The sequence below is a fragment of the Pelecanus crispus genome, chromosome 1 (assembly GCF_030463565.1).
Source record: "Pelecanus crispus isolate bPelCri1 chromosome 1, bPelCri1.pri, whole genome shotgun sequence".
Classification (NCBI taxonomy): domain Eukaryota; kingdom Metazoa; phylum Chordata; class Aves; order Pelecaniformes; family Pelecanidae; genus Pelecanus; species Pelecanus crispus.
Window position 1 is genome coordinate 95,564,171 of NC_134643.1, and position 288,358 is coordinate 95,852,528.

The 288,358-nt window shown below is 44.8% G+C and overlaps 1 protein-coding gene across 4 annotated transcripts; it reads left to right on the plus strand.

Annotated features, from left to right (window-relative positions):
* The first annotated feature begins 57,565 nt into the window (after positions 1–57,565).
* IGSF11 (immunoglobulin superfamily member 11) lies at positions 57,566–62,765 on the plus strand. 4 transcript variants are annotated; one of them, XM_009481296.2, is made up of 6 exons: positions 57,566–57,729; positions 58,967–59,174; positions 59,966–60,121; positions 61,109–61,231; positions 61,461–61,611; positions 62,315–62,765. In XM_009481296.2, the coding sequence occupies exons 1-6, from the start codon at positions 57,691–57,693 to the stop codon at positions 62,763–62,765; spliced, it is 1,128 nt and encodes a 375-aa protein (XP_009479571.2). In that variant the 5' UTR covers positions 57,566–57,690. The 4 variants fall into 4 exon arrangements, with proteins under 4 accessions (XP_009479571.2, XP_075580987.1, XP_075580996.1 ...); XM_075724872.1 differs by having other exon boundaries at positions 57,586–57,729; positions 61,109–61,237; positions 61,551–61,611; XM_075724881.1 differs by having other exon boundaries at positions 57,586–57,729; positions 61,109–61,160; positions 61,546–61,611.
* The last annotated feature ends 225,593 nt before the right edge of the window (positions 62,766–288,358 follow it).

Below are 288,358 nucleotides of genomic sequence, written 5' to 3' on the forward strand. Positions count from 1 at the left end.
GAGTGGGCTGTCCCCATGTCCTGTAAGACCAACCAGCGGGGAAGACAACTGGCCTGGCTGAACAGGGAGCTTTTGCTGGGACTCAGGGAAAAAAGGAGAGTCTACTACCTTTGGAAGAAGGGGCAGGCAACTCAGGAAGAGTAAGGGATCTTGTTAGGTCATGCAGGGAGGAAATTAGAAAAGCAAAAGCCCAGCTAGAATTCAATCTGGCCACTGTTGTAAAAGACAATAAAAAATGTTTTTATAAGTACATCAACAATAAAAGGAGAGCCAAGGAGAATCTCCATCCTTTGTTGGATGTTTGGGGGGAACATTGTCACTAAGGATGAGGAAAAGGCTGAGGTACTTAATGCCTTCTTTGCCTCTGTCTTTAATAGCCATACCAGTCATCCGCAGGGTACTCAGGCCCCTGAGCTGGAAGACAGGGATGGGGAGCAGAATGGAGCCCTTATAGTCCAGGAAGAAACAGTTAACGACCTGCTACGCCACCTGGATGCTCACAAGTCTATGGGGCCAGATGGGATCCACCCGAGAGTACCGAGGGAGCTGGCAGAGGAGCTCGCCAAGCCACTTTCCATCACCTATCAGCAGTCCTGGTTAAAAGGGGAGGTCCCTGATGACTGGAGGCTTGCCAATATGATGCCCATCTACAAGAAGGGCTGGAAGGAGGACCCGGGGAACTACAGGCCTGTCAGCCTGACCTCAGTGCCAGGAAAGATTATGGAGCAGTTCATAGTGAGTGCGCTCCACAGGCACATGCAGATCAACCAGGGGATCGGGCCCAGCCAGCATGGGTTCATGAAAGGCAGGTCCTGCTTGACCAACCTGATCTCCTTCTATGACCTGGTGACCCGCCTGGTGGATGAAGGAAAGGCTGTGGATGTCATCTACCTGGACTTCAGCAAAGCCTTTGACACAGTCTCCCACAGCATTCTCCTTGGGAAGCTGGCAGCTCATAGCTTGGATAGGCATACTCTTCACTGGGTGAAAAACTGGTTGGGTAGCCGAGCCCAGAGAGTAGTGTTGAATAGAGTTAAGTCCAGCTGGCGACTGGTCACAAGCAGTGTTCCCCAGGGCTCCATTTTGGGGCCAGTCTTGTTTAATATCTTTATCAATGATCTAGATGAGGGGATTGAGTGCACCCTCAGTAAGTTTGCAGACAACACCAAACTGGGTGGGAGTGTCGATCTGCTGGAGGGTAGGATGGCCCTACAGAGGGATGTGGACAGGCTGGACCGATGGGCCAAGGCCAACTGTATGAGGTTGAACAAGGCCAAATGCCAGGTCCTGCACTTCGGTCACAACAACCCCATGCAACACTACAGGCTTGGGGAAGAGTGGCTGGAAAGCTGCCTGGCAGAAAAGGACCTGGGGGTGTTGGTTGACAGCCAGCTGAACATGAGCCAGCAGTGTGCCCAGGTGGCCAAGAAGGCCAACAGCATCCTGGCTTGCACCAGGAATAGTGTGGCCAGCAGGAGCAGGGAGGTGATTGTCCCCCTGTACTTGGCACTGGTGAGGTTGCACCTGGAATACTGTGTCCAGTTTTGAGCCCCTCAGTACAAGAAGGACATTGAGGTGCTGGAGTGTGTTCAGAGAAGGACAACAAAGCTGGTGAAGGGTCTGGAGCACAGGTCTTATGAGGAGCAGCTGAGGGAACTGGGGTTGTTTAGCCTAGAGAAGAGGAGGCTTATCGCTCTCTACAACTACCTGAAAGGAGGTTGTAGCAAGGTGGGTGTTGGTCTCTTCTCCCAAGTAGTTAGTGATAGGACAAGAGCAAATGGGCTCAAGCTGCGTCACGAGATGTTTATATTGGGTATTAGGAAAAAAATCTTCACGGAAAGAGTAGTCAAGCATTGGAAGAGGCTGCCCAGAGAGGTGGTGGAGTCACCATCCCTGGAAGTGTTTAAAAACCCTGTAGATGTGGCACTTTGTGACATGGTTTAGTGGGCATGGTGGTGTTGGGTTGATGGTTGGACTGATAATCTTAGAGATCCTTTCCAACCTTCATGATTCCTAGTTTTTACTTTCATTAAAAAATAATCCAGCCACCAAGCCAGGGAACATGAAATTGCTACTGTACCCTTAATTGGTTTAGTGGTGGACTTGGTAATGTTAGGTTAATGGTTGGACTGGATCATCTTAATGGTCTTTTCCAACCTAAATGATTCTATGATTCTATGATTATTTTTTTTTTCCCCTGCTTTCCTCTCAGGGAGGAGATGCTAGAGATCTTGACTGGTATTGCTAGGTATGTAAAATGTCATGTTGCACAGTTGAAAGACGTGCTGGCCAAGGGAAATATGAGGCCGGTGTAGAAGAGCTAGCTTGAATGTGCATTTTCAGGATAGCAGAGCCTTGGTTTTCTGGATTCAGCCTGTTTTAGACTTCTCTTAGTTTTTCAAGAAAAGCCCAAGTCCTTTGGCGCTTCTGCTGTTCATCCACAAAGTCCAGGAAGGAGTTTTGCCTACCTTCTCCTCCCATATATATATTTACATTCGATATTGGGGGCAGAGTGTGTGTGTGTGTGTGTATGTGTGTGTGTTGTATTTTCACCAGGATCAGATTTACTTTGGTGTATCCAGGCGGGATGTTGCCCTCTCTTTTAATACAGCCTGGATGCCATGGAGATGTGGTAGACCATGTGGCAACCATCTCTCTCTTCCTCTTTTACCACACTGCCAGAAAAACAGCGTCTGGTCTTGAGTTTTACTTTCCCCTGGAAGAGAAGAGTTGTGAGAAAATAGCACACTGGATGTGTGTGGTGGTGCCACAACTCATTAGAAAACCTCTGAGGCCAGTGGGCATCCCTGCCTGGTGGGTCATGTCATGATTGGGGACTGACATTTTTCTGCAGTGGGACTGTGATGACCAAGTTTATTTCAGCCTTTTTTTTCTCTGCATTGTGATCTAAATAAATCTCAGCAAAAGGCGGTTATGATCGTTTATCATTTGATGAGCTTCAGCTTTGTCTCTGGCAGGTACTAATAGAGAAAACATTGTCATCCAAACCCAAGCAGCCTTCAGCTGGAGTTAAATTACAGCACTGCTGAAGAGTGACAGATTTGGGAGAGAAAATAATAACAGGTGGGCAACTTATTAAAATACAATGCAGTCAATACCTGGAGGGTAAATATAATCAGCTTTGAGATGGCAATGAAATCTGAGGAGCATTTTGAAAGCAGAGAATGCTGGTATACATGTGCCTTCACAGCATGGACCCCTGGTTACACAGCTGGAGAGCTGATATCTTTATTTTAGCAACTTGTTTTCCATCATACAGGAGTGCTTCTTGTACCTGATAACTCACAGGCAGCCTGGATGCATCTTATTTCTCTGTGTTTCACAGTAGGCTTCCCATGGCATCCCAGAAACCAGAAATCTCTTGCTGCAAAAGCAAGTGCTTTGAGAGGCATTGGGGAGGCTAGCTGAAAGCCTGCCCTGGGTTGCATGCCTTACCCTGGGTCCTGAGAACCACTGCATGGCTATGAGTACAAGCAATCCTGGTGTTGCCCACCACTGATCCCAGAGGAGCAGTCCCACATCTTCTTTGGGTACAGGTGATATCTCTTCTGCTCATGCGTGCTTTCTTCTCCACCTTGTGCACAGCCTCCATCTTGCTCTCCCAGCCTCCTGCCCCATGTATCATGCAAGCTTTTTGTTCTGTCTGTCCTGCACGCTTTCAGCTGTTTGTTTTACCATACGTTTACTTCAGAAGGCCGTCTGGGGAAGACATACTCACACCAATAAAATTGATAAACTGCCAGAGAGAGTGAGATACAGTTTTAGTAACTGGCATAACAGTGAATTTGCTGACCTGGCACCAGGAGGGGAAAGGGAAAGGCTGGTGAAATAATTACAGTGCTGAAGCAGTGCTGAGGAGAGCCTGGCTTATCTTGGAAGTAGTTCAGTTACTTGGCTTGAGATAGGTGTCCAACTGTTGTACACCTGAGGAGGTAACAAATGCACGATGTTGAGAGTCAGTGCTGCTCAAGTCATGGGTCTGATTGGTGTAAGCTGTTTTGAAACCATGCTGCAACCCTCTGCCTGCCCATCCATGACTTCCCACCACCTACCCTGCCCTGGCATTTGTAATTGCACCCCAGAACTGACTCTTTAGATAGTTGCACAGTCTCTGAGGCTGACATGAAGGAAGTGGTGGCAAGGTGTGGGAAAAGTTGGAATGTCAGCAAAGCATGATTTCAGTCTGTTTTGATTCCTGTTCCTAGCTCAAATCCTGGTTCTAGCTCTGCATCTGACCTGGGTGAAGGCAAGACACCTCTCCATGCCACAGCATGGTCTCCTTAGCCCAGAAGCGCTGCCTTGCTTGTGTGTGTGGAGGCACCCAGGGCTGCTTGTGACCATCCTGGGGGGGGAGAAAGGGCAAACTGCTGTTGTGATCAATATTGCCCATTGTGGTCGCTATCCCCAGATGCTTTCCTGCACAAACCTGGTACCTGCCTCGTTTTGCAAAGCTGAAGCTGTCTCAGAGCACCTCAGCCACACTGTAGTCCCCTGTCCCACTCGCACGGCTGGAGGAGGAGGAGTGCTCATCACTCAGCACTGTCTCTTTCTCTCCTGCACTTCATCCCGGGCACCAGCTTGGGGAAAACATATGGGAGGTTAGTATCTATAGTGGAGCGTTGAATGAGGTGGCTCCAGCGCTTCGTGGTTTTCTGAAAAATTTCAGAGAAATGCACAGAGGGTGAGCGAGCTTGCTACCCGTAGGAGGCTTGGAGGCTCAGGGGCTCAGCAGTGGGTGCCAGTTCAAAGAGAACGGCATCATGTTGAACAAAATCTTCAGAGATTTCAAGTGTACCATGAGTCTAGAAGGAATAGTGTCCCTTGCAAAAGGTATATTCTCTCTAAAAGTAAAAAATAATTATTACTGTAGTGGTGTAATACTGTTAGCCCTCATGTTTATGAATCCTCATCGCCAAAGGAAAAAGATTTGAACACATTTTGAATACAAGTGGTCTCCTTAGGGATCATCTTATCTGTGGTGTATGACTGATAACTTGGCCAGACAAAAGTTATTGCAAGAAATAGACTTGACCTTTTAAGCGTACAACAGAGATCTGCAGCAATAGTGAGCACTGCACATTCTAAATAAACATGTTAGCAGGCAATGAAAGCAGAGGAGTGCATCTAATTAAAAATGTATGTCAAAGAAAATAGATGGAATAAAAAAGGGTAAACAAATATTAGAGAAGATAAACATATTGTCACAACAGAAGTTAGTGCCAGCCAGCACGGAGAGGGAAGGGTCCTACATGGAACAAAAGCAGCCATTTTGAGAGCTGTGCTTAGCACCAAATTGCAAAGAAATACAAAAATAAAATGCAATTATGACTATACAGCTGGAGGACAAAGCTATTATGATGATGGTGCAGAGCCATCGGTAACTGTATGATGAGAAAATGCAAAAATCTTTCTGCCATCTGGTCAAGTCTAGTACTTACATAGTTCTCATTGTTAATGGTCCTCACATCAAGTATGTATTGTAAGGCTGCATTCTTAGCAATATTTTAAGGCTGGATCTATAGCAATAGGATGTATGATCAGACATGCAATCAAATGCACACAAATCTCTAAATTTCTCATCAGCTTTTTAAGAGAGCTTTCTGCCTGGTAGGCAGTTAGAATACTTCTTTGCTTATCTGCACTTGTCAAAGTCTCTTTGGCTTCAAATACCTCTGAACAGATTCTTCCCTGGGCTTGGTTTGCTGGTTTTGCTGTGCCTCCCCTGTAAAATGAATGTAAGTTATTGAGCAAGTATTGGCTTGCTATTACTCCATCCAGTCAGACCTGTGGAGGGGCAGGAGGGGATTAAGATAGGGAGCACGTAATCACCTGAGCTGGAATTTAGCCATGACACTGGGCTTATCACTTTTAATCTTACAAAAAAAAGGACCACAGGATCTCTAATGGCTGGAAGCAGTCTGGTCCTCAGCTTTACCTCTGGCCTGAAAGCCTGAGTCTCCAACAGCACGGTTCTCCTGTGGGAGAGGCTGCTCTCCTCGCCTGGGCTTGGCAGAGAGAACAACCTGCTGCAAACTCAGCTTGGGCAGCATTTTATTTTTACCCATGAAGGTCTCCTTGCTTTCTATAGGCTTTTGCCTGTTCAGGATCAGGGAGTATGGGAGCAGAGCCAGTGGGAGGTCTGGCTGTATCAGGGCTGTTAAGGAAAGGTGGCTACAGGTTTCTTGTGTTTACAGGGATGATTGCTTTTGACATCTCTTTCGGTGCCTCTCTGGGGATGGCTGAAGGGAGATGCAATGTCAGAGAAGAGGGGACTGAGTATGGGTTAGAGTGAAGAAGTTCTGTGAACTCGGAGGTGGGATCACCCTTGCTGCTGCCATTAAAAGCTTTGGGGCAGAGCACAGCAGGATTTCAGTCACAGCATCTTAGTGTCACAGAGATGCGATTCCCCAGCATGCTCTGACCTCCATGGGCCCTGCTGAAGAGGGCTGAGGTTGTGCAGCAGAGGGATGCTCTAGGCTGTGTAAGCACCTTTGATTCAAAGTGATGGTTGCCCAGTGGTAGCCAGCACAAAGGACTACCTGGCATCAGACTACCCATGGAAAAAGTTCTCCAGCCACCATTGGCTCGGCTGTCCCTGGGGGTGCTGTGGAGGAAGGAGGGTGACTGAAGTCATGCATTTGGTACATGGGGACCTGTCCTCGGTCTCAGTGGGTGCCCCAGACCCCCGGTACAGCAGAGGCACAGACACTCCAAAAGTCGCTGCCTTCCACTGCTATGCCGGCAGCTTTGCTGGCTGTGCACTGGGGCTGCAGGAGGAAGACGAGCTAACAGTTTTAGTTGACAAGGCTGTCTTAATACCTGTGTAGATCTATAGGCAGAGTTGCCTGAGGAAAGATGAAAAATTAATGGGGACATTTTCACCCTGGCTGGCTCACATGCCATTTTAATCCTGCTGCCAACATGATGGGCATTTCTGCCTGAGAAGAAGTGTTGAGTGAAATCCAAATCGTTTGACAAGGAGTAAAAACAGCCGCTGATGGGGCCTGGGGCAATAAATCAGTTTGTAAACACTCTGCACTTTGAGGAAGGTCTACACACAGATTTTGTTTCTATGATGGCTTGGGCCAAGGTCTAAGCACCTCTAAAGTGTGGACTATCTTCAGCAGAAGGCAGTCTCTGCTGCAAATGTGGAGAAATGGGGTGGCAGTGGGGAACAGGCATAGCATAGTGAGGAAGCCTGTTTTAGTCCAGGTGGTTAAGGCTTGGTCTGTGCACAGAGTAGTACCTGTGTAATGGAAGGTATGATTTGTTAAAGTGTGCAAATCTTTTGTTGGTCCCTTTGGTTGAAACTTAGCACCTCAATGTTTAGATGGTAGGCAGCATGCACAGTGACAGCTAATGTCAAGGGAAGTATCATGAAAGCAATAGCTGCAGTATTTTAGACAGAAATGCTGAACAATGTGGTGAGCTCAAAACCTGGGATGAAATAGAGAATCAATTACTTCTGGGGAGATGGAAGTGGGATGTATAGGTGCAAGAAAGTTAGAGCCAGACTTGGGAAATAAAAGAGTATTCAAGGTTTGTCCAGGCCACATTGTTCAGGTTGTAACACCATTTCCCAGGGGTCTCTACCTGGGAGCTGTAGGGTGAGCAACCAGTGAGTGCACCCCAGGGCTCAGGATGAGAAGGAACATGCTGCTCTACATGTAGTCCTCCAGCAGCCACTGTGTTATCACAACTCGTTCTGTGTAAGCCAGGCAAAAGGACTCATCCTCTTTCCAGAGAGATCAAGCCTGAAATGTAAAAATAGTCCGATTTGGACTGGAGCTTAAACCTAAAGTGATTACATGACTTCTATTAAAGCAAAAAAGCAAACAAACAAACCCTATTTTCCACTGGTGATTACATAACTCACAAATCAGACGAATGGGCAGTCTTCAAATCCACCACCAGAGGAAAGCACCTGTACAACTCGAACCCAGCAGCCATGCGCTCCAGTGGCATCAGCGCTCTGGTGGAGGCTGAGCCTTGGAAGCATGGCTCTCACCCTGCACGTACCTTGCAGTTTGCTGTTCCTGCTTTGCAATGGGATGTGTTCCTATTCCCAGCTATATTAGGTGGTCTCGTAACCTCTCCCTTGGTGTGGCTTGCACTGCTGTCTCTGTGCTGCAGGGTATAGAGCTGCTCTGTAGGGCACCTGGGCTTTGGAGAACTGCTAGCCAACTGGTTTTGCCAGCATCTGTGCAGCAGCGTGGGCAGTGGGGAAGCTGTGTATTGTACTGGGAGAAGTATGAACAGCAGAAGACATTACATTCCCAGGTCCTGTCTACACACACAGTGCAACGTAAATAGTCCTGAAGAGCCACATGGACAGCTGATCTGAATGGCAGAGCAGGATTTCACTGCAAAAAGCTTCAGCGGAAACTTGTGTAAATCAGTACCTGCTGGGGTCCTGCTGGGGTCCTGCTAGGGAGATTTCCCATAATACGGGGAAGTTTACTGAAGTGAAGCTTACTTACCCCAAATGATGGTTTTCCTGAATCAACAGCAGTTGAGAGATGGCTGCATGTTGTGGGTGATTTCTCAGGTGCCTTTGTCCTCATTGCAGGTCATCAGTCAGTCTCTCAGCTGGAAGTTGCTGCTGAGTCTACTACACGTTTTTGTAAATGCTGAGGATGAAGGATATGATCTTTCATCTTTTTGATACATAGCTTGAGGCCTTTAAATTTTTCCTGGCCTGAAATCCTGCTGGAAACCTGCCTTGCATAAGGTCACCATACAGTGGCAGATTTGAGTGCAAATCTCCAAACTCAAGGTCCTCCTGGCCATAGGCTGGGGGTCCAGCAGGTCCCTGGCCCTGGCATGTGGTAATGTGGTGGTGGCGGAGGAAGTGAATGATTTCGCATCAGCTTCCTCTCCCTGCTGCTCTTGAAGTGTTGATGCAGAGGATGGCATGGCAAAACATGGTCTTTAAAGGCTGGTCTGGGGAAGATAGGCTTGTAGGGGATAATAGATATGTTGGGAGTGTGTAGTTAAGGCACAGGTGTCACCCCAGTAAAGTTATGGGCAGGACCAGGAGGATGCCTTGCCCATCCTGCTTAGTAGGTAGGGGTTACCTGCAGGAGCAGAACCAGCACTTGGATTTTAACCTGGGCCTCTAGCAAGGACTGAGCTCACATGCTAGGTCCAAAATTTGTGTGTGTGAGAAGGGGCAACAGCCACGGAAGAGCTAAGGATAACGCTGCAGTGAAGGTACTCATTTGGGGGGAGGTAAGGAGCACTGGGCTCTCCTAAGCAGCTGAGCTACTGAGCCTGAAGCACTGAAATAGGAAGCTGAGTAGTCCAACATGCAGCCTTACATGCTGGTGATGGTAAAGAGCTCTTTGCCCTGTGCTGCTGTCCCTTTATAGGGTCCGTATCTTGCACTCCAGCATCTTGGAGTGGTATCCTTCGGCTGTTTGCTTTGCACAAGGATTATCAATATTTCACTCCCAAGAGAGGGGTATGACTGTCCCCTGTCCACAGTCAGAACTGGGTAGAAACAAGGGCTTGTGTTCCTTTATGAGAGCATTGGGCATCCTGCCTCCAGCAAAATGGTTGATGCCCGATACTTTGTAGGACACCACCCCACCAGCCCCACTTGCCTACCTGTCACAGGAGAGACACAGGAGGGCAAAGCTTTCTTCGTCTGCCTTGGAGAGGGTTTTGGAGCAGCCTAAGATATGCAACAGTAAATTACTAAGGAATTTCCTATGTACATTTGTGTGTGTGCATATATGTATGTTTTGATTTGCGCATGTCATCTATTTCTCATCATCAGTCCTCTCAGTTGAGTTGTTACCCCAGTTTGTCGCTGAAGCTGCGTGATTATTCTATGGTTAGGGTGGGCTGAAGGTGGAAATGATTTTATTTGGAGAAACTCTTTTACAAAATACAGTGCTTCTGCATACATTTTCCAGGACATGGTTTTTTTTGTCTCATTCTATGAGGGTTTACCATCTCCTGTGCAGATGATACTTCTAGACAAAACCTGTTACTGCATTCTGCTTTGTGGCCTGTATGCCCCTCTTTATCTCCTCTCAGATCAGCTGTCTTCCTTCTTCCCCTTCTATTAGGCCATTATCTGAACCAAATCTCCTCTCTTGCAGTGCTGCTGCCATCCTTATGATCCTAGCTGCTGCCAGGCTCACAGAATTTCAGCATTACTGACAAATCTCAGCTTCTGTTAGTTTTTTCCCCTTCCTTTCAAGCATATCTCAGAGACAGAGCTGGATGTTTGAGGATGTGGTGAGGGGCTTCTGAGTTTACAGGAGGTTTTCTGCAATGAATTGCAAAAGGTGTTATCAACGGTTGCTCTTGAGCAGTTAGTCCAGGGAGGCATGATCTAAACCCAAAAATGTAAAGGCTGGTGTAGTTAAATCCTTCATCACTGAGCAATAATAATATCCAGCAAATGTGTGAATACTGCAACTCTTAACTGCCTCCAATGTATTCCTGAAGTGTGAAGAGCCCTACTGTCTCATGCTCAGCTGCTAGAGCAGCCTCCTGACAGCTCCTCTGCTTCAGAGACTTCTTGTAAATGGTTGATAGTTATTGGGGGGGGGGGGGGGGCAGGAAGGAGTATAGGAAGGAGCTGAATTAAAGTGCATTTTATGTAAAAGCAGTTAACATAGATACTGCACCCCTGAGTGTGTGATTCACATTGCATTCAGTTTGCTAAAAACTTGCATATAGGTGACATGGCTGCTGCCCCTGTCAGCATGTCAGTGTCTGGCTCTCAGTTGCTGCAGAGTACACTGGGTCACCCGATGCAGTTTGGCACTTCTAAGCCATAAGATTGGTGAAGTTTTGAAGCCGTCTGGGGAGGGGGAGGGATGCTGCCTGTGGAGAGCGGCTGGTGAAATGTAGACATAATCCTGCTTCCCTATGAAAAGGGCTGTGTTTCTCCAAAGTAAGGCAGTGCCAGCAAACCAAGGTGCTCAGTCTAGGCACTAAAATTTCTTGTTCTTGAGGTATTTAAAGAATCCTGCATTATTGATCATGATGTCTGTAGGTATTGGTTTCCCTAGACAACTTGATTGCTCCAGCAATCTGTATTGATTACATTTATTGCCACATTAGCAAATGTTGGGGGTTTTTTTCCTGAATAGCTCTACCTAAATGTAAACCTTGCTCTAACGAATGATGCATCTCTCATTCTCTGTGTCTCAGAGATGCACTGCACAAGTGACACCTTGATTGTGCTGTTCCAGGTTACTGGCAGGCTTTGTCCTTCTCCTGTTACCCCATATTTCTTGATCGCTTTGTTACACATGTGCAAGTGCTTTCCGTTATGTTAGACCTGCACCAGCTACTGGCTAGTGAAGCAGATCCATTGCTCTGCTGAGTCTGGTACATCACACACAAAGTATATCTACAGTTACCTCCTTATAGCTTTATAGCTTCCCCCCCCCTGCATTCGCCCCGTTCATGGTCTGATCGGGTTTCTACATCAGTGGTCTGTCCCATGGTAATGCAGAGCAGCTGGATCAAAAGGGCTGCAACTGCAGGTGAGCTCTGTCTCTCACAGAGCAGATGAAACATGGGATTCTGGTCTGAACATGATGGGGCAGAGCATCATACTTAGAGCTTCTTGTGAAAGGTGAAGCACCAAAGCCCAGATCTGAGACTGAACTGCTCCAAGGCTCCTGGATTGAGGGCTCCAGCCCACCAAACTGGCCCCTTCACTAGCCCTTCCCAGTGTTGTTTGATCAGTCTCGTCACCTCTGTAGTTCCATTGCCTTGCATGCTGTGCCACCATCCTGCCCACGCCGTGTGCCTTGCTCATCATGGTGCTGCGCCATGCTGTGAGAGATTCACCTAGGGTAGCCCTCTGACCTGTTCCCATGTGCTCTGTGCTAGAAATGCCTCATCTGCTCAGATGGAGGGTAGGTTTCTTTTTTTTCTAGTGCATCATTGGTCTCATAAAAGACTAAGTGACTCAGTTCAGTGGTGCAGAAAAATGGAGTCTGTGTTTTCTGTCTAGTGGCTGTTGCTTCTTTTTAGTTTTCTCTGAGACTCATCCCTCCCCCGTGTCCCTCCAAGTCTCCCAACTCCTCCCACTTCAAGCCATGCACAACCGGGAGCTCTTACCCTTGCTTCTGGATTTCTCCCACAGCTTCCTTCCTTGCTTCTACTTGGGCTTACATGCAGACCACTGGCCACTTGGTCATGGGATTTCACCCAGTGTCAAGGCAGGATGCTTGAGGACAGTGGCTCCTTTTCCAGCCACGCCTGTCTGAGAAGCCTGGCCATCTCCCAGGCTTTGTCACATTCATCCGCCAGCTCCAGGCTGCCCTTGCCTCCTCATCCTCTGTGAGCCCTGGACAGCTCTTCCATATTGGCAGTGGCTCCAGGAATGCCATACAGATACCCAGCCTCTGAGCCCGCACGGGCCTGGCAGAGTTTGTACACCCAGTTTCACTTTACCCATGATGTGGCACCAGTCTTACCCTTTGGGAGCTGTGTCCCAGGAGTAACGCCAACCTTGCTGGTCTGGGGCCTGGAGCCCTTGCGGCATGTTCAGGCCACACACCCCACGAGCGCAGAGCAGGCACGCCTGCGTTGGTGGAGCAATGTGTGTGTGTGTGCCACCTGCCAGCGCTGCTGAAGGGCTCCTGGCGTGCTTGGCTTGACTTGCATATTGTAGTTGAATCTGTATTTGCTGTGTCTTTTGAAACTTTTTGGGAAGGGCAGAATGAAGTTGGCTGGGTTTGGCAGCAAAATCTCTCGGCCCTTCCTTCTGCTCAGGGCAGGGGTGAAGTCTATGTATTTTTATCTCCATTTGGGCGCCGAATTCCATGTCTTTATTTGGCTCGCTGTCTTCTTCCCTCTGCCAGGATGCCTCTGGCCATACCTGGTTATATCCAGCCTTTAGGCATGCGTGCGGAGATTCTTGCAAGGGTGGTGGCCACCCCCTCCTTCTCCACCTGTTATGAAGATTTGGGGATGGGGTGGGGATAAGGACTCAGGCAGCAGTTGTGTCTGGTGGATAGAGTTAATCCCTGGAGTCTTGAGCATCTCCTGTTCTGCTGGCTCGCCTGGTTTCCTGTCTCCAGCCCCTGCCCCGGTGGGGTAGGGTTACTGAAGTTGCAGGGGGGTGGGAGCCACCACGGGAGCGTGTCTATTCTGAGGAGCCGTGTTCGGTTACCTCTCCGAACCCATGGCATGCCAGAGACACTCGGGTATTGCTGGCAGGGAGCCATGTGGTACTGGGGCAGGGGGGCAGGGGCTGCAAGATGGGAGCAAAAGAGGATGGACAAGGACCTGCAGGGCTGCGTGAGACATTTTTTTTTCCCAGATGATTACAGAGATAAAATGTGTCAGTTCAGGACCAGGAAGCAGTGGCACGGAAAGAGCGTAGAGCAGTTCATCTATTAACCTTAAATTATTCCTCCTCCTGAACTCCCTGCTACTGTGCCTCCTTGGCAATGAGGGAGAGGACACAGATCTGTTTTTTGCATGGATAGCCATGGTGAATTGACTTGTCTGAGGATATGGAGGGGTTTGTGGTGCAGGGATGACCAAAGCCTCGATCACAGATGGCCTATCTGTAACTTACCTGCTAGATGATAATGCATGTTGCAGAGGTTGCTGGTAGATACTCAGTTGTTCGGAATATCTCTACAGATAATGACCAGGCATCACTCAGATGCAAAGTGCTGTTCCACACACTTTATAAGCCCCTGAGGTACAGAAGTTCAGTTTGGAAATAGAGACAAGAGGCTTCATCACCTGAGGGACAGGGCATGAGGCAGGGATGTGACGAGCACGTGTACTCAGCTTGGACTTGCTCTGATTTCTCTGTGCTTGCTGGCAACATTTTTGTGAATGAGGACAGTGCTGCACATACTTGTGTAGCTAACATCACTGTGAGGTGTGTGTGCGTGCCTAGAAGGAGCTTGCTTACGCTGATTTGCTTCTGTACCTACCTGGTACTTACCCCTTTTTTATAGACCTTTAAAGAAAATGGTATTTTCACCTGCTGACGCACAAAAAAAAAAGCTCATTTGGGAACTTGTCTGCCTGCAGGTTCCTGTCCTACATCCCCAGCACTCCTGGAATGCTATCTTCTTCTGCTGACATCCCTAGGATCAAGCACTACAGCATTTGCAGAGAGTCCACACATCTTCAGGCACTCTGTGTGCTGCCAAAGCTTTCCATCCCTCCCACCAACTGGTAACACTCAGCTCCTTCTGACATCTCTTGTGACCTTTGGAAATATTCTTTACATTCTCATCTCCTTCCTATTTGCTTGACCAGGTACTAGTCTGGCAAGTACTTGGCTTTGGGATCTATGTGTGGTGATTGACTGCCTGGCAGGCGAAACCATGCAGCTGTCTGTTGAGTTGTTACAACAGTTTGTCAGAACACAAATTTACTCATCCCCTCAATGTCACAAAACTTACAGAAACCTAAATCTTGGAGGTGTCTACTGCTTTGTTAAATTTTCTGACCAGCAGGTTTGAAAACTGTGTGGGTGACAAAATACTGACGTACACCCACACAAACTCACAGTGTGATCTCAATAAATGACATAAATGTTGTATATATAGACAGTAATCATAGCTTCTTGGCTTAAAAGCAAGTCCACCTCTCTAATTTCATTACCAATCAAGTTTTTGTCATTTTTTCTCCTGAATTATCCGTGCAAACTCTCTTGGTCTTTTCTGAGCTTCTCCGTGGTGGATATTTAGTGGGTGGTTATGCTTGGGCCAGAGTCCCATGTCTCAGTGCTGCTGTAGTCCTCTGGCTTGGAGAAGACCCCAGGCACCATGTCTGTACGTAGCTAGAGTCCCAATGGGCCAGCTCCCTACCCATTTCCCAGGCATGTACCCTGTGTGTGGATACTCTGAAGTCTGTGACAAAATATCTGTGCCTGCTTGTCTTTGTTCCCTGCTTGGCACTGTATGTGAAATTCCTGTTTGAGAGGGATCTAGGAGAGCCGTATGGGAAAGGATAGCACTGTTGCATGAATAAAGGGTATTTACAAAACAACGGGGTTTGTTATAGCTACATGCAGACTTTATAACAGACAGTGATGCCAGCATTCCTAAGAATCAGCAAGCAGAAAGACTATTCACAGGCGTAGTCAGCAGATTAATTCATTCACTGACAATAATTCTTATGGACAAGCATTCTGGAAAATAGTGTTTAGGAAGTAAAATCAATAGTCCTTTTTAAGAATTCCAGAGCTATTAGGGAAGGGAAGAAAAGTCACTTCATACTTTTCATTATGTGATGCTTGATAAAGCACAGAGGAATCATATTCTCTCAGTTTGAGCATTTTTGCATATATTGCTAGAGTAACCAGAAGTAGTACCTGCTGTCTTGCAGCTATTACTGATTGTGCTTCTTCAACTGATAGGTTGAGCTCTTACTACATCTTTGCCTGCAGTCTGTCAAAGTTTCATATTTTTCCCTCCAGATTTTTAGCTATGACTCTATGTCTGTACCCTCACTATGAGTTTTTTTCCTGCAGGATGTTCCTCTGGTGTGCCCTGTTCTCTCAAACTTCTACCCTTAGCTTTAAAACTTTACTACTTTAGCCCCTCATTCATGCTTTTAACTTTTTGCATTCTTTCCCCCAAGCCGCCCACCAGCTCTCCATCCAAATGTAGTTTATTACAGCCCCAGTCACCAGTTCTGCCTGTAGATATCTCCCTTTGCAGTTTCTTCTGTTCATGGTGGGTTTTCTTTTCGTTCTTGATAGAGCTGCTTCCTTGCCCTCCTTTTTTTTTCCAGGTCTGTGCTAAGGTTTCTTACACCAACTTGTTGCGCCCTGTTTTAGCTTAAGACCTCCTTGGAAACATCTTTTACTCTTTTACTCTTAATGTTACCAAAGACAACAGCTCCCTAGGGTCTCTAAGCACTACTGCACTACAAATACATATATAAAATTCATCATCTTGCTAGGGCACATTCCTGATGTCCTAACCTAGCAATTCCCTTGCTCTTAGTGCGTGGGTTTTTCAAATGATGTGATAGAGAAGTACATTGTAGTCACTTAGCAACCAGAACTGGCTTTTGAAAGCAAAAATCTCTGTTTTGTTTTGTAATTTTCATTTCTATAACCTTAAAATTAACAATTGCGTGCTCAGGAAGTCAATGAAGTGTTTGCAGGGTTGCGGAACGAACGTACCCTGTCAGTTTATATGCTCGCTTGCAAGCACATGTGAGTGCGTGCTTACTCACTTGCTCTCCCTAGTTATAGATGGGACAGCGTATTTTCTTGTCCTCTTCTTTTGCACCTGATTTTCAGGAGTGCTGTTGAACTCCACTTATGGTCAGTGAGAATTTTGGTGCTCAAAAATCCGGAAAAATCAGTTCCTCTGCTGCAGACACAGGCTGCCTCCACTGCATCCCCAGCTGTGAAAAGTTCCAACTGCCCTTTATTCAACAGCCAGAGCTTCCAGATTTGTCCCTGGCAAATTCTGCAATGCAGCTCCAAGTGATCAATGCAAGCGTCTTTGGCATATGAAAACTAAAAGTGTGGGGACAGCACAAAATAAATTGAATTGCAAAATAAAAGAGCACGGGCAGTTCTCCTGATTGCATTATTCAGCTTCCCATTTATTTAATTAAAACCTGGCATTTTCTAATTAAAACGCAGCCCCTGCAGAATTTCCCGGTTGCCGCCTGCAAGGGCGGAGGCGTCGGGCAGGGCTCGCCGCAGCATCCACTGGTTGGGGACCGGGGGGGTGGGCAGGTAGTCCCCTCCTTCAGCGGCGATGCTGAGGGGCAGCGGGGGGACGCTCTGCCCTAGGGGGGTACCCGTGGCCCTGGCCCGGGGGTGGGTAGACCGGCATCTCACTTTCAAGGCAGCGCACTGCCCTCTAATGCTGCTCCCTGGTAGTGGAGGGGGGAAGCCCTCCGGACGATGCTGGCTGAAAGAAGCCCCGTGGGCGCCCTGTCGAGGCTTAGGGGGGAGAAAAGGGACATTTTCACTTCCGCGGGGGAAGCAGAGCACTGTTTTGAGGGACGCCCCGAGCGCAGCCCTGATGCCAGACCCGTAGTTTCGCCTCTCCATCCCCTTAGTGTGCCTAGTGCTGCAGCCAGGGAGAGCCTTACAGAGGGGCTGCTGTGATGCCTTCTGTACCCAGGTGACTTGTGCTTTTCTTTTTGGAAGTAAACTTCTCCTGAAATTTGCTGTAAATGAGCTTCAGGCCAGAAATGTTGGCCCGGGGCTTTCTTTTTAGCTGTGACCTGTCTTTAGGTGAGGCCATGGCTTCAGCTGCCGCGGAGACAATGCTGCCCTTTGTCAGCATTGCCCTTTTTCCTTTCCCTGTGCTTCAGAGAGGCATGTCCAAGCTGCGTATTGCAGTTATGTCAGAGATGTCCAAAATTACCACATCTTGCAGATCTTGGGTGGGGACTTCCATTGCTTGAGCCTGTGTCTGAACAGAAGAGCAACATTTGCTCCTTCTGCTTCCTAGAAATGAATGCCTGGAGGTGGATTAGCCTTTGCTTTCTTCACCAGAGTGGCATTGGGAAGGGGTTCTGGCAGCCCTGGCTGTGGGATCACCTTTTCTAATTGTAGTTCCCCATAGGGAAATCACTGCACCAGAAAGTGCTGGTGTTTTAGACGCTGGCCCATGGAAGCCAGGCTGGAACACGGTAGAGGCTCAGTGCAGCCGTGGTGCTAGCAAGCAAGGGCTGGAGGAAGGCTGTGGAGGTAGGGTGGCTGCTGCATCTCATGCATGGGGTGACCTCTCTGTGGCCCAGGAAGGAGACTGGTGTGGGGCGGAAAGCTTCTGCCCGATAATGGAGTTCACTGTTTTCCTGACCTGAGGGCAATTGGGTAGGAGGCTTGGCTGGGAATGGCTCATCATAAGACTGTCATCAGTTGGTTTAAGTCGATACCAATTACAAGGTTATTAATTAAAAAAATGACAGCTGTGAATAATGATTATAACCCTTTATTTTCCAGGCAGTCACATTGCATACATCTAGTATGAATTAGGGCTCTCTACATGCACTGCTGGTAAAGGCTGTGCTCCCTTAAATGTGTCTTTTAAGTGTTATAATAATGTCTTTTTAAGTGTTAGGACTGATTTTTCCTCAGAATTGGCTTTCTTCTGCCTTCAGGAATCTTCTCTGACTTGAGACTCCCTATTCATTCATCTTCTGCTGTCTGAGAAAACATTAAAAGTCTCTTAAATGCAGCCCATCATGAAAGGGTGAATGTTCAGTCAGGCATGGAAACCCGCCTGATGTCATCTCTCGTTCCCAAGGAATTTTTCTGGCGCTCCACTAAATGTTCCCATGCTTTCATCTGTGGGAGAGAGATACTGGAGTAGTCACCATCCTTTGCTGGCACCAAGATAAGAGCTTGGTGCTAATATTATTGTGTGTGACTGTCTCCTGGGGTCAGCCTCCTGACTGTCTGGTTGCTGTGTACTGGAGGAAGGAGCTTGGGGCTGGCTGGTCCACATGAGGACAGGAGTGTTTGCTCAAAGCAATTACTGTGTTAGACCTGCACCTCTGATGGGTTTCTGGGGTGACCTGGAGGATCACTTTCTATGTTTGCAGAGGGGCACCATCTGCGGGGGGAGAGAGGAGTAGATGAAGGTGGTGAAAGGGTTACCTGCATGGACGTATGCTGCAGTTGGCGTTGTGAAGCATGGCTTTAATCTGGTGGTGCCTTATTTTTGTTCTGCACTTGAGGCACAACAGCGAAGAGCTACCTGGCTTTGGTTTATGGTTCACCACCCAAACTTAGAGACAGCTCCAAAATAAGCACACCCCAGCCTCCCAACCTGTCTTCCTATATGTCTAAGACAAAGTGGGTAGCCTTACAGTGCTGTTTAGCTGTGCCCAGAAAATGTATGATTCTCCCCTTGCTGACACAAAAACTGATGGATCTGGGGGCATGAATCCTTCTTGGGGACGCACGTAGCCCTGGCTCCATCACCGCTGGGCAGGACAGATGTGAATCCACGTGCATCGGTGACGCAGGCAAACTGGATTTGGCTGGCTGCCGGGGCTTTGAATGTTCATTTTGGGGGAGGGAGGGAAGGAGGACAGAAGAGGAGAAAACCTGCCCTCTGCTTGCTCCTGGTGCTGAGGTGCTTGGGGAGGGCAGGAGGGCTGCGAGCAGAGGAGGAGCCAGGGCAGGGCTGCTGCTTTGCCAGGAGATCCCTTCCCCGTTTGATGGCAGAGACATAATATCATGGGGCCAATGCACAGGAGGCTGGCTGGAGCTTTTGCTGCATCTGATGGATTTGCATGTGCCTCTGTGTGTGTGTTGCTTTGTTTTTCCACCCGGGGTTTTTTAGTAATAATCCCCTCCAAGGTTACAGAGATATCATTTGTCAGGCAAGCCGACAGAGCTCTTTCTTACTATGGGATTACATAAGAGAACACAGGCTTTATTACCATTTTAGGACGTATTAGCATTGTGGATTATTTCCATAGAGACTGAGCACAGAGGCAGCCTTCACTCCAGGCTCCCTTGTCCTTACCCCACCCCCATGCCGCCTCTTACTTTTTAAAAATAATATTCATCAGCAAACAAACAAGCGGGAAGTGTCCTGTGAAGCCTGGTCTGTGATCAATGGTGTATGTGGAGGGCTGACATGAGTGCCAAGTGTGCATCACAAGCCTGCAGACAGAAGGAGGGATTTAGAAAAGACGATGCTGAGCAGCAAGAAAGCAGACGTACCTTCTTTATTCCTGCTCATGCGCGTGCCTTCTTGGGAGGCTAGGGAGAGCTGTGGCTCCTGCCTTGGTCATTCACTGCCTGTGGGATCATGGCAGGTCAGGTCAATGCTTCATGTCTCAATTTAACAGTCTGTAGAATGGGGGGTTTATTTGTACTGGAGTATCCTGTTGGCCAGACTATCTCACAAGCATATGATATATTCACAAGATCTTTCCTGTGACAAAGACCAATCCTGAAACAGCTGTCTCATGCTGGCTGTGCATCTTTTGAGCTGCTGGTAGAGTAGGAAAGGAGTGTGGACCGTTGCTGTAAATAAGTGAAACTGCACATTCCTCACTTGGAAAAGCATCTTGCTGTACATTTAATACCTGCATTTCTGATGTCCGCTGTAACTGTGCTGTAGTGGGATCTCCTCCATGGATGGACTAGCAAGTGATATTTTAGGTTTTTCTCCTTTTCCATTAAAACTTGCAGAGAGCAGAGATGTTCTTCCTCAGCAGGTCTAGGGGATTGTTGAACTGTGAAATCTGGAAACCAGTTTCCTCCTTTTGGCTGTGCCTCTGCTACAGCTCAAAGTATTGGCATTTCTCGTGGCCTAGCAGACATGGTACAGGAAATTTTTGGTCTTCACCTGTGCTGGGGTGTCTGTTACATGAAGCGGTTCATCGTCAGTCTCAAGCTGCATCGTGCAGAGCACGGTGTGGAGTTGATACACGACTGCCAAGACTGATGCCAGTTCACCAGTCAGTGACTAGGCTCCAGGTCTGGAAGGGACTCTTTTGTTTCACCTGTTGCCTGGTCTTTTCAGGGCTCATAAGTCATCTAATTAGTGTTACTTCTCCTGATGCTGCTCATGTGTTACCTGTAACATGAAAGTTGTACTAGATCCTGAGTAACTCCCAGCTTAGGGAACACCTGCAATGTTTGCACTGCAGTCATACGTCACAACTATCCCCCAGGGCCAGTCTTACAAGAGAGCAATCAGACAGCTAACCACATCCAAGAAAGAGCCTGTTGCTCTGTTTCTTGAATGTTTCTGTTTGGGCCTGTGCCCTGATGAGAGCTGCATGTGCACGCCTCTCCACTACCAGTGAAACCCACAGGCTCCAGGTAGCAAGTATACCCCAGTGGCAAAACAGGCCTCTGCAGAAGAGATGCTTTCTACAGGAAGAGCAAGTGCTAACCAAAAAGTGACTGAGGATCAGTCATTTATGAGTAACTTGTTGAAGAAAGACAGGGAACTCGTGGTTGTTGGAGGTGGGCGGGAAGGTGCAATTCAGTTCTGTAATGGCTGTGATGGGAACTCAGATGGGTTACTGGACACCTGAGAAACCACATACCAGACAGTTGTAGGAAATCAGGCTTCGGATATTCTGCTGCTCAAGATTTTGTTCCTCTTTGAAAGAATAAGTTTAATCAGAGCACTGAGGAAGTAGCTGTCCTGTTGTGACCCTGGCAATTGCATTGGTTCTGTGATTTACCAGCACAATGTGTGATCATTAATAGCATCCTTACCTGTGATGCTGAACTGAAAACCTTAAGCTTTACCTGTAGGCTAATTGTACCCGTGTTTTGGCATCTTTCCTGCCATTTCAAAAAAATTAAGTGTATTTCTTGCCCATGAATATTCTCTTTGCTGCTCTAGACAAGTGGGTCCAAGAGAGGGAGGGGGAAAGAAAGTGAAGCTCTCTTCTTTGTGACCCGCCTGGGCTTACCACCCTGTGTTCTCTCCTGTGCCAGTCTCATGTTCTCTTCTTGACAAAAAGGCCTAAAAGTCTTCAAAGTCCCTGAGAGATGCAAGTTTCTAGCTAAAGACTTGTGGCTGTGTAGGTAACAGAATACTGTGCTCACACATATAATGGTTTTGGATCTTTTAAGATTATTAGCTGGATTCCCCATCCAGTCCTGGGACACTGGTCAGCCACTAGAAAGTGCCCTATGATCTCTACTTTCTATAGGCGAGATCAGGTGTGATGTTTTAAAGACTGATCACAGTCTTTAGAGAAGTCCATTTACAAGTCCTCTGTAATCAAAGTCGTCTTATCCTAGCCAAAGTAGACGACTACAACAGACCCCAGTGACACGAATCTGTTTGTGGGAAACAACCTAAGGAAAAGCTGTTCGGCCTGGAATAAAAATCCATATGTGATTGAACTACTGAGACCTATCTAAAATATCAGCATGTCCTTACTGCCCAGCCTGTTTACTGCTGCTTATGGAGTTAATATTGAAGGGATTCACATGTGTCAGAACATGAAGTCATCCCTCCTGGTGTCTGGAAACCTTGCCCAGAGATCTGACTTTCCCTCAGCTGAAAACAAGACAGTGAGGAAGAGCTTTCTTAGGTTAAATTTACTACGGTTCAAATAAGACTTGTTCTAGGATGTTTCTTATCGGCTTGCTGAAATCAGTAGGGAATCCCTTAAACATCAGATCCTCGATACACCACTCTGCAAGGCTTAGGGCATGCAGTTTTCTTCCTGGCAGCTATACCAGCATCCATACACTACAACACCTTGGCCTGTTTCTTGAAGATTTTGGGTAATTGCGGGTGCACTGCAAGTGTTTGTGCCTTGGACTGTATGAGCAAATCTGCAGGCCTATGCAAGCAGTGGGGCTGGCTGTATTTCTCATGCAAGCACACACAACATGCATTCTTCCAGAGGCCTCAGGGAAGGGCACACATCTGAATGCTGGACCATCTGTGGCAATGATTAGTATCTATTTATCACAGCTACAATGAAAGCAGGGTAACAGATAGAAAAAATGGAGAAGGAGGACCTTCTTTTTACATCATCAGTTCCATGAGCACCTTCACCTCATTGCTCATTCATGTGGCACAAATCAATTTGCCATGATGCTTAGCTGCATTGCATCTGCAGAACTACAGCGAGATGAGCAGGCATCATTTCTGTCTCTTGTGGTCCTCAAACCCGCCTTTAGCTAGGTTCTGACTGTAGACTCCCTTGCATTTGCAGCTGCTGAAGATGCAGGAAGACATCCATCTCAAACCTTAGTACCTTGTGTCTTGCCTTAGGACTCTGCAAACTTTGGTGCAGTGGGAGCCCTATAAAAAATGATGGTCAGTGATGGAGGGTGACCACTTGCAGGGGTCCTGTTAACCTCTGTCAGAGCCTACCCTGTCCAGGAGCCCTGTGCATACAAGCTACTGCCTTCGGGGCCAAAGGTGTAACAATTCTTGCTTCTCTGTGTTTCTGTTTGAGAAATCCCTCACCACAGTAAGTGTGCGTGAGGGCTTGGGATGTGTCAGACCTGCTGCACCAATGGCTGTTTCCTGTGTGGAAATAGCTCAGTAAAGCTGATGCATCCTAGCTGCAAGCAGCCTTGCACAGCATGGGGACAAAATTGTTCTTTTTTATAACCTGCCAGACTATTCTTGTGCAGGTCTGATGAAGGTCTAAAAAGACTGTGGTAATAGCTAAATTTCTCTTTTTCTGCCCTCACAGTTTTCCTGGATAAAAAAACAGAGAACTTGTTGAAGAGCACCTGGTCGTGCAACAGTCCTATAGGCATTGTGTTGGTGTGACCCTTGTGTGGCTCACAATATACCTTGCCACCTGGGAGAAGCCTTGTCTAATATGAAATTCCTTCTCTATTTACTTTGTGTGGTCCTGTCTTCATCCACAGTGGGACATCTCTCAGGGACCTTGACAGGCAGCTGTGGAGCAATTTTGCACATCTGTTCCAAAGGACTGTGGCTCTGATACCAAACCCCTCATGCCTGCATTTTATTGAGACTCTGGTGTTCTTAAAAATTGTCTTCGTTAGACACTTGTCCTTATTTAGTGTAGGATTTGAGCATTACATAAAGAGTTGCTTTATTGTCATACGTATTTGTGCTTCAGTCGGTAAAATGAAGAAAATTATTCACCTGTGAGCAAATTATATAGTACTTTGTAGTCTAAATTTCCCCCTGCATGGGCTTGTGTCTGTATTGAGATCCTCTGAACCATGCCTTTGGTTTGATGCCTTGAGTAGACAGTGTGACTGCTCTTCCAAGTGACTTCCAGGGTCACATGTATTGCTTGTAGCATAGAAAGGAGGATCCAGAAGACGAGCCTTCAATCTCTGAAAAGCACCCTCACCACAGAGCTGTCTTCCCTTGCCAGGTACACTGACACCAACATTTCCATTCGTGGAACCCAGTTTGTCTTGCAACAAGGAGGAAAACACTGTTTGACTTATAAATTGAGCACATTTTATGGGGAGCAGCACAAGAGGAGTCATTATTAATAATTATTTGCATAACAATAGCCTTTCTTCCATAGATCTCACAAAGCTGGGCAAACATGAATTAATTCAACCTTAAAACTACCCACATGGGAGGACGCAAAGTATCATTATCCACATGAACAGTTTCTCTGCATGGTTTTACTAATTATAGTATATAATTATATATATATAATTATATATATAACAACACTTAGGTGTTGTTATATGTGCTATGTAAGATGGTAAATAACATTTTACAGAGAGGAACAAAGGGCATTTCTTACCCAGTCAGATTCTCTTTCCAGCACTCAACACTATACTGTCTCCAGCAATGGGGAGAGTTATTCCAGCAGAAGGTGGAGGAAATGGGCAGCATGGCCAGAGCTATAAATAGGTGAAATGCCTTGCCTAAAACCCACAGAACTGGGCCTGTTGAAGAGCTGGATCTAGATAGTAACTCAGGTTGCACACCCTCCACCATTCCAGAAGAGCTTTTGCCTTTCTCTGTCGCTTGGAGGAATCCCATTCCTGATCCTAGCATGGCAGCATAATGCAACCTTCCCAAAAAGGCTGAGCTGTTTCAGTAGCACTGCCTTAAGGTGTTACTGGGCTGGTCCAGCAAGGTGTGGGAGCACCTTCTGCTTCATGATGCTTTGAGCATTAGGGAAACAGCTACTGCCTCAAAGCCCTGGGGAAGGGGCACTGAAATACTCCCAGCCGCCTGGGAGCCTGAAGGTGCTCCTCCTTCCTGGCATCTGAGACTTCCAGCAAGGCCTTTGCTGTCCTCTTTCCCCTGCTAAGCTCATGGAAAAAGAGCTGGCGCTCGGTTTTCCTGAGGACAGCCCAGCAACTGGGCATGGCGGTGTCTGAAATAAATATAGTTTTGGAGGGGAGTTCATTTCCCCTGAATTAATGCAGCCTGACACAGAGCGCAGGAGCATGTGCCATCTGGTCAGATCTGCCTTGATTTTGTGAACAAGGGGGAGGGTAACCGATACTTTTATGAACTGCAGTTGCTGCACGGCCGAAAACAGTAATCCCCTAGGTACTGAAAATGCGAGATGCTAATCTGAAATTAAAATGGGTAAATGCGCACAGGCCCAGTAAGGTCATGAAGGTCAAAACCTTGCTCTCTAAGGAAATGAACCTTTTTATCTTGAGAAGCCCTGGGCACAGCCATGTAGTCCGTCAATTTAATAGGAGGCAGTGGGGTAGCGTGCTGCTCTTTTATTTCAGAGCCAAGCTTGTTCCCTGTACGTGTAGAGTGTAATGTAATTTCATTCCTTCATCCCACAATGTATGTGTGTTCTCCACAGAGATTTCACTCCTATATTACCCGTCCATGCCCTCTGCCCTACCTCAGGCCCTGTTTTGCCATTGCTTTCCGATGCCACTGAATAAATTGGGCTAGAGGGTGTCCCTCTCACTCCTCCTCAGCTAGAGAGCAGGCATCTAATTCTGCTTTCGCCTGTAGTCCTGCCGAGCACATAATGAAATGGCCAAATTCCGCCAATTCTCCCTGGGAGGGAGTCCAAAACCGTTCAGCGGTATGTCGTAACGCGAGCTGTGATAGTGGGGAACCTGGAGGAGATCCTCATCTCTTTCCTCACACTGCTCATGGGAGCAGGGCTTGTGTGTTCATAAGCGGCGGGTGAGGATTCTGCACAAGCTGCCGGAGAGTTCAAGACAGCCGCGTGTGCCCCACGGCGATCGCTAGGAAGCCATGGTTGGCCGTGACTTTGGTACAGGGTGGGCTCTTAAGGCCAGCCGTGCTGGCCTTAATTTAGCAGATAATGGCTGAGTAACCCAGAGGCATGTGTAAGGCAGGAACAGAAAGTGTTTGCCTTGTTTTCCTAACAAAATTGCTCTCTGGCTGAGCGCCTTCCAGATTTTCAGCCATCATCCTGTAGCACAAAATAGCAGTGAGGGCTCTGAAGCTTCTCTGCAGATCAGGTGAGGCAGGCCTGCAGTGCCACGAATAGCAAAGGGGAGAGCAGGGAGATGGTAAAAAGCTGCTTTCATAGCAGCAAAGTAGTGGGGGAATCTCTCGGGGTGCTGGGTGAGATGCAGGTAATAAATAATAACCTCCTCTTAACCTCCCTGAGGTTTGTAGTGCCTGTACTTCTTGGAGGTAAAACCTGCAATCCTTTCACGTATACTTGGGATGACACAGAGTTGTGGGCTAACACAGTGTAACAAAATTGGGGTGTGGGAACAACAGATGTGGTCACTGCATTTCTTGGGGGGGGTGTTTGCACACATGCATGCCCAAAGCCTCTGTCATCTGGGAATTCGTTTCCCCGAAACACAGCCCCACACCTCCCACCTAAGAGGGTAATTAGTCTGCTGCAATTAGGTCTTCCCTCGCTGTTGTGGGTTCAGCCCCTCGGTGGGCAGTGGTCAGGCACACAGAGCCAGCGTGCACTGCTTGGTGTAGAGGTGAGCAGTGTGATTCATGGGCAGGTGAGGGCTGCAGGAAGGACAAAAATCGGGAGGTGCGTTTTCTGTGTGGCTAGTTCAAGGAGAATATTGCGGCTCTCCTGGCCAGGAAAGATGCATGGGGAGAGGATGTTTCCTTGCAGTGGCTTGGTTGTCCTTTTTCCCTGATGAAAAGCAGGAGCAGTACCTTGATGCATTCCTGTCGTTCTCAGGTGGAGTAAAACTTGCCTGGCTTTTTAGGGTGAGACACATTGCAATGCTTGGGTGAAAGATGCTATAAAAAAGGGAGAAGGTTTATCTGGCCTGCAAAGCCCAGATAAAGGGTCAAGGTTTAGGTTTAATTCACGACAGGGAGATTCTGGCTCAGAAATTTCCATCAGTCTTGTGACTGCTGAGCTCTGATCATCTGTGCAAGGGGCACATTTCAGTAAAGATACGGTATTTATTCCCCTCCTCCCCCCAAGGCTTTTCTCTTGGAAAGGAAATATCTCCAAAACCAGGGAACTTTATACACTTCTTCTCTTTTACCTTTTTGCTTTTGCTCCCAACCTTGTTTTTGTTTCTAGACCAGAATGCCCAATAAAATCACGCAAAGGTCTTTTATTTATGTTTGGCTAGGAGCTGACCAGATGCCCCAGCCTGTGAAATAATCACCATCTGTTGATTGTAATCGCAAGACAAAAGCCAAAAGCCTGGGAGGTTTTTCAGTGATGTATTCAAAGAACTGCAGCTTGACTTTTCTGAATAAAAACAAAAGCTTCTGCTTTGGGTCAGACCTTTTCTTTTTTTTTTTTAATACCTCCCCACATGCTGAATGCCTATGAATAGCTCTACTACTCATTCCCTCCTTATCGGGAGCAATTTGGCTTTGTGCTTTCTTTTTTTTTTTCATTGCTGTCTGAGAAGGTGGCACTATTGCTGTGCATTGCATCCGTCCTCTGCAGCTCGACACTTCAGTGGGGAGCACACTTGTCTGAGGTCCCGTATGCAGTGAGTTTCTTCTTTTTTTGTCTCTCTGACATCTTGCTATTCTCACATCAGTCAAAGATGTCTCTGGGGAAGAAGGACAATGGTGAATACTGCAGGTGCAGTGAGAATCAATAATTCATTTAATCATAAATTAATAAATGATGATGCTGCTTGGGGAGAAGGGGAGGAAAAGAAAGAACATTAATAAAGTGGTTTCCAGATCAATTCCACAACTCCAAGAGACTGAAGAAAGGCTCCAGAGGGACTGAACTTGATAACTGTCAAGGTCTGTAGGATTCCCTCACTACTATCATTGCTGCTTCTTGGGTTTAATTCAGTGATATGGCTGTTATCTGCCCCCTCTCCTGCGGAATTTGGAGGCTGCAGAACTTCGGTATTTGCATGACGCAGAGCAAAATGCCTCTGGGTGGGGCAAGTGAGCTGTATAGAAGTTTTTATGCTTGCTGGATAAAAACATTGCAGTTCCTGAAGTGCTTCTGCCAGATATTAAGAGGAAGGTAGGTCTCCAGTCCTAGCCCCCCAGACAGCTGAGCTTGCTTCTCTGGGACCATGGAGTGCAACTGAGTATTGTTGTCACTGGGTGACCTGGGAACACATAACACTGTGCTGCATCTGGCCCTGCCCAAAATACATGCTGGGGAATGCACGTATGCATCCCATCTGCTTGAGTCTACACCATATGAAGGCAGGGCAAGCCAGGATTTAGCCACCAGAAAATGAGGAAGACACCTCTCAGGCAGGCAATGCCTATTTATTTCAGTAAGTGGACAAAGACTCCAAAAGCCCCTATCACAGCACTCCTTCATCCTGTGGTAATAGGTGTAACAGGTGGCCAGATTTCTCACATGAGTTCCCACCAAGCAGCGGTGCTTTCTAGTACTTTTTTCTCCAGTGTGCTCTGTCCTTCACTGTGCCTGCAGCAGCGCAAACCTCAGGACTGCTGAGCACTATTACTCTTGTTTTCTCTTTCATTGGCTCTTAAGTAACAGACATGGACATCTCCTGACTTGGGGGTTGGATTTGTCTTTTTGAAAATATATAGGACCCCGACGATGTTCCTCCCCGGATTTAGTGCTCTGTGGGTGTACCTGTAGTTTGGGCTGACTTAAATTTCCATTTTAAACATAAGTATGTTAATTTTCGTCATTGTCCAGGAGAAGAGGTCACGTCTGTTTATGCAGGGTAGTGTTTAGAGGAATTCAGAAACTGTGCCCCTCTCCCAGCCCTTCTTGTGGTCAGCAGGCATCTGGAAACATGACCTCCCTAGGGACAGGAGGTCTTCATTATGTATTTGTATGTCACTGTATTAATAGTGGTAATGAATAGTGGAATTAGAGCCTTAGTATCTCTTTTATGTAACTACACGTGTTGCTAATGGGCATAAGATTAGCCAGAGCTGCTGAAACACCCGGCAATGCTGTTTTGCCTCAGCAGTGGTTTGAATTCTGCCCGGTGCTCATATACTGGGTAAAGTGTCTGCTTTTCCTAGAAGGAAGGAAGGAACAAATCAGTGCAACCAAGAGTGCTGCTGGAGGTTGGGGCCTGAGATCTCAGGCAGTACAAAGACTGGGAGAGAGGGAAAGGATCTCCAAAATGCTCTCTCTGGATGTGCTTGCAGTACCTGTTTTCTGTGCCCCTTCTTTCCTTTCTGTTGAGTTACTTCTAATGTTCACTGATGCAGAAGCAGAACCAGGCCAACTTATTTCCTGATATAAGGTCTATTCTTCTTTTTTTTTTCCCCCTTTCTTTCTAGTTTAATCTCGTAATTCCTAGTTATTACCTTCTCCTACTCTGCAGTATTCACATGCATCAAGTCTATTTTACAGTTTAGTTCCTTGGGGTTTTTCCTTAATAAGCTATACACATTTAACCCTTCTTAGTCTTCTTCATAAATTCTTCCAGGTCTGTTTATCAGTCTTCTCTTATTTTTCTCTAGTTTGCTGCTCATTTATTGCTGATGAGGAAAAACTGATGGAATGAGCAAAATTAAATCTTTGGACTGGTTGCACTGAAAAGGTGCAGAACATCTTTCCTCCCTCCCTTTGCTGTGATGGGATGCCCCTCTGTTCACCACCCAAAACTGGAAGAGCCTGTTTTGCTAATATAGCACATCAAGATTTTTTATTTGCTATTTTCTGTAAACTCATGCCTCAGAGAACAAAACAGCTTCTGTGCTTTCTCTCTCCTGCTGAGTATCCATCTTTTGGATTATTGCTCTCCAGGGACATTACCTGCATTTTTCTTTTTTGTTGGGTTCAGCTTGTGGCTTTGATGAGCCTAGATTCAATCATCCTCTGTCCCACTCATGCTACTCTCTGCTTTAACTTTCGGACCATTGCCCACACATGCTTAATTTTAAGGACCTCTGTGCTCATCGAGGGCCTGTTTCTTTGTCTTCCATTATATTTGCAATTTCTCTGTAGGGTGTCAGCTGCAAATTTCATGGACAGTTAGTGTTGGTTTCCTGTGACACTGGTTTAATAAGACCTACATGGATGCAAACCCTTTGGCACATCATTTGTCATTTCCCAGGCCAACAAAGCATATTTTCTTTTGGTACCTCTGGCCAGTTTTCTAATCTGTGGGCTGTTGGTTATGGTCAAACTGATGCAGTGGAGCAATGTCAAATCCTTCAAACTCCTAAAGCTTCAGATTCCATTTACTGCCTTTCCTCTGGGTGCTAGTTGTGCATGTGTATTAAAAAGCAAAAGACTTTCACTTGTGTATTGCATGTGATTTGATTCTTTAGATTCTTAAAGACCCTTCATATTTGTTTCATTATTTCAGTAGGGATAGATATCGACTTGGAATTAAACATTGCCAGCTCTATTCCTTATTGAAAATCTTTATTATGTTTGCTTTTTGGTTGGTTTTGTGGAGCCTCCCTAGCTCAATGTAAATTGTCAGATTATTTGTCACTGGGATAATATGTTTGTCAATGCCTTGCCATAACAAATTAGGCTCCTGATCCTGCATACATTTATTCAGGTGCTTATATGTATAGATTGCTTAATGTTCAGCCCCATATTAATTCTGTTGAAGTGAAAAATACTTTTAAAAAATGTCTCTGTCTTTCCTGGATTAAATTCTAGGATGTTGTTTGCTTTATTTGTCTTGTGGATATATCATTCTTCAAGTTCTTTTTGCTTCTGCCTTTTTTAAACTTGGGTTTTTTTCCTCCTTTCTAGTCCAAACTTCCTCTCTTTATTCTTCTGGCTAAGGACAGATTTAAAAAAGCTGCTCAGCCATTTCTGAACCATTGATTTCATCCTCATCCTCATTTATTAATGAACCTACCTTCTTTCTGGGGCTGCTTCTCCTCCCGATGAATTTGAAAATCCCTTCTTATTCTCTTCAGTGCCTTAGGCAACATAAATTCATTTGCTTTTTTCCCCTTGCCCATATCTTTTCCCTACAGCCTTAACTGACTCTGTATATTCTTGTTTAGTCACAATTTCCACTTCCATTTGCAGTGCAGGACTTTTCTTGTGATTTTCTTAATGAAAAGGCATCAGTAGGAAAACACCGTGCTGTACAGTGCAATAAGATCTGAAGTGTTTCATTTGAAAGTTGTGTGTGGTGGAGCTTTCTCGGGGAGAATTTATGGTAGGAACAGTCGCTGTGTGGCAAAGCCAGCATTTTAGTTTTAGCGTATCTTTGGTTTAATTTTTAAAGCTCTCACCATGACTCGAGCAGGGCAAGATGGGCAGCTGAGCAAATGGCAATTCCTCTTCTTTCTGAGTGGCTTCATCAACTATGCTGTGTTGGCTGTTCATTACGAGAACTGCTCTCCTACCCTGGTAGGAGATACAGAAAAACCTCTCTTTTTTAGGGGAGTTGTTCTAACCTGAATAGGGTGGTGGGGTCTGTGAGTCTTTCAGCCACTTGTTGCTCAGGCAAAGGCAGAGGAGGAAACCTGGACTGACAAAATGAGCGGCTCTAAGAGGGGAGAGGGGGAAGGAGGTCTTTCCACCATTGAAGGCTGCCCTTCAGGATGGGTTGGCAACATTGACGCACTTGAAGGCAGGCATGGTCTTTGAGCTCCATCAGTGTGTTAGGCAGGTAGAAATGTCCCTTGACCACTATGTCTGTTTCTGGCAGAGATGGCAAACCTGCCCTTGGTGAGCAAGGCTGGAGACTGACTGGTGGAGGGGTTGTTTCACAAGGTCTGGAAAAAAATAAACTTGGAGGCTAAATTTGGAGGCTTGTTAGAGAAGACCTATTCAGCCAAGGTTGATCTTGTAACCTGGAAAAATGCCTGTAACTCACGTGAATGGGGCTGTGCCACTGGCCATCCCCTGTGACCTCGGAGAAGTCTCTCCTACAGTCAGTTTCCCCATCTATAAAATGGGGACAGTGATACAGGGTTGTGGGGGTTTGGCCAACTACTGACTGTGAAATGCTCCAAGAACCTGGGTTGAAACGGCAATGTTTCTTTCTTGTAGGGAGTCAGTGTGAAGGTTTTCATTGGGCAGGGCAGGAAGAAGCGGGTTGTGTTTAGTGGTTCCCACCACAACTTTTGAGGATGCTCTTACCCACCTTTCTCCCTCTCTTCCTTCCTGCGTGGGTGCCATGGAGAGCAGGTACGCATAAGCAAAGTGTAACGATGTCACAGGTTCTTAGAATAGTACCCGCCATTGCTTCTTAATCTTCCCACATCACTGTTGGCATCCTTCCACACTTCCTGAAGATAGACAAGTCAGGAGTCATGCAAAGTCCTGAGGACATGAAAGAAAGAGCACAAAATATGTTTAAAAATAGAGGTGACCTCCATAGACCCATACTTCCCCCCTTCTCCTGTGCCCTGTAGTGTTGTATTGCATGAGGGCAGGGAGTCTGTCAGAGCTCTGGTCAGTACGTTGGATGTTTGCTCAGAGGAAATGTCTTTTTGTTTACATGGGGGAGAGAGAAGCTTAGAGAAGAAACCTGGCACAGAGCAGTTGGGATTTGGTTAATCTGCTTAGAAATACATTAATCGGAGGATCAGATGCTGTCAACAATACTCTCTCCTCACTCTCTTCCCTCTTGCAGTACCTTCCTCATCACTGGGTCCTACTCCTCACCCTCCTCCATGTGTTCCTCCTCTCCCCTGCTGTGAAAGTCAGGGAGTAATGAAGGACAAGGAGATTAAAGCAAAATTAACAAATAAAATATAAATCCTCAATCTAAATGAAAATTAAAAATGGGTCTTCAGCTGTTTATTTGCTTCCCTAAAAATAGCCTTGTACCCCAGCCAAACTGAACATAGCCAGGATTTCCCTGGAAAGTTCCGGGGAAAATGGGCAGCTCCAAAAAGATCAGCAAATAGTGGAAACAGTAGCTGTCTGCTTCCTGCCCCGACTCCATCCATCTCCCTCCACTTCCACTGGAGTCTGCAGGAGAAGCTGTGGGGCCACACTGAGACATGGCATTATCACAGCATTATCACAGCAACCAGAGAAAGGACTCTTCCAAACCGCCAGCCCTCATTGCCTTCAGCAGGAACTGCGGGTACTCGGCTTCTGGCTAACATCTCTTGTCTAAAGATGGGCATCTGTAATTGTCAGCAGTCACAATTTAGTGGGTGCTCTGATTAAAGCTGGAGCCAGGCAGTTCAGTTTCTCTTTTGTGCAGCTGGGATAGTAATACACACAAGGACATTACCTGTACGGCGAGAGAAGCTCTGAAAGAAGGTGTCACTATTAGTGGCATATTCCTCAAAATCTTGTTGCTTTCCTGCCTGGCCTCTGGTGAATTGGAAGGGGGGGTCAAAGGTGGCATCCTGTGGCTACATGGAGCTGAGGTTGAGGCCAAGTTTGCTGCTCTCTGAGCTCTGTTGTTGTAGAATAACTGTTGTCAGAGGAGTATTTGTTCTACATGCACTGTCTTCTTCTAACATTTTTGTTTTATTAATTTTTCAAGAAAAGCACAAGAAAAAAAGCATTGCAGTGAACAAGATATCAGTACCAACTGGGGAATAAAGTAAGAGGTAGATAGCTACTGCTTTATACTCTTAATGTTTGCTTTGCACGTGCGGTTTTTTATATTTCTGGGTTTTGTTCTCAGATGTGCAGCACTCCATTTCATTCTCTGTTATGAAGGTATAATCACAGGCAATGCAGGATGTGCAGTGTGGCTTGCTTAATTTCAAGGGAAACCTTTAACTTCAGAGATCTCCTGACCTTTAAGCCATTGTTTTAACAGCATTACAGTTGCATTAATTTCAGAGATTTTGCAATCCCATGTTAATCCAAGTTCCATTGAAGTCAATATACAGACAGCCATTGTCTTAAACTGGGGGTGGTTCAGGTCATTACTCTTCAAATTGTGCTGAGGAAAAGATGGGAGGATAAAAGGGAGGATGCAGCGGTATATCAGAGCTCCTTTTTGTGCTTTCATGGGTGAAGTAAAGGCTGGCTAAGAAAGAAATGGGGGCAGGGGAGTAAACGTTTTTACAGGAGGAATTTTTTTTGGGGGGGAACAGGAGGCATGAGGGGAATGCAAGGCTGCTGCCTAAGGATGCAGTGGTACATGCCCCAAATGGGAACAACAGTGTACTTTGGCTGGAGGGTCCTCAGTACATCTTCCCTTCCACAGGAAGATGTGTCCTTATGCCAGTTTCCCTCCTCTGCTCCCTCCTGCTGGACCACTGCACCAAAGAAAAAGTGAGAATCCACCTCCGGTTCTTTTCAATCTTGCTTTAAAAGAAGATCTAGAGGAAACAGTGCCATTCCCCTGTTTATGCATATACATGAGCAGAGGCACTCAGCTCTTTGAGGACATGTGGACCCCTTTAACATTGGTGCACACCATCTCTGCTTGGTATGCCTCCAGTATTCCCCCAGCCACTTTGGTACACTGTGACCCAGCTGACTGGTGTTTAAATGTGGCTGCCAGGGTGGGCAGCGATGCCTGCTGCCTGTGCCCTGCAGGTCCTTGTCAGGCCTCCTTTCCCTAACGAATTTGTAGTGCTGATCTTGTGACCTGTACTACAGCGTAAAGCCTTGATGTTCTCGGGCAACAGCTTCAAAAGACCTGGGCTTGAGGATTGGCCCTGCAACCAACAAGTGCTCACAAGACTTTCCAGAAAGCCGTGTCCAGACATTGTGCCAGCAAAGCAGAAATGCTGAGTTAGCAAGTTCACAAATCCTTGCATCTTGGCTTCCTCCCAGCAAGTGGGAGGTAGAGAACCAATAAACCTCAGAGACGTGTGCCTTTGACAGCAGCCCCATGCACATGAACTGCTCTATTGCTCCTGGCCAGGAGCTGGGGCTCTGATATCTGCTGGATGGGGTTATAGCACTGAATTGGTGCATTTAGGGATTTTGTCTGCCTGGGCAAAGGAGGGTGTGATGGCATTGCTGCATCCATTCTGCACAGCATAGGAAAGAGTCAGAGGGAGGATGTGGTAGCACCGATCTCACTGTGAGCTGCTATGAAAGTACACAATGTCCTTTCCAGCATGGCTTCCCTGCTGGTTTTAGCATGCTAGCTGGATTAAACCTAGTATAGACACTTGTACTCGTGCTGTGTCTGAGTTTTCCTTTTGCTGAGGACAAATACTTGTGGGTTTGGGGCTAGCCTGTATCTCCAAAATGTTGTGTGGAGCTGGTCCAGGTTTTTCCTTCAGCAGTATGTGTTGATGAAAAATGGCTTTTTTAATCAAAGACTGTTTTTCACAGAAGCTTCCATTACATTCTTGTCTTCATTTCATTTTTTTCTAGGGAAAACAGTCAGGTTAGGAGGAGGAAGTGGACCAGGTGTTTTTTAATTTTCTCTGACACAGCTTTCAATTTTCACTGAGAGGAAAAGGGAGGGAAAAGAGGACTGGAAAGATGTCAAGGCAGGAAAGCAAAAGAAACCTTTTTTTCTTGCTTTTTAATGTAAGTTTGGTGCTGGAAAACTCTTATCTACCTTTCTCCTTGTTTTTCTCTTCATGCCTTTATTTCTTGTGTTCCTTTCTCATAGTTTCCCTCATCCCAGGCAGTCACTTTCCTAAGAACATAAAGAGCTACAAATGCAGATATTTGTATGGAAGGCTGGAAAGGAAACTTGTAGAAAAACACAGTGACTCAGGTAGAAATGTGCTTGGTATCAGCCCTGCAAGCTAAGCTGGTGACCTCTTCTTGATCTCTGAAGCTGGTCACCAGTCTGGCAAGCTGCTGAGCCAAGAGCTGGTGGATGGGCTTTGTGCTGGTGTCAGCCTGGTAAGCCAAAGCCAGAGAAAGCATCACCCCCCCCAGCTGCTCATGCCTTCATGTAAGTGGGCAAGCTTGAGCAAGCAGAGCTGCCCCTCCTCTTCTGCAAGAAGCAGGAGATTTTCCCCCTTCTCTTCCTCCCTGCACTATTGTCGCTGACTTGAAAAGTGAGGAGGATTTTAATTGGGAATGGTGCCAGGCAGAGAGATTAAGACCTCTTGTCATGCTCCAGTGCTCCCAGCATGAGGTTTTTTTATCCGTGGTTGTTCTCTGCCTGAGATTAGCCACTGCTTTTTCCATTCTCTTAATAGCAGTGGCTTTGCTGGATTTTGCCTCAGATCCATCTAGCCCCATTATTGGGCTACTGGTTGGAATTTGGATTGGAGCAGATACTGAGAGAAAGAATATGTTCAAGGAGGCATCTTTTCCCACGTACCTTCTCCCTGGAGTGTCATGAAGAAAGAGAGATGAAGGAAGAGTTGCTTGCCATCAACCTCTTCCCCTGCCCAGGGTGTTGCCACTGGCTTCCTTGCTCATAGCCAAGACCTAAAATGACACAGTTCAGCCTGATGTGCTCCATCTCCAGGCTCAATGTTGTAAGTTGGTGTGGATAGCGGGTTGCTGGACTATGCACTAGTGCTGAGCAACTTCCCTGGGGCGAAGTGGGCTTCCTACACATCCCTTGCTTTGTGTGGCCTCCTTCACCTCCCCTGAAGTAGAAGCATGTACAAAGGTAGAGCTGCAGAAGCTTGAGAAGGTCTTGGGGCATCATTTTAGGCCAGTGATACATGGACCGTGGTCTGCAAAACTGAGGTGAACACTGTGTAGGTTAACTGTATTAAGTAGTAGCTTTTACAAACTCAGTGGTTTCATGCAGCTGCTCTCCAAAAAATCAGATAGTGGATAGTGGGCCAAATGTTCAGGCACCACTGATCTGGTCTATGTGCTGCTCAGACAAAGTACCTGGTTAAGTCTCAGTCAGCCCTACATCCTGCTTTTAAAAGCTGCCTGAGGTGGAGTTTTCACAGTCTCCCCGGCGCAGTTTGTTTCAGAGCTTTGCTGTTGTCATAGCTAGATAGCTAGTCTGAGATCTCGCTGCAAATTTTGTTGCTAATAAAGATGATCGGTGGGGAAAAGAGAACTATTTTTCTTATGCAAATTAAAAACATACTACATTTATCTTTTAGCATTTTTCTGTCTATTTTTCTTCTGTTTCTTTTCTGTCTCTTTGATGTATCTCTCTATCTCATTTCCTACCTTCCTTCCTCCACAATGATCACTTTCTCCTTTCACAGGGGGCAGAAAGAAGCATCTGCCATGTTTTATGGGTTTCCACTTAATCCTGCCTGACCCGCTTTTGTTAGAAGGCTCCTTCCCCTCTGGTACCTTTGTGTCTGGTACAGATGAGTATGGCAGATCCCTGCAGAGGGTCCTGTGATTTTGGGATGCTTCCCAGCCAGCCAGCCAGTGCCTCCGGCCCCATCTCCCTCCGCTCTTAACCCAAACAGCTCATGCTCAGACGCTGATGTTATCACTCTTTTCTTCTAGAGTGGTGATGCCTGGAGCTTTCAAATATGTTCATTAATTAAGCCTCCCGGGGTGTATTCCCTGCTGACCACTCTGTGTACGTACATGGAGCCAGTGGAGGGGAGGAGAGGGGAGATGGCATGCCTGGTGCTGGAGCATACGCTGTGCATTCTGCTGGTTCGCAGGCTCACTTTAACAGTTGGTCATTCCTTAAAGCCTCAGCCCCCTGCAGAAGTCAAGAGGGCCTGGGATGCCTTGGAGGGGCAAAGAGATGCAATTGGGTTTGACAGGATTTGCACCACAAATTAAGTGCTGAGTGTTAATGTTTGACACTCCAGCTCCATGGAGCTTTTGGGTAGCCCCTCGCAGAGAAATCTGTCAGAAACCCAAGCATCCAGAAAGCAGGGGGAAAACCACCGTGCCAGCTCCTGTTTTTCACTTCTCAGAGGATGCAAAACACCAAATCGGTGCTGCATGGCCTTGTCAGCTCCAGTGAGCACCCCGACTCCATTGCCCTGGGTAGGAGGGTGCTGTCATGGCAGGGAGCTTGCATGCTGCCATCCCCCATCCCACATTCCCATATGTGCTGTCTCGCTGGCACAGGCCTGGAGGTATGGCCTGCTAAGTGAGCGCAGGTCCCGGAGAGTGAGGATCCATATGATGCCCTTCAACTCGGGGGCATGATTTTTCCCCTCAGCCCCTTCCTGTGGTTCTCACAGCCATGGCCAGCTGCACTGTTGTGGTGGTGGGCACAACCACGCTGCTTCGAACCATGTCCTCTTGGGTCTCATTGGTGGGGGCAGCACTGACATTGAAGAGAAGATTTGTGAGGGTCACTGACAGGGCTGCAGGAAAGAGGGTAGGTGAGCAGATGCCCAAAGCTCTTCTCTCTCTGTTAGGGAAGTGTTGAGCTGCTAGTCATTATTTTAGATGTAATGGGGGTGTGGAGGCAGCAACACTATTCCTTTTGATCAATTAAAAGCATGAACCAAACCCATTTAATTACTTTGAGCCAGGGATGTTCATGCCAGAAGACTAATGGAAGCTTGTTTCTATTTGTTAGAGTTCCACTCTGCAAAGGTAGCTGTATTTTCTTCATCTGTCCTGTGTGGTTATGGATTGTTGCTGCATGTGCTGTCTGAAGCAATGTTCTCTTCCAGCCGAGCAGAAGTGCTTTCTTCTACTGTTGTATCTTCCTGCTTCCTAGAGCTCGGAAAAGACTTTAACATTTTGTGACATCAGTGTAGAAATACATATCAGTAGGTCCTATGATAATAAAAGCTGGGCAAGCAGTTATAAAAAGCTGTTCCTTTGATGAAAGTCATCCCTGGATGGGCAGCAGCCTTGTGCCAGTCTCAGTACAGCACAGCCTCCCACAACATCACCTTGTCATTTGAGCTGAATTCCTTCCCTGTGTCCTGTGTTTTCTGTGAACATATATAGCATCCTTGTGGCAGCCTCAAAAGACCATTCCTTCTGAGCTTCTGTTGTTCTAGGATTTATCCAGTGTAGTGCTGGTCTTTCTGAAACTCTTCGTTCCTCCTGCTCAGAGACTACTCTTGTCCTGCTGTATTGTTCTTTAGCCATTCCTTGTCCTGCTTAGAGATAACGAAAATATCTGTTGAGATATGGGGCTCTTGCAGAGGCATCCAGTGGGCAGTCTTTCCATCTGTCTCTGTGGGGTGTGTGTTTCGAGCCATGCCAATTGAACTCCACAATCTCTTTCCGGCTGGCCATCAAGTATATGCAGTTGAGTTTATTCCTCTCTGCTTTTGAAGAAATGTTTTTCCCAGGGTCATATTCTAGCTTTCAATCTACTGCTTTGAGTATTAATTATTTTCAACCTTGTCGTGGTTTAGCCCCAGCCAGCAACTAAGCACCATGCAGCTGCTCACTCACTCCCCCTACCCCAATGGGATAGGAGAGAGAATTGGAGGAGTAAGAGTGAGAAACACTCCTGGGTTGAGATAAGAGCAGTTTAATAATGAAATAAAGTAAAATAGTAATGATAATAATAACAATATAAGAATGATGATAATAATAATAATATACAAAGCAAGTGATGCACAATGCAATTGCTCACCACCCACTGACCGATACCCAGACAGTTCCTGAGAAGCGATTGCTGCTCCCTGGCCAACCCCACCCAGTTTATATACTGAGCATGATGTCATATGGTATGGAATAGCCCTTTGGTCAGTTTGGATCAACTATTCTGGCTGTGCCCCCTCCCAGTTTCTTGTGTACCTGGCAGAGCATGGGAAGCTGAAAAGTCCTTGACTAGCATAAGCAGTACTTAGCAACAACTAAAACATCAGTGTGTTATCAGCATTATTCTCATACTAAATCCAAAACACAGCACTATGCCAACTACTAGGAAGAAAATTAACTCTATTCCAGCCGAAACCAGGACAAACCTGCATGTAGACCTCAAGGTATGGTTTCTGCTCCTTCCATCAGTCTCTCTGCTTTTTTACCTGCCTTCCCTCAATACCACATGCCCAAGCAGCACAACACGCTGGTGGAGTGAGGGGACACTGCCCCAGTTCACAGCCCAGCAAATGGAGGCAGGGAGGGAGGCTGCAGTCAGATGTGCTGCCCTGACTACTGCTGAGGTGGATGGAGAGGTCAAAAGCTGTCCCTGCTCCCCTTCCCCTGCCAGAGGTTACCGTCAGTTCAGGTTGCCAGCATGGCTGCCTGCATTCTTGCTCTTTCACCTGATCCTCTCTGTGTGACCTATGGTAGAAAAACATTTGCTCTTACCCACTAACAAGGATCTTTTTGCCAGAGATGTGTGGGAGAGCTATTATACCAGCAGTTGTGCTGGCAGATCTGAGGGAGAGAGGATGGGCTGAGGAGCAGGAGGGATGCTTACCTGCACTCCTGGGAGCACTCAACCAGAGGAGCAAGTCTGGCCTCAGCATAAGCAACTACCCCTCTTCTCCCAGCAGACTTCTCAGTGGTAGACCAGGCTTTGGTGCAGTAATTTTTAGCCTTTTGACTTTAGGCTTGTTTATCGTAGCTGTTTTTTATGGAGTCCAAGAAGTAGCCTACAACCCCTGAAAGGTCTGTGCACCAGAGGCTGGAAAACCATCCTCCACCAGCTGAAACAATCTTCATGTTTATGTGAGTGTGTGCAGCAGCCTCTCCCTCATGTTGTCATCTTTGAACAGGGGAGAGCTGGTGTGAGCACTTGCAGAAGGCAAGGAAACCAGGCTGGGTGAATACTGTCAAAGCAAATTCAGGCTTATTATTCAAACAGATGTTCATTAATTTATTTTGCCATACTTGCAGAGTCTTAATTGTAATCTGACTTGATGGGTACATGAGTTTAAAAGTAGAAGACTGAATTTATGGAAGGAGGGATGATCTGGGAGATGAACTACCAAGGTGGGCTCTGGAGAGTGAGGGTTCATGTCTAGTTCTGCACAAACATGGGCAAGTCACCTGGTCTTATTGCTCCTTGCCTCCCCTGGGTCCCAAGGGTGCTCAGATCCTGCTGGAGGAACACATCTGCATCCTGAGCAGGACTGTTTGTGTGCTGGATTGTGTGTTCATTCATAATTGTTGCTTTCCTTACTTTCCACTCTTGGCAAATACAGTGCAGATTTGCTGCCTTTTTTTCCTCCTGCCTATCACTCCCCTGTTCCTGAGACAAGGGCTCTCCTCCACCCCTCTTCTGTTCTCTCAGCTTCCATGGGAAACTGTCTAAACCTTTCCTAGTGGGGCCCCTCCTGCAAAGCCAGGTCTCTGTGAAGTTTTGGTAATACAGTGACTTCACTGCCTGGTGAACAAGAGGAGAATCTGGGGAAGAAGCCAAAGCGTGATTCTACTACAGAGATTATTATTGTTGCCATTAGCAAATATGGCAGGAAAAGTTATGATAAACAAGGGAGAGATAAGTATGATATGTATATGTTTAATCTCTTCTGTGTGTTTTTAATTTTCTTCCTTTTCCTCCCTGATGACAAGTACTGCTTTAAAGCTAGGGACAGATAGCAAACTTTTTGCCGGGAGTCCGGTGACATCAGGGTTGCCCATTGCATTGTGCAGAGCAGAGTATTCTGTCTCACACAGTACCTTTAACAGAGCAGGCAGCAGTCTCAACTGCACATGAGAGGTCCTCTCCTCTGATGGCATCTGGAGGGTCAGAGAGGCATCAGCACATCCCCGAGGGGGACACCCCTTCCCAGAGTTGTGCTCACTGCCCCTGCCCCTTCCTTGCCTGCAAGGTGCGTGGGCAGGGCTCGCCTTGGCTGGCGCAGTGGTTCATCTGGTGCAGACCCAGCTGGCTGCAGGTGAGGGCAGCCTCCTGGGGGTGGTCTCAGGCGGAGGATTTGGAAGAAACAAACCTGTGAGTGCAGGAAAGGGGGTAGAAGAGAGAGAGGCTGCTTCGTGATGGTAACCGCTAGTGCAACTGTGCACAAGTGGCTGTTAAAAACACTGATGCTTAAAAAGAAAGTTTTACCCCTTACAGTAAATGACATGGCACCACAGGCTCTAGGGATGGAAACCTCCTCCTCAGCCTACCGCAGCATTGTAAGACTGCAGCCAGTAAGAGAGTAAATGGCTCCAAAAATACTTGTAAAAACTGCAACACCTCTGCACATGCTGCCTAGGCCCTTGGTGTCCCCTCCTCAGGCAAACAAAAAGGGAGCACAAAAAAGTAAGTAAAATTGAGGGCTCAGCCTCGTGCTCCATGTTTCTAAATGAGAAGCTTTGTAGCAAGGTGGCACAGGGCAGTTTGTGAACAATTCTTCCTTCCATGATACAAAGTATTTTGGTGAGTTCTCTGAAAAGGGTCCCCTGCCAGAGTGAGTTGTGGCAGCCCGGACCATGTCAGGCACAGATGGTCCTTTCCTTGGGGCTGTGCATCCCACATCACTTTGTGAAAACTGGGGGTGTTTGCAGGCACCAGCAAGCTCAACACTGGGGCTGACCTGCAGAATTTGGTGTGAGTCCTCCCCAGCATTGCCAAGGCACTCGGATGAAGGTTGAGGCCAGTGATGTTTTTGATGCCTGTGGATAGGATCTGGTTTCAAAAAGGCATAACTGGGCAGGTTGAGTCAAGCCGTGATCTTGCACCACTGCTAACCCCTGCTAAACAGGGGAGTGCTGTTTGGAAGTGTGCTGCTTGTTGCCGCTGGCTCTGGGTTTTCTCCCCAGGACCACAGAGTGAGTGGCAGTACTCTGAAATGCGACCCGGAGACTCCCAGAGTGAGCCCTTCCCAGCTCTTGGGAACCGCAACAAGGCTTCTCTGAGCTTAAAGGATAAATGGGGAGGGCAGTGAGTACCTGCTTTTGGCTTCAAGAAAAGGACAGAGTTTGGAGAGACTTCTTTATGCAGAGTAGCAGTGATCTGAGCTTTTAAAAATGCAATGGACTTGTAAGTGTTCCAAACTGTGAGATTTTTGAATTAATTTTTAATCCAGGGTTTAACATTAAAGATTAACATGTGTGTTTTGAACTTCAAAAAGGGAATTTACCCCCAAAAGGCTAAGACTTCCTTCAGTGGCTTCTTACGGTTTTGTTCTATTTTAAAGCAAAAAACAAAGGAAAAGGAAAACCCAGCATCCAGGCTATGCTTGGGGAATTTTCAACTTGTTAAACTAGTGTCCAGTTGGGCTCTTTCATATTAATGCTGCTCTGTATGCTCCTAAACTTGGTAGGAGTGACAACATCTGTGTGAAAAACTGAGCCAGCTGTGCAGAAAAAAATCTTTCTTAGTTCAGAGCAGTTGTGTACTTTGCTGCTTGGGCATAAGCGGTTTCTTGCATCTGTTATGCAGGGAAAATTTGCGAAGTGTTTTCCTGAGACTCTAACTCTAAAAGACAAGGGAAGCCTGTAACATCTTTATGTTTGCAAAAGTTAGCAGCTCTCGTAAAAGGGAATTTAGGACATCAGGGGAAGGGAAGAAGAGAGGGCAAGCATAAAATCAGACAGAACTGTGAGGCTTGGTCACCCAGAGTTAACTCTCAGGACTTGGCATCAAAAAAGAAGGTGGTAAGGAGCCACATTGTCATGTACAGTAACAGCAGCAGCTGCATTCACAAAGGCTCTTTCCTGTGTTTCAAGCCTGTTATGATGATATTTTATGCTTTTTGAAAACCTCCTTAAGAGGTTCAGAGCATTTTGTGAGCATCTGACACTTCCTTGAAGGTGGTGCTGCGTGCCTCCCAGACTGGAGCACTTTGGGGCAGGGCCTCTTGCAGAAAGCATTTGCTCTTACAATCATGTTGGCCTCCAGTAGAGCTGAACATAGTGAACCTTCTTGGTTATTTTTTTTTCTCCTTGATAAGAAATATGTGTGTTAATTTGAAATCAATACTAATACTTGGCACAGTGGTGGAGAGCGTGATTAATAGGCAGAGGAAGGCCCATGAATCAGGTGCTGAAGTCCTATTCTTGTCTCGCCATTGACCTGCTGCGTGGTGTTTAGATGAGTTATTCCCTCTCTCCATCTTGGTTTTCCTCACTGCAAGATGGAAACTCTCTGCATTGCCCCAATGCCTTACCTGCTAGGATATTTTAGAGCTACCAGTGCAACTTTCTGCACTTCAGCTTTTCCAGCATGATGCTGGGTACCTGACCAGAGAGCAGGAGGGATGGGACTGGCTGGTGATGAGGATGCTCAGCATTTGTGATGAGTCAGGCCCAGTGATCTCAGCTTGGACGCTTGGAGCTGCAGATGCCTCAACTCCAAGTACACTGTAAGCAGGGAGAACCTCCCAGAATTAGGACTTGTTTCCCTTTGCACCCTGCGCTGGCATGTACCCGTATGTCAAAAGGGCATGCAGCAGATGGACAGCAGATTTGTATTAATCTGGCTGCACACATTTTATATATTGTCCCTGCTTTCATCAGCAATGTGGGAATGATTAGCCCAAATGGCAGGAGAGCAAGGAATTGATTTATATTCAGCAACATTCACAGCAAAGCTTTGGGTTTTGGGGCAGGGAGGTGGGGAAGATGGAGCTCCCTGAGGACAGGGAGCAGGGAGCAGGGAGCGAGTCTCATTCAGGGAAAGGACAGCAAAGTGCTTAAACATATGTCTTCCTGTGGCACATGTGTGGAAGTGTCTGTGCCTGACGCTGGCCACTTGAGCAGTATCAGGATGAAACTTCACATGGAAACACCTACAGCTCCTGAGCTCCGGGTGTTTCCATGTGAAGATTGGGCTGGAGTTGTTCATAGCTAAAGCTGGCAATGAACTGGTCATCTATTCCAGGGAAGTTATAACGTGTCCACTCTGTTTCATTTCATGTCACAGTTGAGAGTCCAAATTTTTTTGTGGATGGAACAAAAATCAGGGGAAATTTCCATTGGGAAAAGGTACTGTTCACATGATGTTGAAAGGCCATAGCATATTAAGTACGTGTGTGTGTATAACACTGTACTGTTACTGAATAAAATTATATGAAGTCAGAATTTATGTAATATCTAAATATATGGCAAAAGTTTAAATGGATTGAAATAAAGTGCTTTTACCTTATTGAACTGAAGTGTACCAATATTACCATAATTAAATGGGAAAGTTAAAGCAATTCATTTTGACTTCACTCACTGAAAATATCATCAAAGTTGATATTCTTACAACCTATTTTGATTTTAATGAAAACTCTTTTTCCCTAGTGGAAAATTGTCCTTTTACAACCTCTTTCAGACAGCTCAACTCATAATCTGAAACATTCAATTACTGACCTGACATTTGCCAGATCAGAAGAAAAATTTGGGTTTTCCTTTCTTTTCAATTTAAATGAAAAAGAGCCTGCCTTTTCTATTTCTTTTCTGTTTGTTTGTTTTTAATAATTTTAAAAATTTTACATCCAAAGTAGTTTGGAATTAACAAAGTTTAAGATATGGAAGTCTAATATCTTTGAACATTCCCATGAAAGCTAGTTTCAATCTGACTGCTTTTGGAGACTGAAAATTATGCTTTTGTGCTTTTATCAGGTTTGTTTTGAGCATCATGTATGAGACAAGGAAGTTTCACTGTGATTGTGCATGTTCTCACTTAAAGGCGCTCTCTCATACCAGTGGGCCACAGGAGTTTTGTTATCAAAATGGCTGAAAATGTGATTAGACCTTTAAGCCCCGATTTGGCAAGATACTTAAACATGTGCTTAATTTTTAAACACCAAGTGTATTTCCAGTGACTTAACTACCTTTAGTGGAATTGCTAGGACATTATCAAATCAGCCCGAGCATCAGTGTCTGGCCAAGTGGCTGCGGGCACTCTGCTGGTCATGCAGGCAGCAGTGTAGGTGAAGTAGGACTCACAGCTGACTCACAGAGCAGGAAAATTTTTAGGGGAGCTCAAAGGCATGGTGAACACCAAACATCTGCCAAATATCCTTTCACTTGCAAAGCTTGTGTACTCCATAGCATGAGACCATCTCATACACAAGACACAAAACTGGGGTGGAAAGCAGATAGCCAACTTGTTGGCGTTGCCTCAGCCAAAAGTAGTGGCTTGCTGGTCCAGATCCTTTAAGGATCTGATACTCATCCTGGTGACAGTCCTTCCTGACTTCAAGGAGAATGGGATCAGTCTATAAATGAAAACTTTTATTCTCTGAAAAGGCTAGTTTCTATCTCCTCAGGGGTTGCTTTTATTTTACATTATTTAATTTTATTTTGTTTTGTCTTAGGCACCCCTTTGTTGAGGGACCAGCCCATCATAACCCCTCATAGGCTATCATAACCAACCATGGGGTGATGATGGTGCTGGAAGATCCTGGTAATGGGGGAAGGCAGGTGAGGTGGGTACCCCAGGAAGCACTGGGGGAGCTCCCCTGTATTTGGCTTGGAGATGTGCGGCCATTTCTTGGGGAGTTATTTCCTAGTCCCAGGCCCTGCTGTTCATGGTCCCCTGCACTTCCTTAACCTCAATCCCGGATCCCATGCTCCTACCTCAGCCCCACATGCCTCTCCCCCAACCTCTCCTTCTTGGGGCTTCCCTCAGCCCCTCTCCGGCCTGATCTCATTCTGGCCCAGCCCTTCTCTCTCCAGATTGCAGGGAAGCTTTCTCATATAGGAAGTCCCAGCTCCTTGGAGTCCTCATTGCTGACCCAAGCCCTGCCGTGGCCTCAGTGGCTTTGTGTCATATGCGCACCCCTGCGTGCATGGGTGTACTCCTCTTTGTGGTGGAGCCCATCAACATCTAGGTGGGTGGATGCATTGTGTTCCTCTTATCTTGCTGCTCCATAATTTCTGGAAGATGCAGCAGCACCAACAAGGCCTGGATTTCACATGGTCTCCTGAGATTCCTGGAGGACTTCCAGAGGATGTCAGTGGTGTCTGCAGGGAGGGAGCCGTGCAGTAGCATGTCCCTGCATCTTCACCCACCCTGTGCCTAATAGGGCAAGCACTGTCCCTTTTCTGTCCATCACCCTCTGTTCTTCCTCCTTTTGGGGGAGAATGGACATAGGTCTTGGTGCTTTGGGTAAAAGTAGTTGAACTGTAGTTGAACTATTGGTTGGGACTATTTGCACCGGAGTTAGGTCTAATGATGGTTGTGTCAGGGTAGGTGAAAAAGCCACTCAGGTGTGAGTTTGCAGTCTGTGTTTCAATGGCATTTTTCCTCTAATGGGGGCAGGAGGTGGAGGGATATACAGGATGTGTGTGTCTTGATGCATTCTGTGTTGAAGTGTTAAAAGTCACTAAGGAGCCAGTTCTCCCGTTCTCCCTCCCCCATCCCCACCTCTTTGCCCATGCAGCTGCACCCTGCGCTCCTGCCTCTCCCCACCACACACAAGTCATATATTCCAGCCTGCCCACCAATTCATTCTGCCTTCCCCTGTGCCAGCTCCCCTTACTGGGCTTTAATCTTATTTCTTATGGGCTCTGGCCTTCCCACTCAATATACCATTGAACATATTTAAACCTCAAGTTGTTTTCCCTTATTAAGCAGTTTATCACTATGTTATGCCTTTTTTTTTTTTTTTTTTTTAACCAGGAGAGAAGGAAGAAATTTATTCTTTTGACCATAAATCATTTACAAAGCTGCTGGACCATTAATGTATTTTTTATGGCTCGGCAAACAGAAAATAGGAGTGAGTGTCTTAGTAGAGCTTTGCTGATCTGTTTTGATTTCAGCTTCCTAACCCTAACTCTCTGTTCCCCAGTCTTGGGAGTAGATACATTTCTGTTGCAGAGGCACCAGTGGATACCTTCTCCCGAAGGAGGCAACTTTGCTGTGTCAGCAATGTCACGTGCTGTTGCCAGCACTTGGCACTGATCCACAGCGCAACACATCTCTGCTGACTGGGCTGTGCTGGGAGAATACTAGCAAAGAAATGGGATGAGTGGGGGGGAACTCGAGGCTATTTTTGCTTTTAGATCCTGGGAAGAGCTCTAATTAGACTCCTGCTCTGGGGTAAGCAAGTTACATACAGCTCTCATCTCATCCCATGCAGCTTCATCCTGTACTTTGCATGTTGTGGGCTCAGCTAGCCTCAGGTGCGGTTACAGATACCCATGGGGATGCTTGAGGATGCTTTCAGAGACAGTGACTGGCCATGATGTTGCTTCCCAAATGTTAAGAGCTGGCTCCTGCGAGGTTTTGCAACCTGCTTCAGGAAAATGATGCCAATATATGCCTTCACTGCTCTCAGTCAACTCTGTGCCTTTTTCCTCTTTTAGGAAACATAGATACAAATCTTTGCTGTAAAAGGTGCATTTTCCTTTCTGATGTGCTGTGACAAGCAGTGAGATAATTAAGAAGAGGGATGTGGGAGGTTTATGTTGGCATCTGAGCTAGATGAGTGGGAAAGTCTGCAGCTCTGAGCTGTTGTTGCAGGCTCTTTGCAAACTCAGGCTGAGCTTCCCACCTTAAATGTGCTTGCATGAGCATTTGATAAGCTTTCATTCCCAGGTCACTTCAGCTAAAGTAACTGGCCATGGTCATTTAAAACATTCCCACCCCTAGACATTCATTACTGTTGGATGATGCCTCCACTGTAGCAGTGAGCAGAACAGGGCAGTGTGTCTGCAATGCAGCTTCCCCCTTCACAGCAAAGCAAGTTAGCCTGTCCTTTCCCCTTCCTCAGCATTTTATGCTAATTAATGCCTGTCTGTGAGATGGAGGCACAGCTTGCTTTCTGCTTTTACTGGGTTTGGGGCAGTAACCTTGTGTTGAGTGAAAAGACAAAGAGCAGAGGATGACAACATCTTAAGTTACTGCAGCAGCGTTCCCCAGAGCTGATCTATCACAGGAGTAGGGGTGAAGGAGGGGGGACTGTGTTTGCCAGTCTCAGCTTTGTAGAAGACAAAGAATAGGGAGATACCTTTTGGTGCCCAGCTTAATTTTCACTTTCCTCCTTGCCTGTGATTTGGAAAATGGTGCTTCATCTCTGGAGAACCTTAGGAGGGACAGAAATGACTGGCATCCTGTTGCAAGGATATACCACCCTGTTTGTACCTTGGGTATGCTGCCTCATTGTGGCCTTCAGCCATCTTCTATAGACATATTGCATGTTCCTGATTTGCCCACCTGAGTCCTGGGGGGATGAGTCATTGATGACTCCAATGCTGGGCACAGCCAGGAATGGGCAAAGCTGACACCAAATGGTCCCACAGAGTGGGCTGAATAAGGCTTACCCACCCCTCCCCTCCTTCAATTCAGGGGAGCAATGAGTGAGCACTTGAGTGAGTTCCTGATCCCCTCTGGGTCCCCTCTGGTCTTGCTCATCTGCTAAAGCAAAAAATTCCCCAACCTCAGTAGTGCAGCTGCTCCTTGAGTCCTCTGCAAATGCTGTGAATTCAAGGACTGCCAGCTCGGATCGCAGCAGTCTCTGTTTCCAGCCAATGCCACATGCATCGGAGGAAAGTGTTAAACTTTCCATAATGTACCTAATTGTACAACACTATACCATGGAGAGGGGATTAACACATGCCCCAGAGCACAGCAATTGATTAGTTTTATCCTAGCTAATGTCATTGTAGATGCTATTTTTGTTCCTATCAATGCCCCTTCCTATTTTTGTAATCTTGCTATAATACAATGCAGTTGGTTTTCTATCTCTAACTTACATGCATACTGCACCCGAGGCAGCAGAGATGTAAGGCAACCATCCTGGCTAGCAGGAGCTGAGAAGGCGGCAGCTCTCCTGGTAGCTCTAGACAGGCTGGATGGAGACACAAAAGAGAAGCCAGTACTGGGAGCACAGTAGCAGTCCAGAATTGGAAAGGACCATTTGGTTCATTGGGCCCCTGACCCTGCTATCACCAGGGCATCTGTAAACCAGATTTGGGTTGTTGTTCCCACTTTGTACATTTTAGCAAGCTGCTCTAACCCTGTGCTCTTCTCACAGTTCAAAAACCTCTTTTGCATTTCAAGACTGACTAATTAAACACAAGCATTAAGATCTGTTGGAAGAGCACCATTCAGGTTACACAGAGAGCTTAACATAACGTGATTCCTGCTACATGGAGAATACAGCCCCTTTTGATTTTCCTAGCAGGTTTAAATGCTCAGCAGTTCAGCAAATCAAACCCTTGTGGTCTAAATCTGAGCAAATAAGGATCTCACACCAATAGGGACCCTCTGATGATACCTGGAGCTGACTGCCTTGGTCAGCAGGACCCAGGGAGTCTGTGCCAGAAATGGGGAAGGAATCAGATTCCTCAGTGTGTTATGAAAGCCCCTTTTCTACCCCTGCAAGAGCTAGTCCAGCTCCTTTGATAAGGACATGGGAGTGAACTGACACCATTCTTGAAGTATGTATAGCTGAAAGCTTTCCTGTCTTTTTTCGGTCTTAAAGTCCATTTTTCATCCCCCCTATGGCTGCAGGTTGGGGAGGTCAGGGGCAGGGACATGTGCTCCATGTCATCTCAATCAGACAGTTATTTGAAATCCTCCTCCCAGCTGGCCTGCAGAGAAAGACCTATTTCTAAAAGGGAGGATGACAGGGGTGGTAGTGACTGCTATTCACCAGGCCAACAGCTGAGGCCAGAGCAGAGTGGGTCAGTGGGAAGTTTCACTGTTAGCTTTCTGTCTAGTTCAGATGAGGTTATAAATGGGAGAAGGGTTGGTGTGATCAGCACTGATTTACAGGTAGCGAATATCCCTGATCAGCTGGTCTAGTTCTTGGCAAGAAACACTGCAGGACTCAAGTTCAAGTCCCTGACATTGTGTTTTCTCCCTGGATTAGTGTCTGCTAGCCTGCATATCCTACAGCGTGGGCAGCAGTCCTGAGATTGCTCTTACTATGATAAAATGGATCTATTTACTTGGGAGGATCCATGCTGGAAGGATGACTAGATGCCACCAGTTGTGTCTGATGATTTCTCTAGGGATAAAGGTGGTTAGAAGTTAACTTGGCTTGTGACCTGCATTTAACAGAGAGAGTAATACTGTATACACCTCAGAGGAAAAGTTAACATTAGTGTGAGTTTAACACCTGTGTTACGGAGATCTTGCTCTAAAACCATGCTAGCAGTTTTCCTGCTGTTTGTTCCAGTCTGTCCTGCAGAGCCAGAAAAGATAGGAAGGAAAAAATTGGAAATCATTTTGTCTTATACACTGTCAGGTTACTATCCCATTGCTAGACCTGTGAGCCAGAAAGAGCCAGCATGAGCTTTATTTTGGGATATTGTCCCTGTTCGAATAAAGGGAATGGGCTTACTCCCCGTAAGTTCTCAGTCTGATGTCTGAGATATTCAAAGTTTGATGCAGCTGTTTCAGAGAACAAAATAGCCAACTCTGTCCAATTGCAACTACTCTTTCTAGCTCTGAGCTATGTACTTGCCCATCATTGTGATGGGGATAGTGCAGAAAGAGCTGGACAGGCAAGGGGAAGGGACAAGGTTGGCAAGTGTCACTTGCATGGCTGGGTTGCAGAGAAGGAAGGGCAGGGCCCCAGAGGCACCACTGGTGAGAGCTCTGGGAATTGCAAGAAAGCAGGGGCTGCTGAGTACTGGACCAGACTACTAAGCTGTGCTGCACAATATAGACATTATCTGGGGCTTTAAAGGCTTAATTAGACAGACTTCTGTTGGGAGTGGCTTAGACAATGTTGGTTCTGTCTTGAGGAGGATCTATGCTAGAAAGTCTCTCCCCCTCTTTTCTGACAGAAGCATGACATTTTCTTGGGTGTTCTCAGTATGCCCTGCAGGCTCTCTGGGAAGGCTCCCTGTAGCATCTGCATAACATGTGCCCACAAACTGGGGCATGGAAGCAATCACCCTGCAGATGTGTCTGGACTGAAGTTTGCCTTCTCCTTGCTGTGAGCTGGCAGAAGGCTTATAGTGTGGTGGAGCCCTCCCTTCTTCTCACCATTGCTCCCAGTTCCCAGTATAATTGTTCCAAGGAGGTCTCTACCAAGCATCCTCCCCAGGAAAGTTTGTGCTAATGCACATTGGCCCTGGGGTACAGTCTACTATGACAGTATGCATCTGCCCCAGATGCCTGCCCTGCAGAATAACTTTGCAGGCTAGAAGCTTTTCCATGGTAGAATTTCCTTCGTGAACTGGAAATAATTCAGTGTAGCTGGGCATTAAGTCAGATCTGTGCTCCACTGGAGTGCTTGGTGATGCTGGTTCCACAAGCAGGGTGGAGTCAACTGCAAGCTGCCTCCAGACACTAGGCTGGGTAAATACTGCTTTTGGTTACATAGATTCTGAACTAGCAAGTGTAGCACATCTAGAATGACAGGAGGATACTCAGTGCCTGGTCAGAATGAGCAAGACCAGTACTCAAACAACTTGTTGAGCAGCCTGGTTGGATGACGTCATATCATGCTGGATAACTTCAATGTTATCAGTGCTTGCAACTGCAAGTCTGGTTCCTTCAGGGGCTTTTGAATGGTTGCTGCACTAGGAGGTCCTATGGCAGAAGTATTCCCTGCATCTGTTTCCTCCAGCTGTAAGTCACTCCTTCCTGGGCTGTACGTTTTGCTACTGCTCAGTGTGTTGAGTTGGCAATGTACCTCAGCTCATTTGGGGTGGGAGACACTTCTCTTCTTTAACACAGAGGGCAGCTGTGGTCCCAGACTCAGAGATGTGAGGCAGGCCAAAGGCACAGTGACTTGTGTCTTCCTTTTAGCTCAGGAAAAAGACTGCTCTGCAGTTTCTCCCTCCATTGCCTGCAGTTGCCAGATTGATCATTGTGTTCCTACCCTGTTCTTGAAACTTCTGAATGACCTCATCTTCACCTCTCTAACGAGGGACCCAAAATGTCATACTGCCAAAGGCATCTTCCCCAGCACATGGCAATAGGATTACTAATTGCACTGGGACGGGGGGAGGCATTCCCTAGGTCTTGGATGCAAGCTGATACAGCTTGAAGCTTTATTCTTATTTCCCCCTCAGCCACACATATTTCTGCATGTTTTCCCTGGAGGTCTGGAGATGCAGAATGCACTCAACTGCGTTTTTTTAAATCCGTTTCACACCTCCTTCCCTCCATTCTCCCCTGGCCTTTTGCTTCTCTGTCTTGCCAGCACTGCAGAATGAACCTGTATCCTGGCCTCCGCGTATGCAAAGTCATGCTAGCCCAGCCTCCCACGCCGTTGAGTATCAGGAGGTTGCTGTTAGCAGGTGCCAAATGCCGCTGACTTGCCAACAGTTCTTGGGGGTACTTGCAAAGTAGAGACTGTCCTCCAGAAGGTGAGGCAGAGCAGGAGCTTGACTTTCATGGTATCAATGACCCTCCAAAGAAACGTCTATTTTTCTGTGGTCCTGGGAGATCAACACTCCTAAGCTAAATACAGTGGGGGAAGTCCCTCTCTGTGCACTACACTACAACCCAGGCAATGATACCCATATATCTTGCTGAGCATGGTTGCCTCTGAAAACCAGGTGCTGGGGATGATCCGGCAGTAGAGGAGGATGTGCCCTTAGCACAACTTCAATAGTGTGACCACAGTGCTTCCTGAAGGCACAGCCTCTGCAGCCTCTGAGGCCCTTGTGGTCTGTGACCATCTGCCATCATAGTAATATGGACTGGTGATTGTGAATCAGCAGTTCATGTTATAATCTGGCCTACTGATGTGAAATGATGGTGGGGGAAGTCCTCATTTCACTCATGGGCCTGTCAGCTGAGATGATTTGCTGGTCTTGCTGGTGATCTCTGGCAGAGAGGTGTGGTGGGGGGCGGGAGCTGGGAACATTTTCAGTCAACTTAGTGTTGAGTCAAAGTGCTAAGATGTGCCCATGTCTTTCAGCTTTACTGTATCTGGTATAATTTGAAGCCTCTCAGGCTTGCAACCCTTTTAGGGCAGCTCGCAAACATGTGGCAGCATCTGCCTCCTCCTCATACCCAGCAGGGAGACAAATGCTGGTTACAGGACTGGGCTGTACATGCTTGTGTCATGCTGTATGAACCATCTACATGGACTCCTTCATGGATGCAGGGGAGAGAGCTGAGTGTGCTATTTGGAAAAGCAGTAGTGACCCATCAAAGTTGAAATCAGAGTGATGTGTTGCCAGAATAATTACTTGGTCCTGGAAATATGAAGAAACTCTAAAAGAGCCTCTGTAGTCAAAACATTGTTCTGCTGGCTGGTTCCCTGATAGGGGACAAAAAAAAAATGGAGCATCCGTTCTAATTAGTAATGGGAGCGTGCTGCATCGGGATCAAAGGAGAAAGCGTTTGCAGAATCAAGCTAAGATCAAAGTGTTCTACACACAGGAAGGGCCCATTCTGCTTTCTGCTGACAGTGGTGTACCCTGCTCTTTCTCCAGGCATGCTGCTTACAGGGATGCTTAATTACTAAGTTAGGAGGAGACTGCATATACAAAAGAGGGTGTAATGGCCATTGTAATCCAATTCTAAGAGATGATTTGATGGTGATCAATTCTTGTTGTCTCTCACAAGTCATTAAACATCTCTGAATGCTTAGAAAAGATCTGGATTGTGTACTTTTGCAAAAGGAGACCCCTTACAACATCCTCTGCTTGATTTTTCTGACCTCTTATGTGTAATTTGACTTAGTAGACTGGGCTGTATATGTATGCATATATCTATATTTGCATTTATATCTACCCAAGGGAATTCAAGTCCTCATTCCTTAGGCTGCATTGAAAAATCCTTATCCCAATAGATATGCTAAATTTGAAACCTCTTCCTCCCTCTCTCCCCTGTCTCCCTCCTTTTGCATTAATGCAAAGCCACATTTTTGCAACTCCTAATTTTGAAATGTTTAAACATGTAACATTCGGTTGAGTTGTCCTACTAGGTGTCTTCCTGGGTTTATAAGTGTATGTGGCTTTGTGTGCATCCATCTGTGTTTTGGGCCATGAGTATTTTTGTGGAAAGATGCAGCCATGGAGATCCTTGTGTAGATGAACAAGGGCATGTGTAAGTGTGTTACATTTTCTAGTAGTCTGAGATATAAAGAAAGATGCTGTAGCTTCTGAAAAGGATTTGATCTTTGCTCTTTCAGCTGTCTCCCTGGGAGAGGAGTCATACTGTAGTAATGCCCTCCCGGTGCTGTGTTAATGCACCAGCCTACCTCCCTGTTTATGGCGGTGGAAGAGGACTTTGCCTACACTTGGTCTCCTGAATCCTGTGTCGCCTTGTTTAAGCTTATTTGTCAGAAGCGATTGTGTGTGTTTTCCCCAGTTGTAGCCCTGCAGGTGCCACTTAGCTTAACAAAATGAGTCCTTGTCTTTAAGTGCCACCTGCCTTGTATGCATCCTGGGCCAAAGAACATCTGACAGGCCCTGGGATGCATGAGGCAAAAGCAAGTCTGAGGAGCTGGCTTGCCTGGTAGTTTAACAAGATAGAGACAGGATAGGGTGGTGTGGTGCCTATCTTGCATGCCCAGGTTCAAAGCAGCTCCACTTGGCAAGAGAAATGGACCAGGACCTCAGCTCTTCTTTAGTGGCCCCCCCCCCCCCCCGCCCCCCACCACTCCATGACATTCAAATTAAAAGGGATGCTGTGGTGCCTTGAAAGGGGGAGGAGATTATGGGGGCTGTGGGGTGCTACAGGGTGAGAGTGGGGCACTGGCAGAGAAAAGGGAATATTGTGTGTTTTCTTTCCTTTTTAAAATTGTTCATAAGTCATTTGGGAAATTCTCAAATGTATGGAAAATTGTTTTCACAGTGAAGAAATTATGCATGTTCTATTTTAGTGTTTTTATTATTCTGCAGGATGTTTACAGTCAACTAATAGTAAATATTAGGAGTAGCAAGAGGGTGGTTAGGTATGAAAATCACATCATCTTGATGATTGAGTGATTGATGTAAGTAATCCTGCAATGCAAACTGTAAACTCTAACTTTTCCAGTAAATTTGCTATTAGTGAATACTCACACTTAAATGTTACTTTTCCTGAATGATGACAATTTGAATGTGTGTTTTTTTCTTGGAAGGGAAAGTGGAGGGGATAAGGGATGGGGCTGAAGAGCACATGTTGGTAGTCCAAATCAGATGAGTAGTTGGTTTTCGTTTCATGGAGAGCATCTCATTAAATCTACACTGAATATGGCAGAAGAGCTTTCTGCACCATGTTGGAGAGGGAGGTTAATCCAATAAATGTAAAAATTTTTGTGACTCCCTGCACACAGTTTAGCACATGGATGATGCTAGACTGGATGAGTAGTCATGGCAAGGTAGCCTTCAAATTTAGGCCTGCAGAAAAGACGATCCCTTGTCAGGGTCATATTCAGTAAGAGACATCTCCAAAATTGACATGGATTGCTCCTAGTTTTTGGGCTACTGACATTGCCTAGCTACCCATAAGCAAATGAGGAGTCCAAAACCATTCCCAGTCTGTTGACCACAGACACAACTGGAAGGCAGGTACCTTATAGTAAAGGTGATGCTTATTATTGGCTTTTCCAATTATTTACTTCCACTTGCTGCTGACAGCCCTGCATAAGAGATTGATGGATTAAGCTTGTGCCAGCTATTCCTCATCCAGGCACCTAATTCTCTGAGATGTTAACACCAGAGATGAACCGTTTCCCTAGGAATTTCCAAAACGTTCCATATTTTTAAAATGTTCCAAGCCTGTGAGGAAATTCAGACTTGGTTTTTTTTTTTTTCTGCAAAGAAAGAAACTCATTAATTTCACTTGGAGACATTGAAATGGCATTTTGTCTGGCGCTGTTCTGGAGCACTTCTGAGCCTCCCCAAACTACCTGGGGATTTGGAGGTGGGAGAGACGGAGGAGGGAACAGAAGTCTGGAGGAGGTTGCTGAGGATTTGCAATCTGGGGTATTGCAGCTCCAGAGCAGTCAGTCCAAACCCAGGAACTCATCATGGGCTGTTCAGGTGCTAGGAACTTTGCATCTGTAGCATATGAAACTCAGCGCTTCCAGGCTCTGAGCGCCCCTTCTTTCCATTAGGTAGGCTGGAAAGGATCCCAGCAGACAAACATGCAGGAGACCACTCATCTTTTTCTCAGAAATTAGCCTGTTCGATTTCTTTGTAGTTCAGATAGAAACCTATTCTCATGGAGCATTTCACCTTCAGCAAACCAGTGTCTCTTGGCAGAAAATAGAAACTTTGCTGGAAGCCCTTCCTGGGGTCAGCAAGAGAATACGGCAGTCCACTGATTACACCTGGGTGCTAGTAATATTCTGATATCGCCTTGGATCCTGAAAACTCCTTGTCTTCTCCTCCAGCAGCCTCCCATATGCTTTGAACAAGAAGATAGTGAGCTGTCATATAGAGAGATGTTTTTTGTAGTCAATATTTTGATTTTCTGGGGAAAAATGGTTTAAAGCATTTTAGTGCTACTCAAAATGGTGGTAGTGACTCCTTGGTTAGTTTCATTTGACAAGATTTTGGCAGTAGGAACAGAGATATTTCCCCGTGTGATTTGCAGTCTAAAAACTGCAGCCTTGAGCTGCTGTGCTGGGAAGATGGGGCTTATCAGGCTTTGAGCCCTGTCCAGCCTGTGTGGAATGCAGAGAAGTGCATGGTGGAAATGCTGGAAAATAAATGAGATTTGATGAGATCCTCCATTATCAGTAGTAATTTTTCACCAGCTAGATAGAAATACCTGGACTGGAAAAGATTTAGATTTTTAACCTTTAAATTAAAAATAGAACTAAAATGTTTCTGCTCATGCTGGACTTCATGTGGGGTAGAAGTGGGGGGAGAGCTGTGTTTCTTCTTTAACGGTACACATTCTCTCTTCTTACCCCTTCATGAAGACTTTTAAAATTAAGTTTCCTTTTCTGTTTCAGTGGTATTTGGTATCATTAAGATTGATGGGTTTGAAAACATATTTCATTATCTCTTAGACACAGCTTGGCTGCTCTTCCGGCTCTTTCGTTGTCGCCAAAACAAAACCTGTTGTTTTCAGAGGCTCTGAAACTAGAGTGCTCTTACTTAAAAGGGCCGCCTATCTGCATTTGCCTGTGAAAATGTCTGCATAAGAGCAACCTGATCTGTTGAGGGAGGAATATAATTCTTTTTAGCCTGAAGTAATTGGTAAGGGACAGTTGTGTAACAACAGGATGCTGTTGTCATGACCTGCATGTGTATGGGGCCACCTGCAATGCTTGAACTTGGTGTCCTCCTGAAATGTTTGAACTGGGTCTCCTTCTCTTTCCAGGTCTGGTGTGTCCTCTGGAGGTGTCAGTCAGTTCAGGGAGTATCCAGGTTGCCCGAGGCCAGACAGCAGTTTTGCCCTGCACCTTCACCACTAACGCTGCTCTCACTAACCTTAATGTCATCTGGATGGTCATTCCTCTTTCTAATGCCAACCAGCCTCAACAGGTAGGTCCTTTCTTACTGGAGCATGCATTTCTTTGGGGCTTTCTTTTTCCTCACCCTTTTCACGCTGATCTGGATATAGTCCCTTTACAATGCTGAGTCTCTGGTTGTCCCAGAACATTCCCTTCATTGCTGAACGTGCCATCTGGATCTTATATGAATCTGATTTCTTCAATGCTTTGTTAACTGATGCACATTGTGTCCTTGGCTGCCTTAGCTGGATGTGGAATTGGGGCAGGTGTATGTGATACTGTATGGCTGCCCTGGATCTCTGGTGGTTTGTGTGTTCAAAAGAGCACAGGAGATGTAATCCAGGTTTTGGTGTGCTGGATATGGGATTTGGAGGATCTGGGAGCAGCTGCAGGCTTAAACCTGTGAAATCTATGTAAAACGTGTCAGAACACATGGCCTCTCACAGACTCGTCTCCCCTTTTACTTCCCCTCTTACTTTTTCACCGTCTGTTGCTTATGCAAGTCCATTCTTATGAACATATAGCAAATCTGAGTCTGTTGTGGTGGGCACAAGAATCATAACCTGAGATCTGCTGGCCTGGATTTTGCCCACATACTCTGACAGCAGAAGAATGCCATTTCTCTGAAATACATCTGTCTTGGGCCACACTGCCCCTGTCACATTTGGTATTCAGTTATGAGAACCTGCACTGAAGAGTACTTGCTCCTCAGGGACTTGGTCTGAGTACAGACTGCTATATAAGCTGTCTGATTGGTAGAGGCTGTGCAGATTCAAGGGTTGCATTGGCTGTCATTCAGTTCATCCCAATGATCTTCAGTAAGCAGCGTCAAATCATGGCAGAATCTTCCTGGCTGAGACTCAGAATAATACTGTCCACTGGGTGGATGCTTTCCAGCAAAGTACTCACTGACCCACAGAGAGTCTCTACCTCTCTACATTGATCCTGTCCAGATGGGTAATGACTATTATATGAAGCCGGTTGGTATTACCAATCCAGCTATGCCAGAAGACTTGGGTATCTATCTGGTCTGTTACCTCTGCGAACATTTTTATTGACATAAAACAGGCTACAGAGTGTGTTCCTCTTTAGAGAAAACATCTCTTCTAGGATGGGTCTGCCTGGGACAACTGTATATTGAGGTCTGGTTATTTAGACATGCTTTAGGAACCGGTTCTTTCAGCTTTGGAAGCCCATATTTTGCTTGCTGTACTTCCTCCTTGCTCAGCTCCTGAAGAGTGTTGTTTGAGCCTTCCTTTCTTTTCCAGGTTATTCTCTACCAAGGGGGTCAGATCTTTGGCGGTGCACCCCAGTTCTACGGGCGAGTGGGGTTTGCTGTGACGATGCCAACCACCAGTGCCTCCATCTTCATCAACAACACTCAGCTATCGGATACTGGCACATACCAGTGTTTGGTCAACAATCTTCCCGACCGAGGCGTCAGGAATATTGGAGTCATTGGACTTACTGTCTTGGGTGTGTTTATTGGGATTATGGGGGAGACGGGAGGAACAGGGACAAGGGGATCCTCTGTGAATGACAGTGCATCATAGCAGAGCAATATGGTAGTGTGCATTGGAGCCCATGGACATCCTGTGGTGAGGGATGGGCTGCCTTGTGGGTATTGTGGGAGTTTGTAGGGCACATAGCCTTCATATGCAGCTAGCATATAATGGAGTTTTAAAATATGGTGGAGAGAAAGCTTTTGTGGCAGCATTGTCATGTGGAGTTGCAAAGAGGCATGCATAAAGTACGAGGGTGTCCTGGAGAGCTGAAGGGACCATAACAGTTTTGTGCATAGCAACAGAGGAGAGAATTACTTTACATCTTTGCTTCCTTTTCATGAAAACAATTAGTAGTGGATGCTCCCTAGGATGTTAAATGCTCCAAAGTGTGTGCCAGTATAGGGATATGAAAGCAAAACCCAACCACAGCAAATTCTGTCTGCAGCTCTGTTAACTCTCACTACCCTTGCTGTCTCAAACACAGAAATGTTCACCTTTTTCTCTAGGGAGGGATCTAAGAGTACTAGGTCCTGTGAAAGTCAGCAGTAGTCTGTAACCTTGATGGGTTGGTGGGTCAGGAATCTTTGTGAATTGTTACCCCCAAACCTTAATGGGTTTTTGTCTGGTGCCTCCCTCTTGTCCCCTTGTCAGCTCATGCCAGTGCCCTTGCTTTCCCCAGCAGCACATCCCCAGAAAGAGCCTGCACTCTACTGTTTGGTCCTATTACCTGATCTGCTGTCACTTTCCCCTCTTCTCTCGCAGTTCCTCCTTCTGCCCCGCTTTGCAGAATCCAGGGATCCCTGGACGTGGGCAGCGATATCACACTGACCTGCAGCTCGGAAGAAGGCATCCCCCGGCCAACATACCTCTGGGAGAAACTGGACAATGTTCCCAAGTTGCCCCCAACTGCCACACAAGGTGCTTGTTCTGTTGATTATCCTTGTATTTCCCAGGTGACAGTCTGGGCTTTCCTTTGTCTGAGCCGCCAGAGGTGGCATGGCTCATTGAGCATCTGCCATCACTTGCATGGTCACTTTATTGAACGAAGATTCCTAGAGCCCATGGTGGACTAGGTACCCTCCAGTGGCCACTTAAATTTTCATGGGTTTTTGGTACAGAAAAATGTTCCCCATTGAGGAACAAGTGTCTGGTTGAATGGGAGCAAGAGAACACGCTTGCCAGATGTTGGCATGTGACTGGAGATTTCAGCTGCCGACTCATCTGCATTTTAAACCAAATGAAAGGCTCATAGATTGGAAACTGGGAGAAGGGAGGCAGAATCATCCCAGGAAAATACTGCCAGCTTCTCACACTGAGGTCACTGTTCTCCAATAAGTTACTGCCAGAGCTGCCTTTCAGATGTGTGTAAAACCAAGGCTCTGATCAGACGGGGTATTGCCCAGCCCCAAGTCCTGTCCATAAGATTTCTTAGCCTAGGTGTCCTGACCAAGTAGTGATAGCTGTACTTTTGCCCTTTATCTTGCTATATTTTAAGAATATGCAAGCATTTAAGTTTTACATTATTCAGTAATGAGGAAAATTGGTAAAGCACTTGGTGGTGAGCCCAGGGATGGGAGAGCAGGGGTTCTGCGGGGCAGGATTGAATTCAGCAGGTAGATCTGGGTATAGGTAGTTGCACATCTCTTCTTTCCTCCATTTTCTTACACAATGCTGAGAGTCCCAAGCTTTCATTTGCAGAAATTCATCTATAAGAAAAAGAAACATCTAGTGTAAGCTCCTTCAGACCTAATCCTTTGTGTGTGTGTGCGCACAAAGCTTCCATCTCTAGGTTATTTCCTAATTTATTTCTCTCTTAAGAGTCTCACACCAAAATTCTCTATTTGCCTTTTCATGGTTTTCCTCAAGGAGGGGAGGGATTTAAATCCTTCTTTTCTCTCTGACTAGACCAAGTCCAGGGCACTGTCACTCTCCGAAATATCAGCACTGTGTCCTCAGGTCTTTACCAATGTGTGGCTTCAAATGCCATTGGAACCAGCACTTGCCTTCTGGACCTGCAAGTCATTGCACGTAAGTATTTTTCCAAGGGAGGCTTGGCCACTTGCTTCTGTCTTGTGACAGTAAAGTGTGTAACCATGTTTGCTGTGAGCCACCATGTGCCTCTCTATCAGAAGATCATTATGCCCTGGAATGGGGACGTTGCCTTCCCCCCTCCCAAGCCACGGTAACTTCATATGCTCATGGACAGCCACAGCCCAGCCCTGATTTCTTCTCATTCTCTGTTCAATCATCCCCACAGCCCACCCCCGGAGCATTGGCCTGATTGCAGGAGCGGTGGCCACAGGCACCGTTGTGCTCGTTGTTTGCATTGTGTTGGTGGCTGTGGCACTGTTTTACTGGAAAAATAAACACAAAGAAGAAGAAGAGGAGGAGATTCCCAATGAGATAAGGTAAGGGCCAGGGAAAGCTGGTGGCAGGGGACCTCTGATTGACCAGCAAAAGCAGTGGCTGATAGGAAGGCAATCAGAAATCTCACTCTTGCTAATCCTGAGTGTGTTCCCCTGGGCAAGGGGAAGATGTCCATATCTGTCTAGAAAAAGGAGGGAGCAAATGAAGAATGGTAACGACAGATTTTGGTTTCAGTATTGCCTTTATTGAGAGCTTTCGTTTGACATTGTTAGCTCCATAGGAGAATGACTCTGCATGTGATGGGGATCCTGACCCGCAATACCAGACAGTGATAGCTGAAAAGCTCTGGAGATACAACTATAATCTTCTCTGATGTTACAGCCATGGTGTTTCCCTCTGGTAGCTTCCTGCACCTCCCCTGAGATTCAGCTTCATTGGTTGTACAGGTACAGCCATACTGACTGCCTGCATAGTACCAGTGGCTGTGACAATCACTGTTTTTGCCCCCCTAGACACATGAGTGTGGGTCGTTTGCCTCAGCAGTAGGCACATGGAGCAATTAATATGCACAGAGATGGGTCCTGCAAAGAGGGATAAGCAAACTGGCCAAGAAGCAATGCTGGTTCACAGTGCTGTCCTTCACCTTGAATTGGTGGTGTTGACCCCAGCAGGGTGTGGCAGGGGGTGGATATGGGGCAAGCGGGGCAGCATCCTCCATGTGCCCTCACACCCTCTTCTTTCCAGGGAGGACGACCTGCCACCCAAATGCTCCTCTGCTGCAAAGACATTCCACGCCGATGCGTCCTCATCAGAGAATGACACCCTCACCTCCTCCAACACCTACAACAGCCGCTACTGGAATGACCCCAAAGCCAACCACGCCACAGACTCCTTCACCCGCTTCAGCAACAGCAATGACGCCCACCAGCCCCCCTTCTCCCGCTCGGGGAGCACGAGCACCCGCCCCGTCTATGCCAACGGTGGCCACCCATCCCCAGCTCCCCCTAAGACACTGGTGGTGACGGCCAGCACGGCGCCGTCCCCTCAGGAGGTGATCCGGAGCAACGGCTCGGTCAGCAGGAAGCCACGGCCACCACACACCCGCTCCTATGCCGTCAGCCAGGCCACGCTGGAGCGAATCGGGGCTGTCCCCGTCATGGTGCCCGCCCAGAGCAGGGCCGGCTCCCTTGTGTAGGGCCATGCCGGCAGCCAAGAGCCGAGCAAGGGGCCTCTTGTACCCAGTGGGGCGAAGAGACCCTACTCCTTCCTGAAAGGCATCAAGTCATCAGGGGGACGCTCACCCACCTCTCCCCCCTGCCCTCCCCTTCAAAGGCTGCTGCTGGCTGGTGGGACAGCCCTGGCCGTGCCGCATCCCCCCGGGCTGTCGGGGTTCCTCGTGCCAGTGGACACTGCAGATGTGCCAAGGCCAGGGGAGCAGGGAGGTCAGGACGCACTCCTGGCTGCTGGGCCCCAGCTGGGATGTGTGCCTGGCCCTGACCTCGGGGGCAACTTTTGCTTTTGTTTCCCATTGGTTTTGTTGAGGGTCAGTTCCATCCATTTGGGTCTTTCAGGGAGGTTTGGGGAGATATATATATATATATTATTTTTTTCCGTTGTTGTTGCTGTTTTATTTCCAAGAGGATGACAGCCTGCCTGGGAGCAGGGAGGGGTGCTGAGGCAGGGTATGCCTCAACGTGGTGGTCCTTGCCCCCTCCCCATGGCCCCAGCCCCATGGCCAGATGAGGGAGGGCGGTACACTGGGGCCAGGTGTGAGGAGGCACGGGCCAGGTTGGAGGTGTGAGGCGGAGGCACAGCCACCAGCCTGGCCAAGGGGATGGCTGGGTGAGGGTGCAGACCGGGAAGCATTTGTCTTTATTGCAGTTCTTACCCAACCCCAACACACACGTACACGCACACACGCAGACACACACAGGTCCTCCTCGGACTGGGTGTTTTTCCTGCAGTAGCTCTGGTTGCCGCCAAACCCCTATTCACGGTTGTGGAGAATGCAGCCATCTGAGTATCTTTCCCCGAGACGCTCCATGCAGGGCAAGGATGCGTTGCTGCTGCTGCTGTAGGGCTCGTGTCTTTTTTTTTTTTTGGGGGGGGGTGTTGCTGGGGTTATTCAGGAGGCCAAGAGGAGCAGGGTGGTATGGCAGAGCAGCAGGCAGGTCCAGAGGCATCTGCTGCCCCTGGGCTACTCTGGTTCAGGGCAAGTGGCTTCAAACCCCACAGCTTTGGTGTTTGCATGGTGGGTTTTCCTCATCGGGCTATCCAGGGCTGGCTGGCATGGCAGGGCACGTGTTGTGCTTGGGGCCTTCACACAGAGGCATCAGAGTTTTCATTCCTGTTCTCCCACACACACAGAATTCCCAGATGCTGAGGTCAGCAGGATTCATTTCCAAATCTCTTTCCTTAAAAAGAGCGAAAGCAGGGGCTTAATGGAGGGGGTAACCCTGTGGAAGCCCACATGCTGTCTCTCTGCCTCCTCTACTTCCCGCAATGTCCCGGGGCTGGGTACTGGTGGGATCTGCCACGGGCTCTGCCATCTCCTTGCAGCCAGGGAGGTGGTTGAGGCTGGCACCTATCCTTTTTCTATTGCAACTAAACAGCCTTAATCAAAGCCAAGAGTTAAAACTGCTGAAGGAACCTGGTGCCATTTGGAAGGCTTGACTGAGGGCTAGGACATACCCTCCTAGAGCGCCCTGGCTCAAAGAGGCCATGTCTGGATGGGTGTCTCGGCCCTCCTGCATAGCACCAACACTTGCACATATAAAGGCAGTGGTCACCTCCAAAAGCACCAGAGCCGTCTCAGGTCTGCTCTTGGAAAAGCAATGGGGGGAGTCACAGGTGACTTTCCGTAGCTCTCACATTGGAAAAAGGGTCTGTTTATGCCAACAGACTCTTCCTCATCCCCATTTTCCTTGTCCCAGCATGGTTTTACTTTCCCTAGCGGTGCACAAACCTTGGGCAGGGCCTTCTGCCTGAGCAGTACCTTTCAAGTACAAGCACAGACTCTGACAAAGAGGGGGGAGAGATGAGGGCTGGATTTCCACACGGATACACTTGTTTTTTTGGATGTTGGGGGCTCCCAGTCAGCACTAGGTTTGAAGCTTGGCTGAGATTTTGTGCCTTCTTTGCTTAAAATAAAAAAGGAAAGAAAAAGGAGAAAAAAAAATCCAACCTCCCTTTCTTCCCCCTCCTACACAAGTCCATCCAGAAGGGGTGCAAACCCCTGTTGTGGTGCAGGCAGGTGGTTGCTCTGTGTGTGTGTACACACATTTCACCAGAGCAGTCCTCTTCCCTGCCTGTCTGCTGACTTTGATGCTGGGTGGTAGGACTGACAGGGGAAAAAGAATGGCTTTAGAAACCCTAGTGTGGGAGAGAAAAAAAAAAAAAAAAAACAACAAACAATCTAAGAAAAGCCCAGACACATGCTCTCTGCTTTTATAACGACCCCTGTGCAACATTTACAGGAACACTGCCCTCAGCAGGTCCCCTCCTCTACTGGGAAAGGTCTTCTGGTTCCTACCCTCCATGAGACTGTTTGCTCCTCTTTCTTTGTTCTTTCTAATTGTCTAAAATTCAATAAAACTTTATTCATATAAAAAAAAGGACTTCTTACTGCCTGCTGCTGCTTTTTTCTCCCTCTACCTAATTCCGTAACTACAATGAATTTGGTTGTTAATACTCATCGTTGATATGACTGGCAGTAAGCAGCAACCACGCAACCAAGACCTGCATGTTATTAGACTAGCCAGTTTGGTAGTTAACCCTGGTACTATAGCCTTGTTTTTCTCATTCATAATAGTCTGACACGTTGCCCTTGAAGGTACAATTTCCCAGGCTTGCAGGATCTGTACTTCTCTAGACAAAGGTGAGTTTTATTTTCTGTTTGGCGTGGGAGATCCTTTGCTGCTTTGAGTGATGTGGGAAAATGTTTTTATAAAATTGCCTAACTTTGCTCATGTGTTGGTTTTCCAGTCTGAAACATGGCATGTTCAACCAGATCCAAAATCTAAGGCAGTCACCAGGAATGTCCTTACTGACTTTCTTGGGCATCTGAATAAGTTTGATGGGAGAAACTGCCAGGAAGTTAACAAAAGTGCTGATCCCCATAGACAGAGCATGGGAAATTTCAGTGTCTAGGCATTCACACTTCCAGGGCATAAGGGAACCAGGAAGCACACACTTAGTCCGTATCAGCAGCTGCTAGCAGAAGGTTATTATTAGCTAGGGCAACCTGATGTTTTTGCCAAAGATTTTGCATTTTTCTCTCTGTGTTTCATTTTCCCTGTTTCTTCTCTAAAATCCCACAGATATTCTGAGAATGATTATTAAAATGAGAAACCTACAGATCCAACAGCAGTGGTAATTCAGACCTACTGCACATGCATCATGTTCTCATTCCATGGTATTTTTCAACACCTAGTTTAAAATACTCCTGTAAGTGTGTTTTCAGCTATAGGCCTTACAGTAAGTGAGATCACTGCATTGTCATTTTCAGAAAGTTGCCGTAGGAATCTTAGTGTTTGCATTTTTCATCTTTTGATTGTGCAACCTTGATGTGACATTAACAGCATCTTTGCATTTTATTCCCATGATAGCCCTGTCAGTATTCTGCTATACTATCCATCCCTTGCCACTGACTTGCCCCTTACGTCATTCTTTGGCATGTCTCTGTCTATTGATCTAGAGCAGAATTTCCTAAGATATAGGTTAGTTTACTAGATTTGTGCAGCACCTAGTATGCCTGAGTTTTAGCCTGTAAATTGTACTTAGCGAGGTATTGCTGCAATACAAATATCTAGCCAAATTAGAGGTTTTGATAGTGCTCCAGAGTGACTATTTATCATTAAAAAGCAAACAAACATTCAAGCTATTATAGTTGTAAGTGGAAGTCACTACTGAAATGCTTGAGTTGGCTGACAGCCTTCAACCCCATCTGTGTAGTAGGGATTGTCCACCACAGTGTGTGCCACAGGTGTTACTTTAAATGTCAGTGCCCATCAGTTATATCACCTTCCACCAAAGAATTTCAGAAGGAAACTTGTTCTAGCTCAAGGGTTAACTGTATATTTGAGTGCTGAGACAGAGCAATAACCATGACAGGATACTTTACGCTTTAGAAGTGGACATCTTTTCAGATGTTGGTGTAGATGAGAGCTCAATTTGAAACATTTGGAAAATCTGGTCTGTAGACTGCCGGAAGTTTTTTTAACTTAGACAGCTTTTGGACTTGGATCTGCTGATTCATCTGAATGAAAAAAAAAGAAAATTACCCAGACGCATGCACTTCAACAAACTCTTGCCAGAACACAGATTAGTTTCCAGTGGAAGCCAGTCTACCAGATGGTGTCCTGTCCAAGACTGCCTGGCTTCCCCATGAGGACCTGGGATGCTCAGGAGATCAATCATCCTTATGTCATGGTTTAGGTCTTCATGAAGAGTACCTCAAATTGGGGTAGCCTCAGATGACACTGAGGACCGAGGCAACAAGGTGATTGATTTGGTACTGGGCAGAGCAAATGAAATTGAAATTTTTTGATCCCCCCCCCAAAAGGAAAAATATTGGGGGAAATTTCATGATAAATTTCTGGTTTCATCAAACACATTGGTAAGTTTTTGCGGGTTACTGGATTTCGCTTGGAAGCAACATTTTGCATTGCAGCTTCATCTACTTTAGGCGCCTACGTGCCTTTCTGTGTCTACATTCTAATTGGGATCTTCTGAGCCACAGCACTGCTGGTTTGTGAGCAAGTGGATGAGTCTGTGCATATGTGTACCAACACCAAGTGCACCCAAAATGGTTCAGCAGATTCTGTTAAGAGGGTCTTGAACATTTCTAAGACAGAGGGCAGGGAAAACTGAGGAAGCAGATCTCTTTCACATGTTGACTTCAGAGCAAACTCAACAAGCCCTGCTATTAACTCATATGGCCTCCGTTAAAGGGAGGCCTGGAGCAGACCTGTTGTGAGGTATCTTGATGACTGAGTTGCCCTTCTCCCTGTGCTTTTCCAGGTGCTGCTGGCCATCCTGCCTGCAGCTTGCTGCGCTGATGCCAGCTGAGCAGGAGTTCCCCAACCATGGCCTTGTTATAGCTCTGCTCTTGCAAGTAAGGCAAGATGTGCTGTTACAGATCAGGAATATGGGCGTTGAGAAAGGGAATGCAGTGTCACTGAGCTGTGTCTCTCCTCAGGTGGGGAGTAGGTGGGCATCAGGGACAAACCAAGCCTTGCAAGCAGGGAGAGTGAAAAGCTATGGGTCTTTTCTCAGCCTGCTTTCTTCTGTGTCTTCCTCTGCACGTTGCAAGTGCCAGGAGGATATTACCGAGAATTACCAGCTCTGTGATCTCCTAAGCAAGGGGGGACACATGCAAGACATTTCCTGAGCCTGGCACTAGCCCAGAGCTCTTGTTGCCAGCTGGTGGGCAGCGCAGAGAAGGGTTTCATTAGGTCACCTACACCTTTCCTTTCCCTGTGGTTGAGGCTCCCTTGCTTTAGACAGCACTGCTGATGCGTAGGAATGGGACAGTCCACATGGCTAAGGATCAGACTCTTACTAAGCCTTCTAATGTCGTTTTTTGCTGGTTGCATGTTCGTGATTTCCTCCTTACTCCCACTTCCTCTGTAGCATGTTTGAATGAGAAGGTGGGTTGGTAGGAGATTTAATCTATGTGTGTAAAAAAACCCTAAACAAAACCAAACCCCTGAAACAAATATCAGCAAAGAAGAGAGGAGAATAAGATGCAGCTTGCATGGCTGGCTGGCAAGTGATTCTTTAGCACTGGATGTAGTCTGGGTCTTCTCCTGGATTTGGACTTATTAAATCATACTTGGGAAGGGATGATGACTTGCTTCCACTTGACACACTCTAATGGGAAAACCAGTGTGATGCATGTGCACAGAGAAACATTGGCTAAGGGGCCTGATACGGTAAAGCCCAGAGGTTCTGTTACTTAGCTCCCTTGTATTTAAACCCACTGTGTTTGGTACAGAGGCTGAGATACACAGGCTGCCTTCCAGCTTCCTGGATACTATCAATAACTGCAGAATTTCTCTCAGGTAGTTATTTTTCTTGAAGGATCTCAAGACACTTTGGCAAGCTGAGTATAGCAATCACCAGGTCATTGTCCATGTGGACATTTGAGATGGGGAAAAGGTGTGTGATTTGGGTTGCAGCAGCAGTAGTTTAAGCCGTGGCATGTTCTAAGATTGCACAGTAGCCTAGAGACTTTTTTAGTGCTCTGCATCGCTGATACAGCATTTCCACTCACGATCCTTTCCTGTCTTCCTAGACTGAGGCTTGTGGGGAAGGTATACATGCCTCTGTGTGCCAGATAAAGGACAAAAGGCAGCAGAGGCTAGAATTAGCTCAGTAGAGAAGCCAGGCTGGCATTCGACTCTCAAAATTAAGATGCATCATTAGGGCTGGAAACTATTACAGATGTGTGCCATGAACATCATTAGTGCTTCTTCCTTTTGGCTGTGGTTTGCTGCTGGCACAAATATGCACAAGACCAAAGACTACCTTTTTGTGACACAAACCACAGAAATGGATGAAGTAGGTGAACCAGCACATAGATACCCCCCTCCCCCCACCCCCCAGCTCTTTCCTGGGTGCCCTTGCTCAATGGCTGCAGAACACAGTCTATTCCTGCTATCCTTGAACACAATCTCCATGTTCACAGTTTTCTTTGCTTGTCTTCCTTGTGCATGGATGCATTCTCCACACACCCATCCATGCCCAAAGACACCAAAAAAGGTAGAAAGCAGGCACAACTGTAAAGCCCCCATGCCTTTGCCTAGCCCAGTCACCTAGAGCACGCATCCCATTTGTTTTTCTGGCTAACCTGTTGCACGTCTCAAATCACGATGGGTTTTGCCTCTTCTCCTGTCCTTCCGCAAGTTGCACGCTGGCCTAGTGAAAGTTGGTTACTTTTGGAAAGTAAATAGGGAGGTTTGGGGCTATAATCCGAAGAGCGGCTGGACACTAGGCATTTATTCACTCTCTCTCCAGATTTGGGTCACAAAGCACGCCTTTTTTGGTGGCTCTACGGTGACATCCTCTGGAGGGATGAAGAACTACATCGGCTCCTGTTGTCCACTTGTTCTGCTTGTCTGCACCAGGCTTCACATCCTTGCTAGCTCATAGGTTGGTTTCTTTTCCTTGTGGTCCTGCAAAGAATAGAGTGCTCTGTGCCTTGAGTATGAACACCTCTTCCTTTTTTTGTCCTATGGTTGTTACTTAGGAACTGTCCTCAGTACTGTGGTGTCTGCGATGCTGTGGTGGGGAAGCTTGAGTGCTTTGTGTCCCAGAAGGAAATGGTTTTCACCATGGCCTGCTTTTAGCTTCCCAGCTCCTCCTCTTGTCATGATGGTCTGTGATTCAGAGGCATGGGGAATGGGCTGGTGCGTGTGCAAGGCTGGGAATCAGATGGGCCGCAAATAGTGTAAAGAACTGCTGCTTCCTTATTTAACTGTAACTACCCGTGCAACTGACTTCTTATGGGCTCACAACTGACTTAAATTTGTCCTTCTGCCCTGCTGTTGAGGTTGAGATGAGCTGCCTGGCTGACTTTTCTAGCTCCTCCACTCTGGGGCAATGCTTCAGAGCTTAGGAGAGCACCCAGTGGAAAAGCTACTGCAAACTAAGTCTTATGTGCCCACCAGCCAGCTCTGGGGATCCAAGGCTTCAGTGACCTTGTGAAACCAGTGTCCATGTCCATGCTCAGTAATGGGTTCAGATTAGTTGCAACATCAAGGACATCTAGAGTTTGGGTTCAGATATGAGACCAAAGTTTTTGCTCAGGCAAGTCTGGTGAGGCTTTGGTTCAAAAGGCAAGGTGATTATATGCAAACTTCCCAAGTATGATTTTCTTTTCAGCTACATGTGGGTGGGAAATAGGAAACATGCCCCTAACAGATTTTGGGTGCGACGAAGACTCCAAAGCTTTTCGCTTTACACAGAGCCATCTCCAGCCCCAGGCAGTGGGCTCATGGAATATTAGAAATCAGAGCTTGGTTCCAGATCTGTGTTTACCAAAAGCTGGTCTATGAAATGGTCCAAACCACAGTTCTAAGCCCAGCTACTTGGCACATACTGTTTGCCTTTGAAATGCAGCTTATAATCAGGATTTCCATAACATGCCCTCGTTTCTATTCTTGTCAGTCAAGTCAAGAACATACAAATCATGGGGCTTTTCTGGTGGCCTTTCAGCTGGGCTTTACTATAAACATCGTGCCCCCAGCATGCACCAGCACACACCAGATACACAGTAGGTCTAACCTTTCATTCAATTGACACGAAATTCCTTGTCCACTGGCTGGAAGGGAGCTGCAGTGCCTCACGGCTGTGTCATATTTCTGAGCATGGCATTCAAGGTCTGCATTAAAATTGATCAAACCAGTCTCTGCCAGTTTTAAATTATTTTTGTTGGCCACAAAGGATTCTTGGGATGTAGATTTTTGGTTTGCTTTCTTTTACAAAGGTTTTTGGAAGTTATCAGTGACTGTCTGTCTCGTAATGGCCATGCAACTTTGCATCATATTTCAGTTCTCATAAACTTAAGTCTCAGCATTAGGCTTGTGTTAGTCAGAGCTGTTGCAAATCCATTGCTTGATAGAGTGAAGCACAGAGGGAAAGGGAACAGACCTCAACACAAATGCAACAGCTACACAAGGTAGTAGTGGGAGAGAACAGGTACTAGGTGCTATGTTTAGAACATGGTCACTATAATTCTTCCTAATGTATTAATTTCTTTTAGGACCTTTTTGTTGTTCATTTAAAGATTCTGGTGGTGTTTCTGCTGCTAAGCTATACTTAATAAACAGGAAGAGTATCCCTTTTCGTACTAACAGGTTACCTGTAACACTTGCTACTGTCAATGCTATCGAAGTCACTGGGAATGGCTCCACTCCTGCACTTCCCTCCCAGTCTTTGTCAGCAGTAGGATAGGGGACAAAATGAAACTGTGGTGTGACTTAGAGCAGTAAAGAGAAACCTCTGTTACTTTGTCTCCACCTGAGAGTGGCACGCAATGAAATGGAGCTGTTAAACTGATTGATTTAACTTGGGGCAAGGCCTGATGCATGCATGTGTGCTTTTGGGGCTGAGAGCAGTGTTGTTCGATTTAGGCAAAATGAATGAAGGCAGTATTAAGTTAACTTGCAGCAAGGTTATTCACCCCCAGTAGCACCCCAGTGTCCTGAGCACTGGTTTGCAGGCCAGCCTGTACTGAAGCCATAAAACATATTCATATAATGAAGCCAAGTTATATTCACCAGCCAGTCACATCTCAGCCACTAGAGAGTTAAATTCAAACTCCTTTTTGAGCTTAAATATAAATGTTCTTTAAATAATTTTTTATTTTGTTGGTATGTGATTTATGTCCTTTAAGGGAAGGAAATTACTCAAGAGGATAGGAAAAAAGCACATTAAATGAAGACAAATACATCGGGTGCCTGCAATCCAGCCAACGTGCTGCTGGAGTACTAGTCAGACCTGGGTTTCACTCTTGCTGCATGGCCTGAGGTAAGTAGGGATGCAGACACCCATCCTGGGGGGCCACAGCTAGATGCTTGGAGTGCACATCAGAGACAGACTCATTGGTTAATCTGAACACAGGAGCCTGAGAGTGAAAATGTTAGCTTTAGTCTCTCTGAAACTTTTGCTCCCCACCTGGAAAATTGATATAATTGTAAAGAAAAGGCTTGAGAATGACTTTAAAAAAAAAAAATCTAATCTACACATACATGCACGTGCGCACAAGCACACACAACACCCACAGGGTCTGACCTAAGAAGTTCAACTATATTTAATTCCTTGCTGAAAGATGGTTAACTTGCTCTTAAAGATCTCTGCTCAGAGAGTCCACAGTCTTACTAGGTACAGGAATAAAAGGGAATGCTTCTGATATTGGTTCTGATTGACAGCCTTATAAGAGTTTTATTTTTTAAGGATAATCTACATATTTCTGCCTATGCACTTTGCCAGCCCTGGGTGTTAACTTTGCCAGATGCTGCAGAGAGGGTATGCTAGAAATATGCAGATCTCAGTATTTCTCATTAATTTACTTGTAACCAGAGTCTAGGATTTTCCTTAGTGCTAACCTGTGTTTTCAAGACTGCCTAGTTCCTTCACTCCTCTCTGTTGGGGTTGCAGCTCTTTGAAGTAAGTGACCAGCCACACCCGAATTAGCTCTTAAGAGATGCAAGAAGGGATTTAATTCAGTTCCAGTCACCTTTGGCAAACCTGGTGGCTTTGTCCAGTGGACAGGAAATCCATGGTGGGGCTGGTTTTATCTAGCATTAAGCAAACTCAATCCCAGGGGTGTTCCCTAAGCACAGGAGAGCTGTGTATTACCTCCACAGGCAGAGCTGTGGTTAGCGTACACCTGGCTAGCAGTCTTAACACTCCCGGCTATGGCTGCGAGCTGCAGGCTCCCAGCTAACCGCAGAGCCCTCCTCAAACCTGGATGGAAAGACAAACCTTTTTTGCTAACTGGAGAAAAAGAGGGTGCTTTGGGTTTCATGTTTCTGGTGCTACTTGTAGGAAATGGAGAGCTTTGGTTGCCATGTCATGTGGCCTTGAAATAGGGACCATCCACTGGGTTTGAGGAGCAGCAGGTGGGTTTTTAAGACTTGCCCTGCTGACTGAAGGAACATTGCTGCCTGCCTCCAAGGTGCAGAGCTTTTTTATGAACGCTGGTAACAACCCCTGATGTCCCAAATGATGGGAGATTCTACATCCAAATTTCCCCACCCCTCCTCTATGGAGATGTAAATGAAGATATAAACAGCCTTCATGTCGCTTGTCATTCATCAAGGATAGTAAATAAAGCGAATAATGAGAACAGGCAGCCCCTGTTCCTGGCTTCCCCCACCAGCAGGCTTAGCAAGGAGGTCAGGCAGGCCATGGAGACTAGTGGCCCTTGTAAGCTGGCACACAGTGTTGTTGCTAGACAAAGATTGTGAGCTGAGCTGGCAGGAGCCAGTGTTTGGAAGAAGGTAGCCATGATACTATGTGGACAGACTATACTATGTGGATACCTTGTGGACAGAGGGCTTTGGTCTCCAGGGCTGCCAAGGTAGCAGCTTTAACTATTAACACATACTGTTATTGCAGGGTATCAAACCAGAGCTTGATGTTCAGCTGCCAGATGCAGCCTGCAGTTTGGGGAAAAAAAAAACCAACAACAATCCCCCCCCCCCAAAAAAAAACCCAACAAAAAACCCTCAAAAAATACCTCACCAAAAAAACCAAAACCAAACTTTGGACAAGAAAATAAATCTCAGTGACAGGGAATAAATAGAGAGCACCGAGTCGTCATTTTTAATAGACTTCTTTTTCCTCCAGACCACGACTGCACTTAAAACCCTTGAAAATGACTCTTCCTTTCGTGGTCACCTCTTCACGCCCCCGGTTCCCTGTCCTGGCTGCTGTGACACTCGGCCGCGGGAGCCGGGGCCGGAGCCCCGCTGGCAGCCCCGCAGCAGGGCCGGCCAGCCCGGCGGGAGCGGGGGAGCCGGGGCTGCATGCCGGCAGCTTGCTGGCAGGGGCCGTCGGGGGGCAGCAGCATCAAGCGCTTGGGAAGCTGAGCTCCAAGAAACCTTCCAGCATGCTCCTGACTGACAGTCTTTTGCACCTAATCTTCAGGACCCGGCTTCTTTCCAAATCCTAGTCGCATCGGGCTGCGTGGCTGCGACACTTTAACATGCAGCATATGCATCTCATTTCCCTATTCACTGGGCTATTTGTAAACCTAATTTAAGCTAAATCTCTCCTTACTCCTATCGCTTTCCATAGCTCCAAAGGAAAGGGTAGGAAGAGAAAAATAAAATCAAGTAAGAGAATTGCCAGTGAGGCACCTTTTTCCCCCTCCCCTTCTAGTACAATAGTAATCATTGATTTGGTGCGTAGGAAGGACCTGGCACCCTCATTCATATAACCTTGGGTACAACCTTCACGTCTTCCAAGGCCAATGTTGGAGAGGAAAAATCCTCTATGTTTCCTGGGAAGGGGTGAAGGAGACTGAGTGGCAGATGTGCTTCTAGCTGGGATCCATCACGTTCCCTCTTTCGTAGGGAGAAGGGCCTGCCTGGGTGAGGGGCTGTGCTGAGCCACTGCAAGGCTGGGGTGGCAGCAGGCAGTACACAGTGGGAGGCACTGTGATTTTGAGTGAGTGCACAATTTCTTCCAAGTTAATAAAAAATGGCATGTGTTTTGTTCGCAGATTAGTTTGGTTTGTTTGTTTTTGACAGGACTCACAGCTATGACCCAAGGTGTCCCAGCAAGTAAAAACCATGAAATTTGTTTAAATTTTACAGGTATAAAGGTAAATAATTTCACCTCCATAAACTGCTAGCAGCATAGTTTTAACCAGCCACAGGATTTTCCCTCTTATTCTTCCCTGCTGTGATACAGCTTTGCTGTTCACTGTTTAACAGCTGCTGCTGCAAACCAAAAGGGGGTTTCATCTCCATCCTAGGTGAAGTACTGCTTATTTTTTTTCTTTGTTGTTTTTTTGTTTGTTTGTTTCTTCTCATGATAAAAGTGGTAGGAACTTTTAAAGATAGAAAAAGGCCATGGCGGTTGTTCCAAGGAGTTTAGAGTCTGTTTTCCTAAAGGATGGAAGAAGACTGACAGTCAGATGAATGAGCAGGCACATTTCATGTGTGCCTTTGTAGTTTCCTATTCGGTAACGTATGCGTGTTTGGAGGAGCAGAGGAATGCTGGATTTGCTCACAGGTGTTTGAGAGAAGACCTTGGAAAACGAAATCTCATGAAGGGAGAGATTTGGAGAATGGCAAAAACGGCTTCACAGAAGGGATTGGGAATACATCTTTGGTCATGGGACCCTTTTGGAAGAGGTGAGAGAGTGACCACCCAAGAGGCTTCAGCAAAGATGCTGCTAGAAAGTTGAGTGAATAAACAGGTCCAGAGAAGTGGTTGGAAGATGAATTGTCAAGGTGAGGGCAAAATGCTTTAAAGGGGCTGAAAAGGGGAAAGAGAGCTGTGAAGAAAGGGCTTGGAGGTGTTTTGAGCAAAAGGTGTTGGAGAGGGTAATGGCAGAAGTGTCTTGAATAGACTGAGGCTCAACACATTCCATGGTCAAAGCTTAAGGTAATACAGGTCTAGAGAAGGTTTTGTTATCCTATATACATTCTGAAGGCTCTGTAACGGGGCTTTTCTTGTACAGAGAATACAAATACCTTTCAAATGGCAGCTTAGAGACATGTATAAGTATTATTCAGCCTGCATTAGACCTCCTTCAAAACTGCGTGGCAAAAAGAGAAAGATGGTAAAAAGTTCATATGAAATTTCTGTGAAATGTTTTCACAGCAAATGTCTGCTTTTCATGGGAAGGAATAGAAATATTTTTCATCACAAAGTGAAAAACTTTCAGGTTTGGCAGTTGTTTACTGGGTTGGGTGGTTTTTTTCTTTTTTCTCCCTCTCCCCACCACCTTGTTTGGTTTCTTCTGGCTTTGAGTTTCTCAACATAAAGTCAACATTTTCTCCAGCTGGGGACATTTAGCATTCTCTCCTAGCCGCCAATGTATTTATCTGAAACCTCAGCTGAGAAGGCCTTTGGATTTGCTTCTCTGTCATGAAATAGCAATAGCTACACAGAGCAATTCAAGCCTCAGAAATAAGAAAAGAAGCCTTACAATTAGCAATGTTGCACCAGCCAGTGAAATCTCTTCCTAAGGGCACACCAGTGGTGCTGAGAGACACACATAGCCCCTGTTGTTACCTGCCTGAGATTTTCAGGGTGTTGCTGCCCTGATGTGCTGCTGATGGAGAAGCAGGACCAGCAGGTGCAGCTCAGTGGCTGTTCAGAGCCCCTGTGTAAGTAGCAGCTGGATTTGGCAGTACTGGCAGCAGCAGGGACTGCAACACAGCGATCTGATGTGAAGAACATCTGCTGGAGACAGATAACAGGACGAGAGAAGCCTGCAGGCTTGTTGAACAGTAACTCAAACTTCAAACTAGTGTTTACAACACATTATGTTCTACTTCATCTACTTTCTTCTCTGGAGAGGCAAAGGATGCTTACAAACACCCTGGAAGCATGCTGAATGGATTAACCTGCTGGAAAGCAGGTTGGCAAGAAGGAGCTAGGTCTGGCTATGACTTAAAACTCGCCCATGTTACTTCATTATGAGAATATTAAGGAGAAAGCATCCATCTTTCTCAGGTAACTGTAGAACAGATATCCTTGTGCTACACAAGGAGATGCTGCACTGTAGATGTAGCCATCTTCCCAGTTATGTCTGGCAGTCATCCTTCAGGGAAGAGTGAGGACATCAACTCTGACACTTTACAACTGTCCAGCAGAGCATTCCCATCCTGCCTTTATAAAGAACAATTTCAGCTGGGCATCATGTTGTTCCTTTTCCAGCCCGTTGTGCTGATGTGGACAGCTTAACCCACCCAGTTAGATTGAATAGGCTGATTCTTACCAGGGCTGAGTGAACAGAAGGAGAAATTCACGGTGAATATTTGTTCATATTTGAAAGTGAATTTTCATTCAGAACAGAGGCACGTCCACATGACTGCTGCAGCTAAACCAACCAAGCATTGAATTGAGGCTATTCATAACAAACTGTCCATGAATGGCCTGCAGGGCAAAAACTATCTGCAGGAGAAATTCATGGCCAATTTTGACTAATGAATGAATTTGGGAATTTGGCTTTCAGTTTGCAGACAGTTCACAAATAGAAGAAAAACCCATATGAAACTTATTGAATAAATGATTTATAGTGAAATATTTGTTCAGCTCTAATCTCTATAACGTGTATGGTTTATGGTGTTAGAAAGCACTTTAGGATTAGCTGTGGGAGCTATATGTCAATGAATAGTCTGTGAAAAAACATTCCTTTCTGAACAACTGTATGGAGAAGTGTTAATGTCACCCGCCACAGAGGGAGCCTGGTAAAGGGCTTGTGCTTGGGAAAGGACTATTGGATTCCAGCAGTGCTCCTGGGCTCTTCAGAGCAGAACTTAAGGCTTGAAATCAGCCCTTCTTGCTGACTGCAGTAACTGAGGACAAAAAGGGTGAATACTAGGGCTTATGCATGGGAAGGTTTGGCAGCAGTTTGAGAGAGTCATTTCGCTTCTGCAATGATATTCACTGAGAGACTGAGCTATGATCGATTTTCACCAAGGCTGTAAGAAACATAACTCAAACCTTGTTATATAGCAAGGGTATTTATATATTCGAGGTGCTAAATGTTCATCTGCCTGGAAGTGCCTCGCAGCTAGGCACAGCATGCCTTTATGCCTCTAGTCCATAGCATTTTACATGGCACTAATACTAACAAGTCCTCCTGGGAAAACAGTAACTACACCTTGAATTAATATGCTTTCAGGTTCATGTGGAGAAGTTCCTAACTAGTCAATCTTTGGTGGTCATCCAGATGTTGTTCCACACTGCACTGGCCCATTTTAAGACCAGCTTGCCCCTTCTGTGCATGCCCTTTCCTACTGCAGGGTCCCTTTGGCTGGCTCCTACCTGTAAAGCCAAATGCTTATAAGCAGCCTTGAGTGCCTGTTTTCCCTGGCAAGTAGCATGGATTGGGACCAGCTCCGTGCTTCTACATGACACAGGCAACAGAAACTGCTCCATACCACTCCTTTGCAGCAGCAGGAACTGACTTCGCTTTGGCAAAGCTGGAGGTGGAGCTGACTTCTGAAGCTTGGCTGACACTGAATTCAAGGAAAGGAGCCAACGCTGAATCCAAGGTAACTCAGAAAATGATGACTCAGAATGAAACTGAAAGTGTTCCTATTCTGTGTTGGAAACCCTGAACAGCACTTCTGCAAGCACTCTCAAGTGGTGCAATGAAGAGCTTTTTGTAAAGCCCATCCTGCTTTTGCTCTTTTCCCCCATATGCACTGAAAGCTTCTAAACTGAGTCCAGCTGGGAGAAGATACCTGCTGCACACAGCCATCATGTGAAGAAAAGCTATACGAGCAGCTTGCCCATGAACGTGGTGGAGATTAATAACAAATATGGTGTGGCATTTCATTACAAGTGTCTACAGGGAGTAAACTGCATTGTATGGATGCTGGTTTGTGCCGCTCCTTTGTTTCTCACAATGTTATCAAAGATGGATCTCAACCTTCCTTCCCTTACAATCACTGGCCATAGCTCTCTCCATCTCCCAGTTCAGTTACTGCTCCCTCTTTCACTCCTTCAATTACCCACTGTGGCTCACTTGCCACATCTCCTCCCTGTCCTGCTCCAGACGCCTCATAGGGGGTTATCTAATTCAGTGTGTGGCATAACAGATTTGTTTATGGTAGCAGCAGAAATAGAAACAGAGACAGCAAGAACAAAGGTACATTGTCTCATACTCTTCTTCATCTTTGCTTTTAGTGATGTTGATACTTCAGGAAATAAATGGCCCAGATTGGACTATGAAGACATTTCCAAATGCATAGAGATTTTAAAGTATTACAAGTCATTTGACTTTAGAACAATTACTGTTGAATTCTATTCATTTTGTGGCATGTTTCAGGTGTCAAAAAAAGAGAACTTCCAGTAATGATAGTGCTCTATTTTGGTATAAACAATGCATAGCAAAGCAACTTTCCTGGAACTGCCCATCTTGCAAACATTTTGCTTCCAATTCTGACTCATCTAGAGGGACAGGGACTGGAGAAACTATCCTGAAGCCACAATGGAGAATTCTTAGGTTAAGTATGATCTTAATAACATTTGTCTGTCTTTTTGTGACTCACTTCCATTATTGCAAATCTATGTTTTTAAGTGAACATATTCTTTTATCCTTAAGTCTTACCAGGTGAAAAAACAAATTTCTGGATAGAATTATAGAATCATAGAATTGTTTAGGTTGGAAAAGACCTTTAAGATCATCCAGTCCAACCATTAACCTAACATTACCAAGTCCACCACTAAACCAATTAAGGGTACAGCAGCAATTTCATGTTTCCTGGCTTGGTGGCTGGATCATTTACAATGAAAGTAAAAACTAGGAATCATTAAGATTGGAAAGGACCTCTAAGATCATCATTCCAATCATCAACTCAAAATCCCCATGCCCACTAAACCATGTCCCAAAGTGCCACATCTACCCATTTTTTGAACACTTCCAGGGATGGTGACTCCACCACCTCTCTGGGCAGCCTGTTCCAATGCTTGACTACCCTTTCCGTGAAGAAATTTTTCCTAATTTCCAGCCTAAACCTCCCCTGGCGCAGCTTGAGCCCATTTGCTCTCATCCTATTGCTAACTACTTGGGAGAAGAGACCAACACCCACCTCGCTGCAACCTCCTTTCAGGTAGTTGTAGAGAGCGATAAGGTCTCCTCTCAGCCTACTCTTCTCCAGGCTAAACAGCCCCAGTTCCCTCAGCTGCTCCTCATAAGGCCTGTGCTCCAGGCCCTTCACCAGCTTTGTTGCCCTTCTCTGAACACGCTCCAGCACCTCAATGCCCTTCTTGTATTGAGGGGCCCAAAACTGAACACAGTTTTCCAGGTGCGGCCTCACCAGCGCCATGTACAGGGGGACAATCACCTCCCTGCTCCTGCTGGCCACACTATTCCTGGTGCAAGCCAGGATGCTGTTGGCCTTCTTGGCCACCTGGGCACACTGCTGGCTCATGTTCAGCTGGCTGTCAACCAACACCCCCAGGTCCTTTTCTGCCAGGCAGCTTTCCAGCCACTCTTCCCCAAGCCTGTAGCATTGTATGGGGTTGTTGTGACCAAAGGGCAGGACCCGGCACTTGGCCTTGTTCAATCTCATACAGTTGGCCTTGGCCCATCGATCCAGCCTGTCCAGATCTCTCTGCAGGGCCATCCTACCCTTGAGCAGATTGACACTCCCACCCAGTTTGGTGTTGTCTGCAAACTTACTGAGGGTGCACTCAATCCCCTCATCCAGATCGTTAATAAAGATATTGAACAAGACTGGAGTCTTGGAATCTGGAATAGGACACACATTCAGACACTGCAATCTTTTAGGGATGCTTTGCCATTATTTAAGGTTGGGCTGGCAAACCCTTGTTTCATCTACTGTCCAGTGTGTGGCACTGTAAAGTCATGGGGAAGTCCACCTTTGTGCTACACGGAGCAGGGCCTATGCAGGCAATACAGGCTATCACATTGTGAAGAGGCAAGAATTATTGTGAACCTCCTTGCAAAGCAACAAAAGAGTAATAGAAGAGAAATCAAGAGAAAATAATCCAGTAAAAACTTGGTGCTGGCTTAGGATCAGTAGAAATGCAGCGAACCCAAACACCCATTTGCAGAAGTATGTGGGCATGCCTTTTTAAATTTTCTTTTTTCTCCAGCACTACTCTTTAAAGAAAGCAGGAGCCTGAACAGAGAGTCCAGAGGACAGTAATGAGAGTAATCAGTGTTCTGACAAATATGACCTATGAAAAAAGATTGACTGAATTTGGGTTAATTAGCCTACAGAAAAGAAAGCTGAAGGGGGAAGATGGTAACAGTCTTCCAGTATATAAAAGGCTGCTGCAAGGAGAAAGACAATAAACTGTTCTTCTCATCCATGGTAGATAGGGCAAGAAATAATGGGCTTAAATTGCAGCAAGGAAGATTCAGGCTAGAAAGAAAATGGCCATGGTAGTGAAGGACCAAAATGGATTGCCTGGGGAGAGTGTGGAGAGTCCATCACTGGAAAGCTTTTTAAGAGCAGATTAGGTGGCTATTTGCCAGGTGTGGTTCAATTCTAGTTCATCTTACCTCATTGCAAGGGACAAGGGTTTCCTGAGATCTCTCCATGCCTTTTTTCTCTGTGGTTCCAGATGTGCCTGGGATTCAATCAACTCCATGCATGGGTTGGAGCACTGGCGTCAAAGGCAAGAAGAATGATGTCATCACACAAGGTGTGAGAGGAAGATTGATTCAATGCTCCCTTGGGCTGTGCTGAGTAAATGGTCTCCAATGCCTGTTGAAGATATGCTCAGGTGGGTTCTTTTCCATTTGTGGTGGGAGCTAGGTGTTAGGAGGAGGGATGGAAACAAGGAAGGTTAAAACAAGAGATGGCCTCTGTCACAAAAGATGTCCCATCACATTTATTTTTCAGGAATAGATGGAGATGGTTCAAGATAGTTTGGTCAAACTGAGGTGTTAAAATCATGCTCAGGCTTCCAACTGTTTTTCAGATTCATTCTTGAAGCCTTCTTTGTCCCGATCCCTGTTACTGTTGTAGAAATTCCTGAAAGTCCTTTTCCCCATGATGATTTCTGCTGTTCCTGATCTCTCTCCTTTTAACGCCAGAGGAATTAACCAAACAGTTCCTCTGAAAGCCACACAATTCCTTCTCCTCTTTCACCCTCCCTGTGTCCTTTCAGTCTGCTACACAGAGACCACACTATTCTTAACACTGTCAAATCCTGACAAAACCAAACAGAATGAATACTCTTCGGTTGCTGTGCCTTCATGCCCCAGCCATTGCCTTTCCCCTCAGAGGAGGCGAACTGGGCATCTCTGGCTGTTTCTTTGACCATATGGTGACACCATCCCTGTCTCTGTCAATTCGTAATGTTCAGAAAACATTCACTTTCTGCTTCCTCCCAACCCCCAAAGTCTCTCCCGTGCTGTCCCAGATGTTATGCAAAATACAGCAGGCATTTATCACACCAGGCATGTTTAGATGATTTATAAGGCAGTACCACCTGCCCTTCAGTCTCCCAGAAACATGTGCTGCTGACATTTGACAAGGAAACACTTGTTCCTCCAGTCTAAAGGCCCAGTGACAGGCTCTGCAAACCAGGTGGGCTGGCTTTCCTGCACTCGAAGGAAGAATTGTAAAGGAGGGAAGGAAGAAAGCAAGCAGTTTGCTGAAGCAAACCTACAGCAGAGCAGCCACTGTTCCCAATGTTCCTGAAATCATGAGCCTCAATTTCCAGACTTTGTCATGCTGAGGTGTGGATCATACACCCTTTCCTGGCTGCTGCCGTGCCAGGCAAAGGGCATGCTGACTCCAGCTTTCTAGCATGGCCCCTCTGCCTGAAGTAACCTTCTTTTCATACCTGCCTCCTGAGGTGTTTTTTTTTGTCAGGAACCCCACAACTTGTTTTACCCATCTGAACTAGGTTAGCAATGACCTGTTATTAAAGCTAAGCCAGCTGCTTCTGCCTGAAATGGGGAAGAGATTGGACACAGGAGCATCTTGGTCAGCAGATCTGACCAAATAATAATGTCTTCTTGGCTGCAGGTGGAAGAGGACCTGGCACCCAGACCAGACATGTGTGCCTGTGGATGTGCCACCAAATTCACACAAAGAAAGCTATGAGGCCTTATATTATCGTAAATAAGTCAAATAATGGCTTTGCCTGATGTGTGAGGGACAGAAAATAAAGATAGCGAACTGTCTCTACACAGTCTGGGAACATCTTTTGTGCAAAGCTATCAACAGCCTAGGTGAGATATATTGCAGTTCTTCCCATGGGAAGCTCTGAAGGGAAATTTCCACTGGCCTCCTGAAGAGACAGGGCTGGTCATCCCTGCCCTTACATAGAGCTGTCTTATTGCTGTGGTCACAATTATTTCAGATGAGAAGCAGTGTTCTGCCAAGGAAAGCTGATCCCAGTTAGTGTCTAGCAGAAGTAAGTAGTAAGTCCTGCTTCTTGTTCATACTGCTGTGGTATTGAAAGCCTAAATCCAAATCTTCCCACTTCATGGTTTCTCATACTTGTGTGCCATCACAGTGATATTTTGCCTCTTCTGATCACAGCATCAATCTGTGTGGTGTCTACTTGATCAGAAAATATTTTGAAAATGTTGCTGGAAACATTCATGATGTCACAGGTGGTGTGCTTTACTCCATGTTGGCAACCAAGCACCACACAGCCTTTCACTCACCCTCCCCCGCAGTGGGATGGGGAGAGAATTGGAAGGGCAAAAGGAAGAAAACTCATGGGTTGATATAAAAATAGTTTAATAATTGAAATAAAATAATAGTAGTAGTAATAATAATAATAATAATTGTAATGAAAAGGAGAACAATGAGAGAGAGAAAGAAAACCCAGGGAAAAAAAATAAGTGATGCAACCGAGCAGCAATCGCTGCCCCCCGCCCAACTCCCCACAGTTCATATACTGAGCATGACGTCATATGGTATGGAATATCCCTTTGGTCAGTTTGGATCAACTATTCTGGTTGTGCCCCCTCCCAGTTTCTTGTACACCTGGCAGAGCATGGGAAGCTGAAGAGTCCTTGACTAGTGCAAGCAGTACCTAGCAACAACTAAAACATCAGTGTGTTATCAGCATTATTTTCATACTAAATCCAAAACACAGCACTATGCCAACTACTAGGAAGAAAACTAACTCTATCCCAGCCAAAACCAGGACAATAGGAGATGAAAACTGGAGTTTGTTAATTCAATCCCTACTCCAGGCCCACATTTCTTGTATTATCCAGTATGAATCTTGGTATATATTAGATCCAGGAGTGTAAAGCAGAGCAAAGCAGAATCTTGCACCATGGCATATTCCCTTAAAATGCTTGAAGGTTAATGGGAGTGAACATGGAGTCCCACACATAGGTCAAAGTCAGCCTCAACAAGCAATGTGCATGCACTTCAGGTCAGGATACTTTAGTTAAAGCAAATGAATAACAGATATGGCCTTAGAGTAGATTTCCTCTGAGTATGAGAACAAGCCCAAAAGGAGAGGAAAGTAGGTGTAGAAAAAGGGCAACTCTCTCCTAAAACCATATTGTTCCTTTGTCCTGGTACTAGGCAGAGGAGACTGAAGGTTAGAAACAGGTGGAAAAGTAACTTCTCCCACTAAGAGACAGTGAGCACTTCAGAGGAGACAGCAGGTTATAATGACAACCCTTGCCAGTGTATGTGAAAAGTACTCTGGGTTTGGGGAGATGGGAAAAGATACAGACCCCATCTTGCAAGCGTGAGGCGCAAGATACTCTGAGGTCTGGAGATCTATGAAGAAAGACCTGCACAAAGTTGATCTCAGCAATGCCTTTGACCTCTGCTTGCTGCCTTTTCCATACTTAATTTCACATTTTAGACAAGTAGTTTTTGTCCAACACCCTCCATCCTTACTGAATAGATCAATGACTGTTCAAAGAATGTGCCTTCTTCCACTGACTGAGCTAAGTGAATGCAGTGCACTTGGTTCCCTTACGCACCAAGCCCAGACCATTTGGTTTCACTGTATTCAGCAGTAGATGGTGGTTTGCAAGGTATTGGAGTGGGCTAAACCTACACTCACCAGCTCTGTGTAGTGAAGCCTCCTTTATACACTGCAATGCTCTCTTCTCACAACTGCTATATTTTTTCCTGCTTTCAGATAGCATTACTCTGAGCTCTGCCATCACGACATTTGATGGCAAACAACCATCTGCAATATTTTCTTAATGATAAGAAATGCTAGATTTCAGTCCCTCAGTTTTCTGACAAGAATAACAATGCCTCTCCCTCTAGAGTGAAGGGCTGGAGGCATTGTACATTATTACTATAGCTTTCTGTTTCTGGAGGCGGATGTTTGGTTAGATTCTCCAGTGATACAGATTTGCCAGGTGTCCCTTAGCTGTCATCACAATTTATAAAACAAAAACCCACCTGACCCTTAGTGACAGGATACCGACACAGGAAACCTCTGTTAGTCCACAGAAACCAAGTAAATAGGGCTGGAAAAACCTCCAGAGTCCACTGCCATACCAGAGAATGATTGTCTCCCAGACAGCTATCTCTGCATGAGCAAAGCAACAGGCTTTCCTCCGGGAGACAGGTCAGCATCTCCATTATTGAGTGTGCCCATCAGAGGCTAAATCTCCACCCTTTTAATTTCACCCTATTCTTCATAGCTGTAAGACCTTTATTCCTCCCATGACAATTATTCTTCCATCAAATACTTGTAGCAGGGTAAGTATGCTCCTCTGGGTATAGCTAGGCAGGTATACATATTTAGCTCTCTTTCCCTCCCCAGGAATCAATTTCCCCAGCCCTTTAATCATGTTTACTGCTCTTCTCTCAATCCATACAGTTGCTGGTATTTTGCATGGGTTCCCATTCATCTCTGGGCTTTTTGGCAAGCTGTGAAACTCCTTCTTTGCCTTTCTTCTACCAAAAGAGAGGCAATCTAGTGAAGCAGGTAGCACTCTGAGCTAATGGCCTCACATCACTATGATTCTCTGCCTCCCTAAACTGCTAGGTGATCTTGGAGGTCAGTTGCTTGTTGCAGTCTTTCTCACTGGGTGAACTGAGACAACAACAGTTCCCTCTTCTGTGAAGTGCTTGGAGATCGATGTGTGCAGACATGATAGAAACACTAAACAGTACAGCTGTTATTGCTGCCTAGAGGAGTGGCTTGCATTGGGAAAGGATGCTGGATGCCTAACCTCACTCACATACCCACACACCAGCACCGGTGCATTTGTGTTCACTGATGTCCGTCTCTGCTGTGCAGCTCACGTCTCCCTGAGCTGTGAAGGTCTCCAAGGGAAGAGGACAGCTTGAGCTCAAGCTGGGGGCAATTATGTTGCTTAAAAATTTCACTCACCTCCCTCTGATTCTTCCTTGTCAGTGAGGGACCAGGACATTAACTGTCAATAAATTAAGTCATTTTATTAGGTTTTAATCTCTCTGTAATATTTCACTGTTGATTTTTCTCACAGAATCAAGACAGTTCTTGGCAGCTGCTTCTTCTTACTCGCCCTGGTATTTGAGCCCTACAGGAGCAGTTAGGTTTCTCCTAGGATCTTGGATGCCAGTAAAGGGCTCTGCTCACCTTTCTTCCCTGCCATCTGCCATCCTGGCATTTCTTGGCCCCAGAACAGCAGATCAGATTTCACCTTGATCAAGCTGCAAAGCATTAAGGTAAGAGCCTTGGTCTCTAGGCGTTGTGGCTTGGACTGAAGTAGATACCACGGTGGGCACGAGGTAGCAGATTCCTGCCAATGAGCCTCCTGGTGCCAGTGCAGGGAGCATGGATACCTCCTGGACAGAACCTGAAGGAAAAGGCAAAGCAGCTGAGAGCTGAGTGACTCTGCTTTGCCAGATATGTTCAGCAAACACTGCTGGCTCCCCAGCTGTAGGGAAATAACTCCAAGCCTGCTTACTACAGGCATCCTATCAAGGCTGATAGGTCTCTGCCTAGCTGGAGAGGCATCATCAGCCAGTGACAAAAACAGGGCAAATATGTGCCAATGGATACGAGGCTGGAAAATACGTCAGGCTGAATCCTACAAACATCTTTCTGTGTCAGGGGAGATGAATTGCAGGGAAATGGGATTGGCTCCTTTTAGAGTCAGGGGAGGGAGAGAGGGTTCTTCAGTGGGCTGTTCAGAGACATCTTATGGTCCACATTATCTGATGCCCAGAGTAGGATTAAGGTGAAATTCTGGTCTTTTGTTTAGGATGTAGTCACTTTCCCATGTAGTCACAGCTACAGTCCAGCTCTTGCAGCTGCTAGGACCCATAGATTACTCAATTTTTATTTATTCCAAAGCTTCCCAGATGCCTGTAAGTATCCTGGGCTGCATACAAAACCCAGTCTGATGGCTCAGGCAAAAAGCTGAGTACCACCTGCCTGAACAGTGCTGCCCCCTGAACAGGAGGGGTATCCTCACTGCTTGCCCTCCGCAGATGCTCACAGAGCATGACCTGTGACCGACGTCTGCTCTTCTCCACAGCAGGCTGGCAGCAGGTTGCTGGGAGGTGAGGTGGCTGCACAGTGCACCTGTCTGAGACACCCAGGCAGTGGGGCACATGAAATTATGGAGGGCGAGCACAAGGGCATTAAGAGCCAGGCTTGAGAGGAGAAGACGTAGTTACAGGTAACATCCAGAAAATAAGGCAGGGAAGTAGGGAAGTTTGGAATAGACCTAAGGAGTAGGAAGGTCACTGGGGAGCAGTTTGGCCATGGCACTCAGCAGTAACATTTACGTACTGCTGCAGCTTTTAGCCAGACAGACAAAAGAAGAGCAGAGGGCTTGAGACCTAGTCCCAGCCCCAGCCATACACCCAGCGGCCAGGCCTTAGCTTCATGTAGGTTTTGGCTGGAATTGTGGTTAAGTAGCATTGTAGAGTGGATTACTTCAGCCTAGGTAGGGATGAAGGAGGTGGGTGCAAGGAGGAGGAAGAGCCAGTAAAAGATGAAGCAAAAAGTGAGGCATCCTGAGTGAACAGTGAAGAGGCTCAGTGTTTCTTCAGCAGTTTCCCAGGCCTGGAGAACCACTGAGGGAGTTTCAGGTGATGAGGAACACCCAACACTATACACATTTATGGCTGCTCTTGGCACAAAACTGTTGAGGAAGCAGCAGGAGGGGAAAAAGAGAACAGGAACAAGGTGGCAATGAGAACAGCAGCTTGCTCTGAGAAAGGTGGACAGGTAAAGGGAGGCTACATGAGCACAGACCAACTTCAGATATGAGTCAAAAGTGACGTGCAGTATCAGCAAATATATTTTACACAACAGCTGTTTGTACACGATCCTCACTGCGATGTGTTTGTCAGGATACTGTGCTGTGGACAATGTGGCCATTATATGGGGTGCAGCGTCTGGGAAGTATGACCGCTTTGTTTTTTAGAATCATAGAATCATTTAGATTGGAAAAGACCTTTAAGATCATCCAGTCCAACCATTAACCTAACATTACCAAGTCCACCACTAAACCAATTAAGGGTACAGCAGCAAATTCACGTTTCCTGGCTTGGTGGCTGGATCATTTATAATGAAAGTAAAAACTAGGAATCATTAAGATTGGAAAGGACCTCTAAGATCATCATTCCAATCATCAACTCAAAATCCCCATGCCCACTAAACCATGTCCCAAAGTGCCACATCTACCCATTTTTTGAACACTTCCAGGGATGGTGACTCCACCACCTCTCTGGGCAGCCTGTTCCAATGCTTGACTACCCTTTCCGTGAAGAAATTTTTCCTAATATCCAATCTAAGCCTCCCCTGACGCAGCTTGAGCCCATTTCCTCTTGTCCTATTGCTAACTACTTGGGAGAAGAGACCAACACCCACCTCACTACAACCTCCTTTCAGGTAGTTGTAGAGAGCAATAAGGTCTCCCCTCAGCCTCCTTTTCTCTAGGCTGAACAACCCCAGTTCCCTCAGCTGCTCCTCATAAGGCCTGTGCTCCAGGCCCTTCACCAGCTTTGTTGCCCTTCTCTGAACACGCTCCAGCACCTCAATGTCTTTCTTGTATTGAGGGGCCCAAAACTGAACACAGTATTCCAGGTGCGGCCTCACCAATGCCAAGTACAGGGGAACAATCACCTCCCTGCTCCTGCTGGCCACACAATTCCTGATACAGGCCAGGATGCTTTTGGCCTTCTTGGCCACCTGGGCACACTGCTGGCTCATGTTCAGCTGGCTGTCAACCAACACCCCCAGGTCCTTTTCAGCCAGGCAGCTTTCCAGCCACTCTTCCCCAAGCCTGTAGCATTGTATGGAGTTGTGATTGAAGTGCAGGACCTGGCATTTGGCCTTGTTCAACCTCATACAGTTGGCCTTGGCCCATCGGTCCAGCCTGTCCAGGTCCCTCTGCAGAGCCATCCTACCCTCCAGCAGATTGACACTCCCACCCAACTTGGTGTCATCTGCAAACTTACTGAGGGCGCACTCAGTCCCCTCATCCAGATAGTTGATAAAGATATTAAACAAGACTGGCCCCAAAACTGAGCCCTGGGGAACACCGCTAGATATTAAACAAGACTGGCCCCAAAATGGAGCCCTGGGGAACACCGCTCATGGCCAACTGGATTTAACTCCATTCACCGCTACTCTCTGGGCTCGGCCACCCAACCAGTTTTTTACCCAGTGAAGAGTACGCCGGTCCAAGCCATGAGCAGCCAGTTTCTCCAGGAAAATGCTATGGGAGACTGTGTCAAAGGCTTTGCTGAAGTCCAGGTAGATGACGTCCACAACCTTTCCCTCATCCACCAGGTGGGTCACCAGGTCATAGAAGGAGATCAGGTTGATCAAGCAGGACCTGGCTTTCATGAACCCATGCTGGCTGGGCCCGATCCCCTGGTTGATCTGCATGTGCCTGTGGAGCGCACTCACTATGAACTGCTCCATAATCTTTCCCGGCACTGAGGTCAGGCTGACAGGCCTGTAGTTCCCCGGAACTTAAAATCTTCTTTGTTGAAAGAAGCTACAGTTTGGAAGGCAGAGAGGGGACAAGCACAGCAAAAGACAGATACAGTGCTGCTATGGGGCAAGGAGCGGTGACCTTGATGGAGTGTACACTGGGGGCTGCTCTCACCGTTCACACCTCTGTTTTCCCCCTCCTGACTTTCCGAAAAAAGGATATGGCACACGTCCCTTTTCCCCACTGTGTGCTGCCCGTCTTCCCACTGCATGAGCTCACTCTCCTCTCCACAGTCTCGTCGTGGCTCCTTCACTAAGCAGGCATGTGATGTTTAGATGTGCAGTGTCATGGTACATCCAGACCATGGTACATCCAGAGCTGCTTAAATGACACAGAGATCTGTGATAGGAGAAGTTGTGGACAATATGCCCTTGTTCTGCCTTTTAGTACATAGATTATGGTCCATGTCTTCAGGATAATTTTGTTTCTGGTCTCTGTCCTTCAAGGTTACTATGTACAATGTTCATTTTTTCTCTTTACTCAGCATGATGGCTATTTTGGAAGCCATTTTAGATGCCGCATTCTCCATTTATGCTGCAAAGGGCAAATCTAGGCCCTTGCATGAACATTTTGGATTGTAACTTGGCATGGGAAGGAAAGGTGAGGTGTTGCAATGATTAAATCCTTGATTGGCACTAGTTGCATGTGACAGACCTGGTGCTGAATGCACAGGTGTCTTTGTGAGACCTAGCTGGAGCAGAGTAAAAGGCTACAATTCCTTAGGCATGCTTAGTTGAGTCTTTTTAGGTCTCAGTTGTGAGGGCAGTTGTCTCTTATGAAAGGCTGTAGCAAACAGCAGGAACTGCTATCTTCTTAAATTATGTTGGCTTGACCTGTGAAAAGATGCTAGTGTGGCAGTGAAAGAGGAACAGTCTGCAGATGTACCATAAATCTGAATTTGTGATCACTTGGCTTCTGTGTTACCACAATGTTCAGAATCTCTGACCCTGGGCACTGTATGGGGGAATGGGCTGTGCATGCAAGCAGTTTGCAGTCAACCACTCAAGACAGATTGTGAGAGAGGTAGGAACTGTGCTATCATCCTGTTTAACAGAAAGAGGCATGATTTTCCATTGTCACAAGCTCTAAAATCCCCACTGAGGAAAAGCTACCATAGCTAAATGGCTGTTGAATGTCATATCCAGGCTGCCCCTGGGAGCTGCCAGCTGGTGTGGCAATGGTGATGCTGCATGAAGTCCTCATTCTGCTCCTTCACAAGAAAGATGTTTGCCCTTGCTTACATGTTTCCTCAGGATAACAGTAACAAAGACTGGAAGGTGTTAGCAGCTACTATAGTTGAGCCATGAGGCTATGTCTGAAGTAAAGACCTGCTCAGAAAACTGCCAGAAATAGAAATTCTAAAGAAAACCATCATGTTCTAGTGCTTTGTACCACTCAGCCATAGGTGAGAGTGCACTGGACCATAGGATACATTGTTCCCTCAAGGATGCTTGCCTACTGGGGAACTGAGGAGCATCACCCTTCCAAACTACTCCTGTGAGGCAATGGATCACTGTTGGGAAAAGTACTCAGTTAGCTTATTGGTTATCTTCTGTAAACTTCTTATGAAGGGAACTGCATTTTCCCTCAGTATCTTTCACTTGAAATGTATCCAAAATTACTGACTTGAAATATGAGGCCATAACATGTTCATAGATGGTGTCTAGGCACAAGAGAGAGGCAAGAAGCACAACATGTTAGCATGGATTACAGCCCAAAAAATACCAGTTACACAATCTATCTGATCTCATCTGAGAAGGAAGACAGGGGAGCCAGATGTTTGACAACAGATTTTATCTGAAGTGGTGAGGTGATGATTACAAAGAGATGCTTTTTAAAAAGGGGACTCCAAATATTTTCTTCTGTTCAGCACAGGCCATGTCCCTTTGCCAGGGAGTGCAGAAGCTGCTTAGCTAGAGATATGAGCAACTCAGGGAAAAATCATCACTTGTTTTCCTATTTAAGCAAAGATGCTTTCTCGTAATGATAACCAAAGCAGGAGGCAGCTTCTCTTGGCAAACAAAGTGACATTAAAAGCATTTGCTGGAAATGCTTTCCACTTTGTTCCTGAAAAATGTTCAGAGTGTATTGATAGAGTAGCAGAGGACTCAGCTGTGCAGCAGGGGCCCAGCTACTGTAATTTGAAGTTTGGGAGGGGAAGGACCAGAGGGGTGGTGAAGACCCTCTAGTGGGATCTAGGAGTTTCCTCCTCTGGGAAGTTTCTTATATTAAACTCACTAATCACTTGATGCCATCTGGCATAATCCAAAGACAGAAAATATGCTCTTCCAAAGCATGTTTAGAAGCTACTGGGATACGTCATCTCTGGCAGGGGGATGAATCACCAGCATTGGAGAAGAAAACCACTGGGGAAATCATCCCTAGCATACAGATGAATCCGGGAATAGAACCCAGCAATGTTCCTTTGCATACATTGCTGCTCTGTACCCATGGGATAAAGGCAGCAGCAAAGGCTGACACAAGCCATGTCTGTTCCTCAGTGAAAGCAAGTTGTGCAAAAAAGCACAAATGCTTTGCACCCTGCCTGACTTTGGGCTCTGTGACTCCTTCACAGTCAACCCATGGGTCTGCTTTGGAGGCTGAGCCTGGCAGCAAGGTATTAAGATGGGTATATGTGGAATCCTGTGGTTCCACATGTGGTGGAAAGCATGCTTTCACTGTGCCTGAGACTACACTCACAGCTTACAGCACGGAAGCTAGGCAAGGCTAGTCTCAAGGCTGTCCTCTAAAGGCATCAGTAACTGAGGGTGCAGACAGAGACACAAATGCATATTGTTGGACAGGAATCATTGACTCCAAGGCCTAAGTTTCTGTCTGAAGACAGCAGACACTTTACAGGAGCTAGTCTGAGTGAACTGTACTCCTACAGGAGCTAAGGCCTGTCTCTCATCCCACTGACCTCTCCTCAAAGTGCAAGTGTTCCTCCTCACAAAAAAAAAGTACAGTAGACCTTAAGATACTTAAGACCTTAAGTCCCAAACCCTGTTGAAACAAAAAGTATGCACAGTTTTCTCTGTGGCAAGAGGAAGAGAATAAACCAAAAGTGAATCCTGGTATTTCACATGCTCCTTCAAAAGCTGTCAGCTGTGATGGTACTTAGGGCAACTGAAAAAACAGTATAAGAGTCAATGCAACTAACTTTGCCTGCTGTCGAACAGTCACCCCAACTTCTTGCATCCATTGCATCTTACAGGAATTTATAAAATTGGAAAAGCTTCCTTGGCCTGCTGATATCTTACAGACACTCAGCACAATAAGGGAAAGGCTTGCCTTCTGCCACTGAGGCTTACATGCAAATGGGACTCCATGCTAATCACTTGGGTATCAAGGCCCTGAGTGCATCTGTGTGGCTTAATGACCTTGACCAACCTCACCTGGACCCTCCACCCATGCACCCTCCACCATTGCTCCAGGAACTGTTTTTAGGCTCCAACCCAGACTTTTAGTCCTGATTTCAGCTATGTTGCAGGTAGCCTTATCTCTAACTGTCTCAACTGACTGGACTTCCTGCAGGAACTCAGGACCTGGCTCATTTCATTGCTTTTCATCACTGGACTGTCAGCAGAACCTTCTCCTGCCCTGGCCTTGTTTGGATACAATGAGGCTGTGCCTCTGGTTGGAGAGGAGACTGTGGGTATCTTCAGTGCCTGGCTTGTCTTCCCTTGTGGAGTAGCTGTGCTTTTGTTGCCTCTTGAAATCAGGTGAGTGACCTCAGCCGGGAGGAAAAAGGGTGGAAAAAGTGGAGTGTTTTGTTGGCTTCTTCAGTAGCTGCTGACCCAAAAAAGTTATCTGTGCATTATTGCTTCTGTTATGGAAATCAAGAGATTCAGAGTAAGTGATCACTAAAAGGAAATGACAGACAGATTTCCAGTTTTTCCCATGTGGAAAAGAAATGCCAAGGTCTCTTCTGTATTCACTCATTTCTACTGTCTCTGGTGCCAATAGCTTAAGCAATTCTGTCTTACAAATCAGGAGCTAGAATTTGGCCTCTTAAAGAAAGAAGCTGAAATGAAGCATGTATATGAGCATTAAAATGTGCAGGAAATCTGCATTGCTGAATCTGCATTCCCTTCTAAGAGGGAAAAATTAGGTATGTTTTTACAGTGTTGCTAACCTGTGGAACTCACTGCCATGTGATAACTTTGGGGTCAGAAGCTCAGAAGAATTCAGAAGGGGAAGGGATGTTGAAATAGCTAGTGAAAGCATACACAATTACATTACACAGGTTAAAATGCAGAAGGGATGCAAACCCTCATGCTTGATGGTATCAGCTCACTAATAACTGATGGCATTAAGGAGGAAACTTCCCCTACTGGCAGGTTGTTAATTGCATAATTGCACACGCTCTTCTGCAGCTTCTCATGCTGATCACAGTGGGAGTCAGGACCCTGCACTGCATGGCCTGCAGGCATGATCCGGTCTAGCAGTTGTTTTGCTTATTTCCTCATTTTATGAGACACCCAGAAACTAATGGCAGGGGATGCATTCAGAATATAGTAAATAAGGTAGCAGCAGTTCAGTGGCAGGTGAAATTATTTGTACAGTGATGTGTTGGCAGGTGTGCGAATTGTACACAAACACAATGTATGAAGCTGTGCAGTGAAGAAACGAGTGACACACTCTTCTAAACAGGGTCTTCCTTGTTGTGGAGTTCTCCCTCCTGCTGCTTATTTGCCACCTTCAGCCTTAAGAATAAAACTTAACAATCTGTAAAGTGCTGTAAACCCTGTCTCTGGGTTCTGGAGTAAGTTGTAAGCCTGCTCTTTTGCTGGCTATTCAAGGTTACTGTAGGGGCAGGGTGGTCCTGCAGGAGGTGGGATGGGGTGCCTCTGTCTGTGGCTAGGAAGCTAGATAGTGCTCAGGGCTGTGTGAGAAAGGTGCTGTATGAGGCTAAAGATGATAAACAGAAGTGAGAACTCAAGGAACAAGTATTCAGTCAGTGTCAGAGCCAGGACAAGAAACTGAGTTCTCTATCTCCTTGCATGTGCCCCAGCCATTTGCTGCCAAGGCTGCTGGACTTCTGCGAGGTCTTTGTACTGAAGACCAAGAGGACTGTAAATGAAAGGAGCAGGAGGATTACCTCTGTGGAGACAAAGAAACAAGTTTCCTTGCATCTTTCCTTTCTAGGTTAAAAGAGGAATGGTAGAGGAAAATGTAATGTTAGCGGCTTTCTAGAATTTTCCTTGAGACAGTAATATTCCTTTTAGGACTTGCTACTGTAACTTTTCTGTTCTTCTGATGTGGCAACAGGCTGTCCCCATAATGCCCCATCTTGTCTCTATTTGTATTGTACTCTCATTTCCCAGCCATGTCTCAAATGGGGTACAAAGAAGGAAAGTAGAACTTGCCCTGGAAGTGTCACCCCTAATTAATATCCTCCAAGGTAGCTCCCTAATTAGTATGCAGGTCTTGTTTCAGTGCAGCTTGTTAATGGGCTCACTCCTCAGAGAATGGTAATTAGGTATGACACTGATATACTGTGATGTTACAGGAACCTGCTACAAGACTATATCCACTGGATAGGTAAGTGGCAGCCACCATATGAGGAGAACAGGTCCTGCTTGGGTAAATCCATTTTGGGTGAGAACAGAGTGAAACAAGAAGGGGCAATCTGACATGGTGGAAGAAAGAAGCCCAAGGTGTGATCAAGATCTGGTTGGCAAATGGGGAGAGCAAAAGTATCTCATTGGCTCGCATCCTCTATTTTCCACACCCATGCCTGCTCATGCCCACAGTTCGTGTGTGCCAGTACCTCTTCCTCACAGAGTATTCTGAAGTTGCTCTGCCCAGCTCTGAAAAAGCATATCAGTTCTGGCCTTTAGTAGTCCTATAGTCTCCTGTACCTTGTCTTTTCATGACCAAAAAGAGTATATGCTTCTTTGATAGTTTTGTGACAGTGGCAGTAAGGGACAGAATCATTCTGCAGAAGCAAAATCTGATTTCTGTGGAAACATTCCTTGCAAAACCTTTAAAGTCTCTCACTGGCCTCTTCTGCTTGGACACAATTTAAAATGTTGGCACTATTAGGAAATACTGGGGGGGGGATTCCAGCAAAAATCCTCCAAGGCCCTCCCACAGTACTAGGCTCATGGAGTGAGAGGAGGCAAACTGAAAGGTAGATTTCTTTTTCCAAGAGGTCAGACCGAAATGCTGGATTCTGACATGCTGAGCCACCAAGTGTGTGAAATCAACACACTTTCAAATCTTTGAATCAGTAAGTTAGCACTGACTTGAACAACGGGCACCTCTTCAGCTTCCTGGAGTTGTTTGTATGTGCAGCTTCTCTACTGGTGGCACCAAGCATGCTCATCTCTTGCAGCAGTGTATCATGACCATAGAATCATTTAGGTTGGAAAAGACCTTTAAGATCAAGTCCAGCTGTTAACCTAGCACTGCCAAGTCCACCACTAAACCATGTCCCTAAGCACCCCATGTACATGTCTTTTAAATACCTCCAGGGATGGGGACTCCACCACCTCTCCGGGCAGCCTTGACAACTCCTTCCACAAATAAATTTTTCCTAATATCTAGTCTAAACCTTCCCTCGCACAACTTGAGGCCATTTCTGCTTGTCCTATCGCTAGTTACTTGGGAGAAGGGACTGACACCCACCTCACTACAACCTCCTTTCAGGTAGCTGTAGAGAACGATAAGGTCTCCTCTCAGCCTCCTCTTCTCCAGGCTGAAGAACCTCAGTTCCCTCAGCCGCTCCTCATAAGACTTGTGCTTCAGACCCTTCACCAGCTTCGTTGCCCTTCTCTGAACATGCTCCAGCACCTCAATGCCCTTCTTGTACTGAGGGGCCCAAAACTGAATGCAGTATTCCAGGTGCGGCCTCACCAGTGCCAAGTACAGGGGGACAATCACTTCCCTGCTCCTGCTGGCCACACAATTCCTGGTGCAAGCCAGGATGCTGTTGGCCTTCTTGGCCACCTGGGCACACTGCTGGCTCATGTTCAGCTGGCTGTCAACCAACACCCCCAGGTCCTTTTCAGCCAGGCAGCTTTCCAGCCACTCTTCCCCAAGCCTGTAGCATTGTATGGAGTTGTGATTGAAGTGCAGGACCTGGCATTTGGCCTTGTTCAACCTCATACAGTTGGCCTCAGCCCATCAGTCCAGCCTGTCCAGATCCCTCTGTAGACTTGTGCATGAAATGATGAGGATTCACCATGGTAGTTGATGACTACGGCTCTTATCAAAGCAACATGAAGGAGAGAGTGAACCAGTGTGTACCATGAAGGCCAGAGACCTCCATTGCTAAAGACCTGGATTTTTTCCCTAGTACCGTTTTCCACATAGTCATGAACAGAACATGTTGGGTTTTTCTCCACATTAGTCAAACCTTTCTAAGCAGCAAATGAGAGGACCTTCTGGAAGCTAGGTAGAAATAATCCATTGTTACAAGCCTAAGGCTTAGAGGTTTTTTTAGCAGAGTTTTTAGAAAACAGTCAGTAAAAGGTCTGAGAGCAGGAAAGTTAGGAATTGAAAAGAAGCTGCATTAAGGAGTGAGCTTTACAAAACATGTATTCCCTTTAAAGCTGAGGTAAATCAAGGCTAAACAATGTGGAATCGAGTAGGTGAACCTTCTGTACCCCTGGGGATATTTGGCATTTCTTAGCAATGGGAGTCACTTCTTTAATTAAGTGTACCTGCAAAGAGGTTTGTTTTGCTTGTATATGAATTCCCTTTGACTCCTGAATGATACACAGTGAAACTCGGGGGGGGGGGGGGGGGGGGGGAGGGGGCGGTTCTGCTCTTTGAGCTTTAAAATATCAGGACTATTGAGGCTGAGCTTTCCTAAATTTGCTGAAGGATTCACTGTGGACTAATTAAAAGGTCCATTTCCACATTTAAGTCTTAATAAAAGTTTCCTACCCCTCTTGCTAAACAAGGTGCTAGAGTAAGTTAAGTTTCTGAAGTGGTAGGATGTTCAACTCCTACTACAGCAAATGTGATAGATTTGTGTTCAGGTCCTAAACAACTGGCTTAATTTTAACATCCCAAGCTGGTTACCATCCCTGATCCTTACTGAATCACTGGGCACAGTCAAAGCAGTAGCTCTGTATCATCTGAATCCTGTTCTTGTCAATATGCCTTGGAGTGAACGAGTGCGGAGCAGTTAAGACTCCAATCCCTCACTGGCATCTCTGAAACAAATAACATTAAGATAGATGCTTGGTCTAAGTACACAGCATTTGTTTTTCTCTGAGGAATGGATAGTCACCACAGCACTTTTCAAGCTGGGTGCTTCGTAGCCATGAGGACTTGTGATCTCGCTTAACGTGGACAGGACAGGATCAGATACCTGTGCATGTCCCCTCAGGTCCTCTGACTATATCCTTGGACTGTGACAGCTCTAAAACCTTTTTTCATATGTCTTGTACAGAGCATTGGAGGAATTTGAAATGCTAACCTGACCTTTTGTCCCCTTAATACATTGTCCCAAGACAATTTGGTGGAAGAGGCATTTCAGTTGCCCTCGGATATTTCATAACTTTAAATATTTTATAACAAATTAAATGTTAATTGTGTGCTGTCCAGGGGAGAAAATCATTGTAGTATTCAATTAACATTTAATATATTAGCCATCAAATATTTAAATGGCTCTTATCCAATGGATGTATTTCTTCTGCACTATCTGTGTGGATCCCTGACTTAGCTTTCCACAGAACTTTTCACCAAGATGCTAAAGCAGAGTAACTTTAAAAATGTAGAAAAAAGATCACACTTCTACCCATGTTTTCTTGCTTTTGAAGTTTTCCAGTACAATATAGAAGCTCTGGATACTAGCATGGGGGAAAAACAACAAGCTGATGGCCCCTGCAGTATTGCTTTGCTATTCTGCTAGCTCACCCTGACTACAAGTCATGACATCTTTGAGAAGGTGCCTAGAGATCTCTTAATTATACAGTTGCCTTCCTAAGTAAGTCACTTCAGTGCCTCTTCATTGTGCTGTGCATCAAAACCAGCTTCTGTTCTCAGGGCCCTACATCTCATGGCTGCTGCTTATGTTTCCAAGTTTGCTTTTACAGCTTCTCCCCTTGATCTGTCCTCAGTGATCACTTCTTTCTTCACTGATTCTTCTTTCCTGTCACCCTCATGTGCTTTTAATACTTTCCTATAAGGTCTGTTCATCAAGCTGCTATTTTATTCTAAAACTAGCAGACCTTCTCCCCAGTCCCTAAAAAGAAATGGAAATGCTCACTTGTCACAATAACAAAACTGATGTGTCTGTGGGGAAGAGTTGATAAAATCACTGCTTGTAAAGCTTATACATAACAGAGGTTTCAAGTTAACTAATGGCAGGGTGAGGCCAATTTTATGGAGCAACATGTAAGTACTAGTAAGCAAGATGTATATTAATCCTGTGAAGTTAGGCATCACAAAATAGAGACTGTGGGGCAGGCATTGGCTGGAGGCACTCTCTCTTATGATGGACTGATTTGGTAAATGAATTTAGGTGTTCTGGTGTTAATGGGCTGAATATGAGTACTTGGGATGTTGTTCAGGGACATCAGAGTAGGAGACAAGTAGAAGGTTTGCCCCATGTCTTCTGTTTTGAGAGGTGTTTCATCTCAGTGGACAGATAGCAGTGCTTGCAAATGTTGACCTTGGGACTCTGGCAGTACAGCGGTCCCCTTGTGAAGTGGGGCCAGTAATTGCAGGGAGCCGGGTTACAGCAGGAGAACTGTTATAGAACCCTTTAAATGGAAAATCCTGTCTGGATCCTGTCTACAAGCCAACTGTGTGGTCCTTACCAAGATCCCGGGTATATTTCCCACATTCTTTGGAGAAATCTATTTCTTATCAGGTTTTCAGTCTCTCTCTCTGTTCCAAGGTGTGATGCTTGCATGTGTTTCCTGGCTGGCCTGGCAGAGCTGAATGTGATATATTGTTCCTCGCTGCAGAGCCCTCAGTAAAATGGATTAAGTAGATGTATATTGGTGTATTCATTCCAGGTCTTGTTTCAGTTTGGAGTCCACATGTCAAAAGCTGAAAATGGCAGAGTGTACTACAAGAAAAATTCAGGGTTGGAAATATTCTCAGCTGCAGAGAAGGCATTGACATTTCTATCTATTTATCTTATCAAAGTGAAGGGTCTTGATCAGGGAATAAAGCCAATGGGGGAAGAATTTGTCTGATCTAAGACAGGTCTTTAATCTAGTACTCAATGGTATGAAGAGATCCGAGAACTGGAGATGGAAGCTGGACAAACTGTGAGTGGAAATAAGGCACAGCAGAGTAATGAGCTGTTGGAAGAGCTCTGTCAGAAGCAGGGGAATTCACCAGCACTCAAGTCTTCAGTCCAGCCCTGGCAGCCTTCTACATGGGCTGCATGATGTGAGCGAGAAGTTACGAGTGTGATGCAGGAACTATTGCTGGAGGCTATGCCCTGTGCTCTGCAGAGGAGGTCAGAGTAGCCCTGGTTGCTCTTAACATCTGTATTTGGATAAAAAATGATGATAGTCATAGTTCTGTGGCCTGCCTCTTCTGCTCCTGTCATGGTATGTTATGTTCAGGGCACAGAAGGGATTTCTGAGGCCATGGACCTTAGCATTTCTGAGACACTCCAGTACTCTGTATATTTGCCACCACCATTTGCCTACTTTCTTGCTGGTCAGGTGTGCCAAGTTGCTATAGCCAAATGGTACCTAATTTAGGCCCTATCCATGTGGTCATGTCTTCAGGCAGTTATGCTTGAGCTCTGTGACATCCAGCACTATAAACCTGTACCCAAATGGTGGCATCCATGCCGTGGGGCAGAGTATTCTCTGTGCTTATCTTGGCCCTGTCATGACTGCGAGGTTGGCTCTCCTGACTTTTTATTGCTGTTCCTGCCTTCTCTTCCTGTGGAAAGTGGGGTGCTGGGGAGGCAGGGGAGAACAGTGTGGGCTCTGGTCTCATTCCAAGAGCTGGGACTGTAAAACACTTGTGTAAACACAGCTAATCCGAGGTTAACTCCCATTGCCCCTCCTTCTCTTACCTCTACAATAAATTGCCCACATATCTTCCTGATGGCCTCCTTAAAGTAGAACAGATCAATTATATAGAAATATATATGTAGTACTCTAAAATAACAAGCCCTTAGAAACACCACACTGAGTCTGCGATGCTGTTTACAGAGTATGGAGCTAATTGGTGTGAAACTGCTATTTATAAACAGTTTATCTCCATGCCTGCAGGTTTCTGTGAGGAAAGGAATAGGGATGTCTGAAAGGAAGGGGGTGCTCTTTGCAAAAAGTGCTGTTTCTGTGAGAATTAGAATGGCAGTGACTATTTCTCTGACTTCCATGCAGTCAGGGATGCATCTGGTCTGGACTCATGTCTAACTCTTTCACATTTGTGCAGTACTATACGTAGTATTCTATTTCCTTGACGGCCAGTACTTTGGTACCTGTGTGTATGGAGAAGCCTTAAGGAGGCTTCTAGGAGCTCAAGAGCTTCTTAAAGGCTTGAATAAATATAACTTCAGTGCTCCATGTTTCCCTCCCTTCTCTGGTGGGACCTGCTTGGGCCTGTTTCTGTCTTACCCCTTCTAGGGTGAAGTGGGAGAAGAGGTGGGAGGAAGGATGGGAGATCATGGCATGTGCTCAGTACTCTTTCCCACCAGGAATGGGGGAGCAAGATCTGAGATTTAGCTGATAATCAGAGTACTGAGGAGGTTGAAGCATTATTGGGAAGCTTGGTTGTTTGGAGAAGGTGTGTGTGTGTGTGTGTGTGGGCACTTACAAGGGGTGCTGGCTGCCAGCTTTCCAGATCTCATCACTAAAGCTGGAGAAAACATTTGACATTGTTTTGGGGTAGAGGCCCAGGGAACAGGACCATGCCTAAGAAGCAGGCATGAGAACTGCTGTAACAAGTGATGAATGCGTATTACTTCTGTATGTATTTGTGTGTTGGAAACAATGCAGGCCATTTCCTGATAACAGGGTGGATCTTTGGTACTTTTAGGAGCCACTGCCAGAATTTGGTCTCATTGAGGGGAAATGCATTTAGTCCCTGGTTTTTTCCCTCAGCTGTTCCTTATCAGACTGTGGAAAGGCAGGTTGGGAGAGCCTCTAGTCTGTTCTCAGTGGGGAATCTTCTGGTTCCCTTTAGTGTGTTTTCTTGCCTCATGAATAAAGAGCCAAGATCTCTTTTAATGCCATCCTGGCTTGTATCAGGAATAGTGTGGGCAGCAGGAACAGGGAGGTGATTGTCCCCCTGTACTCAGCACTGGTGAGGCCACACCTGGAAGACTGTATCCAGTTTTGGGCCCCTCAATACAAGAAGGGCATTGAGGTGCTGGAGCATGTTCAGAGAAGGGCAACAAAGCTGGTGAAGGGCCTGGAGCACAGGTCTTATGAGGAGCAGCTGAGGGAACTGGGGTTGTTTAGCCTGGAGAAGAGGAGGCTGAGGGGAGACCTTATTGCTCTCTACAACTACCTGAAAGGAGGTTGTAGTGAGGTGGGTGTTGGTCTCTTCTCCCAAGTAGTTAGCAATAGGATGAGAGCAAATGGGCTCAAGCTGCGCCAGGGGAGGTTTAGGCTGGAAATTAGGAAAAATTTCTTCACAGAAAGATTGGCCAAGCATTGGAACAGGCTGCCCAGAGAGGTGGTGGAGTCCCCATCCCTGGAGGTGTTCAAAAAATGTGTAGATGTGGCACTTTGGGACATGGTTTAGTCTAGTCTACCCTTGATTGGTTTAGTGTGGACTTGGTAGTGTTAGGTTAATGGTTGGACTGGATGATCTTAAAGGTCTTTTCTAACCTAAATGATTCTATGATTCTGTGTTCACAGCCTTGAAAGAAGAGTCTTGCTGTAGAAGTTCATCTGTTTTTCTGAGATTTGAGGGATATGAAAAGGAGAGCTTCCTGGGTAGACCATAGATCTATACAGTAGGAAGAAAAAAGATGTCTACTCCCAAGTAGACTATGGCTATAGCTAGAAGAAAGACTAAATAGCACATCCATGTCTCTTGCATGGATGCTAGCAAGACAGGTAGAACTGCAGGCAGGGTGCAGGGCAGGATAGTAAAGCTACTATCCCCAGTGCTGGCAGCTTTTGGGCTGCATTTGCTTCCCCAGTCTCATCTGTGATCCTCTGAGGCTCTTCTTGTCTTCACTTCTTTCCTCATATGTTTTCAGGCTGGCTGTCCACTTGATCATGCCTTTATTGTCTCTTGCCTTTGTGGTGGTGGTTCCATCCTTTTATTTCAGAGCCTTCACTTATGAGGAAGGGGCCTTAGGGTACTTTGCTCATGCATTCCACCACACCCTTTGGTGCTGTTGGCATCTAAGACAGGCCCTGGTTTGGCTCCAGCACTGCTTTTCATTCTGCACCCTGCCCTGGTCCCCAGCTCATCCTCTCAGCCTCATGCTGCCTCTTTTCCTTAAAAATTTCCCCAAATTAGCATAACCTTTCCTTCCGATGCTGTCACGAAACCACTCTTTTACCAGGACTGCAGAAAGGTCCTGCCTGTTTTCATCCCTCAGCCTAGTTTCTCAGCTGCACCCATATTCTAAGCCTAATCATATGGTCTGAGCTGTGTGGACACTTTGTCCCATCTTTGCTTTGTCTTTTAGACTGTCTGCTCTGCAGGAGAACTGCACCTTTCCACTCTGTGCAGCATCTGGCAAGCTGAAGGCACCTGTCATACTGTCAGTATTTAACAGAAATTAAATAGTAATAATACAAAGTTACCTAGAGAGATTAGAGACTTGGTATGAAAACAAATGAAGATTCAGCTTGGCAAAAATGAAAGTTAATGCATCTGGCAGTGATGGGAATGTGGAGAAACGTAGCCCTCTATGAATATTTGAAGTGTGTAAACATCAAGTGGAGAAGGAATTTGTTAATGTGTGTTGGGCAGAGCTGGCAGTGATGGGAAGAAATAAGAATGAGAATACCCTTATGGTGAAGTTCATTGAGCTATTAAATAGTTTCCAAAAGGAAAAGCTAGAAATTACTTTGCCTGAGATGCAATAAAAATACTATAACACACTGACTGAAATTCTGGGACCACTCAAGTCAGTGAGGAAATTTGGTCTGACACCACTGAAGCCAAGATTCCCTCCCCAGATAAACATGAAAGTGAATTGGCAGAAAAATTGACCTGTGATTGAGTGTTTGCTGTGTTCAAAGCTGTTTTGATAGTTTCCCACCAATGCAATATATAAAGGTGGCTTATGAGAAAATATAAACATAAAATACCAAGCATGGCATTGTATATAAATAAGACCAGTGTTTTACAGATTCAAGGCACTGTTATTCTACATAATCGCAGCATGCAAACATCTGCAGAGTATGCAAATAATATATAGAGGTATTTAGTATCAGCACCATATAGATTCTTGGGGAGTTGATAGAGAACAATGGTTTTCAATCTCTCTTAGTTTGCAAATCCCTACAAAATTTCCTGAGACTGAGGACCCCTGTATGGTGAATTAACATAACAGTCTCTCTTGTTTATTTTTATGGCAACTGTAAATATATCTATCTCATAGATCTCTAAGGGACCAGAATTGGAATGTGAAAACTCTGGCAGAATGATGTCTGGGTTGTGTTCAGATGTGATAGATGTTTGTACGGGTGTTATACTTAGCTATATTTTGATATAATTACTACTTTGTTTTCAAATGCAACATTTTCATTGTTGGAAAGCCTTGGTTTATATAAAGAGCTCAATGCATATTGAGTGCAACCTGCATGTGCTTGCAATTTCTTTACATATTCCAGGCCAAGCATCAACCTAGAATTTACCTGCAAATGAAGAGTTAAATCAAAGCAGCAGTCGGTCTTGGATGAAGGTTAGTGATCTCAGCTGCTCATCACAAGAAGTTACCACCCTCTGTTGGTGTAGTTACACTTGACAAAACTGATGGGTGGACTAAATAGGGAGTGATTATTCATGTGTATGTCAGGAGATTGGAGATGACAATAAATTGTGGCAGTGGATGAGTAGCTGGGCTTGGTAACTTTTTACTTCCCAGCTGCAGCCCACATAAGATGTTTGGGCACAGCCCCAGCCAAAGAAAGTTTTTCCCTGCCTGCTGATTAAGTCTTTGACATGTGGTGGTCTTGAGTGAGTTCTTTGCCATGTGAAAGTGGGAATAACAGGTAGGAAGTAGCAATCGAAAGCTCCTGACCTGGAGAGATCAGAGCATTATGGTCTGTAGCTGTTGAGGGCCATCATGACATCTGGCAACAGAAGTGGAAATTTTGTCCTGAAGGTGATTTTGACACTTCAAAATTTTATGTTGTCAAACTGGGATGAAAGCCCCAGCTGGTTTACTGGCTTAATTTGTGAAATGCACATTAAGTTTTTTTAGTTTAATTGCAACATAAATATTTTAAAGATATCTGAAATACTTTGTGAAATATGTATTTGCATTCAAAGGTGTTTTGATAATGTTGAGTGATTCTTTTTATACAGTCAATATATTCATGCAGACACTACGTGGCTCAGTTATGTCAGATCACAATTTTTTAACAGAAGACTATACTGTTTTTGAAGACTTCAGCTAAGGAATATAAAGCTCCTTCTCCCCTGAGAAGAAAAATACTAAACATGGTTACAAAAGGAGAGGATTTAGGATGCCAACATCATACTTAAAGCTCAAAATGAGTATGTTGTGATTTTTATTTAATGCTACACCTATACTTTTTCACATCATTCTGCTGCTTCAAAGTGTGGGCCCCTCTAATGGAAAAAGTCCTAAGAAATGATAAAAGCTGAATACTGAACTTAAAAACATTATATTGGAAATGGGATGCAAATTTTACAGTGGTAAGGCATCTGCTATGGAAGTTTACTGAGGAGACTGGTTAATTCAACTTCCTCTGGAGTCTTTCTGTTGAGCTTGGGTATCTTTCCAAGAGATATTTTCTAGCATGTCCTCATGTATTGAACTTGATGGTATTTGCTTGCACATGGTGGTAGAGGAAAATAAAGTCCCCTCACTACACATATTACTGTTTGAAATTCAAATGTCTATGTAATACAGGAATCCCATACTAACAGCTAGTGGCCCAGTCTCTGATTCTAACAGCACAATGATGATAAGCAGGATGTAAATGATTAACTGCTTGAATGCACCGTCATGGAGACATGGGGTAGTGGTGAAGTTACTGGAGAGCTCTTATAGTGAAAATGTCTTACTGCTGTGGAACTGAATCTTCAGCTTGAAGCTGTGATATGGATGTTTTCTGTGCTGAGCACAAAACAAGGTGGGGGGTGGCAAGGGGTTTCTGGGCTGGCTGCCTAGACTTCTTTACAGCTGGAAGACCTGCATGGAAGTCTTCTCTTGCAGTGGGAATGATGGCAGCTCAGCTATTTGAACTGTTTGATTTCTTGATCATTACAGCTCAAGATCACATAAGTCTTTGAATTTTGCCAACCTAACTGAATATATTCTCTCTCTCTTTCTCTCTCTGCTGGAGAAGGTCAGATAGCTAGCTGGCCTTCTCTCCTTGGGATGACCTTGAAACTAAAACTGTATTACAAATTTCCACTGTTACATCTTTCCAACAATTCAAAATTACGTTACTCTCACAAATTAACTGAGTCCCTGCCCCTGTCCTTGCCCTCGGCTCCTGATGGATTTTATCATTTAATGAAGCCTGATTCATTTTTTTCCCAAGTTTTATCATTTATTATTAATTTTAAACTTTTTTGGGTTCAGAGAGATCGTGAGGTTGCAGAGTAAGGCCATGCTGTATTTATAAACCTGCTAAAAATTTACAAACAGGAGAAAATATGCCATATCCCTGTGGTACTAAGTCATTACATTAGGGAATTGGGAGACACAAATGGTACTACTACATCATTGTATTGTGGAATATGAAGACACAATATTAACTTTTTAGCTGGGAATGGAAAGAAAGACGGTTCCCTTTGTACTAATCATTACTGTTATTTGCATTGTAGTTGAGCCCAAAACATGAGTTGGGCTCCGACTCCCATTAGGTGAGGTAGTGTGTAAATTGTGCAGAGGGAGAGGGAGAAGACCGCTGATGTGTTTTACTCCTAGGAAGTGCTGATGAATTGCAATCATGGAGACTAATTAAAGCATCTGGATGAATAGATAAAATGGACATAAAACAGATTTAATTGACGGAGAGTGGGGGAGGGTTTGACAGTTAATTAATGTTTTTAATCAGTTGTGGATTTACAGGAGGAAAGGGGAAGGAGGAGGCTGATGGGGTCTTAGCCCTTGCTGATAGCAATACCTTGTGTATGGGAGTGCCTGGGGTCACATGGAGCTAGAGTGTTCAGACACCCATCCTTTCCTCTCTCATCATGGATGCATTTGGCCTCAAAAGTTGCTTTTTATGTACAGATTTTCCCCACCTCTCAATTTCCTGATCCCTTATACTTCTGAAGGGATGTGCAGCCACCTCTAGGAAATTCCCATGTGCACATCCTTGCAATGCACATCAGAGACAAAAATAGACCAAGGCCCTAGAGGTCTGCAGACCACAGTTTGAAAACCACTCATCTGGAAAACGGGAAGTATTATACATACACTGGATATAGCCCTTAATGTTGTTCTGTCATTCATGTGTTACAAGTAAGTCCTAAAGATGTGCCCCTGGACTGAGGTCTGTTAAGGTGAAGGATATAGTGAGTAAGAGTACATGTGGTCTCCAGGCTTCCAGTTAAAAAGTAGTTATTAATACTCAGCATCAGTGTGAATGGGGAGCTCTGTATTTTTAATGGGCTTTTCACAAATTACAGTTAATCTTCTCAGTCTCCAATAGGAGGGAAGGGGGAAACCATTGCAGCAGGTATTAATGCAAGAGGGTTTAATCTTATCCTTCCAAAATTCATATAAACCCAAATGGATCTTACCATATGCTAACATACTGCTGCCACTGCCAACATGGTTTTTTGGATATATATACTTGAGAGCTTTTCCCATTGTTTGTAATATTCAAAAGAATACTAATTTTCAGTAGCAAAAGGTCAGTATCATTTCCAAAGAACACATATATCCAATAGCAACTGCAATACAGCAATTACATGCATGGCTTCAAGTCCTGGTACTGACATGGCCCTGAAGTGCTTGCTTTCATGAGGTTCTACAGTACAGCCATGCTATGGGGACCAATGGAGGGATAAAAATGGGAAATGACTGGCCCAAAACCACTCTTAAAAGCAGGCTGGGAGGATGGACAAGATGCAAGGAAAGGCAACTGGAATGCACCATGTATTTTAGAAAATCCTTACTATTCAAACCTAGTATAGCCTGATCCTTCAGGGCTCCTTTGTGATGTGCAAAAGAGCAGCGCAGAGATGCTTGAGCAGGTACTAATCAAGTTATCTCTGGACTGGAAAACAATGCATCTTGCTGACACAGGCTTTACTGTTCTGGAGTCCGGTTGTAGCAACTGCACAACGCTGTATCAAGTTGAAGTATCATATCAGCTGGAGATAGCTTGGGGAAGTCTAGAATTCTGTGCAGAGAATAAGGGTAAGACATATCATTAGATGTTTAGAGCCTATCTTATGACATTCAGCCTTTATTAAGGGAGACGCATATATGTGTGGCACTTCCAGCAATTGTGCTTTTAATTTCTGCAGCTTTGTATAAAGATATAATCTTGTGCCTGCTCTCACTGCAGAAGTCGCTTTGATTGTGTATTTGGGACTGAACCAGTGACTCCAGCATCTTGCTGTGTAATTGGGCACTGCTCAAAGGTGATATAAATGATGCTCTATGTTACCTGGCAGCAACTTAGTGTAACTTACAAGAGCATACAGTCAGGAAATAAATGATGCAGGAGCAAAGGCAGCTCAGTGAAAGGTGTAAGACAAAGTGAGAGTGGGAGGTTCTTTATCTTAATTCTACTTGGTAGCTGCTTTTCTACCTACCCAGTTCTATTGGCCTGTAAATTACAACTACTTATCAACCAGAGGTAAAATGCAATATCATTTCAGTCACTTTGAGTTTGACCCAAAGTGTTTATATCCATGAAAAAAAATGAATGATTGTCACTTACTTATTTATTTTTACAAAAATGATAGGCCATTGTGCAGGAGAAATCAGCCTCAGCTGACATTCACAGCTGTTCTTTTATGTGGGAGGCAAGCAAAGTGAAAACAGTATGACATGCATGTCTCTGCTGGACAGTATTTTGGAATCTGCAGTTAATCTGCTCAAGGGGGAAAAAACATGGGGAGAATGCACTGCTTAGCAATAAAATACATCAATACACCCAACACCACCACATCAATAAACAGTGATTAAATTTATAGCTCTAGCTTCACAGTTGTTCAGCCTGAAAACCCCCGGGGTGGCCTCAAAGTCCTCTGCTTCCAATCCAAGCTGGTGAAGCCACAGTGCTTCTGTCATCCAAAAAAAATTTGCTTTGTATATCAACAGATCTCTTACATATCTAAATTAAATACAGAAACATCAGAATTCTTTCCAGGAAAGATTCAGTCAGGGAGGGTCTCCCATCACTTAGTGATCATGTAAACAAGTCTAAGAAAAGGATGAAATTGGTTACAAGGAGGAGCCTCAAAGCTGGAGAGAGGCAGGAACAGCAGCTATTCTCTGCCTCTTGAAGCTTCCTCATTTCACCTACTGGGGCCTTAATACCTGCTTCAGAGACTGCAACCAATGTCATCACTGTCAGCAAAGACTCCTGCTTTTTTAGATACCTTCCATTTCTGGCTGCACTGGCTGAGGCACACAATAGCTTCATTCAGGCCAACTGTTACAATGCTTAAAAGGGACAGGTGTGCCTGATGTTGCAGGAACTAAGTTAAAGAATGATGGGTAGTGGATCAATAAATGGACTAAGTCTTTTCCAGGACTACCAAAGTCTGGCTTACGATATTGTCCATGAAAGAGTCACATGCCTCAGTGCTCCAAATTTTTCTTCTAGGATGACTGTTTCCCTCCCTTGACTGTAGATGGAGCCTGGGTCTGACAGCTGTGTATGCTAGGCAGTTGGAGATTCACATCAGCCTCTTGAATTTAGATGCCATGATCAGTTAAGTCACTGTGGCCTCTGGTATGTAGCTGGACACTCAAAATCAGGTTACTATAAAAAAAAAAAAAAATTGACTAACCTGAGACTTCACAGGGAGGAACAGGTGTCAACATGGCAGTTCAAAAGCATTTGGGCTCTAGCTGAAATTGCAAGGAAAAGTAAGGAGGTGAGTGAATTACCTACACAGACTCTGACTGGGCTGATAAATCTACCCTGTGAAGGGAGAGCCCTAGGGCTTCATCCAGCATCTCTGTACATTACCCATTAAGTCTCTTGTAGAACAACAGTTTAGAGGCAATATGCTAGTTACCTTATCTACGTCATGACTCTTTCCTTGTGGTCTCCAGTTCAGGGCTGCCCCAAGCGTTCTTGAAGTGTCAGAACAGAAGATCATCCAGGGGTCCTTAAATTTACAAAATTTTAAAGCTTTTAAATCAATGTAGTGAAAAGGGAGTTTTGTGCTTCTCGTATAAGAAAAGGAACAATTGATATATCTTCTGATCAAAGGTGTGTGTACCATAAATGGATTACAGCTGATTCTATCTATATTGACTTTTATAAAACACCCACCACTGTAGAATCTAAGCAAGGAAAGATCTGATCTGTAGATATACATTCATGCATTATTAAAAAAATTAAATACAAGCCAAAATAGATGCTCTATGAGGCAGAGGCAAATTTTCTGCTTGAAAGCAGCAATGAGCTTCTTATTGTTTACTAAATATTTGTACTGGATTTTCAGAATACAGAGAGATCATAAGCAAGAGATACAAGCACAAAACAAACAAGAAAGTGAGAGCATACAACAGAAAGCAAAGCAAATCAGCGCATTACAGGATTTTCCAAAGCACAAATGATTTTCATGTAGAAAGTAAGTCCTATGCTGTATGAGATAAGAAACGTTTAGTATAAATGTGCATCACTGACACTGATAGCACAAATGGATATTAGAATGAGCTGACCAGATTTTTTCTGCCTTTTTTCCACCCCTTGAATTTTTCCAGTAAATTGTTAGTTTGCAGTTTCATAATTCTAAAGAAGTTTTGGTTGGGTGATGACTGTGAACCTTCTTGATGATGCTGAGACAGGGTATGAGCTGGCATTCTCCCAGGTGGTTTAAGAGGTCTGTGGGGGAGGTGACTGAAGTCACTCTTCCCTCCCTGCCCTATGCAGGCTTGTAGCTGTGTCATTTTAAGTGCACTCCTTAGCATCGATTGCTTGTCTTACAATGCTTGATAGTCATTGTCCATGCTGTGCATCAGTGCGTCTGCAGATTACCAGGCTTTAGGAAAATGGACTTGAAAACAGTGTGTTCAGTGTGTTCATCAGAGTACTGTATATATATGACTAGCTGTACCCAGCACACATGACTTTAATACCCTCAGCTGTCCTTTCTGCTCTTCTGCTGAAGATGACTGGAGAGTTGGCAGAATGAGACATATGCCTGTGTGCCAGTGGCTGCAGCTTTCATCTGATGTATTAGCACAAACCCACCCTTCATTGGAAGTTTATGCTAATACACCAGGCTGAGCTAGAGCATTCAAGGTGCAGGCACACATTTCTTCTGCTTTACCTGCTGTTGGGGCAGTAACTTCTGGCAGGGGGATGGGGCAGACAGCTGGGGAGAGGTAACATCTTAAATCACATCAGCTAGGCTCTTTGCAGCTCATCTGTCAAATATGTTTATACACTCAGAATGGGTGTAAATTGACTCTATTTTGTCTGGGACCATCAGTCACACTGGGGAGAACAGCTTGGGACAAGGGTATGAAGTTTCATCATAGAGTATGCCTGCTTCCGTGTTGCATGTCTTGTGTTACCCCTCCTCTTTCCTGCTTTTGAGAGAGAATGAGGCACCTAGACTTGGTGACTTGCTGCACCCCTGCCAAACTGCGAGAGAAGGCTGGTATGTAGTCAAGCACTGTTCCACAGCGGTCCCTGCTGCTTAACTGTTAACATGTTCCTTGCCACCATTTCAGAATACGTCAACTAGCATTCCCATTGGCAATGCCTGGACACGATCTAGGAGATGGCAAACACAAAGCATGTAATATGCTCCTTAAGAACTTGTTTCGACCTGGTGGCTGAGCAAAGGGGCCATAGTGGGAGCTGCCTCTGGAGAGTGGGCATCACTATCCTATTACCTCTCATACCAAAAGTATGGGTTCTAGGAACAGCAAGTCTGGGGTTCAGACATGGCCAGGGAGATCACTTCTCTTGCCTTCAGTTTTCACAATGTTTTGCTGATGGCATCTCACACCAACTTGTGCTGTAGCTTCCTAGATAAATTCATGCTCAATTTTATCTCTGCAATTTCCATATCATGTTTATTCAGAATAAGTTGTTTTTGCTTCTCAGCCCTGCGGGGTTAACCTGTCTTATGAAATTCAAATGTCCTCCTCTTGCTTTCTGTCTTGTAACACTTCTTTCTCCCAGCTCTTTGTTGGCTTCATGGACTGTGCTAAGCTTGCAGGAGGTACCAGAGGGTTGAGAGGGAGACTTCCTGCCCTAGCCAGCCCTAAGGCCAACTCCAACCCCTTCATATGGGTTGTGTTCTGGTGTATTGTGCAGTACTTTTGAGCATGAACATGACACAGCTGAACACTCGTTATCGCAGAACCTTTTTTCCAATTCCACTCTGAGGAATAATATACCAGTGGGCCAAAGATCTAATACAAAAAACATTAAGAAGATAGGAATTTCTCCATCAGCTTAGCAATTTTCAGAGTCTTACTAAAGGAAGCTTCCTATTTTAGGGTATATTTTATCTCTCTGTTAATGCCTAATGTGTTGAACTGTTATACAGGGTTTTGCTATCGCAAAATAAGATGATAATGACAATTCCTGCCTGTGTAGCCAATGATTCTTTGTGCTACTTATAGCTTCTTTCATTCAAGGATCTCAAAGCTCTTTATGCCTTAGCTCTTCAAAGGACCCTATTTGCTTAGACACCCAAATCCCGCTGAACTGAGTGCTTAACTCATAGAAGATATTGTAAAATATTGAACATTTTAAAAATTCTAGCCTATGTCTATTAACAAATAAGTTAAAAATTACATTATTCCCCCTCATAACAGCATGAGTGCTTAATAACACATGAAGAATCAGAGCTCCAGAATATATTCATGCTGATCTTCAAAGGGAAAGATGCTGGATTTGGGGTTTTTTTTCCATGCTAATTTAAAATGCATTGCATGTTAGAGGAGTATGAAGTGTCCTGCAGGAAGCAAGGTGGTAGGTGTATTCTCACAATCTATCATGCGTCATGGGAGAGGTTGGCCAGCCAAGGAGTGTGACCCACTGGTAAGAACACTGGCTTCTAGCCCCAGCAGCCATGCAGCGCTTAACAGAAATACTGCATTTGGTCCAAGCTTGGCTTGAAAGGAAATGTTGTGCTCCTTTTTTTCCTGTTAAACAACCTCTTTTCCCCTCTTCTTTGGAATTTCTTCTGGCTGGTAACATCAATGCTTTGCCTTTTACTGGGCTGAAAGCTGGAAAAAGTTTTTTTCACAGTAGTAGATATGTCATCTCTTGCTCAGCTCCTATTGCAGGCTCATTGGTGTGGTTTGAGCATGTAACATGCAAGTGTTTTAAAAAGCAGTACAAATAATGAGTTAGAAAACCAGAGAGACAAGATTGAGTGTCTTAGGAAAACCATTTAAGTTCTTTGTCCCTTTTCCTCTGTGAAGAGGCCTTGGCATAAGGCAAACCACAGCTGAACTTAGCTGTAAGTTAGTTTTAGTCCATTGTGTGACTATAAAGAACCAGAATATTCCAAGCTTAAGCAGGGAGCTTTATTGCTTTATTTGCAGTCATACATAGCACACAAATTCTCATTTACACAAACAGCATGCTGAAGGCAGTCTTTCCCTGTGCAGTGGAGGGCTGTGACCTTGCCAGATGCTGAGGTCAGGCAGCTGCTCTAGAAGGTATTTAGCAGCCTACGAGGTTAAGTTTGACAATTCCACCTTGTGCCCTGCTGTCTGAGTGCTCCTGCATGCTGCACTTGCCTGCCTCCACAGATAAACCTCATCTTCCCTGATTGTGAGATTTAAGTTTTTACCTGAAAAAGACCAAAGGTTAATGTGGCAACAAAGCAGCATGGTTATTATTTGGAGTAGATAACAAATGGTTCTGTGCCCTCTGGTGCATAGCTTTAAAACTCTTCAATGAAGGGGAAATGGTGAAATTGTATTTTGCAGGAATTCAGTTTGAGCAGCACAGGTGTTATATTTGAATGGTTCACCTTAGCAGGAATTTTTACATTTCCAGGGTTTTTTTTTTTTACATCCTGGCTTCTTAAAGAAGCAAGGGACAGGCAATCATTCTGTCTGCCTGCATGTCAGCCTGTCAGTCCTGCTCTTCTCTGCTACCTGCTGACTGATTTCAGCCAAATTTCCTAACAGGACAGGCGATTCAAAAAAAGTACGAAGTTCCTATAAGTACCAAGAAACTTGGAGGCTGGGCAAGGGAGACAGACTTAAATGAGTGCCCTCACTGGGAGAAAAGATGATTGTGACAGCTGAAGTGTAACTTGCCCAATGTGGCCTCTCCACTGGCTGATGAACATGTGCACAGCTTTGAGCAAACACAGTGCGTGCTGCCTCTTGCCCTATCTTCGGTTAGGTGACCACGGGGATGCTGCATAGGTGTGCATGCAGGGAGACAGGGCTGTTGCCATTTAGGACCAAATGATACTGCAGAGACTCAATGGACTTAGATACCAGAACACTTTAACCACAGAATATGCATTTTTATGAATTACACAACTTCTCTGTTCTGCGGGAGAGATGACACAGCCCAGAAGAAAAGTTGGATGGGTCAGCATAGCAGCTCCAGCTGTGCCATGCATAGTCCCAGTGCTGGGTTGTGGGGTCGCTTGGGTTCTATCCACAAGTGATTCCAGGTACTGTTAGGTATAGGTTTTGGTGGAGATTACCCAATGCTTGATTAGCCCATTTAAATTCCCTCAGTGCCCAACAACTGTCTGTTGCTACTGCTGGTGCTCTCAGTCTGCTCATCTGGACAAGTGGTTCTTGACATGTTCTTGCTTAAGTTACTCTTCTATTCTTAAATCTAATTTAGTCCTTTTATCCCATAAGATTAACCAAAGTTTGTATGCTAACATCATTGTCAACTAGGCCAAACTTACGCTAACTGCTACAAGGAAACACAGGGAGACAGTACAAGTAAAGTATGTCCGTAGGAGAGATAAGAGAATAGCTGGAGAAAAGCCCTATGACATAGGGTTACATGGGTTGTAGGACAGAAATACATAAGAAATGAGAACTGTTTTGTGCTGTTGCCTGCAAACAACTTGTTAACTCCAATGTTCTTGAGAGGCAATATGTACTCAAACCACTGATATGTGCCCGTAACCTTAAATTCACCTTAGTAAAGTTTTTCTGTGTGCATTGGTTATTTATTACTGCTAGAGCACTGTGGATGCCCAGGGGATTTCAGTAGCATGGGGATATGATTACACTCAACAATAAAAATAATGTGCTGTAATAAATCTGTCATTTAGGGTAGAAAATATTGACTGTTAATAAAATTACCTGTAGTATGGACTAAATTATTTTAGTACTATTAAAAATTCCAATTGCCAGTTTTGTGGAGATGCAATTCCTTTTACTGTTGGTGCAGGAGCTGATGGGTAGATGGAATAAAGGAAGAGGACTGGAGAAAGGTGGATGACTGCAAGCCAGGGCCTGAAATTGTCACAGTGGAATCACAGGAAACAGCAGTATCTATGTAGCAGAGATAAAAGGTTATGTTCATAGTGGGGAGAATAATCACTAATTTTAGGAGGGCAGGGACCAAAACTGGGCAAAATCCCAGGCACAGAGCATCCTTGGATTAGAAGAATTCTTATGATGTGGTTGGGGAAGGAGCTGGAGGGTCTCTGGAGGGCTTGGTGGCAGGGTTTTAGGCCATCTCCAGTCTCCACTGAGTTCCTTTTCTGACTTTACTGGAAACAGGGAAACAGAGAATTTAAAGCCTTGGTGGCTCTAACCTATTAGATCCAAGCCTCATGGGGAGAAACCACACAGGAGAGTAAAGCAAATCAGCGAAACAAAGGTGTGGTGTGGGGCCGGATGGGAAAAGGATTTCACGAGGATGGGTGGCCAAGAGAGGAGGGCATGAACGTACTTGTAGACGATCATGCTGCTTTCCGTTTCTGGGGGCTGGTGGTGCCAAAGAAGGGGATGGAAGGTGGAATCACAGAATCATAGAATCGTTTAGGTTGGAAAAGATCTTTAAGATCATCAAGTCAACCATTAACCTAACACTACCACTAAACCAATTAAGGGTAGAATAATAATTAATTTCACATTTCCTGGCTTGGTGGCTGGATTATTTTTAATGAAAGTAAAACTAGAATAGAATTATTAAGGTTGGAAAGGACCTCTAAGATCATCAGTCCAACTGTCAACACAACACCACCATGCCTACTAAACCATGTCCCAGAGTGCCATGTCTACACGTTTTTTGAACACCTCCAGGGATGGGAACTCCACTGCCTCTCTGGGCAGCCTCTTCCAATGCTTGGCCACTCTTTCTGTGAAAAAATTTTTCCTAATATCCAATCTAAGCCTCCCCTGGTGCAGCCTGAGGCCATTTCCTCTTGTCCTATCACTGACTACTTGGGAGAAGAGACCAACACCCACCTCACTACAACCTCTTTTCGGGTGGTTGTAGAGAGTGATAAGGTCACCCCTCAGCCTCCTCTTCTCTAGGCTAAACAATCCCAGTTCCCTCAGGTGCACCTCATAAAACCTGTGCTCCAGACCCTTCACCAGCTTTGTTATCCTTCTCTGAACACGCTCCAGCACCTCAATGCCCTTCTTGTATTGAGGGGCCCAAAACTGAACAGTCTTCCAGGTGCAGCCTCACCAGTACTGAGTACAGGGGGACAATCACTTCCCTGCTCCTGCTGGCCACACAATTCCTGGTGCAAGCCAGGATGCTGTTGGCCTTCTTGGCCACCTGGGCACACTGCTGGCTCATGTTCAGTTGGCTGTCTACCAACACCCCCAGGTCCTTTTCAGCCAGGCAGCTTTCCAGCCACTCTTCCCCAAGCCTGTAGCATTGCATGGGGTTGTTGTGACCAAAGTGCAGGACCCTCCTGCTATCCCTACTGAGAATGCTGCAGTGGCTGATAGAAGAGGAAATGCTGGAGAGCCATCTAGGATGAGAACTGAGCTGGAGTAGGAGGTCACCGATGAATTCTCAGTGGGGAGGACTGAACCATAGGGTTCATAGGGACTAAACTAAGCTGCAGTCAGGTATAAAGTGTATTAATTGCTATTGAAGAAACACCCATAGGTGAGCAGGAGGTAAGGTCTGACTATGTCTCTAGGTTTGTCCAGGACTAACAAAAAGGGAATGCAACCAAAAAAGAAAGTGAGGTTAAAGGGTGTGAAAGAAGATGGACAAAGCTATTTCCTCAGTGTCTCAACATGAGAAATCAGGGAAATGAATAAGCAGGAACAGTGAGATGCTCTCATGCATGAAAAAAATGATGATTTTAGCTGGCATTACAGAAACTGGGTGGGGTAACACATGTGATTAGAATAACAATAAAAGGAGATATGATCAACACTAGAGAAAAAAGCTAGGGCAGAAGTAAATGAGGTTGTATAATGATGGAACAAAAAGGTAATTCAAATTTTTTTCCTGAGCCAAATTCTTTCCCTGGTGTAGAACTTCTGACCTAAGATTCCCATGTGAATCAGACCCACTATATTTTAAGAAAAAAAGCCAGGTCATAAAAAGAAGAGGTTATGGTTTTTAAAAAAGGAGAAACTCATTAGAAACGTGTTTCCTTTTTAAGTGATCCTGTAAGCATGATCTCATAGTTACAGCATGATGAACAGAAGGTCAGTATGGTTCCAGCAGGTACAGGGCAAAAAAATTTGTGATCTCCTTTGAAGCAGTGAGATGGGGCTCCCTCTAATCTCTTGAAACAAGCAGAATAGGGCAAACTGCCCGGATTAGCCCTTCCTATGCAGATTGACCTGGGAGTGAGTAGGTATCAGGACAATCCCTTTGCTGTCTTTCCATCTGCACCACCAACTGACTGTGTGAGCTTGGTCAAATCGCTGCTGTTTTTTTCATTGATTGGATGGTTCAAATAATGCTGATCAGCTTCAATATGGGCTAAAAGGATTCATTAGCAAATGTTTTGAAAATACTTTGACATCCTGCAATGATCATGGCTAGACAGACATGTCAAAACTTAACATAAGCCCTAACAGAAGAGGTCAGGTTATGGGGTCAATTCCCATTTCCAGAGAGCTTGGACTTTGAATGATTGAAGGGTTAAAGACACAAGCATTGCTACAGATTTTAATTTAGAATGGTCTCCATACCAAACAGATACAAAACAGTGGGTCAAAACATTAGAAGAGTTTGTGAATATTTGGCAAGACTGTCTTGTCTTTTTTGTTGTTGTTGTCCTTTTGGGGGGAAGGAAAAATGGAGGGGAAAAAAAAAAAGACGAGAGGTATTCCTCCATCTAACTGCCTTCTCTCTGGGCACCATCACTGCAATTGGCTCACCTAGAGCAAGGCACATAAAGCTTTTATTTTCATTAGCACCCTGAGGGCCAAAAATAGCTGTGGAGGAAGAAGTTGGGCTCTTCTCACTTCTGTGTGAAATGAAAGGCACTCAGCTTCACTGACAGGTCCCAACCTATGTTTCTACAGTTGATGGTCAAAGTAAATCTCTTTAGACATACCCACATAATGAGTTTAGTTTGGTTTAGATTTATTGAGAAGATGAAGTACTATTTTTTGGGACAATGACATTATGTACTCTAGTTTACCCCAACTGGAGTACACTGGAGTTAAATGAGGCAAAGAAACAGGCCATTGTGCCATGAATATAATAATTGCACCTGCAACAAACAATGAACTTACAGTACTGAAATGTGGCAAAAATAAATAAGGAGATATTTTATGTAGTGGTCACACACTGTAAAAAAAAAAAAAAAAAATTCAAAACTGAGAAAAGCCAGATCAAACAGTTAGGAAATAATGGAAAAGCTTTCAGGTATTTTAGAATCAAAGCATGCAGGTTGGGGGTTTTTATTATTATTACTGAAACATTTATTGGGCAAAAAACACTGCTGGCAAAGAAATATTTCATCAGACACACTCATAAATTGAGTGGCCAGTAATTTTCTTTTGCAAGAGATTTAAAGAAAAAAAAAAAACCAAACAAACCTGTAAGCAATGGGCTTCTGAGCTGATGGTCAGTTGCATGTAAGAAAGTTTGGGGAGGGGCAGCTTCTGTGGTGGGCTGAAAGTAGGGGTTGAAATTTACTTGGTCAGGCAAATGCTGTCCACATAACCCAAGAGTCCACTTTCAAGAGGATGTGAACTTCTGGAGGTATTGCCATGTCCAAATGAACGTCCCAATCTACTTAACGTTGCCAGTCCCAAACCAGAACTTCAATAGCCAAGTATGGATCTGGAAGCATTTCTGTCTGGACTTTCACTTCAGTTCATTATAGAGGGGAGGCCAACCCCATAATTTCAAACAGTTTTTTGGATGCAGTGGCTTCAATCTGCCCTTGCAGGTGATAAATGATTCTCATTGCCTTGGTAGTTCTTCACTTTCTATTGCTGGGGAGTCAGGCCCATGGTATTGGTTCTGACATATCTCTAATAAGGATGCTAAAACTTTCTGCAAACCAATTATGGAGTTGATAGAAAGGAATGCAAAGCTGTCCTCTAGTATGAGCTGCAGATGGGGCATAGAGAGGATGGGAAAGTATTAAAAACACAGTCTCGTAAGCCCAAAGGCTAACAATATCAAGACAACTTAAAATACAAGGTAGATTAAAAAAATCCATTTGGCTGAAGGGAGGGTGTGTAAAGGAATTGTATAGAAAATGAACAAGCAGGGAGATGGAATTGAACAGATAGCCACCAGTGCACACCTCAAACCAGGGAAGGGAGGAAAGAGAAGCCACATCAAATCACATTTGCTTGGGGGGGAAAGAAACAAGAAAAGGCCTTATCAAAACATCCAGAGAGAGTGAGGCATCTGAGACAGTTTCCAAATGAGAAAGTGAGGCAGGGGGGAGGACAGGACAGTGGCAGAGATTTTCAAACACTCTTTTTGTTCAATTTTCTTTGCTCCAGATCACATAATTAATCCTCCTGCAGGGCTAATTTTCAATATCATTGACTGCTTAAGACATATGCACCCCCCAGCCTCCTCCCTACCACCAGTGGAGAACATCTTGTGGATTAGCACCTCCTGAGAGAGTGCCCCATTCGAGCCACAGAGTATTTGTTGGGTTTTTTGGGAGCAGCAGTCACAAGTGGAAATGCCAGAAGGGTGGAGCTGACATCTGTAAGTAGTCCTTGTGCCAGTTCTCTGTAGCTTATGCTATTCCTCTGGGATCCAGACAAACCTTAAAGGATCAGCAGGGCTTCTGGGCAGATTCCCTTATTTCCTCTGTCAGCAGAGGGGTGGAGCTGGGGACAGGCACTACATCTCTTGATTAGGAATACAGAGGAAACTCCCCTTCGGAGCATTTTCCTCTGTCCTTGTCCCCTCCTTTCCCCCCCCCCCCCCCCCCCCCCCACAGAGAAGCAGCAAGTGAGCTTTTATCTCCCCTTGCTGAACAAGGGTCTTAAGACTATCCCTCTAACTTTCAGTGCTTGACCTCAGTGAGACAATTCAGGTGAGCCTGGTGGCATTACCTTGCTGAATCAGACCCTTAGTTGGATGATAAAAGCGAGTGCAAGAGATCTGTTATGCTTTGATTTCAGTGAGGCAGCTGAGATAATGCTGCATAATAGAAAGAAACGAGATGAATTCCTAGCTGATAAAACATGCCATCAGAGGGATTAGGTATGGCTTGGCAGATGAGAAACAGAATGAAATTAATGGGTTAAAGTAGAATAAGAAAGGCTTTTACAAACAGATCAGAGGAAAAAAGTAGCAGTATGGAGAAAGTAGGTCTATTAGTAAATGAGGATGGGAAAGAAATTAATGATGGCTCAAAAATGGCTGAGATTGTGAAGTTGGTTCTCCCTCCCCTCAAAGCATCTTGAACAAGATTTAAAAAAAAAAAAAAAGAATAGTTTGAAAATGAAAAGGACAAACTGTAAAATAGCTGTTAAAGAGCAGGTATGGGAGGCTTGCAACAAAACATATTGTAGGTCAGGTGTTCTGGGCCAGATACAGAATCCTTTGGACTTTCAGAACCCATCCAACCCTATTCAGAACCAGCTGGGATCATTAAGCAGTCTCTATAAAAGGCTCAGAACAGAACTGGCATGTGACCACAGGAGATGATCCATTTTTGCAGGAATCACAGACCCTAAGAGATTTGAGAGGAGGGGGAAGCAGGCAGGAGCAGTAGCAGAGTGGTTTTGGCTAAAATGAAAAAAAGATGAGAGAATGCTGTGGCAGAAAGTAGAGTTTATCAGCAGGGCCTCTCAGGACTGGAGGGACTGACCAGCTGCTTTACACACAGGCAAACAGCTGCACATATGTGTGTGCTAGAATACTTAAGTTTTTAACTTAGCTGCAATACTGGCAATTATTTCTGAAAAAGCAGGGAGATCTGAGGAGATACTGAAAGCTTTAAGAAAAATGAGTGACCTTCAGAAAAGAAGTGATCCTGTAAGTAACCATCTTTTCAGTCTAATTTCTGTCTTCAGCAATATAATAGATAGAATATTTGGAAAATCACCAAAAAGCTCATAGATAATGGAACTGTAAGCAATAGCAAGTTTACAGAGAAACCCTATGGCCAGGCTAATGCAGGTGCTTTTTGTATTGGAAGAGTGTCAATGGAGAAAACAAAGGGCAGATGTAATACATGTAGATTGTAGCAAAATATGGGATAGCTTTACATTCTGTATTAGGTCAAGTGAATTTAGAGAAGACTATTGGAGAGTGAAAGCTGTCCTTGGAAGACTGAAACCAAGGCTTTTCTAAACTGACAGCTCATATGGCTTCAAGAGAGCCATCCTTTTCCTGGCCTGGCAGTAGCTTCGCAGAATCCTCATATCTCTGCCCAAGATACAAAGGAAAAGTTGGGGCTTGACTCTTTGGAAGATCCCTAGTGTTACCTGACAACTTTCCTCCTGTGTTCCACTCCTGGAAAAGTAGCACTGGAAGATCACTGAAGATGTCACAAAGTCTGTCTTCCCTAATGTTTCCATGTTGCTCTTACTGTGCTTCTCTGGAGGCTGATCCTATATGGGGATTTTGAATGTGCATGTGAGACTTTTGAAAATGTTTTGATGTTCTTTCATAATCTTGACTCGTAAGCCACAGATGTTCCATGCAAAGCATCATTGCTGCAGCCACAATCCTTGGCTGGTTTGCAGGCAGTGCATCTGACACTCAGGTCAGGATGATAGCACTAATGAACATAGTGAACTAAAAAGAGTTATCTCCTTTCTCCCTGCCTGGACAAGAATGTTTTTCAGTTGAACTTGTCATTATAAATAATGCACTATTCACACAAATTCTATCTATCATTTTAATTTGTTTCCTTTCACCTCTCCTCCCCACCACATGTTCCTCTCTCTGTGGACATTTCTGTTCACTTTCTCTCTTCCACCCTCCAGAGTCTTCTGTTTAAAAAAAAAAAAAAAGAGGGGAAAAAAGGTTCAGCTGAAAGGCTGAAGTTATATTTTGTTTATCTGCAAGCTGTCTGCCTGCTGTCCAGATATGCTGCTATTTTGTCCCAAAGGGGCAGAATAAATCTTTTCAGTGAAAGTCCAAAACTATTGGAGCTGGGCAAAGCCATAAGGCCCTTGTCATGAAGGTGGAGCTTGGCGAGAGCCCTGCCAGCTGGGAAAGGCTCTGAGAGGCCCAGTGTCCTGGTTTTGCCTGGGATAGAGTCTATTTTCTTCCTAGTAGATGGCATGGTGCTGTGTTTTGGATTTAGTATAAGAATAATGATAATGCACTCATGTTTTAGTTGTTGCTAGGTAGTGCTGACACTAATCAAGGACTTTTCGGCTTCCCATGCTCTGCCAGGTGTACAAGAAACTGGGAGGGAGCACAGCCAAGATAGTTGATCCAAACTGACCAAAGGGCTATTCCATACCATATGACGTCATGCTCAGTATAGAAACTGGCGGGAGTTGGCCGGGGGGCAGTGATCACGGCTCAGGGACTGGCTGAGCGTTGTTTGGCAGGTGGTGAGTAGTTGCATCACTTGTGTTTTTTTTTTTTTCCTCGGGTTCTGTTCCTCCTCTTGTTGTTTTCCTTTTCACCATTTATTATCATTATTATTTATTATTTTATTTCAATTATTAAACTGTTCTTACATCAACCCATGAGTTTTCTTACTTTTACCTTTCTGATTCTCTCCCCCAACCCACTGGGGAGGGTGAGTGGACAGCTGAGAGGTGCTTAGATGCCAGCTGGGGTTAAACCATGACACCCAGGGTCACATAAACACCCTGATGGGCAACTGCAAGGGACTGCTGAAGGAAAGGCTTGCTGAGATTTATTTCCCTTCCTCAAGGCCCAAGCTCCAATGAAAGGGAGGATGAGAAAGGGTTTGCCCTTCCGTTGGTTCTGGTGCTTACAGTAGTTCCTGGCTTTTTCTTTGGCCCCCTGAAATATCAAACAAAAGGCCAGTTAGCTTTCTAATAAATAACAGCTCATTAACAACGTGTCTGGAGTTTCATAGAAAACCAGTTTAGGAAGAATAATCTAACCTGCATGAGGAAAAAATGCTGCTGTTCCATTTAGGCAACATGGGGAATGTGTCCAGCTCTTACATGAGCGTCCCAAAAGACCTTGAGCACCTGATTAAGGATCCCAGAATCCCAGCTGCTCATCTATAGAATGAAATGAATAATACCAAATACTTGTATCTCTGTCTTTAATGGCCCGGGGGTGTCTCTCAGTGTGTGCTTATCCCATGCCTGGCACAACGGACCTGTGAGCACTGATGAATAATTACAGAGAAATGTTCTAGTAAAAGTAGGTTAGGGGTGGTGTGAAAGAATTTATGGTGGTTACAGAGCGCTAGATAAAACTTGATCTATGGAAATATAAATACCTTTCAGACAAGACAGCTCAATTCTGCAAGGGCAGAGGGAATGAATGCTAATATTTGCAGCGTGCATGGGCAGCCACCTCTTTTTCCTTTCCCTAAAAGAACAAAGGTAGTGCTGTCAAAAATTTGGTCACTTGAGTCTTAGTTGCTCCCCAAAGCCAGAACACATTCTTAAGTACCTTGAGATACCTTCATTTAGCCCAAAAATAATGTTGTAACTAGGGGAAACCTTCCATTACTTAGGCTGGAGCAGCTCTAAAAACTTACACGTGTGGCAAGACCTATTTGAAAATGTTCATAAGGAAATTCTCATACATTCAGGAAACAGTGGACCACTGGAACTGAGGTGTTCTGCAGTGGGGTGTGAGCTTTGCTGAAGGTTGCAGCAGAAAGAAGGTGCAGATACGCTGTCCAACCAATATGGTTCAATGCACTGTATGTTGTAGGTGCCACTAATATCTTTTCACTAGGGGTCCTCTGCTCACCTGGGTGCTTCTGGCTTTCCAGGCCTAGCTGAGCTGGGACTCTTGGGTCTTTGTAGGTAGATTTTTCTCTTGGCTCTCTGCTTTGTGAGGTCACCAGCCCTTCAAACTTCTCAGCTGTTGAAGAACTCTTCTCAGCAAATTACCCAGCTCCTCTTAGCTTCCTGGGCAGATGGATAGCCCCAGGAACCAAATACTTGGGACAGAAGGCGAGATGTCCTAAAATATTTCTGCTTTCTTCATAGTATTGAACCTCTCATGGTTTTACCCCATTTCATCTTAATTAAGGAAGATTTCTTACAAAAAGAGAAAAAATAAAGCTTACAGTTCTTTTGCAGAGTAGGTGGTGAGGGGAACTGTCTTTTCTGGCTACCTGCAACCATGCCCTCTACTCACTCATTTACCTATTTATTTATTTCTGAACTTCTGGGTTTTGGACATACATGTAAAACATTACCAGGCTAAAACACCTCACTCTTTGCACCAGTGGGAATGTTACACAACCCCTTGGCCCTGATGTCTATGCCATGAGCAACAAGTCAAATGCCACTTCCAACTACCAAAGGCCAGTCAACTTTTTGGAAGGGGACTATTGGTTAGGGAGTCCTTGGAGTTGCTTGAAGTGAAGCACAGCAGGTGCTAGGGGAAAGCATGGGAAAAACAACCCCCTTGTTAGATGCCTTCCTATTGAAACCCCAGTGCAAGATATCCTCTATGTGCCTGGCGTTGTTGGGGTTGGGAGTGTAAGTGACATCCAACCCAGGGAAGAGTTGCTTAGCAACAGTGTCCTGCCCTCAGGCTGCCTGCAGCTGCCTGTGATGTTCTGCTTTGATGATGGAAATTCTTCCATCTTGTGTTCTGTGGGCTCTGTGTGTATCCCGCTGGGTATATCTTGTGTGCATAGATTTTCTATCGAACTTGTCTGATCTTACCAGCTTAGATGCCAAACTCATCTGCTTTTGCAGTTTGAATTCATCTTTGCTAATTAAGGGCAAGGGTTGTTTTTCTATCACCTGGCTTGCACAAGAAACTTGTACGAGTTGAATGCAACTGATTTGTAGGCCGGTTGGATAAACTGGTTCTTCCCCCTCTTTTGTGGAAACTGCTTTTTCATGTGCTCTTGGGGTGACATTCTTATCAGAGGGCTAAGAAAGACAGTCTACACAAGTTGAGGGATTTCCACTGAGTCAACTTAGAGATATCTAAAGCAATTTAAAAAAAAAAAACAACTTTAAATGACTCATGCTAACAGGCTCAGTCCATGTGAAGTGATGAAGTTATTGCTGTGACAAGTTTTTCAGTGAACATGTTTTCCTTGGTGAGTGGGCTGAGGGCATAGAGCATTGGATGGTTCTGCAAACAGCTGAGTAAGTGGAAGATACTGCAGTTGCTGATCGTGGCCCCCATGCCCAGTGCTGGTGGTGCCATCCCTCAAAGACTTGCCAGTTGAGCTGCTTGTCTCAGTGCTCCCCTCTATTTCAGTCTAAATGAGCTAATTTGGCTTAAAAAGTTAAAATAGCAAGTCCCAAAACTGGCAGAGTGGACTAGGCAGTAACCTCTGGTGGAGGACAGTTCACAGCAGTATCCCCTTTCCTTGATTTACTGGATACATACTGGATTAAGACTGTGAGCAGTCTTAATCCTGTATTTGGGCAGCTGCCATGTTAATGTGTGGTTACTCACTGAGCCCCAGTAACTTAAATGCTTTGGAGGATGGTACCATATTCCTCTGGTATAAATCACCTAGCAGTTGTTCAGAACAAAATTACTGTGTAGGAGTGCTGAGTTGGCCAAGTCTGTGGACAGATTTAGTTAAAAAAGATCTCCCTTGTGTGCTACCTCTGCTGACAGCCTTTTGGAGAGGTAGCAAGCAAAGGTGCTGAAGATCAGAGCAGAAAATGGAAATAGACACCTCTAGCTGTGTTTAGGTGAGGACTTGTTTGCTTCCTGTGGTGCTTTCTCAAGATCACTGTCAGAGTCTCCATAGGAAGAATTTTTACCCTCTTCTTACTGTCTCTGGGGAACTGTTTGATAGTCACAATGGATTTGCTTGCAAGCACTTTAAATAATTCCAGAGCTTTAAGTCCCAGAGGGGGTCTAATTCCAAGCTGAAGCTGCTCACTGGTTCAGGTCACACCCCTTGGAGACAGCCTATCTGATGAATAGGTTCACCCTACAGGGCAGGGGATGTCTCAAGTACCTTAAAGGATATTGTTGTTATTTGTAAACACATGTTAAGATAGTTTGCCTGTGTTATGTTAATACCATAATCATTACTTTTACTACTGCTCTGCAGGTTTTGCGTAACAGTTTTCATTTATAGATCTGGAGGCCATTTCTGCCTCAAGAAACCATGAGATAAGAGAAAAACAGAGACAGAGAGTGGAGAGTAAAGTGACTTGTCCTGGTGCATCCAGCAGGCTTGTGGGCAGTACCCACAGCTGCTCTCATCCAGAATCATCAAACCCACTCCCTGGGACTGCACCCGTCTTCTAATGAGACTTTCCTCTGAAGAGAGGGAAATTGCTGAGCTCGCAGCACTTTTGAACCATGGCTCTTTTCCTTTCAGTAAGTTAAAGTATGACTGTATGTTTTCTTCTTGTTTTATGTATGCTGTCTGATTTAACTCCAGAATCCCCCTTGTTCCCTCTGCCTTTAGTGGGAAAGGTAATGGTAGGGATAACAAAAGCAGCGTGTGAAGAGCTTGCATTGCAAGGAACCCAAGAGATTGGTGTAGTAAGGAAGGAGAGTTAGGAAGCAGCTGGGTGAAAGACAGGCATTGTGGAAAGCATTCTGGTTGTTCTTTTGTTCTCTTCCAGCAGTACTTAAAATCCATATTTCCCTCACAGAGTAACTGCCGTCACACAGGGGCCCAAGTCCAGCCCTACCCACGCTATGGAGGAACTCTGCACGGAACTCATATTATTGCAATGTCTAAGGGCAGACAGTCATATATCAACAAAAATAAGTCCTCTTCAAAACTAACCAATCCTAATTGGAAACATCACTACTTCTAGGCCACACAAAATAGACAGTGGTCTTCGGTCTTGGCAATGCAAGTTAGTGAAAGGAGGACAAAGGATGTGTGAAGTATAAAGGATGTGGAAAAAGAGTGGCAGAAAGGGACTGGAATCAAAAGAGAAGAGAAGGACATTATTCAAAGAAAGAAAGGCAACATTTGTAGGAAAAGGCAACTTCTTTTGCTAGATCAAATGATACAGTTGGGGAAAAAAAGCATAGGGTTTTTGGTACAACAGCCAAAAACCTGATGTAGTCCCTGCTGGATACCACAGGAGGAGGTGGCCACCACAGCATCTTTATTTTTCAAACTCTGGGCTCTTTTCAGACTTTTCTATTCAGTCTTCTCTAGTGTTGATTCCCATAGGTGACTGTTTAGGGCTTAGAACAGGACATATTCCTATTTGCCATGTCATCCATGGGGAACACATCTTCAGTGCTGGGGGGAATCCTTAGCTGTAGAGAGAGAACTGCTCTGTGCAGCTCCATGGTCGTGAAAAGACTAGAATGTGCCCAGCTGTAGGGCAGGAGTGGAGGTAGGTCATCTGCTGGAGAGACTTTATCCATTACAGTTTGTTGGTTTGTTGATAGTGACACCTCTCCTGGGATAGGGTCACTGAACATGAGTAACCCTGCTCCTTACCCCTCCACTTTTCCTCAGCTTTAAATACTTCCAGGTGCTAGGGCAACTATACAGATGAAGCTATTAAGTTTGTCCAGATAGTGTAACCACATTGGGAACTGAAAAGCAAAGGGACCTGAAAGCTATGCAGCAGACATGGGGAAAAGACTGGCATAAGCATGAGTAAGTACCTAGAGCAGGGAGCTTGTTTTTATTCCTTGCAGCAAGCTCCATGCTCACCACAGCTACTCAGCTGTCTGAATGTGTATGTAAAGCAGTATTATAAATCTATGGTGCTACATGCACATTTTTATTCCTATTACACTATATACATATTTTATTATGTTTATCATTAATATTCAGCATGGGGTATTAGCAGAAGTCAGAAGCAGTCAGTTCTGCTATGGTTCCTCCAACAAGCTCTCAAAACGGGTTTCCAAAAGCTGAGACCTCTTCATTTCTGCCTTGCCTCATATGAGCTCCCTCTAATGCTCATGAGAACATGCTGCATTTCCTCATCCCTCCCCATCCCTTTAGATACAGTCAGGAGCAAACACACAACCTTTTGGCATAAACCCAGACTTTGCATAGCAGGATGAAAAGTGACTAGGATTATAATTAGTGTCGGTTTGGGTCTTTTCATTGCAAAACTGGAAGTTGGGACCCTCAGCCTTTTCCTTTTAATAATAATTAATTATTAATCACCCCAACAGAAGAGGAGGGAAAGGAGAATTACTGGTACTGTGTGGAATAGACGTGATGGGAAGAGGTAGAAAATTGTCTGATAGGAAGCTGAGACTCCAGAGTCTGATTTGAGGAAATATTTGACTCATTTATTACTGCATTTTAAACAGGCTCTGAAGCCCAATGGAGAAAGGATTTCTCCCCCATCCTTTGCCTGCCATGTGCAAACGCATGCTGGAAATCTCTATTTGCTCCCCTTTCTGACCTCAGCACTGCTCTGAGGCAGCTGGAAGGTACAAAGGTGTTCTGGTTAATGAGACAAGCAAGAAGTCCTCTATGGGTCCCACAGTGCTTCAGAGAAGTCTGCATTGTCCCACAGGTCACCATGGCAGAACTCCTCTGTGGATGAGATGGCAAAGCTCCCCCAGGGCTTTGATTCTTCCTTGCCAAAGTAAGGGATAGGCCCAAAGCCAGGGTCTAGGAAGACATAGAATCATAGAATCGTTTAGGTTGGAAAAGACCTCCAAGATCATCCAGTCCAACCATTAACCTAACACTACCAAGTCCACACTAAACCAATCAAGGGTAGACTAGACTAAACCATGTCCCGAAGTGCCACATCTACCCATTTTTTGAACACTTCCAGGGATGGTGACTCCACCACCTCTCTGGGCAGCCTCTTCCAATACTTGACTACCCTTTCTGTGAAGAAATTTTTCCTAATTTGCAATATAAACCTCCCCTGGCACAGCTTGAGCCCATTTCCTCTCATCCTATTGCTAACTACATGGGAGAAGAGACCAACACCCACCTCACTACAACCTCCTTTCAGGTAGTTGTAGAGAGCAATAAGGTCTCCCCTCAGCCTCCTCTTCTCCAGGCTAAACAACCCCAGTTCCCTCAGGTGCTCCTCATAAGACCTGTGCTCCAGACCCTTCACCAGCTTTGTTGCCCTTCTCTGAACATGCTCCAGCACCTCAATGTCTTTCTTGTACTGAGGGGCCCAAAACTGGACACAGTATTCCAGGTGCGGCCTCACCAATGCCAAGTACAGGGGAACAATCACCTCCCTGCTCCTGCTGGCCACACAATTCCTGATACAGGCCAGGATGCTTTTGGCCTTCTTGGCCACCTGGGCACACTGCTGGCTCATGTTCAGCTGGCTGTCAACCAACACCCCCAGGTCCTTTTCAGCCAGGCAGCTTTCCAGCCACTTTTCCCCAAGCCTGTAGCGTTGCATGGGGTTGTTGTGACCAAAGTGCAGGACCCAGCACTTGGCCTTGTTAAACCTCATACAGTTGGCCTCGGCCCATCGGTCCAGCCTGTCCAGGTCCCTCTGCAGGGCCATCCTACCCTTGAGCAGATTGACACTCCCACCCAGTTTGGTGTTGTCTGCAAACTTACTGAGGGTGCACTCAATCCCCTCATCCAGATCATCGATAAAGATATTAAGCAAGACTGGCCCCAAAACAAAGCCCTGGGGAACACTGCTTGTGACCGGCCACCAACTGGACTTAACTCCATTTACCACAACTCTCTGGGCTCGGCCACCCAACCAGTTTTTTACCCAGCGAAGACTACACCCATCCAAGCCATGAACTGCCAGCTTCCCAAGGAGAATGCTATGGGAGAAGGTGTCAAAAGCTTTGCTGAGGTCCAGGTAAATGACATCCACAGCCTTTCCATCATCTACCAGGCGGGTCACCAGGTCATAGAAGGAGATCAGGTTGGTCAAGCAGGACCTGCCTTTCATAAACCCGTGCTGGCTGGGCCTGATGCCCTGGTTGACCTGCACTTGCCTGTTGAGTTCACTCAACATGAACCTCTCCATAATCTTCCCCAGCACCAAGGTCAAGCTGACAGGCCTGTAGTTCCCCAGGTCCTCCTTCTGGCCCTTCTTGTAGATGGGCATCACATTGGCAAGCCTCTAGTCATCAGGAACCTCCCCTTTTAACCAGGACTGCTGATAGATGATGGAAAGTGGCTTGGCAAGGTCCTCTGCCAGCTCCCTCAGTACTCTCAGGTGGATCCCATCTGGCCCCATAGACTTGTGAGCATCCAGGTGGCATAGCAGGTCATTAACTGCTTCCTCCTGGACTATGAGGGCTCCATTCTGGTCCCCATGCCTATCCTCTAGCTCAGGGGCCTGAGTACCCTGGGGATGACCGGTCTGGCTAACATGTATCTAAACGGGAGCCATTTGAATAAAAAAGTTTTAAAAAAAAACCAAACACCCTCCCAACCACCCCTCCCACCCCCCAAAAAACAAACCCAAACCAACAAACCCAAACAAAAAAAACACAGTAAATTTAAGGTGCCCACCAAGTTAAGGCAAGGTGTCAGAGTCTTTCTCGAAGCTCATACTTGACTGAGGTAGCTGTGCTTGGTAGTGATACGAGATAGGTCTTGCCCAGTGGAAATCAGAGCCTCTTGCAATGATCATACCAGTGCTTCAGTAACAGGCTGTCCATTTTCTTTTTCTTCTTTCTTGTAAGACAAAACCCTCCCTTTTTTCCCCCTCATTTTCTGTGACCTCCCCATGGTTCTCAGTGCTATTGATCAAGGCAGTCTTCCTCAGGTGTTCTCTCTCTTTTACCTCCTGGTGTGAATTGTGCCTCACCAGCTGCTGCTCTTTCACTGCTGTTTGAGCCCTCTTTCCTCCTCTCTCTGCCTTTCAGACAAGTCCCGTCATTAGCACTGCTCCCTTTTCCCCTGCCAGTGCTAGCTGTAAGGCTGGTGTTGTCACTTCTGTGTGAGCCACACTCAACTCTCACATCTCCTTCAGCTTACCCTTTCATCTCTCTTGTTTGTCTGCCTGGACTCTACCACATCTCAGCTCCACTGTAACTTCCTGCCTCTGCAAGCTTCACACAAGGAACTGTCTGTTCCTGGGTGAAATGCTGATCTTCCTCCTTGTGTGGAGGCATCGTGGACCATCTTGCAGGGTACTCATCACAGAACCAAGGCATTGATGTTATGCTCTTGGTTATGCTTCTTGGGCAAGTGACTTGTTTCTCCATGTCTCTGATTTTCAAGGTGTAAAATACAGAAGGTGAAGGTGATCTGACTTTTTAAAACATTTTGAGATCTGTGAGTGAAAACTGGCAAATAACTGTGAGGGATAATTGTCAATATGCTTCTTCTAGTGCCACCTTTTACCGAGATCTCATTTATGTCAGTCACAATTTCCTTATCTCTGTCTTCGCTGTCATGTTCGTGCTCCAGCATCCCAGGCACACACACACACAAGCTGCTTTTGCCACATCCACTCCTTTGTTAAAATCCATCGTCATTGACTCATCACACTCTGACCTATTTACAATTATCCCTTGTGTTATCCTTCCCAAAGCCGTGCTGGGCACAGCACCAGCAGTCAGGAATACTGCAATTCGAGGGGAGGTTGATTAGTGTTGAGGAGAGGTAATTCCCCAGTGAGGTGCCCATATCTGAGTTGCTTTTCTGATTTTCCCAAGCCCTCTGTGAAGACCTGTGATGTGTGAAACTGTACCGGTGTTAATCAGTGACACCCCCCCCAATTGCTGCTTCTTCCCACCTTTTCCCCTCGCTATCACACTTGACCCCAGACACCTTCTCCTGAGTGCTCCTTCCCTCTCCATTCTCTGCTATAACTGCTTCCCTGCTCCATCACTGCCCCTTCTGTTTCCTCTCTGGGCCATTCCCACCTTGTTTCCCCCACCTCTCCACCTGCGATCAGAAGCCCCACCCATGTGCAGCGCATGCAACACCATAGCTGGCTGCGTAGACCTTTATCTGTTCTTTCACTCTCCTGTGTAATGAGATGCAGAACTCTGTGTGAAGGATGCTACACGGAAATAAATTGTTCTGTGCAGTTTTCTGTTATGCGAACTTTCTGTGCCAAAAGAGAGCCGTTTGGCTGCTTTAATATCGTCTTCCCTTCACCACTTGATGGTGCTCTTGGACATAGCAATTCTTTATCGTGCTGCAAGAAGGGCCAGTGCAGCCAGTGTCTCCAAAATTGGCCACTAGCTCTGACAGAATTGACTATCCTGGAGCTCTGACCTAATCCAAAACTAAGTTCAAACCCATCTCTAAACAAGGGGCTACTGGGGTTTTTTTGGGTTTGTTTTTTTTTTTTTTTGTGGTGTAGGAAGTAGCATCCTAAATTCTTACCTGTTAGGGTAAAAGCCTGCTTGCTTCTTTTTATATTCCCTTTTCTCTTCACTGGCTTATTTTCTCGCTTATTTAGTCAAAATCTTTTCTGCCATTTCTTACCTTCTCTTTTTTTTTTTTTTTTGTCTTGCCTTTCAGATTCTGTTTCCTTCATGTTGCTTTCACCTATCCTCTTCCCCCAATGCCTCTCCCACATCTCCCAATTGTATCCTCCTGCCTCTATTGGCTTTTCTCTGCTTTCCCTTTCTCCCCTTTTCTCCTGTGGTGCTCTCTCTAGAGTTCACAATCTTAGGTGTAGAGTCAAGTCCCAGTAAGTCATAACAGAGCCTCAATGTAGTTTTCTTTCTCTTGCCCCTGGAATTCTCAGATCTTCCTTCTCTGCCTCTGCTGCACTCTCAGTCACCTTGCATTAAAGAAACCTAAACAACTCCAAACTTATCCTCCTTTCTGCATCCTTCTTCCTGCCATGACTGACCTTCTAGTCATTTTGTTGGGAGGAAAAGCATGCCTTGCAAGTTAGCAGAGGGGCCTCAGTACAGAGCACCTCAGAGAAATTCCTTGGGCGTCTGCTAGAGCCATGGAGAGAAACATTTGGACTGCTGTGAAGAAATTCTCCTAAGAAGGTTCACAGCAATTCAAGTGTAGAGTTCATGTTATTAGGTATACACTTTCAGAAGCAGAGTACCATGTAGCTTTGGCCGCTGCTGTTAGGGCTTGAGGATCACCAACACCATTATAGCTTGAGTAAAATTTCCTTTTTCACTCTAGATAAATGGTTAAACTCACCTATGAAATGATAGGCTGCTAGCCAAGCCAGAGGCCATACAAGCACTTCAGCCACTTGGGAAAGACAACTTCAATGGGCACTGAAAAAATAGGGAGGGTGTGTATGCTTGTGAAACAGAGAGAGAATGAAACTTCAACACAAATATGGAGAAAGAAGGGAGTTGAAGCACAGCCTGTTTAAGCAGCTGGTAGCTTGACCCTAAGAAAAAGCTTAGAGTTTGATGCTGTAAGCAAGGAAACTGTCTCTGGCTTGTTTAATTTCTCCTGCATGGAAGAAAATATGACTCCATGCATTCTTTGCAAATAAGATTTCATAAAAGAAAGACTTCTTTCCAACTCCTGGTTCCCCTGCAATAACCCACAAGACCCTGAATTTTGGTTAGCGGAATGGGTGGCAGGAGGGAAAATGATGCTATGAATTTTTTAACAAAGAATCAGAGCCCTAGAAAATGTGTTTTATCTGTGAATCTTAAAGCAATGTATAAAGTAGGATTGTTTTCTTCTCCCCATTTTATGGAGATGAATACTGAGGTCACCCACCAAGGTGTGTGTTTTGACAAGGGACCTCTCATAACTCTCAGAAAATGAATTTGTAACTCCCTATCCCTGCCAACAGCTATGTACCATGTTGCCTAATGCACTGGCAGCAGTCCAAAACCACAGAGGAATAGGCCATCCACTGGTTAAAGGTGAGGACTCTCACCTTTCACTCTGGGCAATTTCACTGATACCTCTGTGGGATCTTGAACAAGCTGTTTGAATTTTGTTGTCATTCACAGTGATGTAAATGGGGAGTTCTTCCTTAAGGTGTAAGCCCCTGGGTCAGCTCCCAAGTCCTCATCTGAAAGAACCCCAGAACCATGCCTAGTATTACTAGATTTCTCCTGTGAGATGGGACCTGTGCTGTAAAACATCATGAAAGCAATGGAGCTGGTGGGCCAGACTTGCCATGTACAAGAGGCAACATTATAGTCCTCTAATCTGGTCCCTTGTGGTCAAAGTAAGTTTATTTTCTGTAGTAGAAGTTTCCAACCCACGATGTTCCCATAGCTCTGAAATGCAAGAGACAGCCCTCTAACTGGGATATGGTGTTGTGACTGAACCCACATAAGTGAGATCAGAATCAGTCTCTCAGCACTTACGAAATGATTATAATAATATTGACTTAGTGGGGTATTGTGACAATTTGTGAAGGATTGTAATACATTTTGAAACCTGCGGATGACAGTGGGAGAACATAGAGATAATTTTCCTGCTTTAGTTCTTCTGTACATGGATCTCAAAGTACCCCATTAGTGTTATTAAACTCCAGAGTTCTGTGTGAGGGCATTAAGTAATTCAATGAATCCATGGTCATAGGAATAATTTTTGGTTGTCTCTGCACTTTACATCATGGTGACTTTTATGTTCATTGCAGTACCAGTGACATAACTCAGGTCGTCTTGTTCCAAAAGAACAGGCACCTGCTGCTTAAAAAAACCCCATAGCATCTTCATTAATTATGATTAGCGTGGGGACTATGCATCCCATTTAGCAAATACTGAGCCTAACCAATAGGCAGGATGTGACAGTTTGCTGGTGCAGACAGAGTGTCTTAGCAGTCTCCAGTGTCCACTGGCATCATCTCCCATGCAGCTCTGTGAAGGAACTGGACTTGCCTTACCTCAGAAGCACCCCTGTGTGGGAGAGGAAAGAGACTTGTTCCCTGGAATAGGGTCAAGACCTCTTTGTGTTTGGCTTCTCTTAAGGAAGCAAAACAAAACCAGAGGTGTCATTCAAACGCGATCTTTTGGGTTGTGCTTGCTATTAGTGAGTTACAAAACATTTATGCAATTATCTCAGGAGTTAGAATCATAGAATCATTTAGGTTGGAAAAGACCTCCAAGATCATCCAGTCCAACCATTAACCTAACACTACCAAGTCCACACTAAACCAATCAAGGGTAGACTAGACTAAACCATGTCCTGAAGTGCCACATCTACCCATTTTTTGAACACTTCCAGGGATGGTGACTCCACCACCTCTCTGGGCAGCCTCTTCCAATACTTGACTACCCTTTCTGTGAAGAAATTTTTCCTAATATCCAATCTAAGCCTCCCCTGGCGCAGCTTGAGCCCATTTCCTCTCATCCTATTGCTAACTACATGGGAGAAGAGACCAACACCCACCTCACTACAACCTCCTTTCAGGTAGTTGTAGAGAGCAATAAGGTCTCCCCTCAGCCTCCTCTTCTCCAGGCTAAACAGCCCCAGTTCCCTCAGGTGCTCCTCATAAGACCTGTGCTCCAGACCCTTCACCAGCTTTGTTGCCCTTCTCTGAACATGCTCCAGCACCTCAATGTCTTTCTTGTATTGAGGGGCCCAAAACTGGACACGGTATTCCAGGTGCGGCCTCACCAGTGCTGAGTACAGGGGAACAATCACCTCCCTGTTCCTGCTGCCCACACAATTCCTGGTGCAAGCCAGGATGCTGTTGGCCTTCTTGGCCACCTGGGCACACTGCTGGCTCATGTTCAGCTGGCTGTCTACCAACACCCCCAGGTCCTTTTCAGCCAGGCAGCTGAATTCTGAATTCCCTTCTGGAGACACCTGCTTCTCTCCTGTAACAAAATAGAGAGAGTAGACTCCTGGTTCTGGACCTCTGAATCACATCTATGTCAGATGCTCTATTAAGACTGTATGACTATGTCCCTAATGTCCTACTTGGCAAAACACTTCAGTCAGAGACTGCCCCCACCCTAACCCCCTGCCTCCCCTCGGCTTAGATCCAGTTTCTCCAAAGCTCTTTTGCTAGAGTTGCCCAACCTCTACACTGGGATGTCTTCAAAAAGACACTGTCACATCGTATCAACCCCCACATTGCAAACACAGTATAGGCTCCACTGCCTGCTCTTGTCAGCCTAAATATAGTTATATGCCTCACGTGCTATATGGAGAACAATGGGATAAAGGTAAACTGAGGGGACTTGCTGTCCACTCCCTTTTGCCCATGAACAGGCACATCTATGTGTTCAAGTGCAGTCAAAAAAACCTCTCTGCACTGGTTGGGTCTGAGCTAGTAACCATCATTTCTGTGCAAGTAGGGCACCAAACATGAGATAGTATGTTTTAAAATGTCTGGAGGACTGCTGGCTCCTGCTGAGGCTGCCTCAGCAGGCAAGGGGGATATATGGACTTCAACATGCCGATCTTACCACAGTTTACAATTCTGATATTTGAATAATCATGTCAGAGCGTTAAGCAGAAGACCTTGCTTGGGTGACAGTAGTAATTCTCTATTCTCAGAGCTGCTCCTCTCTATTCTCTGGAGAGTCACATAAACATTTATTTCGGCATCTGTTGCACTCCTGCCAGTCACAACTGCTTGAAACAATATGCATATATATATATATAAAAAACCCCACACATATATATGCACATGTGTGTGTATATATATATGTACGTGAATAAATAGCACATACAGCTTTATAAAAAAGGTGTGACTGTGCAATGAGAAAGTAGTTCTGTAGAGGTGCATAGTGAATGCCAAGAGCTTCCAGAATAACTAAAGTTTCCAGTCTGGGCCTCAGAAATCTTTTTTCTTGATTTCAGGGAGAGTCACATACTTCTCTAACACAGCAGTTGTACTGTGCAGCACTACAGTAACAGGGGAGGAAGGACGAATTTTTCTCTCGCTTTGCTGTATACCTTTGCAAATGATGACTGGTAGGCTAGGAATAGGGCTGTTTGAGCTATGAGGTCTCGTCTGGCCCAGTGAGATTTATCTATACATGCTCAGAACTGCTGTGAATGAATAGGCAGTGTTGCTGCTTGTCTTCCTGTGATCACTGCCTGGCTCAGAGCCCCTCTCACATCCCCCAGGGCTCCTGACAACTCAGGACTTGGGGGGATTGCAACCAAAGAGACAAGTAGCAACAGGGCAGGATGAAATGAGTAGGGACACCTAAACCATCAGGAGAGCTTCTGTCTAATCCCTGCTTTTCCACTGGTGCGCTGTGAGGAAGCAAATCGCATCTTTTCGCTGTGCCTCAGTTTCCCCATTAATTAAATGGAGATAACAATACACCTCTCACAGGAGCAACATGGTGAGAGATCAGTCAATACCTTTAAAGTGCAGTGAGATCCATGGATAAAAGGTGCTGCGGAAGAGCATTGTTAAAAGCCCACAGCGAAACCCCACAAAACCTCCTGAACTGAGCCCTCTTGTCAACCTGGATATTTTCACTGCACCTTTGAAGATGAAACTCTGCTGCTTACACTACTTTGCTCCAATTCAGTAGGCTTTAAGAGGCCACAGGGGGACCTGTTAGAGTTAAAATGGATTGAAATTGTCTTTGAGCCTCTAGAATAATGAGTATTTCCCTTTCTTTACATTTTTGGATCCAGATGAGATGCCGTTCAGTTGCTGTCATTCTGCCAACATACGCCTTTCCATTGCATTGAAACCTGAACTCCTAGGGTCAGGCATTTGCAAGCAGATGAACATTTTTTTGGAAGTACATTAAGCAAAAGAAACTTAGGTGGGAAATTTTAATTACTTTTAAACTCTAAGCTACATCTTGTTCTCCCCATTATAAACCATTTTGATTCTGCATTACGCAGATGCTGGCTATTCCTATTATCTGCATTAAGGTGATGATCTTCTTAGTGTCTGGGCACATTTTATGATTATTACTATTTCATATCTCAGCAGTGCCAAAAGGAGAGGAGAGAACATTAAGATGCTCAACTAAGGCCTGATTCCTGGGCCTGATACAGACTTTCTGTGTGAACTTTGGCATGCCACTATGCGGCCTGTCTTTCTGCTTCATTTTCTCATCTCTGAAATGACACTTCCCTGCTTCACAGGGTCAGTGCATTCATTGGCACAGGTTGGGTCTTACAAATACTATACAAAAGGAAAGGCTCTGATTCATGCCCAGTTGTGTTAGATGCTGTACAGGTATCCATGAGGCTGTGTCCCCGCCTTGCAGGTCTTGCAGATGAATGTGATGGTAAGCTACCAAGGGTGCGTGAAGAAGAGGAAAAGATGCCATTCCTTTGTACCGTGGGAGGTGAGACTAAGTTAAAACACTGGGAAGCATTGTGATAGGAAAGAGAATGAAGCACTGGAAAGGCCTGCTTGGAGGCACCATGGGGTGGGTGTCTCCACAGGGCTTGAAGGACAATTTGTATCTGAACTGCCACAGTTGCAGGGGATTCTGCTCCTGGACAGGGGGAGATATTAGATATCTTCCTGAATGCTTCCAGCTCCATTTTTAATGCTTGATGACCACAGGAGTTCCCTCTAGAAGTGGAACTAAGAAAACATTTTTTCAGCCTTTTTCTTTTTGTTTGTGGAATCCTAAAATATTTTATGGGGAGGTGTGAACTCCTTTAGGAACCACATGTTTGGCAGGCTGCCTAGTAACATAAGTAAATCTTCTGAATAAAGGTGGCTTTCTTAGTCACCTTTGATGGGCCTTTGGAAATAGTCTCTGATCTCTCCTCCATCTGCTGTGGTGTTACCAGATCTAAGCTGGCCCTGCTTTGAGCAGTGTGTTGGACCAAATGACCTGCAGTGGTCCCTTCCAACCCAAGTTATTCTATGAGCCTATGATTCACTTTGCTGCTAGGAAGTCTGAGGGGCGATGCAGACTCAACCCTACCTCTTATATTTATACAGAGAAACAAATAGAGGAGACTATATCTGTGCTACAGAATTGTAGAAAGGCTGATTGGAAGAGACCTCTGGAGATTGCGTAATCCAGCTTCCCTGGGACCATTATCAACACTACATCAGGTCAGCCATGGCTTTGCTGAGTTGAGTCTTGAAAACCTCCAAGAATGGAGATCCCACAACCTGATCTGTTCTGCAACTTGATTGTTGGAAGAAGACTTGCTAAAAGTCTTTAAGCATGCTCTCTTTTTGATGTTTAACATGAACAAAAGTCCACTGCTGGGAGCCTTCTCTTAGCCAAAAGCCCTCCTTCCTGCAACCTCCCCATGACTTCCCAGCTCAAATCTAAGGTCAGTCTTGATAACCCATGCTAAAGGGAATTATTGCTTGCTGGTGATAGTGAGAGAAGCCCATTTAAGACAGCTAGGCTCTTGCTCCCCTTGTACTTGGAAAAGCCTGGCCAAAACGACAAAAAACATGTGCTGCAGTCTTTTGCAATTGTCTTTATTTTTTCCTACTTGCCCCAATGTCCAGTTTCTGTATGAGCAAGCTTGTTGCCCCTGGAGAACGCAGATGCTGACATTTTCTGCCAGCCAAGTCTTCCCACTGCAGTCTCATGAAAGATGCCCTCATTGGCAGTGGGTTACAGGCTTCCACCTGTGAGCCGAGGGCTCATGGCAGATGGGTCTAAACCGCAAAGTTTGGTTTTGGATTCAGTTCTGGAACTGAACACTTTGAGCTGGAGTCAAAAGCAGTGTTTTAATTGGATTTTTCTTTTTTTTCTTTTTTTTTTTTTTTTTTTTTTGCTACATTTTCAACTGAACTTGGGCTACTTTAGAGCTGAGCTCCCCATTGGCCAGATCTCTAGATGAGGTTTTGCAGGACGCAACACAAATCTGGGGAAAAATCATTTCCAAACCAAATCAAAGCCAGATGTAACTGAGTAGCTCCCAGATGAAGCTACAGAGACCCTAAAGGAGATTCAGTTCAGACATATATGAACAGGTGAAATACTAAGCTTGCTTTTCTCATGTAGGTATCTTGAGTCTGTGCCTAAACTTCTGAGGGGCTGAGGAATCTCATTGTATTGAAAGCTCAAGACTTCTGTATGCATCTTTATGCTGTGAAATATGCCATGGTTTGTACAGCTCCTCTCCTTTCTTTCCAGTATCTGAGCATGTATGCCTTCTTTTCTTTTTTTTTTTTCCCCCCTTTTTGCAAGGCACAGGAGAAAACACAGGCAAATTTTGCAAAATCTATTTAAAGTCAGTAATTTTCTAAGTGCTCAGATCTTGTCTCTTTTTTTCTATGTTAAGTAATTTATAAATAAAAATAAATTCACACCTACTCTAATATTTGCTTGTACTTGAATTCTATTGGCGAGATGTGTGAAAATTGCCTGATGGTTGAGATCACCAGCAAAACCAAAGTTACAGGGAGTAATTATGGATAGTATTATAGAACAGAAGGATAATTTGATCTAAAATTCGATCTAATGCTCTTGTGCAGGGACATATTTCTCTGGGAGAGGAGTTTGTAAAACAAAAGAGAAAAAAATGGTATGGATGTGAGCTGGGGAAAAGCAATTATTCTCTCATAATATGGGAACACAGTGTGCCTGGCTCAGGAGAGGTATGAAATACAGAAGAAAGAAGGGGCTGCAAGGAGCCTTTATGCATCCCAGCAGGGTTACTCAGGAAGGTTATTCAAAATGTGCAGGGACGACACAAGTTCCTGAGCCCAATGGGGCAAAACAGATGTGTGAGGAAGGATGTACAGCACTATGTGGGAGGAAGGTGTGTTGATGTTTTAATGGTGAATGTGAAGGAGGTCTAGGATGCATCAGACCTGCTTTTGAGGTCTCCGCTCTGTCCACAACACAGATCAGAGGGGGCAAGAAGTTGCCATGGTTGTGAGGCAGGGTCCAAGAGCACCTGGCTTTCTGCATCCCTCAAGGCTCCCTGTAGGCCTTTAAGAGGAATGCAGAGGAGCAGAATTTCCTAGCTTTGGTCTTCTAAGCACTTCTCTGGGCTGCAGAAATGCTGGTAGAGGATATGACTTTCATTTAGGGCCCCTGTTGCCCTCTTGAGATTCACCAGAGATGAGTGAAGACCTCATGTTTTTCCTCACATGCTAGCTGCAATTTCCTCCCCTTTCTGTGTGTAGCCCCAAGGTCACAGCAAGGCTGGCCTACGGTCTAAGGAGCAAGCATCTCCCATCATCTGCACTTGTCTCAGTTTCACACCTCCCACTTAAAAATGGTGATCTTGTGCTAGCTCTTGTCCCCTGAAAACAGGTGTATACAAGGCATTGCAAAATGTATAGTGCGAATGATTGTTATTACCAGTAAATACTTACCACTCTCCTGCCTGACCTCCAGCATTGAGGTCCCAGAGGGCAGCAGCTGTCCTGATGCACATCTATGCTTTAAGCACCCAGATTATTGCCAGTTCCCCACAGGGACTCACCAGGTTAATGGCAATATGCAGCTCTGCTCACAGCTAACAAGATTTAAACACAGGCTAATGACTGCATGTTTTCACTTTAATCAACACACAAATCGCCCTTTTATTATTATGGTGGGGTTTTTTTTAACTCCAATTTAATTTATAATTGAATTATGCTCCAGACTGTAATTGTTGATATAATCCACATCTCAAATTCCATGTTCACTTAGTGCTTCACCCTAACCTTTCAGCAAGGGGCCCGAGTAGTGCAGTGAGCAAGTCAGTGTGCAGCGCTGGGTTCAACTCTTGATCTGAGTGCTAGAAATGCATTTGATGGCCCCAGGCTGATCTGCCTGTGGAGCACAGTGCTGTTTCCACAGGTTGCTTTCTCCACGCCCCACACTAGAAATCACATGCTGGGAAGGGAAAAGATCATAGAATCATAGAATCATTTAGGTTGGAAAAGACCTTTAAGATCATGAGCTTTCGAAAATCCAATTTGGTAGTGGAACATGCTAACCACCTTCTCCCCCTGGCCTTAATTTTGTTCCCCTCATTCAATGTCACCATCTTGACAGACAAGCTTTGGCAGGAGACTGTGCAAGTTCTCCTGACCCTGTTCAGTGCAAAAGAATTTAGCTAAGCTTAAATTGCTTTTCAGCATAGAGGGCAATAATGCAGAAATAAGCAAATTCATAAGACTTTCTTTGCCCGTGCCCTGAAGTTCAGATTGCTCAGAGGCCTATGGGTGTCTGCCTCCTCCTGAAGTCCATGGAAGTTAGACTTCAGTCGTAACTAGCACGATCTCAAAGGCAATGTTCCCTTTAGCGTACATACAAGCAGTGATGTTTCTGAATATGCTGTTTTGTCAAGGCACCTTAACATTAGCCATGAGTAGCTAAAGTGCCAGAATATCATTTTTCTATATGAGGCATTGAGTTATACTTGAACATCACATTAGTGAAAATAAGTTAAGTAACGAGGCTTTGAGGGTATTTTTTACCAGTGGAGACGTAGCTGAGGCCAGCTCTCAGTGTGGCAGTGATTTAGCATTCTTAGCAAAAAACGCAGAGCTGATGTGGGGAGCCCTGGGCTGGGAGAGATGGAGGGCTGCAAGGCAGGGGCAATGGCTGGTTGTGGGCAACCCAGGTCTTGGGTAATGAAATGCAGACATCTTGAATGTTCAGGCTTCCCACATGGCAGGCCATTCCAGTCTTGAACCATGAGTAAATTTTACCCAGATGTTGTCAAGGGTCTAAGAGTGCCATTTTGGGGAGGACCCCAGATTTCTTACTGTACTCAGACCTATCCTTTCTCAGCTGTGGGGGCAGCAGGCAATGCCTCTCTGGCAGAGCTGGGATTGGAACCTGACCCCCTGCTGAGTATACCTTGAAATAATTGTCTAGCAGATCTTTGTAGAAGTCAGTTAAGGAACATTTATAGCATATTTCTGTTCTTCAGGTGAAACTAGCAAATGTGAATACTCTTTAACTCTCATAGTCTGTAAATTCATACAAAGAAAAATATGAAGCGGAATCAAAGAGAATGACAGACTCCCTGGGAAGTCTCCTAGCCAGGAGATCACTTCCCTTGCTCCCTGCAAACGATTGCTTTATGGGGTACATTGAAGTCTGATCAAGAGCTCTTGGCTGATACAAACTGATGCTAGGTACAAATGCTGTATTAACGTCTGATAAGAGAAGTGAACAGAAACTGCCCTAAGTGTAGCCCCTGGCTGTATATGTGTGATGTTGCCTGCTCGATTCTTCTGGGGTACGAGCACAGATACAAAGCCCAATCTTCATTGAGTTGGCTGGTCAGCTGCTCTGGGGGGCCTGAAACACATTCTGCATCCTGATGCAGGGTTAGGAGGGATGGTTTTGGCTGTGCACATCTCCTGGTGACATATCCCTATTCCCAAGAATAGGACGGCTTCAAATCCCTCACTCCTCAAGGCCCCACAACTTGTTTCAAGACCCAGATTGTGAGGACCAATGGGCCTGGAAAAATGTCCTACCATGGGAAAACATGAAGAATTATTCCACTAGACCTAGCCCAGCCTTGAGACCTGCCTGGACTTCCCTGGGGGTGTCACTGAGGGAGTAGTTAGTGGTGGATTTTCAGCTCACTGGTGACTTCCCTGTGCTCCCTTATGAATACTCCTAGTGCACATTAATGCACAATAGTTTATTCCACTTTCAAACCTGCCTCACCTAAAGGCACTCGTGTTTTCTGGCAGGGTATCCATTAGGGAATGAATGAAGGGTAGTTAGTGTGCTATAAAAAATCACACCCTTGCTTATTGCACACTAACTTCACTTTATACGTGGAATATTCCAGAATGAAGAGTGTTTTCACTTTAATCAATGCACAAACTGCCATTTTATTATTATGGTTTATTTTTTTCTGATGTAATTTATGATTGAATTATGCTCCAGACTGGAGCATAAAAAATACTTTTATTCCAGTATAACTACTCCCCTTTGGAAGCAGAGTCATTATAATGGAATAAAGTCCATTTTATTCCAGAACAATGTAGTGCTCTCTACCGCCAGCAAAGGCCTGAATGTTGTAATTTATAAAGAGGGAAAAGTAAGGGTGAGAACAGGGGGAAAATTAAAGCAAGGATAGTTAACTGATAAAGGTCTTGAGAATATCATGCACGTGAGGACTGAATATAGCCCATAGTCAGGAACACTAAACATCCACAAACTAAATAAAAATAATAAAAATGCCTCCCGCCTTCCCCTCATACATCTTACGAGGTGGTAGAAGGGGTTGTGGAGAAATGATTGATGTCTCTTGCTGGCACGTGAATTATTCAAACTCCTGGCTGCAGGGAGCTCCTACAGTTATGAATCCCAGTCTTCTCTGTGGTTGCCAAGGCAAAGGTAGCCTCTGGTTCTCCGTGGGAGAAAGGAACACTTGGCACTGTGTTTCCCCTTGCTGCCAAAGGCCAGCTCCCTGTCTGCCAGCTCCTTGTCCTCCAGGTCTCTATGCCACCCCAGCCAGGTGCAGCAGAATCTCCCTGAGGCCAAGAGCTAGCTGTGCTGTCGCTCGGGGATGGGTGGTACAGACGTACGGGGGATGTATCCCTCAAGCATCAATGTGCAAGTGGTCTCCTGGGCAGTCACAGACTCTGTGCTCCTCTCTGTAGGATCTGCTTTGGTCAATGCATTTAATATTTGTAATGGCAACTCAAAATCCCACCTCCAGGTCTACCAGGATGCGATCAGGTCAAAGTAGCCTGCTGAAGTCACTAGCAAACCCCAAATCCCAGGTTTAACAGGACCTAAATGCATGCTTTTTACCCCTTAAAGCAGTGAAGCATTATTCTAACCAGAGGGCAGTTATACAGTTCACTACATTTAGTAAGAAAAGGAAATGTAATCACCTTCAATATGCTTTTTTGTTAGTAATGGGCCAAACTGTCATATCTGTCACACCATTGCTGTGCTTTTGCACTTCTTGGATAAGAACTTGGTGAGCTTTTAGGATGCAGCAATAGGAGAGAGGTGTTTTTTTTCTCTCCTGTCAATAATTCCCCATGTGGCAATCAATTTGATCTTGCTGAGGACCAGGACCTGTCTTTCAGAGATTTCACGTTATGATGAAAAGGAGTGAAAAATGTTTTTTCTCCTTTATACTGTGAGGGATGGTATCCTTATCTCATACCCCTTACCTGTACCTGCTCTGGGATCAGAGTGCACGAGACCACACTAATCCCAGACACGTGGCTATGCTTTGCTGCTGGACTTGCCTGGAGAGAGGATGGAGAGGCGCTGGCTGGGGAAATACAAGGGGAAACAGCCTGCTTTTCTGCTGTCCCATTTTGAAACAGGGCTGGTCCTGGGGTGGGTTGGGACAGGGAGCAGGTGGAGAGTCAGGGTTGCGCATAAGACTAATATCATGATGCTGTACCAAGAGAGTACCTGACATTTTTGGTAAACTCTGGTGTATGTTTCAAGTGGACATGCTGGTGGGGTGTGAGCATATCTCCTGCCACTGCTGCATACTCAGCTTGAAGAACAGCCCAGTCAGGCTGTGGTGCCGAGACATCCCATCTCACAGCAGCAGGATGGGCTGTCCTCAAGCTGACCATGTGGCTCCCTCTCTGACCCCACACATCTTCCAGAGGTGTGGAAAAGTCTGCCAAGGTCATGCATATCCTATCCTGCCAGTGCCACTAACGCTGACACCAAACCAGCAAGATCATCTGACAACAATCTGACTCATTTCAGCTTGGCTTTTATTTCCAGGCACAGGCATCCTGCACAAGTAGCATATGTGCAGAGCGATAAGGGCCTTTAGAGGAGCCCCAGAGAGATGTGGACTGGTGTTCACTCCACAGTGGCTATATAACTAGAGGTGGGCACAAGGGTGGCAAAGGGAATTTATACGCTATGTCAGCTAGATACAATATCGTTCAAAATATATTGTCTATTTCTTGAGCAGGGGTTAGTGTGTCTCATAAAACTTTTGGCTACACATAAGGAAAATAAGTATTAAAAGATTTAGGTATAAATTCTGTCAGGATCAAATAAATCCAGCTGCTTCTGATAGGTAGACTCTGTCATGTTTGGGGAAAAGGAGTCTGTGGGATGAGGCCTTAACAGACCTTTCTCTGCACTGTGAGTATATTAAAAGTGGTGACTCCAGTGGTGACTTGCTCCTCAGACTGGGGTAGGCTGACTGCCTGCCTGCCAGGTCTGCTCCACCCCAGAGGTGGCAGCATCTGGCAGAGCTGTGTACAAGCTGCCAGGCAATCCTTCATATGACCTTGCAGGCCAGGCAGATAGTGTCATTCTCAGATGAAGTCTCCTTCCCGGGAACATGTGGCAGCTTTGGAAAGCCAGCGAAGCTCCTGCCTGGCTACAGGCACTGCTTCAGCTGCTTTGAGTCCAAGTGGGAAAGACCCTGCCAGTTTTGCCTGCTTTTGAGTACTCCTCTTTGGCTATTGTCACTCATATTTTCTTTACAAATCTATTAGCTTTACCAGGCCCATTAAACGGCTGTTAGGCTGCCCATTAGCAGATGCTGTTGATGGTTTCACACAGAGGTCTCAGCATGGGCTCCTTCTTTGTAAAAGGCAAGGAGAGAGAGGTGAGGTTAGGGAGCCTGGACTAGGGTTGCAGTGTGAAAGAAAAGGGGGAAGGAGAAAAGCCACTGCCACTACCAAATGCCCTTCACACAAGACGAAGAGGACTCTCGGAGGGTATGTGTGAGGAGCAACGTAATTAAAAATAAGGCTGAACTAAACCGGGTAAATCCTGGGTCAGGGCTGGTTGCTCACGCAGCAGTGGAAGGACTAGAGTCCCTCATGTAATGGCTGCCATCAGGGTCTCTACCTCACTTTGGCACCAACATCACCTCAGAAATGCAACTGAAAAAAAGTAAACCAGAATAACTGTTTGTGGTATAGGAAGCTCCTGGAGAAACCAAAAGAAGTGTCTAAAAGCTGGTACTCCAGATCGCAGGCTCTGCCCCCCTGCCAGGCAACTGGCTCAACAGCTGCCGTCCATGCAGGGCTCTTTGCAGCACTGGGACTAATCCAAGCACGCATGGCCCAGGCTGGCGTTGGAACTGCTTTCATCATGAGCACAAATCACGCAATTATCCCAGCCTCCATCCACTCTGTGCTGCCACCTCTTCGCATTTCAGATCACCTGGATCTGGGTGAGCTGGGTCCTCCCTACGAGTGTCGTGGGAGGCAGAGCAAGCCCTCCTTCCTTACAGCCCAATTGCAAGTCAAGGCCCTCCATTGCCTAGGGGTGAAGATGCAAGCTTGGGTGGGCTTATGAAGGGACAGCAGTCTCCACAAGGGGGGAAGTAACAATTACACTTCAAAAAGTGGTGGAAATTGGGCAGGAGGTGGCCACATTGTAAAAGCGGTAGTCCTGCACAGGTACTCATGTATGACTGAGAAAATACCAAGTGGATTTATACCATAAAGCTCTGCCAATACCCCTGATCCTACCCTGCAGTGTCCTCTCCAATTCCAGTTCTTCTTATCTTTCCCTAATATGCATATGTGCACACACACACAGAGTTTTGCCAAAGCACCCTCTGTCCTGACCCTCTTCTCTGGCAGCTATAGTGGTTCTGGGTATCCCCGAAGTCTGAGCAGAGTCAAGCAATCATGCTGAATTGTGTTTAGTGGAGCCAGGTTATTGTGATGCTGAAAAATAAGGACAAGATTGAGGCCATCAAGCTCATTTTTATTGTTCGTTGGAACTCCAGATGTGAAAGCTAATGGATTTGGATTGGTTGCTAGCAGCAAAGCCTCATCAAAGATCTTTTTTTCCTAAGGGCATTCAGCGCAATTCACTGATTGATTGGAGGCTTCAGACAGTTTGAATGTGGATCTGTGTTTGGGCTGGATCAGGCGCTCAAGAGGAAATCCAGCCTGCTGCCTTCAGGATTGTGCAGGAATACTGCAGCCTCAGCTCTAGCAGGCTGGGAAGCTCTCAACGGAGAGAAATGGTTTCTCAGACTTGTTTTGTTACCTTGCTGGGTTTAGACAATGGGGGGAAGAGGAAGACAGCCAAATCTCAGGACTAGCCAAAAGAGCTTCCCCAACAGAAGCTTTTCTTATGGATCAAAGGTACAAAAATGGTCTTATGCAGAGAGAGAGCATAGGCTTTGAGGAGAGGAGTACAGAAAGATACAGAGAAGTGTCCCCTGCTGTTAAGGTGGAGGTAGCTCTGAAGAGGAGATGCTGAGGTGTCTGGAAGATGCTGAGGGCTCTGCAGAGGAGGCATAAAGGTTTAGGTAGGTCAGATGGGCCAGAGGTAGGTAGCAAGATGTATTCTGTATGTGAGATGACAAGGGTTTGTGGGGGTCACAAAGGACCTAACTGTGACTCAGGCAAAACATATGCTATCAGAGTTTCTGATTATAGTTTTACAACTTTCACTAAAAATTCTTCACTCTCCATCAGGAAGCCAGATGAGTTACAGATCTGTGTGTGCCTGTCAGGTGCCTGCTGCTGCCATGCCAGCTTGTCTTCTGTTGGCATTCATTTGGGTAGTTTGCTTCTTTGTCTGCAGCACAAGTAGTTAATCACATGGAGAACCTAATTAGGTGGTAACGAACCCAGGTGTCTTACTTCTTTCAGTGTAATAGGACATCTGCCACTGCTCCAAGAGCACTTTACAATGACTGACTAACAATGGCTGTAATGTATGGTCGTGAAGAGAGAACAGCTTCCTTTAGTGCCTCAGCTAGGATGTGGTTAGTTGGGAAAGCCTGAATTCCCAGTCGCCTCACCCTGTGCCAAAAACCACGTGTGCCTGGCTGCCAGGCAAGGGGAGCCCGGTCCTGGATGGCACAGGAGAGAGAGACCCAAAAGAGCCCCTGGGAAGTTCAGGGTCTTTTACGGGACAGAACTAGTGAGCACTGGCTGAGCGCAAACTTACCTTGTCAAAATGCTTTGGACAAATTCGTTCCAACAGAATGAATTTATACCAGCTCAGCAGTTCACCTGACATGGCTGCAGAGCCTTTGATCCAGTCCCAATAGCCCCAGGATCAGATTTACTGCATATTCTAACCATACCCTATGACTTCTACATGCACAAAATGGTCTGTTTTTTCTGCCTGGCACCCAGGTGGGCTGGTGTGGCTGTCACCAAATCCTGGCCTGCTATTTGCATAGGACTTCTGGATGCTGGCTGGTCCCATGTTGTGGCCAAATCTTGCTATATGTTCTGTGTTCTCAGTAAGATTGAGCAAATCGTTCAGAGCTAATAATCTGGCAGATGCGTTTCACTTCTCCCTCTGTCTGAGGAAGGAGATCATAATTTTCTCAAAGCAGCACCCTCGGCCTTTATCTGCAAATGCATTAGTTCTCCAGCCTCCTGTTTAAATCGAGCCGTGTCACCGTGTTGTGGCTGGGTGACAGTCACATTAGGTTGCCTCTGCTCCCACCTTCCGTCTCCCTCCCCAGTCAACAGAAGCACAAGTCTGCCTGCCAGGGCAAGTGATCACAGGATGAAAATCAACAGTTCCATTTTGCATTTGTCTTTCCGTGCATTAAGGTAGTCTTTGTACCACCAGAGCAGTTCTGGGAGCTGAACCTTCCCTTCTGTGGTCACAAGAGGCCCCATGTCCTACCTCAGCAAATAGCCAAAGCTAGTGGGTGAGAAGGAGACATCAGTTCTAATTGTGTGGCATTACACTATGACAAGGTGTAGGATGTTTCTTCCTGACCCAAGCTGCTGATCGGCAAAAGCCCTGAAGCATGAGGGTTAATAAGTCTACCAACATCTATCTTAACTAGCATAATTGAGAAAGCTGTTTGTATCCATACTACTGTCTACTTCCATCTTTTTTGGAATGCGTTGAACCATATCACTCTAACCGAACAGGATACAAATCCGTTTAGCAAATCCATAGCTCCTTCCCTAACCACATGCAAATACTTTCTCCTTATCTTGCTGACAAAAGTGTTGTGGAAGGAGAAGTACAATAGGGTGTACTCAGTCTGTGTACCTCCCCCAGGCAAGGAAGGAATTTTGCAACATGCTTCAATGAGATGTTTGAAATCCTTCTTGTTTAAATTGTCCCAAATTTGTTGGTGCTTAATCAAAGTTAAGCCACATTCTAGGCTTTTCTCCTTCCTTTTGAGCAACTAAGGAAATTTCATGCTCATGAAGCTCAGTGACTAATAGCAGTTAATAGCGTAGCAGCAGATGGCATACGAGCTCTGTTAGCTCCTATGCTGGCTGCGCGAGTGCCCCCCACAAAGCAGTCCTGCTGTTTCCATCCAGAGCCCCACACCCAGCTCTTCCAGTGCCCCTCCTGCCTTGCAGCCCCCCAATATCTCCCAGCCCAGGGCTCCCCAGGCCAACGCTGCCAGTGCCCCCTCCGGACCCCCAGCCCCCGCGGCTCTCCCAGCCTGGGGCTCCCCCCACCAGTTCTGCCAGTGCCCTCCCTCCTACCCTGCAGCACCCCTTGCTAATCTCCATTTGTTTTTCTTAGATCACTTACTACTTGCCAAGACACCTCAGTTGTGTACATTGTGATTATACTGAAGATACTGGCAAAGGCCCCTCATCAGCTATTCTGGCTTTGTGACTACAGAACCAGCAAATGATAAGGTCTCTCCTATATCATAAACATAAATGTCACGGGTCTTACTCTGCAGCTGTTCTGAACTCCACACTTACTTTGAAACCAATGGGAGCTCTGTGCATAAAGCAGCTCCCGAATAATCAGGGTCTGTCAGCTCTATAATGTCACAAAATATTCCATGTGTGCAAATATTTGGATTATTATTTATTGGGTGTCAACAAAGTGCAAATATCAACCTGCCCCAGAGATACATTATAACTTTCCAGGGTGGGAGGATGGGGGAGAGCACTGCATGCTCATAAAATAGCCATGCGCCTGATACCAGCGCTGAATGCTTGTGATAATACCTGCCGCTTTTCTAGTCCTTTCCATCAAAGGATTTAAAAACCATTCATGAATTAAGGCTGACATTTTCATTTAGAGGTGGCGGGCGGGTGGAGGCAGTACATCTCTAATTTGAAGCACTCTGGATGTGATTTCCAGAAAAGTCACTCTCCATAGTTTCCATTTGAAATTGGAAGCCTTGGACAAAATTAAGAAGATAACTCACAGAGCCACTTCTTTGAGATCTGTAAGGACTTGTGCTCTAACCAGTTTGCTGCTCCTTCTGTCTCTTTTGTTGACCAGTGCTGTTTAACCACACCTTTCCAGAAGGTTATAAAAGACCACCAAGGTTTCAGCTGTGTACTGCTTGATGAAGTTGGATGCTGAAGCCACTGGAAGCTCTTGGTTCTGGTTTCTGCAACTAGTATTTTTCTCATGAGCTTGCTAAGCTTGCTGGCTCTGTCTCAGAATTTGAAAACTCATGACATTGCTAGAGAAGGTGATTTACAAGTCAGTGACAGATGCAGTTGGGCAACCTAATTGTCTTGGCTCATAGACTTGGACTCCTATCCCAGAACCTTCTTTCATGGCAGGTGACGCTTGTTGATCCGTGAGACTAGTTTTTCACTTCTTATTCTTGATGCGAGGCAATGAGATGTGAATATGAAAGCAAATACCGACTATGCTGAGAAGAACTTGACCTTTCTATTCTTATCAGTTGCAAGCTGATTTTGAGATTGCTCTCTTTCTCTCTTTTTTTAAACTTCTGGCACTTTCTGTATCCAGAAGGAAATATTTTATTAGAAAGATTAGTGTCTTGGATGCCTTGTGGCACCCTCCAGCCAGCAACAAAGCACACCACAAATTAAAAATGGAGAGGACCCCCCTAGGGAACAAAGAAATGGAACCAGTGGGAATTTTTTTTTAACTTCTTCAGGGGCTGCATGCTTTTTCAATGTCTGGACTGTTACTGATTCTTATAGCTCTATGTCTTCAGGCCCTGCTGTCTGTCATGTGTAATGCACATCATACACTGTTGGTGAGCAAACAGCTTCAGTTAATATTGGAAGCTCCCACAGACTTTTTTGTTAAACCCATAGCATCGCAAGACTCAGAACTACTCAGCTGAAAGTCCAGGCATTTCAAAGGTGAGAGCGAGATCTCTAATGTGTCTGCCCTGGAAGGTTAGAGATATAGCAGCTTCCAGCTGTTATTCAGAGTTTATGCAGTGGAGCTCATGTGCACTCCTTATCTGTTTCAGTGCAAAGTCAGGCAGCTTAAACAAAGCTTTTCCTGTGCAGGATTTGGAGCAGGGGGACACCAATGTCCAGTTCCCATGACACAGCTGAGGGGACTGTAGCCTCTACTAAAAAGGAATAACAGAGCTAAACCTGGTAACTTGAACCACTCTACTAGATTTCATAGTGGATATTTGTACCTTCAGTACCACCTTATGTCCTCTTCACATTAGGCCAAAACTAAACCCATCACTGTCAACTTCATGGTGCAGGGCAACAAAAGAATGGAATTAATGGAGGGATAAACTGAAAGCTTGCTGTAGCCTTCTGCATTTCCTTCTACTTGATGGCTCAGTGAGTAAAGAGGTGAAAAGTAATTCAATGCGGCTTGGAGTTTGCCCAGTCTTCTTCCAGACAGAAAACCCGAGAAGATAGATAATTGCTCTGGGAGATACCAGACGAAGAGTTTTCCATGGCTGGCTCTACTCGTCTCTTGCCTCATGAATCATGGTAAGTTTTCCCCTATCCCATCTTGTCTGATGGAGATGGGAGAAGGATTTTTCACTGTATGTAAAATGTGCAGCATGACAAGTTTTGGATTTCGGTTGCAACTGAAAGTTAATGTTATTATGTAAGCAGTCATAATAATAATAATTAGTATTATTATTCTGAGTGAAGAATAATTTTTTCTCAGCAGGGGGCAAGTCAGCCAAGCTAAATTCAATCTCTCCTGAGGGATTCCAGGAAATTGCCTCAAATTCCTTCACTCTTGCTTCCATTTTTGTATTGAACACTGCTCAGGAAGTACATGATTGCAGCCATGCCTGTATTTTTAACACTTATACTCAGAGGATGGCACACCATATTCAGGGATAGGGCAAAGCAGTCTTTCCCTTCCTGTGTTATTTCACTGCCTGCCCTCCCTCCCCAGCTGCTCCATCCTTTTCTTTATAGGTCCTATGCACGCAGCTCTGTTGTGGCTGGTAGATGCCTCCCCTCTTTCTGTCCAAGATTTCATGGTGATTTTTTTCATAGCTTGAAGCACTGTAGCTCTGCCAGTCCATCAGTTAGTAAAATGCCCACATGGCCCTACCTATAAGCCCTGTTGGGAATGTTTTGCTGCGAAATCTGCCCCCTGCTCTCATAGGCATCTGGCTCCATTTTCCTTGGGGCTGCAGTGGGGAGGCATCAGAGATCTGGAGCAAATCTTCATTGCACATCAGCTACAGCCAGCCTCAAACCAGAGAGTAAAGTGGACACAAGGGAAAATGAGAGATATGGCCTAGGGAAGAGTTTATGTGTATGTGTGCAATGCTCTTTGGAAGCAGGAACCAACTCTACAAACTTTAAAGCTGTTGTCCCCTGGGAACGTCTCTGGCTATGTTGTTGTGACTTGATCCAGGTATTTGAGAAATCCATGAAAGAGAGTGATGCCATTATTTTTGAGCCACAACTAATCTATCAATAAAACAGAGATTGTTGAGGAAACTTCTTTTCAAGGAACAACAACAATCACTCAGTTAGGCACAACTAAGGACCTGAAATGGAACAACTTGAAACATGACATCTTAAAATAAAATATCTTTAAATAGGAAAAAAACCCAGATAAATAAGCCAGTAACCAGTACCAGGTTTTTCCAAGAAGCATATGAAAAACAGGCAAGTATAGACAAATTATTTCTTTGGGATGTGCTTCTAGCCTCCAGGTACCAACAATTTATGCACTACCCGTGTCAGACATTGTTCAGCCCACTGAATAGATACTCCATATTGTTTAGCTCCACTTGAAGAGTTTGTCTAATCCCTTTTATGGTGGCTTTTTTGCCCAACATAGGATAAGATCCTTCTTCTGCAACATCACACTTCTCAATGTATTTGCTGTGGCTAGTTGACAGATTCTGGGTGTCTCCACAGCCTTGGGAAATAGACAAAAGCAGAAAGTATTGTTTCCCTCCAGTGAAAAGTAAACTTGATTAGCATTCTGAGAATCCAAGTTGGGGATTTTTTTTATTATCCCCAGCCATTATTACATGTGCCAGATACCACTGGGGATGTTGCTGGACAATGCTCTATTCTTTCACTAGGCTATTGACTACATGCCAAATAAGATTTCTCTCCAATCGAACACTTCTGAAGATTTAGACACTGTCTCTATCACAATTGGTGGTGTCTAGTAAAACAGCTCAGTTCATTTGCTACACCTTGCCTGGGTCACTGGGGAAGTTGACTTCGTGGGACTATTAACACCCCCATAAAAATACTTACTTAGCTTTAAAGCACTCTGCACTGAAACGTCAGCAGCACCGTGGTGATGGGCTGCCTGAAGGCTGCTGTTGTGAGCATAGTGTGATGCTGACCCTTTGCAAAACAAAACGAAGAGACTGCCTAAAAAGCAAAGCTGCAGGGCAGTACAGAAAATCTGTTGTGAAGGCATGAGGAGCCCAGTTCCCATGGCCTTGACAAACCACAGGCACACTAGCTACACCTGCACTTACAGAGAATAGCATGCTAAGCTCATCACCTCCTAAATTTTATGTCCTGATCTATCAAGCTTTATGACAGCAAAGATGATTATTTGCATAATAATGTGGCCTATAGGAATGAAGTAATTCTCCATCTACTGTAGGATAATACTTTTCCTTCATATTGTTCAATAAATATCTGGCTTTGGTTCTCCAGCACAGGCTGTGTTTGTGCTGCAAATAACGTAACTTGATTGAGCGCAGTGGAGCTTTGCTGAATTAAGCAACATGGGCATAAGTTCCCAAGGCCATGAGAACCTGCATTGGTTTATCTGAAAGTTGGAGAGTTGGTTTATCTGAAAGTTAGCTCTTCTCATTACCAAACTGTTTTTGGTACCAACAGCCATGGTACAGCATAGCCTTCTGTCCTGGTTTTGGCTGGGATAGAGTTAATTTTCTTCCTAGTAGCTGGCATAATGCTGTGTTTTGGATTTAGTAGGAGAAGAATGTTGATAACACACTGATGTTTTAGTTGTTGCTAAGTACTGCTTATGCTAGTCAAGGACTTTTCAGCTTCTCATGCTCTGCCAGGTACACAAGAAACTGGGAGGGGGCACAGCCAGAATAGTTGATCCAAACTGACCAAAGGGCTATTCCATACCATATGATGTCAGGCTCAGTATATAAACTGGGGGGAGTTGGTCGGGGGGGCAGCGATCACTGCTTGGGAACTGTCTGGGTATCGGTCAGTGGGTGGTGAGCAATTGCATTGTGTGTCATTTGCTTTGTATATTGTTATTATTATCATCATTATTATATTGTTATTATTATCATTATTATTTTACTTTATTCCTATTATTAAACTGTTCTTATCTCAATCCAGGAGTGTTTCTCACTCTTACTCCTCCGATTCTCTCCCTCATTCCATCAGGTAGGGGAAGTGAGCGAGCGGCTGCGTGGTGCTTAGTTGCTGGCTGGGGCTAAACCATGACACCTTCAGTGCTGTCTTCTAAACACTTGGGTATTTTGGGGGGTACTTGGCTCTCAATGAGGTCCATGTTGCACTGGCTTCATTGTTTGTTGAAAGCTAACATGGACATATCTGTGTGCAGTTATTACACCTTCAGTGATATGATAATGATGTAATCACGCCTACAACGGAGTGTAGTTAAAGGAATGCTGATGTGGGTGGAGATTTTTCCATAATTTCACACCTGGTGTGGCCTAGCTGTGTTAATTAGCCAAAAGCCAAATCACCATTTCTGTGCAGACTGGGCTCTAAGCTGCAAGGTTGGGAACGTGTATAGATCATACTGACCACTGAACCAATTATGTTTTGCTCTAACATGTAAAGTTCATAGAGGTGGGAACTGTCACTGCTTTGTTTAGGCTAATAGTGTCACTCATGAAGATGGGAGCCATGTTCCTTTGATTCTTTCCAAACTCATAAATTGAAGTGGTATGTTTCTGAGTGTGACAGGAAACCTTCATTCATACAGTTTGGAATTCAGCCTGTATTGGACACTTTTGCTGGGTCCTAGGAGATGCTGCTTCTGTGGACACTGATGGTGGTTGGAAGGGGATCTTTTTTCATTCCTATACTGACTACTGAAAGACTGCTAGGATATCAAATCAAGAGCCTTCACCTGACCTGTGTTACCTGATGAGTTCCAACAGCAGAATAATGGACACAAAAAGTGTAGGAAAGGCAGAGGGGAGAGAGCACAGGAGTTTTAGGCTCCCTGGTTTAGCTGTCCATCAATACTTCCTCCATTTGCAACATGTACACTGCAAAAGCACGCAAGGCTGTTATGAGTTTTTTCTCACTATGTGTTAGATAATGCATGGTATTCACTTTTTTCCATAGTCTAATATAAACAATATGTGAATGTGCGTTCCTGTCTCAAGTATTTGCTGTCAGTTGCACTTACATGACCAGTTATGTCTGAGTCATGTTTACGCTATAGTTAGTGATCTTGTTCCTTTAATGCGTGCCAATGAACACTGGTGAAAATAGCCTCCAAAACTGCTGAAAGCTGCTGCAAAACCAAAGGCAACCATCTTCTCCTGGTCCTGTTGATAAGGACAGAAATGAGTGGAGTTTTATTGTAAAAGAGATTCACTGGGATATATTCGCTAATGGTAAGGACAGAGGCTCCCTGGAGCAGATCTTGTAGGGAGGGAGCAGTCTCCACCACTGGCGTTTTCTTAAGAACATGGTTAGACAAGTATGGTGAGAATGGTTAGGACATCAAAAAGGACTATGATACCTTGTGATGTCCCTTTCAGCCTTGTTATCCATGGCACTATGTAGTGCTTCATCCCCCTTCTCTGTTTATTCCTATTCTTTTTTTTTCTTCCTTCTACTGCTTCCTTGCTGTTCAGCCCTGAAAATGGAGTTATTTCCTGGGCTGAAGCCATGTTAGCAGCAAACTGCCCTTGTAATAGGAGAGAGGCAGTGGGAAAGAGCAAGAGTGAGGAAGCCAGATGTTGTCTCAAGCCAGTGACATGAGCCAATATCCACTGGCTGAGAGCGTAAGCTGTCCATGTGTCCTGCCTGCAGCATCAGGGAGAAGCTTCTGTTGTCTTCCACCCCTTGGGCGTGCTTGCCATGGCTGTCACAAATCCTGCACAAATCTTAACACATACTGCAGCAGAGTGGTGGTTCCAGACCAAACTGCCTCTTCTGTGCCCCCCTGAGGGCTATTTTGGGGGTGGATCCTCAGCTCCACTCTGTACCAGCTGTGGTTTTGTCCCTCAAGGGCAGTTACCAATAAACCTGGAAGGCTGGTTCTTTTTCTGCTGGGGGAGATGAAAATGGACTCAGTGCATAGAAACTAGCTGGGCTGAGAGCAGAATTGGCCCAAACATCTCTGGCTTAAAAGAGGCAGCAGTGTGGAGAGAAAGTGGTGGGAGGGAGTAGGAGAGGGAAGGAGAACTGGAAAGGGGAGACAGTCATGTATACAGAAGAGTGAGGAATGAGCATCAGCTCCATCTCCTTTTTCTGAGTGATTTTGACAGCGAGGTGCCATGGTCTTCACTGACCTCAGCTCTTACCATCCTGGGGCTGATGTGACCTTCTTGCTTCCCTGGTTTAAAACAATTTTTATTCTATCAATGGCCTGTTCCTTCTCCCCACCCCCAGCTCATTTGTCCTTTTACAGCATGTTAATGAACAAAGTGCTTATGCAAATGAGAGGCAGAAACAATCGGTTTGAATAAGGAAGGAAATTATCAGGGTAGAGACAGAATCCAACTTCACTCCAATGAGTGTCTCTCTACTTTGGCTCTCATGACAGCCCTCTTGCTTTACACTATACCTGAAACCACTTTTTTTTTTTTTTTTTTTTAAATTTATGTGCCATAGTATTAACACTGATACCTGACTTTTTGGTAATACTTTTATACCACTTCATATGCCTATAGAATTGTACAAGCATTAGCACCAATTTTCATTTTCTTGCTGTACAAAGATAACCCAAAGGGGAGAAGAGTTTCATCTCTCCCTAGCTTGCTATCTCTATGCAAATTTTGTGTCCATTTCTAATTGCTCATTTAGAAAAGTGATTTTATGCTGTTTTATCAGCCACCCTTAGTGTGGATGCAGTCACACTAATGTAAAAGTGCTGGAAAGCTGTGTAGCTTAGTCAAACTGGACTATTACTTGGATGCAAATAGAAATGAGACTGCCTTAAGGGGCTGTTCTGTTTTTTCCAGCATTAAAGCAATGTATATGCTAGTGTGAGCAAATATTTAAAAATGTCAGAGGTGTTCTGGCTAGTATTGCCCCATTTCAGCAGAGAAAAACCTCAAGGATATTTACTGTAAACAATGCAGGATACGGATGTGAATTCTTTAAGGTTTTCCTGTTACCAAGGTATTAACTAGCTCCTGGAATTAAATGTGATTTTGTCAATACTTGTTTAAGAAAAAGGGCAGGTAGAAAAAGTAAGATGTTTGTATGTAGCTGAGAAGAACTAACAGAACACAGGGTAGTGTTTAGGTGAATCAAGGCCCATTTATTTTCATTTGACTCCAGGAGTTAGCCATATAGTTCACAACATGGATACAGGGGCATTTCTTTCTTTCAACAGTATGGTCTCAAGCACTTCCTGGTTGTGTGGAGGACAGAAACAGGCTGAAGCTGGGAGGTAAGAATAGGCTTTACTTCAGGTCAAGAGAAATGTCTGTGTCATGAAGGCTGTAGTCTGGAGACCAAACTTATGGCAACTTCTTCAGCACTTTCCCATCCAGTATCTTGACAGCAAAATCTGGGGCAACCCAATGCATCTTTTATATGAGGGCTTGTGAAAAAAAATTAATGGCTGTCATGCAGCTCCTGTCCTATAGCATCCAACATAGAACTATACCTATAGATGGGTATAAAAGGGCAGAAGTAATGACTTGGGGTTCATTCAGAGTCTCACCCCTGGCCAAAAATTCTTTCTTTATTGCCATCATTTGAATTTTTCTTTATTGTCTCATATAAAAATATAATTCATCCACTTCTTCAGTTTTCCAGGGCAGATGAGACCTGAATGTCTAATGTAAACCTTAGTTCTGTAAAACCAAAGAAGCTTAGTCTCCTGCAGATTTGTGTCTCAAGACTGAACCCCCATGTAGGTCTTCCAGTGTTTGTTAAGTGGCAAGCACACCACACATGACAGCTGTTCTGTCCATAAAGAGATTAAAAAGCTCTCGTCTACCTGTCTGGCTTTTTGCACAAAGCTGTTCAGAGCTTAATATCTTTGAGACCTGTGTTCCTCTGCCAAACTGGGTTGAAACTGGCCAATTGACTCAATGGCTATTAGGAGAGACTTGCATACAGACAGTATGATCACACAATCCTAAGAAAATCAAGATAAAATTAAGCAGAAATAGGTGCTGTTTGCAGGTGAGTAGGATCATTTTTCATCGGTCACCTCTTCTGGTGGGGAGCGCCTTAGGATCTTTGGGATGGCAGTACAGGGAGAGGTTGTGCTGGTAGGACACACAAGAGTGCAGAGGTTACACTGCAGGTTTACCTTGCAGTCCTCATTGCCCAGGAGAGCATAGCCTCACACATGAGGTGGGTGTACTCCAGTGGATGATGCACACTGGATCTTGTCTGGAATTGAGGGTTAGTTTAATTAATTAATGTATGGGAGCACTAGTTTTAGGGCTAAGCTGTTTCATCCAGTTGCTCCCTACCAGGCTACGTACACTTGGTCTTTGTAGCCTATTCACCTCTGTGTTGTCCAGCTGATTTTACATGTCTCCAGTAGCAGCTAGGATTTTAAACATTTTCCTTTGGCTAGCTTAATGAGGTTGCTGAAAAGCGTTGGTAAAGCTTCTGATAAGCCTCTTGATTTTTATTTTTATTTTCCAGGCCTTATGTGAATCAGCCCTTTTCAATTTAGCCACTAGCACCTGGAAAGAGGCCACCAGTACTTGGGGGTTGACAACATTATTAATGCAAGCCATTATTTGTGAGAATATGCTCCTGGCTCATATGAAGCATGTGGATTCCCATCATTTCAAAGGAGATGGAAATACCTAGCAGATAACCCACCCCCCTCCACCCTTTCCTAACCAACAATGCCCACCCCTCAAACTTGGCTCTTTCCAGCAGCCCTCTTGATGAGTAATGTGTATCTGCTCGAGGGCCCCTTAGGGAAATTCTTAAGGTTTTACAGAAGTGTCAGGCTAACAATGTGTAGTATAATTTAGGGAGAAATGGGAAATTATTCATCTGGGTTGAATCATAATAAGAATTTCTCAGAGTTGAGGGGTGAAACAATAACAAAAAAAAAAAAAAAAGAGAGAGAGAAACATACCCTGATTCAGCTTGAAACTATTTTTTGGTCTGTTTTCACTTATTTGGTGCTTTTAAAATTATTCTCCTTTTTAACAGTGAGCAGATGCCTATATCTGTGTAGGCCAATTTAAAAAAAAAAAAAACAAAGGAAGTTGTGAAGGTAAATATAATTACAGGCAGGGAGGTAAGCGGTCCAAATGTAATCCAGGTTTGCCAAAGTGGAACCATCACAAACTAACCAGCTACTTTCCTTCGGGAAGAGAACCAACTTTCTAGAGAGAAAAAACCTGTATCAAATCTCATTTATTTTGGACTTCAGGAAGGTGATACCACATGGGAAATTACTGCCAAAGGCTGGAGAAGACAGGGATTAGGAATACAATTGCAAAGAAGGAGCATGCTGATGAAATCAGCTGATGAAACAAAACTGAGGGACTTTCAAGACAAAAGAGATATCCTGAAGGAAGCATTGGGTGACCTTGAGGATAATAGAAACAGGATGAAATTAGATAGTGCAGAGTGAAAGGTTACATTATTGGGATTAACATGAGAATTTCCTTTATGTGCCAGCATAAATAAATTCATAAATTGGAAATGACAGAAGGGGGAAAGGACCAAGGTATTAGTCATCCTGTGATCAGCTAGTACAACCATAAGCCACCTCTGGGATGCAGGTGAGAAACAAGCAAATGTAATCTTAGGATGAGAAGAATTTCTGAGACAGACAGGGAATTTTTAATGTCATTGCATGAGGCTTTGCTGAGGCATTATCTGGAACATCGTCTTCAGCACCAGTCAGTCACATGGCTGGCTGAGCTCCAGCAGGATTAGATGCTGAAGAAGGCTGTGGGGGTGTCCAGGAGAATGGAGAGCCTGTCATATGTGAGGAGACTACAAAAGTGCTCCACTTGTCTAACAAAACAAAGGGTGAGAAGGGATATGATTATTCTCTATAAACACATTAAGGGGATAAACGTCAAGGAGGGAGAAGAGCTATTTAAGCTAAAAGACAATGTTGGCACAAGAGCAAATAGGTATAAACTGGCCATGAATAAAAATAGGCAGAAAATTAGGGGAGAGTGACTAACCCCCAGAGAAATGAGACTCTAGAGCAGCCTAGACAACTGGTATAGATGACGCATACATTTACAAAGGTGGAAGGAAGCATGAGGAGTGCCTATGCCCCCCCATTAGTGATGGGTGAGGAATCCCACAGCTTGAGACTGTGCTTGAGACTTCTCCCTGTTTCTCTCTGTCCCCACCCCGTTATGATTAGGGCTTGATTCCTCTTGCTACAATGGAGGCAAATGCTCTAACTGTGTTTAGGGTGTTGTCTGACCAGCTGAGAAAGGTGTTTATCTAACACAGTGCCTGCAATGGGAGAGGATTGGCTTCTGTACCTCTGCAGTACGATGTTCTGAAGTCTTTTCCATCTCCAGGATGGAAATGAATCGTCAGTTTTTCTCTTTTAGTGGTACATTGTAACTTCATTACAGCAAATGTGAAATTGCATGATAAAAGTAGCTATGTTTTGGAGGGATGTATTTACTTCTATGCTTCATCTTTTCCCCCCTGTTTACCTCTGAGCTGGATTTAATAATTTTTTTGACAATGAGGAGAACAACTCTGCCACTTAACGGATTTCTTGAGAGAGCTTTAGCTTCTTCGTGGGCGAAGGAGGATGAGGAGACAGGGATGGTAAGGAAAAGGGTGGGTGACTTGTTCCTTTTCATTTCCTGCTGACTCACTGGTCTCTGCATGGTGCCTGTGACATGGTTGAATTACCAGAGGAATCCAGGCAGGACTCCTCTGATCTCAGTTAGGCTAACTTGAATTAGGAAGAGAAGGAAAAAGAGAAAAGGAAGACAAAGAGGAATTTAACTGTCACAGCAGATTCCAGGTACATTCCTTGTGGTAAATAATCCCAAGTAAGGTGAGTCAAGTGGATCAGAAAGGCATACAGCATACATCTTCATTTCAGTGTGAGAGACGGAAATCAAGATATTGCATGCTCATAAGCAGAGTATTGCTGAACTCTTAAGAATTGCTTTGACTAATTCAGGCTCTATCTATCACATTTGACGTTCACTAACACATTGGATTTTTTAAGCTTTCATGCCTCTCTCAGCCACCAATCCCATTTAAATGTTGAATATTGCCTTCACTCTTCACTGTGAGGTAAGACCCTGTTAGTGAACATATGCTGTCTTTGTGGTAAGCAATGGAGCAATAGAAGAAGGGAAGGAGCAAGAAAACTACTCAATCTTCAAGCTTTGAGTATGGGGACGGTACAGATCAGGAGCACAGTGTGGTGAAATCAGCCTCTAACGTGATTTAACCCAAGGTGTCATTGCTTGTGTAATCACAGATGTATTCCACTGCCCCGAACAAGATTTGAGAAGCAGAGTAGTACGATTATTTTAAAATGCAAGTACAGGGAGGAGAGCAGATAAAAAGTCCCAGTGTGCTGCTATTCTGTCCTGTGTTGTGAATGTAGTGCAATTAAAATACTGTTCAAAGTATCAGTTTGGCTTGCTAGTATGTATGAGCCCATCCAGGCCTTAAAAAGTCCTTTGGTGAGTTATTTTATTTCATCTGAAGACTTGAAGAAGTCATTTGCCAGCCCAGGCTGCATCTCCCTCTGGATGGTGTGGGTACAGCCATTAAAAATGTAGAAAAATCTTTGAAAAGTGTTGACAAACCTGATAATGTTGGTGGTGCTGGCTTAAATAGAGACTGGGGAAATAGCTATCTGAAGCATATGTGAGTTGGCTGAAGCCTACCTAATGTAGGGTAGGCTAATCTAATTTTAATCAAGATATGGCTGTAGCTCCTACAGCTGTACCTGAATTACGTATGCATTTGCCAGCTCATATTCTGCTAGCTTGTAGCTGCTGCAACACAGAGGTCATGCCAGGCTGCAAAACCTACCCATCAAACTGCGCATGCTCAGCTCTGTGCTGCCATGACTCTGCTATAGACAGCAGAGACAGAATTCAATCCACTGTGCAGGTTGTATCAAACACTCAAGCGAGTTTAGACTAAAAAGAGGTTTTGGCATTTCTGTCACTTAGTCATGCCAGAGTGGGTTTTTTGCTGGAGAACTAACTGCTTGCATCTTGCCTACACTTCTCTATCCACAGCATCACAGATTTAGGGCCCGAATGGACCATTGTGGTCCATCTCATCTAGCCATGTTTAAAAAAAGGTAGTCTTAAGCCCCATCACCTCTTCACTCAATCATGTGGGGAAGACGACCAGCCTGGCAGAACAGGGAACATTTGCTGGGACTCAGGGAAAAAAGGAGAGTTTACCACCTTTGGGAGAAGGGGCAGGCAACTCAAGAAGAGTACAGGGATCTTGTTAGGTTATGTAGAGAGGAAATTAGAAAGGCAAAAGCCCAGCTAGAACTCAATCTGGCCACTGTTGTAAGAGATAATAAAAAATGTTTCTACAAATACATTAACACAAGAAGAGAACCAAGGAGAACCTCCATCCTCTGTGGGATGCGGGGGGCAACATTGTCACCAATGATGAGGAAAAGGCTGAGATACTTAAAGCCTTCTTTGCCTCAGTCGTTAATAGTCAGACCAGTTATCCCCAGAGTATTCAGTCCCCTGAGCTGGAAGACAGAGACAGGGAGCAGAATGAGCCTCCGTAATCCAGGAGGAAGCAGTTAATGACTTGCTACGCCACCTGGACGCTCACAAGTCTATGGGGCCCGATGGGATCCACCCGAGAGTACTGAGGGAGCTGGCAGAGGAGCTTACCAAACCACTCTCCATCATCTATCAGCAGTCCTGGTTAACAGGGGAGGTCCCAGATGACTGGAGGCTTGCCAATGTGACGTCCATCTACAAGAAGGGCTGGAAAGAGGATCCAGGGAACTACAGGCCTGTCAGCCTGACCTCAGTGCCGGGGAAGATTATGGAGAGGTTCGTCTTGAGCATGTTCAACAGGCATGTGCAGGTCAACCAGGGGATCGGGCCCAGCCTTCATGAAAGGCAGGTCAGGTCCTGCTTGACCAACGTGATCTCCTTCTATGACCTGGTGACCCGCCTGGTGGATGAAGGAAAGGCTGTGGATGTCATTTACCTGGACCTCAGCAAAGCCTTTGACACAGTCTCCCACAGCATTCTCCTTGGAAAGCTGGCAGCTCATAGCTTGGACGGGCGTAGTCTTCGATGGGTAAAAAACTGGTTGGGTGGCCGAGCCCAGAGAGTAGTGGTGAATAGAGTTAAGACCAGCTTGCGACTGGTCACAAGCAGTGTTCCCCAGGGCTCCATTTTGGGGCCAGTCTTGTTTAATATCTTTATCAACGATCTAGATGAGGGGATTGAGTGTGCCCTCAGTAAGTTTGCCGACAACACCAAACTGGGTGGGAGTGTCGATCTGCTCGAGGGTAGGATGGCCCTGCAGAGGGACCTGGACAGGCTGGATCGATGGGCCAAGGCCAACTGTATGAGGTTGAACAAGGCCAAGTGCCGGGTCCTGCACTTCTGTCACAACAACCCCATGCAACGCTACAGGCTTGGGGAAGAGTGGCTGGAAAGCTGCCTGGCAGAAAAGGACCTGGGGGTGTTGGTCGGCAGCCGGCTGAACATGAGCCAGCAGTGTGCCCAGGTGGCCAAGAAGGCCAACAGCATCCTGACTTGTATCAGAAATAGGGTGGCCAGCAGGAGCAGGGAAGTCATTGTCCCCCTGTACTTGGCGCTGGTGAGGCCGCACCTGGAATACTGTGTCCAGTTTTGGGCCCCTCACTACAAGAAAGACATTGAGGTGCCGGAACATGTCCAGAGAAGGGCAACAAAGCTGGTGAAGGGTCTGGAGCACAGGCCTTATGAGGAGCAGCTGAGGGAACTGGGATTGTTTAGCCTGGAGAAGAGGAGGCTGAGGGGAGACCTTATTGCTCTCTACAACTACCTGAAAGGAGGCTGTAGTGAGGTGGGTGTTGGGCTCTTCTCCCAAGTAACTAGTGATAGGAAGAGAGTAAATGGCCTCAAGTTGCATCAGGGGAGGTTTAGATTGGATATTAGGAAAAAAATCTTCACGGAAAGAGTAGTCAAGCATTGGAAGAGGCTGCCCAGAGAGGTGGTGGAGTCCCCATCCCTGGAAGTGTTCAAAAAATAGGTAGATGTGGCACTTTGTGACATGGTTTAGTAGGCATGGTGGTGTTGGATTGATGATTGGACTGATGATCTTAGAGGTCCTTTCCAGCCTTAATGATTCCTAGTTTTTACTTTCATTAAAAAATAAACCAGTCACCAAACCAGGAAACATGAAATTGTTACTCTACCCTTAATTGGTTTAGTGGTGCACTTGGTAGTGTAAGGTTAATGGTCAGACTGGATGATCTTAAAGTCTTTTCCAACCTAAATGATTCTATGATTCTATGGTTTAAAATTGTATGCAGCTCTTGGAAAAATAACCAGTCTCAAGATATGATAGCTGCAGATGGTTAGTCTGCTATACCTCCTAAGTAATATATTAGTACAGTACGTGCAAGTATTTGGCTCTGGGTTTTTCTAGCTTTGCTTAACATGTCTTTTTTTAATCATGCACTCCTTCAAGGCTTTCCTACAGACCCACAGTCACCTGCGAAGAGAATATATTATGCAGAGGCAGGGTAATCAGGAATGAGAGGAGAGGAAGAGCTTTATAAAACTAGGAGGCCTGGAACAATTAAATTCAACCGATTGACAGAGCAGGTGAGATAACTTGACAGTAGAAAGATAACCTGTTTGTAAATGCAGCCCTATTTTATCTTCCCACCAATTAAATTAAGTTTTCTTTGGCCTTCAGATAAAAAAACCCAAACTAAATAAACACTGTTATGCTGCATACATCTTAATACTTCTAATCTTCTGACTAGCAGAGCAAAAAATTAATATCTTCCTGCCTTAGTAAGAGAGAAAACAGATGCCATGGGGAGGAGGAAATGGGAGAGGATGAGCAACCCTAGGTTTAAGTTTGTGTGTCTACATGCACATGCGCACACACACACACACACAGAGTCAAAAATAGCTTTGTGAAAGGATTTTTAAACCTCATTGTAATAATGCACATGAGTATGCCAAAAAGGAAAGCAATGAAAATACAACACTTTCACTTTAACTCAGCAACCCCAGGCAAAAGCATCAGTGTAGCTTCAGCAGGTTTGTCCCATTGAAAAACTGAAGGCCTCTGCTTTTGCTTTGCTTAACCTTGAGGCTAAAGCCTACATGTTGCCAGCCCCAAGGAAAATCTATGCCTGCCTTTCTCTGCAAAGATGTGGAGCAAATGAGTAGAGAGCTATGCCCATTCATACCACTGCTGCCTGCAGTCTCAGGCAGCTGAAGGAAAACCCTGAGCAATCCCAGTGGTGCTGGCAGAGCTGTCTGGTGCAACACAACACTGCATGCCTGTGGTATGTGCCCAGCCAGAGTAAAATCAGGGAAGCAGCCCGCATGATGAACCTGGCACAAGACCATGGAGGAGAGATGCTCCAGGGGTCCCAAGGCAGAAGATGATACCGTGTCCTTCAAATGAAGGATGTCCTCAAAGTTTGGGCTTTTCCCAATCCCCTCAGTTTCTGTCTCCCTTCCATATGCTACCAAGCAAGTGCTCAGCAGGCCTGGGTGCTGGAGGAGTGTGTGATCGTGCTGCTGCTGTTGGAGTCCAACATCCCCACAGGCAGAAGGGGAAAGGAAGCTGATGAATATTTCATGATCAGAGAGAGGGAGAGAAATTGGTCAGTGGCTGCTTTCCTCATAGCAGAGAGGCACACACACATACATGCCCAGAAGATGCTTGCAACATCAGCAAATGCCTCTCTGGTCTCTTTTCCCCTCTCCCTATCCTGTCTCCTAACAGCACGTCCCAATGCTCTGCACTGCTGACTATGGCTTACTGGACACCAAGGCACTCAGGTTTTTCTTTCGGGGTGTTAGGAAATGCTTCCTGCTTTTCCCCGCTCTCATTCCCGGGCTTAGATCTTAGCCCTCTTAGGAGAGGTGAAATGTGTTTCTAGCTTGTCCCCTTTGCCTCTGAGGTGCCCTATTCCAATGCAGAGCTTGCATCACAAGGACATATTTTCAAACAAGCCCCAGTGCCGTGGCCTGGCTTGGTTGCTGCTGTGGATGCACAGTCACTGCTAATACACAGAACAGCATGTTAGGCTTGTAGGGCTGGATCTGTGCTGCCCTGGACCCACATGGTCAGAGCAGCAGGGGCTTTTTCTCCTCCTGCATCGATGTTGATGGCAAGTGCAACTCAGTGTCATACCATGGCCCCCAGCGCTGCTCAGGCAGCATAATGAGAGCTTACAATGAGAAGTAACCATCCCCTCAGGATGCTGCCTGTGCAAACGGAGCTGTGGTGGATTGGGGCAGGAGCACACTGCAACAAAGCTGAGTTCCTCTTCTCAGGCACAAGCCTGGAAACAGTTTTATCCTGTCCCTTGCCTCTCCTCCACCATGTCAGGCACAAGAATGCAGCAATTAAAAATCACAGTACCCCAGTACCAGTCCATCGATGCAAGTCTGTCTGACAGGACCAAATGCCCTGCTCATTACAGGGAGCAGAAAAAACCTGTGGACCTGGGATCTAGTGTAGACTGTTGGACACATCATTTCCCTTTCCTGTACCAGCTTTCTCAGCATAAAATAAGGAATTTACTGTCATCCATAATATTTGTTTATTTCGTGCTGCTGAGCATCGTACCTCCTCTTCAAGCAGTTGGCACAGTTTAAAGCAACTCTGAGGTTCCTGCACACCGCAGCGGGTTGTTTAGTGATGCATGATTGTAACTAGAGGTAATAAATGTTTTGCCACTCTCTTCGGATGCAACTGTCAAACTGGGCAGAACTGTGTTTGGTTTACTCCTTCTTGTAAAAAAAAAAAAAAAAGCTAGCTTACAAATTTCAGCAAGGGAAAGCTTGCCTTCATTCAGGCTAAATGTCTTCTGGTTTCATTTTATCCTATTATCCTTAACTAGTCTGTCTTGGATCAGACTATTACTACTTTAGCCTTTCATATGGAGACATGTTCTGTAGTTCTGAACAAAAACTCTTCGTTTCTTTTTGGTTTATGTACAATTCCTTTTTTTTTTTTTCTCCTTGAAATCTATTTTCAACATGGACCTGAACCACAAATGTTACTTTTGGGTTCCCAATTCCTAAGCACCTCAGCATGTTTGGTACATGCACGTTCACAGGTGGAAACCGTCAGAAGAAGAAAATTATGTGTGGGAAGGTGATTTTTAGAAGCATTCTAGATCAGCATTATTTTCTTTTCATTGCCATTGATGATAAAATACCACTTCCTGACTTCAGGGGGAAACAGAACTGAGTTAATGTTAAAGTGTTTTGAAAATCCTACTCACTATGCAAAAAAAATCTGTAGTAGTAGATCCCCAAGGTGAAGATTTTATTCACACAAGACAGGCAGTTCAGACACAAAATGAACTATTGAAATAAACAAAAGATATCTCAGATAACTAAAACTAGAAAGCTTTTTTTAAAAGCTAATTCTCACTGTTTCCTATCTGTCATTTGTTTATTTGCTGTATTTCCCTCCTTTGGACAATATAACTAAACTAGTGGTTTTTTTAATTTGACTTTTCCATGCCCTTTCAATCTAAAATGTTTCTATTTTACATTAAAATAGAAAAAAAAAAAGTAAAAAGGTCTCAGCTGAAGAGATCAAAACGTGTGTCCTCTGCGACATCTACATGGCTCTGCCTCACAGAATGGCTGCAGTTCTGTAGGCAGAGAGATACCTTAGAAACCCAAAACATACCACGAGCAAGACAATTTTTAAGTTGGCTGTATAAGAAAGCATTTTCTTATATTTTCAATTCTCGCATCTAGTTGAGCTGGCTATGGAGTACGTCAACAGAAATGAATCACTGTGTGGTAAGTTACACTGTAGATTTGCTGTGCACTAACTGCTCTGTGGCAGCTTTTTTTGTGCTTGCATTTACCTCATTGTAGATGTGATCCTGAAACTGAGGTAAGAGTGTGCACTTGGGCAGCTACCACAGATTAGCTACTGCAGTAGCTACCCTCCAGGTAGCTAGACCAGCTACCCATTGGATGGGAAGGGGTTGAGAAGCAAAGCAACTTTTTCAGGGATGAAGGCAGTATTTATAGGCTGAGATCTTCTGCTTCTAGTTTCTTTCCCTTCCTCAAGCTTCTGTGTTATCTCAGGCTTTCTCTATTTTAGTTGGGTCTTTTTTTGCATTGGACTCTTCTTCTGTTCAGATGAGCTTTTAAAGTTTTAACCTGCTGCTCTCCTGCTGTGTTTTGTAGAACCCGAGTCTCAAAGTGAAACCATCCAAAGTCTGAGTGTGGTAACTACCTCCCTTTCCGTCCACCTTTTTGACCCTGGAGCCACAGAAGCTCAGAGGGGCTGTAGATGTTTGCCTGTGTGGCTGTGGTAGTGGAATTACTTCCCAAATTCTTACAATGAATGCATCTGATTTCCTGATGCGTTGTGCTTCATGCATGTGTTTATGTAGTCACATGCATACTGCAGTAAGTTCTTTTTGAGATGTGATCACAAATTGTTCTGTTTACACAGAAACATAAAAATGCTGCACATATGTGCATATAAGATTATAGCAAGCATTTGCATTATTTGTTAAGTAGTATGTTTTATTGCTCAGCACTAGGTAAGCAGGCAATAAAAAACTTTGCCTTTTCCCTTCCCTCTGCACACTTTTTTTTTTTTTTTTTTTTTGGAGGGGCATATAACATTTAATATTATTCTTACTCAGTAATGGTACTGGAGAGTATCTTTTAAGATGATGCCTCCTGTATTTCCATTTGGAAATCTGTTTATTTTTCTTTAGGAAATAAGGATGGATTTAGGAAACTAATTTCAGAACAAATAAAAGTGGATAAATGTGGAGCAGGTGCTGACAGTTTGAACGGGGAAGAGTGGCTGCAAGGTGCAAATAGATTTTCTCACTGCCTATCCCATGGAGGATGTAGCAGCCTTACCTGAAGTGCGCAGGACACAAGCCTTAGTTCTGTTCAATTGCAGCTCAATTAAGGGTATAAAAGTGTTCTACAAGCAGGTGGGGTTTTTTTATAAACTGTTGGGCAGCAAGAACAGCATGGAGCTAGTAAAGTAGAAAGGGACTCCTTTGGGAAGTATGTTTTGGGTGCTCTGGTGCTTCTTTTCTTTGATTCTAGGGGCTCCTAATAGCTTTAGAGATGTGATTATGCTGGGAGACCATCGTGTCCTTTGCTGCTACTGCTGGAAAGGCATGCCTCTCACCCTTCCCCCAAACAGCATTGCAATGATTTCCCTTCTGAGTGCTGTGGGTAAGTGAATTACATGGAATGAGATTTCCTCTTGTCTCTAGATAGAGCTGGGTGACCGAGTGTAAAATTGAGAGAACTTTGCTTTCCCAATCTATCACCGCCCTCCCTTAGTCCTTCCTGTTGTGTACCTGTGGGGCCTGATTCACTGCAGTTTAAAATGATGTGAAGACAGTGTAAAAGAGAGACTGCTAGCTCCTTAGTGTGGATTGTCTGTCCCACTGAGATGGCTGTTGCTTGCTAAAGCTGTGGCCCAAAGGGCTGCAGGTTTTTTCTGCCCTTGTTATTCTTTCTGTTTCACTGGTACAGCAGGTCTCTTAATGCTTTCTCTAAGGGGAAGGCTGAGCCCATAATGCACGCAGACAAAGCTGTGAAACATCTGGCTCCTTCTGCAAGGTCTATGTGCTCTTGGTATCCACTTCACAGCTGTGTTCAGCCTCCATGTTGGTAAACAGCCCCTCTCTGGTTAAGGCAGCTAAGCTTGCTTCTGATTGCTGTAAGCTTCTCTAAGACTTGATCCTACCTGCTCTTAAGGCCTGATCTTTCTCCTAAGAGAAGGGCAATTGGTGGGATGTACATCACATTAGCAGCTAGGAATAAAAGCTGGTTATCTCTCACCCAGTTACTCTAGAGGTCATTGAACCAGCATTAGAAATGGATGAGCTAAAGCTTATAAGGAAAGTGCCTATGATTGCTGTATGGCTGGAGGGAGGAGTAAACATACAGGAGCACGGGGCTCTGGAGTAGGATGCCAGCTTGCTAACTAAGCCTCTGCTTCCATTGTAACTGAGTGGAGGTTTGTAACAAGTTTCTATGTTATAGAAGATTCAGCGGTAAAACCAGCCTAACCAGGGGGTCAGAAAAATGACCTCTTTCCAATCCAGGACTTTAATACAATCTTTAGTTTGCCTGTGAAAACTCTCCTGAAACAACTCTTATTCTCTCACCCCAGAGGTCAGTTTTCGAGCACGGTGCGTGAGCAGTTAAAACTGGCATGACAGGGGGCAGCAGCTTGTGACCTTTCTGGGTGAAAGGAAGAAAGGTCTGGGACAAGCACAAGCTTCCAAAACCATCTTTGCTGTCTGACTGCATAGTATTTGTATGTGCAGGCTGTGGGGTTCTTCTGCAGGTATCTCTTTTGAGCTCATGTAGTGGAAATGATAAAACTGAAACCTGCAGTCATTGGTAAAGAACCGGCTCTCTGCATAGAGCTAGCTGATTGCAAAAACCTGAGTGAGAAACAGTAATTGTTTTCTAAAAAGATTATTAGATGTATGAAGTGGCTTTATAAGTGCTCACCTTGGAACAGGGATGGGAAGGTGGACAACTTGGCTGTTGGCTTGTAGTAATCACCTGGGAGTCTGAGGCATTTTAACTGTGGCTCCTCTACCTGGATGTTCTAGGGCAGCCCCATCCTCTGCGTAATGCTGGTGATGGTGGTCTGATCTCAGCAGCAGGAGGACTGTGATAGTTGCTGTTCCCCTTCCTACATGTTAAGTGACCTAGAAGGTAGACGTTTCCTTGAGCTAAGAGACCTTCTGCCACTGCCTAGTGTGACATGACACGCTACTTGTTGGGTATTAGACTGGGAGATAGAAAGGAGAGGTGGGCTTCTGAAACTAAAGCAAATGTTCAAGCTTCTGTCAAAGTGTTTTTATCTTTCCTGCTTTTTAAGCTAGAGAAAATTATAACCTTTCCTCATGACTACATGAGGCTTGTACATTTAACTGTCTCAAATACTACAAATCCATTGTCAATGGCTGGATGACAGTGTTTGGCAATGCTGACTTGAATTGTTTTTTTGCCATTGTCTGAGCACTGGGTTGGGGATGATATGTGATCGAGGCATGGTGGCACAGAAACTGCTTAGGCTAGTTTTGCTGGTGCCCATTGCCTCTTCCTGGAGTATTTGGATTGAAAGGAGACACAAGTCAAGTCTCTTAAGGTATAGAGAAAACAGGTGTTAAGAGTCTCCTTTGTGGGTCTGGCTCTTAACCTTTTGGCTGACTGTGTTGCTTGGTCACGGTTTAACTCCAGACTCATTTCCATTGAAAATGAAAAGCTATAAACCCTTTGGCTGTGTCTTTTTTTGCCTTGGAAACATGATGAATGTTATCATATAATGTTGCCTGGACAGTGGGCCTCGTGAGAATCTGAAAAAAAAAAAAATTATTAAAGGTGGTCTCAGCTGCTGTTAAGTAACTCTCTGTTCCTCTGAAGATAAGAACTCAATAGCCTAGGGTGAGGGGATGGAAACCAGCTGTGGTCACTGGGAGCCAAAAGAGCTATGTATACCCCTGTCCTGGAGGAATGGAATTGATGGCAGCAATAAAAAGTGTTTGGCAGCTCCCTGGTCAGCACAAATACTTGTAGCGAGTAATTCTAGCTTTTCCTGTGCTCCCTGTTCTGGAAGAACAGAATTGCTCCTTCCTCCTCTGAGAATTGGAGATCAGCATGGTAGCAGCATGACTGACTAGCTTCAATGTGATTCTTGGTGTGTGAAGACAAGGTACTACCTCAGAGAAAAGCTGCCAACTCCTAAATTGAAGAGATGGCTGTGATGGTTCATGCAAGGGGAAAGCTCTGATGGAGAAAGGTACCTTCTTTGGGTTTAAATGGAGGTGGGTGGGGACACCTAGACAACCAATGGCTCCAAAGCAGGTAAAAGACTTGAGAAAGGTTGCCATTGTAGATGGCAGCAGTATCCTCTTAGAAATAAGGTGAGGATTAGGTAGGACACACAGTTGCCTTTACTTAGGTTTTTATCTGTTCTCTGGAATATCTTATGATAACCTTTTGGATCAAAGGAAAAGATGCCTTTCCATGAAGAGGAACTGAAATGCTTTCTGAGCTTACCATGTGCCATGTCAACTAGAGTATCTGTAGCAGAGAAACACTTGCAAATGTTGTGAGGGACTTCTGTGGAGACCTCCTTTGCACTTGAAACAAAAAATGTAGATGGTCCTCAGGGTAAGTATGATAAGAACAAGGATGGTCTATAGTTCTCTGCAAACCACAAGCATGCTTCATAATGGAAATCAAGCTGGTGTAAGTCCTTGTTGCCTCTCTCTGGCTATAGATGCTGCAAAGAGCAGCCTATGCAGTGCTGTTCTGCCTCAGACGAGCTGCCTTGCAGTGCACTGTTTTTCCTCTTGGGTGGGATGTAAAGGGAAGGATTCTGGTATGACCCAAGGGACTGGGTTTCCCTGGGTCACTATAGAAACACAGGTGGTTTGGAATGCCAATGGTAAGGACTGTCAGTAATGGGGAAGAACTGAATGAGTTTCATAATTAGCTATTCATACAGTCCTGCGGAGCATGATACCAAGGCCTAACCATGACAGATCTTCAGTCTTTGAAATGGTTCTACAGACATCTCGATGTAGAGCTAGTGTCACTTTAAGTGGAACGTCTGGAGGTAACATTTGTGCCTAATTTAGTAGCTTGTGCTATAAAAACAAAATGCCATTTACTCAAAAAGCCACTCATAGTCTGTGTCCTTCATCATGAGGACATCCCTCTTAGACAGCTCTAGAACATTGCTAAAGAGTTCATGAATTAATCTGACTTGTTTGTACCATTTCTGTGGTACAAGCAATCTTTTCTTTTTTAAGACAGCTGTGTGACCCTTGTGGTGGCTGCAGCTAGACAGTATTCATAACTAACTTAAAAAAAACCAACCAAACAAACAAACAAAAAAACCCTTCAGGGTTAATTCCTAAAAGGCATGTCTTCTTTGGAAAGCAAGCTACAGTTATTCATATGTTCATTCCCTTCCTGCCCTAAGCAGGCTTGCAATCAGGATTTGAAATGCAGAGATCTCCTTTCCTGTGAACTTCATGTTGATTCAGGATGTAGCCAGTTTGATATCCTCCTGGGAGGGAGGCAGTATTAAACATAATATCTAGTGATTGGAACTGTGCAAGAAAGCGCTCTCCTATTCCCACAACTTTAGTGGAGTAATTCCAAGTCTCTCTGTGTCCTGGTTTTGGCTGGAATAGAGTTAATTTTCTTCCTAGCAGCAGGCACAGTGCTGTGTTTTGGATTTAGTATGAGAAGAATGTTGATAACACACTGATGTTTTAGTTGCTAAGTACTGCTTATGCTAGTCAAGGACTTTTCAGCTTCCTATGTTCTGCCAGGTGCACAAGAAACTGGGAGGGGGCACAGCCAGAATAGTTGATCCAAACTGACCAAAGGGCTATTCCATGCCATACGATGTCATGCTCAGTGTATAAACTGGGGGGGGTTGGTCGTGGGGCAGTGATCACTGCTCAGGAACTGTCTGGGTATGGGTCAGCAGGTGATGAAAAATTGCATTGTGCATCACTTGCTTTTTATATTGTTATTATTATTATCATTATTATATTGTTATTATTATCATTATTATTTTACTTTATTCCAATTATTAAACTGTTCTTATCTCAACCCAGGAGTGTTTCTCACTCTTACTTCTCCAATTCTCTCCCCCATCCCATTGGGGCAGGGGGAGTGAGTGAGTGGCTGCATGGTGCTTAGTTGCTGGCTGGGGCTAAACCACAACACTCTCTAAAATGGGAAAGCAATAGAACAAACTGATGGTTTTAAAAAAAAAAAAAAAAAAAGAAAGAAAAAAAACCAACCAAAAAAACCCCCAAACACCAAGCCAACCCTGTACTTAAGTCACCTGCTGGCTGTGGCCATTTCTAGAAAGGTCAGATAAGCAGCTGAGTGAGTTGTTCCCCTTATGTCGACCCCATAATGAAATGGTCCAGGCAGAAGACCTCTGGGCTTGCCTTTGCCATGAGGCAATGCTGTCTTATTGAGAGTGTTAGTCTCAATGTCTTAGTTCCAAACTTGGTAGAGAAAGGGCTTAAGGCAGGGGCACAATACACGAAATGCAATCCCTGAGATGTTGGTTGTTCTGGTGTGATCCTCCCCCATGCCCCCATCCTGCCTTCTAAACCACAGAAGTAGTCTCCTGTTGAAACCGATGTGTATCACATATGCAATTCAATTTGGGGGGGGGGGGGGGGGGGGGCAAAAAACTTTTTCATCTTTCTGACAGCTTTCCAGCTCTTACTCTAGGATGTCATTAAGTGAGACAATTTCATCAGAACCAGCTGTGGCAGTCCTGATATAACCTCGCCCTTTGCTACTGGGCATTGGCAGCACCTGCAGACTTCGGGGATGGTGAGCAAGAGATTTCTTTGACATGTGCCAGACTTGGCAGACTCAGTATGTTGTTGGCTACAGCTGCTAGTTAAACTCCTGGTCCTATGCTGTATAACTTATCCTAATAGGACACAATTTCTGTCCTGAAGAGCTGCAGGCAATTAACACTCCCTCTTTTGAAACCTGCTATAGGAATGTAGCCTGATTGCTTCTGCGGGGAAGGGGCATATGTGTAAAACAGGTCCTTGAGAAAGAGGGAAGCCAGAGTTGGCTCTGATCTCTTCCTTCCTGACCAAAGGGAACTATGAGAGGACAGATGGCAGCTCTCAAGTGATAACTTACAATGACTGCCTGCTGTCCTCCTGTGACAATCCAGTGTACACCTGATGGTCACTCCTATGTGGCCTCTAGCGGGATGAATGTGCCACCACTAACCTAGACTTGTTGCATTTAACCAGGAGGCATGGTGAGAGCTGCTGACCAGACATCAAAAATAATGCCTTTGTTCAGTAACAATTCCCACTCTCTGCTGGTGGAACCATATTCTGGGTAGGAAGGGATTGGTGAAAGTTTGTCTATAAAATCTTAACTCTTATATTCAAGGTAATCTAGGATTGGGGTCAGTCATATAAAATATGATCAGCCTCCTTTGAGAAAGGCACTAAAATAGATTCTTGCCTCTTTCAGTTATTTAAGATTAAAAAAAATCAGATGAGTGAAAGAAATGCAGTAGAATCACCTTTATCTTTTGCAGCTGTACTTATTAACTTAAATGGGAATGAAGAATTTTCCTTAAGTCTGTGGCTTGGACTACTCTAGTGAGACTGTCAAGAAAGTGTCCCCTTTCATCTTTCTTTCCACACCCTCCCCATGTCACTAGACATTCAGGGACGGATGCTCATGAGGGGGTTTGAATTTCCATTTGAAGTCATGCCTTTCTGATGCTTCTGTAATGCTTATTTCTGCTTCCTCCTGTGCAGGAGGCTGGAGACCACAGTGTATGAGAATCGGCTGGTGGCAGACAGCAATGTCAGAATAGAAGCCAGAACACTGGGACTGTTGCACAGCATAGCATTTTCAGATAACTTACTGGAAGGCTTGTACAGGAGAGGCATTGAGGATATATGATCCTGCCTTTCTGGGGATGTAAAGAGTACAGGTGACTTGACAAACCCTTTGCAAGTTTCTTCTGAAAAGTGCTGAATTGTTAGCACTTTGGCTTTGGTGGATTCTACCTTCTAGCAGGCTCTTAACAGACTGATAAGCTTCATCTAGTCTGAAGCTCCTCTACCACCTGCATAAGGCTTGCTGCTCTGGTTGTAAAGAAAACTCATGCAGAAACTGAGGGTGTTTAGTAGAACCCCTTTGATATTTCTGTAGTAACACTTTCTTTTTTTTCTGGGGGAAGTGGCACAGCTCTAGATGTAAGCGCTGTGCTTTTGTGTCACTTTTATGATATTATAGAGGTGCACCAAACTCCTCTGAAGAAATTCTGTGGAGCTCTGTGTTGAAAACAGCCTGAGGTAGTTCCTGGTTTTAAAATTGGATCTTTAAGACTTCCCTTGAACTTCTATCTATTGATCCAGACCTTGCTGTTTTCACACCAATGTTTCAAATGGCTAAAGCCATCCTAGCTACCCCCACAGTTTCAGTTCCTCCTGAGTTATCTGCTAAAGGTTAGGGCTCATCTGAGCTATGGCAAATGATGAAATAATGCGCTATTTAAGTGTTAAAGTGGGGCTAATAGCCCATGTGGATTCACTTCAGTTCCTTCTGCTTCTTTCCTCCTAGGTTTACTTTCACTGTAGTGCATCAGCCTGTGTCTCAGATGCTATGAGATCCTGCATACCTCACTGACCTCCTGAGAGGCAAAAGCTCTCTTTTTTTTTTTTTTTTTTTTTAGGCAGTACAAAAATACGAGGCACCACCACTGTTTTCTGTAGTGAAGGTATGGCTTCAAATGCCTTGTGCCCTGAAGTTTAGGGTACTAGCTCAGACTGTGGATGTGGGTAAATCTGTGCAGGGGTTTATTAAACCATACAGTATCAAAAGCCAAAGGTTATCTATATATCTGTGTGTTTGTACTAACCTTCCAGGAAGTGTCTCTGAGTTTTCTGGAGCCTCTATGGTTGAAGACCAGATGTGGGGTTGTACTGATTTTTTTTTAGGCAACTACTATATCCTTTGAGAATGAAATGGCTTAAAAGGCCATTCAGTCTAAAATGTGAGATGGCATAGAAATCCATGAGCATTTGCAAAGGCTAATACATAAACAGGAGAGCTTAACTAATCAGTGGGTTTAGTTCATCCTTTTTGAGGATAGGTGCTTCTAACCAACGGACTGGAAGAAGGAATGGCTGAGCCCATCCATGTTCTGCCTCCTGTTTCACATCAGGATTCAAGTCCATCTTAGAGAAACTCTGGCCTACCCTGTCATTCAACACAGGATCACTTAATGATGTCTCCAATTTCTTGTGTTCCTCCTGAAGCTGCAGCAAGTTATGGAGTTTGAAAAGCATTATAGCCGGGATTAACTTGCAAGTTCCTTATTATAAGTCTGTATGGGCTATTATAAGAGCATTCCTTCTGTGGAGTCAAGCAAGTAAGTAACCAGAAGTCCTCCCATGGTAGAGTGTCTGCCTTAATACTGACTTCAGGGTAGATATTTACAAAGGGTTGACCTTGAGAGATAGCAACCAATATCTGTAACATCAGTGCCTGAGGAGCAGAAGAATGATCCTCTGCCTCCTGCTGCAGTTCTGGCCTTCATTAGAAGCCTTCTGTTACCAGCTCTCATAGTGGCTTATGTTGCTCTAGAGGTAAGCATTGTTTAAGCATTGCTTTGGTTCTGGATTATCCGAAGCAATGGCTTCAGTTCTGATACCTGCAGTGCCTGGATCCCTATCTATGAATTACCAAAGCTCTGACAGTCTTTGAATTGCTCTTGGTACCTTGTATGTGAAATTTTTTAAAACTGTGTAGAATGTGAAAAACATTTTTAGAGGACATGATGATTCTGTAGACTACGTAAGTTCATCTGATCTGTATGAATAAAAAAAAAATTCTGGTGTTTTCCTGCTTATCCTGTACCCAGATTTTTTTTGGCCCTGACTCTGTAGCCTCCCTTCTCTCTTCCCCCCTGTTTCAAAACTACTTCTCTCCTACATCCTTTAAAGTACATTTTCATTCTACAGAGACTCTTACCCTCATCTGCTCTGACAGCCTAAGATCCTTGCTGGTCTATTAATTTAATATTTATGAATATAAGCAGAAAGGGCTCCAGTGTCTTACCACCAACCTGTTCCTTGGTCAGGACAAGGGGCAAAGTCTTGCCTGCTGTGATCATTAAGTATTTCTCCTAAGGCCTGGTTGAGTCCACAGCAAGTCAACTGTCTGCAGGGCATGATACCATTTACTTGTGTCTGGGGAATTTAAGACTTGGTGTGAAACCTATTTGCACACTTTGAATATTGACCCCTGCTTATAAGATAGGCCACAATTTTTATCAAGTGTTTTGGAGAGAATTAAATCTTTTCTTCTTCCATTTCACCCTTCCTCCCCTGTCCAATCCTACTTCTTGTGGGGTTATCTCAAAACGTAGACTTGAAACAAGCACTGAAAAATGGAAAGGCTCCAGGTACTAACCTGGAGCTTGAAGTCAAAGGCAGAATGGGAGGACAGTGTTATGCTGGTAGCTAGTGTTATTTCCTAATGTATAAGTCAACTGCACTCACTAGGTGCAGTTGAGTTTAAACTGTTCCCTGTGTTACCATAAAGGTATGAAATATACTACAGACACTTAGAGAAATGTGATGGAGACAAGGCAGGTCCCAGAACTGCTGAAGGGGAGTTGGAAAATAAAAGACCTCACAGCTCCTGAGTATGAAGCAGGTGGGGAGAAAGGAGTAGCCTCTCTTAGAGCAATGCTGCTGTTTGTCCCTGAAATTCATACTAAGCACTTTTGATGTCTGTTCTTTGGAGGCAGATGAGTTACGCTTTTGTGTGAGTAGGTGACATAAGACATGTCTGTGTAAGTGCATAGAGAGCCCCTACAATCTTTCATAGCCCTTTGACCATCTGTTTGCTTCAACTTAGAAAGTCCAAGTACTGTTTCTCCCACAAGGTCAATATAAATTTGAAAAGAAAGTAACATTAATATTCAGAAACTTAGGGGTAGGGGGCAAATGTTAAGTAACTTACCCTCTGTGTGGGTGAGGAGAGTATGAAGTAAGGGCAGACAATTCATTCTAATAGATGCCTCAAGAAGGCATTAGAATTATCTTCAATTTATTTTTTAAGTGGTTGGATAAGGATCTTCAGAAATAGCCAAGGTAGGGCTGTCTCTACTTCCTTAAGGAAGGATAAGAGGGACTTTCTGGCCCTACATTTTCATGATCTGTCAATGATTACTCAGATTATGACTACTTCATTTGACCTCAAGAGAAGATATTCTTAATTTCTAAATCAAAAATGACATTCAAGAAAAATGAGTAGTGGCTTTGGGACCTTCCCACACCAGCTTCTCATTTATTCCTTTCTATTTGCAAGTTGTGTTCTCTGGGTAGGGACCATACAGTTGCTGCGATGCCAAGACTGTCGTCCAGGGTGCTAATATTGGAGATATGTCCAGAATTTACAGGCTTTGCTCATCTTTTTGCTTGTCGCCAGGATCAGTGTAACTCAAACTTACTTGTAGTTCTCCCATTCAGAGTCAGGGTTCAAGAGTTGATGGCTTTCTGAACTCTGCTCTGCTATTCTGTTTTTTATCTTGGATGAGTTGTTAGGAAGTGGATACTGCAGGCACTAGCTGACAAACTACAAGCTAGTAAAACACTAACCTGAGACAGCTAGCAACTGAGGCTGGGATATGAAAGTAGAAAATCCTGTAAACTACAGTTGTAAATGCACTGCAGATGAAATGGCCTTCCTTGCATTGCTGCAGCAAGACTAGGGACTTTATCAAACGTAGCTTACAGGATATGTCAATCTTGTGTACAGCTGCAGTTAAAGAAAAGACAGGCCTTAATAAATCTCTTCACTGAAATATGCTTTCCTTCCTTCTCACCTCTGCTGTCAATGAAGGAGTGGTTGTATGTGCAGAAGAATCTCAAGATTATTTTCCTGCCTTTCCTCTTTCCTTTAGTAACTTGCTCAGTTTTTCACTCTGTGCCTCGACAAAGGCTGTTTTCCCAGAGAAACTGGGTAGTAGCCAAAAGGCCACAGTAGTTCAATGAAAATATTAAGTGGCTGAACTGAAGTGTTTGGAGAAACACTTCAGAAATGTCCTGGTTAGAAGGAAAGGCATGGTCCAAGCAATAGAGGCTGCTAATCTTGCTTTTCCCTGTAGCTACGTGAGCTCTGGGAACATGATATACCATCACGTACAGCTCTCCTGTAGCAGATACACACCCTTGTTCCAGTGAATATGGAGTTAATGTGGGCAACCTTCTCCCCTGTGAAGAGAGGGGTGATCTTGCTGAGATGACAAACAATTCTGCAGGACACAGGCGGCAGTCTTCTCCTTTGTAAAATTATCTTTCTGAATATCCTGGGCAACTTTTGTCTGCAGCATCAAATATTGACTGTGGCTGTTCTTGAGGGGATCTCCAACTACTGCTGTGGCAGGGACCCATGGTCTGGGGGTCCTTTATACAGCAATCACCAGGAGTGGAATAGGTCATAGGGAGCTTCCTGCCATTCTGAACAGGGAGCAGAGCCGCTCAACTGGATCACTAACTCAGAATCCTGGCATGAAGTACTCTTGTAGTACATAGTAAGCTTTTCCCAAATACTTCCACATTCTGTTTTAATCCTGTGCTGCTAATTGTAACAGTCATTTAAACTTACTCAAGATGCTCAGTTAAACATCTGCTGACGCTTTCAAACTTTTGCTCTTCCTGAGCAAACTTCTGCGCTTCCTGGGCTTAAGACTATTGCCTTACTACCTAGGCATCCAGAAAATCTGGACTGTAGCTGCCAATGGGTGGGATCAAGGGGGATAGTGGCAGGGTTACAAGTGCTAGTAGTTTATAGTCTGGGTAGTTTCTGACTAGCAGCCACAGCTAATGCTGTGACCATGGGGGACCGTGACAAAAGGTACTTACTGTTTTTCCTTAAATGTGTAGTGATAATATACAGTTGTTGATATGACTGCCTGAGGAGATCTTGGCGCTTTCTAATATAACATTAAGTCTTCTCCATGTACATCTTGCTGCATTCTAATGTGTCTCGCAAATGCTTCAGTAGGCAGAGACTACAGTGAAAAAGGTATTATATTCTGCTAATGTTAGTAGTTCAGTAACAACCTGTGTAGGATGTTTAGTCAGGCTGCAGCTGTCATGCTGAACATCTTTCCCATTGCAGGTGTCAGCTTCGTGCTATGTAGATACAACAGGGCCATCCTCCTACCTGAGGAAATACACTGGGGGAAATGTGCATGTGTATGTTAATAAACTGCACCCTCCCCTACATTTGCCTAATGAGATACCCCAAAACACGGAGGCTTTTTTATTAATGTGCATAGCTAATTTACCCCCTTACATTGCAATGGAGAAATGAAGATACAGATTTGAGATGGTATCAAGTGACTGACAGCTCTGAGGTCTGGGCTTGTGTCCTCCCATTCCTCATCTGCATTAGCTACTAGTCAAGGTACTTTTTCCTTACACTCAAGTGTCTGTCTTAGGATTTCATCATCAAATCCACTGTGAAATTCCAGAATTATTTTTGCCAGTGGTAGACTACCAACACACAGTAGATGATCTCTTAGACATAACGGAAAGAGTAGTGTAGCCAAAATGGAGGAAATCCAGGATTTGACTGATTAGTGAACTCTTAAAAATTATCACTGCTTTCACTGTAATTTGGGATAGTTACAGAGCTAAATCAAATGTCTTCATAGATGGACCTATAAGATCTTTAAATATGGGCTGCTTTCATTTGAAAAGCACTTCGACTGATCAGAAGCCAGAAAGCAAGATCTCTGTCCACATCCGAATACCAAAATTCAAAACAGCCTCACTCCCAAACTCTTGGTGTTCAAGTGAGGCTTTTGATACTGGATTACTTTGAATGGAAAACTTCAAACTGGCTGCTAATCTTTTCAGAGTCAAATGTATCAAATCGTACAGTAACACTTAACTTTTTAAGATGCAAGTGCAATAAGGTGAAAGCCTTATAACTACAACTGATTTAATGGAAACCCTTTAATCCCATTTGTCAGTGAAGCACTAAGAGAGCCCCTTCTGTCAGCCCTGTGCTTCAGACGTGCTGTGGCCTCAGGCTATGTTTTGGAATTGAAGTTTCAGCTTCCTGAATCTCAACCTGATCAGCAATTTAAGTGTAGTCATTAGAGTGGCAATTTTGAGCATCTTTCCATTGGTGGGCACTGCAGATGTGTTCATTCCAGGGGTGGCATAGATCCTGGTGCGGTGAATTGGGCCCCACTGGTAATAAACTTAATTCTCAAAGTCACCTTTTTCAGATTTCCCCTGGGAACAGTTTATACCAGAGCTCCAAGGATCCAGCTGAAAAGTACTGTTAGACTATAGGCAGAGGTAATATATGGTCTTTCCACCCTGCCTTTCCCATCAGGGTTTTAAAGCTCTGCAACAAAAGGATCCATTCACTGTGGTGCAGATTGCCTTGATGTTTATATGTCCCCTAGTGCCAGGCTTATCTCTTTTAGGCAGAAATGCAGCTTCCTGTTTATTTACCTGTCCCAAATCCAGCTGCATCTCCCAACCCTTTAATGCATCTCTTCATAGAGAGCAGGACAGTAAATCTAGCCACAGAGCTATGTGTGCCAATGCTGCTCTGTGTCCATACTGTCTGCTTTGTCCAGGAGCAAGACTTCATGCCTCAATTCACTACACGCCCATCCAGCTACTCATGTGAGGGTGGCATCCCTCATAGTTTGGTATTCACAGACTTGCTTCAGCTAGCCCTCTTTGAAGGAAAATACTCTCTGTAACTCTTCAGCTCTGGTGTTATCAAACCAGAAACAATGTAAAAATGCCTTTGGGCCCTGATACGTTGCAGATTATTAATATTAGGAGAGAGACTCTTAGATTGGTACTTTGCTTTCTTCTCTAACCGAGCAACTGGTTCCCCACTGCTTTCTGGGAAATTCTCAATCTATCCTTGAAAATGACACTTGCCTTGTATGTCCTCACTGTGGACTTCCCTAGCTGTTTTGAGGGAACCAGGGGATATTGGAAAGAGGAAGGCTAATAATGTGCATTTTTTATGTTAGAATGGGAGGAGCTGCAATAAAGGTGCCTTAAAGGTAGCATAGCTGAAAAGGATGGAAGAGAACTAATAGATGTGCCAAAACTGGTATGAATGAAGAAGTAATGGCAAGGTCTTGATGTGGAAGGACCAGGATGACCAGGAGAAAGTGGGCTGCAAGAGTGACATGTGGTATTGGCACCTGGAGTAGCAGGTCATTCGGATACCGGCCCATATAATTCCAGCTTCCCAGGACACCTAGGTCAACGGGAGACAAAAAGGAAAGCCTTCAAGCTATGAAGAGATGGTGGCAGGAAGGTGAGTGGACAAACTAACTCATGTCTTGGTGCCTGAATGCTGGACAGATCACTTCTACTCATGCACCTTAGTGCTTTGTGAACAGGTAGCAAAGACAGTGTGAGAAAAATTAGGTTTGGTTTTGAAACAGATGCTCTCTCCTCTGAGGTCTCATATCGTGCCCATGATGTTGCAACTTCATTTGCTACCCCACCATTCTCAAAGGCTGAGTCAACATTACACTGCGGATTTATATCCTCAGTGCCATCTCTAGCTAAGCAGCTTCAGCCTCCATCTATCCTTCCAGCCACAGAGCTTTTCCTAATGTTTAAATCAAATCTCTTTTACTGCAATTATATCCTGGAGGTTCTTGCTTGGTCTACCACAGACATACAGAACACTTAATAATTCAACTTTTTAATGAAGTTTTATGTGTCATCTTGCCCCAGTCTCTTCTCTTTTGCTGAACGAGCCCAACACTTGATCTTTATTCATAGTTATATTTTATAGGCCTCCAGTCTTGCCCGTTCTCCACTGAAATAGTTGTAATTGATGTATGTTTGTCTTGAGGCAGGATGTCACCAAACTAGGCGTGGTACTGCAGATAACAGTTTGAGAGCACTGAATATGGTGGAAAAGTTAGTATAAACTTGCTCATGAGGAGCCAGATCACTAGAGAGAACAGAAACTAGTGAGATGATATTTAATTGGTAAATACAAGCCATTGTAATTGATTAAGGCTGAATACAGAACTAGGTCTGCAAAAAGTCTGTGCTTTTCCTCTTTTTAAATAAATTACTGGTCTTTTGAGAGAAGATCATGAAAATTTCAGGGGTTTTGGGGGGGATCACATTCTTTGGTTCTGAGTGAAATTATTTGTTTTGCTTTTAAAGTTCTAAGAAAATTTAGTAGAATTCTAAGTAAAATGTTGTTTCAAAGTATGTTATTCTGCTTTTAATACATTGAAGATGTGGTGAAATTTGAAAGTGCTTTTTAACCAGTACACTTGGGTGAGCTGGACATAAGTTCCAGAAATGTTCTGCTCCAAATCACTTCTTTTCAAATGTAGGAGGAATATATATATATACACACACATATATGCATGCATAGGTGTTTGTAACATGTTTATATAGAAAGAGATATACAAAATTTACCTATCCCATCCAAAACGTGCATTTACATGCATGAAGCAAAAAAGCAGCAGCTGGTGATGCTGAAAGTGACTATGGGAGCTGCTAAGCAGAGGGTAGGTCTAAGAGTCCTCCAGTTTGGGACTTCACGCGTGAAAGTGTCATGGCATGGAGGTGGGAGGAACATCCTCTTTGCATAACTCCAGTGCAACCACTTTTAAAACGTAATGTTGCAGTTTGGGCACCTGATTTCCAGAATATCTGGCAGATAGAATGGAGTGCAGAGCAAGACCGTAATCAAGGTTTGGAGTGACCTTATTGGAGGACAGATTTAAATATGTACAGCTTGACTAAGTTATGAAGAAAGGATTTGCACTAGTTGTCTAGATATTTGGAGAGCTGTAAAGCCTGGAAAGCACAGGCCTGATTAAGGCATCTTAATAACTACCTAAGCTAGAATTTCACAATGGATGGAAGAAAACTGCACAAGGGTGAGATGTCTTGTCTTGCCAACAGGTCTCCTTGGTGAGACAGAGGCATCCTGTGGTGTGGGGCTTTTGTAATGTGCCTGAAAAAGAGCAGCAGCAAATATAGGTACGTATCCCTTCCTGTGAAAACTCTCCTGCACTGGCCAAGGGTTCCAAGTGAACCAGTATTTCTTCTTCCAGATAAATACACTGCATAATGGCAGAGCATAAGCAGAGCAAGTTGAGTCACTTTTCTGTTACAAAATGTTCAAAGAGAAGCTGTGGTTAAAGGGGTGAGTTTTGATGATTTCTTCAACTTGGAATCATTCTGAATTTGTTGAGACATCTCATTTGTAGGTTAAATGAAAAATTCTGGATTCCTAGTTCTCATCAGACTATTCTGAAATCTGTCTGAAGTGTGGCTGGCATTCAGAGGACCTCCAGTCACAGAATTATTCAGGCTGGAAAGAGATTGTCTAGTCTAACTCCCTACTGAATGCAAGGTCAAGTATAGCACGTAGCTCAAGGCTGTGTCTGGATGGGTTTTGAATAGCTGCCAGGCTAGAGACTCCACAGCCTCTCTGGAAAACTTGTTCCAGTGTTTGACCACTCTCACTGCAAAGAAGTTTTGTTTTTCTTATGTTTAAAGGGAATTTCCTGTATTTCAATTTGCACCCACTGCCTCTTGCTCTTTCATTGGATACCACTAACTAGAGTCTGACTCTGTCTTCTTTACTGCCTGCCATCAGGTATTTATATTGATGAGATTCACCCTAACCCTTCTCTTCTTGAGGCTGGACAACCCCAATTCTGTCAGACTCTCATATATCAGATGTTCCAAATCCTTAATCATCTTAGTAGCCCATTGCTGTACTCACTCCAGTATGTCCATGTCTTTATTGCATTGGGGAGCCCAGATCAGGGCACAGCATCCCAAACATTGAGCCTCCAGTGCTGGGTAGAGGGGAAGAATCACCTCCCTTGACTTGCTGTCAATGTTTTTGTTCACAGGAGGCTACTGACTGCCTTTGACACAAGGGCATATTGCTGGCTCGTTGTCAGCCTGTTATTAAGAGCTTCTTCTGCAGAGCTGCTTTCCAACCAGTCGGACCCCAGCATGTACTGGTGCATGAGGTTATTTCTCCCCTGGGTGCAGGACTCTGCGTTTCCCTTTGAACTTCTTGAGAATCCTGTCATCTCAATTCTTTAGCCTAGCAAAGTCCCTCTGAATGGCAGCACAAGCTTCTGGTGCATCAGCCACTCCTCCCAGTTTTCTGTCTTCTGCAAATTTGCTGAGAGTGCACTCTGTCCCATCGTCCAGGTCATTAATGAAGACTTTAAATGGTATTGGACTGCCTGGGGTACACCACTAGCGACCAACCTCCAGTCAGGCTTTGTGCCACTGATCAAAACCCTTTAAGCCCAGCACTTTAGTCAGATTTCAGCCTCACTCTCCACTTCAGTCTGTAGTTCATCAGTTTGCCATTGAGAATGTTGTGGAAGACAGTTTTCAAAGCCTTGCTAAAGTCAAGATAAACAGTATCTATTGCCCTTCCCTCATCTTCTAAACTAGGCATTTCATTGTACAAGGCTATCAGGTTGGTCAGGCATGATTTCTACTTCATAAATCCATGCTAACTACTCCCAATTACTCTCTTTTTATCCTTAATATGTTTGGAAATGGTTTCCAGAAGCATTTGTTCCATCACCTTCCCAGGAATCAAGATAAGGCTGATGGGCCTGTAATTGCCCAAATCTCCTTCTTGAAGATAGGAGTGGTGTTTGCTGATCTGGAAATTATCAGGGGAAACCAAGTGCATCAATCCACTTCCTTTTTTTTACTTGGTTTGGGTAAAATTTGTGTTTTACCTGGAAAAAAACATTAACACATTTTAAAGCCATTTCTCAGTCTGGAAGAAACACTTCCATAGTGAAGCTTGGGCAAGTGTAAGGAAGTCGGAGAGTGGAGTCAGATCCTGCAAGTCGTAGTTGGGAGCAGACAAAACTTGTGCTCAAGAGCCTGATGCCACTGAACTAAGAGCATTGTACTGCTTCTTCCCTCTCTCATGCCAAAGGCAATTATCATTGAGTAACTGGCCACCACAGCTGTCCTGTGCACCTGCCTGGTGACACCAAAGGGTTCCCTCTTTCAAACTGCTGGGCGGGAGGGTACCCCAGAACTGGCCTCTCCTCTCCTTGTTCTCCCTGCTGCTTTTGTTCTCTGCCTTAATTCCCTTTTGAAGGGCTGATATTTTATTCAGCAGTCCCTGCTGTGCTGGAGCCCATGATAGAAGTTTCTCAAAAGCACTCCGTCGACAAAATGATAACAGCTGGTCTTTGAAACTCTGGGAGTGCTAGTCAGAGAGGTGAGGGTGGCAGGGAGCAATGGCGGGGGGGGGGGGGGGGGGCAGGGGCAGGAAATGCACTATTTGTTAGGAATAATGAGGCAAAAATATGACAGAGGGTTTTATTGCAAATAATAGACAGTGAACTTCAAACAACAGTGGAGAGTCATTAAAAAAACCACAGCAACAGAGTTAAATAAATGCCTAATTAGCCAGCGCCATGAAGGTGGAATTTACTGCTCTAGAGATTCTTAAGGGAGAGTCAATAAATTCACAGCTGGGTTTTTCGGCTTTTTTTTTTTAATTCCCCTTCAGGAACAGAAGAAAATGTGAATGAGCCCAGGGCTGTTCTCAAGGTTTTGGCGGGATTTCTCTCCTTGTTGGCACAAATTGCAGCCTCTGTCTCTGCTGAGACAGGGCTGCCAGATCTGCTCTCCCGAGGGAGCCAGGATGATTTGTGAGTGACAGGACTGAACGCTATGTTTGTCTGAGATTAAACCGATAAGTAAGCATGTCTGGTCCTAGGGCAATTCCAAGAAAATACAAGAAAAGGTGTTGCAAGTCCTGCATGCACCTTAGCATGGGTGTGTGCAAGATTGTATATGTGTATATAGGATATCAGGTTATGTTACTCGTGTTCTTGACTTTTGTATAGGTGTCTGAATCTTGCAGGTTTCTCTGTGTTGTGGGTTTGAGCTATCACAATGCTCTGACCCATGTGCGCATGTAGACGTAGGCTGTTGCATGTGGATCCCTGCACAAGAGGTGGCATGTGGGTCCACTCTGCCATGCGTGGGCACAGAGTGAGGCTGATTTTAAAAGGTAACAAATTATATGTGTTGTTGCAGCAGCAGCAAAATTCTATAATGGTATACCTACATGAGATACTCCTCCCGTTCCCCTTCCATCTCCAGTGCCATCCATACTAGACCTGTGTGAAAGTGTTCCTCACAAGCGCTTTCTTCTTCCCACCTCCCCCCCCACCCCCCAGAAAAAAATACAGGTTTGTTCTGAACTGATTCCAAACTGTGTTTTCCTAGGGTGCATTGCTTTCACAGATTGCCTTTCCAACACCCCCTTCTCCACTGTGTGCTACGTACAACTGAAGACCTATAAGCCCAGAAGGCAATGCAGTGAGTTTTGTCTGGTCAGCTTGAGGCACCACCCTGTGTGAGTCCTGTGTCTCGGCATGTCACTGGAGCCATAATCTGGCCAAGAAGCAATTCCTGTAAGCAGCTGTGTTAGAGGGACATTCAGTTTGTTGAAACAATTTAAAATAGAACATTTCATGCCACTTCTGTAAAACTAAATGTTTTGATTTTGAGATCATCAAAAAGCTTTGTTTTGATCAAAAATGTCAACATTCTAAATTGGAATTTCCATTTCATGGGAAAGAAATTTCAATTTTTCATCACCAGTTTACAATGAAAAAAATCTTCAGGTTTCCCAAGAGATTAAAAAAATCTTAATCTTACTAAGTTTTTCTCTGCATTACATAGTGACACCTATAAAATTATCCATATAACAGAATTGCTTTCCTTCCTGACTTCTAACCAAAGTGCAGAAAAGGCTGCTGCACTTCATGCCACTTGATTTGAAGCAGCCAGCTCTGTGCTCTAAAGCATCAGAGGTTCAAAACCAAACTCTGAGTGCAAGCAGTGTCGTCTTCTGTAGAGCTCTGCCCACTCGCCTAACCACGCTACCGGTGGAGCAGACACCCACTGCTGGGGATGACGGCATCTGTAACTCTGCCAACATCAAACTTGCCATGTGAAGGCAGATAAACTTAGTCGAACAGGCAGTTAAGGAGCCTGAAGGAAAGTGACCCCTCTACTGCTTCTCCTACACCCAAAATTTTTGGGTCTGTTTTTCTTTTTTTTGGCTACACTTGCAAAAATACAGACCACAGGTTAGAGCTGGCTGGCCAGAGCTGAAGTACAGTAGTGTAAGAAAGAAGAATGACTCTCTAAAATGAAAGGAGAGACTGAAACTGTGAGACACTTCCTACTCCCATGGCTAAAAGACAAATGATTTCAAGAAGGAGCTTTCTCTCAGATTATCTGCTGTGATAAACACTTTTCAGCAAAAAGGTAATGAGAAAAAGCAGTGCCTAACCCCAGGGGAAAGGAGAGAGACAACAGAGATTGCATCATGCTATCTATATGCTACCAAATCAGCAATTGATGCTAATAACAAATGGACATGGGAGATAAAATCACAGCCACGCACTGAAGCCTTGCTCTGAGAAGCCTGTGCCTACCTCTGATGGAGCCCTGGAGCTCTGCTTTCTCTTTACACCATAACAATGTATGTGCAGCTTATCTCTCCCAGTAAAACACTATTGAGCAGAACTGCGTGTGAACGCTGCATCATGGTGTGTGTGTGTGAACAGGTCTGCGTGTGGGAGAACATATGTGTGCTTGCTTGTGAGGGTATGACCGCCCCATGAGCATCTCGGTACCTGTGGCATAGGACTGGGTATATCAACCCTTTTGCCCCTGCTGTTAGCAGTTAATAGGATTAGTCTGAGGTTTGAAACGAGCTGCTGTTAAAGGCTTTTTGTGTTAGCTGAACATGTGGGTTACACGTGGCACCTCGCTCCACCTTGTAGGGGGGTTTGGTGGAAGAAATCAGAATGACCACGTGTACTGAGGAGCTGCTACAGGGTATTATCTTCTCCACAGACAGTATTATTCCTGCAAGTGAAGCAACCAAGGAGAACAGGAATTGGATATTGAGGTCACAGAGAGAAACAGCATGAGGCACCACTTACATGCTGGGAGCAAATATTAAGGGATACTAGGGTTTGACTCATGAGGTTTTAAAGTAGTGCTCTGAAACCACCACACATCATCTATGCCTGGCAGGGACAGAGAGAGGGAGGGTTGTGGGAGTTAGGGGACAATCACAGGCGCATTCTGCCTGTCATCCTGTAAGTCAAAGTTTCTAGAAGTATTATGAGAATGACTGGACCACCCAAGTGGAAGTTGTGCAGGGGCTGGGAGGTGTGCAGATAAGGACAGTCTGTTTCACAGAGGCAGCCAGGGCTGTGTCTCAGGACATACTCTGTGTGAGGTATGTCCTACTGCAATGCCTGAGTATCCTGAGGAAGGCTTCTTGTGGGAGGGTTCCTCACGGTTGGCAGGGTACAAGAGAGGCAGCTGTGCTGGAAGGGGTGGCAAGACTGAGCACAGCAGCCTTTCTCCTCCAAGCGTCCAACATGAGACCTTAGAAAGGCAGAACAAAGAAGGCAGATGTACCAGGTGGAGGAGCAATAGAAAAAAATAACCCATAGTGTTGAATGTGTGGGAGGAGGGGTATGGATGTTCTCAGGTGCTCTGGACTCAGTCCAGCCTGCCGCATAGCAGGAGAGTGCAGTGGCTGGTATGAGTGGGCAAACCAGCCCCCAAGAAGTGCTTGTGCTGTGCTGGGGCCCTAGTCCTGCTTTACCTGCCTTGGAGTTCCTCCGAGAGGTCTGTAGAGGCCTGGGTGCAGCCATGCATTCTGCATACAGCACTGCTGCATCTCCCCTGGCACACTGTCTGGGGTGGACAGGTTATCACAAAGGTGGGGCCACTGCACCCTTAAGCCACTGCTTGCCTGGTAAATTGCTTTTGCTGTGACAAGTCCACCCAGCCTGCCCTGACCTAGCCTGAACAGTAATATACTGCTGTTTTTATCCTGCACCGATGCAGAGAGGCTGAATTGCTGTTTCTGCTGGCTAGCAAATGTCTCATTGGGGGATTGTCACAGAGAGCACTAGGAAAATAAAATAAGGCTTTCTTTCAGACCTTCTTCTGGCTCGGAAAAGTTCAGGAGGTTTCAAAACAACCTTTTCCTTGCAGAAACTCAGAATCTCCCAACCAAGTTAGCACTGGTTGGACATAAAGCCATAAATCAGGTTCTGACTCCTTTTGAAAGCATTGGTGGTTTTTTCATCCCTGAATTTTCATTTTGTGATAGAATCCAGGAGGGTTTTGCATGGTAGGCCTGCACAATGCTGTGGAAAGGCAGGATACACTCAAGAGCACGCCCCAGAAGAACACCCATGAGATGCTCTAAGTCAGCAGACCAGAACCAACTCAAGGTTTGTTCACTGCTTAGATGATGTAGAGTGGTTTGGGGGACAGACTCATCCTGGAGCAGCTGCAGGCTGTTACCTCCACCCTTTGCTTCTGCCTTGCTGACTCCATTTGGCCCCTGCTCAGGTTGTGAACTGCCCCAAACTGCACCTATCACATTTCCTCTTGTACCCCCCTGTCCTCATGGTGAAGCATGTGTAGACACAGGCAAATGACAAAGTAAAGAAAGAGGTGTGCCTTTCCAGGGCTGTTTGGTTGTCCTTGTATATGGACAAGGTGTGAGGATTTTAAGCAATTCTTGCCCTTTGTGCTGCCCTTTCTGCCATCCTGGAGCAGCTGTTAGTGGGATCATGCGGAGAGGAACTGGATGGTAGACTGAAAGTTAGACTATACAGTTCACCCTGTATAGCTAGTGGAGACAAACATGCACATTTTTGAGCTAGGTTTATTTTTAAGCTGGGTGTCCTAGAAAGGAACAGGTGAAACCCTATGTTTAAGTGGCTGCTTACAGCCAGCCCTATGACAGTGCTCTGGCAAAACTCAGCTCTTCCTACAGTTCACCAGGATCCCCTTTATCTCTTTACCTTATCCACTGCCCTTGTATGTGTTACCGATCAGTGTAATTTCATGGGCCTACTGCTTTGTATGACCTCCCTGCACAGAGTTCAGGGAGCACTGCTCCAAAATGCACCCATGAAGCAAACTCAGCATTTGCATGGCAAGTTTGTTTTCAGTCTGCTGCAAACATCACATTGCTGCAAACATCTACAGTTTGGCAGCAAATTGTTGGAATTTGTGGAGAGCGGTAGCCTTTGCTTAACAAAGAAAAGTGGAAGAAACAGACATGTGTGAAAATAGAGGTATATGTATATAAACATGTGGTCCTAGCCACAAAAAGTTTTTGAAATGGCTGCACTGCCCCAGCTGGTGTGGGTTTGGATCTGTAATTGCAGTGGTTCTCATGACACTTCCTCTTTCCAAAAGCTTTCTGGCAGAGACAGCTTATCTGGCATGAACAACAGTGTGAAATGAAGATAAATGAAGAATATGGGCACATGCATCCCTAGAAGTAGGCTGGGTTGATCTTATTCAGATGAAAGTTTTCAGGTGCTGTTTTGTACTGGTTTTTCTCCTCTGTAACTAGAACAGCAGCAACACAAGTAGCAACTAAAGTAATCAGTAGAGGAAAAAAGCAGCCCTGCAGTTAGTACATCAGCTTAGGGTTTAAGAGAGCCCAGCTCATGTTCTGCTTCTCCTGTAAAGTGCTGTATAGCTGCCTTGAAAAAGAAGAGACCTCCTGCGCCTTCACTTCAGAGTCTTGATTTAAGCATATTTTGACACATGGCTCGGAGTGTGTGCCATTTTGGCCGGTACTAAAGCAGCAGCTATAGTATGGTGTCTCCCCTCTAAGTGTACAGGTGGCATTAGCACAGGGCATGGCTTTTTGTGGCCCTGCTGTTTCTGAAAGGCAGGGATTAGCACATGTCCAGAGGCACTGTGAAGGGACTTTTGTCTAGGAGGGTGGGCCATATGAAGCTATGGAGGCTAGCTCAATACTTAAAAAGTACATAATTATATAAACAATAGAAGGGTGTTCAGGAGACAGATCTGGATATTTGCCCTTAGTCTTTTGACTGTCATTTTGAAAGCGACTTCTGTGGTAAAGTATGTGAGAGTGATGCTCATCATGTGAAATCCCCCATCCCAGTGGAACATGCAGGCAGCTGAAGTTTTTATACAGCTGAATTCCCTTGTCAGGGTTCATGCTACCCATGTGTACCCATTTGGATCATTTCAGGCAAAGGATGGAAGACCTGCACAGCAGGGAATTTCCCTCCCTTCCTCCCTCCTCTCCGCTCCCCAGGAGCTGTATGCAGAAATGCAAAATCCCCATTTTGCAAGACACAATTTGGTTCTGTTGTATGTATTTTAATACCATCATGGGTTGGTCAGGTTCTAATTGGCTTTAATTAGCACCTTACATAAAAGATGTCAAATGCTTTCCTATCTTTGGAAAGTATTGAAAGAAATCACCTCCAATCTGATCCAGCTGATGGCTCTATAATCAACAGGGCAAAGACACCTGCCCACACACAGAGAGTGTCTTTGGTGGGGAAGTCAGATTTGATCTCTTGAGTCAAATGATCCCTTCAAGGGAAGTTCAGTAAAATAGAATTCCACTGTATTATCAAGCTGTAAGTTACAGCAAGAGAAGAGACAAGTGTAGATGAGTCATAGGTCACTGATTTCCTTTTCTCCTGAATGAGGGTCTCTGAATGTATTAGAAATTTTTGAGAGTCTCCAACTTTTCACAAGATCCATCTTGTTCCTTCAATTACCCTTAATTTTTAGTTGTCTGCTCTGTGGTGGGTGTTTGTATGTACAGTACTTTACATGCTGGATAAAGATGTACAAAGTAACCCTTATGCCTACTGACTTCTGTCAGATGGGTTTTTCTCCAAGAGCTGATTGCAAAAATAGGGATTTTCTTTTTTTTTCCAGTGATAGAAAGCACAGTTTTCTGAGGAGGAGAATGAAACATTTGGTCTAAAACTCAGGATAGTTTGATGTTACAGCACTACTGTAGCATCAAGAAAGTTGTTGTTTGGGTGTCAGTGAAGTTGTGTTCCTAAAAGGAACACTGTCCCTGAGATCATGGGGGGTTTTTGCAAGCTGGCAGCATATCTCATGGGAGATAGAGGTTGAGCTTCATCTACCAAGGCTTTAAACATCTAGTTTCGATGTCTAGGTCTGAACTCCTCCCCCTAGCCACCCTGTGGAGTGTTGCTGCAATTCTCATTGCCAAAGGGCAGTTCTCTTCAGCCAGGCTGCCTGATGAAAGAACCTAGGAGGACTTCTGCTCCTGTGTCCTCCTCTTTGAGAAAAAGAGAGATATGAACTCCTTCAGCCTTTGATAAAAAAGTCTGCAGAGGCTAGTGGAGCCAGGAGTATGATAGGTGAAGGGAGCAGATGATTACTCTTCTTTCTCTCTGACAAATGTGATATTCATTAGAATAGTTCTTAGGTATTTCTGTGTGGGGTTTTTTCATATCAGGATATTTTTGCCACATTTTATTGCTTAAGAGGAAAGACTTTTACACTAGCTTCTTGGGAGACTATAAGAGGGAATGGATTCTGAAGCTGGATTTGAAGAAATAGGGTCAGTGCACCGCAGAGGAGAAGGTGGTAGGACTGGTAAAGGTGATCGGACTGGTTATGTGGCCCACTGTTTGTTGAAAGCATGCTTTGTGATAAATTTTGGTACTGCAATAGAAAGCCCTGTCCATTTCCAGTCCTCCCACTGGAAGGGGAAGGGAAATCTAAACCCATGTAAATCAACTCTGATGAGCAGTGGTTTCCACCTGCATTTGGAGACAGCCTGAAACACCTCTGAAGTGTTATATAGAGGCCTTGTTCATATTAATGGATTTATTTAATTTTGCTCTGAAACCTAACCTTGAACACTTTTGGTAGAACTGTTTCTCCAGCAAGTTTTTTTCTCCCCTCCTCTGCCCACCATAAACACCCCTTCCCCTGCCTTGAGACAGAATAACCACAACTTTGCTTCCCCTGGTGTCAGCTATCTTTGGGAAGTTTATGGTTTGCCTTTGTTTTTCACCATGCAGATTTCCTTTTCTTTCAACACATTGAATTTCAGGCTGGACTGATGGACCTGCAGAGCAATGTTTTTCTGTGTGATAAATAACGCAAGGGCTCCCTGTACTGATCAAATGAAGCTGGGATTTCCAAGGTGACAGAGTCCATAGATTTCTTGAAGGGTTTAGGTTTAGCATGCTCTGAAAAATTATTGTAATTGTAGCACACTAAAAAGGCTTGGCTAACTGTTTGCTTTCTCCTCTGAGGCTGGGATGGTTGTGGTGCAGTGACAGTGTGCTGGAGTGGATGTTGTCTCCTTTGCTTGTCAACCTGAGCATCTCTGCTTCCTTCAAACAACCTTTGAGCAACCTGATCTAGTGGAAGGTACCCCCGCCCATGGCAGGGGGGGTGTAAGTAGATAATCTTTAAGGTCCTTTACAACCCAAACCGTTCTATGATTCTGTGATTTGGAGAGAGAGCTGAGGGTCAAACCAGAGGCTGTTCTGTTCACGTTTTTCATTGTTCACACTTGCTTTGGTGAATGTTACTTTTTACCCTCCAGAGCTCAAGTGCTCATGTGGCTACATGTATGCAAATTGGCAGGATGTCTAATGCTTTTCACCTTTGGCTCCTGACCTTGCTCCACATCTGAAAATCATTATGATTTGATGGCTGATTAGTTGCCTATCAGATGGGTAGATGAGATACAGCAGAGCTCTTCACCCATGTCCTGAAAAAAATCTGCTGGTATAAATAGCCTTCCTGTTGGGCAGTTAGCCAGAAAGGGCTGGGACAGAATGGGACACAAAGATTGCAATTTTTCTTCCTTCTGTGAATCCCTTCTCAGTTTAATTGCTGGGGTTTTTTTTAGGGTAGGAAAGGAGAGAGGGAAAGAGAGATGGGATAATGGATAGAGAAGCTAGTGCTGATATTGCTTGCAGATCTAATCATGCCGGATCCCTTTACTATTGCAGTTTGGCAGTCTGGTGCCTTATGCTACCACAAAATTAACTTAAAACATCCACAAACCTTTGGGAGAAGAAACATAGTCAAAGTAAGGTAGAGTAGACAACAGAAAAAAAATGTAAGATCCACCTAATCAGATACCCTGAGATCCCAGTGTTGCTCAATCCTCTTTGCAAAAATGAAGCTGATGACTTTGACCTTTTTAGGGCCTTAATTTTACTGATGTAATGCCAGTACTTAATACTTTCCATGTGTTAGATTCAAAGCAGCTTAAAAAATGAGGGAAGTTGCAGCAATCCTTGGTTACAGACAGACTCGCTAAGAGAAATGATTTAACAAAGCCATTAACAGTCACAAGGCTTGCCCATTCTGTGAATGTACAAAGTTAACATATTCTCCAGACTCCACTTACCTCATCTGAAGTAATCAAGTAGCTCAGTGAAAGTGCTTTGTTAATAATGTTCTCCCCTCCACCTTGCTGATGCTGTACTCCCTACCTGAAATCCAATGATATACTGTTTTTTCCCCTGTCCTGTAAAGGCACACCAGGTTATGCAGTCTGCATTTATCTGACAGCCTTCTCTATAGTGCATGAGTTACCGTTGGCTAATTGCTGGTCTCAAAAAAGTAAATGCATAAAGTAGCATGTTTGGATCCAGCTACTTGTTTGGTTCATTACAGGGACACCACCAGCTGCAAAGTTCAGTTATGACACTGCACCAAGTATTACCAGGGCTGACTCTGAGGTCCTAAGTTCAGGTCTGAGCCCAGACTGCGTTTTTTCAGTAAAGACAGTTACCCACTTAGCACCACCTGAAGTCCCCTGAGGAACAGGGCTGTTAGCTTCTAGAAGAAACTGATGGATACAGTCAGGCATAGCAGCTTCTTTAATGTTTGTATCTTGCAACCTGGTGAGTCCTGACCTGAGCAGAGCAGTCAGTGATGAACCACAAGACGACTGTTTCAGAGATGTGGGGATCTGAGTGCACTGGTCGGATGGTCTTTACAGTGGCTGCCTGTAATGGTGTTTGGCAGGAGGAGCCCTGATAAATTCCCTCCCGTTAACAGACCCCACTTCCTAGTTTTCCCTTCCTTGCATTCTGTATTTGGCAGTGTTAGATGAGGTACATAGGCACCTGAAGTGGTGGCTCGTGTGAGGTTTAAACCAGCAGAGATCAGAGCTGCATTTCAAAGTCTTTTCAGATTCCCCGTTGCTGCTTGTTCCATCTCCTCTGGACCTTCCTCCTGCCTGAAATGCTGGAATGAAGTGTTCTCTGAAACTCTGATCGCACAGTCTGTTTCCCCCAGTGGTGCCTAGTAGAAAAAATCTTGTCTCTTGGATATCAAATTCAAAAGCAAAAGTGAGAGAGAAAATAACAGTTGCTTTAAATAATGAACGAAAGTACCAGGAGATTTATTTTCCCCACCTTCTCCCCTCCTTCATGCAGATATTCTCTTCTTTAAAAACAGTTTTCCAAAGTGAATTTCATGCTGGATCGACAGCCCTGCAAAGCAGCATCCTCTGTTTGCATACCAAATGGGAATAACTAATGCGTGGGAGTGCAGACTTTCACTCAGCAGTAGCAGCATGCCTTGTACTTAATATAGGTAGAAGGTTGCATGTATGCGAAGGACTAGGGTTATCTCACTGGTCCTTTCAGTGAAAAAATCCTGTGCATTCTGAACAGCAAGGACGAGAGCAGAGGTGGCAACTTACTCATTGATTTCTAAGGGGGCAGTAAATGATCAATTAATGATTTCACTATAGTAACTAAAAAGGATTTACATGATAAAATGTATCTGTGATTGGCCTCAAACACGTGTCCTCCAGACAAAAAAAAAAACCTGTAAATGTTGCTACAAATCTTCACTGAACCTGTTTTGCCTTTGAAATTGGCAGATTGGAATTGATTACAAACATTGTTCAACTCGTATTCTGTATTGAGAAAAGTGTAATGCTGCTACTTTGCCCCCTTTTTTTTTTTTCTCCTACAGCATAGCTGTTTCTATCTTCACTCAGTCTGCAGTTGTGATTGGTCATCTCACTCACAATATTGCTTCTTACTTAAGGGCAGCAACCAGGCAGGAGCTCCTGGTATAAATACTTGCCTACAGAAATTTGAGTTAATTGTTGAAAGTTCTTTTGCCAGTAAAAAGAAATCATTTTGATATTTGAAGCAGTGCACAATAGTGGGTGTGAAGCTGCTTGAATTGCAAACATTTAACAACTCAAACAATTGTTTCTGAGCATTTTCTTTGTGTCATTTTTCAGATGTCATAACTGTGAAATATAGTTAGGGATATTTTTAGGACTAACAGGGTTAATCAGCTACAATACAAATTGAATTTGAACTTTCTCCAACTCTCAAGCTGAACAGCTTTTTGGGTTCAGAAAGTTTCGATTAACTTTTTCTTTTTTTTTTTTTTTTTTTTCCCCATTATCACTGCACTTCCAAATGTCCAGGTGTCAGCAGATACCAGATTCAGGGAGCACTGATATGTTCTGATAGGGTGTATTCTTGTGTTATTTCTAAGCTAAACAGAAGCAGGATCAATTTGAAGTCTTCTCTTGAAAAAGTTTGCTCTGATGAGAATTCTGTCCCTGTTTTCTAGAAGACTGGATATTTCAAATGAGATCAGGAGTGGATCAAGCATCTTAACTGGAAAGGGGTGTGAACAAAGTCAGTTTCTTAATAGCTGTACCTGCATCTATTGTTTTTTTGCTGCCTACCAACTAAACCTATGATGTTATTCCCAAACAGATAAACAGGTGAAGTTTTATCCTGAACTCATACATCCCTGAATTTTGGAATCTTGTCCACAAACTCCCCATTGAGGGGAAACAAACAAACAAACAAAAATGCAGTATCCAGAGGGCACTAACTGACAAGCAAATTCCAACATTGCCTGGAAAGTTTTGACACCCTGGACTTTTTGTGTTGAAGGTTCAGCCAAGGATGTGACATAGAGACAGCCCTAATAGTGTTGATGGATAGAGGAGATAAAACTAAGCCAAAGATAGACTATTTTTCCAATGATATTACAGGACTCGCCTGTTTCAGAGCCTGCTTGCAGTAACCAAAAACAAGAAATCATAAACCCATATACAAACAAACCCACAGAATTTAGCAAAGCAAGCTGCTGAAAAGCTGAGAGAAATGAGAAGGAGACCCACACTGAAGCCTGCTGTGGAATCTTAATTACAATATGGTGCACTGAGACAGTGGAGATGGATGGATGCCTTAAACAGATGAGTGGGTAGACAGAAAGTATGAGAGGTGCACGGGAACCCTCAGTGAGAAGGCACTCTAGAAGTCAGCAAAGTCAGACTAATATTTTCCCTATCCTTTACTGGGGGTGGGAAAAGGCAGGACTTTATTTTAGCAGTCTAGGAGATATTTCCTCACTAACGTGCGTGATTTAGTGATCTGTTTTCCCAGTGGTTTTCTGCAGTTTGCAAATGAAAAAAATCTGTGAAGTTTGAAGTCAGGAGGGTAACTGTAGCAGGAACAATCTCCTGCTTGCCTTGGGTTCATAGGCACAGCCGAATGAGTGGGAATAGGGTCAGGATTTGCAGCTGGAATATTGGAGGACAAGCTGATCATCTTCCCTCAACAGGTGTAAGGGAGGTGTTGGAATTTCCCCCTGACAAAACAGAAATGCCCACGTCCACCTTCCTGAGGACACAGTCCCCTGGGTGGATTCCCTTCCCCTCCCGTTGGCTCCAGCAGTCTGGGTACTTGTCAAATCCCCAGCATGCAGCTGCTGCATCTCACACTCCATTATTATTGCTGATGCTAATCTCTGACCGCTGAACACGGGTCAGAACCAGGAGATAATTGCAGCTCCGATCCGCCAGGCACGGTCCTTTGTGAGTAGTTAATGAGTGTTCAGGAAAATAAAGCAGAAAGAAGAAAAGGGGGATTGTGGTTTGCATACAGTGAGATAGAGAGTGAATAGGAGATGGAAGGAGGGGACAATTCACTGATGGGGGAAAAAGAAAGAATTAGGAAAAAAGAAATCATTTGCACTAAAGCTACTACTGCCTTATTCCTGTTTCGCCCAAGTGGATGCAGCTAACTCTGGTAAGAAGGGGACTAAGCAAGCAGGCTGCAGTGACAGCCCGGGTCTGTTTGCAGTTCTTTTGTTCTGGATGCCATGAACGCAGTTGTGGGGGTCGTCATCTCCCTGGCCAGTCAGGGGGTTACACCCACAAGACAAATATCCTTGTGCTCTTTGCTCTGAGTTATTTCCTCTCCTTTACTCTGCATCTCACAGCCTGTGTGTATGAAGGTGCCCTCTAGAGATTGGCTATCTACTCCTAAAATTGACTTTAGCTCTCTCTTAGCTTGAGTGGCAGTGACCTGTATCTCTGTATCTGAATTACCAAACTTTATTCCCAGCTCTATCTTTATATCACATACAGAGGGATCGTTTTTGGTGTCTGAAGGAAAAAGGTGACTTTTATCAAATCTTTGCCAGGTCCTTACTCCAAACAAAAGGTAGCTGCATCCAGTGATCCATGTGACATGACTTCTTGTGAAGATCCCAGAGAGCATGTGTGTTCTCTCTTATGGAGGAGACGGCTCTACCTGCTCCTATGACATCTGTCACAGGGGATAAATGATGCAATATGGTGACACAACAGCTTGGTGGTCTGGGCATGTCTGGGTATCTGGAAACCAGAAACCACTTCAATGGAGGGGAAGGAAAACTGCTTCCTGCAAATGAATTAGAGTCACTGGGGATGGAGTCTGAGGGGGAAATAAATGATTGCGGTACGTGTTTGTGTCCATATGAGTCCCCTCTCCCTAACGACCATGTTAATGTGCTCATAAAAAGATATGGCGCAAGGGGGACGTGACTGTTCAGGCTGATTAGCATTTTATGGCAGAACTAAGCTCCATGACAAACGACTGGCTGGGTGGGCTGGTTTTACAACCCAGAAAACTCTGCTTTAAGATGCTGAAAGTATGAGTTCCTCTTCCCTATTTTAAGTGCTATTACATTTAACAATAATGTAAGTTGTTATTGACCTCTGAGGTGTCCCGCAACTCCCATGAATACACAAGATGATGAGGGAGTTTTGGGGTGACTGAGGTGAGTCCTAACCAGAAATGCTCTGTACTGGCACAACAGGGCAGGGCACTGGGCTGACAGAAGTGCCTACAACTAGCTGCAAAGCATGAGCGACATCCTGGGGCCTCTTGGACCTACTAATCAGAAAACTATATATTGAATCCATTAGGACTCTTGGCCATACCCAGTCTCTACAATTTGCTGTTCATTTTCAGTGAAGCATTGACTCTGCTTTGCTTTCAGTCCAAACTCATGTGTACCATGATCCCATATTGCTTGGCAGCTCGGAGACGTGTGTTTTTCTGTTGTGTTGAATGACCTACATCCCCTTTGTTTGGAAAGAGGTGAGGGTTTCCTCAGGGTGAGATACAGCATGGATGCACTTCCAGGTTTCGAACAGTCTGTGGGGTCTTGCTCCAGTCCCAAAAGCTGCTGGGCCAGTTTTATGTCCAACAATAATGGCTGAGAGACAAGGTATAAATCGATAAAATGGGATAGCGGAAAAAAGAGGGTTTGAATCTGGCTGTGAATATGCCCTAGAGAGCACCAGCCTTCCCAGCACTGGGACTATCGTAGATGTCTGTGTGGAGAATCTGTTTCAGAGCTGTGGAGCAGGTTCAAACAGCAGGGCTTTGCAAGGCAAGGAGCAGCTCCTGCGAGTGAGCGAGCAGAGGAACTATGCGATGGCAAGCATTTATCCCACGTGCTCTGTGTTGTCTCCAGTGATGGAAGGGCTCCATCTGGTTAGAAGTCTCAGTATATAACTGCTTATCATATAATGTCACTTGGAAGTCAATTTTTTTCTGAGGGGGGGAAGTGACAGGTATTGAATAGCCTAATGCAAGAGAATAACAGGTTTTACGCCAAGAGATTTAGAAATGTGAGAGAAGTGGTTTTCAGGGCAGATCAATTCTGTGAGTGAATGTGGCGCGTTGTGCTGGAGAAGGGATGCAAGCCCAGATGCAGTGATGACTCTCAAGGGAAAGTGTAGCAGAAAAGGCAAGACAGAGCCATGCATCCTGCATATATGTGTGTGTGTGTACACATGCATACATTAGTAATGAAGATCTCAATTCAGCATTCTGTCTTTATTCAGCCATGTGCATAAACATGTGTCTCTTTATGCATATGCTGAATACCATTATAACAGAAGTTCCTGGAAAAACTGGAAATAGCTTTCTGGGCATTAGGAATAATTTTAAGCACATACTCAAGTGTGCATTGAACGAAGAACCGGAGTTGTGTGAGATACTTGCAAGGAAACCTGAAAGTACGTAAGACTCCCTGCACTTCTTTTCTTGCTGCTGACTCCACCCTGGAGATTGGCAAATCATTAAGGAAAAATGCAATTACAAAAATGTGTACATTTCTCCTCCAGTGTACAAAATGGGCTCATTTGGCATGCGGTTTCCTTCCCTTCCTCCAGACCCTTCTCCTCCCACCATGCTGTCTGGGAACACAAAGGGTGTTATGTATTACTGATACAAAGAAGTGAATTGCTAACTCACTTAACTTGAGGCCTTGTAGAAAGGGCTTGCAATCAAGAAAATGTAGTTGAAAACCTGCAAGTAGGTTTTCACACTGGAAATGCCCATCGGTTCACCCAAGGGATAAGCAGCAAGTTAGCAAAGGGCAAGTTGGCCAAATGGGGCTAAGCACTGCAGCTCACAAACTGAATATTTGGGATCACTTCACCCTCAAAATACATGATAAAATATGGATATTTCTCATATAAATTCTGATAACATAGATGTACGGAAATTGCCATTTGCATGGGGATATTCCCCAAGCTGGGTCAAAAGGGAGAAAAAGACTCAAATTCGATTAGGTAAAATATTTGTTATTAATAATTTGGTCTATTTGCCTTAATTTGTCAAAGGTGAATTAACCCCCTGGTTAATTCAGGGGACCCCAGCCTGCATCTGGTCTCCTTTCAAACTCATGTGAATGTTGCTGGCAGGATAGAACCAAAAGGAATGAAAATGTTAATGTTTTTCCAAGCTTCACCCATGAGCTGCAAACTCCACGCTGAGGTGCCAAGATGAAATCCCCCCTGTAGTTCTCGATATGGCACTTTTGCTTTCTGCTTTTATCAGCCAGCAGTGAAACAGTTAATGGTAGTGGCCTTTCTTCTGCCAGGGAGACATGGGAACCCTTGAAAGGGGTGGGAGGGTTCACCTCCCTCAGAGCTGTAGTTTTGAGGTGTACTTTTGCCACGCTTTTCAGATGAGAAGCTTAAAATATCACTTGTGTATTTCTCCCTCATTCAGATTGTGACAGCTCCATAGCCCTGTCGTTATGGTTCCCTAAACCTCTGAAACAATTGCCCAGAGGGCACCCACAAATGTTCTTGCATACTCTAATGGGCACCAAAGCCTTGGTAAAGCTGAATCCAGCCTTCAGTCCCTGCATTACAAATGACTGGTGTTCAATCATCTTTGTTGATGGACTGTCTGAGGGTGTTAGTAAACACAGGGGAGCCCAGACTGAAGTTCAAGAGAGTGGGAGATGTCCTTGCATGGGCATGTTTGCCATTAGCTACCAGGCCTGCTCCTGATTGAAAATTCTAGCATTGCAGGGCAGCACACACAAAATGAACTGGCAGCCTGCCTGGGCTGCATATGGTGGCTGGAGACGGGGTACATTTGGTGAGAAATGAGGAAGCTGTGATGATAGGGAATAATAGAAGCTATTTCTGCTATGGGATTGTTATGTACTGAACAGAGATGTGCTTTTGATGAGAGCGGGATGAGTGGTAGGAAGTTTTGGCTTGTCATACCTACAGCCTTGTTAATCTCTTGTGAATGTGTGTGGTGCTACACATGCATCAATGGCTTGCTTCTGGGGATGGATGATTTTTTTAGTTCCATAGCAGAAGCAATGAAGCATCTGCTCAAAAAAGAAGTCCCACAGAGAAGCTGCAACAGTGACATCCTTCTTGGCAGAGATATGATGAAAGTTGGTGGCCATGACTTGGATCTTTCCTTCCAGACATAATGCAGCTGTCCTTTCTGGAGGTGAAGAAAAGGCTACCGCTTAAGGCATGAGGCAAATGTTATGAGGACCAAGAGGTTTCTGGGGTAATAGCAGCAAAAGCAGGGATAAAATGAAGGGAGGGAAGCCATTGTGAATGTGGCACTGAAAGCAAACAGGTAGATAGGATATGTTGGACACAGAACTAACTGGAGAAGCAGACCGGAAAATAATGAGGGAGAAAACTTCTGTTCATTATGGTTTCTGCTACATTCAGGAAGACAGGCCTTGACACTGGCATTCTTTGCAAATAATCAGGTTTATGCTAGTGAGCTGACCTGATTCAACTCCAGAGCTGGAGTTCTTTGACACTGTCTCCCACAGCATTCTCCTAGGGAAGCTGGCAGCTCATGGCTTAGGCAGGTGTACTCTTCGCTGGGTAAAAAACTGGCTGGATGGCCAGGCCCAAAGAGTCGTGATGAATGGAGTTAAATCCGGTTGGTGGCTGGTAACAAGTGGTGTTCCCCAGGGCTTGGTATTGAGGCCAGTTCTGTTTAATATCTTTAACAATTATTTGGATGAGGGGATCAAGTGCACCCTCAGTAAGTTTGCAGATGACACCAAGTTGGGTGGGAGTGTTGATCTGCTTGAGGGTAGGAAGGCTCTACAGAGGGATCTGGACAGGCTGGAGGCCTGGGCCAAGGCCAACTGTATGACATTCAACAAGGCTAAGTGCCAGGTCCTGCACTTGGGTCACAACAACCCCATGCAATGCTACAGGCTTGGGGAAGAGTGGCTGGAAAGCTGCCTGGCAGAAAAGGACCTGGGGGTGTTGGTCGGCAGCCAGCCGAACATGAGCCAGCAGTGTACCCAGGTAGCAAGAAGGCCAACAGCATCCTGACTTGTATCAGAAATAGGGTGGCCAGCAAGACTAGGGAAGTGGTCATCCCCCTGTACTTGGCACTGGTAAGGCTCACCTCAGATACTGTGTCCAGTTTTGGGCCCCTCACTACAAGAAGGACATTGAGGTGCCGGAACATGTCCAGAGAAGGGCAACAAAGCTGGTGAAGGGTCTGGAGCACAGGTCTTATGAGGAGCAGCTGAGGGAACTGGGATTGTTTAGCCTGGAGAAGAGGAGGCTGAGGGGAGTCCTTATCGCTCTCTACAACTACCTGAAAGAAGGCTGTAGTGAGGTGGGTGTTGGGCTCTTCTCCCAAGTAACTAGTGATAGGAAGAGAGTAAATGGCCTCAAGTTGCATCAGGGGAGGTTTAGATTGGATATTAGGAAAAAAATCTTCACGGAAAGAGTAGTCAAGCATTGGAAGAGGCTGCCCAGAGAGGTGGTGGAGTCACCATCCCTGGAAGTGTTTAAAAACCCTGTAGATGTGGCACTTTGTGACATGGTTTAGTGGGCATGGTGGTGTTGGGTTGATGGTTGGACTGATAATCTTAGAGATCCTTTCCAACCTTAATGATTCCTAGTTTTTACTTTCATTAAAAAAATAATCCAGTCACCAAGCCAGGAAACATGAAATTAATTATTACTCTACCCTTAATTGGTTTAGTGGTGGACTTGGTAGTGTTAGGTTAACAGTTGGACTTGATGATCTTAAAGGTATTTTCCAACCTAAACTATTCTATGATTTTCCATCTGGGAATACTGCTTAATTGCTCAATGCAAAGGAACAGCAGTTCCAAGGCCACCACTGACGTCTCAGTCTCAATTCCACCATCTTGATCTCTGTTCTGACAGACTCGTGGGAATGGAACAGCTGCGTTTGAGTTTTTTGTATGAACCATATTCTGCTCTTTGCAGGCTTTTAGAGGAGTGTGCTTGGTGTGTAGAATGCAAGTGTGCTAGAAGGGGTTTCTGTCAGCTAGATTTTTCTTCTCTCTGTCAAGTTTTCTCTTTCCCTCAGGAAAGATCTTGCTTTCTTCTTCATTAGTGGCATGGGTTACCCCATGCTGTAATTTCCTGAGACTGGACTTTTCCAAGGCACCCTGCAGAAGGGCCTGGAGAATGAATTTTGTGGTATAAAGCAGTGTACTGCAGGCTTCTCACATGGGGAGAGGGATATGTGCTTGAGGGATTTCCCTGTGCTTCTCTGAGGCCTCCATGAGTTCTTCCAGGAGCCATGAAGGTCTCTGGTAAAAGCAGGTCCAAATCTTTCTGGTGAAAAAAGACCTCACTGCTCCTTTGATACTGTGGATTAGTCAAGGACAGCTGCTGCTGATCAGACCGATCTTCCCATTGCCTGTGCCTTCCCTGCCAGTACTCAGTTTAGTACTGAACCAGGAGGTACCTAGAGCCCATATAAACCAGGACACTTATTTGGACCTATGTATACAGGTGGGACATGAGGTACTCACATCTACGAATCACCCTAAGGGCACAGGGTCTGTAGAGGCACAACCGTGAGCCTAGACAAAGGACTGTCTGAACTGGGACAAAATATTTAATGCTGCACTGAGCAATGTAACAAATAACACACTTGTGGTTGGTACAGGGCTCCAATGCAAGGAGCCAAATGAGACTCCCGGTCCAAGTGGGATTTGTTCAGCCCTTATCTCATCTTTTTTGCCTGTTCCTGGTGGCCAAGAAGCCTCAGTGGAGCTGCACAGGATGCACACCTTGTATCTAACCTACTGTATGTGGAAAGTTTGGACCAGCAATAATGCTGAAAGATGGCCTTTCTGACAAGGAATTGCCTGCCATGTGAGCTCTTGAAAGTGTGGCTAGGAAGAGTCAAAGCTGGGGAGGATACCCAAACATTGTGAAATGCAGTTTTGTGTTCAGGTCTGAGTCCATCCCTCCCCTTTTCCAGCACGCAGCACTGTTTGTGGAGCAGGCTTCGTACGCTGCACGTGAGGAGGCTGGAGCACTGCAGCAGAAACCAGAAGTAAAAAGTTTATTACAGAGCAACCAATTGAAGAGCTGGTATTTTAAATGCACTAACTCCAGCCTGGCCTGAACCAGCTTCTTTACTAACGTAAATGATTGCACCCTGCTAGCCTTTGATGCCAGAAAGAAAGAGACTGTCTCTTTAAATAGAGGAGAAAATGATAGGGGTGAGGTGATCTGATTAGTCTGTAAGATGAGCGGAAATTAGTTATTTTCATCCTTAATCACCCACGGGATGGGCCAATTATCGAGCTGTTAGAGACCTATTAGATGGTTGGGAACTCACCCTTCCTCACCTCCCTCCCATAACCCGGCATGAAATTATTGAAGTCACTCAATTTCACTCTCATTGAAACCCATGAAGGGAGATCTCACAGCTGAGCATGGGGTGGCTGCAGAGGCCTTTTTCTAATTACTAGCAGTACTCCAGCTTCCAGAAATTGGTTTATTGATTTCGCCCAAACTGCCTCCCTGAAAATGCAACCTTCAGGTTTGTAGGAACAATTCTATCTATCTGTTTGTCTGTCAGCCTATCTGCTTGTCTATCTATCCTCTCGTTTAACTAATCTGGGAGAGGCAAACAAACTTTTAACAGCCGCATGTCTAATCAATGCATTTTGTTTATCTGCTCTTGAACAAACTTTAATTTTACACATGTATTTACTACCATATTCAATGAGTGGTGCATATGAATAAATTGCAACCTGTGGATTCCCCACTAATTGGATTTCCTAAGTGTATTTGTTATTTGGTATTGCTGTGGTGAAAGGCAATTGGTCAGATCCATTCACATAACATTGGCCTCCTCCTTCCCTGCCTCTGAGGGGTAAGTGTAATTAACAAAACGAAGAAGGCATACGTAAGTCATTGTGCTTTGGGAGAGGGAATGAATAATTTGGGGAGTGAGGAGGAGGAAATTTAGGGTTGTTTTTTCTTTCTTGGGAATTGGATTTAAACTTAAAGGCCCACTACTAGGGGGCGAAAAAGTTACATGCTGGGGTAAGAGTTGAAATATTTTTTTCCCATTGCATTCACAGAAAGTAATCACCAGAGCTGATTGCAGAGAATCAGTACCAAAGCTGTGGCTCTGCCCTTGCCTGGCTTGCCTAGCTGCACATGTTTCACTTACTTTAGCAGAGTGTTGTGCAGCACTAGCTGCAGAGGATGTAGTTGTGTGCTCTTATCTTTCTGCCTGACTGCATTTGTGCCAGGCCTCCATCTGGGGGGTTGTAAACTCTGCTCCTGCTTGGAACTCTGTGTTGCTATTCAATGTGAGGGGTGTGAGTTTTGAAAGGCACTCAAGGTACCTAACAGGATGCTTGAAATTGCCTTGGCACTGGTTTCAGCAGAAGTTAGAATCCTACATGTTGACTGTGAAATAGTTCTGAGAATCCCAGTATGTGTCTAGCTGCATCTTTTGGCCTTTTAGATGCAGGCCCACATTCCTCAGGTGCCCACATTGTTTTGCATAACATTTTCAAATGCATTCGTTGAATATGGCCTGGCAACGTTTGCTGCTGGCCATCGCTTGCCGTAACCATTGTCAGAAAAAAATTCTGAATTGCTGATCTAATAGTTCAGTTCAGTTGCATAAATTTAGCTGCCTCTTCCCACTAAAGATGCTCTAGGGTGTCTGAGGTAGCTGTGGATTACCAAACACCCACAGGACGCCGGTGCCCTTCTAGAGTGGTAGCTTGAGGTCATGTGGATATTGTCCCATGGCTCTAGATGACTGTGTTTAAGCAACTGAATTGAGTCCCCCTAGACTCTGTAGCAAAAGACAGCGTGGGATTTCCCCCTGCAGCTTCTGTACCTTTCAGCACTGTGGCAGGCAATGTGGGGCCTGTCCTGCAAGCCTCCTCCTTCATTGCAAGAGTGCGTCACCATTCCTCTGAAAACTGGCAGCAGTGTGTCCTGGGATACAGAAAAGTAGCTAGAAAGATGAAGGGATTAAGCCAAAAGGAAGCTTCTGATCCTTTTTAGAAATAAGAAGATTAGTCCTAGTCTGATTCAGAGTGCACATCCTCTCCTGGATCCAGCTGGAGCAGTGGAAGAGGTTGCCTACCCTTTACAGCCAGCTACGCCACACAGATGTTAGTGTGAGCAGTTTGCCAAAGCAGTGCCCATCAAAATGATCCCACTCAGCTCTAATCTGCTTTGTTTCAACTGCTGTGGGTTAGGGAATGATCACACAAGCAATTTCACTGGCAGGTCTGAGGGGGTGACACCTTGCCCTGTGCATTTGGTAACAGGCAGCTCTGCAGGCCCTGCAGACAGTAGCATCTTCAAGTAACCCCAGTAGACATCTGGTCTGTCTTACACCTTCAGTCACCACATGATAGCTCAGTGATTCACAGACCTTCTACGCATATTGTGCAAAGGCTGTAGCCTCCGTCTTTTGTAGACCTTGGGATAAATGCTTGTATTATATGCAAGGAAAATGAAATCAAGAGGAGTGTGCGGGGCTTTTTCTTTTTAGTTGAAGGGGCAAAAAACCCTGGGCAAATTCTGTGAAACATTTGTACAACAGATCTGCTTAGTTTAATACACAGTGTTAGAGCTACTGCTAAGGGCAGATTCAATACAGCAATCTGGGTAATTCTGCACCCTCTACCGGAGACCATGGTTCTACTTTTACTGCAACTATTCTTTGAGATTTGAGTATTTAAAGAACAGAAGTTAGTTTCACTTTTAGCAGCCTTTGGGCAGGTTTTGATCACAATCATACCAACATTCTCTGAAGGACTGTGGACTGCCTTCAGGGTGGGGTCTGTGTAACGGAGATGAGAATTATCCTCTGTCTGCCTTTAGCTGCATCTTGTCTGTGCGTGGGAGAAGGGGAGATCACTCTTGGCTACTTCCACCGTCTTTGCTTAATCTTTTGTTCATTTACAGCTTCTGTTCATTTGCAAAACGTATTCTACTCTGGATTTGCAAGATGCTGCATGGACATATGCAGAACCATCATAGCAAATGTTTATGGACACAAAAGGGAAGGCCAGGCTTGTTTAAACCATCTTCTGTTGCTGAGTGTGTTTTCTAGCTGTTTCACACAGCTCTGCCTGCTCTTTAGGCATCTGTGTAGTGGGGTAGCTAATGTACTGTGGACAGTACATTGGGCAAACAAGCACAGGGCTAACCATGATGATCCTTCACCATTTGTAGAAAGCATTTAGGTACTATGGTTTTGGATAGTCTGTAAGCACCTGATTAATACTGTTACTCTGTGTTGGAAGTGATTTGATTGAACTGGCTGTTGCCGTCACAGTCAGTTCCTGAGCTGTTAGTTAATCTTTCTTCTTGTGGCAAAGCCCCGGCTTGGCAGGAGCTTTCTACCCCTCCTCACTCCCGTGCTCTGGGCAGGGAAGGCAGGATCCTGGGAGCCCCTATCCCCATGCTCACTTCAATTGGCAGTTCTTCCTCACCCTCCCACCTGATTCTACCTGGACCAGACCCACAGGCATGAAAATTCGGTCCTTTTTAGCTCCCTGCTTCTGGCTTTAGCCTCTGCCTCCCCCAGTTTCCTTGCTCAGAGGTGCCCTAATCAAAGGGCAGCATATCCTTGACCCAGACTAAACAGATGGTATCTCTCTATGTGACATTCAGGCATGAATTTCCTACACAGGCTGAAGGAGAGGGCTCAGACAGGTCTGTTCCCCCTCATTAGCTTTGCCTGACATCGCACTCCAAGTCATGGGGCACAGGAATGGTTGTGCGGCTGTGCAGAGCTGTGCCCCTATCCATTTCATGCCTGGATGTGGCCCTGGGAACACCCATGGCTGGCTTTGTGTGTCCTTATATACAGATCCCACAAGGCTGGGCCTTCTAAAATCCACAGTTTAATCACAGAGAGCTGACATGATGCTGAAAGTGATTTGTCGTGTCCATGCTGGCAGTTAAGTCATTGCCAGCAATTGCTTCCAAACAGAATAAATTGCTGGAGTGTGGACTCTTGGGAAAGTATCATGGCTGTCATTTTAGCACAGGCATGGACCGCTTAGCTTTCACCCCAGCCAGGACTTTGAGCTGGGTATCTAATAATCCTCTGTGACCAAATTCTCCACTAGTATCACTTCATTGGGTTACTCCTTGGGAAAATCTTGCCTCATGTTCTTTATGAGAAAACAGCCTTAAAAGGAAGAGTCTTACGGGGGGAAAAGGTGGAATTGTGATTCGGAGTATAAAAAGCAGATGATGGGTGTCTTTCAAGACAATTCAATATTACAGGAAAGAAGAGCTGGAACAAAGGAGACTACCATCCTGCTTCCCTGCCTCAAAAAGGCTGAGAAGGAAATGTTCATAACCCAGAGCTTGCATTTGTTAAAGAGTAGTCTGGGATTTACCTAACTTATTACAGCTTTAGTGCACAGCAGCAGTATCAGCAGCAAGGGCATGAAAAATATTAGATCCAGGCAAATAGAATGTGTCAATCCAAAGTGGTAACAACTGTAAACCTTATCTATTTATTTTTTTTAGAGCTAGCAGGGGAAAATATATATATTTTTGGCAAACCCTCACCCCCTTCCCCAGTAAATCAGGGCTTTGGACAGTATATGTCACAGCAGCTTTGACAAACAGAAATCTGGGTACATGCTCATTTCCATGTAATGGGGATATTTTGACACTGCTTGCAAACTCATTTCATTCTGTGATCCTGGACATTCAGACTTGGTTCCGAAGTCCACTACAGATGACCTTGCAATTTATGTCCATGAGATATGGATGGGGCTTATATGTCATCAGGTACGTATTTATACTCTACTACACCAGGGATTTTACTTGAGAAAGATCTACAACATCAGAACTGTTCCTTCTAGAATAATTAACAGAATAATGTTCACCATGAAGAAAACTGATCTCTGACTGTCATGGGAGATGATGTTCTCTGAAGTAAGCTGGAGAAAGATAGATGCTTGGCTGGACATCACTGAGATTTTTCAAGTGTGTGTGGTTTCAGGTGAATTTAGTGTTGTGGAAGGGGCCAAACTGAGGACTGTGAAGACTGACGGACCCATATGACCACCTACTAAGCTTCATACAAGCAAACCTTCCTTTATCTAGACCTAGCCCTACCAATAGGGCTTTCTCCTCCCCATCCTGGTTTTTGGGCTAAAGACGACCTTCTGTCCTTTCAACCCCTTTTCAGTTCTACAAAGCATATGACAGTGTAACAGCATTGACTTGAATAGGGTTGCTCGCACCTTGCACTTGGATTTAGTGAGAGGTGGTGCAGATCTCCTGAGCAGAGCAGGAGATCAAATGTCAGCAGACTTGAGCTGGATCCTTGATTTCATCACTGATCTCCAACGTGATCTTGGACAAGGCCTGTGTTGCCTACGTGATTTACTTCCTACATCTGTAGCTAATGGTCCTTCCCATGACCAAATAGCCCTTGAAGTCTTGCGCACTGTCAGTATACTAAATCTTATTTATTAAGCACCAAAGGGTACCTAACTCCATGGAGATGTTTTATTAGCTGTGGACAAATTTCTTCACCTGTTGTATCGATCTCTGTGGTTCGTGTGTGCCGCCGAGTGCCCAAGCATTTTGCTTCTACTCTGGTGTCCAGAAAGAAGAAGCCATCACCCACCTTACATCCCACCCCTGGGGAAAGCAGCCCTACACTGCTGCAGAGGGTCTCTCAGATGAGCGTTCCACTCGGTGGCTTCCCCGTCCCAAAGGACAATCACTTCTCTCTTTCCCCAAATGCTTCAGCAGTTTTTAATATTCTCCCCATCTCTCAGCTTATTTTTATTTTTGTTTTTACAGAGCTTCCTTTTCTTAACACAGCATTAAAAGGAGGAATAAAAAAAGAAATTAAAAATGTCCCAGGGCACAAAGAGGCCAGCAAGAGTTGCCTACCCCAACATGGGTGTCCCCTCCCTGTGCACTGAGAAGTTGATTTCTCAGCAGCCAGTCCCTTTGGGTGACCTACGGCAGCCTGCCCAGTGACCTATGTCCTGTGGTATGCTTCTCTCTCCTCCATTACCCTGGTCCCCCTGGTCAATGGGAGAGGAAAGAGGGGGATGGTGGCTGGATCTACTCAAGATCCAGGCACGTGAGGGCCTCTTCCACACAAGCTGTTGGGAACCCAGCTTGGAAAAGGCAACTGAAGAGCGGGAGCAGAAGCAGCAGTCTGGGGCAAGTGCTTTGTAGCCAAGACAAACCCACTCTGAGGCTGCAGGTTGTCACAGGGAGGAAGACCTCTGTATCACTGTTTAAGATAGGGCTTTACCTGCCCTGTTTAGCAGCCTGATTTCATTCTTTAAAGAGCATCCTAACCAGACACAGACAACCGAATGCCTCCTGCTTGTTTCTTAATCGGTATTCAGTACTTCAGCCCGTTACTGTAATTTGTGTTCTGTCTGTCATCCCTCCTCCTCCCCCTTTGCCTCCCCAAAATAAAGCCTTAACCCCCCTATATTTTCACCTTCCTGGGAAGCCCTCCCACCTCAAAACTCAAGCCCAGTAACCCTTTTAAACTCCTTTTTAAGCGTCCTTACCTAATCCTCCCAGCCAGATGTTCCTCTTAAAAACCTCACACATGTAGATGCCATCTTTTCCCATGGAGAGCCAAGCCCCTTCGACTTCCTTCTGCCGCCTGTTCATAGAGGATTTCTTTATCTTACAAAAGCCACATTTCTGATGCTGGAAGCCTGGGGTGCCTATCTCTACTGTCCGTAGAGTTTGCAGTTTAGCTACTGGATTTCGAACAGGACTACAACATGATGTTGTTCTCAATGGTACGATAATGATGTGTCCCTCCTTCAGTCTAGAAAATGGGCCTACAAGGTAAACCACATGTTTAGGCCACTGCAGTTTCCACAGGGAACTTGGATCCTTAGCTTTATGTAGATATCAATAGAAGGAAGGCTGTTTAATTTTTCCTTATAGATATGATCAGGGATGGGTGTGCATGAGAGAGGCAGAGGAAGGGACTGAACAAAGGTTTACAAAAATAATTAGCTTTTCTGCCCTCTCTTGCCAGAGATGTCAACCCTCTCTATCACAGCTCAGCCACATGAATAGTTGATTTCTCACCACAATGACAGAGGTGGAAGCAAACAGCAGGCTGGGGACAAGAAAGTGTAGATGAGGGCAGAGTAGGGCAGTAATATGGTTTTACAGCTGGTCCAAATTTCTGTTCCACCAGCAGCTTATCTGCTTTGGGAGATTTCTGCCCCCTTTCCTTTCTTCCAGCTTCCCCTTTCTGAACCTCTGCTCTTACCAGAGACTTCTGTTCATCTTTACTGCATTGAGTCAATGGGCAGTACAGCTGCAATATATACAATCAAGGGAGCAGAAATCTCTGGTGCCATAGCGGGACCTTTTACAATGCTAATAGAAAGCTTTTAACTGGTTCCCACCTAACAGCCCTAGTTAGGAAGGCTCATCCTGGATTATAGCAAACCTGCAGACTGCTGCATCTCACCCTGCACACCAATGCAGAGGAGGTTATTTTCAGTCTTGGGGTTGCTGCCTTGCACTGTGTCCTGTCAGATGGGTGAGCTCCCCAGACTGCCATGGGCCACGGCGAAGAGTAAGTTGCTGCTCTGTGCCTTTTCCAGCTCAGGCTCCTCTCCTGCTGAGATGGAGTGTACAATTTGCTCAGCAGCCAAAGATTCAGCATAGGGCTTTTTGAAGAGTGTCTGTGCAATTAGTATGGTAAATTGGAGCCTCCCAGGAGGATACACAGCATCACGCTCACCAGCAAGATCTCAGCTCCTCGGTACAGAAGGAACCTCATTTAATGTATTAAATATTTAATTAATGAACTGAAGCTTTAATGAGGTGATGATGAAGATGCCAAACAAGATACTGGGACTGGAATACCCCACCCCAGAGATAACAAACAGTTAGCTACTCTTCTCCCAGTAGTATTTTTTTTGCTGGCAACACTGCTGCCTGGGGAAGCTCTCAGTACCTTTAGGTCTCATTCTGCCTAGTTGAAGGGAATTGCACAGGTGGGATGCATCCCAGATGTGGGATGGAAAGCTCCTTTATTGCCTCTTTTATTGAGCTGGAATAGATGAAGAAGCTTTGGCTGGGGAGAACAAGAGTGCTATAGCCTCTCTGCTGCATGTGGCAGCGTAGGAATTGCTAACATAGAGATAAACAGAGGTGACATGAAAAATCATGTGGGTAGGGATGCCATTGCTAGATCCATGGAAGATCGAGGTTTCTCAGAGAAGGGGAGGCACGGGGGAGGCGTTGGGTTGAAGAAGGGTCACATTTTTTCTTTGCAGGGTCACTTCTTTTATCTTGTGTTGGATCTACACTGTGTCACGGGCGCTAGGTTTGGTAAAAGTACCGATATGCTACTGGTCTGGGCCAGGCATCTCCCCAGAGGTGCTGAGAGTAGACCTCTTGTGTTTGGGGGTATTCAGTGTGAGACCATTCATTTTGTCTCCTTCAGATGGGGTGCTGCTAAGATTGTACCTGAGCACTGCCCTTCGGTGGGTCAGGCTCTCCTACAGGGAGGGATGAGGGCCTCGGGGCTAAGAGGCATTGAGGGCCTAAGGTTTTGTTCAGGCAGGAGGTGCTCGAAGAAGAGGCCATAGGGAATTCTGGTGACGTGACAGAAGGATGTGAAAGCCAAGATAATTCTCACTGTTTCCTCTCTGTGCAAGAGTTGCTTTAGCTGATCAGCCCCTGTTATGTGAACCTTGGGATTTGGAAAGGAATAATAAAAGATTAATCGAGAAACTCCTGAATGAATTCAATAAAAATGACATATGGAGTGTGCACCGTGATGTTTTTATGATTAGGCTGGCAGATAATTGGAATGAGCAGATTCTGCCCCACGCTTGGTCAGGTCTGGTGTCTCAGAGATCCTTCTGGTCTCAGTGTTTCCTCACAAAGGAAAAAATACAGAGGAAAAGGGAAAGAATGAAAAAGGAGGAGGCAGACCAAATGCTTCTCTGCTCACTTCAGGAGAAAGCTCTGAGAAAGTTGCTGCTTAAAATGCATTTCAGTTTTAAGAATACAATCCTCTGTGCCACAGGCTTTGGCTTGACTCACACATCAGCACCCTTGAAACCTGGGCCTGGGATCGGGGGTCCTCTGAATGTTTAGCCTTTCTCTTCTTGCTTCCAACTGGTATTTGGCAGTAGCCAGGCCCAGCATAATGGTTGAAAGCCAAAATTTCCTCCCTCCCCCCACCCCCATCCCAACCTCTACAGCTGCAGATCCTGTCTCAAGAAGAGCATCTCTAAGCCAGGGCCTCAGCTCAGAGCTAAGCCCTCCTTCCCCTGGCCATCACAGCACATTTTGCTGGGACCTTGACAAAGACTTTGCAACACACTGTTGCAAAGTCTACCCTTTGTTGCTCTGCTTTGACAACCCTCAGACCAATTTTCCTCAGCCCCTCTCTAAGATAATGAGCTTGCTTTTGATTCAAGGCCCATTACGGCCTCCCTGCCCAGCTGTGGCAGGTCAAATCTGTCCCCTGGTCACTCCTCCATGCTGGCACCAGTCACACATTTGTCAGATTTGCAGAAGAGCATCTTTCTGCCATCTTCCCTCCTCCCTGCCGATATCTGTAAAGGCACTTCTGTGTTCTGCCCTCAAATCCATCTTTATTAAACACATATTCTTCACCCCTCTCAAAGAAACCAAGCCAAAATAACCCACCCCAAACCAAAAGCAAGGTAACTGTTAGGCACTCAGTGTACAGAGGTCTGCCTGTTACAGTGACATGCATGGTCTCATTGCCTCCTTTTTCCCCATCTCTAGCCACCCACTCTCTTGCCTTATATTTAGATTTTCCTTTAGGCAGAGACCGTCTTTTTGTTCTCTGCTTGTACAGCATCAGGTGGAATGGGACCTTGCTCCATCCACTTGATGGATCGGAGAGTGTTACAGCTTTTGTGATAATAAGTGATAATAAAAAGTATTGACTGGTTCACAGCATGAAGCTATGATGAAATGATGGAAGGTTATATTACACCTTTTATCTTAGAAAGACAAAGCGGGGGGAGATGGAAGAACATGCGGATTTAGTTTCTCTTTTTTTTCTTTCTTTTTTCTGAGGTGGGTGGAGTTCTTCAGGTGTGCGGAGTTCTTCAGATATGGATCCCTAAGGATCTATACTCTCTTGCCATCCTATTTTAGTGTCCTGCCACCTCTTTTTTGAGGCCCTGTGTGGAGTAACTATTCGCAGGAAATTTCCTCTGGAAAATCTCATTTCAGACATTTGGGACGTTCCTAGGTACTGTGCCCTGTTCTTTATCAGATACGGAGCCAGCCTATGGATGACATGTCCGTGTTGGAGCCAGAGGTGTGATTTCAGGATGGATAGAAATAAGCACCCTAGCTAAATTAAAGTAGTGGTAAACTTCATGAATGCTAGTGTGGGCTAACCGTTTATTTACATAGCTTCTCAGTTGAATTTATACAGGCTACTTGTAACATTATGGCATGTGACATGGCATGTAACAAGAGCATGTGAGATCAAGCTAGCTCATGTATGTCCATGCTTCCTGCAAGTTACCCTGCAATTTAACTGCAGTGAAGATGCACCCTATGTGAAAGAGAATAGGAGCCTTTACAAAGTCTTTTATCTTCCAGAACATGAGATTTCCCATGGAAATGATTCTCCAAGGGAAACCACCGTTTTCTTTACTATCATAAATAAAATACAGCAACATTTGACAGCTTTAAAATGTTAGAATGTTAGAACAGAATGTTTTGACTTGGGTTGGTTCAAACATTTGCACTTGCTGAAATGAATCAAAGCATTTTGCTGTACATTTATTTGACATCAAGTGGCACCTGTCCATGGGGCTGTAGTGCCTCATGGGAGTTGCAGTTTGGATGCCTTGCGCATACAGCTCTCTCGTGGACTGGTCTGCTTGTCTGAAATACATTTCCAATAATATACTGCAGATCTGCTCTGACTGAGCTGAATAGTGCAGGGTGAAAATCAGAGAGCAGCCAGACATTACGGAATATCGGTTCCAGCACAGGCGAAAACAAGGCTGTGAAACGTTCAGTATAACATCCCAAAATGAAATGTTTGGTTTCAAGGAATGTCAAAAGACATTGTTTGGATTGGTGAAGTGGAAAAATGACTGTATTTCTAGTTGTGTTTTTTAAAAAAATGTTCCTTTGGAAAAGTATGTATTAATTAAGCTTTTCATGCTGACAAATTGTGGTGTTTTTTATGGGCTGGACCACCCAGTTCTATTCTTAACTAGCATAAGAGCTCAGTTTCACAGTAGGTGTAATAGGATTGATTCAGTCTCAACCACCCCAGGGGTGGAGCTAACCCAATGATTAGTGACACAGTTAATGAATTTTACCCTCGTTGCATGAAAAGATGTGTTTCTTTATTATTTTTCTTTTTTTTTTCTTTTTGCATTCTGAGAATTAACTTTTTTCACTGGGATTTGAAAATCTTTCATGATAGACAGAGAACAGACCTACTTGCTTTATGAGCACTGTAACCACAGCCTTCTCATATAGTTCATATTAACAAAATTAAGAAAAAGAAAGCATCTTCTTTTCAATAAAATATCTTGGCGGGGGGACAACATTTCCCTCCTGTCTGCAATGTTGCCACCTCTAGATTGGTGCACCTACTGTTAAGCAACAGAGCACAGCACAGCAGCATGTTAGTAGAGCAATGAAAACGAGCATCTTCCCCAGCTGACGTTGCAGGAGAGGCTTAGAGAGAGATGAATTATTACCCCTGGAATTTGCCTGGGATGTGTAGGCTAAAATCTGGGGAGGGAAAGCAAGCCAGGAGATCATAAATGATGGCAAGTGGGCAAGGCCTAAATTATGGTTTTCATCTGAAGTGAGATACCTTTCCCAGGATCCCTTAGAGACACAGTCGCATACGGGGGCAGCTCTGTGCATACCGAGTGGGGCTGCTCTGAGCCTGTGATTAGAATGCACCTATTTAATCCTCTGAAGCTGCTGGATTAGGGTACGGTGTTCTGATTTATTTTGTCTGTTTGGGCTGTGTACACACTGTGTAGAGGAATTTGGATCTAATCTTTGCCATCATTATAATTAATTAGATGCTATTCTCCAGCATGTAATGGTGGTGATAGAGCTCTTACATGGATCTGTGTGTTCCCCGCATACTCTGCCGCAAGAAGAGATCTGCTGGGGAGATATTTTTTAATTAATTGTTTAGTTCATCAAAACACCACACTGGGCCAAGTTCAGCCCTGGTGTTACGCCGTTGATTTTAGCTGTCTGGCACCCAATGAAGGATTTACCCCTGAAGTTTTTCTCCCTTTCATTTACCTTCTAATGTTTTTTTGGATTGTGCTGCAACTGGCAGCTAGATGTGCATTTGTTCACGTGGGCAAGTGGCAGGCATGAAGGGAAGGCCATCAGACAGCTATGTGCTAGGCTGTTAGTTCAGCTGTGTTATTCTTCTCTGAAGAGAGCTTCACAGGGAAGGAGGGATGGGGGGTGTGAAAGAGCTTTTGCAGACACAGAAGAACACCAAGTTGATGAAGAAGGTGAACCTGAAGAGAAGGGGTCAGTTCCTGGGAGCTAGGCAGACCTTCACCAATGAAGCTATGATTCCTGGTCATACATGTCATTCACTGTAGCAGCCTGGTAAGCAGGTATTCCTATGCCTATGACTGGACTGTATCTGGCTGGGCAAATATCCCATTTGCGTGTGCACGCATGGGTTGCGGCTGGAAATACCTCCAGATGTAGATCAGTCATCCAGTGATGTGTGTGGATGTTTGTTACTGAGTCTGTGTGGAAACTCACTGGGAACGGGGGATTTGTGTTGAAGTATTGCTATAAACCAGTCACCATGCATAAGTGTGTTTAGAAGAGGAACACGTGCAGGTTGCTGAGAGCATGTGATGGTGCATGAGGTCTGCCATGCAGGGTATGGGTAGCTTGTATCATGCATGTGCCTGCAGGCCTGCATGCCTGGAATTGTCTGTGCCTCTGGAAATGACTGCATGTCCATAGTAGTTTTTACTCACACTTGAGTTTCTCATAATAGTTGTCAGTGTACAAGTCTGGGTTTTGACTATTTCCATTTAGGATGTCCCTCTGAGTGTCTCTAGTCACTTGTGCGCCCATGCAGGCTGTGTGTACAGGGGTACCACAGGGAGTACCTTTGCTGCTGTATACATGTGATGGGTGTGTTGTGCTCAGTCCTCCTGTGACTACACAGTGCTCTCTGTATCTGTATATGTAGAAGAGATACACTCTTTCTTTCCATAGCAAAGAAGCTCTTTAATTCCCCTTCCCTTCTCATCTTCTGCCTGTTTCCTGTGGCTTATGTACTACTGACTTTTAGTTCCTTCTCTACAGCCAGTTATGGCTGGATTTTCTTCCAAGCATGAGAATCTTTGTGGTAGACTGACAGAAAAGCACATATCAACAGATGGATTTGCCTTGCCCAGGTTCAAATCTGAGTGGAGGATCAGTAGACACAAAGGTACCAGCTCCGAGGAGAACTCAAGCATGCACCACTGACCATTTTATGCTTGCATAGCTACAGAGATTTTGAATAGAGGTAGTAACCCATGCTAGCAAACGTCTGTCTGCATTAGGGCAATTGTCTTAGACATCAGTGGATTTAGGCTAATGCTTCAATGGATTTAGGCTAGGGTTGAGCCCAGCCCCTGGATCTTTTCTGCCTGTGCTCCAGAGCATACTGTGGAGGCAGTTTTTTTAATGATGAGTCTCACTCAGCTGTATTCTCCATTCAAATTTCCCATCAGGTCAGGGGCAGTAGTACTGGCACTTGCATCATGAAGCTCTAACTGAGGCAGAACTGTATCTTTCCAAGAAAGGGCAATACAATTACCTGTTTCTACAAAGAAAGCTGAGAGAGGGGAAAAAAGGAAAGAAAAAGAAAGAAGAGGAAAACCACAGAAGTCTCATTCCTTTATTCTCTGGGTTTTTTGTAGTTTTCTTTGCAAAGGTCAAATAGTTGTCTCAAGAAATAGGAAATTCTCTGAATCCTTTAAACTCCAGTCCCTTTTCTTCTTAAAGTGGCCTAATTCCAGGGAGCTTAAGGTCTAACAAGGGATTTGATCCTACCTCCGACTCTCTCTCTCTCTTTCTCTCTCACAGCAGGTTTGATGGCATTCAGATTGCTCATTTGTATTTTCTTTTGTGAGACAAAGCACTTCGGTTTCTCTGAGCTCTTCCAGCTGTCATATGTGTTCTTTCCTCTGCAGGTCTGGAAGACAACATTCCTAGAGAGGTAGCTGGCAGGAGAAATCTTTTCGTTTTAATTATAAGAAAAGAGGTCAGCAAAATGTACTGAGTTAAGCTTTGTTTGAACATCCCTGACATGTGAAGATCTGATGTCTGAGGGTGCTGACCAATCCAGCATGCCTCTGTTGCTGCAGGAGATGCTGCAGCCCTTCTCCCCATTATAGCCATAGCTCTCTTGGTAGGGCTTTTACTGTGCTTCAGCAGGGGCAACTAGATTTCTTTTGCCCATGAGGCTTATGTATTCCTCCAGTAAAGATACACAGCTTAGTGGGACTCATTCCTGCCTTTCCATTGATCATTTGCCTCCATATAGTTGACGTTCTTGTTTGTCTATGGTCATAGCAAAGCTAGCAAGATGCTAGATGGCAGAGACGTCTGAGTTCCCGGGGTCCTTCTCAGATACTTGGGAAGAGACAGTGTGAAACATATTTTTTTCTCTTATCTTTCCACTGGGTCAGTCCCCAGAGCCACGAGAAGGTTCAACCTTGCAAACAGAGACATGCAAAACTCTTTAATAAGGAGTAAAAGAAGTGGGACAGGGTCTGGGATGAGGAGAGAAGTGAAGAGCCAAAACTGTGGATATGTTTGGCCCAAATCTGGCAAAGAGTTTTAGCAAAAAACCCCACTACACCCAACATCCAAAAAACCCAGGGGGAGGAGAGAGAGAAGAAGAATTATTGTAAATGTCAAAGCATCTTGGTTTTGACTGTAGTGTTTCATTTCTGAAACGCTCAAATGTTTAATTTTGATGTTCTTTTCACAGAAATAGCTTTGTTTTTTGAAATGGCATTAACACTGATCTAAAGTAAAAACAAAAGATTAGGCAGCAGCTTGAATAACCCAGAGAAGAATTAAAACATTGTATTTGGATTGACCAAATATGGGATTGGCCCAAGATGAAATGGTTGTGATTTATTTTTATGTTGCTGAAAACCTTTGCAAAGTTTTGTTTCTGTTTGAATCAAACCTATTGTTTTTCTTACTGGGTTTTCACTGAGACACTGCAGCAAACAAGCCAAATCCTTCTTTGGTCCATTTGACCCCTGGCTACTCCAGCTTATCCTCATTCAAGCAGAAGGAGATGGGCAAACTAGACTAGCCTAAAAGTGCCAGTCTTGAGAGGTACCAGCTCCCTGCTCCAAATGCTCTTGGCTTATTCCTGAGGTATGTATGTCCCTGATGATGTAGGGCCTATTAAGAAAAGACCGCATCCTCAAGACATCTTTTCCTTAAGTGACACACTGTCTCCAGTATTTTTATAGGACAGCACTAATTTTTCATAATGAGACACAGTAGGCTCCAGCCCTTTAATAGACTTGTCAAGTCCCATGTATTCAGGATGAAATTAGCTCATTTGGTTCCTGTCTCTCACTCCCCTGTTGTGGTGTTGCTAAGATGCAGATGTGCAGTGCCATGATCCTCTGCTACTCCAGAAGGACATGCCCAAATGTAGCCAGGAGGTCTGGTGCTGCCAGGAAGCCAAGGAGCACACACAGCAGCTGGGGTCCTGCAAACAGCACAGTCTGTGCAGTGACTGCTGCAGAATGACCCAGGTTCCCCTGCCCATGTCACTTGTGCTCCCTTACCATGTCACCCAGTGCATGCATGTCTGTGGGAGCCCTGCATGCTGGCTCAGAACAGGGATGGGAGGGGAGGCCCCTTAGCCTGGGACCTTTGCTCTGCTTTGTCCAGTGTTAGAGAGGGTGCCTCACCATTTCTCTCTCCTGTGGATGGTCCCTCCAGAAGTGACTGCTCCCACCACCTCTCCTTGAGGCAGGACCTTCGCAGCACAGTCTGGCAGGGCAGCCCCAGTTCAGGATTTGCAACAAGCACTTTAAGTGGGGCTTCACAGCTTACCTCCTCTGCTGGGGTGGACTTGCTCCTCCCATCAATGAGGGCTCAATGGCAGCTAGTCTGTGAGGCCTTGTTAACCTGGAGGCTAGGATCTAACAGTTTGCAGGCAGGCAGATTGCTTGGAGGAAAGGTGCAAGGCCAGTGGTGGGAAGTTTTGCAGGCTCTAGAGTGTCACCACATCAAGCAGCTGAGGGTGGCAGTGCTATGGCTGAGAAACTGGCTACCCTTCTGATGCCGAGAGGCTTATTGTGATAGAATCCCACAGCCTTTAAGAGGAATAATTCTAAAAGAAAAAAGATTTCCAGTATGTCACCAATACACTGCAGGCTGGCCCAAGAGTGGCATTCCTCAGCAGAGTCCGTGACACCTACCATTAGTAATTCACAGCAGCAATGCTCCTGAGAGGCTCAAGGCCGAGCAGGCAAGAGAGGTGGGCAAGGTAAGCTTGCCCTTCCTGGCTCTGCTGGGATTTGCGGTGCGTGCCTTCAGATCACTTAATCTCTGGGGGGCTGCTGAGAGATACTCATCTAACACCATAGCATATTCTGACATTGAGGAAGGAGGGAGGGACCAAAAGAAGAAGAGAGGATAAAAATGGCTTTGGTTAGGGCTTGGGCCTGCTAAGTCGTGCTCTTTCTCAGTTTTCCCTTGTGTGCTGGTAAGCAGTCCCAGTCCCCTGCCACCCATCGCTGCTTTCTTTCAGCTTTTCTTGGTCCTGGCACAAGTACACATCCTGCTGTGTAGCGGCAGCACACTGTAGCATATATTGGCATGTGCACATGCCACCCCTGTGTGTGTGGGGAGGGGCAACACGTGTGCAATGGTGTCTGTGCTGTGGGCACCCTTGCACCTGCTCTCATGTGAATGTCAGTCAAAAAAGCATGCCAGTCCCCGTCTAACAGCTGGCACAGCCGAAGAGCTTGCCTGCCTTATTAACAGTCCACTTATCTGGAATCTGCTCACTGGGCAGAAACTGCTCCATAAATCCTCCTGCAATTTGCATTCCTCTTCGCTGTCACTCATTACCACTGACCTCACTTCTTCTGCTGGAGCTGATCAGCCTCCCACCGTCCTGCCTGCGAGACGCCTCTCCATTACCACAACCTATTAGCAGTGGCAGCAGCAGTGCCTCTGCGAATGAACGCACTACTGCTGAGTCAGGAAATGTTCCCAACCCAACTCCTCTCTCTTTGCTTCCTCCCCAGGCCCCGGGGGGGGAGGCAGTGACAGCGAGCACAGCTCAATTGCTCTCCCTTGCGTGTTTCAAGGCCAGGCTTCACATCCCGGGGAGCTCAGCGGGGTCATTACTGGACTTGCGCTGTTGCAGGCATGGGTGGGAAATGAGGTGCGTCGGCTGGAAGCATCTGAAACCAGAAGTGCTTGCTAATCAGCCATGGGGTTTCTCAATTAGCAGCTCACCCGCTCGGTGCATGTGGATGCAGGTTTCTAGTTTAATACCTGACTCCTCAGTCTGTGGGAAGCATGTCTCTTCTGCTTCCTACCTTGGGAGTAGAGGAGAAGCAAATACCTACAGACACATACACATCTCACCATAGTCACAGGCAGAGAGGGTGCGCGAGGAAGCTGAAGCAGCTCAGCCCACTTCAGTGTGTTCACCCGTGTCAGACCCAAGAGGTTACCTGTGCTAGGGGTTTGTGACAGGCAGGTCAGGGACAAAGAAAGCAAGGATTCATGTTAGTGCTCTCCTTCCTGTGTGCCAGGGCAGCTGGAAGTGTGGGGGCTCACACCGCCTCCTCTTCCCTTGCAAAGACATGGCAGCGCTAGCTGAGTGCTAGGCTCCCAGGCAGAGGTTGTAGAGGCATGGCCATGCTCCAGTCCTTTGGTCCTGCTCAGTGCTGCAATGAAGGTCTGAAAAGAGGCTTATGTTGTACTTGTATATTGAACCTGTTGCACTGTCCCTTCCGTATCATGCTGGGGCTCCTGTAGCAAAGCACACCACCAGATGTTTCCCAGAGCCTCAAAATAGTCATGTAATGCTCTTGGGTTTTCAGCACTCTGGTCAGGGTTGAAACTGTGAGTGGCCAGAGAGGCTGGAGGTATGCACTGACTCAAGTGCCTCAGTTCAGAGCATGCTGGAGGAAAGGAGCTGGCTGTTTTGTTTAAAAACAGGTGTGATTCCATAAGTTTTAGAAACTCAAAGGAGATTTTCACGTGAATCCCCTGGTCTCTGATTTCATGTAAAGGTCCAAATCCATTGTGAGTTGTACGGAAATAGCTTATATTGCCTTTGTGAACAAACATTCATTCTGTAATGTAAGGAAGAGTTTTATTTTAGTGGGAATGGAGGAAAGGGTGTGGGCAGAGAAAAAGCCTCCTAGTATTCCCCAAGCTCTTTTCCCTTCAGCCCAGGCAAGCAAAGCCTTTCTTTGCAGGGGGAGAAACATGTTTACTTAGTATAGCAGAGGGACCAAGATGCAGCCTCATTAAAACACAGCTCACGTATAGCCGGGGGTTTCATATATAGCTTTTTTTTTTTTTTTAACCTTCCCTGTCTTGATGGAAACAAAAGGAGAAGAAGAGGAAAAAAAAAGGGGGAAAGAAAAGGAAAGAAGTGAATTGCTTAATGGAGGTGTTCTGTCTGCATATTTAATACACTGATTTTATTGAATAGAAGGTGAAAAAGTGCGCCTTGTTTGTTGCTTGCCTGTCAACCCATGGCAAGAAGGCATCCTTTCCCCTAGCTGGTGCCTTTTATTAGTCAATGGTTTCCAGAGTGTAATTATACCGTAGATCTGAGATGCATTATACACACAATTACAATTCCCCAGCCGAGCCTGTTATTTATTAACCGGGGAAATATTTGTTCAATTGTTTTGGAGGGCTAAGGTTTCTTTTGTTTCTTTCTCTTTCTTTTTCTTTCCTCCCCTTTAAATTGTAACACGGATCCTTGCACAAGGTCTGTCCTTTGTGGCTCAGTGGGAGCAGGGTGAATGGCCCATTCTCTGTTAGCCCACCATGTCACCTAAAAGCCTTGGCAACAGGGAGCTGCAGTGCGGGGCTGCATTTGCAGGGGCAGAGCAGAAAGCACTCAAAGCTCACATGGAAAGTTTTCTTTGCTGGGTTCCTGGTTTGCTTTCACGCAAGGGAAGTGACCTCTGGGCTTTACACAGACCCTGTGGGGGGACGGTTTGTGGCTAAAAGGTTAGCACAGCCTTGCCAAATCTATTCCCTCCTGTGCATTTGTGTAAGAGAGTTCTGTGTTTGTTTGCCACACCTAGATACCCACACAAAGCCTATTTTGACTTCTTAGGCATTGAGACTACTTGACAGAATCTCTTACTAAATTAGAAACTACAGCTTGGCCTAACAGTTGAAAACTGGATTTTAGGAGTCCTTCAGGGCAAACAACATCTCTTTCCAGATTTTGTGGGCCACTCTGGACATGCAGAAAGAACATCTTGGCTCTCATTGTTTTAACAGCTTCTGTTCCTGATCTCGGTAAGAACCCAAAGAGCAAAGGAGAATGGCAACAAAAATATAAAGACGTGGTTACTGGTTTAGCCAAGCATTTTAGGGCTGCAGAGCATAACATAATTGGCCACCAGTCAGTCAGAGCAAGGGTCCACCTTGCTTTGTCCTGTCCTGTCTCTGACAGCAGCTTGTAGCAGCAGAGTAGGAAAGGAATATAAAAGCTTTTCAGCCTCTCTCAGAAATTTGTTTCCTGAAATGTAGTGAGCTCTGTTAAAAATGCATCCCATCCATCTATCATCCCAGGTGCTGTCCTGCTGGGATTTTTCCATTTCCACAATATCCTCGCTTTAATAAGGTGACCAGAACAGGGCGAGAATCATTTCCTTGTTATTAATTATTACCATGACTGCTGTACGGCAGTGTGCTCAAGGGTGTAGAGCTATAATCCCCAAGAACCTCCTCCTGAAGGGCATTTCATCTTCCCTCAAACTCCTAACCACTGGTATGTCAGACCTGCCCCCCGGCTTTCGTCTCAAGCTGTGCTTCAGCCCTTCTCCCCTTGACCCTGCATAACTGGCCGCTGTGTCCCCAGCTCCTCTTGGCGTGTGTTTTATCCCTCCTTTAGACTCTGGCTGTATGGGAACATCCTTCTAATATGACTGCAGAGGTAGATTTAAACTGGTAAGGTTTACAGGTATAATCCTCGTGCAGGGAGCAATTTTTTGGCTATTAGAGGAGCCTATTTCAGGTTAGCTAATGTGACTTGGGAAGGTGTTTGCAATACCCCAGCCCTCTGCCCCTAAGCCCCCTTTTCTAATATGGGGATAGTGGTGTTCATGCTGGGATTCATTCTACTAAATTGTACATCTGCAACCCCACTAACATGACTGCTGGAGCCTTCCCTTGCAGGCAAGACCTCAGATGGCACTTGGGGTTCTTGTTTCAATGTGGCTAACAGATAATGTTTCTGGCAGCTCTGGTGTTTGGTGTTTGGCAGGTATTACTGTCACCGCAGCCACCCCCTGGTGCCTGCCCCACTCTTCTGCTGGATGTATCTGCCTCTGGCATCAAAAAAAGCAGAGAGATGGCATATCTGCTCTCCAGCCACTGCAGCTGGCAGCCCAAGATGCCAAGAGAAGCTGCTGGTGAAGGTGGATTTGGGCTGCTGCTAAAGCCCAGGCAAGTTCTGCTGCAAGCAGCGGTGGCAAGCAGACTGACTGGGGAGCATGCAGCTAGGAGGAGGTGACTTCTGAGACCACCACAGCTGTTTGTTTACGTGTGCCCGAGTCGGATTCCCACAGCTCTTTCTGCTGTTAGCTTACAGACATCCTGGCAGTATTTCCTCCTGGCAGCATTTTCTCCTGGCAAGGAAGGACAGTAGCTAACCTGAGAGAAAATCTTAGGAGAAACAAAGCAGTTGCTGTTTTCACATGAGTAAGGAGCTGGGATCCACCTCTAGTTTGCACTTTCTGAAAGTGGCTCCAACTTTACAAGCTTTTTGCATCTATGCTGTTATGATGAGTTAAGAGCCTAACTTTTTTTTTCCTAACAAAGACATGGTCTGCTTGGGGTTGGGTTTTGCTTGTTTCCATTTACACTGACAATATGCTTGAAAGGGAAGCAAGAGGCAACCCTGCTATTTGGAAACAACATCTGTATTTTACTCCCTTTCATTAAGTGAAATGCAATGTCCATAAACTACATTGTGCACAAAGGTCTCTTTTGCACCTTGATGCATAGCAGAGCATGGTGTTGATGACAGCTCTCGCATCTATTGGTTTTCTCTGCCAGGCTAAATCCAGTTGCAAAAAATGATAGAAATAACTTTTAAAGGTCTCCGTTTCAAGTCCCAATACCTGCCCTATGTCTGCAAGATTGTAAAGATGAGATACTGGGTGAAATGTGATGTGTGCACAGAATATATGATTTAAGATAGTGAAACCCAAAGAACTATGAGAAAAACAGGCCTGAATTTCAATGGGCATCTTTAAATGTCTACTTTGTAAGAGTTTCTAAATCTTCAACTGAAGCAATTATTTAATAAATCCATTTGTCCCTGGTGCAAAATTTGAAAATTGAATTCAGTAATTATACATCAACCAGTGGAAATCTCCATACATAACCTTAGCTATAGAGCAATTCTGATGCCTGTGTACTAGATCCTACAAAACCTTAGGACTGGAATTAAGATTTAGGACTAGAATTAAGACTGCTAGTCAGTACATTCCACCAGACGTAAAGAACAAGGAAAGAACTGATTAAATTAATAAATATTTAGGTTTTCATTTTCTTTTGCCAGTCTCTGTCACTTTCTGTCCGTCACCTGCAGCAGATGCAGTTCATATCTCAGCTGAACATACAAATAGTGCAAGTTCATTTCGGTTATGTTTATTTGTTAGGCATCCATTTGTTTGCATGAGTTATATGGCTTCCATCAATTACACTGTACGTGGTTCATTATGTGAGATCATTTTGCAGTAGCATAAGAGCATGAACTGTAGTGTGATTCCTAATAGTGGCTGGGGGATATGTTGCCACTACTGTTCAGAGAAAATAATGGGAGTGGGAAAACTTGCACCTTATTGTTTTTGTAATTGTTGGTTTACATGATAGTAGTTCCTGTGTAGAAATTACAAAAGTAATAAGGTGTTTTAGGGATGGAGTCTGAGTTTTAAATCGGAGTCTGCACCTCTCAGGATATAATGCAGTGTTCTTCCAAGAACAGGGGGGCTATGCTTTTCATGGAAGACATTTTGCTTTCGTTACAAAAATGCTGCTGCTCATTTCCTTTCAGAGCCTTGCTATTAGAATGACTCCCTGAATAGCAATTACAGGAGAGCTGGAAAAGTTTATAATTTTTGATCCAATACAACCACTTCACTAGTATTAAACATTCTTATAGAAATGCCACTACATACTGCATATACAATGATTAATTTGTCTGTGACAAAATCAGCAACAATGTTCTTAGACACATATAACTTAGGAAGGGGAAGGTGATGACTAATTAGCATTAGGAGTATGATCAAGGGTTTATATCTTGTAGTGTCTTACATCAAAGATGATGTGGACTTGGTGTGGATCCCTATGGGCATCTGTCTATGTTAGGAAGCTACATTAAAATCTGGCATAATTCAATATGATTAGCTAGTTCTGTTCAAGCAAAAGCTGGTTTGATAGGCAAGGGTCTCAGAAAAGTGGAGAGAGAGGCTTCAAATTCAGGATAAGAGGCAGAACTGTGTGAGAGGCGCTCAGGTCTGGAATAACGGGGAAAAAACAAGGAAAACAGGCACAGCTGTAAACGGGGACCCCAGCTCTGTGGTAGAGGGGGAGCTGCGAGGCAGGAGTGAGGGGTACCAGGAGCAGGGTGGGTACTGGGACACAGGGATGCAAAGACAGTGGGGAGAAGGAGGGCTGCAAATCAAAGGAGAGCTGACTGCACTCTAATTAATGGTATGAGTACTAAGGGGCGTGAAGTCACCTCAACACCAGCTCACTAGATGTATAGGATTAGTTTGTATAATAATGAAAGGGTAATAACCAGCATTTAATTAATATGGTTGGTGAACTAGCTGACCCCTCAGCCCAGTGGGCATTTAGGTAATGTTCAGAACCACATTGAGCCTAGGTCGTTCTTTATTTGGGGGGAGGAGGAGAAGGATGGGATGGGGGAAGGGGAGAGTGGCAAGAAACATTTAATGAAAAGCAAAAAGTAGTAATTACATGCTGCATTTTCCTATTTCCCATGATGTTTTAAACCAGGGGTGGGGATCTTTGGCATCCAGCACTGTCTTTGTGCATCAGACCAGCACTGTGTCCAGCTTGGCATCTTGCCTTGTGACAGGGTCCAGTACCAGATGCCTGAGGAGGTACAAGAAACCCCAGAGACCACAGGTCCAGCTGCCTAAATTCAGACTGCCTTTCTCCACTGACTGCCTACAGACACCCCCAGACAGGCGAGCACTTCTGTAGCCACTCCAGCTGCCTCTCCGGAAGGGCAGGGCTGTCCCATGAGTTGTTTGTCACATCCACTTACCCTGTACAGACATCTCAGTAATCCTGGGGCACCTCAGATAGTACTACAGCTTGATGTTTATACACTTGAATCACTCCCCAGATGTCTGCAGGATTTGTTCCTGTTCTTCCAGGTCCAGAAAAATATCTAGTCCCTGTAGTCCTCTGGTTTACTTCCTAGCTCCCCTTGGACCAGTTGAGGTCTTCGAAGCTTTCTAGGACTGGGGCAATGGGGAATGAAAGTCCTGAGTGGCATATCTTCCTGAGCCTTTTCCCTAGTTGATAGTTTTCCTTCAGCACAGTGTCCCCATGTGAACCGTGACTCGCTGTCACAGTGCACCCATGAAGACAGCGCTGCTCGGGCACCAGTTCCCACCTGGCTGTGTAGTCCACCCATCTGTGGAGAACTCCAGGGTCCCAAGCAATTTCTTCACCTCTTAGATAAAATCTGTTGGAATCGGTAGGAATCTGCTTAAGGAGTGACTGAAAAAAGGATGTTTTACCTGACTTTCAAGAGCAACTGGGATCTGACATTGGGAAGGTGGGTTTTTTCTTCAGTCCTTTACATTTACAGCATTACCTTACCAGCTGAAGTAGCAAACTAAGAGAGCCTTCAAAACTTTCTGTGGAGATAAAAGCTGTCAGTGCCTCTGCCCTGCATGGGACTGATGTTGGAATACTCTCTTCAATTAGCCATTTTATTCTAAAACATACCTGTTGTTAACTCTTGTCATTCTTAGTAGCACTTTGCAGCTTGCCCCACAGAGTTTAGTGGTGCTGTGTACAGCAGAGTAAAGTCTTACTCAAAAGTGTGCTTTTTGGAAGCAGTTGAGTGGAACTGGAAGAGCAATTCTAATGAAAATTGAAGGAAAGGGGAAGGCTGAAGCTCCTAAGTCACTTAGGCTCCTTTGAACTTCCCATCCCACCAGGGCAAGGGTAGTAGGACTGGTCCTTGTAGAAGGGTGCCAAGTTATAAATGTTCCTACAACAGCATTCAAGTTACATTGTCAACACTTTAGCATGTGCCTGCAAACATTTCACTGTGGATTTGCATGTGCACACAAATACAAAGCAAAGAAATTCACTATTTAAATATTAATGTAAGGAATAATAATCCTTATGATTGTAGTACTAGATGACCTATATTGTAACAGCCATTATCTAGCCTTGGCTACAATGATTCTCTGTTGCTAGCAGCACCATTTCTGAAGGCTTTGGCTTCAGGGAGCAGAGGCTGTGACCCTAGCTAGTTTCTGAATAGAAGTGCTTAGGAAAACTGCCAGAAACCAGCTTCTTGTTGCAGAACACCGATTTTTCTGATTTTTCTATCCATTGAAACCTAGATACTCTGTGGGAAGATAGCAGATGTTGTGAATTTCCGAAAGAAGGCTTCACTGGAAATGGTCTGCAGTGTGGGCATCCAGAGCGCCTGGGACCTTGGTGTCTTCAGCAGGCAGCTGCACAGCTGGCATCCCTAGGGCAGCAGTCTAGGACTTAGACCACAAGTGATCCGCAGGGAAGAGTGAAGAGATTTCTGGGTGTCCCATGCTGTGCAGGGGGCCTGTGTGGCTGAGAGAGAACTGCTGGTCAAAGGGATTTGTTTGGCAGGAGGTCAGGCAGCCAGAACTCCTGTCACACTGGAGAAAGGCAATGGGGAGCTGGAGAGGTGACAAAAGATGCCGAGCCTTCTGCATAGAGCATATTGAGGGCAACAGGCTGCCACAAGTGGAAACCTCAACTTCTGAGGACCTCTTCCAGGCTGGACTTCTTATTACCTCAGCAGCAGCTGTACAGAGGAAGAGGAAGGGCTGATGTGTCTTGTTGGGAAGTGATTGCTACAGCACCTTTTGATTGAGCGTTGCATTATGTTTAATTGAGGACATTATTATTCATGAAAAGGCATCCTAGAAAGCTTCAAAGAAGGGTGGAAAAAAACTTCAGGTTTTAATACTAATTAGAGGAGCCTGTCTCCCAGGTGTAAGGTGTTTATCTGTGAAAAGCAGGAGATAGTGTAGCAAAGAAGAAATGCACACTGGAGAATAGAAGATCCAATAAATCGTTGAATGGATTAAAAAAAAAGGAGGAGGAGGAAGAAAGAAAACCAACAACAAAAAGGCAGATAATAAAATAAGATGTTTGCACTGAATATGAAGGGTTTGCAAAACAGCTCAGGTTTTTTTTCCAAACCTGCAAAAAAACCAACCCTGAAAATAATAGAGTAATGTGGAGCAATGAGAAGGTTCTTTTCTTTTTCCTCTTCCTATTAGCAATGTTTGTGATTCCATATTTCTCTTTCACACCAAACAGCACTTATGTCATGACAGTTCAGAGCTGGCTTCAAGTATAGCCAAAATGGAGCTGTTGCACTACCACAACCAAGCGCTGACCTTAGTCATGCTGCTTACTTTGCCTGCATGTTTTCTTGGAGGATGTGGGGCTTGCCTCTCTCAGCAGCAGTGTCTGCTTCGGCTTGCACATCGCCCAAAAATGGAGGGCAGCGGTGGACATAATGGTGCCAGTCCACCCTAGCACATGTGCTTGCTGCCATCCTTCCCCTGGCAGTGTCAGGAGCATCGCCCTGGCTCTGAGACCTACCCCACTACACCTTCTCTTTTTGGCCCATATGACTGGGCTCATCCTTCTACTGACCTCAGATGAGGTTTACTGAGGGGAGGAGAGAAGGAGAACCTGGGACCAGAGAGGCCGCTTTTCTATGTGGTGCCATAGCCTGCTGCTGCTTTGTTTTGGGAGGCATGCAATATACATGTAGCTGTGTGGCTGCAGTGCTGTGACAGATTTTTCTATACATGTACCTTACAGTTTTCCTGCTGCTTTCTCCCCACTCTCTTGTGAGTTAGGGAATCGTTACAGGTGCAGAAACCTTGAGAGAGTGGATGTGCTTTCATAGCTGACTGAGTGATAGCTGGCCAGCTTTAATTGCCCTTTGGTGTGCTCCTAGAAGGTAGTTTAAGTGAAGAGAGTTTATTTTGCTATCTCTATGGACATGAAATGTGGACATCTTTGCTTCTATGGTTCAGCTGATGAACAGTAGCTAGTTAAGCATCAGAAACTCAACCACTTGTGATTGCCTACCCATAGCCTCTGCTAGTGACAAGATCACATGAGGGAGCAGAAGGGAGAGAAGAGCAGGGATTTGACCCTTTCTACCATAGTGCTTTGCACTAGTCCTATCACCCAGGCAATTCTCCCTCTCTGAACACCACTTCAGAGTAGAATTTAACAGAGAAAAAAAACCAGCAAGTTTTTTCAGTGTTTTTTCCTTGTGGAGCATTCCCTTAGATGACTACAGAGAAATGCATTCAAACAGAACATTAAAGTTAAACGAGGCGGTACAAGGCTCTATTTAAAAATAACAGAAAAATGTTTCAAGTTCTCGTTTGATAGGAGTTGGGCAGCTATATAACCCTAGCAGGTCGCCATTCTAATGACAATCCCCAACAAGAAACACAGCCTGATAACGTGCACTAAGACAGAAGATGAGAGCTGTATTCAGAGGCATGAGAAACAGCAGGAGATAGCTGTTGCACAAAGATGCTTATTCAGAGAAGTTAGACCCCCCCCATCTTTCCTTGAACTTAGCATAACTAGATGCACAGCAAAAATATCTACAGCATTGGACAGAAATTAACATTAAAAATATAATACCATCATAGAGTTACTGATAAACCCTCACCTTTCATACTTAGCTAATTTCTCATCAACTCTTAAAAAAAAGAATATAGCAGGACTTGGAGATAGGCAGTGAAAATGGTTTGGATGCTTGGAAGGATTTTCAGATAAGGAGAGACTGAAAAAGATGAAGGAAGATATTGTTCAGAGAAGAGATGAATAAGAAGTGGTATGTTAGAAGTATATAAATAATAATATTTAAAAAGGTTCCCAGTACTGGGACAAAAGGGTATCCTTTGAAATTAAAAGGCAACACAGATCTGGAAGTGTAGACAATATTGTTTTTTGTAATGGTACCCTACTAAACTGTGGAACTGCCTGCTGCAGGGTGTTACCCACTGGGCTCACAGTAAAAAAAGAGAGGAAAAAAAAAAAGCATCTATTTCTGTGGATAGTGAGAACATTCACAGTTACATTAGAGAAAATAAAAAATTTATAAGAAATATCAGCCCTTGAGATTCAGGGCATAAATCCAACTGCTAACTGCCTGGGGTTATAAAGAAACTTCCCCAATGGACATATTAGTTAGTTATTTTCCGTTTTAAGTGTTTTACATCTATCCTTGATGTTAGCCACTGCCTGAGACAAGGTGTTACAACAGTTGGACAATTGGTTTGATTGGCTATGAAGGTTGCTATATCCTTGAAAAGTGTTGCAGCTCTCTCCCTTCTTCACCGTCTCCAGCTGTGCCTCTGAACTGCCCTATCTTGGCACACAGCGAATGGCTGACAACAAGACACGACTTCTCCTTTACCCTCTGGGTGCTCTGATGTGTGGGTAACCCAGGGGCTGGCACCGTCCTGACGTGAACATGAGAGACCGGCACAGCTCCCCACTGCCACCCTGGCCGCAGCAGGCTGGTACCAAACTGCTCTGGTGGAGACGCAGCCGACATAGTGCTGCTGTTGCAAGAGCTGTCCCACCACTTTGGCCCCAAAGAGAACCTACAGCTCCCCATTGGCACCCACTTCCAGCTCCTTTGCTGCAGCTTTGGCATTGCTTGTCCTCCCCGTGCAGCACTGGGGTTTCTCTGGTCCATGGCAATGTGTCAGCACTTGGGCTACAGCAAATAAGCAGGAGTTGCAGGCCAGTGAGGGAAGGCAAGGCAGAGTACCTGGCTTGCTTTCCCTTCTCCCTGCCTGCTTAAATTTGCTCTTCATCTTATCTCCTCTGCCAGGTGATGTGAAATAATCAATGTTGGTTTTCTGCTGTTGTTCACCTATCCCAATCTTTCTCATTTTTTTTGCAAACAGTGCCCCTTCCCATTTGCCTCATTTCTCTTCATGTGATACCTCAAATGAAGAAAGCTCTGTTCCTGCAAGGCAGAGAGGAGTGAGAACTGGTTGTATCCACTCTGTCAACATTTGCTGGCCTGTGCTGGAGAAGCCGAGGTGCTGCCAGCAATTAAAGCTATTTAGCAGTTCCCTGGTTAGAGCAATCACTTGGGGGAAGTAATTGCAACTTCTCACTCTGGAAGGAAGGTGCTATGTTGTTTTTGACCTCAGGAACAGTTGTGACTGGTATACTAAGAAACATCAGTCTGTAACAGTGAAGTCCTCATGTGAATGACTCAGTGTGTCTTTTGCAATGGGTCAGCTGCAACTGCTCTGGGAAACATTCTCACTTCTTGGCCATCTCTTGGCACTGATTCAGAGACTGGCATGTGCCAGCTGCATTGCTGCATAGGACACTGAATTGCCATCCATGTGCCCTCAGCAGCTGAAGTGATGAGAACCAATAAATAAAGTACACTGTTCCTTTCCAGAACCAGAAGGACTGGAAGAAGTAAAAGGGGAGAGATTCTTCAGAAGTAGAAAATGGGAGATGATGCTTTCCCTACAGGCAAACTTTGTTACATCCTCTTTATTGCCTGATTTCACAGCCTTATGGGAGGACTGTTTGCCTACATGCACATACTCATGCAGACACCCTCACCTAGAAGGACTGATGCTAACCAAGTCTGGTGAGTTACTCTGGTGAGTTAATTTATTCTTCAGACATCTTTACTATGAAACTATTTTCATTCTTGACTTATTTCTTTACTATCACAGCATGACATTGGTCATTGCTGGGAAGGGCTGCAGGGGTGCACAGGCCCTCCAAACTCCACTGTAATCACCTCCACATCAGATTCTTCTTTGGTCCTCCTTCTATACAATGTATAGGGAGGGGGTGGAAGAGAAGTGGTGGGAAGGTTTTTGGTTTTAAACCATGCATTGATTCCCTGGATCTCCTCTCAGTTTGGCCTGGTCTCCTGGCTTTGCACATTCACTTGTGCATTCAGTTCATTCCCTTCTTGCTGAAGCCTTCCTGACCTTGAGTGTAACCCAGCATGTTACAGCCTCACTCAGATAAACACCTAGACCTAGGCTGAATAGCTAAGCAACTGGGCCTCAGATTCAGCAAACTAAGACTGGCACCTAGACTTCCCCGCAGATTTTACCCTGCATAACCAACAGCAGCCAGACTGGAGCCAACATTATCCGTCTCTGTGTGGGCAGCTATGCACCTTCCTGCCATGCCTGACTGCATCCTCATAGAAGAGGACGGGGGAAACCCCTGTTTTCCTGCCTTTTCCTCAGTCAAACTAGCGTCTGAACACCTTGCAAATGTTACTATGTCTTTCCTGCTTCTTCTGAAGTAGTTTATTGGCATTATTGCTCTTTCTTACAATTAAGGAAATAAAGATTTAGAGCAAGGTGGTCTGATGGTGCCCAAGTCGTTCATAAACACTGTGCCAGGGCTGAAAATAAATCCCAGCTTCCCAGCTCCTCTGCATAGGGTTTTGACTGCAAGACTGGGTTAGCCTTAGAATTTCACGTTGCCTGCCTTGCTATACTTGGATGTATGAACTTGAATTCTCTCTTTGCCCTTTTTCATACCATAGTTTTCTGTTGGCATCACTGTGGTCTTTCAGAAGATATTGCTTAATTGACAGTCCTTTGAACTAAATGAACTACTGCACTCTTCCACTCCAACTCTTTCAAGGTTTCCTTAAGATTTGGTTTTGTTTTTAAAGTCCATGAACAGGGCTGGGGCTGTTTTCCTAAGGTGTGAATCCTTTCTGAAGACAGTGTTTGTCTGGGAGTCAGGCTTACATGATAAGTGAGAATGAACCTGAGCTCTTCGGTTTGGCTCCATTTTTGATGGCTCCCCCATGTGTCTGGGTGATGGCGCTATTATTCATTACACTGCAAAGGCAAGAGCATGGTGTGATGCTGTGATCTGAAACAGAACTTTCTCATTGTCTCAGGCTGCTCACAGTCTCAGTTCTGCCCCAGCAGTTACCAGAATAACCTAGTACTAAGCCCCAGCCATCTCCCTGTCCCACCCTTTACTTTTCTTATACTGCAGAAGAGTGGAGTCACTTCAGTATAAAGAAGGAAGCCTGAACACAGTGCAAAGGAGCAAGCTCCCAAGCAGGACAGAAAAAATCAGCTTTGGCAGAGTGCCCTTGCTTGGCATTGGTCAAAACAAACATATGGAAAAGGAAAGTGAATGAGGAATGCTCTATCTGGGAGGATTGGTACATGGTGTGGAGTCCTGCAAGATGGGCTTTTAGACAAGAGTTCACCGCTGTTCAACATGCTCTGTGCAAACCTGAGTACTACCACACTTCTGAACTTTCCTGTGGACAGAGTTTATCAGGAGGACAGTGCAGGGACCATCCACTTTTCCCACCCTTCTTTCCACTCCCTTTTTCTTCCTCTCTGTTTTATTCTCAGCCAAGCAGAATCTGCAGCAGTTGGCAAATTTATCTGCTGCTTTGTTTTGCTTTTCCACCTCCCGCCCCCCATGTTTGCCAGTTGCCTGTGCTCAGCCAGTTTTACACTGTGGGTTTGCATTGACTGACCTGCAGCCTTGGTTTATGCGTGTTTTGGTCTGAGAGCTAGCTGCAAACCCTGTGCTGTGAGTAGTCAATATTCATGATTCGATATTCGGGTGGCATGATTGGTCAATGAGGTGACAGAGCCGTGCCTTTGTTCCCTGATTAGATGGCTGAACCTTTGTTAATTACTTCTGCCAGAAATGAAGTCTGTTGTGTGATTAAGTGGTTCTAAGCTACAGGCCTGAGATTTACTCCCTGTGAACTCTTGTTCCAACGAGACTTTGCACGTGTGAGGGCTCTCTAAAGCAAGTATAAACAGAGCATAAAAATGGTCAGAGTCATATTCTATTTCTAAGTTATTAAAAATGGTTGACCTGCATGTCTTTGCTATACATTTGGCTCTAGTAATGAGAGCCTGCCTTTGCAGAACACGAGCCTTCTTTTGGGACAGGTCCCCCCAGGATATGTGCAGTACCAAAGCCCCATCACACAACACAGCGTGGAACAGACTGCCTAAAATCCCTGTACCAACACAATAGGAGCACATAAACTTCCACTGACAATCAGATGGAGTGAGGTGGGAAGAAAACAGTATCTCTCAACTCTGCTGCATCAGCCCCTGTTACGTTTTTGATCTGGATCAGATGTGGGCAAAAAAGTACCTGTTTGTTGAACTAGCAAGAGCAGAAACTACAGAGTCTAAGGTGGCTTTTAATTTTTTTTTTTGTTATGCTGGCCTAGTGACACATAGTGGAGGACAGATGGTATCTGATGCCATATACAGTCCTTTGGAGCAAAGTTGAACCACCATAATGTTCTGAACAAATTTTCAACCAGCGGAATGAATTAATACTGATTTGGTTCTTTGTGTCACATAGCCACAGCATTTTTGTGTAAAATAATGGATGCTATGTATTATTAGCTTGTGTGCTCAGAGCCTCAGTATCATAGCAGAGGAATAACTGAAAACTGAATTATGTGGGTGACATGTATATTATGAGTCATGCCAGTTGCATCCACTTTCTTTACTACATGAGAAAACATGTACAGGTATGCAGTTCCCCCCAACCAAAACAAAAACCCAGATCCAGCTGTTACATTTGACCTGATGGAACAAGAAGCAATGATTCCAACATTTGTTTTGTTTTTCATGAATTTCAGTAATTCTCACCCCAGTGAATCAGAATAAACCTCTGGCAAGAAGACACTTTCACCTAGCGTGTGGAAAACTTGGGTGATGGGTGTCTTACAGATTCCTTGGAGATGCAGAAAGAAAGAGAACTGCTTTTTATTTTGCTCCCCTGCTCAACCTTTTTACTGGTCTAATGGAAAAAGGCCAGAGTTAGATTCAGAGCAACCATATGTACAGGAACTGTCTTAATTTGAATGTCCTGTTGAATACAATATGATCTTAAAATGATACATAATGGAAATTCCTCACAGACAGGCACAGTGCATTAGCATTAGTCATTGCAGTAGGACTAGGTGGAGCACGCTAGAAGTCGTCATTGTGATGGATGCGTGGCATGCATTAGAATGAGAATCATTACAATGGACCAAGCAGAAAACACAGAAATTAGAGTTTCTGTGATGGACCCCCATGAAACACATCAGAATTTGAGTCACAATGAGTCATGAAAGGCACAAGGACCTGAATGTGCCCCATCCTTGCATAAGCACTTTCAAAAGGATGAGTGACTTGGCTGGCTGTTGTATCAGTTAGTTGCAGTGCTGTTGATAGCCTCATGGATGGAGTAAATGATGAGTCAGGGTTCCTTGGTTCTGCTGCCAGCTCTGCTGCTGACTCATTTTGTACCCTTGAGTGATAAACTTCCCTCTCTTCCCCATCATGCACATGACAATGTATTTACCCTTCCTTATAAAGTACTGAGACCTGTTTCTGCCACAATTCTTGCGTATGCCTAATATTATGCATTGGAAATAGTCCCAATGCCTTTATGAATGAGTCTTTGGAGGGTGGAAGCTGTAGAATATGTAGATGAAAGATGCCAAATATAGTCACATCCCATCAGACTTGTGCGATTTTTATTTTTGCTGTTTGATGATGTTTCCTATTTACAGCAATTGTTTATTGTTTTGAAAAGTCCACGTGAGACTGACCAGACATTAAGGAACTCTTTCTGTTCCTTTCTGATGGACTCTAGCTTGGGTCCTAAAGACGAATGCTCCATTTCATGACTTTATCCACCTATCTACAGTATGTTCTCGAGTTAGTTAAAATTAAACTTAGCTATCAAAATGCTAAACTTGATAGCTCATTTATCTTTCTGTCTCCCAACTCTGCATTACAATACAGCAGTGATTGATCTTGCGTCTTCAAGGTACTATATAGTATAAAAACTAAGAGAAGATTAATTAAAAGCCGTCGCATCCAGACAGGTTTTTAAATAAGTTTTAGATTTAGACAATATATCAACTGAAGCAGAAAGATTCCAAGACCATAAGCCTGTAACTCCAAGTGAGTTTCGCTTTCCTTCGGGACACAGAAAACCCCATCTCACCACGAACTAACATGTCAAAGTCTGATTTGGCCGGGCAGGCCCATGGCAGGTGGTAGGATGCTGTCACATTCACAGGCTTGCTCTCCAGCAGTGGTGAACGTGATGTCCTTGAGGACTTCTGCTGGCTCAGGGGAGAATGTCAGGCTCATGAACGGATGCTGAGTTGGAGACTGTACTGAGGCAATTTTTTAAAGTAGTCCACAGCTCCTGCAGGCACAGAGTAACTTGTCTGGGCGGCATTTAGGAACTATGCAGATGATTAATCCCTGAGTGATTAGACTGAAACAGAAAATCCTGATGTGGCGCAGGCATTTAACCTTCCCATCATCGCTGGACTTTTCTGAAAAAGTTTTTAAACAAAGGGCCAAATTTTCAGCTGAAGCGTCTGCTTTCATTCCGCCAGTTCTCTCTGTCACCCAAAGTTAGACCTTTTAGAAGATCTAAATATTTGATTTTCAGGTGCAGTGAAGTACTTACACATCTAAATTACTTAAATTGAGCCCAAATTCAGCGACAGCTGCATTTGAGCTGTCAGTATTTGAGTGTGGGATCTGCAGGACAACACTAAATGATCTAGTTTTATGGTATTTTTGGCTAAAGACACATGATTGCTGGTCAGTGTGAGCTTTCTGGCACCACTGCTTATCCAAGTAGTTGAGCTATGCAGTGTCTTCAGAAGCCGTCAGCACTTGCAGTTCTTCATGCGTTGAAGTTTGGGAGCATCCAAAAATCTGCCTGCCTCCTTCCAGGGCCTAGTAGGGTCTGAATCCTTTGGAAAGACCCTTACTGGGTCTTTCACTGGATGCTGGACTCCTGAATACCTGGCCTTTAGACCGTTGGGTGTTTAACATGTCCAAATGGCATAAGCTTGTCTTTTGCCCACCTTTAGCCTGAGGCAGTGAACTCATCTTGAGAAAGATGAAATGGCGAGGCTCTTACATTTTCATGAGTTTGCTTAAAGGGCGATATTTAATCCACCTGACAGCTGAAATATACTAGCTGGATGTGGGACGGCTGCCATGAGAGCATTCAAGAGCTCCCCATTTTGCTTGTACAGTGGCAAAATGCCTTGATCACATATGGCTGATTCAGGGATTTTGCCTTGGGGGAGGGCAAAGGAGGGGAAAACAAAATGAATACAAGGTGACAGCAGCAACTCCACTTTACAGGGGGTCAGCAAAAATCCCTGCAGCACCAGTTGGGCCCAGCTCTGTCCTCTGTTATGCATTGGTGTAACTATTGGCAGAATAGGGCTCTTTATCTCTAATTTACAGCATTCCATTCGTTATCAGGTGTTAAAATATATATCTCTCTTTTCTCTCTTTCTCTCTCACTCTTTGTTTTCATTCCACTTCAGTTAATTTCAATAAGTAGACAGTTTCCGTGCTGTTTGGTCTACTCCCTGACACTGGTAATTAACTGTTTGTATGAAATCAGAGAATCCTTTTGAATTTGCACTAGTTCCATATTCATGTCTTTAAATGTTAGTTGTCTAGGATACACCAGATTCTGGGTTTTGTATTTGTTTTTCTTTTTTTTTTCTCTGTTTTGTAAATGGGATATGTTTTACTTTCAGTGCTGAAAAGCAATTTAAGTCAGGACGGATACCAAAACCACATCTTCCTTCACTCTTTCAGAACTTGATTGTGTGGGTTTTTTATCAATCCCAAATTCATTTAATTTCCCTTAACTGAGCTGATTGTACCATGTACTTGGTCTTCAAGAAAATCTTGCTGCTAGAAAGATGGCAGTCAAAAAGCTAATCACTAGGGATATGGCAAACTTCTCATGCCTCATATCAAGCTCTTGCATGCATCAGATGTGCACACATTTTAATTCAGATGTTTCCCAGTCCATGCTCCCCTTAGGAAAGATAAAAACAGAGAGACTGGTAAGAAAGAGAAAACAGATATGAAAGAAAAAAAAAAGTGAAAAAGCAGTTCAGAGTAAGGTAGAGTGAAAAACAAATAGAGTGAATGTGAAATACAGGACAGAAATGGGGAGCGGCAAAATAAAAAGGAAAGATAGACTGCATCTGCAGAGTATGGGCAATATGTCTGCAGAAAATTAGGGACCTATGGCATGCTAACATAAGAAAACAGGTTTTATTAACTGCCCATGGATATGTTTCTTGTTCTCCTATAGCATGAGTCAGGGTCTGTGTCTGAGAAGCCTCTGAGTGTCTCCTGACTTCTGCTCTGCTAAGCTTCTTTTGAGACTTACCACTTGGGCAATGCTCTCAGTCTTTTCATCTCTTTTCCTGTGGCTGTCTGTAGTTGCTAGTGTGATTTGGTCTTTGGTATGGCTGATGTCCTGTTTGGTGTAGTCTTCTGGACAGTTTGGAGGCTGTTGGTGTAGAAGGAGTGGAAATGCAGTAGGAGGATGGGAGGCTCAAGTATGTGTTCTCTGGAGCCACCCATAGTTGCCTTTTGTCACATGCTTTGCAGTGAGTGCAGGAATTTTGTCAGTGGTTTAGGTGCCCCCTTTCAGTCTTGTGTGCCTATCTGCTTGTGCCTCCTCCAGGAACTTTGCAAAACTTGCTACTGTAAAAAAGCCTGCCTCAGCCCATCTGGGGTATATTTCTAGCTTTTACTTTTCTTGCCAGCTCTCTGCCCTTCTACCTCATCTCCTCTTCCACCTCCTCTTTCTGCCTTTGCTCTACCTTCTACACTTCCAAATGGCATTAGCCATGAACAAGGTCAGTGCAGAAACTGGAGACACATAGGTGCATCCGCGGAGCTGGGTTAGTTTAGGTCTTGCATGCTGTGTTCATCAGATGCTTCAGAGATCTCTTTCTCCCTCTCAGGCTACCGAGTCTATGGTTGGCTTTGGCCCTGACCCTGCAGGTGCAGCTCTACTGAGATGTGAGTGTGCTTTCCAGAAGAGATTGATGCTCTTCTTCCAGCCGGCCAGAGGGGGTTGCTATAGACTGACACAATGGGCATCCTATGGAGGGAGTTTGGTAACAGCTGTGTCTTATGAGTTAGTATGGTTGCACTAAATGGCCAAATAGTCTCAAGTCCTGGGTCTGCACCGAGCAGTAATGATTCCAGCCTTCCTTTATGAGTAACATATCTTGCTTCTGCTGCAAACAAGTCACCAGGTTGTGGTTCTAAGAACCCATCAGAAAGAGCAGCTCGCAAAGTGAAGTGCTGCTATAGGTTCAGAGCTGCTCCTTGGGAAGTGTAGGGGGCATTAGTCCCATAACAATCATTCTCAAGTGTTCTTAGACAGCTGAGTCCCTAACTATGACAGTTTTGGTGTTTGTCACCAGTACATGGTAGGTGCAGACAACAGGCAGTGGGAGGTTGGGAGATGAGTTATTCACTGGCTGAAGGATCAGTTAGAAAGTTTTGGACCTGGGATCCCAGGAGCAATGGTAAATCCATATGACTGTTCATACAGGGGACAGTAGGAAACGGGATCTTACCAGCTGATGAAGGCACAAATCCCTTCCTCTGTTTATGAAATCATCCATCCGCAAACAAGCACCAGCTCCTTTTTAAATAGTGCACAGCTGGATTGGGCCTTCTCTCCCAGTGGACATGAAGGACCATGTGGCCTGTGCTCCAAGACTGCAGGCCACATATAGTTTCATTAAGATGCTAACATAGGTCCTCCTACTAAAGCCTTACTGGTTCCCCCGTGGCTTTAGTGCTTGCTGATAAAAATTGGTAGAGAGATGGAACCTCCCAGGGGAGAGTGGTGAGCTGGAGGAATGGCTATGGGTAAGTGATATACCATGACGTGGTACAGTAAAAGACCTGTGTGCTACCTCAAAACCTTGGGTAATGGAAAGAGCCTGCCTTCTCACTGGCTCATTTATTCCAATTATCATCATGGTTAGACTTGTTTCTCTATCCTAAAGCAATTCCTTTCAGGCTACTCTGTGTAGGTCTGCATTTCTGTATGTTGTAGACGTACTCATGGTATTAATTTCCCATTTGTGTATAGTCCTAAGTGGTGGAAGTGATTTGGCTCCTCAAAAAATAAGGAACAGAGAGAATTGGGCAATACTGCGAGCAGACACATACTTTTTATTTAGTATTTTTGACCTACAAAACTGAACATGCCATGGAAATCCCGTGAGCTTTCACTTAATACTGCTGTGCAGGACAGAAAGGAGGCAGAGAGATGCAGTACCTTCTGCAGGGTTGGATCTCACCTCTGTGGCAAGAGCTGCTTGTGGAACCCAGATCCCCCTTCTCTCATTTTGGGCCATCATCCAGATCATACCTGCAGATAATAAGATAACCGTCTCTTATAGTCAAATGCATCTGAAATAGAAATCAGATTCAGTAATATCAGCCTGGCTATTTTAGGCCTGCCAACGGTTCAAAAGAGAACATGAGCTTTTGATATCACTGATACAAGGCTCAAAGGCTGAGAGATTCCTGATGAACAAAGCTAGTAAAGAAATAGAGTAGCTTTTACTTGATCACCAAAGTTTTATGCCACATATAACAGGTTGTGAATCAGTCCTCCTGTGCACAGTGAATGCAAACACAAGACGAATATCATGGAACATAACTCATTTCCAGGGAAGTTTGTGTACAACCTCCAACATACTTTTGGGAAATATTCACAAAACATCTAGATAATAATAATAAAACTCACATGGATTTTCAAAGTCATTCTGAAGTCACATGCACATGCAAATGCATGCGCACAGAGGAATAGCAAGTGTCAGAGACGAAGGGACAAACAGTGATGGAAGAGCACTTTGCCTGCTCTGCTATGCCAGGTTCTGATTACAGGCAGTAAATTTTAGTTTGACAACATCTGACAATTCTTGATTCCAGTTAAAACTTTTCCACACTTTCATATTTGGTTCCAGTTGGAAGCAAGGAGGAAAATGGAAAAGGTGAAGAGGCCAAAAACAGCTTCCGCTCCCAGACTTCCAAAGCTTTCTAAAATTATTTCAGGTGGAGCAGTCAGAGTTTTAGACAAAGTTTTAGTCTTATTTCATATAAGAACTTCACTGTGATTCTAAAATCAATTTAATTTGGCCTTATGTCATTCCTGCCATATTTGAAGACATGCCGTTCATTTCAAGCTGGGACAGCTCTCTGCAAAATCTAGCTTTAGTTATAAACTTCCTCAGGGTGCTTACATCTTATGGCAGGTACACATAATGGCCTTGATGGATTGTACCAACATGTCTTGCTCATAAGAAGGAGCATGGGAAGCAAGCAAGGGAAGAAACAAAACAATGGTGAAAACTGACATGTGGCTGTCAGCCTGGCCACAGAAACTCATATACTTGCAGATTTATCCTGGTTACAAATTACTATGAGTCTGCTGTAAATTTAGAAGCAGATCTGGGTCCAAGTTAGGCTGCACTGGTGTTGCGACCATTTTTCTGGGTAGAATGTCAAAGTTTTTAGAGTGCAGTGTTGCCTTAAACTTTGGCTTCTCATAGGAGACATCCAACAAAGGTGCTATTGAACAGATATTACAACGATATGGAAGTTACATTTGGAAACCTACTTTCACTGCTCCCTTCCATACATTTGGACTCAGAGACCAACACGTCTGCCTTTAGAATTCTGGGAAATGGACCTGATACTTGTGTTTTTCTTTCCTGATCAGGAAAAAAAAAAACCAAAACCACACACCCCCACCCAGCATGCGAAGAACGCAGGGATGACAGTGTGTGAGAATGGCTGCCGGAAAAAAAGCCACAGTCACAGGAAATTACCTTAATAGAGTGAAAATTAAGAAACGACCGACAATGCAGTCTGTCTCCAGGATACGAGCAGTATTTTCACGCCTTGCCAATTATTCTGTTTGCATCAATTTTAGTTTATTTTTATTAAGTTTCATGTTTCTTTTTTTATTTTAAAAGGTGGTATAATGAAGACAAAAAAGGATGAAAGCTTAGAAAATATTAAATTTTTGTTTTAATAAGGAAATGGTTATTATTTTTATTCCATGAACAGGAAAGGAACCAAGCAATTGGGTTTTTCCATCTTTTTCTTGTTGTTTTATGCCTGTAGAAAGGTTGAGAACTCTATTTAAGTGGATTATGTTGCCACTGAAAGGAAAGTGGGAAATGAGTTAGAGAGGTAGGGTTAATTTCTTTCACAAATATCTAAATGTGTGTGTACATATATTTGCTGTGTGCTATCTGAGAAATGCACTTATTTAGCTTTACAAGGTCACCTTAACCTTAAGAATTAATGGAACCAACCATTAGCTACAAGAGGATATAGAAGCAAAGTCCCCAACAAATTGTGCACAGATAATGCAAGCCTATTCCCTGCTGGCCTACCAGGGCCCCATTTATAGCTCAGAAAGGAAGGCAGGGGAGGACTCGTCTCGCTTAGCAATGGGTATCTACAAAGCAGGTGTCTATGTCCTAGATACACCCCTGCTAGACATCTGTATGCCATTATTGTTAATGGATACTGAGGAGAGTGCTTCAGCAGATAAAACATAGATGTTTATTTTAGGACACAATGAACTGCACCCTAAACAGTATTAGTTATATTGATTAGAGCTTTACTGACTTACAAGGGAAGCTTAGGATGGCTTCCCCAGATGCAAATTTCTACAGTGCATGTCCCTGTATTTACTTGGGCAAATCCCGCTGTCCATACTGTAATTAATCCCTCTTCTAGTCCAAAATGGTCAGTGAAGTGCAAGCTGTAGTGATTTCTCTGATGGTCCACTCATTAGCTACTAGATGGTGACCAATTTTTTGTCCTACTCACTCTTCACTGACACTAGTCCACTACCTGACCTGAAGTAAAACACTTCTCTCTGAAGGTAAGGCTTGTGACTTTGTTGCCACCGAATGAAACAAGAAAGGTCTCAGTGACAGAAGTGGGCAATGGATTATATCCTTCAATAACATTTCCTAGGTTGTATGTGATCTGTTGAGCAGGGAGGATAGATCTGACACATCAACAGCCCAGATGTTTCACTCAGGTGATAACTATCCAACACAACCTCTGTATTTTAATGTCCTTCATCTGCTGCGCCTCAGGAGCTAGGATTTGTAGAGCTTGATATTCTGAATTCGCAGCTTCCCTGATTTCCAGGTTTGATAGGTAGAGAGCTGCATTTGTTAATGTATTTGTCACTCTCCAGAAATGCAGGTGAGAGTAACTGTGCAACAGGGAAGGAAAAGTAATTTCAGAAATACAAGGGAAGAGTAACGTTGGACATGCAGTGGAGATTAACCGGGAAAGCCAAAGAGAGGAATAACCTCAGATCCGTGCTTGCCCTGGAGACAGAGGAAAGGGAGTGGCTTTCAAAGGAAGCTGCGGTTGTCATCTCTGCCCTTCGGAAAGCTTTTCTCTTCCTCAGAGGAGGCTTCCCCTGGGGCTGTTGTGTGGCTGGCCAGTACATTTTCCTCCACTCCTGTGGCAGGGCAAGGCTCGGTGCAGTGAGTCTTCATCCTCTGCTGCCCTGCAAGGCAGCCGAGTGTTGGGGGCAGCTTTTCAAAATCAGAAACAACCAAACATTTCCAGTGGAAATTTCACCTCATATAGCAAGTTCAAACCTAGCAAAACACACTGTGTTTTGCAGGTATCTTACACAGACTCGTAAAGACAGGCTGTGGACCTGCAGTGGTCTGCAGGTCACAAGTGTGAAACCACATGAATTTGAGCGTACTCTCTCAAGTGTCTGGCCAGGGGAACTGCTGAGATTGTTGCTGCTCACACCTAGAAGGCTGTTTAGTGACACAAGTGACAGTGATTGTACTTCCAGTGCTGAAGGTTAGAAACTCAATAGGAGAGTTACTTTGTTGGTTTTGGGGTTTGTTTTGTTTTGTTTTTTCAGTATAACAGTTCTCCATTTGTAAAAGCTGATTTTATGAAAGCTTCAGGGTCTGTAGAAATGTGCCCCATTTGATGAAATTTCACTCAGAAAACACATCAATGCTTCCAGGAGGTTGAAATGTTTCATTTAGGCTTTTTTATAACTTCTTTCTTGGATTCCTATTTTGTCTTTGAAACTACAGTGTAATGTAACATTAAAGTTAAGATACAGACAAAACATTCTGATTGACCTAAAATGAACAATTTTTCATTAAGACTTTCTACGTTTTGTTCTTTTTTACTTATTTTTTTTTAAACAAAGACACATGTGAAATTGCAGAATTTCCTTTGGCATAGAGATTCCAAATATTTTTCAGGTCTATTAAATCACTGGATTAGACATGTACACAGCTAATGTTTGTTGTACTCACACCTTACATGAAAAACCTACCACCCGAGAGTGATAGAGATTCACAACTGCCCTGTGAAATAGAAAAGATCATGGCAGCTGCAAGCATGTAGGGAGTCAAGTCTGTGTAATTTCCCACTAGGTATGGTATTTGGAAATCTCCCTTTGAGGTAGTATAATTGACTTCTGTGTCTGATGTTCCTTGGAGACTCAGAGATTCTAAATATAATTTTTTAATATCATGTCTCTGGGGCCCTATCTTCCTCTGTTATTTCTCCTGCACACTCTCTTTTTTTTGGTTTTGGGGGGGGGGGGCAGTGGGGGGGTTGTTGTTGTTGTTGTTTTGTTGATTATGGATATTGTGTTCCAGGTGCTATAGGAATATAACTTGGTTTCCTTACTGAACTACATTTCAAGAGATCTTGTGTCATTTTTCCCTAACGTGTAATAGTATCTTCTAACAATCTGTGAAGCTAGGCATTTTGAGAGAAAATTTGTCCTCCTTTAATTTTCTCTCAAGAATATTTATAATTGCTCTTAAAATTTCTTGATGTGCTGAATCTCCAGGCTTTTGGAGAAGCTCTTCAGGTGACTGCATACTTTGCACTCCACATCATCACAAAGTTCCCTCCAGACCAGTTCCCCTGCTAGCACTGGGCTTCACTTCTGTTCAGTGAAGATTTCTCCACAAGGGTTAGATATGGTTATATGGCAGTATTCCAGATCTGTGATCCTAGCTGAATGGAAGGATCTTGAGTGTACACTAGGTGAGGATATGTGCAGAGGAAGAGTCTGGCTGATGGAGGGGAAATGGAGTGGAGAACAAGCTTGCGGTACTGGATACTGCAATGGAGAAAGAGGCAGAGGATGGAATAGCAAGAGAATCAGTCAATCTGAAGAAAAGAAAAAGGATGGACATAGCTGTGGACACAGAGCAAAGGTAAAGGTCATTCACAGAGGAAAATGGGAGAAAACAGAAAGACCCAAAGCAGAAGAATTAGCAAATGAGGACAGCACCCTGCCATGAGTCTCAAAGGCTTGCTCTGTTTTCCAAGGGATGGTTTTCAGACAGCCTAACCACTGAGACGAATTCCCAAAAGATAAGCCATCCTCCAGGGACAGACAACCTCTGTATGCCTGCGAGACTGATTTCTGGCATTGAGGGAGCAAAATTAATAATAAGATCTTAGTCTGGGAAACTGAGTGGTAGTTTGGGAAAGGCTTGTACAATATTTGTCCTTCTGTTTGTTTGTTTAATGCACAGAAAGAGCAATACTGGGTAAAAGAGTATATAGCAATAGATGGATCTATAGCAAGGAATAAGACAAAAAGGCAAAGAAAATGAGAGCACAAATGTTGACTGGAATAGTAGTGAAACTAGTGATACTGTTTGGGGAATGCTTGTATGCAGTTTAGCTAGAAAAATGGGCAAGATTAGACTGAAACAGCCAAGGGGCATTAACATTAGCCCAAGGAACATGAAAAACAGCAAAATACCTATTTGTTATTAACTCTTTTTTGTAGAAATGTGTTAGAGTAACAGTCATGACTGGAACACAGTTATTGAAAGGAGTATGGTTTTCAGGAAAGACAGAAACAAAGTTAGCTAGGATTATGCACATTAAGGATACGATGGGCAAGTAAGTAGTAGCAAAGCTAAAAGAGAATTGACTTGGGTTATAATCACTTTGGGGAGGAACTGGAAAAATGTTACCCCAGGGGTCTGCTCTAGCGCATGGGATCATAACGAACTTCAACATGTATGAGAGAGAGAAACATAACTAGGAATTGAGTCAGTTTAGAAGGCTGTGTTTTCTGAAATGTAGATTGTAAAATAAGTGCTATTAATAAAAGTAGGGCCTGGTTATTCCTGAATGTGATAGCTGAAAGACTTCATCACCAAATAATCACTGAGCCCCATCAAAAGTGCTGCTATTGTAGCCTTGATTTCAGTTAGCAGAGAGAATTTTACAGGAGAGCTTTATGTGGGACCTAACAATAGATTGATCATGAGTTGGATAGCAACATGGTAAATAACAGGCAATTTGATTTTGTCAGGACAAATTGTATAAAGCCAACCTGATTTCCTACTCTGACAGGTAACAAGCCTTGTAGATAACGACAAAGCACCTTGACTTGTTAGGTTTTGACACTGCCTCATGTGAGACTTCCATTAGCAGGCTAGAGAAATGTAGCCTGGATAAAATTACTATAATACGGATTCAAAACTGTTTGGAAAACCATACTTGTAAAACAGTTATCAGTGATTCACTGGGTGACTAGAAGGATACATCAAGTTGGGTACAATGGTCACTGATGACTTAGGTTATGGAATAACGCATGCCCTATTGAAAAGCATGTACATGGTACAGGGGACAGGATTCGAATTCAAAATTATCTAGATGGATTGGAAAAATAGTCTGCAAAAAATGGGATTCAAATCAATAAGATGAGTACAAGGTGTTGGGGAGCAATCGATAGTACCAGCACAAAATGGGAGCAGCTGGTTATAGTTCTGCTGAGAAGGATATAGAGAGTTACAGTGGATCACAAACTGCCTGTGAGTCAATAATAGTAAATCACCTGTTGCAAAGAAAGCAAACATCATGCTGGGATGTATAAATAGGAGTGTCATGTGTAAGATATGTGAAGTAATCCTTTTTCAATTCAGCCTCGACTGCATCAAGTTTTGGATGCTACATTTTAAGAAAGATGAGGGCTTCCTGGACTTAGTCCAGAAAACAAAAAGAGGAATGCTCGGATATGTAGAAACCACAACTAGTGAGGAAAGATTGAATGAGCTGGGAACCGCTTAGCCTGGGAAGAAAAGATTGAAAGGGTTTATGAGGAAGGAGGAAGCTGCCATGAAGACAATAACCTTTTCTTTGTGTCCGTGGTAGAGAGGACAAGCAATAATGGTTTTAAATTGCAGGAAAAGAGATTCAGATGAGACATTGGGGAACACTTTTTGAGGGCAGGGAGAGTAATACAAGGCACAGATTGCTTGGGGAGGTTATGGAGTCTCTGCCAGTGGAGGTTTAAAAGGCCAGGTTAAATACATGCCTGTCAGGAGTGATGGAGGTCTGGACAGCTGATCATCACTTGGGGCAGAGATGGACTACGTGAGCTCTCAAGGTCCCTTCAAGTCCTACAGCTATATAGTTCAGTTCAAACTGAGTGGTTGGATAAATAAGAATGAATCATAACTGAGAGTTTCCTTTTATTTCCAAAGGGCAAACTTTGTGCAAGCAAAGAAATCAGTAAGTCAGATGGACTTGGGAACTCAGAGACTTTAAAGGAGAAGCGGGGGAATGCATTTAAGTGGGTAGTGCAAAATGATTTGGAATTTGCATCCCAGGAAAAGGGAGCAAACTTGGAGGAGATGAATGACCAACTTCTTTTAAAAGCTCAACTTTAAAAACATCTCAGCCACAAGCAGAGATACTAGAAGGAACAGAGGAGGGCAGAAGCAGCACATTGCCTACAGTATTAACAAATTTCTGAATGCTGCCATTCCTAAATATGAAGATCAAAGAAGTTGTTTCTGGTGGCAGTGCAGAGCAGATGTGAGGTGTGTGAAGACAAGATGAGCTGGGAGGCTGCAAAGGAGTTGTGGGAGGTTTCAGGGAACTGCAGTTAGAGAAAGGAGTCTTCCTCTCTCCCTCCACTACTCAATACCCTTGCAACCACTGTCATCTCAAAATGCAAATCTGCCTCTATTCTCTCCCTCCCCCAAAAGGAGCTACAAAAGTGCCCTGTTTCTATGCTTCTCAGGCTACTGCTTGTGGTGGCATGTGTGAAAGAGGTATTCGTGCCTCTGGGAGACGAAATGAAGAATCGGGACTGGGAGTGGGATGCGAGAGAAAGGTCTAACTTACTTCTCTGACTGCCATCCAGAGGAGCAGAGGATAGGAGCAGCAGTTCCCATTGCTTGGAGGGCATATTCCTGCAGCAGTAGCAGCCACCCTGACCCTGTCCGTGTTGGCAATCGCAGCAAGGCTGACTCTGCAGCACTTGGCATAGGGCAAGCAAGCCATAGGTCTGTGGCCCTTTTATTACCCCCCCAGCAGTCTGCTGCACTTGATAACTGCCTAGTCCACCTGCACATCAAGGCAACATTGGAAAGGGGATTAAGCAACAAATAAAGGTATGTCTTGGGAGGTCAGGAAGTGCAGGGATGAAGTGAGAATTGCCAGAACTCAAACTGAGTTAGTCCCAGCAAAGGAAATGAAACAACAGAAAGATCCTTAACACTGTAAAAGAAAAAAGAAGTGGAGCCTCTGTATGTAGTGAGAAAAATTTGCACAGCTCTAAACTAGAGTGATACTTTGCCCCTAAGAGCAGAAATATAGGGTGTGGGGGCAAAGCCAGGCGGACTAATGGGAATAAGTGTACTGAAAGGGAAATGATTGCATGCAAGACGGAAGCAATTGAGAGAGCATACTGTGCTCAAACCAGGGAGGCCAGGAAATCACCCTCCCCAGCATGCTAAAAGAACTGGTCCATGAAATCGCAGGTCAGGTAGATGGGATTTTTAATAAATCTGTCCAATCACTGGGGGTTCCTCTGCCTGCATAATAGCAAATGTAGTACCCATATTTAAGAAAGGGAGGAAGAATGATCTAGGCAGCTGCAGGCTTGTTATTTTGGCCTCAAGGGCATAGACAGATTCAGAGCAAATTATGTTGGAAAGAATAATTGAAGACATGGAATAGAAAATGGGATATAGTGCAATATGCCATTATCAAAAAGAGATTGTGCCAGACTAACTTGATATCTGTCTTTGATAAGGTAACTGATGTTCTAGACAAGGGAAAAGTAGTAGATCTCCTCTATCTGTACTTCATTAAAATTTGGTATGGTGCCACCTGGGAAATTATTAGTTAAATGAGAGAAGATGAGGATTAGTACAAGAATTGTGAGGTGAGTGAGGAACTGGTGAAGGAGGGCAAGGAAGTGGCTGTGCTGGAAGGAGATTGCTAGATAGGTTCTCAAGCCTTGGTCTTGGGACCAATGTTTTCAGTGATGACTTTTGGCCTAAAATTAGGAGTGGGTTAACAAGCAGCAGCATCAATGCCCAGAATCACCAGAATATCACACAAGTTACTGTGGGGATTAGTCTAACAGGGATGTGAGGGAATGTAACAACATGAAATGCAAGGCCACAGATTTGGGCACTGTGAGCGAGAGTTTCTCCTGCACACTGAAGGCTTACCAGTTTGAAACAAGGAAACAGAAGACAGAGTTGCTTGTAGCAGTCAATCACTAGTACAACTATGAGCTTACAACTTGAAATGGCCATGCAAGAGGTAAATGAGATCTTAGGATGTGCCAGGGGAGGAGCACATGCTAGACACAAGGGGAGTACCATAGTTGTTGTACAAAGGAGGTATAGACATCATGGGGAACAATTGGTGTTGTTCTTGTCAATCATTTTCAAGAGAGAAGAAATAAAACTGGAGCCAATGCCAACACAGGAAACCTGTATGATCAGGGGAATGGCGAGCCTATCATGTCAGAGGAAATGAGCCTGCCCTGTTCAGTCTAATCAAATGGAGACTGTGGGACACAATTATTCTCTGTAAATGCATAATTGGGTCAAACACAAGGGAAGAAGAAAAGCTCCTTTAATTGAAGTTCACCATTCTCACAAAAGTAGTCAGCTAAACTTGTACTGGGAATTAGCTGGTATCTGTCCATCAGAGGAGAGTAGGCCAATCATAGCTTTTCAAGGATTACAGTAGGGGCAGACAGTATAAGGTGTTATGAGCATGCTGTGTTGAGGGATGAGACAGTATGACATCGCTCTCTGTGAAGCCAAGAGGCAGAGCTCAGTGCCTCAAGAGGTCATTTTCTGCTATTGTATCCTGTACAGACTGGTGAGCAATTTCAGGGCAGTTGTAATTAATGCTTGGATCCCAAGGAGCTGTATCACTGCCAGTAACATCTAGCAGTGCCATAAGGGTGCCATATCCATGTCTCCTCTCACCTTGCCTGCATGTACAATATGGATTTGTAGGGACAGTGGGGTGGATGGTGGTCTGAAGCAGTGCCAGCAGTGGGGGCATCACAAAGCAGACACTGCAAACAAACTCAGAGACCCTCCTTATCATACCAAGAGGAAGAGGCAGCAGGATCTATCTCCTTTCCCTTGCTCCTGGGATCTGTGGTCATTAACAGGTACCCATGACACCTCTTCCTCATCCCAGCTGTGAAATGAATTCCTTCCTAATGGGACTGGAGGGGAGGATGCGGTTGCAGCCCTCCCAGCTGGTCCAGTAAATTCTCCTAAAAACTGTGCTGGTTCCCTGGGATGTGCTGCACTTGAGGTGTTGCACACCCGTGATGGTACCACAGGCTGCATAGGGACTGGGGTGGCGTAAGCAGGCCAGATTTCTAAAAAGGACCGAGAACAGAGATTTATACCTCCTTCTCTCCTGAAATCAGGCTCTGCGTGTGTGTGAAGCAGAGTTATGGTGATAAGAGAACTGTTGATGGAAAGAGATCCACCATCCTTTGTGGGGATAGTGGGGAAAATATCCACCCCATTGCCTTCTGCACTCAGAAGGAAATCCCATCTCAGAAAACCTGCCACTACCAATAGTGACTGATGGCTCTCCTGTACTGGTTGGTGGCTCTTTACTGAAACTAGTATAAACATCACAGGTGCCATCACTGGAACAGTCGCTCTTTCTATCCTTCATCTCCCAGGGATTTGCTCCTGTCATCCCCTTGTTTTAAACTGGTGAAGAGAGTATCACAGCCACTCTTAGTCAAAAGAGGAGGGGGTGGAGGCCCATCTGGGCCCTTGGTTTGATTTCATATTTATGAAACAGCTTAAATGTCAGCTTGAGTGAAAAACGACACCTTCCCAAGCTTCTCATATTAATGCCCGTGGCTGCCACCGGTTTCTTTAGGAAGGCAGCTTGTGGTTTTTCCTCTCGCTCTCCCCCAAAGGCTGCAGGGAAAGATGAATTGGACTGATAGATGAGACTGCAACTGCCGATAAACTGCTTTGCTGACAGGAGAGGGAGAGGGAGATGGGGGGATGGCCTACAGTGAGAAAGGAGGAAAGGAGGGGAAAGGGGAGGGAGGGAGATGGAGGAAGGAAAGACGGGGCGGGGGGGGGCCTATATTGCAGAGAGGTGGGTGAGTGGTCTAAACTGAAGGGGGAGAGAGATGGGGAGGGAGGATGGTTGATTGTGAGGAGAAAAGTAAGAAATAAAATGGCATATGCTAAGGCAAGGGATATGCGATGGGAAAAGTAAAAATCACATGCAAGATCAAAAAAACACTGCAGAAGCATTAATTATACATTACAATGTATATATGCAAAAAAGGAATAAATAAAAATACACCCACCACCAGCAGAGGAACCTCCGCTGGGGTCTGTGCTGAGCATTGTGCTGGGTTGCTGGAGGTCCATAGATCATTGGAGGGCCTTCTTCTGCAGATGCATTTGCATGACACACCACTGAATCCTGAAAGATATGCCCAAGGCAGAGCTAAGACAGACAGCTCTGGAAGACAACAAGCTGCATGGGTGCCACACTGCAAGCAGGGTTAACTAGCCAGGGACAGTCTCCCAAAAGTGCCTCTCTACATGGCTGCACACTAATATAGGTACCTGAGCTTGCTTAGATCTAACTCGGTATTTGCACATTTCATGGTGCGGCTGCACTTGCAGAGGTCTGATGGAGCTGGTTTATCCTCTTCTCCATCTGCCTGAAGGGGCTGGAATGGAAGACGCCCCCACCAGGGCTAGGTTAGGAGGCTTCTGCCTAAAGCCAGCTGGACAAGCAGGTTATATGGGTCAGCAAAAGGTGGGGGCTGAACCTCTCCAGAAAGTTAAGAGAAGAATTAGAAAAGAGCCCTGAGTTTCTTGGGAAAAGAATATTACCTGTTGTTTTCTCTGGGAGGAGTCTGATACAGGTTTCTTTTAATGACAAACCCAGAACCTGTTGGGTTGAGTCTGAACAACATTGTTGGAAATGAGGATACTGGAGCAGAGAAACAGTGGGAAAGCAGAGGAGGGCAAACACCCTGTCTCTTGCACAGACATGAGGGGGCAGGAGGAGAAAGAGATTTTTTTTTTTTTGGCCCTTCTGGGCTAGTTCCTGAGGGACATAATTTGTTCTAGATAAGAATAAGGAAAGGTGAGGGCTCACTGTGAGTATGCTGGGGTAAGGACAGACTCTACTGTGTTTGTATTCCAAGGCAGAGATGCACCTGTCTTTTTCACCGGGTGTTGCTGATGGCAGGCTCCAAAGTTGCCTGTGGAGTCTAGTGCTCTCGGCGCTAACATCTGCTCCCTTTTCTGTTGCTGAAGTCTTTCGGTTAGTTTGTTGGTTGTTTTTTTCTTTAACTGAGAGATGTCTCTGAAGTCTTATTCTGTCTGGGTTCACAACGCTCAGTACCTTTATCAGCTGTTACAGTGTTTTGAGCATTATTCTTGGCAATAGCATATCACTCACTTTTCAGCATCTCAGTCAATTCTTGTCACTTTTTTCTCCCTGATTGAGATAGTAAAAAAGTCTGCTTCCATTTCATCTTTATCCCCCGTGGTCAGCTCTGTTTACAGACTCACTTCTTGCTTTTTTTCCTTGGCAAAGCTTTTTCCTGTGCTCTAAAGCCACTGTGCTGCTGGGGTTCTGAGTCTCTGTGAGCTCTTTTGTGACATTCCTCGGCTCTGTTTCATTTCCCTGTTTAATCATCCTCCTTCTTGCCGTGGGTCGTGCTAGATTGGTTCCTGACATCACATTTATATACCATCTGCTGACTAATAACATACAAGGGCTTGGTTTCCACTAATAACAAGCCAGTCTACTTTAAGACTATTTAGAGATACTGAACCTTGCTTCCCAGACACGGGCATGCAAGCCAGAGCTGAATGCTTGCTTCCTCTGTTCTTGCCACCCAAGCTCTACAGCACTGACTTTTTAAGAGTATAAAGGACCTTTTTGCCCATATCCTAGATTCTTTTTTCTGCTGCTAAACTCAACTAGATCTGTTTTTTCCCTCCCCACTTGAAAAGTCTTATCCAAGTCCAGGAGAAGGTCTCATACCTTTATGGTGCTCAGCCCAGCTGGGGAAAGCCAGCCTCAGAAGGGGATTGCCCTTCTCTCTGTTGAGTAGTCTTGAGCAGACTTTTGGTGAAAAAGCCTACTTCTGTACCAGGGAATTAGATATGTCTCAGAAAAGTTCCCTGATACTGAGGCTGCTGGGCCTGCAGTACCCTGTTTCCATGCAACAAAGCTCTTCTTCCTTCCAAATGAAGGTGGCTATGTCCAAGCCGCCTATGGGAAAGGATCCCTGGCCCATGCTAAATCACAGGCTGTGCCCAGGAGTCCTCTGGGATGCTTCTGGCTGGCCTGGGCCAAAACCATGCCAGGGGCTGTGCCAGCAATTTGGCAATGTGGACAGCTGAGTTCCAGTTATCGGGAGCGCTCTGTGTGCCTGTTTAGGTCACTAACCAGAAAGAAGACAATCCATTTGCTTCACAGCACCCAGAACACTAAGGCTTAATACCAGTTTACAACTCTTTTACTAGTCCTGGCACTAAAAAAACAACAGTTTTACTAGTCCTGGCACTAAAACATTATACCAAGCTGCAAACTTCTACTCAGGATCAGGATTTCAAAATCCGATCCAGACAAGGACAGGTAGTTGTTCCCAGGAGCTATGTCTTGCCTCCTTCTTTGTCCTGCTGTACCAGTGACCTCAGCGGCTTTCTTGGGAAAGCAGTCAGTTGAGACAATGCAAATTAGGCAGAGGGGTTGGAAAAGGAGTCGAAGTGGAGAATCACATGTAATTTCATTTTCTCAGAAAAGCCTCTCTTGTGACTGCAGGGAAGAGCGGGATCCTCTGCTTGGAGACAGCATCATGTTGGCTACTAGCAGGCTGCAGCATGCTGGAATGGCACACTGTGTAAGGGGGTGGCTGCCTAATCTCATGGACACTGGGTAACTGGCAGTGAGGCTGCTCATGGTCCATATGGATATGTAGCTCTGAGGCACCAGCCTTCTCCCACGGATGCTGGCCAGGGGGTGGCAGGAGGTTTTGGCTCAAGTTTTCCCTCTCCCTTTAGCCTCCCTCTCCTCCATACCCCTGCTGCAGACCTGCAATTACTCACCGTTCCCACAAAGCATGTGCCCAGCTGCCTGCAGGACGGAGGAATTAAGGCACTAAGTGCTGGAAGGAAGAGAAGTGCCAGGGCTGCAGCTGGGGAGCAAGTGAGGAACTAATTCCAGGGATGAGTGCTCCTGGGCCCCCTGCTCTCCCAGCAAATCCTCGCTGGTAGCCTCCACTGCAAGCATCCGGGGAAGCAGGCAGGCTCTTGCTGTCTCCAGGTGGAGCTTTTACTCTAGCTCCAGCAAGGCGCTGGCTGAGCTCAGCGAAGGACGCAGCAAAGCACAATGTGAAATTACCTCGGCGCTTGAGCACACATGAGCCCTAAACAAACCCCAGCCTAATGCTCAATCCCCATCGCTCAAATCCTAATTAAACATCCAGCAGTAATTCTTCTGTTAACCCTCTCCGGTCAGGGCCAAGTCAGGATCTTTTGAATTGGGCCCTTGGGCTCTTTAGGTTTCTGCTCTGGATTGCCTACCTACAGGATTTAATTAAAGTGACCCAGTTTATGTCTGGGAAGGCAACAAAGAGTAACCCTCTGCTCTTTCCCACATCGGCCCTTCTAATAACATTTGACAGCCCTAGCAATATTGTGCTGCACTTTGGGGAGGTGGGGAGAGGCACTGTAAGATCCGCAGGTGAACCTTTTCCCCTCACCTTTTGCATATTGCTCTTTCTTTTGAAAAAAAAGTGCTCTGTGGCTTCTTGCTCTCAGGGAAGTTGGCACTGGCATGGGAACTTAGGGGGAACAGTGAGCCAGCTCCTGCTCTCTAAAAATTGTTTTACAGGTGGGGAGGCCCCCAGGGTATCAACTGCCTCCTGTTTCCTCTAGGTAAGCAAAGGAACACGGGTGCCTTGCGATGAGAAACAGGTCAGGTGTTTTTGTTACAATAGCCTTCTGTCAGAAATGGGCTTTCATGTGTTTCCTGGAAATTAGGATGTCATCTCTGATGTTTTTATTTTGTTGACTGGGGGAAGGGAAATGGATAAAGGTGCAAACGAAACAGAACCAGGGTGGAGGAAAGAGGTTAGACAATGTTTAAATGGTACACACGATTGTTTTCCTTTCTTAAAATTACTCAGCCACTGAGGAAAAAACCTTTCGTAATAAAAATTATCAGAATGAAATATAACTATAATTTCATTATAACTAGTGGTCTTATTACCCAAAACATTATGTCTGCATTTTCCTGCTCTACTTAAAAACAGACTAACCAGGTTATGTTTTCACCCAATACCAGTCAACCTCTTTTTGGTGGACCTTCTTTTGTGGTGTTCACTCCTCCTCCTCAGAAAGAGGAGGCACTTGGCTCTGGAACTATTTGTTGTAGGAAGCCATTCCTCTGCAGTAGAGAACAGACCATGTTTAAAAACATGTTTGTTAGGACATTTGCACAAGCTAGAGATGACATATAAATTAACCAGGATGCTATACTAAAGCCTGTGCTGGATTAGCCCCTTGCAAGCACAGGGAAGAGAAGAATGCAGTCATATTGGGAAAGGAGCAAAGAGATAGCCTGTTATTTCGTGACCTGTAGAAAGCACCCAGGAACACCAAGTCTCTGACAGGGAGATTCGGTAGTCTTTTGGGATTACTGTCAGCCCTGGCTGTAGGTCTAGCTAGGATCCAGCTTTGCAAGCCCCTCTGCATATTCGCTAGGTTGAGAGTATCTCCTCTCCCAGCCTCTGCACTGCTTCCTTGCACACAGGAATGGGGCTGCAGGGGTGTGTAATTTCATGTGACTTGCTCTAGTATTAATATCTCCATGTGCAGAAGTCATTGCAGTGAGAATAAACTGTTATTTTTTATTTTAAATGGTTAATATTCATCAAATGTTTATGAAAATACTTAACCCATAATGATGACAAACACAGTGCCTAATAAAGATGGAAGTGAAGATCCTCTTTGTGAATATGTAATCAGAAGAGTAAAGAAAATTACATTAAAAAGACTTCATTATGCCATTAAATGTGTGAAATGACTTTTTCTTCTCCATTTTAATTTTAGCATATTTCTTTTTTTTTTTCTTTTTAAATATCTCTGACACTTTCATGAGATGGGTACATAAAGAGGCATTGGCTGCTGTAACAAGAAGAACTCTGACTGGCAGCACCCATCATTCTCATCCAAATTTTCATTTCATTTATCATTAAGAAAAATCAACACCATTTCTACCAATGATTGTCATTTTTTTCCTTTATTTTCCTTAGGGAGAGAGAGATGCTTATTACTGCTCTGAATGCAACACATTGTTTCAAAACCCTCTGTAGAGCTGCAGGCCCAGAGTCATTCCTCCCAAAGCAGGGGCTTACTGGTATGCAAGGACATGTGTGACTGTTTTTGTCTGACACCCTGGGGCTTGTAGCTGGCACCTCTGGAACTAATAGGGTGAATCTCTACTGTTCAAAATAAAAAAGTAAGGGCTTTTGATAGACTCCTTTAGGGCTGTGTACTGATAGCTCCAGGTAAAAATGGGTCAGACTGTAGGTGCCATGTGTTTCACCACATAGGAAGTTGCCCAAAACTTCACAGTCCCAGACCAGTCCTAAGTGATGTGCAAGCTCCCATTCTTTTTGATACCGTAAACTGAATTGCACTATGATGGTAAATCCCTGCAGCTAGAAGGAGGGAACCTGGTTACTTAGGGGCTGTGACAGACCTCTTTAGGGGATATGGCAAAAAAGATGCCACTGAGCACTGGTGACAAAGAAAGGTTAATGAGAAAGCACAAAGCTAGGTGTACCCAAAGATCTGGAAGCCTCTCCAGCCTGCAGTGCCCAGCCTTGCTGATCAGCCAGAGAGAAGAGGCTGTGCAGTTGCATTTGAAAGGGCAGCAGAGCACGTGTGCTCCCAGGGGATGCTGTTGAAGCAATCACTTACGGCTTTGTTTTCAGAAACGAGGAAAAGAAAAAAGAAAGTATTTTAGTTGTGTGTTAATTGCAGTGTTAATTTAAACAATTAATGTTAGCTTTTGGCAAGCAACTCTAGCAGCTCTGTATTTAACATGCACCTTTATTGCAACAGCTCTTCAAAACAAAACATGTTCTCTTCTATTTAGGCTCTTCTGTTGTATTCATCTCCATGGCAGCCAAGTAACTTACACCTCTGCTGCATCACCCGAGGCATGTCCTGTATGTAGATGTCTAGGGAGTAGGTATGTCTGCTCTTGCCAGGACTTTTTCTGAGAACTATTACAACTCTGGACCTTTTCCCCTTTGCAGAAGAAATGGCTTTTTGGTAAGCTAGGCTTACCAAATGCCAAATCTGATGGCTCCCAATTTGTGAAAGATTTGAAGATCACTGCATTTTTTTGTCAGCTGTATATTTTCAGAAACGTGGCCTCAGTGTGTGTGGATGTTGTGTGCTTTCACAATATTGTCTTGCTAGCTCTCCCTCCAAAGTTCAGGAGGGACTTAGATGGGAGGTGAGTCAAGCACAGGTATTCTTTGGTTAAACAGCTTGTGAAGAAGGCCTGAAGAGTTATGAGGGGGAGGAGGCTCCACAAACCAAACCCGTAATGAAGAGACTTCCCAATCAAAATGTGATCAAAGAGGCTGCTGCCTTCTCTCAGCCTACTCCTTTCCATCTGAAACAGCTGACAAATGGTTATGTTGTGTTTGCAATTACAGTTCTCTGAAAGTGATAAATTATTGAGATTATTCCTAAATACAGGACTTTTACGTGTATAATTAATACATAGAAGAGAATATCTGATAAGTGGTAGGCCATGTTCCAGTTCTATTTACACCATAATAGATCTGGAGTAGCTCCAGCTGTCCCTGTTCATGGAAAGCTGCTGTTAAATTGGGCTTGCACACTTGGAGTACCTTGCAGAAGTCTTCCCTGTCAGAGCAACAGAGAACATAGTACGGCTCGTATGTCTTAGTCCCCACATCTAAAAATCTCAGTTCTAGGGTGTCTCTTTCCCAATGTTGTGCTTACAACCTTCTGCAGCAGTAAGAGGGGACTTGGCTCTTTTACATACTGCGCTGATATGTCCGATAGCAAGTCCTAACCTACTCGCTTCAGGCTCTGAGTGCAGTCTAGCCCTGAAGTCACCTTCTTGCAGGTGAAAAGCATGGTTGTGGAACATGTACAGAATCACCTGTTGATTGCGCCAAAGGACAAGATGCACAGCCTCTGGCATAAGAACCTGCTGTCTCTCCTGTTGTCTCTTGGTGGTGAGGGAAAACCAGTCTTACATTTTTCCAGCTGAGTGCTTCCCTGGAGCACAAGTACTGTGCTCAGAGCTCAAAGCCTGTGATGTAAGGCTGGCTCTAACAGCAAAAAATACTCTAAACACAGACCAGCGTAAGAATTGGAAAAGGAAATTGTACAGTAATATAGTCTCCTGACACGGTTACCCATTAATGCCAGCTTTAAAGGTTAATGCAATTTAACTCGCTCTCGGCTATTACTCTGAAATAACATACCAAAGCCTCCTCTATAAGCAGATAACAGATAAGGATGCTTTATGATAAACACCCACAATAAAACTGCAGAACTTTACAGTGTTATGCTTGCAGGAGTGGCAGATTTGCCTTTATTTGTGTATGTGTGTGTATGGAAGAAAGCAGAGAGGAGAGGAGAGAGCTGGAAAAAGAATTCTTGGCCCTTGGACTTCCAGATAGCTTGATAAATCTGTCTTATGTGTGTTCCTTCTTGCCAATACAATGGAAATGAATTGACATATCGCGTGTCTGCTGCAAGTTGAGTTTCCTTCTGCATTGGCAGAAACAAAGGTGCTGCTATATAAACCACCCATGAGAAAATCTGTTGCATTTTATTTATTTATTTATTGTTTGACAAGGCAAATCCCATCCGCTTTACTTTATAACAGCAAATGTAGAGCTTTCTCTCCCCTCCATTTTCTGTTTTAGAGTTCTGCAAAATGATTCAGTGTTGAAGTTTTCCTTCAAAATAATAACTGAAGAAAGGCATAATCACGTTTCACTATGGAAAGGTGAGGTAACTTAGTGCAGGACTTACTTGGTCTCCTTGTGGAATACACAGAAGATACATAAGCGTACACTGCCTGGGGATTACTGTAACTTCTCATTAATATTCCTAAAGCACTTTGAGGTCTTCCATTATATTCTTTCACAGGTTAAAGGACAATATTTGCATGTTTCTGGGACAGTGAAATATTTTTATTAAAAAATATTAGCCTTAAAATTTTAGTGCTCAAGAAAGACACTGTAGATTTTGTATGTCAAACACACACACGCACATATAAAACACACACATGCACACACAAGCACACACAAGCTAATTCTTAAATCACTAGGCAAAAAGCACTGCACTCTGAAGAGACAATCTATGAGCTCTGCTGCAAAGGGCCTGTTCCAGACACACGAGACAGATCCACTCGCCCTGCCTTCTTTGCACTCGAGAGTCTCCCCTGTCACCAGCGTGACACTGTCAGCCCTGCTTTTGCCAAAACACTGACATTAGCAAGCAGTGTCAGAGACTTGCCATGAAGCTGAGAGGTCATGCACAGCTAGCGCACTGTGATTTTGTACAGATGTGCCTTGCCTCAGCTTTCTGACTTTCCATTATTCCTTTGAATTACCTTTTCTACAAAGCTGATAATGTCTTTACATTTGCTGGGCAGTTGGGTGTTTTCCCTTCCTCCAGGATTGTCTGTTGTTCCTCAGGATGCTTTCATTTTTCTGTTCAGCATCTTCCTTTTCTGCTTCACATTTTCTTTGCCTTTTTGCTGGAATATGACTTTGCCTTGAAACGGATTAATGCAATCCTGGGATGTATCAGGCAAGGATATTTTCAGAAAGGGAAGTATTTTAGTAGTACACTGATATAAGGGGCTGAGGAGGCCTCACTTAAAATATTGTGGCAAATTTGGGTCACTTCTGATCAAAAAAGGGAAAGTGACATATAGTAAAGAGTTGTGAGAATGATTAGGGGAAGTGGCAGACCTTTAAAAAGTGTGTGTGGGAGGCTCCGTTAGACTAACAAAAGAAAGATGATAAAGAGTACAGTTTTTCTTCATAAATACCAGGATGTAGAACTGGAAAATGCCAGGATGGAGAACAGTTTCAGCTGAAGAAAAACAGTACTAAAAGATCAGATGAGTATAAATTAGCTTGGAAATCAGGAGAAGGTTTCTAAACTTCAAAGGAATTAAGTTCTGGCCTTCCATATAGGATAACAAGGGCAAAGAACTTAAATAATTAAAAAGTAGAGCTTGCTGAGTTCATAGAAGGAATTACACTGCATTTGTATTTTAATTAATTAATTTCATGCTTCAGAGCTCTCACTGACCACTGTTGGGGTAAAAAAGGAAGTCCCTTCATTTCCTAGTCCTTTATTCTCTTAGATGTGTATGTAAAAGTGGGAGGAATGAGGATTGGGGAGCGGGCAAATTGATCTTCCTTTGAAGCATTAAATTACCCAAACACGAAGTTTGCCAAGGCTAAAGACAGGATAGTAGGTTGGTTGTGCTGGTGCTCCTAGTGGTACTGCTTGACTGATGTGTCTTGAATTAAAAGCATTGATTGGATGTGGGATTGGGAAAGAATTTTCTTCTGGACTGAAGAACAAGGATTGTTTAGAGTGATTGCTCATCTGGTCTCTCTCTGTAGCCATGTGGAGCATGATCCACTCTCAAGAATGGTCTGAGTGTGCCCACCTGCGTACAATTGCATGAGTCTAAGATCTTCCCAAGGACCTCCATCCATCCTATTTGCTTGGTTGGACATGTTACAGTCACTGCAGCATTGGGTCTTTTGCATCAAGTGTTGTAAGTTTGTGGTGTTTTCTGACTTAGAATTGGAATGGAGGTCGAAGCAGAGGTTATGGATATTTCTCAACTTAATGTCTATTCCATCATTGTCTGTAGTATTTGGAGGCTGGAATTGATAACCTATATGGTTGCCTTCTGTTCTATGTCTGTTCAGTGAATATTTTCTCTCCTCTTTATTTTTGCCACTACCTTTGAGTTATTTGGGTTATCACCCTCTGCTTTTATTCTTTCTCCCCTTTCTTTTTTCCTGCTTTGTTGACCTTCCTCTTTTGATTTCTTCACCCATTCTCTGCAGGTTAATCTTGTCTTTCCTGCTGTTCCTACATCCCTCCTTCTGCCTGTCAGCCCCTTTCTCTAGAGCTGTCTTACTTGCAGCTAAAACATAGCTCCTGGCACCCAGTAGAAAGAAAAAAGACGTAGCTTTCATTACCTTTTTTCCCCATCCCTATGGAATAAGCCTTTTAATGTGTGCACACTGAGTGGAGGTATGCCACACCACTGCCGTGTCATTCCTTTGACCTTCACATCTGCCTTGGCAGTTCTGAAATGGGGAAACAAAAAGTAATCTTTGTGCAAGTGTCCTGGCTAATGACAAGCATCAGAGAAGGCTCTCACTCTCCTGCTTGATGTTCTTATGCCAAGAAGTTCTGCTGAGTAGCAGCAGGCTGGTATCATATTTATTCACCTCGCATGCCTGCCAAGGTGGTGGAGCTGTAGGCTTAGATATACTAGGCTTCTCATGATGTCCATGAACTGTGCTTTCCATGCTAGACTTATTTTGGGGAATAAATCCTTCTTCTGTAGTGCTTTTTCTGGAGAGCAGCAATGCAAGAAGTTTCCAAAGGACCTGCTGGCTATCATGGCATCCCATTGCAAAGATGTTATCAGTAGAACAAGTTCTGAATTATTCCATGAAAATTTTTCTATCATATTCTATGGGAAGTTTTGAGTTTGTAGACATGAGATATTTTTCTTCTAATGAACAGTGTTCAATGAAACTTCTGTTTAGAAAATTTTATCAGGAAAGGAAAGAGGTCTGCTGGAGAATATCTATTAACCAAGTGCTCGATTTATGAGAGAGAGACAACTTCAGGTTCCCATTCTTCCTGATTCAGACCAAGGACAAATCCTATGTGAACTGCATCTCACATAAGTTCCCCAGTTACAGTGTTATCTGTGAGTAGCTAGACTCTTATTCAGAATGACAAAACACATCATATAACAAGAAACTAAAGATGTTGTAAAACACAGACATCTACTTTAACCATAGGTCTGTATATGTTTTGTCAGAAACAGTACTGAGGAAAGAATGAGTGGGACATGTACTCTTTCGACAAGAGGGAAAAGGAAAAAAGAGAAAAAAGGACTTTAGCTCAGACAGTGCCAAGGCTAGCAGCATAACAGCCAGGAAAAGAACATGAAAATGCAGAATAGCTTTCTTATGAGAATCCAGGTTACAAGAAATGATGAAGTAAGAGAAAGAGTAAGAGATGCTGAAACTAAGTAGAACCTTCATTCCTTGGTGAATAATACTTCCTTTCACCATAGAAATCAGAATGAAAAAGGCAGAGAAAATACAGACTTCAGCAGTACCTGAAGTAACTTGGGTCCTATATCCTCACCACTCCATCCCTTCTTTCTTTTCAAATGATAGTTTCAGTCTTGTGAGAGACCAGCTGCTTCAGGAAAGCTGTTTCCAGGATTTTTATCTGACTTAAATCAAGCAACCAGAGGAGAAATGCCCTGCGAGATCCTACATTGCATGCAGCAGAAGCCTTGGAGCTACTCAGCTGAAACAGTTCAATTCAGCAGCCGAAGAACGGGAGGAGAATCTCACGCCATTCTGCAGGGTGATGGTTCATAAGGGGATTTTTGAGCTGGTCCAACTTCACATGTGCAAAGAAGTGACGAGTGAGTCAACGCGTGATTTCTCAATGCTCTTGCACAGCCTGTGCCAACTCTGGCTATGGAGAGCTGAGTGAGAAACATCATCTGGCTCTTTGTATTGCTGAGAGACAGCACATTCTCAGAGGGACTCTGAACCTAACAAGACAGCCCAAAGCAATGTCTAGGGAAAAGGCAAGTGCGGGCAATGCACTAAGCTCTGTAGTCAACTAGAGAAGGGAAGAAATCACATAATTTCTGTCCCTTCTCTGAAACGTTTATGCCTTCGAATGTCAATGCGGCTGCTGAGCCTTCAGCTTGCACATCCCTCAGGCTACAGCAACCACCCCTCCAGAGACTTTTTAAAGAGTTGAGTGATTTCTTAGGGCTGTTCTGAAGCAATTTGATTTAACCTCTTTGTGCCTGAAACTGAAACTCCCTTAATTGATGAAGCAGCAGGAAAAATGTCAGGTCAACAGAAAATTCTGACATTCTCTGGCTGCCCAACACCAAAAGAGCAAAAACAATGACAAGAAAATAAATGCCAGGCATATAACCCATTCCACCATATTTCTGTCCCTTCATTGGGTGTTTTTCCTGTGTAATGTCATGAATGAGAAAACACTCTGGAGGAGCTAGGACACAGAGAATCAGAGGAGGGTAGGCAAACTGGCAGATAAGTGTCAGGACAGACAGCCTTTCAGAGATCCTCTTTTAATATTTTTGAAAGAGCCCAGCTTGCTTTGCCCTTTACTCTTTGTGACAATTTCATACCTGTTCTGTGATGACTGCTTTCTCTGTCCTCTAAATCCTGTTGATGACAGGACACCACATATTGCATTTCAACTGCAAATCAGAAGCTTAATGCCCTGATGAATGAACTTGGGAATTTTTCTCTCTATATAACTTTTCTTCTCTTGCATGGCCTCAGGTGAATTCAATTTTTTTTTTTTTTCCAAGTCCTAGAAATTGCCTGCTTACAGACTTGTAGTTTCCAACCACCAAAGTCCCGTGTGGCTCTTCTTAATTGTCCATATAAATTGCTTTCTATTTTGGACACCATGAATATCTCAACAGCATCTGCTTCTCCCTTCTGGGCACCACCAACTGTGCATGAAATCCCCCCCCAAAGAGGCCAGGTAAGAACTCTTTCCCATTGTTGAAAAAATACAGAAATAAAAGAAGTTACACAAAGGACGAGCTGACTTGCCAGCATGCTAAGCAGGTGAAAATGCAATAGGGTCTGGTATTAAGCCAAGACAAAGAAGATGCAAAACAGGAGTAACCCGTCTGTTCATAGCCACCTTCCAGCCAGAATGAGGACCATCATGCCCAGCAGATTTCTTAACCAGGAGCTGTTTTGGTACATTGCTTAGCAGCAGCAACTCTGTACAAGACATAGACAGGAAATGAATTGTTGTATAGGCTGAAACTGTGAGAGGACTCCAGAGGATGGCTAGAGGACCTATTTCTTCTTCAACTCTTTTTTAGCACCTTCCACTCTGCAATCTCAAAGCACATTTGCAATTGACATTGACTAGTCTAGAGTCTGCTGCCTGGGAGAGTTGGGTATTGTTCACTTTATTTTACTGATGAAGAAAATGAAGCAGAGAGAAGGAGATGAAGTGATGGCTTTGGTATCTCATAGCAAGTCAGAGGCAAAGCCAAGAATACTATTGACTTTCTAAATTAAGCACAAGACCACCTTTCCTAATGGAAAGCCTGCCAGAGAGTCTCTGCCAGAGAGTCTTCAATAGACAATACTTCTGTTTTTAAAGTAGCTGAAAATAGCCTTCTGAGCACAGTTGCTACCATCAGGCACTCAAATGCACCATAGGACTAGGTCTGCACTGGAAAAGGTCTAACTTACCAGTGGGCTTATGTGAACCAGAGACTTCTGCTCCAAGGAGGAGTGAAGACAGAGCAATTTGGATTAGCAAACACAGAGTGAAAAGCATGTCTTGTTTTTTTCTTCAACATATACATCTCTCTGGGAATGTGCCTCTCCCACATCCCTTTCTGGAGATTGCTGGGTATCACAGAAAGTGTCCTACTCCAATGTTACATCTCCCTCAGTCCTCCCCTTCTGTCTGCCAGCCTGACCTTTTTTTAGGAGATATGGCAAAATCATTGCCCAACTGATATGGCTGCAGGCATGAAAACGAAGTGTGAAAAACTGCCAGTCACAGTGCCAATCTTATTACTATGAGTCAAAGCTGCATTCTCTGCTCAGCATATAATTGTGCTTTGGACTAGATGGGTATAAATTGAAGATTGGCTACAGCATAGATGTTCATTAGATTGAAACTAAAACAAAGCTAAATTATCAGAGTCAGGGAGGGAATGTGTTTTCCTATGGACTGTGTTGGCAGTGCTATCTGAGTGCCTGTGCATTATGCTGTTTTCATGACTCAGTTTGGAAGGAAAAGAAAAAAAAGATGTGACATGGAAGAAAGAGGTGCTCAAAAGAAGGTGTTGATTTTCTTTTCATTGGCCACACTGTTCTCTCCTTGCACTCGGCCTTGCTATCTGTTCAAGCTCTGAGTGTTAAAGAAATTGCTGAGGCTGAGTTTGGGAGAGGTGGACCGCAAGTACCAGAAGAGGGGAAATCAGGTGATTTGCTGAGAATAATGGAGAGAAGTTGCGTTTGCTGTTTTTCTGCTAAGAGCTCTTCAATGCCACTTTTTTGCAGTACAGCTGGATATTAGCCAAGGACATGCTCTTAGATTCCCTTGCTGCTCCTAGTTATGACATCAACAGCTTTTATCTCTGTATTTCTGACCAGGTAGTCTTCTCACGATTACCTCACTTATCTTAACTCTCAACATGCAGCACAGATACCCCTGCTCCCTACTTTCGATATCTTTTTGGTTTTTTACGTGGCACAAGGTGCACTGCTTCGGATCCCTTTACCATGCTACCTTTACTGTTCAGTGTGCTGAGAACCTTCTTCCTATTCCCTTTCCCCTCTCCATCACCCTTCATATTGTCTGGCTTTGTTCAGTCCAGCAGCTGACAGTAGGCCACATTGGGAAAAAAGCACGTGTCTTTCCTCTGTCTCCCTTTCAGCTTCAAGATCCACACCCTGGATACTGTGTGATGGTCTAAGGCTCTTTTGAAAGCATGTTTTTGAAAGCATCATGTGCTATGGCTGTTGTGCTCAGCCAGGCATTCGACTAAACATTATTTGGGTTGGAAAGGGGCTATAACTTTCTTTTCTTTCTTTCATTGGATACTGTGAGTCAGAGGAGTTTTTATGAAGGGTTGGACGTGTTGAGTCATTTCAACTTCTATGTCTGTCAGTATTATTTTATAGCATCTAGTTACTTTTGTTATAGGTATTATGAGATAATAAATAAATAAAATATTATGACTTAGTGACTGCAATGCTGATTCTGTTAACAGGCTTATTCTCCCTCTGTTACCTGTATTTGTTTAAAGTGGCTTCATTTAACTTTTATGTAGGCTTTGGTGCAGAGAAAATGTGTTACAACAGGAGTTTGTCCTAAGGGATCCTTACAGTACTAACAGCTACATCATCTACAGAGGCAGATATTGCTAAACACTGATATGAAAAGACATCATCTAGGTCACTTAAAATCATTTTTTACACACTTGTTTTGCAACAAACCCCCGTGAAAGTTAATCTGAGCTTATCCTTTTGCCTTTCTGTTGAAGGCAAAGAGGTACAGGCATTACCTGGGCACTGAGTGGAAGATGAATACCGTCACATTGCTCTGATACAGCTCCAGCAGAATAGATTGCATTACTCTGTTCATGGTACATGAAGAAAATTCACTTTCTTTGCTCATCTGACTTCTCTGCCCACTCCAGCGGTGGATTCCAGCCTGAACCTGGGCTTAATCATCTTCCCCTAAAGTCAGAAAAAAATTCAGTGCCTGAGTCTGCAGTCTCCCCCACTGAGGGGGGGGGAGAAAGGAATAAAAGGAAAACCAGGAAATCTTCTTTTCTAGTCTGCCTTATGTTTGTTTGTCATTATGTGGCTTTGGGCTTCATCTCATTATTTCTTTGTACTGTGCTTTTCCCATCTGATAAGTAGGGCTGATGCTAATAATAACCTCCTGCATCCTGCGTAATGCTAAGAGCCTGCAAAATGTCCATATGAAAATTGAAATGCTTATTACTACAAAATATTTATTTTCTGCTAGATGCCTCAGAACTGTTCCCCTTAATGGAACCCTGCCTTAGTCTGCTGTAACTACCTTTTCTTAGGATCAAAAGAAAATTCCCAAAGAGAAAAGCTTGTATATTCACCTCAAGTTTGGGCTCCAACATGCTGTTGTGCTCCAGGGATATTAATTTGAGGCAGAAAAGGTTACTTGTCCCTGAAAGAGTGAAATTAGTCTCTATGCTCACTCTGTTTTGGAATCATGCTCCATATTCCATACCAGTGAGTAAATAGTACTTTGGGATATCAAGAAAAAATCAGAACAAGCACAGTCTATAGGACAGCAACAGAAATAATTAGGAATACATAAAAGTCAGAGTCAGAAATAGGCTAGAGAAAAAGGCCAGTGAGAGAGTTGTAGGAGAACCGGGTTTGTTTAACTTAAAAAAGGGAGAACTGATAGGATAACAACAGCCTTCAAGAACATAAGAGGTTGTGGAAAAGACAAAGAGAGGAAGCGATTCCCCATGGCCATGATGGATAGGACAAAGAAGTAATGGTTTTAAATTGCAGTAGGAAAAGTTCAGGTAAGACAAAGATTACTTCAGGAGGTCATGCAGTCTCTGTCATTAGAGGTCCTTAAGAACACATTAGATAAATAAGTTTCAAGAATGACATAGATGTATTTGATTCTGATCTGAAGTCAGGAAGATAGACTAGATGACCTGTCATGGTCCCTTCCAGCCCTCTGAATAAGACAAAAGAGTTTGATAACTTACATGTAGTAAGAATGTTGTTGCAGCTGTGATGGCCTAAGGATATCAACAAGGCAAAGTTTTATCAGACAGACTGAAATAGGCCTTTTATTAGACTGATTTTAGATCTAAAAGAGACAATATAGCTTGAAATTTTCTGCTTCCAACCCAAAAAAAGAACTCTTATGTCTCTTCCCCCACCCCCCCATTTTTTTCTGTTTGCCTAATAAAAGATGGTACTTCTCCCTACAAATTTTGCCTTGCTTAGTCCATCCCTTGCAAAGACCTAAGGATATCTGGGAAAAGCTTTGACATTTCTACAGTGTCTTTGTTCTTCAGAATGGATTGTAGGAATTATTTTTGTACGCTGTTTTGAACAACTACTGTTCAAAATGGTCTTTTCAGAATATTTGGTTTTCATTTCAGCTTTGATTATTTGCAGTTGTTCCAATGAAGCATGTGATATTTCATTCATTTCCAGTTTGCACAAATATACAGGTATGTCTCTCATGACATGAAAGACTTTGAAAGGCATTGAAATACACTTGGTCTTTTAAGTATTCAGGGGGGAAAAAAAAGAAAAGAAAAAAAAGAAAAAAAAAAGACAACAAAGAACTGATCACACCAGCATTCTTGGAAAGTGTGTTTGAAAAGTGCCTATGTCGAAAACCAGAATTTGTAAGAAAAAAGTCAGGTATCTATCAGTGGCTATCTTTTTCTGCAGCATTATCCAAGCTTTAAGGATCTGCTTAACTGTGTCATTCCTGTTCTGGGGACATCACTTTTCTCTATGCTGGAAGAGGACCTCACTTGTCATTTTTATTTGAGGCCATTCTGTCAGGATATATTCCCTTCCTGCCATGCAAAGATCCATCTCTCTTAGAGTGTCTCAATGCACAACATTGCTGTGAACACCTATTTCTACCTATAGAATATATATCTTTTAGCTCTCCAGAAAGACATTTCATAATACAGGAGTGGAAAGAGAGAATGAGCTGTCACTGGAAGGAGTCAGAGATTGTTTATTGCTTTCTACCACTTCCCCAAACCCTAAGACTGGATGGTTGGTGGATTGGACTAAGTTGCATGTACCATAGTTCCATGCCTCAAAAATGAGTCTGTGCTCTTAATGAAACAATCTAATATGCTTGGAAACCTGGTACTGGATTAACATAATTCAAAACAGTCTGTTGCCAGAAAAGCTAAGACCAGAGAGAGAAGATGGGGACAAAGGGATAATTCACACTGCTTAGAAATACAAATTTCTTCAGGCAAAAGTATATGTCATCCCCCTTACAATCAGAACTTCTTTAACTTTTAAGAAAGGGACAGGACATGTTACTGAAAAAGTGGGAGAAAAACACCCTCTCTATGTTGCTGAAGCGAGCAGCTCCAGTGCCAGCATGATCCACAGTGGAGCACTCTAGTGCGGTGCACAGGGGGGTTTCCTGAAGCGAGGTAACCTCAGAGGGAGCTGAGAGCGCTGCCAGGAGCCTGTAGCTTGTGCAACAGTGGCTGATGAGACCTGTCTGGGACCAGGAGCAGTGGTGTCCAAGCCCCCCACACATAAGAAAGAAGCCCCTGGGGAGTGCTAGCGGCCAGGAGCACCACCAATGGGGCACAGAAGGGCATGCAGGAAGGGCGCTGAGGCTCTGCCAGCTTGACCAGGGAGCAATGGTATCCACCCAGCAGAAAGCCACGGCCTCTCTAAGCTCTGCACCCACCACAGCTGATGCAGCTTCCCAGACAGAGCTCTGGCGGGAACACGCTGCCACCCAGGTGTCAGGCTGCAGGACGTGCCCTAATCTTAGACCAGCACTGGACGGCAGCAGTGAGCAACCTGTGGGAGGTGCGCCCAGGTAGGGAGAGGAACTCCTCTGCTTGGTGACAGAGCTCCGGGAGGAGGTGAGTAGGTTGAGGAGTACCGGGGAGAGTGAGAGAGAGAGAGAGACTACTGGAATTGCACCCTACCTTCCCTGGGACAGGCCCAACAGGCATCCAACAGGATGCATGATATGAAGGATTCCCTAGCCCGTCTCTGCCTGGCTGAACACAGTGACTTAAGGGATATAGGGGGCAAAGGCGATAAATTCCTGCCCAGCACAGCAGGCGCGTCTCCTCTGCAACTGCCCTACCTTCCCAGGTGCCCTTGCATAACAGGTACAAGGCTCTGCAAGTGGAACCAAACAATAACGAGGACGATGTGGAGGTGTTGCCGAGGTTAAGTTGGCCTACACCCTGTGTCAAAAAAAGGCAGGTCATTGTCATAGGAGACTTCCTTCTGAAGGGAACAGAATTCCCAATATGCAGACCAGATCCACTTCTTAGGGAAGTCTGCTGCCTCCCTGGGGACCAGGTTAAAGATGTGAAGAGAAAGCTTCCTACCCTTGTACGGCCATCAGGTTACTATTCATTGTTGATTTTTCAGGTAGGCAGCAATGAATTTGCAACAAGCAGCCCAAGGGCAATCCAGAGAGACTTCAGGGCCTTGGGACGACTGGTTAAGGGATCAGGAGCACAAGTAGTGTTCTATGGCCTTCCAGTTGCAGGAATGATGAGGAAAGGCACAGGAAGAGCCAACACATCAGTATCTGGCTCCAAGCCTGCTGTCACCAGTAGAATTTTGGGTGGTTGTCACCAGTAGAATTTTGGGTGGTTTTGGTCATGAGTGGTCTACACAACACCAGGCCTGCTGGCAACGGACAGGGTACACCTGCCCCAAAGGGGGAAAAGGATCTTTGTACAGGATTTAGCAGGGGTCATTGAAAGAGCTTTAAACTAGATTTGAAGGGAGAAAGGGATAAAACCAGGCTCACTAGAGGTAAGCCTGGGGGCAGCACACCAATGTTTGAGGGACGATGTGTTAAAGATGTTCTTCGGTCTGCCATCTCAGTGGAGGTAGGGGATGGAGATCCATGTGGCAGCAAAGACACAAGGGTTATGGATGTGTTAGAAACCATGGAAGTGCGTGAGAATGATCACGTAGGAATTAGGGCTTCTCCCTGCAGAAAGGTGGTGGGATCAATAGCCCAACTGAAGCACATCTATGCACACAGCATAGGCAGCAAACAGGAGGAGCTGGAAGCCATTGTGCAGCAGGGAAACTATGATATAGTTGCCATCAAGGAAACATGGTGGGATGACTTGCACAACTGGAGTGCTGCAATGGATGGCTAGAAACTTTTCAGAAGGGATAGGCAAGGAAGGAGAGGCAGTGGGGTAGCCCTATATTTTAGGGAGTGTTTTGATTGTCTAAAGCTTAATGATGGTGATGATAGGGTTGAGTGTTTATGGGTAAGAATCAGGGGGAAGACCAACAAAGCAGATATCATGGTGGGAGTCTGTTGTAGGCCACCCAACCAGGATGAAGAGGCAGATGAAATATTCTATAAGCAGCCGGGAGAAGTCACAATCACTAGCCCCTGTTCTCGTGGGGGACTTCAACTTACCGTATGTCTGCTGGAAATACTATATGGCAGAGAGGAAACATTCTAGGAGGTTCCTGGAGTGTGTGGAAGACAACTGCCTGACACAGCTGGTGAGTAAGCTAACTAGGGACAGTGCCCTGCTGGACCTGTTGTTTGCGAACAGAGAAGGACTTGTGGGTGATGTGATGGTTGGAGGCTGTCTTGGGCACAGTGATCATGAAATGACAGAGTTTTTGGTTCTTGGAGAAATAAGGAAAGGGGTCAGCAGAACTGCTTCCTTGGGCTTCCAGAGGGCAGACTTTGGCCTGTTTAGGGGCTGGCTGACAGAATCCCTTGGGAGGCAGTCCTGAAGGCCAAAGGATGTCAGGAAGGCTGGACATTCTCCAAGAAGAAAATCTGAAAGGCACAAGAGCAGGCCATCCCCATGTGCAGAAAGACATGCCAGTGTGGAAGAAGGCTGGCCTGGCTGAGCAGAGAGCCTGGGCTGGAACTCAGGGAAAAAAGGAGAGTTTATGGCCTTTGGAAGAAGGGGCAGGCAACTCAGGAGGGCTACAAGGATGTCATGAGGTTATGCAGGGAGAAAATTAGAAGGGCCAAATCCCAACTAGAACTTAACCTGGCCACTGCCATAAAAGACAATAAAAAAATGTTTCTATAAATACATTGGCAACAAAAGGAGGGCTAAGGAGAATCTCCACCCTTTATTGCATGAGGGGGGAAACATCAAAGGCTGAGGTACTTTATGCCTTCTTTGCTTCAGTGTTTAATAGTCAGACTAGTTGTTCTCCAGGTACCCAGCCCCCTGAGCTGGAAGACAGGGACAGGGAGCAGAATGAAGCCCCCATAATCCAAGGGGAAATGCTACACCACTTAGACACACACAGGTCTATGGGGCTGGATGGGATCCACCCAAGGGTACTGAGGCAGCTGGTGGAAGCACTCACCAAGCCAGTTTCAATCCATCCTGGCTAACCGGCGAGGACCCATTTGACTGGAGGTTAGTAAATGTGATGCCCCTCTACAAGAAAGGCTGGAAGGAGGATCTGGGGAACTGCAGGCCTGTCAGACGGACCTCAGTGCCATAGAAGGTTATGGATGTACAAGACAACCAGGTGATCAGGCCCAGTCAGCATGGGTTTATGAAAGACAGGTCCTGCTTGACTAACCTGATCTCCTTCTATGACAAGGTGACCGGCTTAGTGGACGAGCAAAAGGCTGTAGATGTTGTCTACCTGGACTTTAGCAAAGCCCTTGACACTGTTTCCCACAGCATTCTCCTGGAGAAACTGGCTGTGCATGGCCTAGCCAGGTGTACTCTTCGCTGGGTAAAAAACTGGCTGGATGTCCAGGTCCAAAGAATTGTGGTGAATGGAGTTAAATCCTTTTGGTGGCTGGTAACAAGTGGTGTTCCCCAGGGCTTGGTATTGAGGCCAGTTCTGTTTAATATCTTTATCAATTATCTGGATGAGGGGATCAAGTGCACCCTCAGTAAGTTTGCAGATGACACCAAACTGGGTGGGAGTGTTGATCTGCTTGAGGGTAGGAAGGCTCTACAGAGGGATCTGGGCAGGCTGGACCGATGGGCTGAGGCCAACTGTATGAGATTCAACAAGGCTAAGTGCCAGGTCCTGCACTTGGGTCACAACAACCCCATGCAATGCTACAGGCTTGGGGAAGAGTGGCTGGAAAGCTGCCTGGCAGAAAAGGACCTGGGGGTGGTGGTTGACAGCTGGCTGAACATGAGCCAGCAGTGTGCCCAGGTGGCCAAGGTGGCCGACAGCATCCTGGTTTGTATCAGAAATAGTGTGGCCAGCAGAAGCAGGGAGGTGATTGTTCCCCTGTACTCAGCGCTGGTGAGGCCACCACACCTCAGATCCTGTGTTCGGTTCCGGGCCCCTCAATACAAGAAGGACATTGAGTTGCTGGAGTGTGTCCAGAGAAGGTCAATGAAGCTGGTGAAGGGTTTGGAGCACAAGTCCTATGAGGAGCAGCTGTGGGAACTGGGGTTGTTTAGCCTGGAGAAAAAGAGGCTGAGGGGAGACCTTATTGCTCTCTACAACTACCCAAAAGGAGATTGTAGTGAGGTGGGTGTTGGTCTCTTCTCCCAAGTAACAAGTGATAGGAAGAGAGGAAATGGCCTCAATCATAGAATCATAGAATCATAGAATCGTTTAGGTTGGAAAAGACCTTTAAGATCATCCAGTCCAACCATTAACCTAACATTACCAAGTACACACTAAACCAATTAAGGGTAGACTAGACTAAAACATGTCCCAAAGTGCCACATCTACCCATTTTTTGAACTCTTCCAGGGATGGTGACTCCACTACCTCTCTGGGCAGCCTGTTCCAATGCTTGACTACCCTTTCCATGTAGAAATTTTTCCTAATATCCAATCTAAACCTCCTCCGACGCAGCTTGAGCCCATTTCCTCTTGTCCTATCGCTAACTACTTGGGAGAAGAGACCAACACCCACCTCACTACAGCCTCCTTTCAGGTAGCTGTAGAGAGCGATAAGGTCTCCCCTCAGTCTCCTCTTCTCCAGGCTAAACAGCCCCAGTTCCCTCAGCCGCTCCTCACAAGACCTGTGCTCCAAACCCTTCACCAGCTTTGTTGCCCTCCTCTGAACACGCTCCAGCACGTCAATGTCTTTCTTGTAGTGAGGGGCCCAAAACTGAACACAGTATTCCAGGTGCGGCCTCACTAGCACTGAGTACAGGGGAACAGTCACCTCCCTGCTCCTGCTGGCCACACTATTCCTGATACAAGCCAGGATGCTCTTGGCCACCTGGGCACACTGCTGGCTCATGTTCAGCCGGCTGTCAACTAGCACCCCCAGGTCCTTTCCGGCCAGGCAACCTTCCAGCCACTCTTCCCCAAGCCTGTAGCGTTGCATGGGGTTGTTGTGACCGAAGTGCAGGACCCGGCACTTGGCCTTATTCAACCTCATACAGTTGGCTTCAGCCCATCGGTCCAGCCTGTCCAGGTCCCTCTGCAGGGCCATCTTACCCTCCAGCAGATCGACACTCCCACCCAGTTTGGTGTCATCTGCAAACTTACTGAGGGTGCACTCAATCCCCTCATCCAGATCGCTGATAAAGATATTAAACAAGGCTGGCCCCTCAACGGAGCGGGGAAGGCCGTTCGTGACCGGCCGCCAGCTGGACTTATCTCCATTCACCACTACTCTCTGGGCTTGGCCACCCAACCAGTTTTTTACCCAGCGAAGACTATGCCCGTCCAAGCCATGAGCTGCCAGCTGCCCAAGGAGAATGCTATGGGAGACTGTGTCAAAGGCTTTGCTAAAGTCCAGGTAAATGACGTCCACAGCCTTTCCTTCATCCACCAGGTGGGTCACCAGATCAAGTTGCACCAGGGAAGGTTTGAATTGGATATTATGAATAATTTCTTCACGCAAAGGGTTGTCAAGCATTGGAACAGGTTGCCCAGGGAAGTGGTTGAGTCCCCATCCCTAGAGGTATTCAAAATTCATGTAGATGTGGTGCTTAGGGACATGGTTTAGTGGTGGACTTGGCAGTGCTAGGTTAACAGTTGGACTTGATGATCTTAAAGGTCTTTTCCAACCTAAACGATTCTATGATTCTATGTTACACTAAAAGTGGCTTTGGGCCTGAGCAAACCCTACATGTTATGAGAAGGGGCTGTTTGTAAAGTTGCAGTTGTCTGTGGACTTCCCTATGAAATCGTAAGACATTGGCTTAACAAGTTGTGCTTATTAACTGAATCATGATAACTAACCTTATGTTCTCTGATGAACAACAAATGCCAGGTAAAGCACAATTCTTTAAGCCTCTGTCAAAGTGGAATGAGCTAATGTATTTTCCTTGCACCAATGAGCTACCAGTCAAGAAGAGATACTGTGGAAACACAGATGTGCATCTGAGCGCTTACAGCAATATCAGCCTAATATCCAAGCATCTGTTCTATGTTGGTCTTCTGCTTCAGTCCTCATTGTAGGATTTAGGGACTTTCCAAAAGAGCATGCACTGGCACTATTAAGGCATGGCTTGTTCCTGTGGACAGAATAGTGCATTCAATAGTATTTCAGCGGATTTTAGGACTTTAAGGTCCTTTAACATAAATATGTTTTTCACTTTCCTTTTTTCCCTCCTTTTTTAATACACACAGGCAGCAAATTCACATTTATGCTAAAGATTAGCATTCTTAAAGAAATAAACCTGGTACCAGAAATGAAAAATCATAACGCTTGGGGTAGTCTGTGGAAGAACCACCCCTAGAAATTATAATATCAATACTTGTCACCATATCAACACTCAGCACCAAGAAAACCCTTAATGATAGACTCTCACTATGGCAAAGAACAGCATCTGCAACCAAGAGCTTTCTGCAGTGTTTTTAGTATCTGGGGCCCAGGCTATGAAGACAAAGAACAAGACCATGAATTTTGCTGTGAGTTCTGGGGGGAGCCAGCGTAGGCAGCAGAGGACAAGTAAGATGTGCTCAGAGTTGTTCATATTGCTGCAGGGAGTTTTATCAGCTGGACTGTCCAAAGGGTCATCACAGTCCTGTATTCCAAACAGAAACTGCCAAAAGCTTGGCTACCCAAGGCCAGGACATGATGTGCCAGGATGGAGTGGAGTCTTCTAGCCAAATGGGGATGGCAGAGAGCTCTGCATCATCATGCTCTGTCCATGACAGAGGGCTCTGGGGCCTTTCCTAGAGCACTGCCTGAACAGACCATTTGTGGCTGTTCACAATACGTAAAGGCTGTCAGAGAGACACCATGAACTATTCAAAGTGTTTTCTTTTGCCTGCCAGCATAATCTCCATCTTCCTTGGGTTCAGCTTGCACAATCTGTTCTTCATCCACACAGCCCATCAAGTCCAAAAGATGAGCCACCCCAATCTAATGGGCTCATCATAACCTGTGAAATTAAAGCAGACTTCTCTAGGTCTAAAACTGAGGCGTCTGAGTTCACATTCACCCACCAGACATTAGACAGGAGTGGACTGAGAACTGCTCTGATGGGGTCTCTGTGGATGGAGCCATGAAAGCTTCTGCTATAGGACCTTGAATTAATGTGATTATATTTGTTGTGTAAGGCTTGGTGGCTTTTGTAAGAGAAAAGGGTGGGATTCAGATGCAGGTATAGGACTGGTATACCGCTACACTTCCCAAGCTGCAACAAGCAGATCCATCAGGACTGAAATATGTGACTCCACCACCTTTAAGGTGCAGCACATTTCAGATCCAGTCCTGAACTGCCAGTATAATTTTTGGATAGCAAGTTGAATGTAAGCCTTCAGTTTAAACTGCCATGAAGAGACTTCTTATGAAATGTGTGAACATGGCTGGACAATGCTTGAAGGGTTAAAAATTAGTTTAAAAGAAGAAATTAACTGAGTGAAAAGAAAATCATTTTCTGGTTTGGTGGCCAACCCAGAAGTGCAGGGGAAAAAAGGTTTGGTTTGTATCAAAACAGAAATTTTGGCATGGATTGGGAAGCAAGCTGTTTATTTCACTGTAGCTTGAGAAATTAAATTTAGGTGGCCACTGTTTCCTTTGAATGTCAATGTCATGTTTTGTTTTGAGTTATTTAATTCCATTTTAAAATATATACATATATTTTCTTGTTTTCTCTACAGGGTTGATCAATTCTTAAAAGACTATGGAAAGGTTAAGGTTTGTTTAGGAAATGTCAAAATGAAACATTTCAGTGTATTAAAAACTTTTTTATGAAAATATCTCATTAGAACTCCTCCATTACCCTGCTTTTCTGTTTGTTTATTGCAAGGATTTTCCCCTAAGGACAGGGTAGAATACTGAAAAAGGTGGGTTAGTCACAACTATTTGTAAATCAGGATGAAACAGGAAAGTATTCTGCTTCTCCTAGTCTTTACTTTTGAAGACCATTTTGCCATTCCTCATGATGTTATTTTCCTATCAGTTCATCACTTGGGTCATCACTTTTAAAGCACTAAATGCTAGTTACATTTCTGCCACGTACACTACGATTTAGTCCAGCCTAAGACTTCTTTTGTATAGATCTTCTGTAGCTCTAGGCAATCAGGTAAAATCTGACTGCAGGTTGTAATGTCTCCAAAACCCAGTTGCAGTACTTGTGAGTTTTGCTTTGGCCCAGAGTCTTTTTTTCAGGAAATAAAAAAAAAAAAAGGTAGAGGCACAAGATTTTGAAGCTTTGCCACAAGCTCCTTGACTGACCTTAGGGAGAGCACTGGAATATTTTTTTTACATTGGTTCCCCATCTGTAAAAAGGAGACAAATGACACTGAATCACACCACTAGGGGGTATTTTGAGGCTAAATTATTTACTGTTTCCGTGGCTCTCAAAGCCTGTAGTGGTGAGCTCAGTAGAAAAGCCTACATGTTACACAAACCCATTACACAGGCTTATGCAATTAGAACTGATAATAAACTTTCTCTATTCATGTGCAGGAGACAGTTTTTAAATATTAATAGTGTGGGGGGTTTGTTGATGTTGTTGTTTTTCCAAATGCCAGATGTGCTGCCTCTGCCTCCAAAATGAAGAAGGGCAGTGGGAGTTGATCTGAAAAAGCAAAGCCACTCAAATATTTACATGTTACATCAGTACAGTGAAAACTTCAGCTCATCATGAGTGGAGCCAGCAACCCCCATTAGCAACTTTGTAGAGACAAAGCAGTCATTGCTAACTGGTACCGGCTTTCAGAGGTCCCAGACAGTGTTGTTCACATGTGAGTTTCTTTGTTACCAAACTGAAAAAGCAAAATCCAAGAATTAGTTTTCCTGAAGACAAATGCCTCATCTCAGTATAATGTTAAATCTCTCCAAGGCTCTTCTTTCTCCCAGGGATTTTATTTGCTCTTTCAGAGCACAAAGCTGCAGCCAGGAGTTTGGCTGCCAGCAGCAACCCTTCCTCCCCCGGATGCTGCTGTGTACTTCACAGTCGAAAGCAGTAGCCAGAAACTCAGATAGCTAACTCAGCCCAAGGTTACCCTCACCATAGATATCTGTTGTGTTCCCTTCCTGGGTCTGTGGCCAATCCTTTGATTCACTGTAGCCAAGCACATTTTCGTTCATGGACTTCACATGAGTGTGTTGTCATGTAAACTGGGGATGGATGATGCTGGTGGACACTCAGGAGGAGGATAGCATAGGGACAGGAACGGTGCAGGATGCACATGCAGTGAATCATTTGGCTGCAGACTGGGGAACTCAGTCATCGGCCAGAAATGGAGCTACACATTTCATGTTTAGCCACCTCATATGGGCACAGAACAATGAACTTGCTTCATTGGCCATGTCCTCTCGGTTGATCAGCCTTGAAAGGAGATAAATACCCTCCAAGTGAGCTGAACATTTGCCCAGAAGGTCTAAAGACTGCAGGACTGCAAGGGCTGTGCAGTGCTCAGTCCACAATGAATCCATTGTCAAGTGCTTACAAGCAATGTGGATACTACCAGGAATAAAACTCAGGCTGAAGACTTGGTCCAAAGTCTACTAAAGTCAATGGCTGTTCTTCCAAGGACTAGAGGAAGAGCCCTCTTTATGACCACACTGTAGAAAGGTAAGCAGGAGTGGGAAGTGCACTATTCCCCCTGGGGCATGCCATTTGCAAGAGAATCACAAACGGCCAAATTATTACACATGATTCTATGTTTCTGAGAAGCTGGTGAACATGAGCACACCATGGCTGCTATGGTTCAATGGAGCTGACTGCATAGAAGTCTAATCCTCTTCCAATTTCAATTGGTGGAAGTGCTCACACTGATTTCAAAATGACTAGACGTTTGGCTCAGAGTGACTACTGACTGTCACAAAGGTGCAGCTTTATCTTACCTTAAGCGAGGGTGAAGAGAGCAGAAAAGAAAGGGGTGGTGACAGAGGACAAAAGGACAAAAGGACAGAGCTTAAAATCAGCTCCTGCTGAAAGAACCTGTGATGGCTGCACTTGGATGAGCTTTTCCAAAGCACAGAAACAAAGTCTCTAGCCTGCCAAAACAACAGAGCTATGCTTGTCCTGTAAATAGGGGCAGAACAAGCAGGTTTTGTCTTGCAATGGCCCTCCCCGAAGCCGCGGCATTCTTTACCTGTACCCAAGCAGCTCTTGTAAAAGCCTCAGCTCTTTCCCGCCTTTGCACACATCAAAGAAATGACTCCCAGTATGATCCTCACAAGCAAAGCGTCCTAATGATCAATGCAGGAGAATGGCAAATGCGCTCATCACCACTATGTGAAGTCAGTTTTGATCCATGGAGCCATTCAAACTAGCACTGGTGATTAGTAAACCATATTCCACAGTGCATGACATAAGCTTTCTCAAGTCGAAGAAAGGACTTAGTCGTGTCTCTGGAACAAATGCCTCCATGAATTCTCCAGGCCATCCATAAACCAGATTCTATGATGAAATTTCTGCCTTAATTCCAGCCTCTGTGGGAATACAAAAAGGGCGTAGTGGTATGTGTTAAACCTATGCATATCTTTCTTTGCTCTTGCATGCAAGGTTTTTATAGGCTGTGCCATACAGTCTGTACCTTTTAAGACAGCAAAGCTGTCAATCCATATTCCAGGAGAGTTGTCAGCAGCCCAGTTTTGGTCTAATAAAGCCATATCTTTCATCTGGCATTCTGCACGGATCTGGAGCATATTTTAAAGGCACTGAGAGAGGCTGCAACTGGTCTCAGCCAAACTTTACAGAAGATAATTGCCAAATCACTATCATAATTAATTAGTGTAATGAAAGATTAATTTTAATAGTCAATGGAGATATCAATAAACTAAAGGTATAATATGCTGTGTAACCTGAAATATTTACAAGGTTAATAATTGGGCATGGATCCTGCAATAAGATACTAGTCCTGTCTTCTGAAAGAAGTTCCCAGCATAGCTGTTCTGGGATGAAGATCCCACTGTAGGTGTAGTCTCCATAGCCTGAGCCCACAGGCCTTTTTTTGTTTTTCTTGAGGGAACTTAGGCTTTTCAGCCCAGCTCACCACTGACTGGTTTGTGACAGAGTGAATGGCCACCCTGGAGACAGGGGAGGGAGCCCAAGCAGCCAGCTCCAGTGGATCCTGAATCTACCTGGAGACAGCTGAGGGGAGGAGCATGGAGGGTTATGGGGGAGTTCCCCTTCCTCTGAGGAACTGATTGGGTCTGGGGGGGCTTTATGGAATTATGGAAGAAAAAGAGTAATGAAGCTTTGAGATAAGTTTGGGACTGGCCTCTTCAGGAAATTTTCCCCTGCTTGTGGGGGCAGTGGGGCAGAGGGAGGATCAAGGTCTTCAGGAAAGGGTGAGAAATAGGCTTACCAGATATGTCTTTTCTCTCTAAAAATACTGCTGGTTTATTCTAGCTTCATTCTTTTTTCTGATGGTCAAATCATCTTTCTGGTTCAGCAGACAGAAGTCGCCAAGAATATACGTGGGCTTCTGTCAGTAGCTGCTGTCCCAGCTGTGATGTTTTCCAGTGGGGACTGACAAAAACAGCTAACAGAGAAAAGAGGTGCTTTGGGCTCATATCTTTCTGGGTTATATTTCCCTCTCTGTGGGTGTTTGGCTTGGCCTCAAGGTTGGGGAAGGGGGTTTATCAGGAGTGCTATACGGTATGATCTTTCAGCTGCAAGGTATAAATGAGAAAGTAAATGGCAAGAATCTCAAAAGTTATTTATGGCAAGAGTCTCAAAGGTTATTTATGATCAAGGCTGTGATTCCAGCATGGCTCCTCATGGAGATGTGATGAAGAAAAAAAGGCAAGAGGATTTTGAGCTTTGCGGGTGATCCCCTCTCATACCTTTTCTAACCCTTCTGTGCCTTCCTTCCAGATACTAAACTTTAGTGACTTTCAGCCACTTCTATACCAAGCATGGACTGTGCCCAGCCTATGAAAGGCTCTACTATCCCATTAGCAATCCCCCAAAACTATCATTAAAAATAATAACAGTAATAGAGCTCATATCTTCAGTTACAGGCTATGCATGGGAAATGTCTGTGAAGTAGCACCAAATCAAGATGGAGCTGTAGTATTTGAGGTTTAATGCTTTAGCTATACATTAGGTCTGCTTAGAACTGGTCTGAGGATTTGGTTCTACCTTCAAGTATTGCCAACACTTACAGAGGAAAATACAAAAAAAGAGAACTCAAAACCAAAAAAAATCTCTTTGGCATATCTCAGAAGGGATACTAGGATGATGTTTTCATTTTTTTTTAATTGTTATTTGTAAGTAGGATAGGCAAAATAAGAGGAGCAAGGAGTCGCCTCTGATATCATCTGGTATGGTAAGGACAGCTTTCATACAGAGTAGGGTGACTGCTGCCAACCTGCTGCTTGGGGATGGTCCCCAGCCTGAGCTCTATCCCAAGAAGGCAGTCCCAGAGAACACCAACAGTTCAGCCCCATCAGCCACCACATGCCCTGGGCTGTGAGTTTTGTAGTTCACTAGCGTAACCTTGACCTCCTAGTCTTTTTGCTTCTGCAGGCTAGCAAGCATTTGAAAAACAAAAGAATGTGCAAATTCTGCTCAAGGTCACCTCTTATTGGCTTTCTGGCTGCTGTAGCTGCACCAGGCTTTAACCAGTTTCAAAGGGTTTATAATCAAGATCCTGATTTTAACAATTAGTCTGATTTTATTGGGAGTGACTGCCTGGCTCAATGGCATAAGTCAGACACATTCTTAAAGCTTGGCTCAGGACTCTGGTTGGGTTTGTACTCGATGACAAGTCTGTCTAGACAAGTTAGTTTTCTCCTTCCCTCTGTTCCCAGAGCATCTTGTCTGTATTCAGAGTCAATGTGAAATCTCACCTCAGAACATGATAGCGCTTTGTGGTCTTGAAATCAGCTTTAGATAACTCAGAGTCTTGTAAATGGCCCTTGTGATCAATGAGCTGAACAGAAAAACCTCTAATCAACAGAAAAATGTCTCTGAGGTTTGGGTTTCTAAAAATAGAGGTTTGGAACCTCAGCTATTTCATTGTGGATTTTGACACATTCATGGAAATAATTGTGACAGCACAGGTGTAAACGTGGAGTTAAAACTAGTGATGTGACGACTGCAGTGTCAGATATGCTAATTTCTGCAAGGGGTCTGAAGGGAGACTTTACTGAACTGTACTTACTGCATTTAATCTGTGCTTCTCCTGAAAAAGAAAAGGTTGGGGGTTTGGTGGGGTTTTTTTTCCTTTTTCTCCTTGGCTTTTGAGTTAGCTTTCAGGTTTCATGGCTTATTTGGAGCACAGGAATGTTCCTGGAAAAAAAAATCTTTGGTTCTTACAATCTTGCTTCAGGGCTGGAGTTATAATTAGAGCCTTAAAGAAAGATTTAATCCAACTCACTGACAGGGCCTATGAGGGGCTTTTTTTCACCCCTTTTCTCCTTTTGCCATGTTAGGTGAGATGGATTTTTAGGATGATGCTTTGGTGAGGTGTCCTGGGGAGATCTTGGCCCGAAAAACCTCAGTGGTGAACTATGTTTGAAAGACTTGCAAAAAGTGACTGAGAAATGCAAGCCTTTGTCTATAGACTTACTACACA

What these genes read in the sequence shown, in the direction of transcription:
- IGSF11 (XM_009481296.2), top strand. Translation starts at nt 57,691, where the DNA reads ATGGTCATTCCTCTTTCTAATGCCAACCAGCCTCAACAG. An exon ending in ATGCCAACCAGCCTCAACAG is followed by an intron (nt 57,730 to 58,966) that starts GTAGGTCCTTTC and finishes TTTCTTTTCCAG; the next exon opens with GTTATTCTCTACCAAGGGGG. An exon ending in GAGATTCCCAATGAGATAAG is followed by an intron (nt 61,612 to 62,314) that starts GTAAGGGCCAGG and finishes TCTTCTTTCCAG; the next exon opens with GGAGGACGACCTGCCACCCA.